The 288,358-nt window shown below is 40.7% G+C and overlaps 4 protein-coding genes, 2 non-coding genes and 5 pseudogenes across 9 annotated transcripts; 5 read left to right on the plus strand and 6 right to left on the minus strand.

The window, feature by feature from the left end:
* Positions 1-4,344: 4,344 nt before the first annotated feature.
* Positions 4,345-25,792, minus strand: RNF103 (ring finger protein 103). Of its 4 annotated transcripts, none has more exons than XM_090281688.1 (5): positions 25,714-25,788; positions 24,603-25,572; positions 22,017-22,156; positions 12,422-12,537; positions 4,345-6,357 (listed from the first exon to the last, which is right to left on the minus strand). In XM_090281688.1, the coding sequence occupies exons 2-5, from the start codon at positions 24,826-24,828 to the stop codon at positions 4,782-4,784; spliced, it is 2,058 nt and encodes a 685-aa protein (XP_090137814.1). In that variant the 5' UTR covers positions 24,829-25,572; positions 25,714-25,788; the 3' UTR covers positions 4,345-4,781. The 4 variants fall into 4 exon arrangements, 3 of the variants coding, with proteins under 3 accessions (XP_090137814.1, XP_090137813.1, XP_090137812.1); XM_090281687.1 differs by having other exon boundaries at positions 25,691-25,783; XR_016511937.1 differs by adding an exon at positions 6,634-6,733 and having other exon boundaries at positions 6,295-6,357; positions 24,603-25,792.
* Positions 25,793-48,328: 22,536 nt separating this feature from the next.
* LOC150006395 (E3 ubiquitin-protein ligase BRE1A pseudogene) lies at positions 48,329-51,900 on the plus strand (annotated as a pseudogene).
* A 29,679-nt stretch (positions 51,901-81,579) lies between these two features.
* On the minus strand, positions 81,580-81,686 carry LOC150006396 (U6 spliceosomal RNA). Its single transcript, XR_016512027.1, has one exon. It is a non-coding gene; the product is annotated as a U6 spliceosomal RNA (small nuclear RNA).
* Positions 81,687-102,280: 20,594 nt separating this feature from the next.
* On the plus strand, positions 102,281-103,570 carry LOC150006397 (large ribosomal subunit protein uL4 pseudogene; annotated as a pseudogene).
* A 6,147-nt stretch (positions 103,571-109,717) lies between these two features.
* Positions 109,718-193,898, plus strand: RMND5A (required for meiotic nuclear division 5 homolog A). The gene is made up of 9 exons (XM_090281694.1): positions 109,718-110,326; positions 142,025-142,167; positions 159,249-159,383; positions 163,644-163,744; positions 184,739-184,905; positions 187,330-187,495; positions 189,907-190,009; positions 192,034-192,188; positions 193,332-193,898. Exons 1-9 carry the CDS (start codon positions 110,185-110,187, stop codon positions 193,393-193,395), a joined length of 1,176 nt encoding a protein of 391 aa, XP_090137820.1. The 5' UTR covers positions 109,718-110,184; the 3' UTR covers positions 193,396-193,898.
* LOC150006399 (high mobility group protein B2 pseudogene) lies at positions 118,748-119,368 on the minus strand (annotated as a pseudogene).
* Positions 193,899-205,127: 11,229 nt separating the features above from the next.
* CD8A (CD8 subunit alpha) lies at positions 205,128-210,815 on the minus strand. The gene is made up of 6 exons (XM_090280321.1): positions 210,443-210,815; positions 209,985-210,347; positions 209,234-209,344; positions 208,949-209,059; positions 208,307-208,337; positions 205,128-206,352 (listed from the first exon to the last, which is right to left on the minus strand). Exons 1-6 carry the CDS (start codon positions 210,489-210,491, stop codon positions 206,301-206,303), a joined length of 717 nt encoding a protein of 238 aa, XP_090136447.1. The 5' UTR covers positions 210,492-210,815; the 3' UTR covers positions 205,128-206,300.
* Positions 210,816-216,542: 5,727 nt separating this feature from the next.
* On the minus strand, positions 216,543-217,058 carry LOC150006401 (biogenesis of lysosome-related organelles complex 1 subunit 5 pseudogene; annotated as a pseudogene).
* A 2,114-nt stretch (positions 217,059-219,172) lies between these two features.
* On the plus strand, positions 219,173-219,701 carry LOC150006402 (mitochondrial import inner membrane translocase subunit Tim29 pseudogene; annotated as a pseudogene).
* A 27,736-nt stretch (positions 219,702-247,437) lies between these two features.
* On the plus strand, positions 247,438-247,541 carry LOC150006403 (U6 spliceosomal RNA). The gene has a single exon (XR_016512079.1). It is a non-coding gene; the product is annotated as a U6 spliceosomal RNA (small nuclear RNA).
* A 2,397-nt stretch (positions 247,542-249,938) lies between these two features.
* On the minus strand, positions 249,939-265,752 carry CD8B (CD8 subunit beta). Its single transcript, XM_090280322.1, has 6 exons — positions 265,645-265,752; positions 262,230-262,589; positions 258,476-258,565; positions 254,061-254,150; positions 252,662-252,698; positions 249,939-250,671 (listed from the first exon to the last, which is right to left on the minus strand). Exons 1-6 carry the CDS (start codon positions 265,688-265,690, stop codon positions 250,659-250,661), a joined length of 636 nt encoding a protein of 211 aa, XP_090136448.1. The 5' UTR covers positions 265,691-265,752; the 3' UTR covers positions 249,939-250,658.
* Positions 265,753-288,358: the final 22,606 nt, after the last annotated feature.

Genomic DNA, 288,358 nt, shown 5'->3' on the forward strand with positions numbered 1-288,358 from the left:
CTAATGCTACAGTGGCAAGCATATTGTAATATATAAATGTATCAAATCAACACATTGTAAACCTTCAACCTACACAATGCTATATTTCAATTATATCTCAATAAAACTTGAAAAAGCAAATAACAAAAACTAAAACACTAGTGCCTGAACTTTGACATCTCTGGGTGTCTTTCTATTTTTAAGCTTACTTTTGCTCTTCATTATTAAATATATTATAAATTCAGTTAGGTATCCTCTGTCAATACTAAGAGTGCATTTTAAAACAGACTGTAAATAAGAATATTCAAGCACCAGTTGTTTGATGTAGAGTCTATTGTCCCATGATGCACATAAACTAAGAGAACTTGACAATAACAAGTATGCAATTTAGCATCAGCATAAAGGATAACATAATTTTGACACAAGACAGTTCCATATAGTTAGTTGTCTTTTCCAAAAAGACACTTATAAATAGAAATATGGTAGAAGGAGCCCTGAGCAAGATAGAATCTTATCCAGAGACTACAAAGAGGCTCCCACCAACTTTGATTTGCTGATACAATTTTCTAAAATAATATTTGAATACCTTTTTAGGTAGAGCATACATATGGTTGCTCCGACCACTCCTTACTCAAACTTTGTTTCCCTGAGCCCTGAAGACATTCAAACTTGAAAGCTGTGTCCTAGTCACATCTTTATCTATCTTGGCTGTCCTGAGTTCTGATCATCCATTAAGTGGGAATTTCCTCTGTGCTACCTGTTGCACAGTGACATTAGGGGTAAAATAATGTACTATATATGAAACAACAAAAACTTGGTGAGAAAATTAAGCAAACTGCCTAAATTGATCATAAATCAATATACTTAAATTATCGACTATAAAGAACAAGAATAGAATGGTTAAAGCACAGATTAAAAATATAATTTTAATTAAATTTCCTTTTTTTTTTAACTCTAAAATTTTCATCAGATCCAATAGCAAAAAGAACCCAACATCTCACCTCTCTCTACCTTTATTCCTTTGGTATAGTTTTAAGAAATAATAAAACAGTCAAGAGGAAAAACATGGGAGCAAGAAGAAAGATTACATGAATAATAGTCCAGGCTCTCAAATAATCTAAATAAGAGATGAAAAGAAGTATGCGACTACAGAAAAAATAAAGTTTTTGTCTTGGAGCAGGCCAAAAATACTGGTATCTTTATCACTACAAATGGGTACTAAAAATATAATCTTTTGTTTTATCTTTTCTACATTACACTGCTTATCTACATTACTAGATCGGTGGCAAAAAGTTTGGTAAAGGGGAAAATTAAAATAGATTTTAAATATTCAAGCCACCAGTGAGTATCTACTCTGAGTCTAATATGTTAAGGATGTAACAGTAGATTATAGCATTACTCCTGCCATCAGGGAGTTTATCATCCTTAAAGAAACAAAAAACTTACATTAATAATTAGTAGAGAAACTCTTGAGCAGAACAAGGATGTGTCCTACTATTATAGTTAACCATGGACTTCAGTAACTACAAAGCCCACATCCTTGGAATGTGTAGTTCATTAATCTAATAGGTTGCTTTAAGAATTCAAACTCTCTTTTTAAATACAGTTGAAGTTTAGAATCTGTCAACCTTGAATATTTCCAATTCTCTACCTCCAGGAAAATCTGATAAAAGCATTATTTGCTATGCTTAACAATTAAGGGATGAGTCAAGCTTCCCTGGAGACCTGAATCTTTGGCAGTCATTTTCTCTGTGACCTCAGTGTAACAGTCTTATTGCATGTCTAACATTCAAAAAGTATTATCGCTACTTATGACTGTGGATATTTCAATGAATAAAGCCCAGTTCATATCTTAATGGAGTTCACTCCCCAAAGAAGATGCATGCAGTTTAATACAATGCAGCTAAGTATGACAGGCATGTACAAGGTATCCCTGGGATATAAGAAGAAGGGCGCACACACACCAGGAAAGGACAAGGTACCTCTGATAAAGAAGAAGGGCACATATCAGTTTGCTCCATTGTTGGTGATACTAAATTTGTTCACATGAATGAGGTGACAGCCACTTGAGTTTTCACTGTAAAGGTATCTTTGTCTCTTTATAAGCCTATTGGGGAACAAAACTGAGAGGAAGGGGTGAAAATACCAGGCAGAGGGGATGTAGCAAAGCACCAAGCTGGGAAAAACTAAAGCATGGACCTGGAGTCACAAGCAGTATGGAGTGTCCCAATACGTCTAAAATGTGCATCATTAACAGATTATGAAGGGCCCTGAAAGCCAGTTTAAGGACATTGGTTTATCTTCTAGCCTAGTAGTCTCCAAAGTGTGGTGTGCCCAGGGATGGAGGAAAATTTTTAATTGTCTTTTAAAATGTCTATACTTTTCTGTACATTTCATAATGGACAGTATTACATGTATATGACCCACTAACTGAAATCAGAATGATGAGAGGACTAGGATGCAGAGAGAATGAAAGCTGTTTTAGACTTACTAAGTACTTAAAAACATCCAGGAGGAGCTCTTAAGCAGACAGCTGTATATAAAACTGAAGACCTGGGAACAGGCCTTTGGCTGGATATGTAGATTTGGGATATCCACTGAATATATGAGAGAAAAGAGCAGTGGGCCAGTGATGGAACTCGGGAAAACACTAATAGTTACAATAACACAATTGCTCTTTTTTCAAAAAGAAAATTAGAGCACAAGGAGAAATGTTTGCCTTTTTAAAAAATGTTAGAAAGCTCCCAAATATTAATACCAAGTAAGTGCTTGTTTTCACTATTTCCATCAGTGTACGAAAATGAGACTGAGTGCACCATGAAGAAAAGGATATTTCTGGTAGTGACCCAGCAGCAATCCATAATGAAAAGTTTTTCTTACTGTTTTAGGGGGCTGTCAAAGTCTACCATGAAACTTGGACCGTTGGGAGAAATGATTTAATTACAGGGCTGGGCCAGGGAAACAGCAAAGTGAGCCTGAAATACTTTACATTGAAAAGCAAGGAAGTGCTTCAACATTGAAAAGGACGTGCCATAGGACAAAGAGCTGACGGAGAGGGGCCCTCACCAAATTTGGGATGATTTGGAAAAAATAATAATGGATTTTGACACATTTGAATATAAAAAGAATCTGTAAGTCCACAATGATATTCAAAAGTGTGAGAGAAAGGAAAGTGGAAAATGGAAAGCTCTTCACACTCAAAAAAATGCAGCTAAAAAATGTAGGATGAAATTAGAAAATCCCCATTACAACTACTTAATAACTGATTCAGGTTAATAATCATCAATGAATATTAAAACTAGTGGATTAAAAGTTATTAAGAAACAGGATATTCACATTGACTCACAGGTTCATTCTTAATTATAAAGTAAGACAAACTCACATTGTGTGTCTCCTGATGTCAAGCAAATGGGAAGTGCATTTTATCTAGGTAAAATCTCTAATCTAATCATGAAGAAACATTCAAACAAATCCAGAATGTGGAACAGTCTATAGGCCAACTAGCCTGTACCCTACAAAAATGTTAGTATTAGTTGAGACATAAAAATAAAATAAAATGAAAAATAAATTTTAAAAAAGGCAGAGGAACTGCTCTAAAGAATGAAATGGAAGGAGACTACACTCAAAGCATAAACCTTGCCTAAGTTCACAAAAACAAAATAAACACACATAGAAATATAAAAAAATATTTTGGAAGCAATTGGGAAATAGAGATTATATATTAGATATTATTGAATCAATGGTAAAATTGTTGGGTATGATAATGGTACGGTGGTTATATATTTTTAAAAAGGCCTTATTCTTGGGAGATATGTGGTGACATATTTAGCAGTAAAGCATCATGAAGACTGAAATTTATTAATATTTTCAAAAGTATCAGGAAGAAGGAGGAGAGAAAAGAAAGAGAAAAGATCAGTGTACACAGAGGACAGAAAGCAAACATAACAGAATGTAAATGCTTGGTGAATTAGATAAAGAAATGAATATTCACTGTACTGTGTTTCCAATGTCTCTGTAGTTTTGAAATTTTCAAAATAAAAAGTCAGGAAAAAGATATAAAGTAATCTATAGGCGGTTAGTTGCTATAGTTGGTTTTATTTAGATGAATATACTAAATACTCACAAATGATTTAATACTTAAAAAAAAAAAAAAGCCCACCATTAAATCCCTTCCCAATAAATCTAACCAAACTAAAATATAGACTAACATCGCCTCTAGACAGTGTTAGTAACATAATTTTTGTCTTTTTTTTTTCCACGAGTCACGAATCATGTTTGACTTATCTGTGAAACTAATAAATCAATAAAACTCCTACAGAATTCAGACACCTTATCAAAAACAATTTAACAATGGAAAAGCTGTAATCCTCTGGTTTTAAAATAATTTATTTCATAGATCTGTTTTAATTTCATGTCTCAGAGCATACATTATTTAACCAAGAGATGCTGGACAGAGATTGTAAAAAGGGAGGAAACATTTAGGATAAGAAACTGCCTCAATTCCATTAGAGTTTGATCCTACTTTATAACATCTTGCTAGGATAAATTTCTATCATACTTCTTTTGTGCTTACAAAAAAACATTAACTTATCAATTGCCAATGTTGTAAATAAAAATCTTTACAATTAAGTATGCATTCAATTAACGCACAACCAAGTAATTTCATCAACATTAGCATAATGTGTATTTCCTGTCATTGTACTAACATTAAACTAAACTTCAAACCACAAAAACGTTGTAACTAACATTAAAAAGGCAAGCTGTAAGATACTCAAAGCTTATAAAGGACAAATTGCACATGGTTAAGATGGGACATCATTTGACAAAGGCTGATGTTGTGCATATGGCTGCTTTTTTTTATAAGAAGGCCACCGGCAAACAGGGCAACAATGTCGGCCCCCAGCCAACCACATCACAATGCAATTCTGATGGAACACATGACCACAAGGCAATCCCATTAGCAAACATCCATTTTCAAAATTCTCTAGACAAACAACACATTCAGTACAGTGCAGCATATCAGCAGGCCAAGTTAACCAATCAGGTTCTATATCTTCATTAGTGTTATATGATCCATATGATCTCCCCTTCCTTTCATACAGGCTGGTCTGACAGTATTTATTGGCACATGAACAAGCCTCAGCACCACAGTGACTTGCTCTTCCTAGAGAACTGTGAACTATGCTTTGCTTATCTTCAGATACTTCCTTCTCGCTGCTACAAGTGTCTATGCTCTCAATGTCTGAGTCATTTTCAATATAATGAGAACCCTCCAACATTTCCTCTTCAGACTGGATTCCCAGACACTTAAACTGCCACATTGGCAAGTTTTTTATATAATCAGTTGGTATCAATGGGTGAAGCCAAAGGTCAGGGAAAGCTAATCGCTCCAAGTATAGGTCAGGATCTTCTTCCCAATCTGATTCTACAGGGAAGTTCTGAAAAGAAGCAATTGGGTGGAAGAGGTAGCTGGTGGACCAGTCCCACAGACTTGATAGCCACTCTAAGTTATTGGCATTGACTTCATCAGTGTTGCTGTTGCGCCGTCTTTTCTTCTGAAAGTAATCAATTAGTAAACCATGTCCAAGATATGTACTGAGAAAGAGGGCCGGGTGTGAAGAATAAAACATCCAGTCTGCCCTCACCCAGGAAGCCAGTGTGGTTGTATTAGAATATCTCAACAATTTTAAGCTGTATTCATAAAAGCTATCTAAGTAAGGGAGCTGTAAAAAGCCCAACACTGGTAGCCAGGAAATAATTAATAGAGAATTATATGTCCCTAAAGTGCTTATGAGAACCACAAATCGCTTTATGGTAGCTCCTTGTGTGATAAATAAGTCCATCCAAGCCATAAGATTAACGAGAACCAAGCTCAAAACAAACAAATCGTTTACTTCAGGTTGTAATGAGCGCAAAAATGAATCCATGGCCTGAAGGGATATAAATTCACCTGTGTGATTTCCGTATCTGTAAATTCCTTCAGGAGTTCTAAGTATGTAGGATGGCATGTTATATACACCAATATTTGTCATATAACTCCTGTTGTCCCAATTTTCCACATTAACAAAAATAAACTCAACTCTTCCAGTAAACTTTATACTCAGTGCAGAGAAGAAAGCTGGGGGTTGGTCAAGGTTTGCAAACAGGTATATTTTTACCCAATATTGATCACTTCTATTCCATTCTTCTTTTAAATGTTCAGCATTATAAATAGTTTTGATCCGAGAAGCTGCATGAGTAGTTATCCACTTAAAAATGTGCTCTACTTCAATCTTGCGTCCACTGTATTCTTTAAGCATGACTTTCCCTTTAGAAGTACTTGTTTGTGGAACAGACATAATGAGTGTGGATCGTACCCAGCCTCTTCTCTTGCAGTATCTATAAGAGAGTAAACTGTTAAGTAAACAGCTAGGCTGCTAGATAAGCTAGCTTGTTCATTCTCACTGTTGTGCAAACAATCTCTCTTCCCCTGATACATTTCTTTAGCACTTGAAAGATACCCTCTCCCCCAAACCAAATAACCTCTACAAAATCAAAAGCAGTACCAATATCTGGAAGCTTGTACACGAGGAAAAGCAAGCTCTCTTTTTGTAGTTTGTGTTGTTGTTGTTTTATAGCTCTATGTCATTTTTAAAAAAGAAAGGAAAAATGTACCTTGGAAAATCAAGGGAATCAGCAAATACTTTGGCATTAGTGTTGATAAGCTCCAAAAGATAATAGGAAAATAATTCCTCATCACCAGGAATTTAAAATCCTATTAAGGAAGCAAAAGATATAAAACTGTGTATATTCTATCTCTAAATAATGTCAAGAAAAAGTTTAAAAAAGAGGATATCATTGTAAGTTTGAACTGGTGAAAATTTCATAAAAGGTTTGGGAATGAAACCAGGTCTTAAGAGTGGTTAGATTCAGTTGAGCAAACAGAGAAGGAAATAGATCATCCTACACCCAAAGTCCCTGACTTGAATATAAACTCTGTGACAAGAGGAGCCACGCTGTACCTGTTTATTAACCTCAGCACCCATTACAATGCCTGATGCACATAGGCCCTGTTACAAAGTAATGTGCACAAAAGCTTATCTAGAAAAAAGTCCCATATTGTTTTGTATTCTCTCATGTCTTTAATGAAGACCATGAATAGGAGTATTTAACACAGAAGAAACAAAAATACTAAGTTTTCAGATTAAGAAGAGATTCAGTCCAATGACTGACCCCATTTTATAAGAGAGTAAGTACAGAAGAATTATCTAAAATTAAATCACTTGTTTAGATTTACACAGTAGGGTCATGACTCCAATCCTTATGGAAATGGACTGATTCTTACGCTAATATTTGTGATATTACTCTCCCACTAAAAAAAAGTAATTGACAAAGGAGGAAATACTAAAAAATAAAAATGGCCACTATTACAGTGGTGAGATTATAAATGAAATAGTTCTCTTCTTAATTTTTTTTAAAGGTCTTTTTTTCAAAAACCTACACTGTGGAATTTTGTGCAATATTAATTTACCTATATGACCGGGGGGCAGGGAGAATCCACCATGTGGATACATTTTCTTTTTTGGAGTCCCAACAACTGTCTGTTGATACATTTTGTTTATTATTGATTTGTAAATGGATGGCAGTAAGTAAATAAATAAAGCGAAGACGGCATGTTATGTCATAAAGATAACATTAGTGATGACTCTGGGAAACTCTCTGGGGGACTCAGAATCACAGACCGCAACTCAGCTTCTTAGAGTTGACTCACTTGCTTAACAAGATAAGATTCCATTAATATAAATATTGCTTTAACTGAATTGGTTTGAGAATTATGTATCCTAAAAAATAAAATATCTTCTATCCTTTAACAATGTATTTGTCTAATGCAAGATAATTCATTGACATTAATTCTATTTTTACCCTCCCCCATCAATTAATGCATATGTAGATAATTGCCTTATTTACATCTTAATTATCTTTAAATAGCTTTAATTTTTTAATTGTATATGACACTTATAATGACACAGTCCTACTCTTGGTCATTCTTTTTATCTTTGAAACCACTCCAGAGAATATCTGGCTTCTCATTTGTGTTATAAGTTGAATAACAATCTTTCTGATAGAAAACCTAAGTCTATAAAATGGGCAGTTTATAGTTGAGTATTATTTCTTCATGTAAGAAAACAAATGTACTATATGCTTTCTTTTCAGTTCAAAGCTAAGTGATAGTTTTAAGGTTTATCATTCCAGATAGAATTAAAGAGCCAGGAAAAAATAATTCTGTATGTTATCATGTATCTTTCAAATTAAATCATGTTTTCTAGACTTGAAAAAAAGCTCTAATACTTACAAAACACAAGGCTACTAATATGTGTATATATATATATATATTATATGTACATATAAATTCTTCTAAAGAAATCCAATACACAAATAAAGTATATCATTAATTTACACTTTACTGCTAAACAAAAATAAAGGCTAATGTACGTATTATTTTTTAAGAATGTTATTACCTTTTCTCTATATAAAAATTTTTACTGTCACTTTTTAAAAAGATTTTTAAAGGTCTAAATAAATTCAGCAACAATACCATCAAAATATCCTCCATTTTTTAAAGTAAATCTCGAGATCTCTTAGTGAATGTGAAGACTAAAAATGATAGGAACATGGCTTGTGAATTTTGATACTCCAGTTTCTGGCATGGCATGCTATACTTAAAAAGAAACCTTGGTATTCCGTTTATATAATGGTATTTCTTCAGATGACATCACTAGCTTCCTTGGCTTTCCTGGCCCTTCCTCCAATCTCTCCTTCCCTGCTTATTCCACGGGCCTGGACACCTGATGCTCTCACCATAAGCACCCCAACCCCTGTTTACCACTCAGCTTCCTGCAATTCCAATGTCCTTCATCTGTTCTTTACTACCCCTGATCTCTCCAACTCCCACAAGATATACAGTACACGCACTTCATTATGTATCTTCTCCAAAAAAAAAGCAGAGAACAGATCTGAAAGGTACAGCCATCTTAGCTAGATTGCATGTTTGGGGAATGACAGGATTATTGTCAGGCAAGCTGGATATGCAGATAAAGAAATTGAAACTCCTGCCATGGACGAAGTCAGACACTGCCCAGAGGTGGTAGTCCTGGATGGTCTTCTTGAGGTGACGCAGGGTAAGTACTGCTGTGCAATGGGACTGGCACACTAGACAGAGGAGGCTGTCCTGGAGGCCACCCAGAGAAGGAACTACAGTCAAGAAAGCAATACAGACCATGGAGTAGAGAGATTTGGTGTTTTTAAAAATCTGGGAACAAAATGACAACTCAATTATTCAAAATATGATTAGAACACTTGCTGAGTAACATTATCCCCTGGCCAGTTCTAACTATTTTGTTCTTCTATAGCTCCAGAATTCTCAAAAGAAAAAAAAAACAAAAACAAAAACAACCCTGACTAAGCACAGCTTAGGCATAGCTTCCATAGCAAGAACAGTTCTTTTGTAGTTGGAAGACTTTCCAAATAAAAGAAACATCAACATGACAATATTGAAACTGATACAAGTAACTGCATCAAAATCTTCATTTTTGTGATGAAAATTAAGATAAAGTAAAAGTGCATTTTTAATAACAAAAAAATTATAGTTGTAATGAACAAAAAAGCAAAATGTTGCTCAAAAAATATCTCTGCATCATAAATAAGGTGGGATTACTTGAGGATGAAGGATTTAGAGGAAAATGTATGGAGGTAGCTTATATGTGTCTTCATCACTCTTCAGCTAGTATAGAATCAAAAAGAGCTTTTCCAAAAGAAGTTGGAAAAATCTGCACTAAAATCCACTGGCCTCAATTATGACACTTCTGATATATTTTGCTCTATAAGATTACACAAAAAAAATCAAATATTACTATGAATAGATTATCTTCATTTTATGTTGTGCTCACTTTATTTTAAACTCTTTATTAATGTTATCTAACCTATATTGGACTCCAATATGTGTTTAACTTTACATTTTTAAATTTTGTTTTTTCTTGATGTTTTCTAATTTATTGGGTTAGCCAAAGTTCACTTGATTTTTCCGTAAGATGGCTCTAGTAGTGCTTAGTTGTCTTTAATTTCATTCAAAACAATTTTGTTAGATTGTATTATGATAGCTGTCATATCAGTGTGCACTTAAGAAAAACTTAACAAAACTGGTATATTTTTGTGTAGCCATTTTAATATTGAAGATGAAGAAAATATGCAATGTTTGCAGCGTACTGTATTATGTTTTATTATTTCAAGGAAGGTAAAAGTGTAACTGAAACGCAAAAAAAGATTTGTGCAGTGTATGGAGAAGGTGCTGTGACTGATCAAACATGCTGAAAGTGGTCTGCAGTTTTGTGCAGGAGATTTCTCACTCAATGGTCGGATAGAACAGTTCACATTGACAGAAATCAAACTGAGACATTAACTGAGAACAATCAACGTTATACCACACGGAAGATAGCTGATGTATTCAAAATATCTAAATCAGTAAAGTTATTGGTGAAAATGAAAAATGTGTCTTTTACTTTACAGAAAAAACCATACAGACTTTTATGCCAACCCAGTATCTGTAAGTTGCTATGTTTGGAACATATTATTTTTTATTTTTTTTAAAGATTTTATTTATTTATTTTTAGAAAGAGGGGATGGGAGGGAGAAAGAGCAGAAGAGAAACATTGATTGATTGCCTCTCCCATGTGCCCAAACCATGGCACCAGACTCGCAACCCAGGCCATGTGCCCTGACCAGGGATCAAACCAGTGACCTTTCGCTTTGCAGGTCAGTGTGCAACCAACTGAGCCATGCCTGTCAGAGCTGAAATGTATTATTTAGTTCACTGATTAAAAAAAAAAAAAAAAAATTAGTTCTGAATATTTCTCAATAAAATATTGACTTTTGGCATAATCTGGAAAAATATCAAAATAACCAGCATTATCATTTGTTCTGATATTGCAATCATCAGTGGGGTAAAAGAGGTCTTTCACTTAGACTCTGGGAATGATGGAACCAGACCAAATGCAATTGTCTTTGGTGAACAAAGAACAAAAATAAGAATGATTTCTTTTTCATAAGAACACTAGTACTTAGGCTATCTTGGACATTTCAACAAAAGGCATTGGACTATGATTAAGTTTCTGTAGTGAAGACAAGAGTGGAGCTTTGTGGGTACATGAGAGTAAATGTGAGTTAGGAGATACAAGAACTTCCCTTCTTATACCCAACTCTTAGGACATCCTGCTACAACAGCTCTCACCTTACAAGGGAGCAAAACAAGGAGAGTAGAGAACTAAAGCAAACATGGGCCTAAAGGAGAAAGGCAGGAAAATCTGAGGTGTAGCAGTGGTTCAGGAGGGTTTTCTACAGCTAATAGGTTTCCCATGTGGCCACATATAAGGAACATAAGTAAGTCAGGCATATCTACCCTATGTTAGAAGTTACCTAACGCTCTGGAGGTTTTTACTTACATACCATATGCCTCTTCCTCAGCATTAAATAAAACATTCTATCCATGCTAATATTTTAGTAAATACTTATTGAATGGATAATAAATAAATTTAATTTTTAACTTGGTGGCACCAGAAATTGAAATAAAATGCATTATAAAGAACAAGTAATGGAATAATAACAAAAGAAATCATTTGACTGAATAAATACTGGAGATGATGACAAAAAGAAAAACAAAAATGCCTATAAGGGTTCCTGTCTGAGAAAACGGAAAAAACAAGCAAACAATAAAAGACAGAAAAGGAAAGGTAGAAAGGGTACATGGTTTATTAAAGAAAAATAGGATGCCTGGCCAGGTAGCTCAGTTGGTTACAGCATCATCCCAATACACCAAATCTGTGGGTTTGTTCAATCTCCAGTTAGGGCACATACAAGAATCAACCAATGAATGCATAAATCAGTGAACAACAAATCAGAGTTTCTCTTGCTCTCCCTTTCTCTCTCTAAAAATCAATAAAGAAACTTTTAAACAAAGAGAAAAAGAGAATGAATCTGGATTTGAACACTAGGTTTAGGGAATAGGATATATTAAGGATAAGGCAGATGAAAATGAGTGTCAAATGCAAACCACAGATCTGAATTATGGAAGAAGATTTAGGTCAACACAAAGGTGTCACCTAAAGCCATAAATGTGCTGAAGTCTCTGTGGGAAAGAAAAGTAAAACAAAAAGGGCTGAAGGCATACTCTTAAGAGTTCACCCCCACTAGAAAGAATACAGAATAATCAGATAGGGAAGAAAAAAAGAGATTTCAGGGAAAAGGTAAATAACTGCCAGATTACCAAAAACTTAATCAGGTACCTGTGTAACTAACAGTAGGCTAAATTTTGCAAATAACTTTCATTTTAAAGAAGTTTCTAATATCATTGCCTTTATTTTAAAAAATTCTGGTCAGAACGCAAATTCTAAGAATTGCCCAATCAACTTACCTGGGGTCACTGGAACAATTAAAAGTGCCTGTCCGTATTCCAAATCTTGACACCTTTTTCACCATTTTCTCCCAGTGGATTTTACCCACCAAGGGACTTCTGTCGTTTGCTATGACCTGTTCCCCCAAAAGAAAAACACAAACTTCAATTACCTAAAATGGAGTCAAGCCAACCATTTATAACATAACTTCACTTTTTTAAAAAAGATTCTGTTCAGTTCTTTTTTACTATATCATATTATCATTGCAATCTTGTAGAAGGAGCACCTGTCTACCTGGAAAAGACTCAAAACACCAAATACAGTTCATTCAACTCCCACACTGTGTGGCAGTTACAAAGAAGGGGAGTCAAAGCCATATTAAAAAGCTAGCAACATCCCTTCTCCACCATATGGTTTAAGAAAGTGGCCCTTGGCGTCATTTCTTTGCTCTGAAAATTTTAAACAATAATCAAAATAAATCTTACTTCAAATAATCACATGTGGATTTGACAAGTTCAAATTTCACTTTTTTATAATTACGGAGCCAGAGTCAAACACATGTTTTCTATTAAATGATGCTTTGACTAAAACCAATACTACTCTCTATGGTCCTTTCATAACAATCATGAAAGGTTCTAACATATAAAAAGGATTACCATAATGAATTCTACATTTTTGAACTGCTACTTCAAATTTGCAAATAGCTTTCAAACACAATTAGGATTGGAATAAGAAAAATATTTCTTAAAAAAATATTAATTAACCTAAGCAACCTTCGAAATACATAATGACTTTTTTCTGAGCTTTTCGAATAGTTAATAGTGTTTTCCTTTATTCTTAAATCTTCCTGCTCTAAATGAAGGCAGAATTCCAACAGAGATACCAGTAAAAAACAAAAATATAAAATATTTGTTAAAAACAAAAACACAAACAAAAGTAACTAGAACTTAAAGGAAAGCCAAAAACATCTTCATGAAAACATCCATTTATTTTAAGCCCAGGGTATATATACTCTAAGTTTTGGGGTTTTTTTTAAAGAATGCTATATTACTAGTACTATTTAATTCAAAATTATAACACAATACTCTGAGAGCTACTAATCTTTCTGGCAGGAAGGGCTATTTTCATGTTCACAAAGCCTCAGGGAAGTGAAATTGCAGGGGTGTGTGTGAAATGAGTGCCAATAGTCAACTCCCAGGGAGAGGCAGGAGATGGTACAGCTACCTCATCTGTGGCCCCTCTGCTGGAAGTCTAACAGATTTTCAAGGGCAACAGGAGGAAATAGAATGCATGATGCTGAAAATGACACTTTATGTGCCAACAGGCCAATAAATACTGCCTTATACCATTGATATTATCCTCAAACCTACAGGCATACATGCATTTGTAACATTTTGTAACATAACTTGGATGCTTAATAAACACACACACATAATTTAGGACATGAACAAATGGTTTTGTTAGTACTTTTTAGTGACAATAAGTGATCTTATTAAGGAAGACACAAGTTATTATTCAAATACTCAGATGGTTGAGGTGACCAGAAAGAGGCCAATTTGAGGACTTGGTCTTAGCAAATGAAAGCTCTTTCTGAGGAGGTTCACATTGGTTACATTTAAGTTCCTACCTTTTGCATTTTTCCCACAGTCCAAAAGTGCTGAATAAATTTTACTTAAAGAATAAGGGAGATCGAGCAACACAGGTGTTTCTTTTCTTTTCTTCCTACCACTCAAGTGTCAATATAGTAGTTCTTCTTTCCATCAAGTAATCAAAGAAATCTTGAACTTATTTTTCAAATTACTCGGAGTTCAGAAGTCTCGGTGCAATCAATTTACCATATTCCCTGTTCTGGTCTCCTAAGGGGCTGGGGGTGGGGGGCAATATCTGTAATAATGACAACAACAACAACAACAAAAAAGGAACTCCCTTTCACTCCTATTTACTAATCAAGGCTGCAAATAACCCAAACATTTCAGGTCTGTGTTTAAAATATTGCATCAAGAGATTAATGAAGAGGTTGCTTTAATCAATATGAGATACAGCCTTAAGTCTAGGGGCATCTTTAAGTGAAGATCCTGATCACTGCACAGGTATCTTTCAGACTTAGAGCTCCAGTGCTAGGAAAGGAAGTAGGAATTAGAAGGTGCTGTTCCCAGGCACTCAGGTTGCGGCACAGACAACAGAAGTGTGTGAAGAGAGGTGGGAACACCCCTGTAACAAGTACATGACAATGTTTAACCCTAGAGCCTATTTATTCAGCAAGCTGTTCCAACATATGCTTTTGAAGAGTTTAATGATCCCTGACTGAGAAAGCCACACAAAAACGAAAGATCTGGTAGACATTGCATGAAAGCATTTTATTTGATTCTACAGTTTTGTTTATGCAATTAGAAATTATTTTGTCCAATGTCCTAAATAGTCATGTCATTCAAATAAAAGTTTAGCATAAATTAAATCTGGTGGAGGCTGAATTAACAACCACTAAAAATCTTAATATTTTTACAAAATCACTCATCTGGCTGAGTCACATTGCACAACAAAATACCTTAAGCCTGTTACTACTGGTTCACACCAGTAAGAGTTCCCAGACATAGCTCATATCCAATAGAATGCACAATGATTCTGAGAGGCATTCACATTCTCTTATTAAGAGAGGAGGCATATCTTTTGTTAGCTGACTTCTTTATGGGAATAGTATCATAGACTAGAAAAGAAAAACAAGATAAAAGTACAGCCTGAGTTCCAAGTCTGGGACAGACTTGGCAAAAGGCTAGAAATGAAGCAATCTTTCTTCGCCCCACCCCCAAGGTATCTGCTGCTCTAACTGGCATCCTCACACCTGCTCACCATTGTATTTCCTCCAGCTAGTCTAGTGCAGCTAACCTAACTCATTTGGGTTCTCACTAAATGTTTCTGTTGAACCAAACAATTTTAACTTTTTATGGTTTAGTAATTCATTCTTCTACTTCTGATTATACAGATTCTCCAAAGTCTCCAAGTTTTTAATTACTGTTATAATGAAAGTCCCTTTCCCAACAATCTGTCACCTAGAATGTTTTCTGGACAAACATTATCATAAATAATATCTTGCTATGCAACTGCTCATCAATGTTTTTAATCGAGTCCAACATAAAAACTTCCAATCCAGTATATTTAAAAATATACTCTTTCTATTAAAAAACTACTGCAATTGTCTAACAAACTTCTTTAGGATCCCTTAAGATGCTAGCACTATCATGGACCATCCATCTCAACTGGGAAAGACAATCAACCATATACTAAAATGTGGCCCACACATTTTAGTTAACCAAACTATAACTGTTTTATGGCACAGACTATCATTATTCATCTTTGTGCCCTCAGTGCTTATCTCAAAGTTCAACTGGCACACAATAGATTTGAATATTTGTTAGATGGTTTGATGAATGGATGGAATCAGTGGTTTGCTGGTAAATGTTTAACAACTAGGTCTCCAGAAGAAGCAGGAAGCTCTGATTTGCTGATTTCCTTAGTGTAAGTACTCCCAGATGGCCAACTTCAAATTAGCAATGTGGTATCTTTAAATATGGAGTTGGGAAGAAGTGTTAACAAACACCCTTCATGAAACAGTATGAGCTGGCTCCAGCACATCACTGGATGGAACTGGGTGGGATAGTGTGTGATGCCAACTGCCCTTATTTTCTGATGTCCACCTGTGTAGTCCAGTTAAACTTACAAAGAAAAACTGGACCTCAGGTATTGCCTACTCTCTTCCACATGTACTATAGGTGTTACATTGGTATAAGAAAAAGACACATGCTTTTGCCTATATTTTAGAGGTGGATTTTATTACTAATCAGAACATTTGGCATATGCCTTTTATTATCACATCCTCATACACCACCACCTAGGCTAAATTAAGTAACATAACTGCAGAGAACAGGAGTGCCATGCAATGATATTTTCTGCATCTCTCAATATATTTTAACAGGGAGTTTCTACTTTCAAAATCATAGACCAACCTAAATATATATACACAAATTGTATAATAGCATTAAAAATGAGGACAAGTGATTGACAAAAACTCAATGGCATTTAATTATTTCTTTGGTACTCTCACAAGCTTCTTTTATGAGTAAACACAAGTTTTTCACTAATACAAAATGAAGTATAAAGTGGCTGGTCATATACAGTGGAACCTCAGTTCCCAAACTTAATTTGTTCTGGAAACTGTTTGAGAAATGATTTTTTTGAAAACCGAATCTCCCTTGTTTGTAGCCTGAGAGATGCATGACTGATCATACAGGTATCAGCATAAAAGGGTTGTCGGGTAGAGAATTGAGACTCAAAGTTTTGTTAGGCAACTGAGACATTTTGTGTGTGTGAACAACTTGGTCAAGGACCGAACTGTTCAAGAACCAAGATGTTCAAGAACTGAGGTCTGATTGTATTTTGCCTTGAGAGTAGTGTCAAGAAAGGAATAAATATGTTAGAATCTCCCTGGACAAAACTATTATCTAGAAGCAAAGATGAACAAATTTTAAAACAGCTATTAACTCTTTTCAGCCCAACAGGAAATATACTAGCATAATACTTCAGTACATATTGACCCAAAGCTTTACTTCAAATACTATGATGCTTTTCACTGTTATGTCAATTCCAGTGATGTTAAATTCCTTATGATGTGACAAAGCCAGTCGGGAACAAATATTAATTTCTTTGAACTTCTCTGAACAAGTCAAAACAGAGAAATAGAAATGTTAAGGATAAATCCATAAAACCCATAAAGTATGCAGACTTTTCCATTTCAGAAGCAAATCCACTGTTCATCTGCCTCTAAGAGTGTTTTGAAAGAAACGTAATTGTCTTCTGTTTTGTGATGCAAAGAAGATTGTGTGGCAGCACAATCAAAGAATCCACAAAACTGGAAAATAGCTAATGAAATAAGCTTAGGTTAAAAGAAAGCAGGAACTAACAGAATGTTAGAAAGAATTGTTAGAAAAAAAAGAGTTGTTAGTTTCTTTCACCTCACACTACAGAGAATGTAAAATAGACAGAAAAGCTTGACATGAAAAGGAGTATCCTAATACTCTATTTTAACATAAGGATAATTCATGAGCATGAATACATCTTCAAACAATTAAGAAAAGGAAAATATAAAGACCATTAACATGTATTATGAAGAAAAAACTCACGAAATGTAGAGAAGGTAGAATAAGAAATATAGGAGAAACTAAATAAATTAGAGAAATTCATTTTTCCTTTCATAGTGTCATTCCATATGAAGTGTCACCAAAAAAGATAATCAATCGAAATTATCGATCAATCTATTCTAGAAAAATAATGAACTGACCAAGTGATGAAATAGCTAAGTCATATACCTATTTGGTTGGGCCTCATTCTGCAAAGCCCTGGAGAGGTCGCCAGTTTAATTCCCAGTCAGGGTACATGCCTGAGTTGCAGATTCAGTCCCCAGTTGGGGTGCATACTGGAGGCAACCAATCAATGTTTCTCTCCCTTTCTTTTTCCCTTCCTTCCCCTCACATTAAAAATAAACAAATCTTAAATAAAAAAGCTTTCATTTAAGAGCCTACACCAAAGTTTCTGTGCGGACAGGTTAGCTGGTTAGTTCAGAGTGCCAAAGACAGGGTTTCAAACTCAGTCTTCTCAGTTGTCCTGCCAGAGACTGTTCTTTCAACGTAAGCCAGCCATTTGGCAGATATAAGCCACTACTCCCAAAGAATACAAGCCAGACAGTACTGATCAGTTCAAATCTTGAAGGTCACTAGAAAAATGAAGTGTGTATATGTGTGTCTCCTACTGCATCACTGACACACAGAAAACCAAATAAATACATTCCATTTTTCTTAGAAATAATTTCTAAACTGTTAATATCTATAAAGTTTAAAAAATATTTTCAGACAATAATTTAGTGATTATAATTTATAATGCTAACATTCACTATCATTATTTCGTCTTCATTAAAGTGTCACCTTACCAGAGAATTCCTTGTCACTCTAACTTACCTAGCTTATTTTTCTTTATAGCACTTTCCATGAATTGATGTTATATTAAATATTTATTTATTTAGTGCCTACCTCTCCCAAATGGAATTCAAGCTTCCTGAGAGAACAAGGAGTTAGCCTGGTGTATGTTCCTGATATATCTCCAGGGCCTTGCATACAAATATTTTGTGAATTTTGTCACATAATAAGGGAGTTAAATCCATGGTCACCTTTAATAGGACATCAAAAAATATTAGATCATTTATAAGCCAAGAATAAATTGCTAATTAGTGAACCAGAATGTTTGCTGTCTATAGGTAATAACACCCTATATACGTATCAAAAGATTTCCAGACATTTAACATGGCTTTCCCAGGTTTGGAAGGTGTCAGCAGTTTTACCATTCATCTCTATGGGATCATTCAATGTGTGTACAAACATTTCAACACAGAACACGGGACAGTGGGACTCGCTATTCAAGTCAACCTCAGAAATAAAACTAAAATGATCAAAATCAGTAAGTCCTCCTTGATCAGACTATCAGAAATAAATATCTGGGAAAAGAAATAGAATAACAATTTACTTATAAAGCTTTAAAGATGCTACAGTTTATTTTTCAATACCAACTAATTAACACAGAAATAAACTAGAATTTGATGGATAAGGTATACCATACCCTCCCAGGTTCTCCCTCTGCTGAACTTAAAAATTACTGATTACAAAGATATCTACAGATTCAATTCAATGCCTATCAAAAAAAATACTGACACTTCTCACAGAATAAATAATCCTAAAATACATATGGAATCACAAGACCTTGAATACCCAAATCAATCTTAAGAAGAACAAAATTGGAGGTATCATGCATGCTACCTGATATCAAACTATACTACAAACAAAGCTAGAATAATCAAAACAGCATGGTACTGGCATAAAAAAAAAAAGACACATAGATCAATGGAACAGAATAGAGAGCCTAGAAGTAAACCCATGCCAATATGGTCAATTAATCTATGACAAAGGAGACAAGAATATGCAATGGGGTAAAGACAGCCTCTTTAATAAATGGTGTTGGGAAAACTGGACAGATATACGCAAAAAAATGAAACTACCCACTTTCTTATACCATATACAACAATAAACTTGAAATGAACTAGAGAGTTAAATGTAAGACCTAAAACCATAAAACTCCTAGGAAAAAAGCCTAAGCAGTAAATTCTTTGACATCACTCTTAATATTTTTTAAAAATATGTCCTTGGGCAAGAGAAACAAACAAAAAAAAAAAAACAAATGGGACTACATCAAACTAAAAAGTTTTTGCACAGTAAAGAAAACCATCGACAGAATGAAAAGACTAAAGACAACCTAATGAATGGGAGAAGATAGTCATCAATGATATATCTGATAAGGGGTTAATATCCAAAATATATAAGAAACTCATACAACTTAACACCAAAGAAAACAAACAATCCAATTTAAAAATGGGCAGATGACTTGACTAGACATTTCTCCAAAAAGGACATAAAGACAGCCAATAAACATATGAAAAAGTACTCAACATCAGTAATTGTCAGGGAAATGTAAATCGAAACCACAATGAGATATCACCTCACACCTGTCAGAATGGCTATCATCAATAAATCAACAAACAACAAGTGTTAGTGAGGGTGCAGGGAAAAGGGAACCCATTTGCTCTGTTGGTGAGACTGCAAACTGGTACAAGCACTTTGGAAAAAAGTATGGAGGTTCTTCAAAAAATTAAATATAGAACTACCTTCTGACCCAGCAATTTCTCTTCTGGGTATTTACCCGAAGAAATCCAGAACACTTATTTGACAAGATATATGCATCCCTACGTCCACACAGCATTATTTACAATAGCCATTGATAGATGACTGGATACAGATAGGGTACGTATATACAACAGCATATTACTTGGCCATAAAAAAGAAAAAAAATTACCATTTGCAACAACATGGATGGACATGGAGGGTATTATACTAAGTGAAATAAATCAAAGAGAGAGTAAAACAAATACCATATGATTTCATTTATATGTAGAATCCAAAAAACAAACAAACAAAATAGAAACAAACTCATAGATACAGAGAAAAAAATTGATGGTCACCAGATGGAAGGGAGGGTGAGGAGGTGAGTGAAAAAGTTGAAAGGCATTAAGAAAAAAAAAAGTACAAATTGCCAGTTAAAAAAATAGTTACAGGGACATAAAGTATAGCACAGGGCATGTAGTTAATAATATTGTAATAGCCATTTATGGTGTCAGATGGGTGCTAGACTTATCAACGTGATCACTTGGTAAATTATGTAAGTGTCGAATCACTATGTTGCACACCTGAAACTAATATTGTATGTCAACTATAATTAGAAAATAAATAAATTCATTTTTAAAATGACTGAATTAGATTATCCAGAGGGTAGTAAGTCAAACACAATTGGAAGACTGCAAGTAAAGAAAAGGTCACGGATATCCAATGTAATCACTTGAAGAATTCCCAAACCTTAACCCATTAGCCTAGAGAACTACAACATTATTTCACTCTCTTTAGAGTGAGACCATGTACAACAGAAAGTCTATCCACCATCATAATGAAATCAGTGACAGAACCAGATTTGCAATTAAGGTCTCTGAACTCAGCTTTTTTCCACATTTTACAGTCATGTTCCCATATTGAAAGATATATGAAAACATGGCTACGTTTTGTTTTTTTTTATACCCTGACTCAAACTTTGCCAGCCCCAGTGTGAAATGACAAGAGCACTAGACAAGAAATGAGGGGACCTAGAATTTGATCCTAGTTCAATAATCATAATTTTAGCTGAATTCATGCTGTTAATTTCCTTAATATGATACTTTAAGGAACTTACATTTTAACATTTAAATAACTTTAGCCTTGCCATAAGTGATATTTATGAAATTATGTTTGATATATTGATTTTTCTAATTTACATTAAAATACGTAAGTGATAATATGCGCCGATTCATTTACCACGAATGGTACATAAACTATACTTTGGGAAGCATAAAAGATGCTTTTTAAAGTACTTCATAGCTCTAAAAGTCTAGTATGCTAATTACATCTCAATTTTTATAAGAACTAGGGTTTAAAATTATAATCTCATCAAGTTCATAGCAAACTAATGAGCAACCCCCCACCACCATTCCCTACAACACCCCACAAAGGTTGGCTACCTCCCTATAGAAGGATTCCTTTACTTTTTTTAACTTCAGGTTCTTCCTTTAGATATAAAAATTATTTGACTCACAGAGTTAAAAACTGGCTTTTAAAAAAATTAAGAGAAATAGTACAAATCACTAAATTAAAGGAATATATATGTGTGCTTCTTACTTTAATGAAGCTCCAACAACTAAAACGAATTTCCTTCTGATTCTAAACAAAGCAATCAACCCTCTTTCCCCAACACTTCCCATCACCCACTCTTCAATTTTCATTTTCCTTGGTCTATGAAATGTCTTAAAGAGGACATTGGAACATCCCTATGAGAGCTGAGTTATGTCTAAGAAGCCTGAAAAAAGTACACAGAAGTGTTACCAACTGGTGAATGCTATTTCGGTAAAAATAAATTCAATTCTATCATTGTTTCTGATACCTGAACTAGCCAGATGCCATCTTTTGTGTCTTCTACAAGCTCATAGAAGTGCATTTCACCACTGAAATTGGTACTAGAAACAGATTCAGATGCCTCTTCTTCCTTGAGTGCAGAATAGAGTTCACCTTCCATCAAGTCACCTAAAGACAGAAAAAAATAATGTTAATAAGATTTCAAAAATCCCTCTTTCCCCAACTTCAATGATGAATTTCACTTTACAATGTTAAAAATATTATACTTTCATTGCACTCTATAGATGAGGAGAACCATTTAAGATCAATATATTCAGTAAATACGTAATAAGAACCTACTATGTGCCAGGCAAAAACAAACAAAGACAAAATACATCTCCTTGTGGGGCTTGTACTGAGAGGGGCGGGGGTGAGGGGGCGTTGCTCATCACATAACTTATTAGGGAATTACTGAATTTCTACCAGTACAAAGCCACCACAAGATTATTTAGTTTTGTGTATAACATATCCAGGCTTCAAATAACTTTTAAAGAGTATGGTTTATATACCTCTGATTAACAACATTTAGAAATGAGTTTACAGAATTTGCCATCACCACATTCTTAAAATAACAATAGAGATTATATGACTTGGAGACTAGATACAAAAGATCACCTACAAAAACAAACTCCATATTCAAACACAAATTAACACTATATCCCTGGCTGGTGTAGCTCAGTGGACTGCGTGCCAACCTGTGAATTGAAAGGTGGCCTATTTGATTCCCAGTCAGGGCACATGCTTGCGTTGCAGGCCAGGTCCCCAGTTTGGGGCGTGCAAGAGGCAACCTATCAATGTTTCTCTCACACATAGATGTTTCTCTCCCTTTCTTTCTCCCTCCCTTTCCGTCTCTCTAAAAATAAATAAAAATAAAATCTAAAAAAAAAAGTCTAAATTAACAGTATAAATTTAGAGCTTACATAATCAAATAAAAAGTAAAGGAAAACACTAATGTCAAATCATTTTAACTTCTGCCTTAAATTTTAAACCTGAGAAAATAAACGCTTTATCACGATAGCAACAAAACCACACACAACAAATACTTAAATTATAAAGTTAATTATAAAGTCTTGCTATACCAAGACTTCTCTACTATACAATGTGTGATCTGAGTCATATTTTTTGTGGGCTATATTTTTTAAGTGTCATGTACACCTCTGTACAAAGGTGACAAATATTTTTAGGCCCAAAGGAAGACAGCACTAAATAAAAGTCAAAAGGAAAAAGATTTGTGTCATCAAACTATTTTACCATGAAAAATGATTTGGCTTTGGCAGTTAAGACATCTGTCGTTTCCAAACCTAGAGAGTTTATTTATTAGAGATCTACTTCACTCTGTTCCCCTCACCCAGATATAAAAGTCACCATAAACCAGTCAGTAAACAAGAGGCAAGAATAATACTGTTTTTAATAGACAATTTCATGTTTCCTCTAAAAACAATGTATCATTTTAACAGAAAGGGTTCCCTCCTCTATCCTAGTAGGGATTATGAGTTAGATAACCCTTAATTTGCAAATATGTGAATGCTAAATCCTCTGGAGTTAATATTCTTGTCTATCATACCACATAGCTATAGAGTCCTAAATAAGGAAAATATTTTTCTTGTTAAAGACACAGCTAACAGCTATATTTGAAACAACAACAAGAAAAAAGATAACCATCAGTTTCAACTGTTATCTACAGCAACCCAGAATGCCTTTCTCAAATGATAGTACATTCCCGTTCAAGGAAGTATATCTAAACAATGATATGCTTTATATCCCAATTATACCCCCAAACCAGCAGTTATTGAAAATGCATTCTTTAACATGTTAGTCTCTTAGCACTACTTCAATTCTATTTCTCAGCCCATTTAAGTTGATTCAGCAAGGCCTGTGACACAGAAGGGGAAAAAAAAGTTTACATCCAAAATACAATGGATTTTTCAAAAGCCCTGACAGAAATGTAAAACAAACAAGGTAGGCATTTACAAAAGATATTCATCTCATTTTCACCACACTTAAAGTATGAAAAACTAATACTGTACAGTGTACAATTTAATTTAATTATTTTATTTAATTTAAACTCATTATATTCAATTTAAATCTCAGGTCTAAATGCCTCTTTGATATTAAGTATTTCAGTGATATTTTTCCTTCTAGGTAACTTGCTGTTATTATGGTGACAAATATTGCTATCTACAGACAATGTTTGGTGGTTCTGCTTATATCCTTACGAATTTCAACTGACAAATAATAATGCTTTCCAGTTTGTAACATATCCGAATTTTGAGAAAATCACTGAAGCTAGTGCTAGGAAGCTGCCCTTTAAACTGTTATACTTTAAAATAGCCATGAAAAGACACACATAGACCCCTACAATTAATTCCAGGCCCCTTCTCTAAACGGGGTTTCACATGTTTTTTGGTAGAAAACCTAGACAAAGGAAAACTGGGCAGCTCTCGGAGGAATCAGCTTAACTCTTCCAGGTAAGGCCTCATTCTGGGGTACCACCAGGTACGAGGAAGTAAAGGTCGCCCTCTCCCCCCGCCCCCGCCCCCGGGCGGAGGAGACCTCAGGAGAGCCCGATACTCGCCTGACTTTTCCACCAGTTCCCGCACATCCTTCTTCTCAGGCAGCCCCGAGTACCCCAGTCCTCGGCACTCCAGAATGGTCTTCAGCTTCCTGAAGCTCAGCGCCACCGGATCTACCAGCTGGGTGGCAAAGATGCCAGTTTCATACCACACAATGGCCTCAAAAAACCTGGCCACGACGAACAGGACCAGGAAATAGAGGAGCAAGAAAAAAAGCTTCAGCCACATCTTTCCTGGCGTCTCCTTTCTTTGCAGAGAGCTCCAAGTACGAAGAAGAGGAGGGCGGGGAAGTGTGTGTTCACACCAGCCTGGGCGAGGGCACGATCTGTGTGTGCGGCAGGCCCTCGTCGCCGTCACTGTCAGCACATCCCTGGCCCGCGGGCAGGTGGACTTGGGTATCTGCGGGGGGTGGGCCAGACGACAAGGGGCCCCGGCCCAGAGCCTCACGCAGGGCCTTCTAGTCAAGAGGCGAGAAAAATAAAAGGAAAAAACTTTAAAAGCCCCATCAATTGAGCACCAAAAGAGGAGCGCAGGGAGAGCCGGTCCAGGCAGGGGGCACTGACCGAGGCGGCGGGGGTAGTCCTTCCAGCACCGTAATCTCAAGGGGAAGGGGGTAAGCCAAAAAATATTTCCGGTCCACAAAGGAAGCCGGGTCGCGGCTGCAGGCAGGACCGGAGGGGCAGACGGAGATCCCGCGGCGGCGGGTCAGGAGGGCGCGGCACTTGGCTTGGCCAGGCCCGGGGCCGGTGCGGAGAGGAGCGGACGCCGCAGCGCCGCGCCCGGTGCCCAGGGCCCAGGCCCCGCCGGCCTCCCAGGCTCTGCGAGAAGCGCTGCAGGCACAGCGGTGGCGGCGGCTCCAGGTTCGCTCTGGCCGGCGGGCGGCGCCTTTCAGGCAGGCGGGCACCAAGGCCCGGCCCCGGAGGGGGCGTCGCGGTCTCTGCAAAGGGCAATGGGGCACGCGCTGCGAAGATTCTGGAAAAATAAAAGAAAAACAGGCCCGAGATGGCTCCCCGGGCGGCTACTGGATTGTCTCCTAGCCACACTGCGCCCGCCCCGCTCCGAGGGGTTTTGCGGGTCCCGGCCGCCGTACCAACGCTCTGGTGCTCTGGTTACCTCACGAGGCCACGACGGTCGTCTCCTGAGCAGAGGATCGGCTGCGGTCGCAGCCCCTGCCGAGACATAACAACTGACGTGGACAGCGGGGCGGGGCCAAGTGGGAGCGCCCTCTCTGCTGGCGGAGGAGCCGAGCGGCCTAGCCTGGGCTTCCTAGCTAGGGGCGCGGAAGAACCAAAACCTTCACTGGGCTTCCAAACAGCTCTCAGAAGTGGCTCTCCACCGTCTTCTTCACCCTTTTTCCTTTTGCCCTGCAGATGTTTAGTAATTGATTCTGTCTGAGGGTTGGACGTTGGACTGTGTCGCTTTGTGTATTTTTTGTAAAAATGAGTTAATTATCCTGTAAAAATCGGTACAAATAGAAGAGTATGTTTATGCTAGGTCCTGGTGAATTGGTTAAATTTTGGCATAGTTGGTTTGAGATGGTAGAGGGTGAAACACAGAGAACAGTGATTTTCAGTCTCTAGGTGAGAATGTAGTTTGTGCCCGTATGTTAGAAAAGGTTTGGCCAAAAGGGCAGTTAGAACTAGGTACACTGGTTCCTTCCCTGTTAGAATATCTTCCCTTCCTCCCTTCAATCTGAGGGGTGTTAAAAGCCAAGAATTGAAGCACTCAGTTCCCAGGGCAAAGGTTGTTGACTGTTAATATGTCCCAGTACAAAGTTTACCTGTGTTGTCTTTCATTACCCTCCCTGAGTGTGGGCACCACCAGCAAGAGCAATTTACCTAAAATGAGTAGTGTGGGTGAGCATGTACCCAGTTCTGTATTTATTTAACCCCCATTGAAGCATACTCTTTATGACATCTCTGTGCCAGTCCTGAGCGGGGAGGGGGTTGCATAAATAAACTAAACAAGGCTGGGTATTACCAGCCCCCTTGATCATGAAGAAAAAGACCCAAGAATTACAAGAGAAACATTAGCCATAAGTGCAAAGCTATCAAATGTCTTGAACTAGGAGTTTAAGTTTTAGGAAGCATAGGGTTGTGATCCTTACGCTCAGCGAATGAGCAATGAGAAACAAAGAATGGACTGTGGGAATGTAGCTTCCCAGTGGTCGTCGTCGTCGGCAGCAGTCCGTCTCGAGAGACGATGGTGTAGCTTCCCAGTGGTACCCCTTTAAAATAAAGGAAACAAAAACATTTCAGTGCACAGCTAATAAAGGACTTAGAAGGGGCTACCCCTGGGGCAGGGAGAAAGAATTAGAGTAGGAGGTGAAGAAATGTACAACCAGCTCTTGGCCTCTGCTTCTATGTCTTAACTAGCTTCAATGTGGCTTTGTTTCCATGACTAGCAAATCAATGTGGGAGACTGTATTAAACATGGTTCTGAATATTCAGAATTCTCGGGCATGTTACAGTGACCCTGTTACTGAGCAATGTTGCTGTGCAAACCTTGATATACAGGGTGAAGTTCTTTACATCAAAGGATGACTCACAGGTGAGGAAAGACTAACCCAAACTCAACTAATATAAGAGGGGCAGATGGGGAAAGTACAGGTGTGAGGTGAAGATAGAACCAGACAGGCCAGATGTCAAGTAGAAAAATATGAGAGAAAAAAGGGATTAAAGAACTCGAGACTGCCAGCCAAGATGGAAGCATAAGAGACATTCTTTGCCTCCTTCCACAACCATAAGAAGGATTAATCTACCTCAAAACAAGTAACAACCAGAACTACCAGAAAATCGAACTGCATGAAAATCCAACAAACAAAGATATAAAGAAGCAATACTCATCCAGACAGGTAAGAGAAGCAGAGCTGGGGTGGAGAGGATACAGTATGGTGGCTGTGGCAGCGGTGGCAACAAGACAGTAGCTGTAGCCGGCTGTCAGAAAGAGCAGTCACACATTATAAGAGCCAAGAGGGAAACTTGGGGAGTGATCCCAGACCCAGGCCAGACTGCGCAGCTCATGGTTCCAGTGCCAGGAAAATAAAGCCTCATTGCTTCTGGCTGTGATAACCAGTTGGGGCTGGGGCAGCGGAAGAAACTGCTTATCTATCATGAAAGTCTGTTTAGAGGCCCCTGGTCCTAAAACATCCGCAAACCCACCCACTCTGGAAACCATCACCAGGGCAACAGTAAGAGAGGCATCAGTCCCATACGGGATGTGGGTGAAATGCCTGGAAGTACTGAGCAAGTGGCATTGCTCCCTCTTGACCCCTCCCCCACAAACAGTGCCACAACGTGATGAAACAGGTTGCCCCCGCTGACAAATACCTATGGCTCTGCCCTTTACAATATAATAGGTGTGACTCCTCTACCTAAGACACGGGAGCAAACACAGGAGACTGTGAAGTTGAGAAAACAGAGAATTATGGCCAAAAGAGAGAGCAGATCAAGGCTCCAGTGGGAGAACTAAGCAATGAGGAGATAGGCAACCTGACAGATGCAGAATTGAAAACTAGTGATAACAATGCTCACAGACTTGAAAGACATGATTGAGTACAGCAAACATATAAGGGAAGAAGTGAAGGCTATGTTAAGTGAAATGAAGAAAAATCCACGCGAAACCAATGGTGAAGGGAAGAAAGCCGGGGTTAAAATCAATGATTTGGAACATAAGGAAGAAATAAACAGTCAACCAGTACAGAATGAAAAAACAAGAATTGAAAAAAAATGAGGAGAGGCTTAGGAACCCCTGGAACAACTTTAAACATACCAACATCTGAATCATAGGGGAGCCAGAATGAGCACAGGAAGAGCAAGACATTGAAAACTTATCTGAAAAAACAATGAAGGAAAACTTTCCTAATTCAGCAAAGGAAATAGACATACAAGTCCAGGAAGCACAGAGAGTCTCAAACAAGTTGGACACAAAGAGACTCACACCAAGACACATCATAATTAAAATGACAAAAGTGAAAGATAAACAGAGAATCTTAAAAGCAGCAAGAGAAAAGAAGAGTCACTTACAAAGGAGTTCCCATAAGACTGTTAGCTGATTTCTCAAAAGAAACTTCGCAGTCAAGAAGGGACTGGCAAGAAGTATTCAAAGTGGTGAAAAGGCCTAGAACCATGATTACTCTGTCCAGAAAAGGTATCATTTAGAATGTAAGGGCAGATGAAGTGCTTCCCAGACAAGGTAAAGCTAGAGGAGTTCATCATCACCAAGCCCTTATTATTATTATATATGACATGTTAAAGAGACTTATTTAAGATAAAGAAGCTCAAAACTATGAACAGTAAAATGGTAACAAACTCATAACTCAGGACAGGAACAGAACCATAGATATGGAGAGCATATGGAGGGTTGTCAGTGGGGAGGTCGAAGAGGGAGAATGGGGGAAATGGTGGAGTGATCAAGAAGCATAACTGGTAGGTACAAAATAAATGGGAATGCCAAGAATAGTATAGGAAATGGAGAAGCTGAAGAACTTATATGCATGACCCATGGACATGAACTAAGTGTGGAGGATATTGCTGTAGGGAAGGGAGGTACCGGGCGGAGTGGGGCAAAGGGGAAAAAATTGGGACAACTGTAATGGCATAATCAATAAAATATACTTTAAAAAATGAGCTCGACATTTACTTTTTGTGGGGTTGTCGGAATATAGGGATATGGACATTTGTATTCTCTATTGAAAGGAATGTATAACCTTTCAGAAGGGCAAGTTACAATGTGAGTTATAAGGGCCCCTGAAATTCTTGCTCTTTGGCACAGAAATCTCACTTCAGGGAAGCTATCCTGAGGAAATAATTGAATATATATGCAGATATGTGTGCAGAGTTTTGTTGTGGCATAAAGTTAACAATAGAAAAAAAAGAAAAAAACAAGAACAATCCAAGTATCTAGCAATGGAGGATTGGTCAAATATAGTAAATCAAATGATGAACTATTAGGCAGCTACTAAAAAATAAGATGTAGACATATGATTATGGACTTGGAACCATGTCCAAAATGCAGTGTTTAGTGGGGAGGGTCAGACTACTGAAAAGTTTGCATAATATGATACTATTTTTGCCTTTGTATAAGAAAAAGCGATACATACACTAAAATGTTAACCATGTTCATCATTAGGTGAAGAGATTTAGATTATTTCAATTTTTATTTTTTGCTTTATCTCATTATTTTTCTGAACTAATTATGATTATATTTATAATTTTAAGATATGTTTTAAAAAATAAGACAACCACTGAAACTGTTTTCTGGTCTGGAGGTTTGGTAGCAGAAAGTCACCCTTTGGGAGTTCAAGAGAGGTGTGGGCTATCTTCCCACAACAGTGATTTTAATTTCCACCATGCCTAATTGGGCAAACTAATTAGAATTTTTTGTTCAAAGACCAGGCTGATAAAAAGATGTTTGAATTTTTCATTGTTTATCATAATCTGTTTGCCTAACTGCTAGGCTATTAATCTGAACTATTATCTACAAGCTGTGTCACCTTGTAATGAATTCACAGGGCCTCTCTAAATCACATTTTTATCATCTATAAAATGGGATAGGATTAAACCAGGTAGTAAATGTAAAAAGTACTTTGAAGCAGACATATTGTTTGTATTTAATTTTAAACGAAGAATTAATTTCAGAGGAAAAGGAAATTAAAGTCTTTAGCTGAGCTGGATGAAACAGATTTATTTTATTTAGGATCCAAAGAGCCCACTCTTTTCGTTTTATTTTTTATTAAGTTTTTACCCATACATAGTTTTAAAAGTCAAATTACACTTCAAGGTTTCATCCAAACTCGGACAACCTTGAAAGCAAAAGAGGTAATGATAATAAAATTATGCTAGATTAACAAGGATAAACTAGGACTGTCCCAGAAAAACCCTACTTATAAAAATCTTTTTTAAAAAAAGGTCCTTGCCATGGCCTGTGGCTCTGTTTGTTGGAGAGTCATTGCCACATACCAAAAGGTTGTGGGTTCAATTATGGTTAGGGCATATACCCTAAATTGTGGGATCAATCCCTGCAGTTGGGGCACATACGGGAGACAATCAATCTATGTTTCTCACATTGATATCTCTCTCCCTCTCTGTCTCTCCCTTTCTCTCTTGCTAAAATTAATAAAAACATATCCTCAGGGGAGAATTAAATTAAACAAAAAAGATCATCTTTTTATCCCTACCCACTATAATTCCCATTTCTCAGAAACAATTCTTTAAGCATTTTTCTCATGTTTACCCCTGTATTTCCAATAATAGGCTTCTACTGCTTCTCTTTAGTTTTCCCTATTATACATTATTTATTGATTTCTCACTGTGGAATAGAGAAATGATCTCTCTCTCTCTCTTTTTTTAACCCTCACCTGAGGACATTTTTTTATTGCTTTTAGAGAGAGGAGGGAAGAGAAGAAGGAGGAGAAACATTGATACCAAAAAAAGAAGCATTGACTGGTTGCCTCCCATATGCCTGGACTGGGAATCAAACCCACAACCTGGGTATGTGCCCTGACCAGAAACTGAACCCGCAACCTTTCTGTTTTGGGCCAATGGTCCAACTAACTGAGCCATACCAGCCAGGGCTAGAAATGATCTCTTTTATACCACCATTCATATACCATTCTTCTCCACTGATTCCCAATGTGGTTATATTATATATTCATTTTTATATTAATATGACCATATAAATCTTGTTCATGGATGAACTACATCATTTATATTTCCATTCTTATGCAATTGTTCATTTTCCCTGGAGTTAATAATTAACTCAAATTTTACTTTATTCTATTTTCTAGGGTCCTGTCCACTTATTTGTCTTTGTCTGAACTATAAAACGACTCCAATGGCTAATCTATCAATTCTATATTTTATTGCAAATAAACCACTGTCCTTGGTCCTCCTGCTCCAGACTAGACTGGCCACTCTCCAGACAAACTATGCAGCTGGATTCTGTTGTACTTTGTTCTTTCACTTCCTTGTTTGCATGGAACACATTCCATTCTACAGTGGTTTAGTAAGAGAATGGACCTGGAGATAAACTTTAGAGATCTTATGCATCTAAAAATTCCTTCATTCTACCTTTATCCTTTTTTTTCAAACTTAAAACCTTGTAAGAAAATTACCCAAACCTCCTTAATACTTTCAGCAACCACCATTTAACATTTTTGCTGTATTTGCTTTACCATATCTTTTCTCTATGTTATATATGCATATTTTTTCATGAACCATTTAAAGGTTAGTTGCAATTACCCTTCATATTTGAATGATAGTTTGGCTAAGCATAGAATTCTAAACTGGAAATCATTTCCTTTCAGAATTTTGGAGGCATCAATCCATTATCTCCTTCTTTATTTTACTTTTTTATTTATTGGGATGACATTGTTTAATAAAAAATATGTTTCAGGTGTACAGTTCTATATCTTCTGTATATTGCACTGTGTGTTCACCACCCCAAGTCAACTCTCTTTCCATCACTATCTCTCCACCTTTACCCTCTTCTACCTCCTCCCATACCCCATTCCCCTCTGGTAATTATCATACTGTTGTCTGTGTCTATGAGGGTTTTATTTTTTTAATTAATCCCTTCACGCTTTCACTTAGCCCTGTGACCACCCTTCTCTCTCACAGCTGCCAGTCTGTTCTCTATCTATGAGTCTGTTTCTATTTTGTTTGTTAGTTTATTTTGTTCATTAGACTCTACATATAAGTGAAATCGTATGGTATTTGTCTTTATTTCGCTTAGCATAATGTTCTCCAGGTCCATCCATGCTGTTGCAAAGAGTAAGATTTCCTTCTTTTTTACAGCAGAGTTGTATTCCATTGTGTAAATGTACCATAGCTTTCTTATCCCTCATGCACTGATGGACACTTGGGCTGCTTCCATATCTTGTCTATTGTAAATAATGCTGCGATGAACACAGGGATGCATATAGTCTTTAGAATTAGTGTTTCAGGTTTATTCGGATATATGCTCAGGAGTGGAAATGCTGGGTCATGTGGCACTTCCATTTTTAATTTTTTAAGATAACTCCATACTGCCTTCCATAATAGCTTCACCAACCTGCATTCCCACCTACAGTGCATGAGGGTTCCCTGTTCTCCACATCCTCACCAGCACTTGCTATTTGTTGATTTGTTGATGATGGCAGTTCTTACAGGTATGAGGTGGTATCTCATTGTGGTTTTAATTCACATTTCTCTGATGAATAGTGACATTGAGCACCTTTTCATATGTCTATTGGCCATCTGTATGTCCTCTTTGGAGAAGTGTCTATTTGAGTCCTTTGCCCATTTAATTGGATTGTTTGTTTTTTGGTGTTGTCATTATCTTCTGGCTTCTGCTGTGACTTGTTTGTGGCCTCTGTAAGCACTTCAGCTCTTCTTTTCCCTTGGTGTTCTGAACTTTTACAGTGATGTGCATTATTGCAAGTCTTTCCTTCATTGTGTTCAATGCCCAGTGCGCCCTTTCAATATAACTTAAGATTTCAGTTCTGCAAAATTCTTTGATATTATCTCCTGTCCATTATCTCACACTTTTGGAATACCCATCAGTAAGATTTTTTTAAATATGCTTTATTGTTTATGCTATTACAGTTGTTTCAATTTCTTTTCCCTTTATTCCCCTCCAACCAGTGATGCCCCTCCCTCCAGTTGCCCCCCCCCCTTAGTCCATGCCCATTGGGATTTGTCAGTAACGGGTGACCTGTTTCACCACATTGTGTCGCTGTAAGCAAGGGAGGGGTCTGAGAAGGAACAATGCCGCTTGCCCAGCACTCGCCCCTTTTCCAGGCACGTCTCCCACTTCTGCACCAGACTGGTGCCCCTCTAGCTGTTGCCCTGACCGTCATTCCCAGAGTGGGTGGGTCTGTGGATGTTCTAGGTCCGTGGGGGCCCTTTAAACAAGCAGACTCTGCTGACAGACCACCAGTTTCTGTCTCCTTCCCAACCCCACTGGTTTGCACAGTCAAAAGCAATAAGGCTTGATTTTCCCCATTGCTGGGACAGTGAGCTGTGCGATCTGGTGAAGAGCTGAGAACGCTCCCCAGGTGTCCCTCCTGACTTTTTAAAATGTGTAACTGTGCTTTCTGCTGGCCTACTGCTGCTGCTGCCACCACACTGTGTCCTATCTGACCCAGCTCCGCCCCTCCTACCTGTCTAGATGAGTAAATCTTCTTTATATCTTTATTTGCTGGACTTCCATGCACTTTGATTTTCTGTAATGTCTGGTTATTTCTAGTTTTGAGGTAGTTGTATTCCTTCTTAGTTGTGGAGGGAGACTCAGCGTGTCTGTCTACGCCTCCATCTTGGCCAGAAGTACCTTCAGTTAGATTTTGAAACTTTTAAATTGATCCTATAATTTTATTCTCTTATTTCTCCTATTTTCTTATCTTCACCTCTTTTATACTCTCTGGGAGACTTTTTCAACTTTTTTTTTCAGCCCCTCTACTGAATTCTTAACTTTGTCTGTCCTATTTTATAATTTTGAAAAGCTCTTATCACAGGGATGTGCTTTTGTATAGCAAGCTTCTTTTTGCTTTTGTTTTATGTGTGAAATACATTCTCATATCTATCTGAAAGTATTAATTAAAAATGGTTTTTTCCCAAAGTTTCCTTTTGCTCTTAGATCTGGATTCATTTTCTTTTTTCTTTTTTTTCAACAGTTCCTGTTATTTATTTATTTTTTAAAAATTTTATTTATTTATTTTTTGGAGGGACCCCCACTCTGTAACAATTCCCTCCTCTCAGACTTAGGAACCTTTATAATCTTCTAAAGGACAATGGGCAAAGGTCTCATGCTCTCTAGCTGCTTCAAGCTGGGCATGATTGTCATCCTACCAACCCTTGGGTCCAGAAATCCCTAATAAGAGTGGACGTGTGGAGGGGAGGGTGACCTTCCCACATGCGGAAGGATCTTGCAGACGCCAGGTCAGTTGGCTGTCCCCAGGCAACGGCGTGCTTGGTTTCACAAGCTGGCATCCTTGTTGTATTCTGGAGACAAAAGATTTGGCAACAGGGTTAAAAGACATCATTAAAACCATAACCACTAGATGACAAAAGGCAGGGACTAATTTTTCAATGCCCCACATTAGGAAAAAAGGGGCTTCTTTGGAGGAAGGTGTACAAGGCATGTCACACCTGTCCAAAGCCCTTTTACCCACTATACTTAGTTTGGACTGAGGTGAATATGTTAGGTTTCCCCCACCTCAGACCTCTGGGCCCTTTCTCTCCAAGCCACTAGGATAGAAAAGAGAAACCAGTTTTAAAGTGAAGCACACAGACCACTCCATACTTCACCAACCCAGCCACTTAGTTCAGCCAAACCAATGAGTCTGAGGAGGCAGCGATGCAGACAGGATTAAGTGAGATTTATATGTACAGACAATCACTTAGGTAATGAGATCATAGGCTTATGCCCTATGAAAACAGAACATAGATGTTAATTTATGCAACAGAACCCACAAACCAGTCTCTAAATCTGCAAGACTGTCTTTTGGGGAAGACATCCAGTTGCAAGGCATTTCACATTCTTTTTCCCTGTAAATTAAGCAACTTTGATGGTGTCACAGACCCATTTTAACTTTCAAATGAAAACAAACTTTATATAAAAATAAACTTTAAAGACAGCTGCACTAGTTTATAGTCTACCACTGAACATTGTGATTTTCCTTGAATCGCAATTTTTCTCCTTAAGATTACCCTCCTTGTCATTAAAGTGACCGCATTAAGTCCAGTTTTAATTTATCCTGTTCATTTGCATAAACACAACAAGAGCAGCAAATTATCACATATGATCTTTACATCTGTTTTGCTGGAACTTACACAAGGAACCTTTAGAGTGACCTTCAGTCTGCCCTTCAGAGCACAGAAGCTGAGCCACATACCTGCTATTCAGCCTGGCCTATAAACACCTGTCTTTTCCAAGTCCTTCAGGTTTTCCATTATGCCTTAAGGTTCCTTCTAGCCATCTTTCAGGAAAGTAACCTTCATTCCTTCCCTGGAAAGATTGCCATAGACTGCACAACCAATCAAGGTACCAGGCCTTTTTTTCTTGTGGGCTTTTATTACCTTCAAAATTCAATCCCAGTTCCTCAGGGCTTTTTGGTAACAACCAGAGCCTAGGCATGCCTCCTTTAGGAATGACATTCCAGTCAAAGCCTTGGTTAACAAAACCTCTATTAACAACTGGTCTTATTAGTTTTATTCAAAGAACCTTATGTCATTACTTACTTCTTCAGAATGCCAAATTCTGGAGGGATCAGGTAGGGAGAAAAATATACAGTGTGAAGTAAAATTCTTATCCTTCTAATATTCACTAAAATTGCATTTCCATACTTTACATTTTCTTTTGTTCACTCTCCTACATGTGAGTTTTTTGTTTGTTTGTTTTTTGAGGGGGTGAAGGGGATTTGCTCACTCAATTATTAATTTAATTTGCTTTCATTTTTTCCCCCCACTAAAAATTTTTGTTTCTTTATTTTTCTATTAAACTTGTCCCACTTTTTCCCTATTGCTTCCCCGCATCCTGCCCACCCCTTCTACCACAGTCAGTCCCCACCCAGTTGTCCATGTCCGTGGGTCATTTATACATGTTCTTTGACTAGACCCTTCCCCTGCTCACCCTCTTCTCTTTCTCCCCTCTCCCCGCCCCTTGTCACTGTTGGTCTACTCCTTGTTTACATGCCTCTGGTTCAGTTTTGCTCATTTGTTTGTGTTGTTCATTAGTCTCCTGTATTAGGTGATATCATATGGTATTTGTCTTTTGTTGTCTGGCTTATTTCACTAAGCATAATTCTCTAGTTCAATGCATGATGCCCCAAATGGCAGGAGTTCCTTCTTTCTTTCTGCTACATAGTACTCCATTGCATAAATGTACCAGTTTTTTGACGACTCATCGACAGATGAGCACTTAGCCTGTTTCCAGCACTTAGCTATTGTAAATAGTGCTGCTATGAACATAGGGGTGCATAAGTTCCTTTAAAATGGTGTTTCAGGATTCTTTGGGTATAATCCTAGCAATTCCATTTTTAGTTTTTTGAGGAAATTCCATACTGTTTTCCATAGTGGCTGCACCTGTCTGCATTCCCCGCAGCGGTACACTAGGGTTGCCGTTTCTCCGCATCCTCGCCAGCAGTTGTTGTTTGTTGATTTGTTGGTGATGGCCATTCTGACTGGTGTAAGGTGGTATCTCATTGTGGTTTTTATTTTCATCTCTCTGGTGATTAGTGATGTTGAGCATTCTTTCATATGCCTATGGACCTTCTGTATGTCCTCTTTGGAGAGATGTTTGTTCTGGTCCTTTGCCCAGTTTTTAATTGGGGTGTCTATCTTCTTGGTGTTGAGATGTGTAAGTTCTCTATATATTCTGGAGATCTATCCCTTGTCTGAGGTATCATTGGCAAATATATTTTCCCATATGGTTGGTTCCCTTTTCATCTTGCTGATGTTTTCTTTTGCTGAGCAGAAACTCTTTAGTTTGATGTAGTCTCATTTGTTTATTCTTTCCTTTATTTCCCTTGCCTTATGAGGTGTATCAGTGAAAATATTGCTATGTGGAATATCTGAAATTTTCCTGCCTATGTTTTCCCGTAGGATTTCTATGGTGTCACAGCTTACATTTAAGTCTTTGATCCATCTTGAGTTTATTCTCGTGTGTGGTGTAAGTTGGTGGTCTAGTTTCATTTTTTTGCATGTCCCTGTCCAGTTCTCCCAACATCATTTGTTGAAGAGGCTTTTTTCACTCCATTTTATGTTTCTTCCCCCTTTGTCAAATATTAGTTCATCATATAGACCTGGGTTTATTCCTGGGCTCTCTATTCTGTTCCAATGATCTACATGTCTGTTCTTATGCCAGTACCTGATTCTTTATTACCGTGCCCTTGTAATATTATTTGGTATAAGGTATTGTGATTCCTCCTACTGTGTTCTTCTTCCTCAAGATTGCTGTGACTATTTTGGGTCTTTTTTGGTTCCATATAAATTTTTAAAGTATTTGTTCTAGGTCTGTGAAATATGTCGTTGGTATTTTAATAGGGATTGCATTAAATCTATAAATTTCTTTGGGTAGGATGGACATTTTAATGATGTTGATTCTTCCCATCCATGAACATGGTATATGCTTCCATTTATTTGTATCTTCCTTAATTTCTTTCTTCAGTGTTATGTAGTTTTCTGAGTACAGGTTTTTTACCTCTTTGGTTAAGTTTATTCCTAGGTATTTTTTTTCTTATTGCTATAAAAAATGGAATTTTTTTTCTAGTTTCTACCTCAGATATTTTATTGTTGGTGTGCAAAAATGCCTGTGATTTCTGAATATTGACTTTGTACCCTGCTATCTTGCTAAATTCACTTATTAGGTCAAGTAGTTTTTTAGTGGAGTCTATAGGGTTTTCTGTGTACACTATTATGTCATCTGCAAATAATAACAGTTATACTTCCTCTTTTCCAATTTGGATGCCTTTTATTTCTCTTTCTTGTCTGATTGCTGTGGCTAGAACTTCCAAGACTATGTTGAATAGGCGTGAAAAGAGTGGACATCCTTGTCTAGTTCCTGATCTTAGGGGAATGCTTTGAGTTTTTGCCCATTGAGTATGATGTTGGCTTCAGGTTTCTCATATATGGCCTTTATTATGTTGAGGTATGCTCCCTCTCTTCCCATTTTGATGAGTGTTTTCATCATAAATGGGTGTTGCAATTTATCAAATGCTTTTTCATCATCTATTGATATAATCATGTGATTTTTGTCTTTCATTTTGTTTATGTGGTGTATTATGTTTATTGATTTGTGAATATTAAACAAACCTTGCATCCCTGGGATGAATCCCTTCTGATCATGATGTATGATCTTTCTATGTATTGCTGGATCTGGTTTGCGAATATTTTGTTGAGGATTTTAGCATCTATGTTCATCGGTGATATTCGCCTGTAGTTTTTGTTGTTGTTGTTGTGTTTTGACCTGGTTTTGGAATTAGAGTAATACTGGCTTCATAGAAAGAATTTGGGATTTTTCCCTCTTCTTGGATTTTTTGGAATAGTTTGAGAAGGATAGGAGTTAGTTCTTTCCTAAATGTTTTGTAAAATTCACCTGTGAAGCCATCTGGTCCCAGGCTTTTGTGTGTTGGGAGCTTTTTTTTTTATTACTGCTTAAATTTCACTAGTTGTTATTGGTCTGTTAAGGCTTTCTGCTTCTTCTTGATTAAGTTTTGGAAATTATATTTTTCCAAAAATTTGCCCATTTCATCTGGGTTGTCAAATTTCTTGTGATACAGTTGTTCTCAATAATTTCATACTATTCTTTGTATTTCTGTAGTATCAGTTGTGATTTCTCCTCTTTCATTTCCGATTTTATTTATTTGGGTCCTCTCTCTTTTTTTCTTGATGAACCTGGTTAAAGGCTTATCAATTTGTTTATCTTTTTAAAGAACCAGCTCCTGGTTTTATTGATCTTTTGAATTGTTTGTTTAGTCTCTATGTCATTTAATTCTGCCCTGATCTTGATGATTTCCTTCCTTCAACTCGTTCTGGGCTTTTTTGTTGTTGTTGTTGTTGTTCCTCTAGTTCTTGTAGCTGTAGCATTAATTTTTTTATTTTTAGATTCTTCAATCCTTTTTAGGTAAGCCTGTATTGCTATGAGCTTTCCTCTCAGGACTGCTTTCACTGTATACCATAGGTATTTGGTTGTTGTGTGTTCATTATCTTTATTTTCAGAAACTTTTTGATTTCTTCCTTGATGTCATTGTTAACCCATTCATTATTTAATAGCATGTTATTCATTCTCCATGAGTTTGAATGTTTTTGACTTTTTTCCTTGAGGTTAATTTTCAGTTTTAAGCCATTGTCATCTGAGAAGATGCTTGATATAATTTCAATTTTCTTGAATATGTTGAGGTTTGTTTTGTGTCCTCCCATGTGATCTATCTTTGAAAATGGTCCATGTGCATTTGAAAAGAATGTACATTTTGCTTCTTTTGGATGAAAAGTTCTATATGTATATAAACTAAGTCCATTTGATCTAGAGTGTTGTTCAATGCCTCAATATCCTTGGTGTTTCTTTGCTTCGATGATCTGTCCATTGTTGACAATGGAATGTTAAAGTCCCCTACTATGAGTGTGTTGCTGTCTATATCCTTCTTGAAGTCTTTCAAGATTTTTCTTATATATTCGGGTGCTCCTATGTTGGGTGCATATATGTTTACAAAGGCTATATCTTCTTGATGGATTTTCCCCTTAAGTATTATGAAATGTCCTTCTTTGTCTCTTTTTATGGACTTTGCTGTGAAATCTGTTTTGTCTGATATCAGTATTGCTACCAAAGCTTTTTTATCATGTTCATTTGCTTGAAATATTTTTTTTTCATCTCTTCACTTTCAGTCTGTGTAGATATTTTGTTCTAAGGTGGGTCTCTTGCAGACAGCATATATGTGGGTCATGCATTCTAATCCTTTCAGCTACCCTATGTCTTTTGATTGGTGCATTTAATCCATTTACATTTAAGGTTATTATTGAGAGGTACTTATTCATTGTCATTTTATCCCTTTGTACTCGTGTTCCTCTCTGCCTCCTGTTTCTTCATCTTCTTAAAGCAGACCCTTTAGCATCTCTTGCCGTGCTGGTATGGTGGAGGTGTATTCTTTTAGCCTTCTTTTATCAGGAAAACTCCTTATTTAACCTTCCATTTTGAGTGAGAGCCTTGCTGAGTAGAGTAGTCTTGGTTGTAGGCCTTTGTTTTTCATTGCTTGAAATATTTTTTGCCATTCCCTTCTGGCTTATAGTGTTTCTGTTGAGAAATCTGATGATAGCCTTATTGGAGCTCCCTTGTATGTTATTAGCTGTTTCTCTCTTGCTGCTTTTAGGATTCTCTCTTTGTCTTTCAATATTGTCATTTGAATTATGATGTTTCTTGGAGTGTACCTGTTTGGGTTCATCATCATTGAGACTCTCTGTGCTTCCTGGACTTCCGTGACTTTTTCTCTCATCAAGTTAGGAAAGTTTTCTGTCATTACTTTTTCAAACAGGTTCTCTATCCCTTGCTCCGCTTCTTCCCCTTCTGGTATTCCTATGATATGGATATTATTATGTTTCATGTTGTTCTGTAGCTCTCTTAAAAACCTCTTTATTCTTTTTCAGTCTTTTTTCATTTTGTTGCACTGTCTGGGAATTTTTTTCTATGTTGTCCTCCAGCTCGCTGATCTGATTTTCTGCTTCCTCTAGCCTGCTTTTAATGCCTTCTACTGTGTTCTTCAATTCAGAAATTGTATTCTTTATTTCCTCCTGGCTCTTATTGATAGCTTCCATGTCCTTTTTCATGCTGGTGTAATTCTCAGTAAGTTCCTTGTAGTTTCCCTGGAGCTCTTTGTAGTTTTCTTTGAGCTCACTGAGCTCATTGGTCTGACTGCAATATGGAGAATGAGTCAGCACTGGGACTTGGTCGGCTGCTCCCTCAGTTCTCTCCTCAAAGCCACCACCCCAAATTCTCCCCAACCATCTGTCTCTAGTCTTTCTGCCTTCCCCCTGCTTGAGCCCAGGGTAAGTGGGGGCCTAAATATTTTTGTACATGATCCATTTAAGAGATCTTTGTCTCCAGCTGTTTCTTTCAGGCCAGCAAAAAACCCTGTGGCTTTTCACTTTTCACAGCTGGGTGCTATTTTACTTTCCGCTCTGGTGCTATAGGCTGGGAAGCCCAGCTGGGGGTTTAGACCCTGTCATTCTCAGGGGGAACCCCCAGCTGCTGAGCTGTTTCTTAGTCCCTTCAGCTGCCACCTGTGGGAGTCTAGCCAGCCCTTTTGCATCTCCGCACTTCCTATCGGTCATATTGTGATGAAGCAGACTTTTCTGTCTGTCCGTGATTATAAGGCTTCTCTCCAGCTACTGTTCAGTTGGTTATTCCAGATGATATCTCCACAGTTAAGTTGTAATTCCAGATTGGTCCTGGGAGGAGGTTAGTGTAGCTTCCACTTACTCTTCCGCCATCTTGTATCTCCCCCTGGATTCATTTTCTATTTGCATATTTTGGACTTTGTCTTTCATTTTAGAGGTTCTCTTTAATTACTTGGTAATTCTTGGCATTCTCTTTGTTCACACATTCATGAATCTGAGGCACTGAAAATCTCATTGGAAGAATCTGTGACAGTGCATGGGCTCACTGTAGGGGAAATGGTCAGGGCCCAGCCATTTCACCAGGAGTGTTACAGAGAGAAAAGGGTTTCTTTCATGTGGTGCCTTGGTGAAAAACCCAACAACTAGTGTTGAGGAAAACAAGTCTTTATTTACAGTATTCCAACTTGGGGAGGACAGTGAGCACTTCAGCTCAGAGCCCTATTCTCCTACAGGACCCAGCACTTCCCTTGCTCCCCAAAAGGCTAGAGGCCAAAAACATTACCAGAAGCTCCTTATTCCTTATCTGTTATCTTTCTCATTCAGGATATGGGGTAGGATGTCATCAGCCTCCATATAACAGTCCAGGAAGTCATGTGCCGTGTTGCACTGGATCATGCATGGTTCTCTTTCTGCCCCTTCTAAGTCACATGGATATCTCTTTTCTTCTTGCAAACCATGTGGAACTCTCTACTCTACCGCCTCGTAAACCGCATGGTTCTACTGTCTCTTCCCTCTCTGCAAACCACGTGGAGTTTCCTCTATTCTCTGCAAACTGCTTCTCCTCTCCAAAAATGGCCGCCTTATTTTTAAATCCCTGATCGTAGCCTGTGACACAGTGGGTGTGGTAACTGATTCTGACCATTCACAGGACTTTGCACAGGCCCTGTATTCTCTTTCCTCACCATTCTATAGTCAAAACTCCTCCCATCTCCTTGGGGCCTTGGAAGAACCAAAGCCATTTGCATAACTAAGAAATTAGCTCCCAGCCATAGATATGCAAAGGCATCTTGAAAGCTGTTCCCTTCCCCACATCCCCCAACCCACAGGCTCTGGGGATTTTTTGGTAGTGGGGGGTGGGGACTTGCTCTGTAACAGGAGGATCTATAAGTCCTTTCTCCTTGGCTATTTATTTACTTATTTTTTAATTAATTTACTTATTTAAATATGGTTTGTTGATTATACTGTTACAGTTGTCCCAATTTCCCTTCCCTCTGCTCCCCTACACCCAGTGGCCCCCCTCCCTCCAGTTGTCCCCCCCTTTTAGTCCATTTCCATTGGTTGTGCATATAGTTCTTCTCAACCTCTTCCTGTCTCCTCCATTCCTTCCTACTATGCTTCTTAATTCCTGTACCATCTCCCTCCTGCTCCCTCTTCCCCCTCCCTGCTGACCTCCCCCCAATATGTTCCCCATACTTATAGTTCTTTTTCCACTCTCGTTGCCTATTTAGTTTGCCTTTGTTTCAATTCCCTAACTTCTGTTTTTGTTTCTTGTGATTCAGTTTTCATTTTAATGTTCAAAGTTTTGATCCTCCTTTTTCTAAACCAGTCCCTTTAACATTTCATATAATAGTGGTTTGGATCTAATGAACTCTTTCAGTTTTATTTTGTCCTGGAAGCACTTTCTCTGCCCTTCTATTCTGAATGACAGCTTTGCTGGATGGAGTATTCGTGGCTGTAGGTTTTTGCTTTTCATTACTTTGAATATTTCTTGCCAGTCCCTTCTTGCCTGCAGAGTTTCTTTTGAGAAGTCAGCTGATAGTCTAATTGGTACCCCTTTGTACATGATTCTTTTGTTCTCTCTTGCCGCTTTTAAGATTCTTTGTCTTTAATTTTTGATAATTTTATTATAATGTGTCTTGGAGTGGTTCTCCCTGGGTCCAGTTTTTCTGGAATTCTCTGTGCTTCCTGGACCTGTAAGTCTATTTCCTTCTCCAAGTTTGGGAAGTTCTGCTTTATTATAATTTCACTTAATTTTTCAATTTCTAGTTCTTCTTCTTTGCCCTCTGGCAATCCTATAATCTGTATGTTTGATCTCTGATCTTCTCCTCATTTTCCTTGCTTTCTGTATCATCTTTCTGCACAGGTTGACTGTTTGTTCTTTCCCTATGTTCCAGTTTGTTGATTTGATCTCTGGATTTTATTTTCTCACCACTTGTCTTGTATGTGTTTTTGTTCTTTTCAGTATGGGTGGCTTTCAATCCTTTCTTGTCTTGTTCCAGATCTTTTGTTAATTCTGTAAGCCACCTAATGACTATAGCTCTGAATTGAGCCTCTGAAAGGTTTCCTATTTGTTCATCTGTCAGATTCTTCATCTGCTGCCTGGTAAGCTGCGTCACCGGGATTTCTATAGTTGTCTGCCTCATTTTGACAGATTTGCGTTTTGCTTTGCTTTCTGGGCAGGCTATAGGTGGCAGAGCCCATGTACTTGTCACAACCTGGTGACAAGCGGCGATCTGCTATCTTTTTCGCTGCTCTGTGGCGCTTTGTCTTCACTACCCGGTGACCGACGGCGATCCACAACCTTTTTCATGGCGCTGTGGCGCTTTGTGTGGGGACCGGGGTCTAAGATGGATTCCTGCCATTATTCTCCACTGGGAGGCCAGGATCCATCCTTCCACACTCTGGGTCTCACTGTCCGAGGCAATGCGGGGGCTGCCTTTACCAGTGTTGGGGTCATGAGCTGCACTGCAGACGGATTGCTCCCCCTACCCGCTGTTGCTGGTGCTACTGCAAACAGCACCGCCCATTTTGCTCTTCCTACCTGTCCGACTAGCGCCGCTGGTTATAACTTCATACATTGGGCTTCCGTGTAGTTTTATTTTCTGGAATTTCTAGTTATCTTTTGTTTTGAGGTAGTTGTATTCCTTTCTAGTTGTAGAGGGGAACCGAGCGTGTCAGTCTAAGCCTCCATCTTGGCCGGAAATCTCCTTGGCTATTTATTTTTGTTGAAGAGGAATCCTGCCTGGAAAGTTCAAGTATGGCTTTCAGCATCCTGGGGCTGAGCAGGAGAAAGAGGCTAAAGTCTTATCATTAGGCTTGAATTTTAATACTACAGTTTTCAGTAGGGTTTTGTCTCCTTCACATAGCTATGCTGGTAATTTCAAGTCCACAGCCTGCATGCCCACTTCAAAGGATAAACTTTCCATCTGCTTCTGGGGTGGGAGAGGGGCAAATGCCAGGCTACACAGGGTATAACTGTAACTAATGAAACTTTTAGCAAATCTTTCAGTTTTCAACCCCGCCCACCACTCTGGGTTTCGAAAGCATTGTTCTTCCAATTTCTGAACTTTTCCTGGGTTTTGTGGCATGAACTATTTAGTGTGGCAGAGGTAGTGACATAGACCACAGCTTTTAGTCTTTCTTTCAGTTAGGTTCTGTAAGTGACTGAATTGTGGCCAGTAGGAAGCAAGTAGTGATGTGTACCCCTTTCAGACCTGGCCCTTATAAACAGGCACCAGCCTTCTTCTGATTGGGTGGCCAGGAAATGGGTCCTGAGACCTTAATACTACAGCAAGTTCTGGGGCCCCTGGGATTTGATCTGATTTTCTGCTGCCTTTTTTTTTTCCTGGCTATAGAGCTCTCTGCATCTAAGACACAATCAAGTCCACAGAACTAGAGGAGGAAGGGTGAGACCTGAAGAAACTTCAGAATGATAGAGAGCACAGGAAAAAGTATCCCAACATTTCATGCTTTGCCTTCCAGTGGGGGCAAGGAGAGTGGCAAATAAATGGAAAGGAAATAACACCATTTTCTTTACTTTTCTCTCTTAGGGTATTATCAAGAACACATTTTGGTTTTAAAAAGGGGTGGTGGTTTAAAATGGCTAGAAATGGTTTTAAAAAATGACTAGAAATGTAAGTCCTATGTAGATAAGTTGGGTGTTTACCATCTTATGTCTGATTATACTCAGCTAGGCATAGATCTGAGGCAAGAAAAAGAGTGATTTTAAGTCAGTCTCCAGCATAAAAACATATTTGATATTTCTCATTTCAAGGATATAAATGTTTGTTTCATTAGTAACTAATAATCAAAATATGATAGGGTATCCCTTGACTTAGAGCAACTTGCCCTTTAGCGATTTCTCCTGGGAGCTCTTTGCCAGGTATGCACTGTTATGTGGTGACCCAGGCAGTGCATAACCCATGAGGCCTACTGTCCCCTGGATTCTCCCCTCTCTGCCCATAGCTCCTCTGACCTTTTCTGGACCTTTACTTCTCATCCTTGCATAAGCTCCCTCCTGGAGGAATCTTCTAAACAATGAAACAAAATTAACTGAAAATTTATAAGATATATTTTCTTAATATCAGACTGATTTACATTGGACAGTATAAAATTATATAATTTATAGCTGATTTGCATATGGTATTTATGGTCATTAAAAGAGAAGAGTTTGGATCAAACCCTTAGGCATGTAGCTACATAACTACATTGTTTGTGTGAGAAACTCCGACTAACACAGTAGTGCCTTCTCTGGGGACATGCCTTGCTGTGATTGTGAGAACTGTTGTCCTGTCTGTTCTTTCTATATGAAGATGACCCTGTCCACTGACTGTCATCACAGCATCAATACCAAGTTGCTTTTTCCAGGGCATTAAGGCAGTTATCTGTAAGAATAAGCAATGCTTGGGAAGCAGTGTTCAGTGACCTGTTTGGCACTCAAACAGGCATCTTCAAAAGGGGGGACCTCTTTTCACTAGAGTTATCCTTACAGAAAGTGACTTTCAATAAAGCTGAAAGGAATGCACCCTGGGGCAGCTCTTCTTTGTACACTATTGCCCATATAATAAACAGCCCTTCTCTGGCCAGCCAGCCAGAAAGGAGTCACCAGTGCATCATCTTCCAATACCAGGAGCAGCAAGCAATAGGACTCTGTGTAAAAACACTTTGAAGACAAAGGGAAATAAGGGTGGAGTGATCAAATAAGTCACCTTTCCTCTTTGAGTAAACCATCTCCTCCTCTGTCATCTGTAGCTATAAGGACATGTGCTCTGACCACAGGACAGCAGGGCTGGCTACATAATTTTGCTGCCCAGCGCAAAATGAAAATGCACTCCCCTTGTTTAAAAAACAGGAAAAAATGTACTATTAATGGTACTATATGAAGCTTTTCCTTTCTTTCCCACTTGCTCTCTTGATCTGTCATGGTGTTTTATTTAATTTGCTATGCAATGTAACTTTCCTTGGACAGGGGATACTCACAGGGTAAATGCAGGTTCCTACCAGGCACCTGGACCCTGTCCCTCCAGCCAACGACCCTCCTTCTAGCCACAGACCCCTGCAGCAGCTGCTGAGTCTTGAAACCAATTGCAACCTCAGCACCAGAACATGCTCAGTACCAGGATTGGGGGTAGGCGAGAGGCTTTTCCCTGGCGAATCCTCCCCTTTCCCCCTGACAGTTGTGTTGTCAACCCTGGCAGGGATGACTGTTCTCTCCCAGACCTTGCCAAAAAGGAATCCCGGGGTGCATGTGACTCACCCCAACCTTCCTGGGCCCCACTGGAGGCAGGGATTACAACAGAACATAGGCCACATAACATGGGTCTAACAGCAGAACACAACCCAGTTGCCACCCTGGGTGTAAGTGGCAGTGGTCACAGTCAGGATTGCATGTGTGGAGAGAATGAGGTAGGACAAGGCCCCAGGCACCAGGTGATGATGGAGAGTTGACTGCCAGGAAGTGGGAGCTGACTTCCAGTGTTCATCGGGCTTATTTTACAAAACAGAAATTTAAAGAATAAATACTTAGAATTTCAAGGTGGAACTGTAGAGCATTAAACATCAAGTGTGGGGTCTGTCTGAACATGGGGTCCTGTGCCACTGTTCTGTTCACACACCCTTGAAACCTGCTGTGTGGGACAAAATTATTGAAACCAGTGAAGGTCCAGAAAGTTCTTTTTTTCTTTTCTTTCTTTCTTTCTTTCTTCTTCTTCTTCTTCTTCTTCTTCTTTTTTTTTTTTTTTATCACATTTGTGGCATTTCTCACATGGCCTTGTACATAGTTTCATTTCTCTGTTTTCTTCCCTTTCTGTATACCTTCTGCAAGGCTTAGCTTCCTACTTTTACCAACTATTCTCTGGCATATTACAACTCCTTTTAAACATTATTAGTGAAATGGAAATAATATAATGATCTCATAAGATTATTGTGAGGACTTAATGAAGTAAAGCTGATAAGGCACTAAGCCCAGTGACTGGCACATGTTTTATACAAATATACATACACATACATAGTATCTACCCACATACACGAGTAACCGTACATCTCTGCTGGGACACAGAGGATAGTACCAGGATATATAAAAGGTATTTAATAATTATTTTTTGACAAAAGAATATAGTTAGTATGAAAATGTTCTTATTTTTTAAAGTATATTTTATTGATTATGTTGTTACAGTAGTCCCAATTTTTTTCCTCTTTGCTCCCCTCTGCCTAGTACCCCCCTTACCTCCAGCAATTCCACCCCCCTTAGTTTATGTCCATGGGTAATGCATATAAGTTCTTTGGCTTCACCATTTCCTATATTATTCTTAACTTCCCCATGTCTATTTTGTACCAATCAATTATGCTTCTTAATCCCTGCACCATATCCCCACTTCACCCCCTCCACCCTCCCAACTGATAACCCTCCAAATGATCCCCATACATATGATTCTGTTCCTATTCTGGTTTTCTTAGTTGGATTTTGTTTTTATTTTTTAGATTCAGTTGTTGATACTTGTGGGTTTGTTATCATTTCAGTGTTCATAGTTTTGATCTTCTTTTTCTTAAGTAAGTCCCTTTAACATTTCATATAATAATGGCTTGGGGCCCCCCGGAAGCCCCGAGCGGTTTTCACCTGTGGGTCACGGGTGAGAGATGGGCAGTCTCCGTGGACGTTGGTGACTAGGTAGCCCGAGTTCTGGTCTCGGGCCACGCGTGTTGGAAGAAGCCAGGAAAACAGCTATCATCTTGTACCAAGATGTCAGGAATTGGAAATAAAAGAGTAGCTGGAGAGCCAGGCGCATCTGTGCCTTCGGAGAAGAAGACAGCTGTTGAAGATTCAGGGACCACAGTGGAAACAATTAAACTTGGGGGTGTCTCTTCAACGGAGGATTCAGATATTCGAACACTGCAAGCCAAAAATCGCAAGCTGGCGGAAATGGTGGATCAGCGGCAGGCCATTGAAGATGAACTCCGCGAGCACATTGAAAAGCTGGAACGAAGACAGGCCACTGATGACGCCTCGCTGTTGATTGTCAACCGCTACTGGAGTCATTTTGATGAAAACATCCGTATCATACTTAAACGTTAGGCCCTGGAGCAGAGTTTGGGGGACCTACTCACGGAAAGAAAAGACCTTGTTATGCCCGAACCTGAACCCGACTCAGATAGCAATCAGGAACGGAAAGATGACCGAGACAGAGCTGCTACTTTGGCCAGCAGCTCCAGTGAAGAAATAGAGTCTCAGCTGCTGGAGCGTGTGGAGTCCTCTCACCGAGCCGTGTCCCAGAGTGTGACTGTTTATGACAAATTGCGAGAGAAAGTGGAGCTCTTATCTCGGAAGCTAAATAGTGGAGATAATCTGATAGTGGAGGAAGCAGTGCAGGAGCTGAATTCCTTCCTCGCACAAGAGAATATGAGGCTACAGGAACTGACAGACCTCCTTCAGGAGAAGCATCACACCATGTCTCAGGAGTTCGCCAAGTTGCAGAGTAAAGTGGAGACAGCTGAGTCATGAGTGTCTGTCCTAGAGTCCATGATTGATGACCTGCAATGGGATGTTGACAAAATTCGAAAGAGGGAACAGCGACTCAATAGACACTTAGCAGAAGTCCTAGAATGGGTGAATTCGAAAGGTTATAAGGTATATGGAGCAGGCAGCAGCCTCTATGGCGGCACGATCACCATCAATGCTCGGAAGTTTGAGGAAATGAATGCAGAGCTTGAGGAGAACAAAGAGTTGGCTCAGAACCGTCACTGTGAGCTGGAGAAACTTCGACAAGACTTGGAGAGGTCACTGCGCAAAACGAAAAGCTGAAGGTGGAACTGCGGAGTGCAGTGGAGGAGGTGGTTAAGGAAACTCCGGAGTATCGCTGCATGCAGTCACAGTTCTCTGTCCTGTACAATGAGAGCCTACGGTTGAAAGCGCACTTGGATGAAGCTCGGACCCTGCTCCATGGCACCAGGGGGACCCACCAGCGCCAGGTGGAGCTCATTGAGCGAGATGAGGTTAGTCTTCACAAGAAGCTGAGGAATGAGGTGATCCAGCTAGAAGATACCTTGGCCCAGGTCCGCAAGGAATATGAGATGCTGAGGATAGAATTTGAGCAGACGCTGGCCACCAACGAACAAGCAGGCCCCATAAACCGGGAGCTGCGCCACCTCATCAGTAGCCTCCAGAACCACAATCACCAGCTGAAAGGGGAGGTGCTGAGGTATAAGCGGAAACTGAGAGAGGCCCAGTCTGATCTGAATAAGACACGCCTGCGCAGCGACAGCGCCCTCCTGCAGTCCCAGTCGAGCACTGAGGACCCTAAGGACGAGCCCGTAGAGGTCAAGCCGGAGCCTGAGGACTCATCTGCCCAGTCCTCCGTGTCGAAGGCACCTCAGGAGGAACTCAACGAAATTAAGTCCAAGCAGGACGAGGGAGAACGAGAACGAGAAAGGAGGGAGAAAGAGAGGGAGTGGGAAAGAGAGCGGGAGAAGGAGAAGGAGAGAGAACGAGAGAAGCAGAAACTAAAGGAGTCAGAAAAAAGAGAGAGAGTCTGCTAAGGATAAAGAGAAAGGGAAACATGATGACGGAAGGAAAAAGGAAGCAGAAATTATCAAGCAATTGAAGATTGAACTCAAGAAGGCACAGGAGAGCCAGAAGGAGATGAAGCTGTTGCTAGATATGTACCGCTCTGCCCTAAAGGAACAGAGAGACAAAGTGCAGCTCATGGCGGCTGAGAAGAAGTCTAAGGCAGAGTTGGAAGATCTAAGGCGAAGACTCAAGGACCTAGAGGACAAGGAGAAGAAAGAGAACAAGAAGATGGCTGATGAGGATGCCTTGAGGAAGATCCGGGCAGTGGAGGAACAGATAGAATACCTGTAGAAGAAGCTGGCCATAGCCAAGCAGGAGGAAGAAGCTCTCCTCTCTGAGGTGGATGTCACAGGCCAGGCCTTTGAAGACATGCAGGAGCAAAATATCTGTTTGATGCAGCAGTTGCGGGAAAAGGATGACGCAAATTTCAAGCTCATGTCAGAACGTATCAAGTCCAATCAGATCCATAAGTTACTTAAAGAAGAGAAGGAGGAGCTGGCTTACCAGGTTTTGACTCTGAAGACTCAGGTTGATGCCCAGTTACAAGGAGTAAGGAAATTGGAAGAGAAGGAACATCTGTTACAAAGCAACATTGGCACTGGAGAGAAGGAGCTGGGTCTTAGGACCCAAGCCTTAGAGATGAATAAACGCAAGGCAATGGAGGCAGCCCAGCTTGCAGATGACCTCAAAGCGCAGCTGGAGTTGGCTCAGAAGAAGCTGCATGATTTTCAGGATGAGATCGTGGAAAACAGTGTCACCAAAGAAAAGGACATTTTTAATTTTAAACGAGCCCAGGAGGACATCTCGAGGCTTCGGAGGAAGCTGGAGACCACAAAGAAACCAGATAATGTACCCAAATGCGATGAGATTCTGATGGAGGAGATTAAGGATTACAAGGCACGCCTGACCTGTCCATGTTGCAACATGCGTAAAAAGGATGCTGTACTCACCAAGTGTTTTCACGTTTTCTGCTTTGAGTGTGTGAAGACATGCTATGACACATGCCAGCGCAAATGTCCCAAGTGTAATGCTGCTTTTGGTGCCAATGATTTCTATCGCATCTACATTGGTTGATCCAAGCCAGGAGAGGAGGAGGGGCTGGCTCATCAGGCACTTTCTCATTAACCATCAAACCTCTACCTCTTCCCTCCTTGACTGTCACTCACAGGGCACTTTGTCAACTACTTGTCCCTCATAGACTTGACCTCTAGGTTCTCTAAAAGCTAGATGACATGAAGGGAAAGGACTGGTAAATGCAAGTCTTATGTTATAGAATAAATTAGAAACAAACAACTCTTATTTGCCTCCCTACCAGCCTTGTTTATTTCCTGCTTTTAGACTTCTCAAAATTGTCTTCTTCGGGCTCACTGTAAAATCTTGGACTTCCATTCCACCTGAAGAAGTGAAGTGGATATTTTTGGCATGGAGAAGGGAATGGAGAACAGATGAGACACGTGGCTATTGGGGGAAAGAATGTGTGTGGGATCTTTTAGAAATGAGCTATCTGTGGGTACAAACATGTATTGATTAGAGCAGTAAATTTTTTGTAAACTTGGGTTACAAAATATTCTAATTGTGCTACTCTTTCCTGGATGGTTTGAAGCCTTAATGAAATTATTTCCAGGATGACCGAATTATTTTTTATTCACTAGTGAAGTAACTTGTTAAGACCAGATGGCTTTCTTATTGAAGTTATTTAAGTTTTGAATGTTCTACTCATTAAATTCTTTAAATTCTGTGAGGCATATTAATTTCAGTTTTTAAAATTTTATATTAAAAAAATTAATATAATTAATGGCTTGGTGATGATGAACTTCTTTAGCTTTACCTTTCTGGAAAGCACTTCATCTGCCCTTCCATTCCAAATGATAGCTTTGCTGGATAGAGTAGTCCTGGTTGCAGGTTGCCTTTCATCACATTGAATACTGTTTGCCAGTCCCTTCCTGCCTGCAAAGTGTCCTCTGAGAAATCAGCTGATAGTCCTATAGGCACCCCCCTGTAGGCAATTATCCACCTCTCTCTTGCTGCCCTCAGGACTCTCTCTTTATCTTTCACGTTTGGCATCTTAATCATGATGCGTCCTGATGCAGTCCCCTCTGGGTCCAGCTTGCCTGGGACCCTCCATGATTCTCGTACCTGTATGTCCATCTCCTTCACAAAGTTTGGGAAGTTTTCCTCATTTCTTTCAGTTTTTGCTTCCTGATTCTGCACTGGTTGACTGTTTTTTTCTTCCTTATGTTCCAAATAATTGATTTGAACGCCAGTTTCCTTCCCTTCACCATTGGTTTTGTGTGGATTTTTCTTCGTTTCACTTAGCATAGCCTTCACTTCTTCTCTTATGTGTCTGCCATAATCAGGCATAACTGTCGAGCCTATGAGCATCTTTATCACCAGTGTTTTGAATTCTGTGTCTGTTAGGTTGTCTATCTCCTCATGTGTTAGGTTGCTTATTTCTCCCACTGGAACCTTGATCCATTCCCCCTTTTGGGCCCTACTTCTCTGTCTCCTCATTCTGACAGGCTCCTGTGTTTGTTTGCCTCCACGTCCCAGGTAGAGCTGTCGCTCCTGTTACGTTGTAAGGGGAAGAGCCTTAGAGATTCATCAGTATAGGGCGATCTGTTTCACCACGTTGTGGTGCTGTATGTGGGGGAGGGGTCCAAGAAGGAACAATGCTGCCTGTCCAGCACTCACCCCTTTTCCAGGCACCTCTCCCACTTCTGGACTGGACCGGCGCCCCTCTAGCTGCTTCCCTGGCTGTCGTTGCCAGAGTGGGTGGGTCTGCGGACGTTCTAGGATCGTGGGGGCCTTTTAAACAAGCAGACTCTGCTGAGAGACCAGCAGTTTCTGCCTGTGCCCCAACCCCCACTAGACTGCACAGTCAGAAACAATGAGGTTTGATTTTGCCTGGTGCTGGGACCATGAGCTGCGAGGTCTGGTGAGAAGCTGGGAACGCTCCCCGGGTGTCCCTCCTGACTTTTAAAAATGTGTAACTGTTCCTTCCACTGGCCTGCCACTGCCACCGCTGTCACTGCTGCTGCCGCCACCACACCATGTCCTCTCTGCCCTGGCTCCGCCCCTCCTCCCTGTCTGGATGAGTATTTCTTCTTTATGTCTTTGTTTACTGGACTTCCATGAAGTTTGATTTTCTGGAACTTCTGGTTGTTTCTAGTTTTGATGTAGTTGTATTTCTTCTTAGTTGTGGAGGGAGACGCAGCGTGTCTGTCTACGCCTCCATCTTGTCCGGAAGTCATGAAAATGTTTTTAAATGTCAATCTAGCTAAGGATGCTTTAGGCAATACGCAATGCAAATATAACTTTACACTTCCTGCCAAGATGGAGGCATAGGTAAACATGCTTTGTCTCCTTCTACAACCATAAAAAGAATTACAGCTACCTCAAAAACAAACAAACAAACAGTAAGAACTAGCATGAAATCGAACTGCATGGAAGTCCAACAAACAAAGATATAAAGAAGTAATATTTATTCAGACAGGTAGGAGGGGTGGACCTGGGGCAGAGAGCATGCAGTGTTGTGGCAGCAGTGGCAGCAAAGCAGTAGCTGTGGCTTGCCTGTGGAAAGAGGAGTCACACATTATAAAAGCCAGGAGGGACACCTGGTGAGCAATCCCAGTCCCAGAACAGAGCACACCAGCGCTGGGGAAAATTAAGCCTCATTGCTTTTGATTGTGAAAACCAGTGGAGGTTGGGGCAACAGAAGAAACTACCAGTCTCTCAGCAGAGTCCATTTGTTTAGAAAGTCCTAGAATGTCTGCAAACCCACCTACTCTGGGAATCACAACCAGGGAAATGGGAGAAGTGCCTGGAAAAGGGGAAAGTGCTGAGCAAGCGACATTGTTTCCTCTCTGACCTTTCCCTGACACACAGCACCACAACATGGTGAAACGGGTCACCCCACACTGATGAATAGCTAAGGCTTTGTCCTTTACAATGTGACAGGTGGGACAGCTCTACCTAAGACACAGAGGCAAGCACAAAAGGCTGTCATGTTGAGGAAACAGAGAAGTATGGCCCAAAAGAAGAAACAGATCAAGGTTCCAGAGGGAGAACTTAGCAACCCGGTGATAGTTGCCCTAACAGATGCAGAGTTCAAAACACGGGTTTCAGTGGGAGAACTAAGTGATGAGGAAATAGCTAACCTAACATATGAGGAGATAACCAACCTGACAGATACAGAGTTCAAAACACTGGTGATAGTGATGCTCATAGACATGATTGAGTACAGCAAATGCATAAGGGAAGAAATGAAGGCTATGCTAAGTGAAATGGGAAAAAAATCCACAATAATCAATGGTGGAGGGAAGGAAGCAGGGTTCAAATCAATGGTTTGGAACATAAGGAAGAAATAAACAGTCAACAAGTACAAAATGAAAAAACAAGAATTAAAAAAAAAATGAGGAGAGGCTTAGGAACCTCTGGGACAACTTTAACCCACCAACATCCGAATCACCAGGGTGCCAGAAGGAGAAGAGAAAGAGCAAGAAATTGAAAGCTTATGTGAAAAAAAAAATGAAGGAAATAATAATTTGGTGAAGGAAATAGACATACAAGTCCAGAAAGCACAGAGAGTCCCAAACAAATTAGACCCAAAGAGGACCACACCAAGACACATAATTAAAATGCCAAATGTTCAAGATAAAGAGAGAATCTTAAAAGCAGCAAGAGAAAAGCAGAGAGTTATCTACAAAGGTGTTCCCATAAGACTATCAGTAGATTTTTCAAAAGAAACTTTGCAGGTAAGGGGCTGGCAAGAAGTATTCAATGTGATGAAAAGCAAGGACCTACAACCAAGACTACTCTATTCAGCAAAGCTATCATTTAGAATGGAAGGGTAGATAAAGTGTTCCCCAGACAAGGTAAAGCTAAAGGAGCTCATCCTCACCAAGCAATTATTATATAAAATGTTAAAGGGACTTATTTAAGACAAAGAAGATCCACACTATGAACATTAAAATAACAACAAACTCACAACTATCAGAACTGAATCTAAAAAATAAAAATAAAAATAGAACAAACTAAGCAAACAACCAGAGTAGGAAGAGAATCATATGTATGGGGATCATTTGAAGGGTTATCAGCTGGGAGGGGGAAGGGAGGAAGGGGGAAATGGTGCAGGAATTAAGAAGCATAATTGGTAGGAACAAAATAGACAGGGGGATGTTAAGAATATAGGAAAGGGTGAAACCAAAGAACTTATATGCATGACCCATGGACACGAACTAAGGGGGGTGGGACTGCTGGAGCGAAGTGGGGTACTGGGCAGAGGGGAGCAAACAGAAAAAAATCAGGATAACTGTAATAGCATAATCAATAAAATATATTTAAAAAAGCAAATATAACTTTAAAAGAGAAGCCAGAAAGCCATTTTTCAAAAAATTAAACCTGTTATGGTAGACTAATTCAAAAGGAAGCTCAACTTAATTGAAAACATGGAAAAAATGAAAAATTCTGAAAACCCTGAAAAATACATCTTTCAAAATGAAAATAGGCCTTGTAAGGAAAGATGAAAGAAATTGGAGTTGGTTAGCATGGAGAAGAGAAGGGTAAGAGAGAACTTTAAAATAGCAATATTGCTCTCAATTAAAATCGTATACTTTATTTCAAAAATAATACATGTTTATTATAGAAAACTTAGAAAATACATATTAGCAAAAATAAAAATGGTAAATATGCATATTCCCATCATTCTCACACAATAAAAAAATTTGTACCAATTAATTATCGTACAGTAAATATAGGTTTGATACCCTTAAGGATACTGAGTATTTTCATTTTCAACATATACTTGCTAATTTTTTAGCTGAAATGACATTTCATTGCTATTTTTAAAAAATTACTACTTTGAATAATAAATTTCTTCTTTTCTCATCTTATATGTTTATTGTCATATAAATTTTCTTTTCTGAATTGCCTGTATCCATAGACCATTTTGAATTAAGATTTTTGTTTTCTTTTTAAAAATTGGAAATATTTTAAACTACATATAAAAAAACTACAGAATTGTGATTCCTCCTGCTGTGTTCTTCTGTCTCAAGATTGCTTTTGCTATTCGGGGTCTTTTTTGGTTCCATATGAATTTATGGAGTATTTGTTCTAGGTCTGTGAAATATGTCATTGGTATTTTAATAGGGATTGCATTGAATCTGTAAATTGCTTTGGGTAGTATGGCCATTTTGATGATGTTGATTCTTCCCATCCAAGAACATGGTATTTGCTTCCATTTATTTGTTTCTTCCTTAATTTCTTTCTTCAATGTTATGTAATTTTCAGAGTACAGGTCTTTTATCTCTTTGGTTAAGTTTACTCCTAGGTACTTTATTTTTCTTGTTGCTATAGTAAATGGTATTTTCTTTTTTGTCTCTGTCTCTGCTATTTTATTGTTGGTGTACAGAAATGCCTTAGATTTCTGTATATTTATTTTGTACCCTGCGATTTTGCCAAATTCACTTATTATATTGAGTAGTCTTTTAGTGGAGTTTATAGGATTTTCTAGGTATACTATCATGTCATCTGCATATAATGAAAGTTTTACTTCCTCTTTCCCAATTTGGATGCCTTTTATTTCTTTTTCTTGTCTGATTGCTGTGGCTAGGACTTCCAACACTATGTTGAAAAGGAGTGGAGAGAGTGGACAACCTTGTCTAGTTCCTGAGTTCAGGGGGAATGCTTTCAGTTTTTGTCCATTGAGTATGATGTTGGCCTCAGGCTTCTCATATATAGCCTTAATTATGTTAAGATATGCTCCCTTTATTCCCATTTTGTTGAGTGTTTTCATCATAAATGGGTGTTGTACTTTAGATATCAAACAATACTACAAAGCCACTGTAATCAAAACAGTATGGTACTGGCATAAGAACAGACATATAGATCAGTGGAACAGAATAGAGAGTCCAGAAATAAACCCAGGCCTCTATGGTCAACTAATCTTTGATAAAGGAGGAAGGAACATAAAATGGAGTGAGAAGAGCCTCTTTAACAAATGGTGCTGGGAGAACTGGATAGGGACCTGCAAAAAAATGAAACTAGACCACCAACTTACACCACACACAAGAATAAACTCAAGATGGATCAAAGACTTAAATGTAAGCCGTGACACCATAAAAGTCCTAGAGGAAAACATAGGCAAGAAAATATCAGATATCTCACGTACCAATCTCTTCACGGATACATCTCCTAAAGCAAGAGAAATAAAGGAAAAAATAAATAAATGGGATTACATCAAACTGAAGAGTTTCTGCTCAGCAAAAGAAAACATCAGCAAGATGAAAAGGAAACCAACCATATGGGAAAACATATTTGCCAATGACATCACAGACAGGGGACTGATTTCCAAAATATATAAAGAACTGATATGACTCAACATCAAGAAAACAAACAACCCAATTAAAAAATGGGCAAGGGACCTGAACAAACACTTCTCTGAAGAGGACATACAGAAGGTCCATAGACACATGAAAAAATGCTCAACATCATTAGCCATCAGGGAGATGCAAATAAAAACCACAATGAGATACCATTTTACACCAGTCAGAATGGCCATCATCAACAAATCAACAAGCAACAAGTGCTGGCGAGGATGTGGAGAAACGGGAACCCTACTGCACTGTTGGTGGGAGTGCAGACTGGTGCAGCCACTATGGAGAACAGTATGGAATTACCTCAGAAGATTAAAAATGGAACTGCCTTTTGAACCAGCGACTCCACTACTAGGATTATACCCGAAGAATCTTGGAACACCAATTCAAAAGAACTTATGCACTCCTATGTTCATTGCAGCACTGTTTACAATAGCTAAGTGCTGGAAACAACCTAAGTGCCCATCTGTAGATGAGTGGATCAAAAAACTGTGGTACATTTACACAATGGAATACTATGTAGCAGAAAGAAAGAAGGAACTCCTGCCATTTGCAACAACATGGATGGAACTAGAGAGAATTATGCTTAGTGAAATAATCCAGGCAAAGAAAGAAAAATACCATATGATATCACCTAATACAGGAAACTAAAGAACAACACAAACAAAGGAACTAAATAGAACAAAGAGCAGAATAGCAGTCAATAGGGGGGAGGGGAGGGGGAGAGAAGGGGGATAAGTAAGGGAAGGGTTTAATTAAAGAGCCTGTATAAAAGACTCATGGACATGGACAACGGGGAGGGATATGATTGCGGGAGAGGGGGTGGGTTGGGTGGGGGAGAGAAATTAGGGGAAAAGGGGACAACTGTAATTGAAAAACCAAAATAAAAAAAAATAAAAATAAAAAAATAAAGTGAAATAAAATAAGATTGCATCAACTCAAAAAAAAAAAAAAACTACAGAAAACAATAGAGCAGGCACAGCATTTCTATGTGTTTTCAGAAGGAAGGTCTGCGAGGGGTGACGTAGAAGCTGTAGTAATACAATTTGCCATGTTGCTAGAAAAAGAAGTAAAATGTTTATATTTTTTCCTTACTGATGTGCAAGAGATTTTTTATAATAAGGATGTTAATCTTTTTCTATGAAATAGAACTTTTGCTTTAATATTTCTGACCAATTCATCAAAGTGACTGATAAGAACAGAATAAAAAATAAATTATTTTAAATTTAAGAAAAACTTTTAGTCAGACATGAGAAACTTTCTTGACCATAAAGAGAATAAATTCGTAAAATTGAATTTATCATTATAAAATCTCTAACTCTTCATTTGTCTTCTATGGCATTAAACTTAATCATCTAGGATACAGAAACTAGACCAAATCATTACTCATGTTTTCTCCTAGTTTTATTTATTTTCTTAGGTTCTAAGAAGCTTTAATTTCTGAATTAGTAGGGAAAGGTCTGGGTTACTTAGCCAATACGATTTAATTTGTGTTCCTCACTATTATAAGCAAAACTATTGAAACTTTGCAGGACTTTTGAGTGAGGGTTGTTAAGCCTACTATTGTTTGTTGGTTCTGCAAATAAATGTGAATTCTATTACATAACAACTAGGACAAGTGTCCTATTTATAAAAAACCAGGATTCATACTGCTAAATCATTAGGACTCATTAGAACTATACACAAACACAAATATTCAACTCTATCCAAGCATGTGGTAAGAATGCACTTTCCTGGCCACTTAGTAAGGTGTTAGCATTTGACTTTCACTGGCCAAATAAACATGAGAGCAAGTAACATTTTCACTTCTAAGACCAAGTTTAAAAAGAAAGTTTTATATGTAGTTTATTCTATGTCATTTATACCTCAATAAAGAGGTATAAGTTTATATACAAAGTTTATATGCATATAAATTTTACAAAAGTTTACATATAGTTTATAATAAACTGCATGTGTTTAAAGCATACAATCTTACATGAGTATAAACCCATGAAATCCTCACTAAAATCAAGATAGTGAACATATCTCTCACCCCCAAAAGTTTTCACTTGTACTTTTGTAATCCCTCCCTCCCACACCTCCCTGTCCCCTATCTCCAAGCAGCCATAAATCTCCTGTCATTTGTAGATTAGTTTTGAATTCTCTACCGTTTAATCATACAGTTGGTATTCTTTTTTGTCTGTCTTCTGTCACTCAGCATGACAATTTTAAGATTGACCCATGTTGTTATATGTAGCAATAGTTTATTCTTGTTTACTGCTGAGTGAAACTCCATTTTATAAATATGCTGGTTTGTTTATACATTCACCTATTGATGGACAGTTGAGCTGTTCCCAGCTTTGGGCTATTATAAATAAAGCTTCTATAAACATTTGTACACAAGTCTTTATATAATCAATAATTATTTTTCTTTTGAGCAAATACATAGGAGTGGACTTGACTGGATCATGTGTTCCTTGTATGTTCAGCCTAAGAAACTGCCAAACTGTTTTCCAAAATAGTTGTAATATTGACATTGTCACCAGTTCACAAGAATTTGTTCTTCCCATCCTCCTCAATACTTGCTATAAGTCTTTAATTTTAACCATTCTAATAGCTATGTAGTGTTATCTCACTGTGGTTTTAATTTGCATTTTCCTAATAACTAATTATGTTGAGCATCTTTTCTTATGTTTATTTGCCATCTGTGTATCTTAAATAGTCTGTTCAAATCTTTTACTTAGTTCTTTATTCATTTGTCTGTTATCTCATTGTTGAGTTTTGAAAATATGTATTCTGGATACAAGTCTTTTAACAGATATGTGTTTTGCAAATATTTTTTCCCAGTCTGTGTCTTGTCTTTTCATTATCCAAAGAGTGTCATTTAAAGAGTAGAAATATTAAATTTTAACAAGGCCCATTTAAACAACTGGTTCTTTTATGGACTATACTCTTTTTAAGAAAGATTTTACTTATTTATTCTTAGAGAAAGCAGACCGGAGGGAGAAAGAGTGGAAGAGAAGCATCAACTTGAGAAAGAAACATCAATCATTTGCCTCTAGTACACACCCTGACTGGGGACAGAACCTGCAACCCAGGAATGTGCCCTGACCAGGAATCCAACAGCGATCTTTCGCTTTGCAGGATGACACCCAACCAACTGAGCCACACTGATTGGGGCTATGAGTTCTACTTTGATGTTATATCTAAGAAGTCTTTGCCTAACCCATGGTCACAAAGATTTATTCCTATTTTCTTCCAAAAGTTTTATAGATTTATGTTTTCACATTTAAGTCTATTACCCATTTTGAGTTAAATTTTGCATATGGTATGAAATATGGATCAAAGTTCTTTTTTTTTTGCATATGTATATGCAACTGTTCCAGCACAATTTGTTGAAAAGACTATCTTTTCTTCACTGCATTACCTCCAGATTTGTCTTTTTCAGAATCATTTGGCTATTCTAGATTCTTTGCATTTCCATAAGAATTTTAGAATCAACTTGCAATTTTCTATAAAAAGTTCTGCTGGGAGTTTGATTGGCATTGCATAGATCTATAAATTAACTTGAGGACAGTTGACATCTTTATGATATTGAATCTTCTGGTCCATGAACAAGGTATATCTTTCCATTTATTTAGCTCTTCTTTCAGCAATATTTTATAGTTTTGTGTACACATATTTCACTTCTTCTGTTGAGTTCATCTCTTAAGCATTTCACATTTTTATGTTGTTGTATGTGGTAATGTTTTTCTATCCAAATTCCTAATTACTTATTACTAGTACATAGAAATACAATTGGTTTTTGTATATTGATCTTGTACCCTGAAACCTTACTGATATTATTAGGTCTAAGTTTTAAAAAAAGATTCCATAATATTTTTTAAATAGGTGATTATATAATCTGCAAACAAAAACAGTTTGAATTCTTACTTTTCAATCTGGATGGCTTTTATTTCTTATTTTGCCTGACTGCATTGGCTAGAACACTGGTACAGTGTTGAATTAAAGTGATAAGAAAAGACATCTTATCAGATTCCTCACCTTATGGGAGAAGTATTAATATTTAAGTTTTCGCCATTAAGTATGACAGTAACAATAGGTTTCTTTAGATGACCTTTATGAGACTGAGGAAGTTTCCTTCTAATTTTAGTTTCCTTAGAGTGTTTATCAAGAATAGATGTTGAATTTTGTTGAATACTTTTTTGACATATATTAGATGAGCATATGATTTTTAATTTTAGCTCATATGTTGATGTATATTAATTGATTTTCAAATGTTAAACCAACCTTGCATTACAGGGATAAACCTCATTTGGTCATATGATGTTTTATCCTTTTAATATGTTGTTGAATTTAATGTGCTAACATTTTGCATAGATTTTTTGTTCATGAGAGATTTTGATCTATATTATTCTTTTTCTTATAGTCTTTGTCTTGTTTCATTGTAAAGATAATCCTGGCCTCCTACAACAAGTTGGGAGCTATTCTCTTCTGTTTCATATTTTTGGAAGAGTTTATGTAGAGTTGCTATTATTTTAATGGCCATAAAGTTAACTTATTATTTGTGATGACATGGATGGACCGAGAGGGTATTATGCTACATAAAGTAAGTCAGACAGAGAGTAACAAATATCACATGATTTCACTTATATGTGGAACTGAAGAACAAAATAAATGAAAAACAAAACAGAAACAGACTCAGATACAGAGAACAGACTGATGGTTTCCAGATTAGTGGGGATGGATTGGGCATTGGGTGAAAGGGTTAAGTACAAACTGGTAGTTACAAAATAGTCATGGAGATGTAAAGTACAGTATAGGGGATATAGTCAATAATAATGTAATAACTATGTATGGTATGGTGCCAGATGAGAACTAGAACTATTAGGGTGATCACTTTGTAAATTATATCAATATAAATGTCTAACTACTATGCTGTACACCTGAAACTAATATAAAATAATATTGAATGTCAACTGTAATTGAAAAAATTTAAAATAAAATAATATGAGAAGGCAGTGAAAAAACATTTTTAAAGAACTGTAAAAAAAAAAAAAACACCTTTGCAAGCTAGGATTCTTTAAGCAATAAAAATAGCTTTCAAAAATGAAAGACATAGAGACAGAAAGTAGATTAATGGTTCGTTACCAGGGTCTGGGGGAGAGGGGAGAATGCAGAGTGACTATTAATGGGAATGGATATTTGAGGGTCACAAAATGTTCTGGAACTAGATAGTGACAATAATTGCAAAACCTTATGAATATACTAAAAACAAATGAATCATATACTTTTTTTAATCCTCACCTGAGTGTATGTTTTTATTAATTTGAGAGAGAGAGATCCATGTGAGATGTTGCCTCCTGTACACACCCCGACCAGCAATTTAACCCACAACCTCAGTATGTGCCCTGACGAGAAATTGAACCTACTATCTTCTGGTGTATGGGATGATGATTTAACCAACTGAGCACCCAGCCAGCCCCTGATTCATATCATTTTAAACATTGAATATTATTTTATGTGAGTTATATTTCAATTTTCAGAAACAAAATTAAAAGGAAAAGAAAAAAAAACATAAAGACTTTTTCAGACATACAAGAGATGAAAGTGTTATCATCAGCCAACCTGCATTCTAAAATATGTCGAAAAGAATCCTACAAACAGAAGGAAAATGATAGCAGATGGAAATATATTTTAGATCTACACAAAAGAATAACGAATATTGGAAATGATAACTGGTAAATATATGATATTTTTCTTGTTATTTAAATCTCTGTGAAAGATAACTTTTTAAATGAAGATAATGCCCTGGCTGAGTAGCTCAGTAGGTTAAAGCATTATCCCAATAGGTCAAGGTTGTAGGTTCAATCCTGGTCAGGGCACATATGAGAATCAACCAATGAATGCATAAATAAGTGGAATGACAAATCTCTCTCTCTCTCTACAAAATCAATTAAAATAAAATTAATGAAAATAATGATGAAATAATAAAAAGAACATTATGGAGTTTATGCCACATGTATAGGTAAAATATATGACAACAATAACAGAGTGAAAGGTGACATCATGACATCTACAGATAACAAAAGTATTATGAGGGGATAATATGAACATTTTTAGGGCAATGAATTCAACAACTTGGAAGAGATGGCCACAATCCTTAGATAACACAAACTATCAAAGTTTATTCAAGAAGTGATAGATGACTTGAATAGTACTATAGCTATTAATGAAATTAAACTTGTAGTTAAAAAACATTTCACAAAGAAAGCTCCAGGCCCAGATTACTTCAGTGGTAAATTCTACCAAATATTTTAGAAATAAATATTATACAAACTCTTCTCTGGTATCAAAACCAAACAGAATTTACAGGAGAAAATTACAGAGCAATATCCCTTATAAACATAGATTTTAAAATTCTGAAAATCTTAGTAATTTAAGCCAACAATGAATAAAAAAGATAATACATCATGAGCAAGTGGGTTTTATCCCAAGAATGCAAGATTGGTTTAAAATCAGTCATTTAATTTGCCATATTAATAAACTTAGAAAGAAAAGCCACATGCTTATCTCAAAAGGTGCAGGAAAAGCCTTTTTACAAAATCTAATATTTATTCCTATAAAAACTCTCAGCAAATGAGATTAGAAGGGAACTTTTTTAATCTGATAAAGGGCATCTACAAAAATGTCTACAAATACCATCACACTTAATGGTGAAAAAAAAGAATGCTTTTCCTCTCTACTTAGCATTATGCTTGAGGTTCTAGCCAGTGCAACAAAGCAAGATAAGAAATAAAGGACATCCATGTTGGAAAGGAAGAAGTAAAACTTTCTTTATTTGAAATGACATGATAGTCTATATAGGAAATCCAATGGAATCTTTCAATCCTACGGTGGGTTTAGAGTAAATGCGTTTAGCTAGGTTTTGAAATACAAGATTAAGTGACAAAAATCAATTGTCTTTCTATATACTAGCAACAAACAATTGGAAGTTGAAATAAAAATTAGCATTTACAATAACACTAAAAATATTGACTAGGTAGTGATAAATCTGACAAGATATGAAAGACCTATGCAGTGAAAACTACAAAATATGTCTAAGAGAAATTAAAGAAATTAATAAAATAGACAGCTGTACTGTGTTCATGAGTCAGATAACTTAATATTGATCCATAGGTTTGATGCAATCTTAATCAAAATCACATCAGTCTTTTTTTATGGTATTTACAAACTTTCTAAAATTCATGGAAATGCAAAAAAATCTGAAAAAGTGAAAAGATACTGAAAAGGCAGAAAGAAGAGAGAGAACTAACACCATCCAATTCTAAAGTTATTATAAAACTTCAGTAATCAAGACAATGTAGTATCGGCACAAAATTAGAAAAATACATTAGTGAAATAAAATAAAGAAGCAGCAATAAATCCATACATATATGGACAACTGATTTTTTCAAAGATGCGAGGCAATTTAGTGGAAAAAGAATAGTCTTGTCATTACATGGTGCTGGAACAATCAGATATCCATATGCAAAAAGCCCCCACAAAACTATACTTAAATTCATTCTTGCTCCATATACAAAATTTACACAAAATAAATCTTAAATCGAAAACTATAAATTCTTAGAAGAAAAGGCATTAACCTTGCTGAATTGAGTTCAAGATTTCTTAGATATGACCAAAAGTACTATACATAAAAAAATAAATTGGATTTAATAAAAATTAAGCACTTCTATTTTTCCAATGACACTGTAAAGAGAATGAAAAGCATAACCACAGACTGAGAGAAAATATTTTATTGTCATACATCTGAGAGAAGTATTGAATCAGAGTATATAAAAACTCTCAAAATTCAATTATAAGCAAACCAGCAACCCACGCAAAAGTCTGCAAAAGATTTAAATAGACAATTAATTGAAAAAAATATATGTTTGACAATAAACATATGAAAAGGTCCTCAACATAATTAGCCACTAGTAAAAGATAAATTAAAACCACAATGAGATGCCAGTACACGCTCACTAGAAAGGCTAAAATTTAAAACTCACTCAGCAATTCCACTCTTAGCTATTTTCCCAAGAGAAAAGAAAGCATATATATATAGAGAGAGAGAGAGACAGATTTATTTATGATAGTCATGTATTCACTTAGCTAAAACTCACAACCATCTTATGAGTTATTATATTCTCATTATCCCCATTTTCCAGGGTATTGTTAGAAAATGAGAAAGTGAAGCACTGAGTTGGTCACTTACATTGACTACCACAGGGGCTAATAATAAAACCTGACTAATATACTTGAGTTGCCTCAAAGCTCAAAATGGATTAGGGAGTTCAAATTGAGTAACACATATAATGTACATAGTGTAATGCTTCGTGTATTGTATGTATTTAATAATGTGATTGCTGACATAATGATTTTTAAAAATCCTTACCCAAGGATATGTTCATTGATTTTAGAGAGATCGGAAAGGAGAAAGAGTAAAAGAGAGAAACATCAATCAGTGGCCTCCCACTCATGCCCAACTGGAGACAAAACATGCAAACCAGACATGTCCCCTAACCCAGGATTGAAGCCTCAACATTCTTTGGTGTACGGGAATATGCTCCAACTAACTGAGCCACCTGGCCAGGGCGATGATGATAATTTTATTGTAGGGCAATGATATTTCAAAAGCCACGTAGTCAGAGGCTATTATTGAGAGAAATCTAGGATGCACAGAACACTTTGCCATATTTTGCCATGTATCTTAGATAAGTAAACATAGAGAGCTTTTTTTTTTTTTTTGAAGGAAACAATAGCAAATTTTAATAAATACTACTGAATTCTGGAGACTGAGTGAGGTTTGCAGACTTCTTTCCTTTAGTACATAGGTAAATCTGTGGAAATTAGGGCAAATTGTCTGCATCACACCATCAAGCTGTGAAACTTGTAATTCTTGATAGTTCTGCAGTTGTCTGAGCATAGGAGGTCAGGGTGTAAAATGAGAAGACCTGTTTTTCCATAACTGGTGATCTTCAGAGAAAAACTGCAAAAACATGAGAAGCAAGAAGAAACTATGCTAATCATAGCCTTGCAATCTCAGCTATCTATAAATACCTTAGTAAAAAGCTATCCAGAACTCCTCCTATGCATTTTTAAAAGAAACAAAAATAGAAGAATTGCACAATATGAACTTTTTTGAATAAATTGTTTTCTTGGCAATATATTCTGAAATTTTTTCATTTTAGTTGATGCATTTCTGCAACACCAGTAATCTTTGTATAGATATATAATCATGAATTTAATTAATCCCCTAATTTTGAGATTCCAAACAACACATTATTGACCATCTTTGATTCTACTACATGATTGTACATATTATCATCACTGATGATTTCCTTAGGAGAAATTTTCCAAAAGGGGAATTGCCTTGTTAAAGGACATGAACATTTAGAAGATATTTTGATGTATTTTTCAAATTGCCCTTCAAAGAAGTTGTACTGATTTACCTCTCTCACTGTCTGTGTACATACTGTTACTTTAAGACAAACTCCATTTAAAAAGATTGTCATAAACTTTTATCTGTGAGTCAAATACAGTGCAAATGGAATTGTTTTCTACACCTAAATTGGAATTAGGGTAGGTAGCTCAAGGTAATCAGAGCTGGGCAGATGGATTCCTCCAGAGTTGGGAGCTTGAAACATAAAATAATGGGTAAAAATAGAAGAAAGGAAAGGTGAAGCAATCAATAGTGTATTTTTGCTTATCTTGTAAAATTGCTTCTATCAATATATGTTTTACAAAAGAACAAATGGGCTTCAGGGAGATCATTCCAAGGCTGGAGGGTAAAAGAGTGAGGAAGGGGCTTGCAGGCTTAGAAGCGAGTGAAAGGGAGGATCTCACGAAGTCCAGATAGAAAAATCTTAGGATTAATTGTTAGCAACTCATGCTTACACAGCACTTTATAGTTTACAAAATATAGTGGTACCTTGGCACTCGTCGTTAATGTTCATTTGTTCTGGAACATGTGATGAATGCTGAAACCAGTGAGTACCAATGATGAGTGATGAAGCATTTTGTCTTGAGGGGAGGCGATGTGACTCATACAAGTTCTAGCAAGTGCGATGAGTCCCCAGCAAGCACCAAGTGCTGAAACTTTTTTTTTCCTAATCAAAATGGGAGGAGTAGAAGGTTTGGTGAGTTCTGAAGCCAACAAGTACTGAGGTATGACTGTACTTTTAATGAAATGCAGGGAAATGGTAGGACATTTGTTGTAGTAGGACCATGGTTATGGATGGTGCTGGGGGGCTTCTACACTAGCACAGCACTGACCACCTCCTAACTTCTTGTGACTTGAGGTATAGAAACCACTTACTTTTTCAGCCACAGCAGTCAGCTGCTATAGAGTGAATGTTTGTGTACCCTCAAAGTTCATATGTTGAACCTAATCCCTAATGTGATGGTATTTGGAGACAGGACCTTTGAGAGGTGATTAGGTCATGAGGATGGAACACTCATGAATGGGATTAGTGCCCTTTCTGCAGTGACTGCCATCTATGAACCATGAATCTCCCAGACACCAAGTATGTCTGTACCTTAATCTTGGACTTCTGAGCCTCCAGAACTGTGAAAAATAAATACGTGTTGTTTAAGCCACCCAGTTAATGGTATTTTTGTTATAGCAGCCCAAACAGACTAAGACACGATCTATCTGCATGTGATAAATGCAATCCTAACTTTTATAAATTATGAAATAATTTATAAAATTTTAAGGGAGAGGGGTGTTGCAAGACTTTATGCTGTGACAAGGTAAATCCTATCAGAAAGAACATGAGATGACTCTCTCTAGAGCCACCCAAGCCTTCTTCCTTTAGGCATGTCTCTTTGCTTCCTTTTTTCCTAAGCTCCAAGGGCCCTTCTTTTGCTCTGTAACTTCTTTCCTGAACCTGTGCAGCGCAGCTGACTCGCTTCCATGGCTCATTTCTCCTACCTCTATGACTTTCTAAATAAACTTTTGGTTGTATCTGAAAAAAGAAGAAAACATGGAGTATTAAAGAGTCCAAAATGCTGGGGTGGTGTGCTAGTGGTAATGTCTAATTGACCCAGGGAGAAAGCGCGTAGTGAAGAAGAGAAGGGCTAAGGAAAAATCCAGAGAAGGCCAACATCTTGGAGTAGGGTAAGAGCCAAGGAAGAAGGACCAGAGAAGGAGAAAAGGAAGGGCGGGCCAGACACCCAGGAGGAAACCAGCAATGCGGTCACTGGCCAGAGAAGGGAAGAAACAGGGAGGACACATGCACAGCTAACACATTGGAAGATTTTCTTGTGGGAAAGAGATTAAACTAATTTTATATAACAACTATGTGACAAGTATTTATGTAACACAAGAGGTAAAACAAAACCCAGTAGCGAAGGTGCAGATAGGAGAATATGTTTCAACTCAACATGGAGTAGTAATTAGTGTTGTGTCTATTTAGGACACCTTCTCTCCAGCCTCTTCTGTTAGTAACCTGGCTCTTGGTTAGAGCAGTGAGCAATAATATTATTCTATCCTTCTGGCAACAGTTACTGGTCCAGGGATGGGCATTTAATGCCAGGCAGGACAATCAGAATTCTTGTCCTAACATTTTCTAACTGGAGTGATATTCTTTTCTTCCCTTTTTGTCACTGAATTTTTGCTCTATAAGCCCAAAACTGTTGGAGGGCACTGAGAGTCCAACTTCAAGAGCAGGACTTCAGCACAAGTTTTTCTAACACGAATTAGTTATGAGGTGATTAATTAACTGAGAGCATGATTTGTTTGATCCATCAGCGGCTACTGTTGCATCCTCACCTAGACCTAGCAAGCAGAGCAGGAGAAACATAGGTGAAAGCAACACCAGCCTGCAATGTCTGAGTGACTTCATGCTTTGCTTAGCATTGTTAAGTTGATGCATTTGCTTAGGTTGTTAAGTTGATAAGAATGTGTACAGCTTGTACTAGTGAAAAGGATGGTGGAGATAGTAAAAGAAGAGTCATTACTCTTGAGTAAGAGCCATACTTAATATGGAAATAAAAGACAATTATAAACCCGAAAAGCCTTAGATTCATACACGGTTAATGTCAATAATGGGAAGAATTGGAATAAAAGAATATGGGTCACTAAATGCTATACTTCTTAGTAGGAAAAGAAAGAATCCTGTAGGAGACTGAAGAGATGAGGGAAAAGTCCCACTTAAATTTAAATCTGTTAGATTATATATATGAAATGCCACTTTAAAGTCAAAACTGTCAAATAAGAGCAATTTCATATGGTTTTTCCTACTATATAGATTCTTTCTTCTGTTATGCTGAATAAGAACCAAGATACTTTGAGATATTAAAGAGCTAAATTCAGTTTAATTTAAAAAGTTCCTGTTTAATTTTCCAGGAACTTAATCTTTAGTTGCAACTAATGGGATTTGGGAATGTGACAAGGAGAGGTGTTCGCAATGGGTGTTGAAGACTGCTGGACTTAGTGATGAAGATAGTATAGAAAAATATCCCAGGCCAAGGAAAGTAGCATAAATAAAAGAATGGATAGAACAGTGAATACAGTATGCTACCTTTTGTATAAGAAAGGAGAATAAAGTACATATTATTTGCTTGTATAAATGTTTAAATTTTCAGTATTCTGTTTAAATTTTCGGTATTCTTACAGGAAACTAATCTCAGTCGTTGACTATTTGGAGTTGGGTAGGGAATCTGGGTGGATGGGGGACAAGGGTGTAGTGAAGACTTGCTACTGGGACTAGAGTTTAAGGTCCAAGAGAGAATTTAGTCAATAGCAGTACTAGGGTGGTGTTAGACCATGCAAAACCTGTAATGCTTTTAGTTTCTAGGTAATGGAGAACCACAACAGAATTTTATTTTATTTTATTTTATTTATAAATCCTCACCCAAGGATATATTTATTGATTTTTATAGAAGTGGGGGGGGGGGCATGCGCATCAATCAGTTGCCTCCCTTATGTGCTCCAACTGGGGATCAAAATTGCAACCTAGGTATGTGCACTGACTGGGGATGGAACACACAACCCCTTGGTGCATGGGATAATGCTCCAACCAAATGAGCCACCCAGCCAGGTCAAGAACCACTACAGAATTTTAAACAGAAGATTGAAATAAAGTCTTCATGGAAGGGGTAAGAATTTTCTCTAACACCTGAAGTGCAAGAAATGTTACATCCTTTCATGTTTCAAAAGTATATCAAATTTGCTTCATTCCCCATTTACCACAATTGGCAAATTCCCAGTTTTGTTGGAAATGGTGGTATTGGGAAGGAGTTCTCCCCACCCTCCCAACTCTGTTAAAATCATATAAGAGTTCTGGAAACTTATTTGTGTCCTAAAGACAAATCAATCAGCTTATGGTCTCAGCTTTGCTGTATCTTTTCACCCTGGAGCAGAACCAGCTACATGATTTGCAGGGCCCAGTGCAAAATGAAACTGCAGTGCCATTGTTCAAAAATTAAGAAATTCAAGACAGTCACAGCAGAACATTAAATCTAGTGTGGGGTCCTTCTGCATGGGGGCATCTGTGTGACTGCACTGTAAGACCCATAAAGTTGGCCCTGCTTTGAGGGATGGCAACCCCCAGTGGGATACACTTCTTTGCCAAACTAAGTTCCAGGAGTCTCCACTGTGTTTCTCCCAAAGCTTGGTGCTTGTTGCCTAGGCCGTGAGCTTCCCCCTCATCACCATCAACTGGGTTCAGCCACCTCTAGAGCACTGCTGTCCTGCTTGCTCAGGCCCTTCTCAACTTTCTTATTACCTGAGCCTGGGTTTTTTCTAAAAGTAGAACCTGAAACAAGGACTTGGGTGCAGTAGTTATTTAGAAAGTTGACATAGAAACAGGAGATGGGAGATACAGGGAGCGAAAGAGGCCAAGGAAATGTAGATATATAGGCAACTTGCCCACTCTTGACCACTCCTGCCTGCTGCTGGAGTAAGAAGTGAGGCCAACAAGATTAAAGTGTTGCACAAGGGTGTCCCTTAGAATGCTTCCCAAACTTTACCGTGCACAAAAATCATTTAGGCATATTGCTAAAATGCATATTGTGACTCAGTCTGGGGTAGCACTTGAGGTGCTGCATTCCTGCAGACTCCCAGATACTGCTGGTGCTGGTGGTCTGCAGATCATATTTTGATCCACAAAGCATTATACCATGACATAAATGCATCTCAACCTCAACCCTCTGCCTCTCCTTCTGTCTCTCCAAGACCTCAGACTTGGTGTCCGAGCTTTAAGCACAGAAAGAATAAGGGCATGTATGACCTAGAAGACAAATGGTACTTATTTCCTCAGCAGGTTATCTGGATGAATCGATTTTAAAAAAGATAATACAGATGTCACTGTGAGGCATAGAAAAGAATTACAAAGAGATGAAAGGCAGCTATATCAAGCAAGAGTTCACAAGGGTCCTTGAAGATTAGAATGGAAGCAGCCAGAAGAGACTTTTCAGAGGTCAACTTGGCTGGCTGAGGAAGCCAACCTGATATCAGCAGGGGAGTGAGAGGGAAGAAATAGCGGTGACTCCAGAGTTATGAGCCTGGATGTGCCTCAGGTAATAAGGGTGCCATTATCCAAGGGAGGCAAGAAGTGCAATAGCTTGTGGGGGAATATGAGTTCAGTTTTAGTCACCCTAAGTTTTAGGAACTGTGTACCATGTATGTAGGAGAAATCCTAGATCAGAACAAAATGGTAAAATAAATACAATAATGGGTATCAAATGAACATGGGTAGGAAATAAAAAAGTGTTTAGAAATAAGAATGTTATGACATGTTCACTGAGTGGACGAAGTCTAAAGTAATGGCAGGGGTTGTTTTAGTAGTGTAGGGCAATCCTATTCAGAAGTTCTATATCAGTTCCGGCCAAGATGGAGGTGTAGACAGACATGCTGCATCTCCCTACGCAACTAAGAAGACATACAACTACCTCAAAACGAGAAACAACCAGAAGTTCCAGAAAATAAAACTGCATGGAAGTCCAACAAACAAAGATATAAAGAAGAAATACTCATCCAGACAGGTAGGAGGGGCGGAGCCAAGCGTAGAGGACGCGGTGTGGTGGCTGCAATAGTGATGGCAGCGGCGGCAGTAGCAGGCCGGCAGAAAGAGCAGTTACACGTTTTAAAAAGTCAGGAGGGACACCCGGGGAGCGTTCCCAGCTCCTCACCAGACCTCGAAGCTCACAGTCTCAGCACCACACAAAATTAAGCCTCATTGCTTTTGACTGTGCAGACCAGTGGGGGTTGGGGCACAGGCAGAAACTGCTGATCTCTCAGCAGAGCCCACTTGTTTAAAGGACCCTCACAGTCCTAGAACATCTGCAGACTCATCCACTCTGGGAACGACAATCAGGGCAACAGCTATAGAGGCACCAGTCCCATACAGAAGTGGGAAAAGTGCCTGAAAAAAGGGCGAATACTGGGCAAGCAGCATTGTTCCTTCTCAGACCCCTCCCCCACATACAGTGCCACAACGTGGTGAAACAGGTCTCCCTGTACTGATGAATACCTAAGGCTCCGCCCCTTACAACGTAACAGGAGCAACAGCTCTACCTAAGACACAGAGACAAACACACACAGACTTCCGGTCAAGATGGAGGTCTAGACTGACATGCTCTGTCTCCCCACAATTAAGAAGGAATACCACTACCACAAAACCATAAATAACCAGAAGTTCCAGAAAATAAATGGAAGGCCAATGAATGAACTTATAAAGAAGTGGTAGTCGTCTGGATGGGTAGGAGGGGCAAAGCTAGGGTGGAGAGGTCAAGCTGTGCTGGCAGCAGCATCAGCAGTGACCGTGGTGGGATGGCGGTAAGCACAGACACCCGTACTTAAGGAGAGGTGAGAAGCACCTGGGGAGCACCCCCAGCTGCAGACCAGACCCATCAGCTTGTGATTCCAATGCTGGGGAAGGCAGACCCGCATTGCCTTGGACTGTGAGGCCCAGAGGGGGTGGGGATGGAGGAGAAGGCTCCCAGTCTCTCCGTGGAGAGTGAATGGCAGAAATTCATCTTGGACCCCTACCCTCATGCAAAATGCCAAAGTGTGGTGAGAAGGGTCACCCGATTGTGACGAGTGCAAAGGTAAACACGAAACTGTCCGGATGGCACAGATCATGATAGAGATCCTGGTGATGCAGCTGACCAGCCAGCAAATATCTAATCTAATGAAGCAGCAGATAGGAAATCTTTCTGAGGCACAGTTCAGAGCTTTGGTTATATGAATGCTTACAGACCTAAGAGCAGATCTTAAACAAGACAGGGAAGGAATGAAGCCTGGTCCTGCTGAAATGAACAAAAACATATGAAACTAGTGGTGAGGGCAAGAAAACCAGGGATCAAATCAACAAATTGGAACATAGGGAAGGAACAAACAGTCATCCAGTGCAGAAAAAGGAAACGAGAAGTGAGGAAAATGAGGAGATGCTCAGAAACCTATGGGACAGCTGTAAGAAGAACGACATCCAAATCATAGGATTGCCAGAGGGTGGAGAAGAACTAGAAATTGAAAAATTATGTGAAAAAAATAATGAAGCAGAACTTCCCTAACTCAGAGAAGGAAATAGACTTACAGGCCCAGGTAGCACAGAGAGTTCCAAATAAACTTGACCCAGGGGGAACCACAACAAGACACATTATAATCAAAATGTCAAAAATTAAGGATAAATAGAGAATCTTAAAAGCAGCATGAGAGAAGAAGAGAATTACATACAAGGGAGTCTCAATAAGACTATCAGCTGATTTCTCAAAAGAAACTCTGCAGGCAAGAAGAGACTGGCAAGAAATATCCAAAGTAATGAAAAGCAAAAACCTACAACCATGATTACTCTATCCAGCGAAGCTGTCATTCAGAATAGAAGCGCAGAGAAAGTGCTTACAGGACAAAGTAAAACTGAAGGAATTCATCAGATCTAAACAACTGTTATATGAAATGTTAAAGGAACTCGTTTAGAAGAGGATCAAAACTATGAACGTTAAAATGAAAACTGTATCACAACAACCAACAACAGAAGCTAGGGAATCAAAACAAAGGCAAACTAAGTAGGCCACAAGAGTGAAAAAAGATTTATAGGTATGGGGAACATTTTGGGGAGATGTCAGCAGGGAGAGGGAAGGGGGAAAGGGAGGGAGATGGTAGAGGAATTAAGAAGCATAGTAGGAAAAAGTGGAGGAGATAGATGTTGAGAAGAACTATATGCACAACCAATGGCCATGGACTAAGGGGGGTAGCAACTGGAGGGAGGGGGACCACTGGGTGGAGGGGAACAAAGGGAAAATAAATTGGGATAACTGTAACAGCAAAATCAATAAAGCATATTAAAAAAAGAAGCTCAGATTAAATAAAAACCTTTGTTCATAAAAAAGTATGTAGCATTTTTTTCTATAACAAATGCTACAAAATCTTTCAGAAAATCTTTAAAGCTATCAGGAAAGTGAATCCAGTCCCTTCCCTATCTGCTCTGATATTAGAGTCTAGATGCTGAAGTTACTTGTTTGGTATGTATACAAAATAATCTTCTCTGCTCCCTTTTTATGTGGTCAGATGAATGTATTTTGGAAATAAATTTGTTTTTTTATTTTTTTAATTTTACTAATAATTTAACAGAAATGAATCATACAAACAACTTCAGGGACTTCCAGTCAAGATAGCAGCATAGGCAGACATGACTTGCCTCTTCACACAACCATATCAAAATTACAACTAAAATATAGAAAAACATCAGTCATAACTGTCAGATATATATTTGATGGAGGGCTGACAACCACAGAATTAAAGAAATCACATTCATCAGACTGGTAGGAGGGGCCCAGTTACAAAACAAGCTAGACTTACACCCACATGCAATGGATAAAAACTTGGGAGGGAAATCTCCCAAATGGAATGAGTAGAGCCTCTTCAACAAATGGTGCTCGGAGAACTGGACAGGGATGTGCAAAAAAATGAAAATAGACCTCCAACTTACATCATACACTAGAATAAACACAAGATGGATCAAAGACTTAAATGTAAGCTGTGACACTGTAAAAGTCTTAGAGGAAAACATAGGCAGGAAAATTTCAGATATCCCACACAGCAATATTGTCACTGATATATCTCCTAAGGCAAGGGGAATAAAGAAAAGAATAAACAAATGAGACTACATCAAACTGAAGAGTTTCTGCTCAGCAAAAGAAAAAAATCAGCAAGATGAAAAGGGGACCAACCATATGGGAAAACATATTTGCCAATGATACCTCACACAAGGGATAGATCTCCAAAATATATAAAGAACTTACATGTCTCCACACCAAGGAGACAGACAACCCAATTAAAAAATGAGCAAAGGACATGAACAAACACTTCCCCAAAGAGGACATATAGAGGGCCCATAGGCATATGAAAGAATGCTCAACATCACTAGCCATCAGAGAGATGCAAATAAAAACCACAATGAGATACCACCTTACAGGTGTCTTTATCTGTGTACATGGTCTCTCATAGGAAGGAGACCAGGCCAAGCTTCTTTACATTTTAGTGGCAGCATTGCAAAAGAGCAAGAGAAGATATTGCAAACTCTTGGTCAAAGCCAGGCATAAGGCCATCTGAGATTCAAGAGGAGAGGCAATAGGCTCCATATTTTGATGAGGAGAATATATGTAGGTCACATTGTAGAGATGGGTGGTCATTAAACAAATTACATGCCAATGATTCACAGCCAATCCCACAAGGAGCATATAAATCATATGTATGTACACGAATGAGAATTAAGGAAAGATCCACAAACTCTACCAAGTTTATTTTTATTATTATATTTTATTGATTATGCAATTACAGTTGTCCCAATTTTTCCCCCTTTGCCCCCCTCCGCCAAGCATTTCCCAATTCTCTCAGGCAGTCCCCACACCATTGTTCATGTCCATGGGTCATGCACATAAATTCTTTTGTCTACTCCATTTCTTATACTGTACTTTAAATCACTATGGCTGTTCTGCAACTACCTCTTTGTACTTCTTAATCCCCTCACTTCACCTATTCTCCCACACCCACCTCCATCTGACAACCATCAAAACACTCTCTGTATCTATGATTCTGTCTCTGTTCTTCTTGCTTGATTAGTTTGTTTTTAGATTCAATTGTTGATAGGTATGTATTTATTGTCATATTATTGTTCATGGTTTTAATCTTTTTTTTCTTAAATAGGTACCTTTAACATTCCATGTAATAACGGTTTAGTGATGATGAACTTGTTTAGTTTTTTCTTGTCTGGGAAGCTCTTTGTCTGCCCTTCAATTCTAAATGATATCTTTGCTGGATAAAGCAATCTTGGCTGTAGGTGTCTGCTTTCCATGACTCTAAATATTTCTTGCCAATCCCTTCTAGCCTGCAAAGTTTATTTTGAGAAATCATCTGTCAGTCTTATGGGAACTCCACTGTAGCTAACTAACTGCTTTTCTCTTGCTGCTTTTAAGATTCTCTCTTTATCTTTAACCTTTGGCATTTTAATTATGATGTGTCTTGGAGTGGGCCTCTTTGCACCCATCTTGTTTGGGCTTCTTTGTGCTTCCTGGACTTGCATGTCTATGTCCGTCACCAAATGAGGGATGTTTTCTTTCATTATTTTTTCAAATAGATTTTCAATTATTGCTCTTTCTCTTCTCCTTCTGGCACCCCTATAATGTGAATGTTGGACCTCTTGAAGTTGTCCCAGAGGCTGCTTACACTATCCTTGTTTTATGGATTCTCTTTTCTTCTTGTTCTGGTTGGTTGTTTTCTGCTTCCTTATATTCCAAATCATTGATTTGATTCTCAGCTTTATCCACTCTACCATTGTTTCCCTGTAAATTGTTCTTTATTTCAATCAGTGTATCCTTTGTTTCTGACTGGGTCTTTTTTATGTTGTTGAAGTCCTCACTAAGTTCCTTGAGCATCCTTATAACCAGTGTTTTGAACTCTGCATCTGATAGATTGTGATTGCTTATCCCCATTTTGTTTATATATTTTTCTGGAGTTTTGATCTGTTCTTTCCTTTGGGCCATGTTTCTTTGTTTCCTCATTTTGGCAGTGTTCCTGTGTTTGTTTCTATGTACTGTGTTAGGTAGAGTTGCTATGACCCCCTGTCTTGGTAGCATGGCCTAATATAGTAGGTGTCCTGTAGGGTCCAGTGGCACAGCCCCTATCACCCAAGCTAGGTACTTGAGGTGTGCCCTTTGTGTGGGCTTAGTACACCCTCCTCTTGTAGTTGAGCCTTGATTGCTGTTGGCAGGTCAATGGAAGGAATTTAGCCAGGCAAGTCAGCTGCAAGGACTGACTGGGACCCCTGGCCACCAACCTCTGCCCTCTGTGGAGGATGAGTGGTGCACGGGCAGAGTGGTGGTGCTCCAATGTGGTCTGTAGCTGCCCACTGGGTGCGCAGGCTCTGGGGTTTCTCAGGTGGTGCAGGCCAAGGTCAGCCTCCACCTGTGTTCTGCCCAGGGCCCCCTGCCTGAGCTATAAAGCAATCTGAGATGGCTGCTACTTGTGCTGGGCTTGGAGGTTCCCAGGTGAAGCTAAGCTGTGAATGTAGGCTTGCTGAGGCTAGTGCTGCGCCTGGGGCCCCTTAGCAAGAAGTATGGGGCTGGAGACTCACTGAGGCCAGCTGTTGCTTATTTGAGAGGATTTATGAAGTTGTGAAGCATGATCCAAGACCAATCATTCATATGGAAAATCAGTTGGTGGGCCTGTAAGTTGGGTTGGGGCAGAGTCCCAGGGAATCTCCAGGGCAGGGCAAAGGTGTTAACCAGGTTGAGGGAATCTCAGATGTGGCACACACCTGCCTGCTCTGTGGCTTATGGGAGGAGGTTCAGAAATGAGACAGTGGCCTCTGTCCACCTTTCTGTCAGGGAGAAAGCTGTCCCCCCACTCTCAGTTTGATGGCAGAAACTTCTATTCCTCTCCATATGCCACTGTTGTCTTTCAAGTTGCTACCCTGGTGCTGGAGCTCAGAGGGAGTGAGTCTGAGAAGGTGAGTCTGTGTGTGGATTCTTTAAGAGGAACTGCTTGGGGCTTCAGCAGTTTCTTCCACTGACTCAATCCCCGCTGCTTTTTGCAGCCAGAAGTTGTGGGGCCTTATCTTCCTGGCACTGGAACCCTGGGTTCGCTGGGTGTCCTGGTGTGGGGCTGTGTCTGCTCGATCCTGAGATATCCCTCCCAAATTTTTCACCACACGTGGATGTGGGACAAGCCCACTTTGTGTCTCTGATCCTCCTACCAGTCTGGATGGATGTGGTTTCTTTAATTCCATAGTTGTCAGATTCCATTAAACTCTATTTCTGACAGTTCTGAATGATGGCTGTTCTATAATTTGGTTGTAGTTTTGTGTGGTTGTGCAAGGAGGCGAGTCATGTTTACCTATGCCACCATCTTGACTGGAAGTTATTGATAATATTATTCTAAACATCTTTGTACAATTGGTTTCTTATTTTTTCTCCTGTTATTCTCTTGGAAAATTTTCTTACCAAAAGTGAAATCAGTGGGTGAAAGGATGTCACAAATTAATTCTTATTACATATTGCCTGACTGCTTTCAAGAAATTATTATCAATTTACAGTGCAGCCAGCAGCATACCTTTCTTCCCTTACCCATTTAGCTAACTTTCTATAAATTTAGAAATTTTAAAATTGAGGTATACCATATAAAGAGCAGAGTAGACAAATATTAACTATATATGCTGATTAATATTTACAGACAGATATAGATAACAAGCTATATCTATAGATAGACTCCTTGTAATCACTACCTGCTGATGAAGATTCAGAACATTTTCAGCACTCTCAGAATATTCCCTGTGCCCCTTGCAGTCAACAACACCCCCAGAAGCGACTGGTATTCAGGTCTCTATCACTAATAGATTAGTTCTCTCTTATATTGTACTCTGTGTAAATAGAATCATACAGATGGCATTCTTTTTATTTTAATTATTTATTTATTGTGTTTCTATTACAGTTGTCCCACTTTTTCCCCCATTGCTCCCTCCCACCCAGCCCACCCCTTCTCCCACAGTCAATCCCCACCTCATTTTACATGTCCATAGTTATTTATACTAGTTCCTTTACTAAACCCTGTCCGTACTCACCCCCCTCCTAACCCTCCCCCCTCCCCCCGATAACTGTTATTCTTTTCCTTGTTTACATGCCTCTGGTTCAATTTTGCTAATTTGTTTGTGTTGTTCATTAGTTTCCTGTATTAGGTGATATCATATGGTATTTTTCTTTCATTGCCTGGCTTATTTCACTAAGCATAATTCTCTCTAGTTCCATCCATGCTGTTGCAAATGGCAGGAGTTCCTTTTTTCTTTCTGTTGTATATTATTCCATTGTGTAAATGTACCACAATTTTTTGACCCACTCATCTACAGATGGGCACTTAGGTTGTTTCCAGCACTGAGCTATTGTAAACAGCGCTGCTATGAACATAGGGGTGCATAGGTTTTTTTGAATTGGGGTTTCAGGATTCTTCAGGTATAATCCTAGCAGTGGAATTGCTGGTTCAAAAGGCAGTTCCATTTTTAGTTTTTTAAGGAAATTCCAAACTGTTTTCCATAGTGGCTGCACCAGTCTGCATTCCCACGAACAGTGCAATAGGGTTGCTGTTTCTCCACATCCTCGCCAGCACTTGTTGTTTGTTGATTTGTTGATGATGGCCATTCTGACTGGTGTAAAGTGGTATCCCATTGTGGTTTTATCTGTATCTCTCTGATAGCTAGTGATGTGAAGCATTCTTTCATATGCTTATGGATCCTCTGTATATCCTCCTTGGAGAATTGTTTATTCAGGTCCTTTGCCCATTTTTAAATTGGGTTGTCTGTCTTCTTGGTGTTGAGATGTGTAAGTTCTTTATATATTTTGGAGATCTATCCCTTGTGTGAGATATTATTGGCAAGTATGTTTTCCCATATGGTTGGTTTCCTTTTCATCTTGCTGATGTTTTCTTTTGCTGAGCAGAAACTCTTTAGTTTGATGTAGTCTCATTTGTTTATTCTTTCCTTTATTTCCCTTGCCTTAGGAGATATATCAGTGACAATATTGCTATGTGGGATATCTGAAATTTTCCTGCCTATGTTTTCTTCTAGGACTTTTACAGTGTCACAGCTTACATTTAAGTCTTTGATCCATCTTGTGTTTATTCTAGTGTATGATGTAAGTTGGAGGTCTATTTTCATTTTTTTGCACATCCCTGTCCAGTTCTCCCAGCACCATATGTTGAAGAGACTCTTCTCACTCCCTTTTATGTTCCTTCCCCCTTTGTTGAATATTAGTTGACCATATAGACCTGGGTTTATTTCTAGGCTCTCTATTCTGTTCCATTGATTTATATGTCTGTTCTTACGCCAGTACCAGACTGTTTTGATTACAATGGCCTTGTAGTACAGTTTGATGTGAGGTATTGTGATTCCTCCTACCGTGTTCTTCTATCTCAAGATTGTTGTGGCTATTCGGGCTCTTTTTTTGGTTCCATATAAATTTTTGAAGTATTTGTTCTATGTCTGTGAAATATGTCACTGGTATTTTAATAGAAATTGCATTTAATCTATAAATTGCTTTGGGTAGGATGGACATTTTAATGATGTTGATTCTTCTTATTCATGTACATGGTATACGCTTCCATTTATTTATATCTTCTTTAATTTCTTTCTTCAGTGTCATGTAGTTTTTTGAGTAGAGGTATTTTACCTCCTTGATTAAGTTTATTCCTAGGTACTTTATTTTTCTTGTTGTTATAATAAATGAGATTTTTTCTAGTTTCTACCTCAGATATTTAATTGTTGGTGTCCAGAATGCCTTCGATTTCTGAATGACTTTGTACCCTGCTATTTTACCAAATTCACTTATTACGTCAAGTAGTTTTTTCGTGGAGTCTATAGGATTTTCTATGTATACTATCATGTCATCTGCAAATAATGACAGTTTTACTTCCTCTTTTCCAATTTGGATGCCCTTTATTTCTTTTTCTTGTAAAAATATGGAATGCTTCACAAATTTGCATGTAATCCTTGTGCAGGGGCCATGCTAATCTTCACTGTATTGTTCCAATTTTAGTATATGTGCTCCCAAAGCAAGCACCAGATGGTATTCTTATGTGCCTTCCTTCTTTTGATCACCATTATATCTATAAAATTTTTCCGTATTATTGTTTGTATGGCAGCAGTTTGTTTTTTTTATTGAGGAATATTATTTCATTAAATGAGTATACCATAATTTCTTTATCCATTTTTCATTTGATGGACATTTAGGTGATTTTCAAGTTGGTGCTATTAACCTATTTTAATAGCTCAATAGAGCCCTGGTTTGTGTGGCTCAGGGAATTGAGTGCTGGCCTGCAAACCAAATGGTTGCTGGTTTGAGATACTTAGGGCACATGCCTGTGTTGCGGGTCAGGTCCCCAGTTGAGGAATGGGAGAGGCAGCCAGTGGATGTTTCTCTCACACATTGATGTTTCTCTCTCTTCCCCCTTCTCTAAAAATAAATAAATAAAATCTAAAAGAAAAATTAATGGTTCAATTATGTGAATTAGTACCTTAGAGGGGTTTCAATATTAATTTCTTCTATTTGGTTGGAGTGTAGCAAAGGAGCGTGAATGAATCAGCAGGAACCAGATTATAAAGTACTTTGTGAGCATGCTGAGGAACTTGGACTGCGTGCGTGGCATGGACAGAGGGAAGGAAGGGAGCCTATCAAACTTGCATTTTAGAAAAATTAATCTGGCAGGAGAGAAAACAAATGGTTTGAGTGAAAACCTGGAGTTAAAAGATGTGTAGGCAGAAAGACTGTGGCAATAGCACAGGTGAGAGATCAGCTGGGCCTCTTCTAACATAGCAGGAAAAGGAAGTGGGAAGATCTAACTAAGGGCTTCCACTGGGTAACTAGGGTAGCAACAGATGCATTAAGATAAGGAATAGGGATTGGAGCAGGAGGATACGGCACCATGGAAAAGATAATGGATTCATTTTTGAGATACTTATGGCATGCCCAGGTGGAAAGGACTATTTGTCAATTGGATGTGTAGGTGTAGAGTTCTGGAGGTGGTCCTGCTACAGAGTATTGGGACATCATCAGCACAAAGGTAGAAGATGAATGCAGAAGGTAAACTAAGTTTAGTTAGAATAATTACTGAGGTGGAAGGCATGGACATTTAGAAGGGAAGCCAAAGAAGAAGCCTGAAGAAGAGAGGCCTGAGACAAATGGGAGAGATGTGGGTCTTAGAAGTCTGCAGTTGAAAATTTCAAAGAGAGAGAGAGAGAGAGAGAGAGAGAGAGAGAGAGAGAGAGAGAGAGAGAGAGAGAACCTACAGAGAGGTAGGTGAAGTAAGGGCTGCACAGTAACCTCTGGATTTGGAAATCAGATAATAGGTGGGCTTTCCATAGCAGTTTCAAATGAGTGATAGGAGTGGGAGCCAGATTGCAGAGAGTTAAGAAAATAGGTGGAAGCAATTAGATTTCCTTTGGAAAAATTCAGCTGCAGTTAAAAGGAGAGATGATGGTATTAAGGGTAAGGTCAGTTTTTGTTTGTTTATTTGTTTCTTAAAGTGACAAATATTTGAGCTTGTTTACAGGCTATGGATAAAAAGAGATTGAACAAGCATTGGAACGAGGCAATAACTGATGGAATGGGACACTGGAGTTGGAAGTAGGAGATGGGCATTAAGTCTAGTAATAAAGGGATTGGCTAGGAAGAGGGCTATCTCATTCTTTGAAACTGGAAGACTAAGACCCCAACAGAAAGTGAAAATCATCAATTTTGGGGTGGTTTCCTCGTATGGTTTGCCCCAGAAGTGTTCAGTAACCTGGAGGTAGGTAGAATGTTGGATTGCTTACTGTTGATCACTAGTTTCTAATTTTTAAATAATGGCAAAAGTCATTTTTTCATCAGCTTCTTTTTTCTTAAAAAATATATTACTAATACATTTGAATGCATAATATACTTTCTTTCCCCTTCTTCTTTGAGGTAACTGCTATCCTGGATTGGCAATATGTCATCCCCATCCATCTAATGTATTTTTATTAAGTTTTTAGTATCTATAATTTATGTACAATATTGTTTTGTATGTTTAAAGACTTTTATTTTCTTTTAAAATTATAACAGAAAGTTTATTTAGAAAATTACAGAGGTAACCCTGTCTGGTGTGGCTCAGTGGATTGAGCACTGGCCTATGAACCAAAAGGTCACCGGTTTGATTCCCAGTCAGGTCACATGCCTGAGATGTGGGCCCGGTCCCCAGTTGGGGAAGTGCAAGAGGCAACCACACATTGATGTTTCTCTCCTTCTCTTTCTCTCTCCCTTCCCCTCAAAAAAAAAAAACAAAAAAACAAAAAACAAAAAAGTTACAGAGGTAATAGAAGTGAGCCAGCTGGACTATGTAAGTTAAGGAAACAAGTTACAGAAGCAAAAGAAGGTCCCTTGGAGCTTAGGAGAGGGAAGGGAAAAGTAATGAGCCTGAGGGGAATAAGAGGGGAAAAGGAAAGGCGTGGGCATGCTCCCCAGAGGTAGAGTGCCTAAGGACTTTTAATAAATTGGTACTTTAGTATTCATTCTGTAACTCACTTCTTTTACTGATTAGATTTTTGAAATGTATCCATATTCATCGATGTGGATGGATTAGCTCTGATTACTTAACTGCTGTGTGATTATTCTTTTATAAAAATGCTACAATTTATGAATTTTTCAGTTTTATTTGTTTCAAGTGTTTCATTATTATAAAAAATGAAAGGTGCAATATCTTCTTTATGATGATTTCCACATTAAAAGAAAATGTGTCCTGTGTTTGTTAGGTAATGTTTTATTCAGATCAATTAGATCAAGTTGCTTAATAGTATTGTTGAAATCTTTTGAGTCTTTACTGATTTGTTTTTGCCTCCTTGTTCTATCAATTACTAGAAAAAGGATAGTAAACTTTTAAAACATGATTGTGGATTTATCTATGTCTCCCTTTGGTTTTATAGTTTGCTTAGTGTATTTTGAAACTTTGTTACTAGGTGCAACACATGTTGATAATGATTATGTCATATTGAAGAATTGACCATTTTATTGTTAAAATGTCTGTTTTTATTTCTATTCATAGTCCTTGTCTTAAAGTCTATTTTGTCTGATATTAATTGCTCCTCTCCAGCTTTTTTAATACTAATGTTTGCATGGTATGTATTTTTTCCATCCCTTTACTACCAACCAGTTATGGATTTAAATGTAAAGTATGTCTCTTGTAAATAGCATTTAATTGGATCTTGATTTTTTAATACAATCTGATAACCCCTGCCTTTTAATTAGAGTACTTTAATCCATTTATACCTAAAGTAACTTATATATTAGAAATTCTGGAGACAGACTGCTGGGTTTTAAGTCTCAGCTAGTTCACTTAAAGTCTATGCAATCTTGCTGAAGTTACCTAGACATTTTTCCTTTCTTCTTTTCTTTCTCTTTTTCTTCATATTCTTCCTGTTTTTCTTTTTGCTTCAGCTGCTTCGTGCATAAAATAGGGTCAATAATAGTACCTACCTGGTGGATTTTATGGGAATAATATTCAGTAATACATATAAAGTGCTCAGAGCTAGAGTTCTAGTCAAGATGGCAGAGTTGGTAAACACTGCACTCACCTCCTCCCAGGACCACATCAAAATTACCACTAAACTGTGGAACAACTATCAGTTGAGAACTTCCTGAAGTCTAGCTAAACAGAAATCCTGTAACTAAGGATATATAGAAAAAATCATGTGGAGATTGGTAGGAGGAAAAGAGACACTAAATTGGCCTGGTCGCACACTTAATGTGTGGTGGTTAAAAATCAGAAGGGATATCTCAGCTGTGTAGGTACCTCCTGAGGAGTGAGACATCCCAGCCCCACAACTAGGTTTCCCAACCTGGAGCACAGTGCCAGGAAGAAAAGTCTCCCATATCATCTGGCTGTGAAAATCAGTGGAGATTCCATCCAGGTGAGACAAAAAACTGCTAGAGACTCAGGTCTTCCTCTTAAAGGGCACACACACAAGGACCTTCTCTGAGCTTGGGTGCTGGGGCAGCAGCTCAAAAAGCATCAGGAACACCCATAGTCTGGCTTCTGGATGAGGGCTGGGGCTGGAGGGGCAGTTCTCTCTCAAACAGAACTGCTGGCAGAAGCCATTGTTCTTCTGTTGAGCCCTCCCCCACCTAGCCTGCAGGCACAGGTTAGCACCAAGTCTCAGTTTCCATAAACCTAGCTAACACCCTTTGCTCACCCCAACCCCAATGATTTCCTGAGACCCTGCCACGCCCAACTTGTGGGCCCACCCAAGCCACTTCCAGTGGCTTTTCCATATAATCAGCCTGTCTTGGCTCATGCCTTGGACATTATTTCTAAAATCTCTCAAAGGTTTACAAACCCCAAGCAAGCAGCATCTGGCTTCAGCATGCCCTGTACCTCTTCCGAAAGCCCCAATTCCAGCACTAGCGGTACCTAGCCTCAGTTCACAGCTTAGCCTCTTCCAGGTGCTTCCAAGCCCAGCACAAAAGGCAACCATCTATAGACCACTTTGTAACTCATATCAAGTGTCTCCAGCAGGACATGAGCTGTGGCCTACCTTGGCCTGCCCCCTCCCAAGAAGTCCCAAAACCAGCACACCTAGTGGCCAGCTTCAGACCACACCAGAGCACCACCCAATCATTTTCACAAATGACACACCCAAAGGGCAGTCTCAACAGACACCAGAGCCCTGCTGAAGCAAATCCTGTTGTGTGGGGTCAGCCTTACACAACAGCTCCTCCACTGTAGTCACAGGCAGTCCTCATGGCCAATCAGCCTGAGGGGCAATCCCTCCCATATGTGCCAACAGCAATCAAGGCTCTACAACAAGAGGGCACACACAACCCACACAACAGACACTACAGATCACTCGGCTCAGTTGACCAGAGACTGGGTCTCACAGGATACCTACTACACATGGCCATTTTATCAGGCCTGGGAGATGCAGCAGCTCTAATACATAGAAACAAAGACAGGGGGGCAGCCCAAATGAGAAGACAAAGAAATATGGCCCAAATGAAAGAGCAGAACAAAACTCCAGAAAAAGGACTAAATGAAATGGAGACAAGCAATCTACCAGATGCAGAGTTCAAAATACTGGTTATAGGCACACTCAATGGACTTAGGGGAAGAGTAGATAAATTCAATAAAAATGTTAGCAAAGAGATAGGGAACATAAAATGGAAATAATGTTATAAAACTAAAGGGGTTTGTTCACCTGCTTGCATCAAGTTCAGTTAAACACAAACGGAAGTTTGCAGGAAATAAAGTAAAGGTTTATTTAAGGAAATGGCACCAATCCTGGAGTCACAGATGAACTAGTTAGTGGTCTAGAACCTGGCTTCCCCCTAGCCTGCGTGGGCACAGATTATATACAGGAAAAAAGGAGTTAGGGTCATGGGCTCTACTAATTGCATGGGGCCAGGGTAGGGAGTAGTTAGTTGATTGTTGTTTCAGATCCTGAAGTCAGCCCAGGAGCCATTCCATCTACGTTAATGAGGTTGTGGCCAATAGGGCCATTCTAGTTTCATGGGCCTGAGGGATGAAACGCAAGGATGTTGAGATGTTAGCTTTAGTTTGACTGAAACTCTGTTCCCTTAATCAACATATCTGAGGACTTTTCTTAAGACAGATTAACACTGACCAGAATCTGATGTTCTAGGGGCTTAAAGGTGTAAGAAAAAAAAAGAGGCAAATGAGTCATGGTGCCATTAGACTAAACAAGGCAAATTTGAATCAAGAAAACAAAGAAGAAAGGGCCTTGTTCAAAAAAATAGTCTCTGAGAGGTTACAATAGAAAACATAAAAAAGAGCTAGCTAGAAATGAAGAATACAATAACTGAAATGGAGAATACATTACAAGGAATCAACAGTAGATTAGATGAATCAGAGGATCTAATCAGCAATTTGAAATACATGGTAGCAGAAAACATCCAATCAGAACAGCAAAAAGAAAAAAAAAAGAGGACAGTTTAAGGGGCCTCAGGGACAACATCAAGCATAACATCATTTGCATCATAGGGGCACCAGATGAGAAGAGAGAAAGAAATTGAAAACCTATTTGTAGCAATAATGACAGAAAACTTCCCTAACCTGGCTAAGGAAATAGACATACAAGCCCAGAAAGCACAGAGAGTACCAAACAAGATGAATCCAAAGAGGCCCTCACCAAGACACATGATAATGAAAATCCTAAAGACAAAAGACAAAGATGAAATATTAAAATAAGCAAGAGAAAAGCAGTTAGTTAACTACTAGGGAGCTCTGATAAGACTATCAGACAATTTCCCAACAGAAACATTTCAGGCCAGAAGGGATTGGCACAAAATATTCAAAGTGTTGAAAGGTAAGGACCTACAATCAGGATTACTCTACCCAGCAAGGCTATGTCATTTAGACTTGAAGGACAGATAGAGCTTCCCAGACAAGAAAAGTTTAAAGGAGTGCATCATCCAAACCAGAATTACAAGAAAAGTTAAAGGGAAGATATTCACCAATGATATATCCAATAAAGGATTAATATCTAAAATATATAAGGAACGTATACAACTTAACATCATAAACAGTCCAATTAAAAGCAGACAAAGGATCTGAATAGACATGTCTCTAAAAAGGACATACAGATGACCAATAGACATATGAAAAGATGCTCAGCATCACTAATCATCAGAGAAATGCAAATTAAAACCACAATAAGCTATCACCTAAAAATATATATATATATATATAATATATATATACATATATATCACCTCATACCTGTTAGAATGGCTATAATCAATAAGTCAATAAACAAGTGCTGGTGAGAACATGGAGAAAAAGAAACCCTCATGCACTGTTGGTGGGATTGTAAATTTGTGTGGCTACTATGGAAAACAGTATGGAGGTTCCTCAAAAAATTAAACATAGGACTACCACATGACCCAGCGATTTTTTTCTCCTGCATATTTACCCAAAGAAATCCAAAACACTAGTTTGAAAAGACATATACACTCCAACGTTTATTGCAGCATTACTTACAATAATAAAGATATGGAAACAACCTAAGTATCCATCAATAGATGAATGGATAAAGAAGTGGTACATATATACAATGAAATATTATTTGGCCATATAAAAGAATGAAATCTTGCCATTTGCAGCAATATGGATGGACCTAGAGGGTTTATACTAAACAATATAAGTAAGACAGAGAAAGATAAATACTATATGATTTCATTTATATATGGATTCTAATGTGAACAAAACAGAAACAAACTCATAGATACAGAAAAAAATTAATGGTTGCCAGATTGAAGGAGGTTTAGGGGATGGATGAAAAAAGGGAAGGGCTTAAGATGTATAAATTGTCAGCTATAAAAACAGTCATGGGGATGTAAAGTACAGCTAGAAAATATAGTCAATAATACTGCATTAACTATGTATGGTACTAAATTTATCAGGGTGGTCACTTTGTAAGTTATATAAATGTCTAATCACTATGTTGTACATCTGAAACTAACATAATATTGTATGTCAACTGTAATTAAAAAATTAAAAAAATTTTAAACAGAAACCATGAGAAAGGAAATCCATATGGATCATAGAATACTACAGACATACACATACATTCACGTGCATGTGTACATGCACATATTATTTTTAGTACAATGCTATAAAGACATATCAGCTATAGGTGATTGTTCAATTGCAAGTTGTTTAAATGTACTTTTGTATGGTTATTTAGAAATCTGAGTTTAATAAAAGGTCATGCAAAAAACAACAATTTAATTCAGCGAAGACACATTCTTCTGCTTCTCTGCCCTTCAATCTCAAGAATTTGCAGTACTGTTTACCAACACTTGGTAGCATTGTACAACATATGTAGGACTAACTCCCACTTTATATCAATCTCCAAAAGACTAAAATTACAAAACAAATACCATGAGGGGACAGTTTTGTGATGGACACTCACTCATGGAAAGGTTATGTAATAAGGGAAAATTAGAGTATTTGGTTAAGAAACAAATTAAATACTGACAATTTTCTCTATAAGAGAAATCCACAAAAGGGAGAAATCCAGGATGGCTCTCATGAAGTGAGGTGGCTTAAAGGGAAAATAGTGGTTTAAGTTGGCCTTTGAGGTGTTGGATTCAACTTCAGGGGATTGTGAGAAGAACATTAAATTCACAGAGGAATGGGACAGATGCAAAATAAAATGTGAGCAGAGAAAATGAGACTTATTGAGATCAGAACTGAAGGTTTATGCTTTGAAGTAGTTTTGAGGATAAATGGGTCAGTAGTGAGCAGGACAAGGAAGGTTACTGAATTTAATAACTGGGCAGTACATGGAAATCCCTAGAAGTGCTATTTCAGGAGACTGATGGTTCACAGAACTATTTATTATTTCTAATATGCTGTTTCCTTTTTTGTGACTAATAGCCTTCATAATTTTTCATGAAAAATAACACTAATATCTCAAGGATCCTTACAGAAATTCTTACACTTTTTTTTTTTTTACAGGAGTAAATCAGAACAGGATACCAGGATCTTTAGTCTTAATAGATGAAGTAGCTTGAATACATGACTTTATTTCAATAATTTAAACTTAAGTTTATTTTTTAAATCTTAGTGTTTTAAAGGAGGGGAAAAAACATTTTCTGTCTGACTAATTTGGAAAAAAGAAAAATAGGTTTTAATTACTGTGACATTAAAACATACACCTTGAGCAGAACTGTCATGTTCAGATTCAGTTCTTCTGGTTTGTCTCATGGCACTGAACTCAGCTCTTCATAAGGAGCAGTCTCCTCCCCACCCCCATATGTCCTACTTCTACAGGCTGTTGCAGATCCAACTAGAGGCTCCATGGTACAGCAGTTGGTTCTGTGGATTTTGCTTATGCTTCAAAATATTGTGTGTCATGAGAAGAGGGATAGATAGCAAAGGGTCACATGGTATGGCATATACCTACTGTGTTCCTTTCATATCATAGGTGAATGCCTGTATAGAGATTAGAAAAATGCCCTAAGAGATGGTTACATGAGAAGACTTCTGTTTCAGTACAATGATGTTTTTAGTTGGTTGTACATTATTGGACAACCATGATCAGCAGTTGCTTTGGTAAAGGGAATCTCAATTATCCACATTCCATAGCATCATGAACCCAACTCTAGATAAGATAAACATTATATGGGTGAGTTTATCCAAATTTAACATATAAGGTTACTCAAACCAAACATAAACATGAAATAAAATAAGAAATGCTTAAAATTTGTGTAGTTACTAAATTCTCCAAAAATTTCACGGCATTCCAAATAACAGGTAAGAAAAACCTTACATTTTTAATAAGCCTTGTTTATTACATTTTTATTTATAAAATTTTATTCATATAGCTTATGTTTAATGACATGAGATTCTACACTTTTCTTTTGTAACAAAGAACATTACCATTTCCTTTTGTTTAAATCAATAAGAAAAGTGTTTATAGTTATGAATGTTAATAAGATACAGTCCCTGCCTATAATGCAATGAGGCTTTTGGGGACTTTGGGAGGCAATGAGGGTATTTTGTATGTGGGAGGAATGTCAATCATTGGGCAACAGTCTTTATGATGGCTACCCATGATCCAAACTCCTCTTACTCTTTCTTTTGTGTAATCCTCCCACCTTGAAAGTGGGCTGGACCTAGTGACTTGCTTCTAACAGATAGAATACAGGAAAGATGAGGATGTTGCTTCTGAGATTAGGTTAGAAAAATAGGGTGACTTTTGTCTTGATTCCTCTCTTGTTTGTCCATTCGATGGAAGCCAGCTGCCACATTGTGAGGTCTCCTATGAAGAGGCCCAGTGGTAAGGAACTGATGGTGGGCTTCAGCCAACTGTTAGTAAGGTGGTCTCAGTCCAACAATCTGTGAGGAATATAATCCTGCCAGTACCCTTGTGATCCTCCCCTAGTTGATCCTTCAGATACCTGCCAGACTAGCCAACACTCTGACTGCAACCTTGGGAGAAACCCAGAACCAGAGGACCCAGTCAAGTGCTCCAAGATTCCTAACCCAGAAAACCATGATAAAGTTTGTTTTAGTCGTTAAACTTTGGAGTAATATGACTAGAGCAATAGATAACTTACATTGCCATCAAGAAGCTTATGATTTAATTAAGTGAAATAAACATATAAAGATAGTAATTAACACATATAGTACTTACTACATACCATACATATGACTAATTTAATCCTTACAACAACTCTATGAATTAAGTATTACTTCTATTGCCATTTTATGGATGAGGAGATTGAGGCAACAAGAAGTTAAATAATTTGCTCACTGTCACACAGCTAGTGGGCCTGGGATTCAAACTGAGTTTGGTTCCAGAGTTCAAGTTTTTAATCACTATATTGTACTGCTTATTCTCATTTTATATACCACAATAAAAGTTTCTATACTTTATAGATGCAGTACAACATAGGGAATGATGATATTTAGAATAAATGGGTCAGAAGGATGCACAGATACCTAAACAGAATTTAAAACCTGAAAGAAAGGCATTTGGGGAAGATGGAATAGCATATGCTAAGGTATAAGGCACAAAATGACACTGTACTCAGCCAATTAGGAATTTATGAGCAGTGCTCAGGGAGTGGTGGAAAAACAGAGGTGGAACCTAACTACAGCACTCACTGGATGGCCCAGGCATATGAGTTTGGGCTGAACATAGCCAGGAACTCATCTGGGCTCATGCACACTCCTGAAGCATGGATGTTTTCCCTGCTAACCCTCAGCATGGAGGGCACCATCTTGTCTGGGTCTTTGTCACAGTGTAAACCTTAGGCTCAGAAACTTTGTTGCTCCTCCTAATCTTTCATTCACTTTCTGGCTGCCTGTTGGCATTGCAGAAACATGAAAGACCTTAGACGTTCATTTTGTATTTTACCACAGGGTTCTCAGGTTTTGAACTACTATAGCAGTCTTTGGTTCGCACAGTGCATTGGGTTGCATTAGGCTAATTATCATGCAACTCCTCAAGAGAAAAAGTACTTGTGCTCAGGCTTTTCACTTGTGCTCACGCTTTTACCTTGCGTGGCTGTGCTGGGCCTCATTGAGGTCACTCGTGCTCATTTTAAATCTTGTGCTGGTTGCTACGGACTGAGGCTGTGGGTTCTGTAACAAGATGGCAGTGGTGACAGCGCTATGACCAGCTGCAGATTTTTAAGAAAAAAAAACCCCCAAAACTGCTTCAACAAATATGTACCGGAGTCCCCACCATGTACTGGACACTGTTCCATGTAGTGAGAATACAGTGAAAACAAAATGTGAATTCGCTGATCACAGATTGAGCTTGATTTTGCAAATGAAGCAAGCTGTCCTTCAAACTTTCAAGTTCCATTTCAAAAGAGAAAGATACTCCACTATTAAATGGTAACTGTGTGAGGAATTATGAAGGAAAGTTGGGGAAGAGAAGATAACCGAGGAGTTTACATTGTGAGGTGGATGGAAGTGGGAGTAAGAAACAAACAAAAAACATTTGTAAGAAACAAGGTCATAGTGACTCCCAAACTAGTAAAAAGTCATTAGTAACAAAGGGCAAATGTAATTAAAGGATCTGAGAAGGAAGTTGACAGCATTAGCTTATCTACAAATCACAATAGGGGCATTTAAATGAACGAGTTAGATTGTACCTCCAGAGTATCCAGTCTCGGAGAAATGGGGAAGAAGGAGAGGGGAGGGGGAGCTAGTTGCGTTAGGGCGGGGAAGCTAATCGCTCTCACTTTAGGGTGGCAATTTTAGGGTGGGGAAGCCAAAACTATAAAACCAGGTTCCTTTGTCTACTTGGGGCGCCCATTCTCCTGGCTGTGAGAGTGCGCCCGGCTCTGCAGGCTCGTGAATAAAGGCCTCGCTTTACTGCTCAAGTCCTGTGTCCCAGTTTTTATTGTGAGTGTTTCTCACAATTTGGGGGCTTGTCCGGGATCCTCCGCCTGTGTGCAGGAAGGGGCTCTGAGCCAAGGCGGGGAGACACGTCCTACCCACTTTTGGGTGGCCCACTTGACCCAGGGCCCACCTGCCTCAGTGTCCGGAAATGACCTGAGACTTCTTGTTGGAACAGCAGTGGATCGACGCAGGGGGGAGACAAAAGCAAACACCGCGGCAACCAGGCAACCTCGTGCATGGGCCAAGGTAAGAAAATTGGACTTAAGTACTTCTTTGGTGGTTGGGCATCCTCGGGAAGCTGATTGTGTGTGTGGCTGGTACGAGTGTGGAGTGCCTCTCCGCTGGGTCCGCTGTCCCGTGAAGGAAACGGCCGGAGTGCCCCTCCGCTGGGTCCGTTGTCCCGTGAGGGAAGAGGCCGGAGATGGACGAAGCATCTCGGGCTTGAGCACACAGGACTGTATATAAGAAACTTCCAGTAAGGGAGGTTGAGTATACAGGGCGTGGGTAGAATTCTCTGGTATAGGGGGATTGAGCTCACGGGGTCTGTGTTCAATAGATCTCTGGTGAAGGAGGTTGAGAACACAGACGGATCCAGCCATGGGAATCAGCTGAGGATGGGAAATGGAAATTCTAGGCCTAGGGGTGGGGACCAAAAGTAAGGAAAAGCACAATGGTAAATTATTGTTGTTTCCTTTGGCCAAAGGAACCCATTTATGGGAAATCTGTCTTCTAGCCCCGATTTGGGTCTGATGAATGTTGGGTTTGTCAAGCCCTGGTCTTATATGTGTGTTCAGCCTTTTTGAATTGTTTGTTTGTTTGTTTGTTTGTTTTTGGAGAGAGAAGAGAGGGGCATCGCTGTGTGGTTGCCTCTCGCTTGTGCCCCCAGTTGGGGACCTAGCATGTGGCCTGGTCATGTGCCCTGACTGGGAGTTGAACCAGCGACACTTGGTTCACGGGCTGGTGCTCGGTCCACTGGGTCACAACAGCCAGGGCCAGGCATCAGACTTCAAGGAAGAGAGGGAATATTCTCTCTGCTGATCACCACCTACCAGCAGATCCGCGGGTCTCTTCCCTGTAAAAGAGAAAGAAGATAAAGCCTGGAACCCTCTGTCCTGTCTCCCACTGCCTTATAGCCCCGGCCAGCCGGCAGCCAACTGGGCAGAGGCACCGAGGACGGACAGTACAGACGGAAGAGGCCAGGAACACCTAGGAGATACCCCACCAGTATCCACCCCCATGACACCTAAGGTGCTGGTGGGAACTTACTCTAAATTAAGAAAGGAATTGAAACAATGTAAGCAAGACCTAAAGAACTTCCCCATTTCCTCAGAGCAGCGGGTTTCCCCTTAGGGATGTCTCCATGGGTCCAGGACATATTAGATATGTCAAATGCTCCTTCAACAAGCACTGAACTTAGAAACTTCAAGCGCAATATGAAGCACCTGGTAGAGGACTCCCTTGGACTGGTGGAACAACTAGACCAGTTCCCCGGACCTAGCATATACATGTGGACAGAATTAATGTCGATACTAGACATCTTCAGTGGGGAAGAGAAGGGAGCGATCACACGCACTGCTATGAGGATATGGGAAAGGGAACATCCTCCCGGTCAGGGAATTGTCCCAGCCTAACAAAAATTTCCCAGTATAGACCCTGAATGGAATAACAAGCCAGAGGATAGGGCTCAAATAAAAGACCTTAGGAACCTCGTCACCAGGGGAATCAAGGAGTCTGTTCCACAAGCACAGGATGTCTCCAAGGCATTCGAAATATAGTTCCATCAGATTCCTACAGAAGCTCAGGGACCAGATGAGGAAGTATTCTGGTCTAAATCCAGAGAATGCTGTAGGACAGGGACTCTTAAAGGTCACCATTGTAACAGTAACTGGCCAAATATTTGTAAGAAATTGCAAAAAGTAAATGAATGGGCCAAATAAAGCAATTGAAAAACTCCTCAGGAAAGCTCAGCAAGTGTATGTTAGAAGAGAGGAGGAGAAGCAGGAACTTCAAAAAGCTGCAGGATATCTCTGCAAATCAAGAACTTTTAGCTGCCAGATACTGAGTTTGAGTTCAGTCCTTCACCATGTGGAAAAGAACAAGGATTGGAAGCATGTCATGGTTAAATCTAAAGCAACAAAGGGTATTTAGAAAGTTTGTGAATGCTGCAGAAGGTCAAAGAAAAGTTGTAATAATAAAAAGGAAAATTATGGAAGCTTTAAACCTGGGAAAAGGAAACCTCAGCTGCTTGTGTTCTGTTTATGCTCTGAAAGGAAAAATTGAGGTTTCCCAGGGAAATTTTAAAACTTCACATGAAAGAAAGGGAACCAAAAGAAGTGTAAGGCATGTAAATGAAAAGGTATGTTAGAAATTTATAAAGGTTTTGAGAAGAAATTGTATGGTTTTAGTAATAGAAGGTATAATGCATGGAAATGTGGTTTTGAAGGATAAGGATTTTCCTTCACACCTTTATATTTTTCTCCCTACCGGAACCCTCCAGTATTTGGCATTGTAAAGAAGTAAGAAGTGACATAAGGTTCCTTTGCATAAAACTAATAAGACCAGTTGCTAATGGTGGTAATGTCAGCCGAGGCTTTGACTGGAATGTCATGCCTGAAAGAGGCATGCCTAGGCTAATGAAAGCCCATGAGGGAAAGGCCTAACACCTTGGTTGGTTGTGCGGTCCATGGCAATCTTTCTAGGGAAGAAACAAAGGTTGCTTCCCTGATAAATGGCTAGGAGGAAACTTAAGGCACAATGGAAAGCTTGAAGAACTTGTAAAAAGCATGGGTTTTACAGGCAAGGCCAGATGGCAGGTGTGTGGCTTAGCTTGTGCACCCAGAGGGCAGACTGAAGGTCAACCTTAAGGTTCTTTGTGTGAGTTCCAGCAAAGCAGACTTAAAAGATTTATGCGATCAATTGCTGCTCTTGTTGTATTTATGCAAATGAACAGGCTAAATTAAAACTGGACTTAATGCAGTCCCTTTAATAACAAGGAGGGTAGTCTTGAGAAGAATCGTGATTTGAGGAAAATCACAATGCTCAGTGGTAGACTATAAACTAGTGCAGCTGTGTCTATAAAGTTTATGTTAATTGAAAGTTTGTTTTCATTCGAAAGTTAAACCAAGTCTGTGACATCAATAATGCTTAATTTACAGGCAAGAAGAATGTCAAATGCCTTGCAACTGGATGTCTTCCCAATAAGACAGTCTTGCAAATTTAGAGATTGGTTTGTGAATTGTGTTGTGTGAATTAACATGTGTGTGTTCTTTCTGTTTTCATAGGGTATAAGCCTATGATCTCATTACCTGAGTGATTGTCTGTACATAGAAGCTGCATTTAAGAAGCCCATCTGCATTGCCGCCCCCTGAGACTCAACAGTTTGGCTGAACTAAGTGGTTGGGTTGGCGAAGTATGGGTTGGTCAGTGGGCTTCACTTTAAAACCGGTCTCTCTTTTGCCTAAAATAACTTTCAGCAAAGGAGCTCCTTCCCCAAACTGCCAACATCTCCAGTGCAACCCTCTTCTTCTGACACTGAACCAGCCACAGACCTTAAGTCAGGAACCCCATGTGGCTGCCAGAGTTCATGGCCTAGAAGCTAATGTATCTGGCATAAATCCAGTAAGGTGGCTAGGTCTTCACTTAGTGACAACTACTCCTTCCCTAGAAAATCTAACTTCTCTCAGCTAGACCTCAGAAACACCTCAGAAAAGACCTCAGAATAATCCAGCCAAGGTAAGAGTGTTTGAAGTGTTAAATCTCAGACAAACCTTAGAGATAGAGACTGGGTACGGAGACGCAAATGCTTGGGTAGAATGGGTCAAATTTACCGTTAAATCTCTGAATAAAAGCAACTGTTATGCTTGTACCACAGGGAGACCCCAGGCACAGGTCGTACCATTTCCACTAGGCTGGGACTCTGACCCCTCGGGAATGGCCTGTATGCTCGCTCTCTACCAGGATGAGAATGCATGGGGAAATGAGACTTGCAGAAGCTTGTCTCTCCTCTTTCCCTCTATAAGGAGTAATGGGACTCAGTCCCTCCCTTCATACTCAGTGTGGCCCATGAATTACTCTTCCTGCCTCTCTAGGTGGGAAGGGAATTCAGGTACCCCTGTTAGGAGAACTCCTAACATGCACTCATACCAGAAATGCGAGCCACCTTCACAGTGGGGCCGGCAACTATATTCCCCTCCAAATCCCCAGAGCAGATGTCTGGTTGTTACAGAAACAGGGGAGTCCAAAAATCCCCGGAGTTTGCTGCTGGGGGATGGGGAGAAGGAAGCAGCTTTCAGAATGCCTCCACATGCCTGAGGCTGGTGGCCAATGTCTTTCTTATGCAAAATGGCTTTAATGCATCCAAAGCCTCAGGTAGATGGGAGGAGCCTTGAACCAGGGGATGGTATGGAGAAAGCACACAGAACCTGCGTAAGGTTCTGTGAATGGTCAGAACTATTTGCAACGCCCACTGCGTCAGAGGACGCAGTCAGGGATATATAAGCAGCTGCGGACATTTTAGCTCTTGCTCACGCACTCGCTCTCTGGGTCTCGCTCTCTCGCTCTCTCGTGTGCTCCCTCCATGTGGCTTGGTGAAGGGGCCTTCTCCATGTGGCTTGGAGAAGGGGTCTCCAGGCTGCTTTACGAGGCTCTCGCCATGCAGTTTTGAGAAGGAGAGGAGACCCACGCGGTTTGCAGGAAGAAGGCAGTTTGCAAGGAGGCTGAGAATCCAGGTCGTTCTGCATTGAGAGCTGGAGGGCACCACAGCACAGAAAGGACCTCCCCAATCAGATTGAATGATTGGCAGCTGCTGGTAAAGCTGAACTGTGTTTGGAAAGTAGGGAAACGGTTTCTCTGACTTTCCTAAAGCTAGCCTGGTTTGGAAGGGGGGGAGGCAAGGATATGTGTTTGTGGGTGTTTTAAAGAGCATAAGACTTAATAACAGAAATCCGCAAATAACTAAATCTATATAACTGTTAAATAAACAATTCTTTTTCTTTTCACCAAACTCTGGTATTGAGAGTTATAATTTTGGCGGCGGGCAATCGGACCCCTAACTAAAGAGCCCGTGGGTTTGTTTTCAATTGGAGCAGCCCAGGGGTTCTGTAACAATGTGGTATTGTGGGCAAAGGAGTCTCTGGAAAATCCTACCTGACAGGTGAAGTGGAACCAGTGCCCTGGTTCAATTGGCTATCCCATTTACCCTAGCATTTCCAAAACCGATCCAGACTGTCCTGTTAGGAAAAAGAGGTCAGTGGCGCCTGGTGGATCCTTTGATCCTCATTTATATTGACACCATTGGGGTCCCCAGAGAAGTTCCATATGAGTTTGAAGCTAGAAATCAGATAGCAGCAGGGTTTGAGTCAGTGCTCTTCTGTTGATTGGATAAACTATATTTATTATAACCAGCAGAGGTTTATCAATTATAGTAGGAATGCTATAGAAGGAATCGCTCAACAATTAGATGCCACCAGCCGACTGGCTTGGGAGAACAGGATGGCACTGGATATGATGCTGGCAGAAAAGGGAGGTGTATGTGTAATGCTCGGGGGGTGGGGGCAGTGTTGCACCTTTATCCCTAATAATACAGCCCCTGATGGATCTATCACTAAGGCCCTGCAGGGACTAACTACCTTAGCAAATGAGCTGGCGGAAAACTCAGGTATTGACAATCCCATAACAGGATGGTTAGAAAACTGGTTTGGCAACTGGAAAGGAATGATCTCATCAGCTCTGGTATCCCTCGTAGTGGTAGCAGGCGTCCTCACAGCTTTAGGCTGTTGTGTTATTCCATGCGTCAGAGGTTTAGTTCAGAGACTAATTGAGACTGCACTGACTAAACAGATGCCAGCAACTTTTCATAATCTTCCTGGAGGTCAAAGGGAATCCTAACCATAAGGAAGAAAGTCAAGAAATCCTCCTTAGATTTGAAGGGATAAATAAAATGGTTTGAGTAGTCAATTTTCCAAAAGAGGCAGGGGGCAATTGTAAGAAACAAGGTCATAGTGACTCTCAAACCAGTAAAAAGTCATTAGTAACAAAGGGCAAATGTAATTAAAGGATCTCTGAGAAGGAAGTTGACAGCATTAGCATATCTACAAATCACAATAGGGGCATTTAAATGAACGAGTTAGATTGTACCTCCGGAGTATCCAGTCATGGAGAAACGGGGAAGAAGGAGAGGGGAGGGGGAGCTAATCGCTCTCACTTTAGGGTGGCAATTTCAGGGTGGGGAAGCCAAAACTATAAAACCAGGTTCCTTTGTCTACTTGGGGCGCCCATTCTCCTGGCTGTGAGGGTGCGCCTGGCTCTGCAGACTCGTGAATAAAGGCCTCGCTTTACTGCTCAAGTCCTGTGTCCCAGTTTTTATTGTGAGCGTTTCTCACACATTGGTTATAGATTATACAGGTTCTTTCTTTTAAAAAAATGCCACTTTTCTTTGTTAGCTCTTGTTATATTATCCTCTCTAGTCTACTTAACACTCGTTAAAAAAAAAAGAAAGAAATTTATGAGCAAAAAACCCTGTGAGGTTAATTGCCACAGAATCCATTTTTTTTTTGCACACTCTAGTGTTTTTCACTGCCTTTATTGAGGTACAATTAACATATTGTAATGGAGTGAAGAGCAGGGGTCCCCCAAAATAGCAGAGTATATTCCCCACCATGGCCCCAAAAACCTGGACTGAGGAGGGGGAAGTGATTGACATGGCACTTAAGGTACTTTACTTAACAAAGGCAAGTTAATAGCTGTGCTGCAACCCTGGGTAAAAGGTACTCCTGACTTTAAGACCACATAGTGACTCCTGACATAGCCAGGGGAGGCAGATGCTCCTGTGTCATGGGACCTCTTGCCCTGACTAAAGATGGCTGCTGAAAGAAGTTAAAAGATGTGGGGGAACTGGCAAAAGTAGCACATTAGAGGAGGGGCTGGATATGCGATCACATAGGAAGTTCTGGGCAGAACTTTAAATAAGGGTGGGCTGAAAGAGAAGGGGACTCTGCCATGGGGCTTGGTATAAGGAAGGAACAGCAATGCAGTTTGGAAGAGTGTAGAAAGTCCCCTGTTTGCCATGATGGCTGGAGTCCAGGGAGATGCCATGCGGTTCAGAGTAGGAGATGTCACCTGATTTGGAGTAAGAGCTGGAGTAAGAAAGTGGAGACCTTCTAGGAAACTTGCCTGGAGAAGAGCTGGCAGAGCTGATGGAGCTGTGCGGGAACCTGCCTAACCAAGCTCGGATTCATGGGAGATGCCTGGAATGCTGAGCTGCAGTCTTCTGCTTTTCTGAAAGACGGTACTTCTCACTGGCATATTCTGAAACTGGCCTGGGTTGGCAAAGAAGGTCAGGATTATGTGTTTTTTGGGTGTTTTAAAGGGAGTGGGATTTAATGGCAGAAATCCACCATTATTCTGAATCTGTGTAACCTTTAAACAAACAATCCCGTTTCTTTTTCACCATATTTGTGCATAAGTAGTCATGCTTCTTGGTGGCAGGAAATCGAACCCCACAGATGTTCCAGGACAACATTGTAACAATATAATATTGTGTTTGTTTAAGGCGTACGACGTGTTGATTTGGTAAACTTATATATTGCAAAATGATCACCACTTCTATAGTTTTTAAAATTATTTTTATTACCTATTTCAATTTTTTTGGTAAAATAATATACAACACAAAACTTACTACTTTAAACCATTTTTAAGTGTATAATTCAGTGGCATTAAATACATTCACAATGTTGTGCAACCATCTCCACTATCCATTTCTAGAACTTTTTCGTCATCCCAAACATAAAACTCTGTACCCTTTAAACAATAACTCCTCATTTCCTCTTTATCTAGAGTGATTTTAAATTTTACCCCGTGTAGTCATTTTAGTGGTTGCTCTAGGTATTACACTATATATACTCATCACAATTTACTCGTGCCATCATTTTACTAGTTCAAGTTAAGTATAAAAACCTTACCTTCATTTACATCTTTGTCCTCTCTGTTTATAACATAATTGTCTTAAATACTGTGAATGAAAAGGAGGTTCTATGGAATGTAACCTCACAGGGTGATATGATCATAAATTCCTAACTGGGCAGGTCATGGTGGGTAGACATGTTCCAGACGGATAACTTCTTCTTATCTTTTCTTTAAGCAATCCCTGTCCATTGTTTCTGCACATCTAGGTTAACACACCATTGAAAGGCCTCTTACTAAAGCCTGACCACTGTCAAGAGAGCACATAATTTCAACCTTCCTGTTATCTGATCCTGCTCTGTTTTCTACCATTTCTGTGTAATCTTTACATTCCGTCCTTAATTTCAAATGCATAAAAGAAGCCAACAACCCTCATTTTCTTGGTAGCATTCATCTCAACCTGTTGAGATCTTGCTTCATGTGCTTCCTCTATTTGATTCAAAAAAAGTTTTATAAGAATTCTCTACAGGTTTGAACATTCTTATGTCAACATACTTACTCTATGTATATTTAGAATCACGCCAAACATCTTTATAGTTTTTGCTTTCACTGTTAATTTAGAAATTTAGAAAAAGAGGAAAGAAAAAAGACTATTGTATATACTAATATTTTTGCTTATTGTGTCATTTCTTTCTTCTTGATGTTCCAAGTTTCCTTCAGTTATTTTCTTTCTGTTTAAAAAACATTGTTTTTGGTAGGTCTGCTTATGACAAATTCTCTTAGATTTCCTTAATCTGCAGATATCTTGATTTCATTATTAAAGAGTATTTTCCCTTTTCCTGTGGGAGCCACCAGCTTGAGAAGAATGTGGCCACAAATATCAGTGTACTCTAAACAGAGGGAATCATCTGACAAAAATGTCACTTTGCCTGCTGTGTTCAAGGCTCCCATTCAACCAGATATGGTGAACTTTGTTCACACCAACTGTGCAAAAACAATAGACAGCCTTATGCTGTCAGTGAATTTGCAGGCCATCAAACCAGTGCTGAGTCTTGGGGTACTGGCAGAGTTGTGGCTTAAATTCCCAGAGTTCCAAGTGGGAAAACTCATCGTTCTGGTCACAGTCCTTTTGGACATATGTGTTGTGGGGGCTGCACATTTCCACCACCAAAACCTGGTGCCATTGGCACCGCAGAGTGAACATAACATGGAAGCGATATGCCATCTGCTCTGCCTTGGCAGGCTTGGCCTTATTAGTGCTGGTCATGTCTAAAGGTCATCATATGAAAAAAGTACCTGAACTTCATTTGGCAGTTGAAGGTAAAGTTAAAGTCTACAAGAAGACCAAGAGGTTGTTTTGCTTCTTAAGAGACTTAAGGCCTGGAATGATATCAAAAAGGTCTATGACTCTCAGTGCATGAGAGCTGGCAAGGGCAAAATGAGAAACTGTCACTGTATCCAGTGCAGAGGACCTTGTATCATCTATAATGAGGACAATGTATCATTAAAGCCTCCAGAAACATCTCTAGGGGTGCATTTAAGATCTTGTTCCCATGCATATTTTGTCAGTTTGGCTCAAATAAACTTTTTTGTTTGTTTAAATTAAGTTTTTGTTTTCAAATAAACTCAAGAATTATCTACAGGTTTTGATGTTTCTTATGTAGACAAGGTTTTCTAGAAAATAGGAAGCAGAGAAAGGAGAAAATAATGTTGAGATTTAATAATGAAATTACTCTGCTTCATGTAAGCAAACTGAACATTTTTGAACTTGCTCCTGGTGGGCATGTGGGCTGTTTCTGCATGTGGATTGAAACTGTTTTCCACAAGTTAGATGATCTGTACAGCACTTGGAGTAAGCTGCCTCTCTCAAGAGTAACTACAGCCTTCCCATGTACAAGATGCTCAATACAGACATTCACAGAATCTTGAAAACCCCAAAGATCCAAAGAGCCCTCTGAACACTACATAAGGAGATTTATTGCAGAATACTGAAGAAGAATCCACTGAAAAACCTGAGTACTGTGTTGAAGCTAAACCCATAGGCAAAGACCATATGCTGGAACACCGTCTTCGGCAGGTTAAGAACCACAAGCTCCAGGTGGATAAAGCAGCAACAGTTTTAGAAGACAAATCAGATGAGAAGGGGTTCCAGTAAGAAGCCTGGGAAAAGAGACTTGGTGATATGAAGCAGAAGAAGCATTTGGTGGGGAAAAAGCTGCAGCTGCCAAGAAACCAGAAGCTGAGAAGAAGCCCACAGGAAAAAAAACCCACCACAGAAGAAAAGAAACCTGTAGTGTAAATTAAATTTATTCCTTAAAGCTTAAATTACTTTGAACAGCTAATTTTGAATAAAAACCTAATCAAAGGCAGTGAGAAAAAAATTGCTTTCACTGAATATAGAATACTGGGTTGATAATTCTTTTCTTTTAGTACTTAAAAAATGTGTGCCACTTCCTTCCGGCCCTCATGGTTCAGGGAGAAATCTGCTGTAATTCTTATTTGTATTCTCTTTTAATGCATTATTTCTCTCTGAATGCTTTCAAGGCATTTTCTTGTCTTTAGTTTTCAGAAGTTTAATTGTCATGTCTTGGAGTGGATTTCATTGGGTTTTATTTGAGATTTTGTCAACTTGAATTTGTTGGTTAATGTTTTTTGCCAAGTTAGGGGAGTTTTTGGCTATTATTTCTTGGGATACATTTTCAGTCCTCCTCTCATACTCTTCTCATTCTGTTACTACGATAATAGGATTTTTACCTTAAAATAAATCCTATAGTCCCTGAGACTGTTTCTTTTATTTCATACTATTTTATCTCTGTTGTTCAGGTTGCATGTGTGCTATTGGTCTGTTCCTCAAGTTCACTGACTCTATCTCTGTTATTTTTACTCTGTTATTGAGCCCATACATCAAGATTTTATTTTATTATACTTAGGTAATTTTCAGTTCTATAATTTCTATTTATTTCTTTTTGATAACTTCTATTTATCTTGCTGAATCATTTATTTTTAACTTGTTTCAAGAGAATTTGTAAATGATTGTTGAAGGTTTTTTATAATTGCTTTAACATAATTATCAGATAATCTCAACATTTGATTCATCTCACTGATGGCATCCATTCAGTGTCTTTTCTCATTCACAATGTGATTTTTTAATTCTACGCTGGACATTTTGGATAATATAAGGCTCTAGATTTTATTTTATCTTCTTTTTCTTTTAGCAGGCAGTCCCCTGTTGAGATTTAGCACATGGGCTGCTGGGTGTGTATGTTTAGATTTTCCCTGATCTCTGCCCAAACCACCTTGGCAAAAGTGGAGCACTGTATCACACTGCCTTGTTGCAAATGGGTGAGGTGGAAGTTCAGCTGTCCCCTTGTTCCATTGACAACCTCCCGGTGAAAGCCAAGCATCAACTCCCACTGTCTTGTTGCCTCTGAGTTGGGGTATAAACTCAGCTCCATGCTTAACATGCTGATCCCACCTGCTGGGGGAATTGGAGCACCACCTGCTTTTGCCAGGCAGAAGATGGAAGGTCAGTTCCCCACTCAGCTCTTCCAAAACCATTCTGCAGGAGAATTGGAGTGTTGCCTCTCCCAACCATGGATTAGGGGGACTGAGTAGAAAAATAACTCCTTTCTCAGTTCTGATGAAATCATGCTGTGGGAAAGAGTTCAGTCTTCCTGTGTTGGCTGGAATAAGACAGATATTGCCAGTAAGGTTTTCCATTGTAAGGCCACTCTTTTTCCCATCATTTGGCTAGGGAAAACAGGCTTTTCTTGGAGCTTTTATTATCTGTGTCTGTTTGTGGTGCTGGGTTTGAGGTTTTTGCAGTGCCCTGAGATATGACAGAAAATAAAGAAACCAAGGAACTTACCAATGTGTCATTCCTCAAGAGCCAAGATTCCTGTAGCCCAATTTCTTTCTACCTTTCAAAGTATTCCCATGCTTTTTTTGTGTAGTATGTCCAGAGTTTTTAGGGAAGAATGGGATTATTTCATGTTAATAAAACTGGAAGTCTCCTCAAAAGGCCATTTTTTAAACACTTGCTTAATTTACCACCTGGAGTGTCCTCCAGGTTGTCAAAAGTCATGAATCTGTGCCTCGGTTTCTTCATCTGTAAAATGAAGATCACTTTTACTTTAAAAGGTTCCTTTGGATAATCACACATTTAAAACAAAGTGTCTGGCTTAATAAATGATAGTTATTATTATTAAAGATAAACAAAGGAAAAACTGCATTTTCATAATGAGGAAGTAATGATTTGGACTCAAAGCTTTCAGAAGCAGGGAGGGTGCATCTGTCCATTCCTGTTTGGTTTGCGTATCACCTCACATGTTGCTTAATAAACATTGCCATCTCTGTAATTTTAACTGGAGGGGACTTAAAGGTCATCTATTTCAAGCTTCTTATTTTATAGATAAGGAAACTGAGGCTGGGCAAGGTTGAATGAATTACTTTAGGATTACAGTGCTAGTACCCTTTCTGCTACACCTGGTAAAGCACAACAAATGAGTAAGCAGAAAACAAAAGTATAAAAAGACACCCCAGACTCCAGAAAGAAAAAGATTCAGACCAATAAGACCTGAAGGAGCAGGTCCAACAGGTATAAATACTCCTCTACAGGCTGAGCACCATATAGAGGGCAATGCCTGTACACTATCCTCATATATATAGATTAACTGGTAGTCAACCAATTAGAAGTACCCTCGCCTTCAGAACTGGTGAAGGCTACATTGGGAAGGCTTTGCTGGTGAGAGAGGGTGTCTTCTATAAACATTAGTGGGGCTGAAGGAATCAGGTAGTAGATATAGAAGAAAAGGCATTATTGTCAACACTGCCTATCCAATTTCTAATAGCAGGTTTTAAGGGTGGCAAGTGTTATCCAGCCAGCCATCAAATAGTCATTTAAGTGGCAATGTGCCTCAAACCACATAGGAGATATAAAAGAAGTAGAAAATATTCAGATTAATATTTTTTAGTAGTTGTGTTTCACTTATTTCTTAAACTAGCCTTAGTAGCAGTTTCCATAAATGTCTCATGTGAAGTCCTATAAGCAGTTTAAGGAGGGCCCGGTTACTTTACTGTGTTGTCATGGTTTAGATCAGCACCGTTCATTGAACTTTCTACAGTGATGGAAATGTTCCTTCTATGCTGGGTAGCACAGTAGCCACTGGCCACATGTGGTTACTGAGTACTTAAAGCATGGTTAGTGTGACTGAAAAATTGAATTTTAAATTTAATTTACATAGCTATGTATGAGGGGGATCCAAAAAACTGGAATTTATTTATAAAAAATTGTGTTTTTATTCTTACATGTTTAAACTTCAGTCACCTTCAAAGTATTCTCTCTCCATGTGATGCAATACACCTATTGAGACTTTTTTTCCACTGTTTGAAACAGTTTTTGAACTTGTCTATTTTGATGCCATTTAGTGCTTCTGCCTTTTTTTGTTTCACGTCTTCCACATTGGCAAATGTTTCCCTTTGAGAACTTTTTCATGTGGGGAAACAAAAAAGTCTCTTGGCAAGAGGTCATGTGAATAGGGAGGGCGGGGCATGGAAGTCATGCCATTTGGGGTCAAAAACTGCTGAACACTCAGCACCGGTGTGGGCAGGTATGCTCATAAATCAGCTATCATGAAATGGGCAAATGCATTGAAAGAGCCATAAAAAACAAGAATTCACTGAAGCTGAATGCAGCCTCTCACAACAACACCAGCTACTACACTGATACAGATGGGTACCTAGAACACTGACCTAGCAGGTGAAGCCTGTTACTATAAGGGGCCCACCCTCCAGAAGATAATTCCATGTTTTTTTGCTTGCTCCCCTCCTTGTATAATTGGTAATTACCATATTGAAGAGTGCAGGCCAAACTGTAGGAGGTATCAAAGTTAAAGTAGGTGTTGTCCTTACTTTAAGAAAGGGGAGGATTTGAACAGCTAATAAAAGCATTTCAGGGGAAGAAAAAGCATAAATGAGTTGTGCTCAATTCACACTGAAAATATGAGACTGTTTGGATGTGGGTGTGTGAAAATACCCATTGTTTGGATGAGGGACTGTGACGGCTTGCTACACTGAACAGACCATGCATCTGAAAGTTAGGATTTGAAGCTGTAGGTAATGTGGAGTCATTGGTTATTTCCTCTTTTTTTTTTTTTTTTTTTTTCAAATTGAGGTACAATTGACGTATAACATTATATTAGGTTCATGTATACAGTATAATGACTTGGGATTTGTATAATTATTTCTGGTCAGTGAATAGCTCTCACCATGTGCCAGGAATTACGTTGAGTGCCTTACATGGATTATCTTATTTAATTATTATAACAATCTTTTGGGGGAAATAAAGATTCATTTCGTGGCCCTGTAAGGATAAGAGATCAAAGGCAGGTAAGTGAAGCAATTATAATCCTGGAAACTTGTCAAAGGTACTAATGAAGGTGAGGGTGTAGAAATTAAAAAGCCCCACTTAATACATTAGGAAGCTAGACTCAGCAGAACTTGATGTCTTATATATGGGAAGGGTGAATGAAAAGGGAGTGAGACAATTTTTATCTTTAGGGATACTGCGGAACACCAATGATTCTGGGGTGAATGAAGGCAGTTGACTTAGCAAAAGTATCTTGAGAAAGATGTAGATGCGTGGCAATGGGAATAGTTTAGTGGGGTTGAGGAATCTGATAGAGAAAAGGTTTTCAAGAATTCAGAGGCAAGTTAAAGATGAGGATGGGGAAGTGGCAGAAGAACCTGGAAGAGTTCAGGTAATGCTGACAAAAACTGAGGAGTCAAGGAGAGGCAAGTTGGTTTGGGAAGGGAAATATGAAATGCTTTTGGCATGTTGATTGGAGGAAATGAGTCCTCTGGATGATGATGTCTTGCCGGTTAGAGGGAAGAAGGAGTTAAGAGTTTATGATGCAAATCAGGGCTGGAGAGGAGCAATTATAATTTTTTTCTCACAGTACAGTAGGTAAAGGGAAAAGAAAAGGTTGAGGATATAAATTTGGGGATAAAACCATCCACGGGGAAGTTAATATAGTAACAACAGGAACCACCATTTATCACATCACTATCATGTGCTTATTATGGGTATTTACATATAACATCTCACTTAATTTCCCTAAGAATCTAATGAGGTACTATCATAGTAATTCCTATGATAAAAAAGGAAATTGGAACTCAAAAAGGTTTTGTTGTAATTAAAAGGAGATTGCCTGCCATGAGGGTGTTGCCGGAAGGTAGAAGTTACATTAGTGTGGTCGGCGGAGGACCTTCTGAGGGGACAAGTGAGCTGAGAACTTTGGAAAAAAGGTGGAAATTTTCCAGGCCAAGGAAAAGGCTACGTGCGTAGAGGCCCTGAGGAAATACTGGCTGGGTTATTTAAGCAATGCAAAGGTTAGCACAGCTGAATGAAGATTCGTGAGCAAGGGATATAGGCCAAATTGGAGGAACCACCAACTCTCTGGAATGGGTTACACAACGGGGGTAAGACGTTCCCATTCAATGGAATAAGGAGCCTAAGAGCAGGGGCTAGGCTGTCCAGCTCTCCGACGAGTTTCCTTTCCGCAAGGCTGCCTTTACAGGGTACCGGGGCGAGACAACTGGTCAGGAAAGGTTCCAGGACCAGGGTCAAAGGGCAGAGGCCCGCGGGGCGGGGTTGGGGGATGCGAAATGTGAACTAGTGGTGTTGCCGGTGTCAGGGCCGCACTGAGGTCCAGGCAGCCAGCAAGTACCTCTCGTACACTTTCACAATCACCCCGCCTTTGATTCTAGAAGCTGCCCCTCGCCCAGCCTGCCTTGCTTTCTCGACAGCGGCGGCGAGTTCGTCTTCCAAAACTTCGTAATGACAGTACTCCCGAGTGATAGGTGAAATAATTTACGGCCAGGGAGTAGTCCTATGGAACGCAGACTTTTTGATTTCTCTCTTGTTTTATCCCCTGGTTTTTGACAAACGACTTCCTTATCGGTTAGTTCTCGAAGTCACCCCCCTCCAACAGGGAGACTATTGGTTTGGCCTCTAGACCCGGATTGGCTGAAGGTTTACGCCTAGGCCAGGGATTGGAGGATGTTGGTCCCTTATGTATTCCTCACTGCCATTGGTTCCTTTCCCCAATTTCTGGGCGGAGTGCTTAGGTACGGTTTCCACCCTCTTGTTTACGGAACGCTTAGTTGTAGGGCTCTCAGCGCTCTAGGGCTGTCTCCAAAGTTCCCTATTTAGCTCTTCGGACCAATTGGGTCCTTGCTCCACCCTCTCCCTTGAATGCCTCCCCTGTGATTCTTCACCTTTAGAGAGGCGCCGCAAGCGGAGGCTGGTTGTGTTCCTCCGCCCGCGCACGCCGGGCTCCTCCCCCTCGTGGGTGCTCTTGGTACGGCCCGCGCCGCCTCCTCCTCTCGCTGGGGTGGCTCCCCCCACCTCTGGTCGGTGGCTTTCGTTGCCGCCCTGGAGAACCAGGTCATCGGCCGGTTCCCGTGAAAACAAAACAGTTGCGTCTCGGCCGCGGGTATCCGAACGCGGCGAGCGGGGACCGGAGACGCGGGGCCAGGTGGGGCACCAAGCCGGGGCGACTGCGACGCGCCCGAGGCCGTGCGCCATGGGGCAGGCGGGCGTGGGCTGTGCGGGGTTTCCCCGGTGCCGGGGCTAGCGTGCCCGCTACCACAGCAGCCTGCGCCGCCCGCCTGGGGGACAAGGAGGAGGACGCGGCCTCGGCCGTGCCCGGGCCGAACGGCTGCGGACACCCGGGTGCTGGAGGACCGAGCGCCGCCGCCGCCTCCGAGATGGATCAGTGCGTGACTGTGGAGCGCGAGCTGGAGAAGGTGCTGCACAAGTTCTCGGGATACGGGCAGCTGTGCGAGCGCGGCCTGGAGGAGCTCATAGACTACACGGGCGGTCTCAAGCACGAGATCCTGCAGAGCCACGGTAGGGAGGCCCGGGTGAGCGCGCGGGGCCGGGCCCGCCCGCCCGCGCTCCTCAGGCCCCAGCGGGCCCAGAGGAGTGTCCTCAGAGTGCAGTCCCCCCCCCCCCCCCCCACCGCGAGGTGCGGAGACCATCAGACCCCTGTGACTTTTTTCCTCATCTCGCCCGATTAGCCTCAAACCCATCCGACCTCGTTGTTAATTAAGAGTGAGCGCGAACCCACTCTCAAACCTGTCCCGGAGCCTCATGCTCCAGCCGTGTTTCGCTTGCGTGGGGGTCGGCCCACCGCACCTGCACACTGTCGCCCTCCCGGCTGGGCGCCCCTTGCCCCGCTTGGGGGCGGTCTCTCGTCGTCCCCGCGAATTGCGTTGGACCCGAGGGGCACCCCTGCTCCGAATCCTTGGCTGGGGACTCTCTTCTTCTCTTTTAAATTAGAAAGGCAGGTGTTATTCTTAGCTGTGGGTTCACAGAACTTCAGAATTTGTAGTGTGGAAGCTGCTCTTGAACTCCGCAGCGGCGCTGACAAGATTCTTAGGGAATTAGCTGAATCAAACTGGTCAGCTCTCCTAGTGTAGCCTGCGATGAGATCGGGGAAGACCAGGCAATAATTATTCCTGAAGCAAATTGTCGAACAGGTATTTAGTTACTTGGTCATCATTGATCAAGTTTTTACTTGTTTTCCTTTTAGAAGGCCGATTTCCTATAGAAGGTATTTTACCTAGGTTTCTTCAGTATTGCCCAAGGCCCTGGAGGCGGACACTTTGCCAGCATTAACTTGTGGTAGGTGGTTGGGAAGGGCTTTTGTGTTTTTTTTTTAAGTAACGTTAAAGATCTGGTATCCTTACCTTAAACTAGTCTCACTGATTATTTCCTTCTGATCAAGAAGTAAAGGGCTTTATTTAATAGGCTTATTCAGGAGCTTGGGAGGGGGCCTTTTCAAATACTAGGCTAAATAGAAATGGGTGTAAGGAAGGTTTGGGAGCTGAGTGAAATGGGGAGAGTGGTGGCAGGTGAGATGAGTGCAGAGGCACTAGTGGGGCTTCTCTCCTCTCCTCTCCCTCGTTCTCCTACACCTTCCTTTCCCAGTTGGCCTTCAGTGCAGAGTAAGTGTTAGTCTGTGTGGTCAGGGAGTCTTACAACATCTCATTCTGGACTCCACAGTCATTTTTGAACTCCGGGAAAGAAGCCAAGCTGCAACCATAGTGGGGGTAGGAGTTAAAATATTAATATGGAAAAATGAGCAGCCCGAGATGGTTGCCTGTGAAGGGGAGTGGAGGTGGAGTGGACTGGGAATCCTGGGAAGGCTCTGGTGAACGTGGTTTTGGACATGAGAGATAAAGCATAAGCCAAGAGCTAATGAAGATAGAGTCAGGAGCTTAATGTTCGCTGGGGTATGAAGATGCACAGACAGTGTTAGTCTGGAAACAGATTATCAGTTTTTATCTTTTGCCAGAAATTCAAGGATTGTACTGAGCCTTGATTCTTATCCTTAATCATTTTGATCAAACTTTGTTACCTTAATTTCCCCAACTCTGAGGGAATAGGAGAGCACTGCTGTCATTGCATTGAACCGGCCTTTTTGTTTTGTTTTGTTTTTTAAGTATATTTTATTGATTATGCTGTTACAGTTGTCCCAATTTTTCCCCCTTGCCCTCCTCCACCTGGTACCCCCCTTCTCTCCAGCAGTCTCCCCTTAGTTCATGTCCATGGGTCCTGTGTGTAGTTCTTTGGCTTCTCCCTTTCCTATACTGTTCTTAACATCCCCCTGCATATTTTGTACCAACCAATTATGCTTCTTGATCCCTGCACCATTTCCCCATTTCTCCTCCTTCCCCCTCCCAATGATAACCCTCCAAATAATCTCCATACCTATGATTCTGTTCCTGTTCTGGTTGTTTGCTTAGTTTTTTTAAATTTTTACTTTTGTTTTTTTTATTCAGTTGTGATAGTTGTGAGTTTGTCATTTTAGTGTTCATAGTTTTGATCTTTTTCTTAAGTAAGTCTCTAACATTTCATATAATAATGGCTTGGTGATGATGAACTCCTTTAACTTTACCTTGTCTGAGAAGCACTTTATCTGCCTTTCCATTCTAAATGATAGCTTTGCTGGATAGTGTAATCCTTGCTTTTTATGACTTTGAATATTTCTTGCCAGTCCCTTCTTGCCTGCAGAGTTTCTTTTGATAAATCAGCTGACAGTCTTATAGGAACCCCTTTGTAGGTAACTCCCTACTTTCTCTTGCTGCTTTTAAGGTTCTCTCTTTATTTTTAACCTTTGGCATTTTAATTATTATGTGTCTTCGAGTGGTCCTCTTTGTATCTAACTTCTTTGGAACTCTCTGTACCTCCTGGACTTTTAGGGAAGTTTTCTTTCATTATTTTTTCAAATAAGTTTTCAGTTTCTTGCTCTTCCTCTTCTCCTTCTGGTATCCTTATGTTTTGGATGTTGGTAGGTTTAAAGTTGTCCCAGAGGTTCCTAAGCCTTTCCTCGTTTTTTATTTTTTTCATTCTTGTTTCTTCTTTCTGTTCTGGTTGAATGTTTACTTCTTCCTTTTGTTCTGAATCGTTGATTTGAATCCTAGCTTCCTTCCCTTTTCTATTGATTCCCTGTATATTTTTCTTTATTTCACTTTGTGTAACCTTCATGTCTTCCTTTATGTTTTTGCTGTACAGTAGTCCCTCTCTATATCATGGTTCACTTAATCGCAGCCTCACTCTTTCGCAGGATTTAAAAAATATATTCAGTATTTAATTATCGCAGATTTTTCACTATTGCAGGATTTTGTGGTACTGTATACGTATGTTGTTAAAGTTACGTAGGTTTAAGAGTGTAGAATATGTTTAAGAACATAAGTAGTGTTTATAAAAGTGTGGAAACGGTTAATAAGGGACTGGGAATGGTTTATAGCTGTGTGGGAAGGGGGTTTATAAAGCCCTAAAATATATATAAATACGAAAATAAATGTAAGGTTCCTACTTCGCGAATTTTCACCTGTCGCGGGGTGGGGAGTCTAGAACGTAATACCCACGATAAGTGAGGGAATACTGTACTCTGAGTTCTCTGAGCATCCTGATAATTAGTGTGTTGAATTCTGCGTCTGATAAGTTGGCTATCTTTGTTTCATTTAGTTCTTTTCCTGGAGTTTTGTTCTGTTCTTTCATTTGGGCCATATTTCTTTGCCTCCTCAATTTGGCAGCCTCCCTGTGTTTGTTTCTGTGTGTTAGGTAGAGCTGCTTTTACTCCCTGTCTTAGTAGTGTGGCCTATGTAGCAAAGGCACCCATTGGATGCATGTGGCTTCTTTAAATCCTTGGCTGTCGGATTTTCATACAACTCGATTTTCTGATGGTCTGGTTGTTATTTGTTTTTGAGATCTGGTTGTAATTCTTTCTATGGTTGCGTGAGGAGGCGAAGCGTGTCTGCCTACGCCTACATCTTGACTCGAAGTCCGTTCTTTCTTTCTTAATTTGGTAAATTTTCAGGAGTGGAGAAAGAACCAAAAGGAGAAAACGAGATAACCATTTATTGATTCCACAGATCCTGAGCACCTGAATGTACCATGCACTGTTCCAGATGTCAGAAGTCCCCAACCTCAAGTAGTTTTCATTCTCCTGCTGCCTCGTCTGCTGCCACTGCTACCCCTTATGGCAGTGGAATCCAGGCCTCTCTGGTGGACCTAGTTGCACCAGCCTTTTAATGAGAGTTTCCCTGTAAGGATGAAGTTTGGTCTAATTTAAGATTCAGTATGCTTGATGCTCATTGATCATTCCCAGTGTGTCCTTGATCTAATTTGGACAATGCACTGGTGCTTCTCAAACTTCACTCACACATGGGCACTCTTATTTTTCAGATGGGTTCATGATTTAACTTAAGTGACTTCATTTTAGGCAGTATTTGTGAAATCATAGGTTTAATGTGTTTGGTATGATACACTACATATTAAAAATAAATTCATAAATATTAAAATATTTTACATATAGGTAAAAGCATCATTCACATCAGCGATATAGGAACCACACTTTGGACAACTGTTGATTAACATAAATAATATGGATTAATTTTGGTGATTTGACTTGTGATTATTTATATGCTTTTTTGCATCTTTTTTCTTTTTAAAGATTTTATTTATTTATTTTTAGAGAGAGGAAAAGGGAAGGAGAAAGACAGGGAGAGAAACATTGTTGTGAGAGAGAAACATCTATCTTTGCCTCTGGTTCCCAAGCCCTGACTGGAGCCAAACCCACAATCCAAGCATATGTCCGGACGCGGGAACCGAGGACCTTTTTCTTTGTGGGACAACACCCAACCAACTGAACCACACTGGTCATGGTAGTATATTTTTCTGTTGGTAATTATACTTATATATTGTATTTCCATTCGTGTGGAGAAGGGACAACAAAAGAATTATATACCTTATATTGCTGATATTCTGAATTCACATTTGGTGAAAGAAAAGTAGCCAAACATTTGGGTTACACTTTTATGACATGATTAAAGTGTACTTGGGAAAATTACAATTTTTGTAAGAGTAAAGGGTGTGCAGTATTTTTTTATTACTAGTTTTAGGCTGTTATTAAAGGGAGTTCCAATGTGGTTTCTGAATGATTCTCAAGGAAATTCCTAAATTTAAATTTTATTTGTTTGGAATAGATAATACATTCAAATGGTATAAACTCAAATGCAAGAAAGGATAATCAGTAAAAAAAAAAAAAAAAAAAAAAATTCTGCTCTTTCTTATTCCTGGAGCACTTAATTGGTCACCTGACACAAGTAATAATTTCCAGGAAAAAATTTAAGTGAATTCAGGTACATAATTTGTTATTATTTTTACTCTGAGGCATTGGATATGGACATGTAATTCTACTTACTGTGATTTAGGCTTAGTATTATTTCAATTTGCAAGTTGTTAGAGAACTTTATTTGTGGGAAGTATCTAAAACTCCTTTCTTTTTGTGTGGTGGTATGTGGTCTGACTCCTGGTAGTAAAAATCATTTAAATGATAATCCTCTCCCTTTTTTCCTTCTATTCTCTTTTTATATTTGAGGGTGGTAAGTAGACAGTTTAGCAGGAAAGAAAAAATAAATTATGGTTGTCAAATTTTTAATTTCTGTGGTTAGCCTTGCATCAGTAGACAATAACTAGAGGTCCAGTGTCACATGTTAGGTATAACTTTCCATTCTAGAACTTGTGTTATTGTACATATGTGTTGAACAGTATGCTTGTGTATAAATTCTTTGTGCTTTTCAGAGGCTACCAGTGTTGAATGAGTTTAAAAGGATCAGGGTTTGGGGATATAGGGGTTTGTTTGTTCAGCCTTGTTCTTTGGTATATTTGGAGTAGGCTACATAATGTGGCCTCATCTCCCATTTGTTAACCAGACTTTTTGCTGAATACTAACAGGAGGCTGCTAAGAGAATAATGACTAAGCTTCAATTGAATAAAATTGATACCTAGTTTAACACATGACCTGGAAAGCAGCAAATAAGTAGGTCAGCAAAGTTTTGGTGGATAACAGTAGCCATTGTTCAAATACTCTTTGAAGAGGAGCATAGACTATTAACCAAACTACTTGAGCTATTTTAGATGGTGAGAATAGGTCATTGTTGGTGTTTCTAGTGGGTTTAGAAGCAGATTTAACTTTGTCAGAGCCATTCCTTTCCAGGCTCATTTAGAAGATAATTCTTTGTTATTTGGCACCTTATTCATTCAGGGTAATACATTACCCAGGATTCTGTTGGTTGCAGATGGCAGAATAATTTTAATTAATAGTTTTAAATTGAATTTGTTTAAAAATTTTAAAACTTTGTTGATTTTTTTTTTTTTTAAGAGAGAGGAAGGAAGAGAGATTTGTTGTTTCACTTATTTATGCATTCATTGGTTGATTCTTACTGGGTTTGGAACCCACAACCTTGGCGTTTCAGGACGCTGCTTTAACCAGCTGAGCTAAGGCAAAGTGGAATTTATTGACTCATAACTAAATAGGCTGAGGTCAGGCCAGGTTGACTTCAGGGACACAAAGGATGTTGTAAAGACTGGCCTTGTGTTCTATTACTCTCAGCTGTGCTTTCCGTGGTTGGCTTTCTCATGTGGAGATAAAGGTGTCCAGTGGAGCTCATGTCTCCCTTTACTGCTAGGGACCCTGAAGACAGAAACATGCCTTTTGTCTGCATTCCTAACAAAATTACCAGGAAATATCCTTCTTGTCATATAATCCTCTCCCTGAATCAGTAACTGGGGCCAGGGCTTGGAGTCCATTGGCCACCTTGGTCTGTGCTTGCCTCAGATCAGTAGATGTGTGGTCATGTGATCCACTGTTGATTGCATGGAGGCGAGAGATCTAAAAAAGAAAATTGCACCCAGGACAAAAGTGATTGATGTCTACTATAGCTATATACAGGGTTGGGTTTACAGTTGTTTGTATGGAAAATAATACAATAATAAATAATGATACAAGAATGAACTTTTGCAACTCAAAACTGTTGCCCGCTCCTGTTTTATCATTGTACATCATACAAGTTACATCAATAGCAAATGTTCTTTGAGATGTTTTCTTAACTAGCCCAACCTTTATTTCTCAGTGTTTGCCTTGCCTCCTCACACTAATTCAAATACTGAATTGTTAGTATGACTTAATCTGTTGAACTAGAAAAAACAGCTTGATTCATGTTACCTTTAGGAACTTACTTGAAATTGCTTTAATGCTTGCTATAGTAAAATTATTTCCCTAAGGTTATGTTATCTTTTAAGTAGTTTCTAACTCCAGATAATAACAGAAAAACTTGCCAGCACTTCTGTGATATTGTCATACTATAGCTAATAGATAAATTTCCATTGTTTTCATGTTTTAATCTGTTACTCGGCTGGTGAAAATGATGTTTTAGCAAACTATTCACTTGGTGTATTAAAACTGACACTTTTATTTTGGGCCCTACTTTTTTTTATCTGTAAAATATTTGAAAATAACCCCAAGATGCAGTTTAGGGGACAATTGTGGAGTACTCTGGCCCTGAGGTATGTACTTGGAACCCCATGTTACTCCTTGTAACTCCCAGAAGTTGGCGGATACCAGGGAGGTTATCTCTAACTAGGCATTTCTTTGAAAGCTCCAAGAATTTGTAGAAGAGTGGCAAAAACTCTGGCCTTCCTCTTAGATTAGGTGCTAGTCTAATGTCTCAAAGAACAGGGACTAGAATTTCTGGCAGGACTTGAGGTTTTTAGAAATACACTTTCACCTTATTTGGGTTTGGTGATCGCTTGGCTGAGGTAGCTCCTAAGAAGCATAAAACTTTAATAGGTCACAGTTTAGTTTGCTACTCACAGTATGAAATAGTCTTGTATTATTTTTTAATACCAACCTTTTCAAGTATTTCTATTTTAATATTTTGTAAGCATATCCATTTCACCTTCTCAATGACCTCCTTGGAATCAGTCTTAGACCTTTTCACCAATCTTTTATCCTTGATCTCCTTTAACTCCCATCCTAAACTTCTTACTGTCTAGAACACAGTCTGAAATGAACCTCGAACACTGCTGACACATGCATTCAGTGCTCAGTAAATGCTCATCGAATCTAAACGTGTTGCTTTTCCCTTTTGACTTTAGTCCCCCCCACCCCGTTTTGTCTTTGCTTTTATTTTGTTTAATTTTTTTATAAGAGTATGGTAAGGTAAAAATTTTTCCCCCCTTGGAGCCGCCTTCTTAGTGGCACTCTGTTTTGTCTTTGATTTTATTTATTTATTTATTATTTACTTATTTTAATTTTTTTAAAGATCTTATTTATTTTTAGAGAGAGGGTAAGGGAGGGAGAGAGGGAGAGAAACAACAATGTGTGGTTGCCTCTTGTGTGCCACAAACTGGGGACCTGGCCCAAGACCCAGGCATGTGCCTGACTGGGAATCGAACTGGCAACCCTTTTTTTCGCAGGCCTGCGCTCAATCCACTGAGCCACACCAGCCAGAACTGTTTAATTTTTTTTAATAGTGTGATAAGGTAGAATTTTTTTCCCTTTAGAGCTGTCTTAGTGATGCCTAATCTTGTGGCTCTTTCTTTCTTTTTTTTTTTTTTTTAATATAGATAATTTTATTACAAAATTTAACAAAAAAACAAATGCAACATTCTAAAAAACCCAAAATTTACTATTAATATAATTTCTGAGTTTGTTGTGCTACCATATACAAGTCAAGATATTAAAGAAGCCATTAAATATTTAGAAACATTTAACATCCAAAGCCTTAAGATCTGACGGTATGTTATAGCCCTCAAAAAGCTACAACCTGCATTTTGAAAAAAGTATTTTCTCTGTAAAGACTTACCAGCTATACAAAAATCTGTGCAGTTATACTGAAGCTAATACTGAGCTGCACTCGAATTCACATTTTTAGCAAAACAATTGCCTGAGCACACACATCAGTACAGGGTAGCTTTTTATTCTTCATCTTCATTCTCTTCCTCCTCCTCCTCCTCTTCCTCTTCTTCTCCCTCCTCATCTTCTGGTTCGTTCTTTGAGCCTGTTGGCCTACCAGGACCCTTCTTTCCCACTTCACTTTTGCCTTTGGCGCGGTATGCAGCAATATCCTTTTCATACTTCTTGAGCTTAGCTGCTTTTTGTTCATATGGTTGCTTATCTTTGGCTGACTGTTCAGACCACATTTCACCCAGTTTTTTTGCAGTATCCCCAAAGGATAAACCAGGGTGTTCACTTTTGATCTTTGGGCAATGTTCAGAGCAAGACAGGAAGAAGACAGATGGAGGTCTTTTAGGAGCATTGGGATCTTTTTTTCTTTCCTTTCTTATCACCTTTGGGAGGAACATAATTTTTCATCTCCCTGTCATACATAGTGAGCTTTGTCACTCTGCCATATTTTCGAATTTTGACTTTTCTTTTGCAGACATGGTCTTCCATCTCTCCAAATATTTCTTGTAGAATTCGGAAAAGTTTACAGAAGAGTCTGGGTGTTTCTTCTTGTGCTCTTCCCGGCAGGTTTGCATGAAGAAAGCATACGAGGACATCTTGCTTCTTGGCTTGTTGGGGTCTCCTTTAGCCATGGTGACAGACGGCGTCTGTTGGTAGGTTTTCTTTAGAGTCCCACTGGGCAGCAGGGTCCTACCGAGACACTTTCCTCACTGGGCTCCGGCGTGAACTCAGCTTTTTCTATTTTAACTTTATTTATTTATTTTTTTAAAGGAACTAACCTAGAATGAACTCTGGAGTATAAACCCCTATGAGATCTAAGTTTTCTTTTAGGTATAGTTAGGATTATGCTTATTAAATGGGTTCTTAGTATTTATCTACATCAAAACTGCCATTTTTGCTTTCCACTTAATTCCAAATTTAAGCTCTTCATCTATTTTATGAAATCAGACATAAAAGAGCTCAAATTCAATATATGTAATATTTATAAACATATATTTAAAATATTTTCTGCCTCTAAGATATTTATAACAATATTAAGTCAGGTACTAGTGACTCCTGGGAAATCATGCTGTTTATTTCTACCAAAATAATCTAGTCCTAGATGGTGAACTTTTCAGCCTGTTTGGAAATCCAAATGATTATAATGAATTAATCATTCATAATGGTGTTGTGCCTCACCATTTTCTATAGAGTGCTCTCAATATAGTGGGTCTCATCTCTCTCGTGTGTTTGACTCTTAGGTAGCATGTACTTCGTGGTGTAATTGACGATACTGAATTGCCTTTTATAGACCAAATTAGAATTTAGGATTCCCTGCCAATGAGCAGACATATCAAGCTACAGGATTGCAGTGCTTCCTGTCAACCAGCTGTTTAGTTTTAACAACACTACCTTTCTTTAACAGTGTGTGTACAATTACTTGAGGTTCCTCCCAGCCCACCATGTCATAAAAGCAAGTATCAAAATAAAATTGAAAATGCAAATACTAAGTAAGGATGAGAAACATAGTTTTCAATCTTAATGATATCTTCGTCTTGATTGTATTAGATGGCCCAAAATGATGAGTAAATCTTGTTGCATAGTTGGACATGTGATCATCTTAAGCTATGTGATCAGTAATGTAGGAAAATAATTATACAGATATATGTAGAAAATGCCAAACTATATTGAAGGTTATTTATAAAACCAGTGTATAACTAGGAATTTTTTGATTTTTCACTTTTTGAGAACTAGACACCCCTTTTAACTTGTATGTTTGTTCTACTTTCCTACATTCTGACTTGGGGTACTCTTTTATAGGAACTCATTGTAGATTAAAGTTGAGATGAATTTCATTTCTTTGACAAACCTTAGGATATTTTCTTTTACAATCAAGGAAACTGGCTTAAAACAAGCCCATGAATTCTTATGCCAAGTCTTTATCTATATGTTTAAAGTTTTTTTGTTTTTGTTTTTTCTTTTGAGGAGGTCATTATTTGGAAGAGAACAAATTTATGACTGGGATGGCTCTATTTTGTGACTGTTTCATTTGAAAATTGTTCTGTGTGTGTATTGAAAATGCATATTACTAAGTGAAAGAACCCAGTCTGAAAAGGCTATGTACTGTATGATTCCAACTATTTGACATTCTGAGAACTATGGAGACAGTACAAAGGTCAGCAGTTGCCAGGGATAGTGTGGATGGGAGAGATGAATGGGTAGAGCACAGAGGACCTCTAGGGCTGTGAAAATGCTGTCTGTACGTTTGTCAAAACCCATAGAATGTGCAATACCCAGGAGTGAACTCTAAGGTAAACGGTGGGTGTTGGGTGAGTATGATGTGTCATGTAGGTTCATTCTTGGCACAAAATAACAAAAAATGTTGGTAATGTGGGGGACTATGCATGTGTAGGGACAAGGTGTGTGTATGGGAAATCTGTATCTCCCTCAGCTTTGTTGCAAACCTTAAACTTCTCTAAAAATATATATTAAAAAATACAGTGACTATAAATGATGAACACTGCCTCAGAACTATTTCTGTCATTATCGTGTAGGGGCTGGAGTCCAGGGGAGTTTATTGCACTGAAAAATACAGTTAACACAGGACTTCATCCTGGGTAAAAAGTGACCACCACAGTGGCCACCTGGATTCCAGTGTTCACCTTCAGATCTACCTTACTTGTGGTAAAGATGGCTGTCACAGTAATCCCCACAGCTCTACTGTAGGAACTTAATCCAATTAAATTTCTTTCACTGAAAGGTTTTCGTAGAAGCAGGTTTTGTTTTCAGACAGAGAAGTCAAAAGAACTTTAGAACTCTCCCTTTAGGACTGAAGGGTTTCATTCAGTTTGGTTACTACAGTGATTTCAAACCTATTTTTACCTTTGGCTGCTTTCCACTGAAAATGCATTAGTGGCCTCTTTCTCTCCAAACAGGACTTTCCCAGGGTTCCCTTTCAGATTACTTCATTATACTTTTCTTGTGTTTCCAAATAATTTGTAGGAATTGTTTTTCCTTGGGGCATACCAATAACTCTCAGTGCTAACTAATTGACCTTATACTACTAGTATCTGTAATTTATAAACTTGAAAACCAAAAAGCATAAGAACTTGTAGATGAAAGGGAGAAAAGGAAACTAATGTCAAACGGAATATAAGTTATTAAGATTTGAAAACATCTATGAATTTCAAGGTTGGGGCATGGAAGTTCATTTGGTAAATTTCAAGTAACCTCTTCTCCAGTTTGGTCTCTACTTTTTTGTTGTATGTTGTTTGATTATTTTTTTAAATTTATTTTTAAAAGGTTTTTTTTATTTTTAGAGAGACGGGAAGGGAAGGAGAAAGAGAGGGAGAGAAACATCAGTGCAGTGTGTGGTTGCCTCTTGTACGCCTCCTACCGCGGACCTGGCCTGCAACCCAGGCATGTGCCCTGACTGGGCATTGAACCGGCAACCCTTTGGTTCAGAGGTTGTCACTCAATCCACTGAGACACACTAGCCAGGGCTACTTTGTTATCTGTTGACTGTAGAAACAAACATGTCTAGATGGATAGGAGTTATGGCCTGCTTTTTAAATTTTTTAGAAAATTGAGATATAGTTCACATAAAATTCATCTTTTAATTTTTTAAAAAGATTTTATCCATTTATTTTCAGAGAGAGGGGAAGGGAGGCATAAAGAGAGAGAGAGAAACATGGATGTGAGAGAGAAACACCGATATGTTGCCTATCATTACCTCTTGTATGGCCCCAACCAGGGACCTAACCTGCAACTCAGGCATGTGCTCTGTCTGACCAGGACTAGAACTGATGACCCTTCCTTTTCAGGACGATGCCCAACCAGCTGAGTCACTCCAGCCCAGGAAAAATTCACCCTTTAAAAGTATACAATTAACTAGCTTTTAGTATATTTAAGAGTTGCACAGCCATAACTAGAATATTTTCATTACTCCCAAAAGAAACCTCTTACTCATTAATAGCACAGGGGAACAATTTTAAACCTAATTCCTGTTGAGTTCATTTTTTCAGCTGTTTTAGACTTAAATAGGCATGCTGATTTCAAAACTGCAGTTAGTTTTCTTCTATCACGTCAAATTTTTTTCTGCACAGCTTATCTTAATGTGACCACTCTAGGCTGGATGGAGGCTGGATGGAGCCTGGATCGAGGGAAGCACTAGTGCTCTCCTATTGGCTGAGAGCAAACCTCCCTCAAGTGGGAAGAGGTGGGGGACAATCTTGGAGATCAGCGACAGGTTCATACTTGTCTAGGCTATTCAGTTACACATGAGACAGTGTGATGAGAGGTTGTGTGCCGCTCTATATAGTGAATCGTATTCCCAAGTGTAGTCCAAGTTCTTGTCTGTATCCAACGAATTAGCAGAATTTATTTTTTTATTTACATACGTACTTATTTCCTTTCCTTCAGATCATGTCTGCCTCTGCTATTTCTTATCATAAGTGCCTAAACAACCCTAATTCATTTTGTTATATCTGTGGCAGTTTCACCATTCCCAGTCAAAGGCCAAACATCAGGGCATTTGTCAGGCAAGTCCTATATAGCATATTTTAAAGTAAAACGTGGTGATCAAGATAAGTCTTGGGCCCCTCACAAGGTGTGCAAGCAATGTGTCAAGAGTTTATGGATGTGGACAAAGGGAACACATATAGATTGCCATTTGGTATACCTATGGTTTGGCGAGAGCCCAGATATTATTCAAGTGACTGTTACTTTTGTATAGTGAAAACATCAGGATAACCAAGTGTCACTGGTTCGATTCCCAGTCAGGGTACATGCCTAGGTTGCACGCCAGGTCCCCAGTTTGGGCACATGAGAGGCAACCACACATTGATGTTTCTCTCCCTTTCTTTCTCCTTTCCCCCTTTCTAAAAACAAGTAAATAAAATAAAATTTAAAGTCAGGATATAACAATAAAAAAAATGTAAATAGAGTATCCTAGTCTACCATCAGTTATACGCCCAGTGCCTCATTCAGCTGAAATCCCAGTGCCAGTTTTCATTGAACTACCCTCTTTCAAAAAACAGGAGTATGGTGAAGAACTAAGTGACAGCAATGATGAATATTTTGAAATTGAAGATGACTCAGTTCATAAGGGATTTGATCAGCATGAATTGAATGATTTGGCACGAGATTTGCGACTGTCCAAAGAGGCTTCAGAACTCCTAGCATCAAGACTGCACAAGAAAACCTTGCTTGAAAAAGGAGCAAAGGGATCCTCCTTTCGATCAAGAGAAAGTGCATTTCTGCAGTACTTTCGAAGTGACAGTGGCTTTGTTTTTTGCCATAACATACATGGTTTAGTGGAGGAATTGGGAATTCCAATCTAGAACGCAACTGAATGGCGCCTGTTCATCGATAGCTCAAAGCGGAGCCTGAAGTGTGTCCTCCTCCACAATGGCAATTTGTTTGGTGCAGTCCCAATTGGCCATTCAGTTCGTTTTCGTGAAGAATGTGAAGCCATAAAGAGAGTCACTGATCTGTTGCAATATTACAAGCACAATTGGATCATCTGTATTGACCTTCAAATGGTCTGCTTCCTTCTTGGTCAGCAATGCGGAAACACCAGGTATCCCCGTTTTCTGTGTATGTGGGACAGCAGAAGTGTTGGGTGGAGTCGAATTGGCCTCCATGATCTGACCTCAAACCTGGTGATCCAAACATTCTACATGAGCCACTTGTTGACAGAAAGAACATTATATTCCCACCTCTGCACATAAAACTGGGTCTCATGAAACAATTTGTTAAAGCTTTGCCAACTTAAGGAGACTGTTTCAAGTATCTCATTTTGGCATTTCTTAGCCTGTCGTTTGAAAAGATAAAATAACTTGATATGTATGTTTGGTAGCAGAACTTTGCTACTTGTGCACAATTTAACTTATAGAAACATATAGCCTTTATATGAATAAAATAACTCTAAACAGTATATTCAGGTAATTTTTTTCTTTATTTTCCTTTGTATGTACATTTTGTATGATTTTTGGGACAAAGGGAGATTATCTCGTACCTTAAAAAGTTGATGTGTTATAGTAAAACTGGGGTCATTTTTGGATTCAGATGCCAAAAGTTAGTCAAAAATAAGTGTTAGATCTAACTCAACGAAAATTGTGTTTCCCAGTGTAGTCACTCTCCATCCCCCCTCCCCCAGCCCCTGGCAACCATGAATCTACCTCTGTTTGTAGATTTGCCTGTTCTGCACATTTCCTATATAGACTCACATAATATGTGGCCTTTGTGTATGGCTTACTTCACTTAATATAATGTTTTCAAGGTTTATCCATATTTTAGCATATATCAGTTCTTTTTTTTTAATGGTTGAATAATAGTCCATTGTATGGATATGCCACATGTTGTTCATTAATCATTTGGATTGTTTTCACTTTTTAGCTATTTTGAATAATGCATCATCTACAAGTTTGTTTATGAACATGTGTTTTCAGTTATCTTGGTTATATACCTAGGAGTGGAATTCCTGGGTCATATGGTAACTCTTTTTAACTTTCTGAAGAGTTGTGAAAGTGTTTCTATAGCACCTGCATCATTTTACAATCCATCAGCAATGTATGAGAGTTCCTAAATTCTCCACATTCCTTGCCAACACTTCTTGTTGTCATTCATCTTTTTCATTTCCCAGTGGGTCTGAAGTAGTTTCTCATTATTGTTTTGATTTGCATTTCCCTATTGACTAATGATGTGGAACATTTTTCCCTGTGCTTATTGGTTATTTGTACAACCTCTTTGGAAAAAATGTCTATCCAGATTCTTTGTTCATTTTTTGTTATTTGTCTTGTTATTTTTTAATTGAAGGATAATTTATGTATCCTGAATATTAGGCCCTTATTTTGCAAATATTTTCTCCAATTTGTGGGTTGTCTTTTTACTTTATTGGTAGTGTTTGAAACTCAGAAATTTTTAGTTTTTTGAAGGCCAATTTAATTTGTTTTCCCTTAGGTTGCTTGTGGTTTTGCATTTAAGTCTTTATTCCATTTGAGCTAATTTTTATATATGGTGTTATTCTTTGCTTGTGGCTTTCTAGTTATCCCAGCGCCATCTGTTGAATATGGCTTTCTTTTTCTTTTTTTTAAAGTGACTATTTATTTATTTATTTATTTTTAGAGGAGGAGGGAGGGAGAAAGAGAGGGAGAGAAACATTGATGTGTGAGAGATACATCAATTGGTTGCCTCTTGCATGCTCCCAGCTGGGGACTTAGCCTACAACCCAGGCATGTGCCCTGACTGGGAATTGAACCAGCAACCTTTTGGTTCATAGGCCAGCACTTAGACCACTGAGCCACACCAGCCAGGGCTGAATATGGCTTTCTTTTGAACTGTTCTTTCCCTTGCTTTATTTACCATCAATCCAAATAGCAGATGTGCAAGGCATATGATATGACTGGAGTATACAGTTTACAGTAAGAACCTTGTCTTCCCTTCAGGACTTATATGTAGTTGAGACTACTGATAGCATATATATATGAAGTTGCTAAAAGGTATGATTCAGTGCCAGAGCAGTGGTGGAGAGAACAGAATTCATTAGGAATTGAGAAGACCAAGTAAGTTTATGGGCAGAGAGGTTCATGGAGGAGATGAAGCCATTGAGGTTAGGTAAGGTTTAGATTAAAAAGGCCAGAAATGGACAGAGCAGAACTACTGAAGCAGTTAGATTCTTTTGGTCCAAATTGTGGGCAACCACTCCTCATGGTTTAGGGAATTGTAGCCCCAGCCTGAGCATGACTGCCGCCGGCATCCCAGCTGTGCTTGTCTTTAAGTCTCAACATAAGGCTGTGTTTGGAATATAACTGAAGACCACTCAGAGGGTTGCCATGGGAATTGGATTAAAGAATGCTTATTATGCTTTAGAACTTGCTCTGCTTTCTTTATCATTAATGTAACATAAACAATCTCTAGCAAGGAGTGTATGAAACCTTGTACCTGGTCAAGATGTTTTATAGACCCTGACACAGACCAGTCACTGTGACCCCCTGTATTCATGTAATCTGTTACTGTCAAACACCTAAAAGCTATTGATGATTTATGAATTTTGACCTTGTATCTCTTGTATGTATCCTCCTTAATAAAAGGCATGAAGGATGAAGGTTGAAGGTTTAGCTGCTGTTTTCCCCTAGAGAGGCAGACACCTTCCTTCCCCCAGACATAAATAAAGTATCCTAGGTAAAAGTTTGTTCCGCCGTGGTCACGAAGACTCTACTGGACAGAGCAGTTTCCAACCGAGCCTAGGGTGTGTGAGGCACCTCTGCCTCACCAAATTATCAATGCAACACCTTTTAGATTTTGAAATTTTCCTGAATCACAAAGTCTTCTCTTAACCTAAATTATGTTAGAAGTATGTAGCAGGCAGGCACCTGATACATACTTTGTACAATTGTACTAGAGGTATAAAGCCAGTTTCTATTTTAGCCACCCCATATTGAATTGGGAATGTTTTTTTTTTTGAATTGGGTATCTTATTGATACTATTTTTCTGTTTGCTTTTTACTTCTTTCAGTGGTTGTCATTGGGTCAGGTTTTCTATATTCTGACTAGGATTTCTTTTGAAACTCTAGAGAAACTGTTCTTGTCATGGTAACTGATAACTTCCACACTGTAAATCCAGTGGTCAGTTTTCAGTCCACCTGTTACTTGACATAGCAGCACATTTAACACAGTTGGTTACTCCCTCCTAGATACATTTTCTTCACTTGGCTTCCCCAGCACCATGCTTTCTTGATTTTCCTCTTATATCACAGTTAGTGTTTCAGTAGTCTTTGTTAGTCTCATTTTTCAATCCTACTTCATCTTGATCTCATAAACTTGGAGTTCCCAGGATTCTTTCCTTTTACTACTTTCTGCACTGACTGGATATTTCATTTGGTCACATGGCTTTAAGTTATTATCTGTGTGCCAGTGACTCACAGATTTGTATATCTTAGTCCTGACCTTACTCTTGAAGTCCTCCAGGTTTGTATATCTAGCTGACTTCTCCATGTAAGCACCAGGGCAACTACTCACAGCTCAGATTTAACAGGCCCACAAACTGAAGTCTTTATCTCCCCTTTTCCTTTACCTGCTCAGCGTTTATTCTTTTTCATCTTAATTGAAAACAATTCCATCTTTCTTGTTGACTCAGGCTAAAAACCTTCGAGTCATCTGTGAATCCTTTTGTTACCTCATATCCCGTCAGGAATTCCTACTGGCTTTACCTTCAGAATGTATCTAGAATGCAGCCGCTTCTCACCACCTCTACATCTAACTCCCTAGGCTGAGCCACAATCTCCTGACTTATCTTTCTGCCTCTATTCCTGTACTCCTATTGTTAGCCAGAGTGCCCATGTTGTTTAAGTGTTCTGTCAGTTTATATACCCGGCAGTAGATATCTCTTTCACTCAAAATAAAAGCAAAGTCTTTACAATGCCACAAAGGCCCCCACAAGATTAGGATCTTGATGTATCTCTTGGTCTTTGTCTCATGTCTTCCTTTGCAGGAAATCTTTTTTAGCCACACTGGCCTCCTCACACTATTCCTTGTATAGTCTAGGTATATTTCTGCATGGCTTTCTCCCCTCAGCCTAGAATGTTTTTTCTTGTAGGGGAGGAAAATAATTTTACCTCTACCATTGTGAGTTGTTGGCTGCAACCTCTGAAATAATAGATTAACAAGAGAAAAACATGTTTATTGACATGTATACATGGAGATACTTAAGGAAAAATGAGGAACTCAAAGTGATGACTTCTCTGTATGTCTGGAGTCCCAAGAGTTCAGATAGAGTTCGGGTCTGTGAGGTGGCAGGACGATGTCTTACAAGGCAGAGTCCTTAGTGGCTTTGGAGACAGCTAGAATGGGCACGATCAGAGCAGCATCATGCTGTTTTCTCCCTCTTGGCTGATGTTTCCTTACTGCACTACTGCATCTGGCTGCATGGCAGAAACCTGACTACAAACTGCATAGCTGCTTTCTCTCTGAGACCTCATGGCCAAATCCCTCACGACTGCCCCTAATGGCTGTCCCTTCCTCACTACAGCTTGGAATGGCTGCCACCTCTCCTCTCTTGCATGGTACACCAGCTACTTCTTTCTTACTAGCCTGGGCCATGTGGCCGAATCCTCAGAGGAGCAGACATAGCTTTCCCCTAACTACAGGCAGCATGGCAGAATCTTCTTCTCTTTCACACAGTCCTTATTTTAAATCCTGACCTGGAACTTACTACATGACCTCATCTTCAGCACCTCCTACAATGAGCTATGTTTTCCAGTTTCCCTGTATTGTTTACATTCTCTAGGCTGCCATATTTGGTCAGGGCCAGAGTGACTCAGTGACATGGGCCTCTGCCTCCTCTGACTATGTCATGAGTCAGGATACAGTCTGAAAGTCAGGTATGCCTTTTGCCTGGGGCATTAGCCCTCTTCCCTCTAGGAAAGACTTGGCTATCATCTTGCCATTGTTTTGAAAAATACCTTAAGCCAGATCACCTGCTTCTCCCCTTATCTCAACCATGGGCTGCGGGCAGTATCTCCTATTTCGGGGTCCCCTTGTTTTGTGCCTCATTTTGTTACAGAGCGAAAGGAGGTTCTTTCACGTGGTGCCTTGGTGTAAAACCCAACAACTAGTATTGAGGAAAACAGGTCTTTATTTACAATATTCCAACCTGGGGAGGACAGTGAGCACTTCAGATCAGAGCCCTGTTTTCCCACGGGACCCAGTACTTCCCTTGCTCCCCAAAAGGCTAGAAGCCAAAACCAAGCCCAGAAGTTCCCCATCCTTTATCTGTCAGCTGTCTCCTTCAGTATCTGGGGTACGATGTCATCAGCCTCCGTATAACAGTCCAGGAAAACATGTGCCGTGTTGCACTGGATCACGCATGGTTCTCCCTTTGTCCTTTCAAAGCCGCGGTGTTCTCCCATCCCAAAACCGCATGGAGAACCTAGCTAAAATGTCTGCTGCTTATTTTTAAACCCCTAACTGTGTTCTTTCACACAGTGGGTGTTGTAACCAGTTCTGACCGTTCACAGCACCTTACGCAGGCTCTGTGTGCTCTCTGTACCATTCCATGGTCCAAAAACCCCTCCCATCTTCTTGGGGCCTTGGAAGAACCAAAGCCATTTGTGTAACAAAGACACTAGCCACGAGCCACAGGCAGGTGAAGGCATCTTAAAAGCTGTTTCCTTTCCCCATCCCCCAACCTGCAGGCTCTGGGGATTTTTGAAGGTCGACCCCCATTCTGTAACAATTTCATTATGGGTTTCTCTGGGTAAATACCCAGAAGTGGAATTACTGGGGCCTTCTTTGTCTCTTATTATAGCCTTTGTTTTAAAGTCTATTTTGTCTGTTTTAAGTATTGTTACTCCAGCTTTTTTCTCTCCCTCACTTTTCATGAAATACCTTTTTCCATTCCTTTACTTTCAGTCTGTGTCTTTTGATCAGAAGAGAGTTTCTTGTGGACAGCATATGTAAGGGTCTTGTTTTATTATCCATTTGGCTACCCTCTTTCTTTTGATTGGAGCATTTAATCCATTTACTTTTAAAGTAATTGTTGTTAGATATGTAGTTATTGCCATTTTACAATTCATATATATTTTTTTCTTTAAAGAAGTCTTTTTTAACATTTCTTCTAATACTGATTTGGTGGTGATGAACTCCTTTAGCTTTTTCTTGTCTGGGAAGCTCTTTATCTGTCCTTCAATTCTAAATGATAACTTTGCTGGGTAGGGTAATTTTGATTGTAGCCCTTGCTTTTCATCACGTGGAATATTTTATGCTGATCCCTTCTGGCCTACAAAGTTTCTGCTGAGAAATCAGCTGACAATTCTTATGAAAGAAGTTAATTTTATACAAGGGAGCTCCCATAAGACTGTCGAATGATTTCTTAACAGAAAACAACTAACTACTTTTTTTTCCCTGCTGCTTTTAAATTCTCTCTTTGTCTTTAACCTTTGGCATTTTAATTATGATGTGTCTTGGCGTGGGCCTCTTTGGATCAAGTTTGGGACTCACTGTACTTCTTAGGCTTGTATGTCTATTTTACCAGGTTAGGGAAGTTTTCTGTCATTATTTCTTCAAATAGGTTTTCAATTCCTTGCTCTCTTCTCCTTCTGGTACCACTATAATGTGAATGTTGGTACACTTGATGTTTTCCCACAGGCCCCTTAAATCAGTGGTCTGTAACCTTTTTGGCACCAGGGACCAGTTTTGTGGGACAATTTTTCCACAGATTCGGGGTGGGGGAATGGTTTCGGAATTATTTAAGCATGTTACATTCAGACTCAGCTCCTGCTGTGCAGCTGGGTTCCTGACAGGCCCCGACTGGTACTGGTCAGAAGCCGGGAGGTTGGAGACCCCTGCCTTAAACTATCCTCATTGTTTTGGACTCCTCCTCCTCTTCTACCTTTTCCTCTTCCTCCTCTTCTCCTTCCTTCCTTCTTTCTTCTTTTTGTTATGATTGAGTGTTTTCTGCTACCTTATCTTTCAAATCTCTGATTTTATCCTCTGTTTCATCTAATCTTCTGTTGATTCCCTCTGATTTATTATTCATTTCTGACTGGTTCTTTTTTATGTTTTCTATGTCCATTTTTATGTTTCCTATCTCTTTGTTGAAGGTCTAACTGAGATCAGTGAGCATCCTTATAACCAGTATTTTCTTTTTCTGGAGTTTTGTTTTATGTGTTCATTTGGGACATGTTTCTTTGTCTCCTCATTTGGTCTGCCTCCCTGTGTTTGTTTCTGTCTGTTGTATTAGGTAGGAATACTGTCTTCTGGTCTTGAAAGAGTGGCCCCTGTAGGGCCCAGTAGCACAGCTTCCCTGATCACCTGAGCCAGGTGCTCCAGGAGTGTCCCTCGTGTGGATTGTGTGTGCCCTCCTGTTGTAGTTGAGCCTTGATTGCTTTTGGCACAAAGAGGGAATTGATCCTTAGGCTGATTGGTTGTGAGGACTGGCTGTGACTATAGCTGTTGTGCAGGGGCTGACTTTGTGGAGCAGAATTTGCTCTATTAAGCCTCCGATGCCTGCTGAGTCTGCCCATTGAGTGTGTCATTTGGGTGTGTGGTTGGGTGGTGGTCTGGCATGGTCTGACAACAGCCACCAGGTGTGTTGGTTCTGGGCCTTTTGGGAAGTGTAGACCAAGGTCAACTGCTTGGGACTGCCCAGCAATAGGTACAGGGTATGCCAAGGCCAGATGCTGCTTGCGTGGTGTTTGTGAACCTTTGAGAGGTTTAAGGAACATCTGCAGTAGGAGCCATGACAGGCTGTTTGTATGGAAAAGCCACTGGAATTGGCTTAAGTGAGCTGTACGTTGGGTCGAATGGGGTCTCTGGGAATCACCATGGCAGGGTGAACAGTTTGCCTGGTTGATTGAGGCTTAGCTAATGGCATCTGCTTACTGGCTCTGTGGGGTGAGGGCTCAGCAAAGGAACAGTGGCTTTACAAGCTGCCCTTCCAGCTCTGGCCCTTATGTCAGACACTTCAGTTCCTCCCTGTATGCCCCTGGCACCTTTTGAGCTGCCACCCTAGCGCTGGAGCTCAGAGTGAGTGAATCTGAGTAAGTTTGTCATGGGCCCTTTGAAAGGAATTCCTGGGACTCCAGAAGCCCTCTGTCTCACTCAGCCACCATCTCCACTGGTTTTCACAGCTAGAAGTTTTGGGGACTTACCTTCCTGGCAGTGGAACCCTGGGCTGGGGAGCCTGTTTGGGGGCTGGGACCCCTTGCTCCTTAGTGTAGGGGCACCAAATATTCCCTGTAAAAAGTTTCAATATGTAAGTATGTAAGGGCTTTAAATGTTTTTTGTAAGAAGTAGCAAGGACTTGCTAAAAGGCCTTGGAAAAAGGAATGTAAGAAGGAGTGTTATAGCAATTAGTGATTTACAAGCTAAAAGGACTTCAGCCTCTATCACCTCCCATTTGCTTGCTTGTGTCTGGTTTATAACATTTGTGAAGGTTGTGCTTTGCAGAATGTCTAGCCCTTTGAAAATAAATTGCCTCACAGGGAGTTCGTCCCTGGCTGAAGAGCTATGCTGCCGTCGAAGATAACCTTTAGCCTTGCGAATTTCTGTTCCTGTTACTGCCAAGACATTCCTGCAGTCCTGCCCAGCCCCCTCTTCCTAAGGCTGTTTCCCGCCAAAGAAGAAACAAAGAGACTGCACCAGTATAAAAACCCAGCGTTTAGACTCCATTGGAGGTTGGAGCATGTTAGAGACCTGCTCAGGGTCTGCCCAACTCCTGGCCAATATTAAAAATCCTTTGCTTAACTTTATACACCGCTTCAGAGTGTTCAATCTCGCCTATGTAGCCGTAACATTTTGGAGGCCCCAGCGAGATGCCTCTGTAAAGCGGTGCCGCCTTCGGTGAGCCCCCGGGGCTTCGTGCGGTCCCGTGTGTCTAGCTGACGTGTGGCAGGACAGCGGCCGCAAGCTCTGATTGGGAGCAATTCCCTGCGCCTTCAGGAGACACTCGGGAGCTGCTAGAAGCCCTGACGGCCCAGTCTAGAGTAAGCAAAGGACAGAGGACAGCCTCGGCGACAGGTGAGTGGCAACCCATTTGGGCAGCGGACTTGGGCCACTGCCACTGAGACTTGGTCTCTTTTGTCCTCTGGACGCAGAGGTACATATTCCCGAACAGGGAATTTGTTGAAGCCGGCTTGGCTAGCTTCATTTGGATTGTATAGAGCTCTTTTGGTTTTGGGGTTCTGCTGCCTGTAGCCGATGCTGTTCATCTAATCTCAGAAGCCTAGGCGGGGTTTGGGTGGGATTGTTTAACCTCTGAGTGAATGTGTGAGTGAATGTTAAGGTTAAAGTAAAAAAAAAGTTATTTCCTCCTTTTTGTGTGCCTCCACAAACTTCGGTCTATGGAGTCTGAGTGGGCTCTAGCCTCGCAGGAGGAGAGGCCAAGCGGACATTTGTTTGGCTTCCTTTGGGAGCTCCCAGCCCGTGTTTGTCTGCGCCGTGAGGGGGGAATTGCTCCTGTGCCTTGTGTTCCAGCTCCTAATTGTAATCCAAATTAAGTGCATGTTTGTAGCAGTCACGTTAGCCAACATAAGGGGACGCCAGTCTAAGCCTGCACCCACAGTTCTTGACTGTGTGCTCCAGAATTTCCCCAAGTTCCGGGGACAAAATCCCTTCATAAACTCTGGCACCCTGGAAACATTCTGTAGGTCAGAGTGGCCTGCTTTTGGGGTCGGATAGCCCCCCCCCCTTGGGAGTACTTTAAATCTAAATATTATAAGTGTAAAATGGTGTCTCTCGCGAAGCAAAAATGCAACAAGCAGAAGGGAGAGTGTTATTGGGGGAAGTAGCAAGGCAGGAGGGAGCTGTGCCTTGAAAGAGTGGCTCCTGCTCTGCACTTCTAAGGGAAAAGTGTTTTTTTAAGAAGAAAGAAAAAAGGTATTATCTTGCAGATGGCTAGTGAAGGCCAAACAAACGTGGGTTAGTTTCACATATTCTGTAATCTGGGAAGGCCCCTGGTTCCCAGATCAAATTGCTATCTCTCAAACAGCTGCAGGCGCAGGAGAGGGGAATGGGGAACAGGAAAACCAAGGCTATCAATATGGGCAGTGTCCCCCCCAAAAAATAAGCCTAGGACCCTCTGTGCTGTCTCCTGCTGCCTTGTAGCCCTGGCCAGAGGGATGAGGCTCCTTAAAAATTTCCCCAGAGAACTTGCTTGCAGCATTTCTTTCCACCCCAGGTAACTTCTAGCAATACAGTTTGCATCTGAATACTCCCTGCTGGAGCTGCAAGGAGGGACAATGTTAAATTTGCTAGCGAAGCAGCCGTCTAATCCCCTTGCTACAGGTTACAGAAACAGCAGAATGTCTGTCTCTCCAACATGGAGGGAAAAAAAAAAAAATGACACTTTTAAAACTCAGGCCGCTCTTTAAACTGGTGCAAGCTGCTTGGGTGCCAATCAGCAACACCTCTAAAGCTGTAACTAAAGAGCCTTCAATCTCCTCACTGCTTCAGCAGGGGGAATGTGCCTGTATCTTAAGGAAAAGTGTTGTTACACATGAATAAAACTAATGTCCATTCTAGACATCCTCTTCAATAGGAAAGAAAGAGGAATAATCAGGTGGGCTGCTATAAGAATATAAAAAAATGCAAGCATCCTCCTGGTCAGGGAATTGTCCTGGCCAAACAAAAGGTTCCCAATAAAATCCTAAATAGAATATAATAGGCCAAATAAAACAATTGAAAAACTTCTCAGGAAAGCTCAAAAGTGTATGTTAGAGAAGAAGAAGAAGCAGGAAGCTTCAGAAAACTGCAGAATATCTATAAATCTAGGGAAATTTTAGCTGCTAAATACTGAGTTTGAGTAGAGTCCTTTACAGTGTGGAAAAGAACAAGAATTGGAAATGGATTATGGTTAAATCTGAATGGGTAAATATATGGAAAGTTTGTGAATGTTGCAGAAGGTCTGTGGAAAGTCATAAAAATGTATAGAAAGGTTGTGAAAGTTTTAAACCTGGGGAAAGGAAACCTCAACTACTTGTGGTCTAATTGTATGGTTACTGTACCTTTGTATTGGCATTTAGCCTTGGGACCTATGAAAGGTCATTTGGAATTCCCTGTGTTGGAATTGGCATTAGCCATTGGGGACCTAGAAAAGGTCTAGAATTCTCTGTATTGGTATTAGCCATATAATCTGAAAGGAAAATTGAGGTTCCCCAGAGAGAGTTAAAAAGAAAAAAAAAGAAAACTTCACATGTAGGAAAGTGAACAAAAGAAGGTATAAGGCATGGAAATGCAGTTTTAGTAAATATTAGAAGAACAAGGATTTTCCTTCACACTGTATATTTTTCTCCCTACCTGATCCCTCCAGAATTTGGCAATTTAAAGAAGTAAGTAATGACATTAGGTTTCTTTGCATAAAACTAAAAAGACCAGTTGTTAATAAAGGTATTGTTAACCAAGACATTGACTGGAATAATATGCCTGAAAGAGGCATGCTTAGGCTCTGGTTGTTACCAGGAAGCCCTAAGGAACTGGATTTAACTTTTGAAGCTAAGAAAAGCCCATGAGAAAAAAGGCCTGACACCTTGGTTGGTTGTGCGGTTCATGGCAGTCTTTCCAGGGAAGGAACGAAGGTTGCTTTCCTGAAAAATGGCTAGAAGGAACCTCAAGGCACAATGAAAAATCCAAAGGACTTGGAAAAAGCAGGTGTTTACAGGCAAGGCTGAATGGCAGGTGTGTGGCTCAGCTTCTGTGCCCTAGTGGGCAGACTAATAGTCAGCATGAAGGTTCCTTGTATAAGTTCCAGCAAAGTAGACTTAAAAATCATATGTGGTCAATCACTGCTCTTGTTGTGTTTATGCAAATAAACAGGCTAAATTAAAACTGTATTTAATGCAGTTCCTTTAATAACAAGGAGGGTAATCTTAAGGAGAAAAATCGTGACTCAAGGAAAATCGCAATGCTCAGTGCAGCTAACTGTCTATAAAGTTTATCTTCACTTAAATGTTAAACCAGGTCTGTGACATTATCAAGGATGCTTAATTTACAGGCAAGAAGAATGTCAAGTGCCTTGCAACTGGATGTCTTCCCAATAAGACAGTCTCTCCGATTTGGAGACTGGTTTGTGAATTGTGTTGTGTGAATTAACATGTGTGTTCTTTCTGTTTTCACAGGGCATAAGCTTATGATCTCATTACCTGAGTAATTGTACTTATAGGCCTCACTTAAGAAGCCCATCTGCAGTGCCTCCTCCTAAGACTCGACGGTTTGGCTGAACTAAGTGGTTGGGTTGGTAAAGTATGGGGTAGTCTGTGAGCTTCACTTTAAAACTTATTTCTCTTTTCTATCCTAATGACTTGGACAAAAAGGGCCTAAAGGTCTGAGAGGGGGGAAAAACCTAAAATATTTCCCTCAGCCCTAGCTAAGTATAGTGAGCAAAAGAATTTTGGACAGGTGTGACATGCCCTGCACACCTTCCTCCAAAGAAGCCATTTCTTTTCCTAATGTGGGACATTGAAAAATTAATCTCTGTCTTTTGTCATCTAGTGGTTGTGGGTTAAATTATGCCTTTTAACCCTGTTGCCAAATCTGTTGCCTCCAGAATATGACAAGGATGTCAATTTGTCCAACAGTGCCAGCCCTTGGAAACCAAGAATGCCGCTGCCCGGGGACAGCCAACTGACCTGGACTCTGCAAAATCCTTCCCCATAAGGGAGGGCCGCACTCCCCTCCACCCCCACTCTTATTAGAAATTCCTAGACCCAAGGGTAGGTAGGACGACGACCATGTTCAGCTTGAAGCAGCTAGAAGAGCACGAGACCTTCGCCCATTGTCCTCTTATAAAATAAAAGGTCTTAAGTCTAAGGAGGGGAATTATACAGGGGCTTCAGACATTCCTTATAAGAAAAGAAAAAAAACTGGGAATTAGGCTAATTCCTCCCAAGTATACTGCACTACATTGAAAAAAAAGGGTAAGGCAAAAATAAGTACAGTGCCATAAAATTTTCTATCATTTTGAATGTAGTGCTTTCTTTGTTGGTCATTTCCTTAATTGCTATTAATCTTTGACTAGTTTTCAAAGCTGTAAAAACTTATTTTAGTCAGTTCCTAGTTGTTAATTTAATGTTTCCATAAGGGTCTGGAAATTTGTTTTCCATCATCTTGCTAACATTCCATTTGCTCTTCTTATTAATCATTGAATCTACAATGCATGGCACATAGCAAGTGCTTAACAAATGTCTGCTAAATTAAATTGTAAGTGTTTGCTTTAGGTTTGTGAGATATGTTGCTGGTATTTTAATAGAAATTGCATTGAATCTATGAATTGCTTTAAATAATGTGGACATTTTGGAAATGTTAATTCTTCCCATCCGTGGATGTGGTGTATGCTTCCATTTATTTGTGTCTTTCTTAATTTCTTTCTTCAGGGTTGTGTAGCTTTCCGAGTGCAGGTCTTTTGCCTCTTTGGTTAAGTTTATTCCTGAATACTGTTGTTTTTCTTGTTGCTATAGTAAATGGAATTTTTTTTCTGGTTTCTATCTCTAATGTTTTGTTGGTATATAGAAACGCTTTTAATTTCTGAATATTAACTTTGTGCCCTGCTGTTTTGTCAAATTCATTTATTAGGTCAAGTAGTTTTTTCGTAAAGTTTGTAAGGTTTTCTATGTATACTATCGTGTCTTCTGCAAGTGGTAACAGTTTTGTCTTCCTTACCAATTTGAATGTCTTTAATTTCTTCCTGTCTAATTGCTGTAGTTAGAACTTCCAACACTGTTTAAAAAAAAAAGGAAAAAGGGAAAAAGTAGACATCCTTATCTTGTTCCTAATCTCAGAAGGAATGTTTTCAGTTTTTGTCCACTGAGTAGAGTGTTGGCTTCAGGTTTCTCATATATAGCCTTAATTATGTTAAGGTATGCTCCCTCTATTCCCATTTTGCTAAGGGTTTTCATCATAAATGGGTGTTGTACTTTATCAAATGCTTTTTCTGCATCTATTAATATGATCATGTAATTTTCGTCATTCATTTTGTTTAGGTGATGTATTATATTTATTGATTTGCGAATATTAAACCATCCTTGTGTCCCTGGGATGAATCCAACTTGATCGTAGTGTATAATCTTTTTGATGTATTGCTGGATCCTGTTTGCCAATATTTTGTTGAGAATTTTAGCATCTATGTTCATTAGCGATATTGGCCTGTAGTTTTCTTTCTTTGTTATGTCTTGACCTGGTTTTGAAATTAAGGTAATACTGGCTTCATAGAAAAAGTTTGGAATTTTTCCCTTTTCTTGAATTTTTGGAATAGTTTGAGAAGGGTAGAAGTTAGTTCTTCCCTAAATATTTTGTAAAATTCGCCTGTAAAGCCATCCGGTCCAGGGCTTTTGTGTGCCGGGAAATTTTTGATTACTGTTTCAATTTCCTTCTTTGTTATTGGTCTGTTAAGACTTTCTACTTCTTAATTCTGTTTTGGAAAATTATATGTTTCTAGAAATTTGTCCATTTCATCTAGGTTGTCAAGTTTCTTGCCATATAGTTGTTTATAGTAATTTCTTACAATTTTTTGTATTTCTGTGTTATCGGTCATAATATCTCCTCTTTTGTTTCTAATTTTGTTTATTTGGATTCTTTTTTTCTTTATAAGCCTAGAACCAGCCCCTGCTTTTGTTAATCTTTTAAGTTGTTTGTTTAGTCTCAGTGTCATTTAATTCTGCTCTAACCTTAATAATTTCCTTCCTTCTGCTTGCTCTGGGCTTTGTTTATTATTGTTTTTCTAGTTTTTGTAGCTGTGGGGTTAAATTTTTGTGTGGAGCTCTTCTATCCTCTTTGGGTAGGCCTGTATTGCTATGGACTTTCCTCTAAAGACTGCTTTTGCTGTGTCCCTTTTAGTTTTGGGATGTTGTATACTCATTATCATTTGTTTCTGAAAACTTAATTTCTTCCTTGCAGCTCCTGAAAGCTAGCATTATAAATACCCAACTCCTTATCCTTGTTACTAAGCCCCTCCTGAAAACCAGGGTTTAAAAACCCTACTTATAGTCCCTAGACGTCCCTAATAGGTTTAGTCCAGGGACTAGAGGGGGGATTATGTAGGGGCACCAAATATTCCCTGTAAAAAGTTTCAATATGTAAGTATGTAAGGGCTTTAAATGTTTTTTGTAAGAAGTAGCAAGGACTTGCTAAAAGGCCTTGGAAAAAGGAATGTAAGAAGGAGTGTTATAGCAATTAGTGATTTACAAGCTAAAAGGACTTCAGCCTCTATCACCTCCCATTTGCTTGCTTGTGTCTGGTTTATAACATTTGTGAAGGTTGTGCTTTGCAGAATGTCTAGCCCTTTGAAAATAAATTGCCTCACAGGGAGTTCGTCCCTGGCTGAAGAGCTATGCTGCCGTCGAAGATAACCTTTAGCCTTGCGAATTTCTGTTCCTGTTACTGCCAAGACATTCCTGCAGTCCTGCCCAGCCCCCTCTTCCTAAGGCTGTTTCCCGCCAAAGAAGAAACAAAGAGACTGCACCAGTATAAAAACCCAGCGTTTAGACTCCATTGGAGGTTGGAGCATGTTAGAGACCTGCTCAGGGTCTGCCCAACTCCTGGCCAATATTAAAAATCCTTTGCTTAACTTTATACACCGCTTCAGAGTGTTCAATCTCGCCTATGTAGCCGTAACATTTGGACCTCTTCAGCTAGGCTATCTCTCCCCATTTTTAACTGCCACACGTGGGTGTTGGAACAGCCGATTTGGCATCTCTTCCCCTCCTACCATTCTTGATGTGGCTTCTTCTTTATGTCCTTAGTTATAGGATTTCTGTTTAGCTAGATTTCAGGCTGTTCTCATTGATTCTTGTTCTTTAGTTTAGTTTAATATTGGTGTGGTTGTGGGAGGAGGTGAGTACAGAATTGACCTACTCTGCCATGTTGACTGGAAGCCATTAATAGTTTCTTGTGATTTAGAGCCATTCTTCTTCCTGGTACACCCTTACAAGTGGAGTTGTTGTTTTGTTTTTGTTTTTAAATAAATATAAGTCTTCCTTACAAAAGGTAACTTCCACTCTATTTTCAGAGCTTCTCTGTCTACTGTTTCTCAAAGTAATCCTTATGCTAAAGAAGCATATTTGGGAATGGCATATTCTGCTACCCTTCACCTTTAAGATAGCCAGATAGCTAATTCCCTCACTTCTTTCAAGTCTTTGCTCAATGTCATTTTCTCAGTGAGGTCTGTCATGACCATGCATTTTAAGATTACAATTGCTTAACTCACATATACTCCCATCTCTTTTACAATGCTTCCCCCTACCCGCACCCCATAGCACATATCATTGTTTGTTATACTATGTAATTGACTTATTTTGTATATTGTTTATCTTGTTCACCAGAAGGTAAGTTTTCGGACAGGGATTTTTGGCGGTTTTATTTTACTGCAATACTTATCACATAATGAGTGCTCAGTAAATACTTGTTGAATAAATGAACATACTAGGGCTACTGTGCTTTTGAGATTGTTCTTGTTCAAATTCTTGGGGCCCGTCCCAGACCTGTTGAATTAGAAACTCTGGAAATGAGATCCAAATACTCTATTTTAATTAACTATGTCTCCAGGTGATTCTGATGCAAATGAATTAAAGGTTTTCTTAAAAAATTAAAGTTTCAGAACCATTGCTATATAATACTGAGTAGGATTTCAGAAGCCAGGCCTTGTGCTTACAGATGGTGCTGTGTAGATAGATGAGGTAATTGACAAATCTATAACTGAGTTTGTCCTTCCTTCTTCCCTCCCTCCCGTCTCCTCCCCTTTTCCTGAGGAGGTAACACAGGGAAAGAGGATATAAACTACAGTTAATTTTGATTCATTTCTCATGTGATTCAAGAAGTCCCCATGACAGCATCTTTAGTGTACATTGAACACTAGGAGGACAAACAGGACTCAGCATGGAGTCACACTAATGGCTAAGATTTATTACAACAAAAGTGTATAAAGCAAAATCTGCTCAGGGCAGAGGTTTATGGTACAAGGCCCAGAGGAAACCAGGAGAAATTTCAAAGAGTGCTCATCCATTGGAGTCATGCAGGACATGTTTAATTCCTGCAGCATCAAATTGTAACACGTATTAGGGAAGCTCATTAGAGACATTGTACTCAGGGTGCGGGTGCTTTATTGGGGACTGGTCATATGGGGTCCCTCTGCCTAGCATGTACCAAAATTCCAGACTCCCAGAAGGAAAGCAGGAGTTCGGCATAAACCACATTATACCAACAGTTTAGGCACAGTGAACCATTCTTTTCAGTTAGGGTGATGGGAACCCTCCTGAAGTCCAAGTTCCCAGATGCCAGCCAAGGGTCAGCCTTGCATGCAGGCACTTCTGTGCAGTGTAGCAGTCTCAGGCCTATTATGTTAACTCATTTTGCACATAATGATATCCAAAGAAGTTTGTTATTTTTTTCTTCTACTCTTTTATACAAAATATAAAACATTTAGATTAAATTGTCTCTCTTTAGGAAATTTAGTAACAATCAAAATGTTTGAGAATGATTTGAACAGTTTAAGCAAATTGAATAAGTGAGTTTATTGAGGCATTTTCTGAAAAATGCCTTGAAAGTATTTTTTATAGTTTGTGCTGATCTTAGTAAAGTGGTTTATTTCATGGTAAAATTTTCTTATATTTATTCCACAAAATAAAAAATACAGTATTAAGCTAACTTTCTTAATTTTCACTTGAAAATATTATCATGAATGTGGCTCTTTGCTTCAAAGCAGACACTGGTTTTTCTTCCCTTTTCTTACATCTTTAAATGTTCCAAAGGGCCTATTTGAAACGTGCCATCTTCGGGCTTGCTTTCGTAACTGATCTTTTTCTCTTTCTCTTTTTTTATAGGCCAAGATGCTGAGCTGTCAGGGACACTTTCACTTGTTTTGACACAGTGCTGTAAAAGAATAAAGGATACTGTTCAAAAATTGGCCTCAGATCACAAAGACATCCACAGCAGTGTTTCTCGGGTTGGAAAAGCCATTGATAAGGTATGGTGTTGAAGGAAGTGTTTGGTATTTTTAAGCATCATCCTTCATCTCCTGTCACTGCTTTGATAGCATTAGCTTTCTCGAATTATGCTATTCCATTCATTTCTACTTTTAATAACTTTTGCAGATCTTTTTTTTAAACTATGTTATTCTTCATGTTCCCTATTGCTATTATTTAAAAATAAAAATTAAAAAAAAAACCCTCTTTTTATAGCCTTGTTATCTATCCATTTGCTTAGATGAATACAGTTCCTAATGTCGTGGTGAGTAAATTCTGAAAGAAATTTTAGCCTTCTATGAAGGAGTTTGTTTACAGAAGTAACTTTTCCTCCTTCCTAATTCCTGGCTGTGACTCTGCCTGTGTTTTAGAATGATTACCTGATACCCTTGCACTGCCCTCTATCATCCTAACTCCTTCTGTCTTCCTGAGTGCATGCTGATTGCTTTTCTCCAGTGTTGCAAGGCAGGTCACTGCTGTTGGCTGATTTTTTTTTATAACATCTCTTGAATTTTTGACTTAGTGGTTTATTTATAAGCAGTTGTCATTTTTAGCACTGGCCAGTGCTGAAGTTCATATCATAACTCTAGTGGAGCCTAAGAGAAGTGGCCTAAGGTATGATAATTCTGATCACTTCAGCTACTGGGGAGTAGTTATGGACACTTTTGTTCACACACTGTCAAATTCTGGGAGAGTAGGAAGAACTTTTAGGGAGAGCTCTTTGTTGCAAAGACATCTAACTAGCTGATTGGTCTGTACACACAAGAATGATAACTATAATATAGATAGAAACTTTTGGAATACAGAGAGTGGCTCTAATTCATGGATAAATCTGTTAGAAGCTATCCTATGGAACAGGAGTATTGAAAGGCTAAGCTCGAGGCAGCCTAAGTCAGAACTATATGCTCCTAAGGAACTGTCATTAACTGGTAGCTGTGGTGTGTCAGGACAGTAAGTGGCAGGGACACTGGGAACTGTTCAGGTAGCTGTGGTTTATAAAAGTGTTAGTGACCTTTCAGAGAGCTTTGATCACTCCCATAGTGTCCAGGGCTTCAACTCAGCAAAATAAGCCAGAGAAGTGGTGTTGGTGGCAGCAGCCCCATTTCCGGGTCAGCAATGGCTCTTAACAGCAAAGGCTGGGAAGGCAGTGAACATTTTCTGATACAGCTTTGAGGTTGTGACACCTGTTTGGTAACTCCAAGGGAGTGAACACAGCTTGGGAAGAGGCTTTGGCATCAGACCTTCTGGGACTGTGGCACTGTAAGTCCTCAGTTGTTACCTGAAGTGATGATTGTTGTATAGAAGCCTAAAGACATACTGGAATGGTGGTGAGGCACTTTAGAGATGATCTTTAATTACTGTGGGTGAGAAAAACCCTCAGTTTGTCTAGGGTGAAGTAACTACTGGTGGTGTTTAGGAAGCTTCAGATTCCAGTGGCTGACAGTGATCAAGGTGTTCTAGTGGTTTTGATGGTTCAGACCCCAGAAGGTTCCTGGAGGGTTTAGCTTGACCACCAGGCTGTCTGTGATTATGACAGGGTGGGACAGCAGGACCAGAAGATGCCATGATAGTGAGAAGAGCTGAAGTCAGTCAGAAAAAGTATCTGAGAAGGGATCCCAGACTCTGGGAATAGGTGGGGACAGCCTCAGCAATCATACCTCAAGTGTGAACTACTGGCCACAAGGATCAGGAACATTTGGGCAAATAACTCACCAGCTTCACATTCTATCACTGGTTTTCCCATTTCCTAATTTATGTCTGTTTTCCAGTCATAATTATCATCACAAGTCTCTTTTACTCTTATCCCCCTAGCTACTGGTAACTTGCTGAGCATGTCTTCCCCCTGATCTAGCAAGTCTTTACAAATATTCATAAGGGTTGTCAGATATTTTTGGCTAATCTTTGAGACAAAACATTTAAATGTATTTGGTGCTAGAAATGGCAGTACCTCTTTGAGAATGGATACCAAAGGAACACATAGTGAGTAATCTAAATTCTGGCTTTTTGGGTCGGGAAGTGTTTAAGGGGAATGTTTATAATTACATATTTTAATTTACTCATATCTTGTTTGAAGACATGTTTTTCATGTACTTGGAAGTTACAAGGACTTTTTCAAGTAATTTTTTTGGCAGTTTTATGTTCTTGTAAAAGTAGTTTAAATTCTAGGTGACCTAGATCCTTCTGATCCATCATATGAAACTGTGTTCCTAAGTTGATACAGAAAAGTATTTGTTGAATCATAGTCCTAGGGCAGAGAAAAAAACCTGGATCTTTTAGCCTAGTTCTCTAACATCTTTTAGTGCCTTCTCTCCCAATTTTAAAAAGGTTTTATTTATTGATTTTAGAGAGGAAGGGGGAAAGAGAAACATCAATTTCTTGTTCCACTTATTTATGCATTCATCGGTTGATTGTTGCTTGTGCCCTGACCAGGGACTGAACCTGCAACCTTGGCCTATCAGGATGACGCTCGAGCCAACTGAGGCACCCAGCCAGGGCCACTTCCATTTCTTATTTTTTATTTTTGTTGGTATCAACTTGGCCTCATCTGTAGAGAAAGCTGTTACTCCACTAGAACTATGTAGACATTGTTCATAAGCTTTTCACATACATGAGGAATTCTGTGCAGGCTGTTGTCATATGAGACTCAGTTGACTTGTAAAGTCTTCTCCTCTTCCTTCTCCGTCTCCTTTTCCTTCTCCTTCTCTTTCTCCTCCTCCTTTCCCTTCCCCTCTCCTCCCTTCCTCTCCTTCTGTTCTCCTCCCCTGTCTTCCTCTTCCCCCTCCTCTGCACCCACTTCTCCATTTATACAAGCTTCCAGGAGAGGAAGCTTGTATGGACATTGATGGTAAACAAACAGACTGGAGCTGAACCAATTGTATCACAAGCCTTAAATTTTTTAAAAACATAAGCTGAGGATTTTTTTTTTCCCATTGCTTTTTGAGAGAGTGGAAGGGAGAGAGAGAAACGTTGATGTGGAGAGAAACATTGATTAGTTGCCTCCTTATGCGCCTGAACCAGGGATCAAACCCACAACGTTTTGGTTATGGGATGGTCCTCCAACCAGCTGAGCCACACAGGCCAGGGCATGGCACAAGCCTTTAAATACCACAACAGACAAACTTGTGTAACAACTGGAATGCTGTCCAGCATCCTGTGAGCAATGTGGACACTGCTCCCACCCTCCCAGAAGGACAGTAGGAGACACTGGGACTCCTCTGTGAGCTGGCATTCTGAGTGAGGAAGTGCAGTACATTTCTGACACCTTAAATGTGACTTTTTCTGCCTTTCACGTTTTAATGCTTCTAGTGTTTTAAAATTCTCTAGGTATCACTTCTCTGAAAATGTAAGCAGAAAAGACGTTTCTGGTGTTAGCCAAGGTGTTTTGTAGCTTTTAATTATAGTAAACATAAAAAGTGGAAGACTTCAGGCAAGACTTCAGACTTCGGGCAAGATGGAGGCATAGACAGACACACTGCATCTCCCTCCACAACTAAGAAGGAATACAACTACCTCAAAACTAGAGACAACCAGAAGTTCCAGAAAACCGAGCTGCATGGAAGTTCAGCAAACAAAGATATAAGGAAGAAATACTCTTCTAGACAGGTAGGAGGGGCAGAGCTAGGGGGGAGAGGATGTGATGTAGTGGCAGCAGCATCACCAGGCCGGCGGAAAGCGCAGTCACACATTTTAAAAAGTAAGGAGGGACACCTGGGAAGCACTCCCAGCACCAGACCAGACCACACAGCTCATGGTCCCAGCACCGGGGAAAATAGAGCCTCATTGCTTCTGACTGCAAACTGGTGGAGGGTTGGGATGGAGAAAGAAACTGCTGGTCTCTTAGCAGAGTCTGCTTATTTAAAGGGCCCCCATGGTCTTAGAACATCCACAAACCCACCAACTCTGGGAACAACGGCCAGGGCAACAGCTAGAGAGGCACCAGTCCTGTACGGAAGTGGGAGAGGTGCTTGGAAAAGGGGGAAGTGCTGAGCAAACAGCATTGTTCCCTTTCAGACCCCTCCCGCACATACAGCGCCACAGCGTGGTGAAACAGGTCTCCCTGTACTGACCAATACCTAAGGCTCCGCCCCTTACAACATAACAGGAGTGACAGCTCTACCTAAGACACAGAGGCAAACAAACACAGGAGCCTGTCAAGTTGAGGAGACAGAGAAGTATGGCCCAAAATGGGGAATGGATCAAGGTTCCAGTGGGAGAACTAAGTGATGAGGAAATAGCTAACCTAACAAACGAGTAGATAGCCAGCCTAACAGATGCAGAGTTTAAAACCCTGGTGATAAAGATGCTCACAGACTTGATAGATATACTTAAGTATGGCAAACCCATAAGGAAAGAAGTGAAGGCTATGCTAAATGAAACAAAGGAAAATCCACACAAAACCAATGATGAAGGAAAGGAAACCGGGGTTCAAACCAATGATTTGGAACATAAGGAAGAAAAAAATTCAACCAGTACAGAATGAGGAAACAAGAATTGAAAAAAATCAGGAGAGGCTTAGGAACCCCTGGGAGAACTTTAAATGTGCCAGCATCCGAACCATAGGGATGCCAGAAGGAGAAGAGGAAGAGCAAGAAATTGAAAGCTTATGTGAATAAATAATGAAGGAAAACTCCCCAAATTTGGCAAAGGAAATAGACATACAAGTCCAGGAAGCACAGAGAGTCCCAAACAAGCTAGACCCAAAGAGGACCACACCAAGACACATCGTCATTAAAACGCCAAAGTTTCAAGATAAAGAGAGAATCTTAAAAGCAGCAAGAGAAAAGCAGAGAGTTACTTACAAAGGGGTGCCTATAAGACTGTCAAGTGATCTCTCAAAAGAAAATTTGCAGGCAAGAAGGGGCTGTCAAGAAGTATTCAGTGTGATGAAAAGCAAGGACCTACAACCAAGATAACTCTAGCCAGCAGAGCTATCATTCAGAATAGAAGGGCAGATAAAGTGCTTCCCAGATAAGGTAAAGCTAAAGGAGTTCATCATCACCAAGCTGTTATTATATGAAATGTTAAAGGGACTTACTTAAGAAAAAGAAGATCAAAATTATGAACATTAAAATGACAACAAACTCAGAACTATCAACAACTGAATCTAAAAAATAAAAACAAAACCCAGCTAAGCAAACAAGAATAGGAACAGAATCATAGGTATGGGGATCATTTGGAGGGTTATCAGCTGGAAAGTGGAAAGGGGAAAAAAGGGGAAATGGCGCAGGGATTAAGAGGAAGCATAATTGGTTGGTACAACATAGACGGGGAAGTTAAGAATATAGAAAAGGGTGAAGCCAAAGAATTTATATGCTGACCCATGGCCATGAACTAAAGGGGGGTGGGATTGCTGGCGGGAAGCGGGTACTGGGCAGAGGGGAGCAAAGGGAAAAAAAATTGGGACTACTGTAACAACATAATCAATAAAATATACTTTAAAAATGTGGAAGCTTTCTGTTTTATGTGTTAAAACATTTTCAGATGTCCATAGTTTTATGATAATGATTTAAAATACATAATATCAGCTATTGGATTTTGTGGCAACTTTTTTTTTTGTAAAAGCAATGTGTTGGTCTATTTAATTTTCTCATTTTAAGAAAATTTAGAACTCCTTTCTGCTTAGGGCATTTATTCAGAGTTTTGCCTGTCTTTTGACTTTTTAGTTTACTTACTAATAAGAACACTCAATGGAATGATTACTCCTTTAGAGGTGTGTTTGTTAAAATAAATTGTGGGACAGTTCAAAGTGAAATACATAATACATAGTACATCTTATTTAGAAGATCGTGGTCTAGTTTGGTCATGTAAGAGTGCTTTTTGTATATATAGAAGACAGAAAAAGAATTCTGAGGCAACATAAAAGACGTCTGCATGGAATGGACTCTGCTTCCTATAAAGTAAAAGGAAGATCATTGTGCTGTTGATTAATTTAAGGTTTGTGAGGTTGGCATCTTAAATTTGACTTGGAAAAATGGGTAAGATTTAGAGCAGGAGAACAGTGAGATGCAGTTTTCTGTGGGGCCAGGAAAGGTGCTGAACGACAATTAAGAATATGCTTGACTCCTGTTAAAAACTCTCAGGGACTTGTAGAGTGGCTGACCCTTTTGGGAATAGAGCAAGATCAGGTTGAGGGAAGGGAAATGATGGAGGGCCTAAGAATTTGATACAAGGAGATTAGGGGAAAAGGAAGTGAATGATAAAAGCAGTTCCAGGCTATCATTATTGAGTGTTAACTATGCTCAGTATATTTATTTATGTCTCATCATGCAGGTACATTGTTTCCATTTTGCGTATGAGGAAACTAAGACTCAGAGATACTAACATACTCCAGGTGTACAGCTTGGAAGTGATGAATCAAGAGGTGGAAAAAGATCTCAAGAGTATGTTCTTAAACACTGCTATAATAGGAAAAATTAGGACATTGCAGGGCTGGTAATATTTTAAGGGGGAGAATAATGGTTAAAATCATTTTGTCAAACCACGTTGCCGTAACTGATCTTCTGCCACTAGATGGGGTATCTACACTGGTGAGGCAAATGGAGTCATGCTATAAAAAGAAATATAGAATATTTTAAGATAGTTCTGGTGAGCACTTTGGAACTGCCTCCTATGTGCGTATGATTGGGGTATGAGAGCATAAAAAAGATACCAGAGGGCGCTAATGTCTTGAGTTTAGCCTTACATAGTTTAGATAGAGGATGTGGGTGAGGGTCAGATGTGTACTACCTCTCAAGTTCTGTTATTAATGTAATGGGTAAGTCCTTATGTAGTAGAGAGATGTTACTGTTAATGCAGGAAAAAGGGGAATTATAAAGACAGAAAATTCACTCAGCTTAAGAAGAAAAATGCCTGAGTTCTGAAAGATAATTTGATACATATTTTGGGTGGAATTTTTAGAATTATTGAAAAAGAATAATTAACAAAGTTATAAAGAGACAACAGTGATTAAAAAGCCAAGAACACCTTTCCTAAAAATATAACATCAAACTAACTCCTCTTCTCTCAGTATTACTAGAGTAATCCAAGAAAATATAGTAGATAGTGTGTCTACATTTTTGCAAGGTATTTTATAAGGATTTTATATTTTTGTGGTCAGGATAGAAGATTTTTTTATGGGGTTTGAATAGAACCAGCCATATTCTCAATACTCTGTTCACTTTGGCAATTGTGCATGCTTTGAGGATGGGCTTGATTCACCCATGCCTGGCCACAGTTATTTGTTACAGGGAGTGTCTCCAGGTCCTTCCCTAGTATCTTTCTTATTACAGCTCTTACAGAAAGGAGGGCTGGGAATGTGTGAACCTAAGAGTGACTAGTTGCCCTTGAGAAAATCCAAGAGACCCTGGTTACCTGAGCCTTTCTTTAAATCCAACTTGTTTGGGCAAAGGGATTTCTGTTTGTAGGAACCAAGAGTCCTGATTCCTACAAGCAGCTAGATACTCTCTGGGTCTCTTCACTTGTATTGGGCTTCAATGGCTATGAAACAATATTGGTTTTGCCCTGTCAATCTCAAGAGCATTCTTAAAAGAAAAGATGAGTTCTGCTTTCTCTGCTGTCTGTCACATTACATCATTAGCTCTAAGCTATGGGCTTATATTGTTCTTACTATACTTCTGAGCAGAATGAAAAAACACTATTTAGTTAATAGTAATTATTTATTGAATTATAGTCCAGTCCTCAGAGGAAAGCCTGGACCTTTGCAATCAGATTTTTATATTAGGATGCAGGATCAGCAAATTCTCCTAGACATAGAGGCGGTAAGGTACCATTTTTGCCTGTGAGACTACAAAATGAAATAGCTTGCTTGGTTTAGTGTCCAAGTCAGATTGGGTTGAGGGGGAAGAGGGATCTTACACATATTAAGCTGTGTCAACTAATCTAGTCTGTAGTTGTACTCATGTGATTTATGTTTTCTAAAATGAAGATTCTTTTAAATGTAGAATGGAAGATTTCCTGGCAAGACCTGCCTCTCAGATTCAGCTGCTGTGTATTGAAGGCTTACTGTGGGATAGGTCCTGGTAGAGTTTTCTGTACATTATTTAATTTAGTTTTTACCAACGCTTTGTAAGGTAGGGATTATTGTTCACAGATAGAGATGTGAAAACTAAGTCTTTGATTCAGTAACCTGCCTCAGATCACAGAACTAGAAAGCAAATGGAAGAGCTGGGATAAAAACACACATTTTAAGACTTTGAGGAGCTTTTCTCAAGTGGAATTCCTTGTGGGAATTAATCACTAGTGACCTGAATTTCTCTCCACTACATCTAAATGGTAAGAGGTATGTGCCATCTTTGGGAGAATTAGTAAAATAATCACTCAGATTTCTGTAGTCTGTTCAGATAAGGAGGTTGTCAGAAAAGCAGCTTACCAGACCAAAAGGTATGTAAAATAATTGTGAAGAGATAGGGATGCAGGTGTGGCAGATAGTTATATTATGGAGAATTTTAAGGATCTTAAAAGCCCAGCAGAGTAGTTTCGCATATCTCTGACCATGCCACATTACTCTCCTTTGTTTATACAGTAAAAAACTAATCAGTTTGGTTTTGTTACCCCCTCCTCACACCTCTTTTCCTTGATCTGGCAAAACCTACCTAGAATAGCCAAAAGAACCTATATGCATGACCCATGGACATGAACTAGGGGGGATTGCCAGAGGGAATGGGAGATATTGGATGGAGGGGAGCGAAGGGGGAAAAATTGGGACAGCTATAATAGTATAATCAATAGAGTATATATACATAAAAAAAAAAAAGAAAACCAAAGTAGATATTGTATGAATATCATACAGTAGAGAGAATGAAATGTCTAAAAAGATAGCATCCACATCTAAAAAATGCATCTGCAAATGCTGATTATGACAGACTACTAAATTTATTTTCTAGTCCATAGTTAGCAAATCACTGCTGCTTGCTATATTCCTAAATATGGATTATTTCATCATAGGGCTTGTTCCTCATCATCAGCTATACTAGGGTTGCTAAATTTTTCCCTAGAGGGTTTATATCAATTTGCAATCCTACCATTATGTATAAGAGTTCCTGTTTCTTAGATTCTCACGTATACTTGGTGTTATCAGCTTTTTAAAAATTTTAAATTATTCACATGGATGAGTATCTTTTTCTATGTTTGATTATTATAATTTTCACCTTGGTGAGTTTCATGGTTATTTTTTGCCCTTTTTTTTTGTGTTAGGTTGTTTGGTCTTTATTTTTGATTAGCAGAAATTAAAAAAAAAACTTTTGGATATTAATCTTTTGTGGGTTATATGTGAAAAAGATACTCTTTCAGACTGGGTGGAGCTAGAATACAAATCTTACTCTCTTCTAAGTTTTCTTTGCAATACACCTTTTCACTCCTAAACCAGATTAACTGGATGCTTAGAAAGGAAGTTGATTCCTGGTAGGTACAACAATAGCCGAACAATTTTTCTTCAAAAGTAGACGGGGAAGTTTAAAAAAAAAAAAACAGTATTAAAGAATTGGCACTTAGGAATTTAAACAAATGCTGGGTTTTATCATGTACTGTTACCACTGTGCTCAGTAATTCTATAAAATGCATTTCAGAAATGGATTGGTTTTGGATGGTGAACAATGAAAGCCTAAGGTCTAACCAGCATGTAAGCATATTCATGTTATGGCTACAGTGATAGGACAGTTTGTTTAGATTTAAGTTTCATAAATTTACTCCTTCTCTGCCTCAGATTCCAGACTTTAAAACTTAGTATGTTAAAAATGTGAATGATGCTTAAAGTACATGAGATGGCTTATGGATTAGTGTGCCTTGGATTTCTCTTTCCAAGTCATCTTCTCCAGACAGACACACCCTTGAATATATGTTTTGCTTTTTTTTTTTTGAAGGTTTACATAGTCCTTTTATTGTGGGTCAGGCAGATATCAAATAGGAAGACATGGTATTTTAACTAATGAGCCTTCCCCTTATATCATACAATGTGGAAGAGGGATAAAATTCAGTTTTTAATCTTGGGATGAGGATTTCCTTCTCTGTCTTGCTCCCTCTTCCATCACTCTCTCATGTGTTTTGTTTTAGATTCTTTGAATCCTCCCTTCATATTTAAGAACCTATTTCCAGGTCCTCCGTTCCTCCCTTTCCTCCATCCTTTCCTTTCTTTTTAAATCCTCACCCAAGGATATGCTTACTGATTTTAGCCAGAGAGAGAGAGAGAGAGAGAGAGACAGAGACAGAGAGAAAGAGACAGAGAGAGACATTGATACATCGATGTGAGGGAGAAATGTTGTTCTGTTGCCTCCCATACATGCCCTGACTGGGGATCAGACTCACAACCCTTTGGTGCATGAGACCATGCTCCAACCAACTGAGCCACGCAGCCAGAGCTTTTCTTCTTTTTTCAAAAAGAGAAAATATAGCAAAACAGAAGTGTTAATAATTGATATTTCTCTTCATTTGTCACTTCTTGGTTGGTTTGCAGTACTGCTGATTTTCTGGACAGCTTTGCAAACTAGGTTGATCTCCTAGCAACAGAAGCTGGAACTGATCCTAGCTCTGATGCAATAGTGAGAATATGCAATTATAACAAAAGGAGTTCTGACACTGTATTTCATTCCCTCAACTTCTTTTCTAAAAAGAATTTTAGCTTTAATTTTTACTACAGGTGAACAGAAAATAACCTGTGAAAAAAGTTATCTACCTCAGTGGTTTAAATTAGAAAATCAGAATGGTAGACAGGAGTTCAGAAATTTTCATCAAATTCACTGCTTATTCACATTTTAGTTGTATTTTCCAAGACTAACAAGTAAATTATATTATTTGAACGTAGTAGAGGTATACTGAGTGTTAATGGTCTATTTTTCTTACCTGTATAGTAGTTGTTAAAAGGTATTTCTTAGATGTCCAGCCAGTTGGGTAATCAGCTGAATTTGGGTCCAGGGAACTAGACCCCCGCGGTTGCATGCTCCAACCAAGCAGAACAAGGAACTTGACCTAACTGTTATTCCTTTGAGCAATGACCTGGGGAATAGTGGAAAATTTTTGTCTATACAAGCTGTATTTCTGTCCAAGTTCCTGCACCTGAAATGCTTTATAAACCCCCCAATACCTAAGGTCAGGGCTGTCCACCTAAGTCTGGCTTGTGGACCGGTGGGCAGTCGCTGGCCAGCTAATAAAGGCTCTTTAAATTCTAATTTGATTGTCTCCAACCATTTGGTTCTCGCACTTGCTCCACAACAGTAGTGACAGTGGTACATAAAGATATATTGGAAATAAAGGTATATGAAAACCACCGTTGTAAAACTGTTTAAATTTGTTGTAATATTAGAATCTTATATTTTAAAGTTTACTAGATGATTAAAGTTTTCTTTTGGTATGTAAAGGAAAGATTTGAAGGAATTCTTCTGTTTGATCTGAGCCGTTAACTCTCTAGTGATAGTTATTAAAATTCTGACTTAATGCATACTGCCAAATAAAGTTATCTTTTAACTTGGTCTGTGTTTTGAGCTGAGCAAACTTGTTTCATTTCTTTCCTGCAGAACAGACACCTGATAAATTTGTTGGGAGTTGATGGGATTGGAGAATAATCATTAAATGAACAAGTAGAAATCTGAACGTTGTATGTGGATTGAATGAGGTTGATAGATTGGTGGGGACTCTTAATTAGTCTCAATGATTCTTATTTATAGGATGCACTTAGACATTTAGGGAGTTATTGGCAGGCTCCTGAGTTTGTAATAAAATCTGTTGTCTTTATTCATTTGAATGACCCTTTTTCTCTGGGGGAGTTCGTTCGTTCGGCAGCCGTCCGTCTCGAGAGACGATGGTGTAGCTTCTTAAGAGTCTATCTGCACCGCCAAGAATGGCTGTGCAGTCCGACTCGGGAGTGACACGGTATCTGTCTCCTCCCGTGTTGAATCGACATCTTGCGATGACGCTGGAGTGTCCTCTCCAGTGAAGCTGAAGCTACAGAGCCTGGGCAGGGTGATATGGAGGGTCTGCTGTTGCCCATGCAGCAGACCCCCCCTCTCTTCGCAGCCGAAGGGTCCAAGGGAAAGACGGAGTCAATACAGCTTGGCTTCAGGTGCGCCGCAGGAGTTGCCGGTGTTGACTACAACGTCAAACCGCCTTAGGGACTCCGGCTCTGGATTTTCTGTGGGGGTTTACTCCCTTAGCCTTTCCCCTGAAGAGGTATGCCGCAAGGCAGCGGAGGTTTTTTGGAGTCAGAGTTTTCCTTCTCTGATCTGGGGGAGTAAAATATGAGTATCTGTGACATCAGGCACCCTTCTAGGCCTTAATCTAGAAGAGGAACAAAGCACCATCTCTACTTACAGTGGTCTAGTTGTCATAGAGAGCATAAAGAAAATTTGCTTAAAGGTATTGATGAACTATTATAAAATCAGCTCTCAACAGACAGAATCTGGAGGAGCAGATATGAAATTAGAGAACTTGATCCATGCTCTTTCTTCAGAGGTAGGGGTAGTCTGTTTAGAATGCGCATAAATATGTACTAGGCCAAGAAAGATGTCTATGAAACAATGAATAAAAATTAGGTTTGACAGTAATGTTGCTTTTTTGTTTTTTGTCTGAGTAATTCCAATTTTTTTTTCACTTTTTAAGTATATTTTATTGATTATGCTAATTCCAAATTTTAATGTATATATTTAGTTTCAGGCTATTGACTTGACATCTAAGAACAGGGTAGATAGTTCTTTAAAGAAAAATATGCTTAATTTTGGAGAAGAGAATTCTCCTGCATTTTGGTGATGTAAATGGTGGGAGGTTTGCAGTTTCTACTGCAGATTGCCTTCTACCTGTTCTTGTATGTACTATAAAGTAATCCTGTATTGTTTGAATTGTAATTTCAGTCATTCTAAATGATCTTGTCTAATTAAATCGATGTGCTTTTAAAAAGAGGAAGAAATACAAGAGGTCTGTTAGGGGTAATACCTATGAAAGGTAAAGGGGGTGAAAGTAAAATTGGGCAGGGAAAACTTTCGGATCACAAGGTAGTCTTGTTCTTCCTTCACTCTTGATATTTCAAGTTGCTCTCTGGTATCATTTCCCTCCTGTCTGAAGAACTTAATTTTAGCAGTTTTTGTACAGCATGTCTTCTGGCAGCAACTTCAACTTGCCTTCATCTGAGAATCATTCCTGAAGGATATTTTCACTTAATATAAAATTCTGGAATGACAGCTTTTTGCTTTCAGCACTTGAAAAATATTGTGTCACTTCATTCTGGTCTTAATGGTTTCTTTTGAGATATATGGTCATTTGAATCGTAGTTCCCTTATAAGGAATGCATCACTTCTCTGTAGCTATTTTAAGAATATTTTCTTTGTCCTGATCAGTGTGGCTCAGTTGGTTGAGCATCATCCTGCGAAGTGCAGTGTTGTTGGTTTGATTCCTGATCAGGACACATGCCTGGATGGTGGGTTCCGTCCCCGGTTGTGGCGTGTTCGAGAGGCAACCGATGGATGTTTCTTTCTCACATCAATGTTCTCTTCCTTTCTTTCTCCTACCCTTCCCCTCTCTCTAAAAATAAATAAAATTATTAAAAGAGATAATATTTTCTTTGTCTTTAGTTTTCAGCAGTTTTATAGCCAGGTGTATGAGTGTAGATTTGTTTTTTAGTAGATCCTATAGGAGCTTACTGAACTTCTTGTATCTGCAGATCTATGTCTTTTGCCAAGTTTGGGAATTTTTTTTTTTTTATACTATACTCCTTTCTCTTTCTAGTACTTTGACGACATGCAAGTTAGATCATTTGTTGTCCCACAGGTTGCTGTGGATCTCTTCAATGTTTTTAAAATTTTTATTGTTCAGATTAGATAATATCTATTGATCTTTACTGAATTTTTTGCATTGTTACCTCCATTTTGCTATTAAGTCTGTCCAATGAGTTTTTAAAAGACTTCATTTATTTTAGAGAGAGGGGAAGGGAGGGAGAAAGACAAAGAAACATTGATTGGTTGCCTCTCGAACATGCCCTGACTAGGGACCAAATCTGCAACCTAGGTATGTCACCTCTGTTGTTGGCCTTGAGGATGGGAGGAGGGGCATGAGACCTCGACTCTGGGTAGCCTCTGGAAGCTGAGAACAATCCCCACTCTTTAGTCAATGAGAAAACAGAGACCCCAGCCCTACAACTGCATGGGACAATTCTGACAACAGCTCAGTGAGCCTAGAATCAGATTCTTCCCGGATTCCAGATAAGAGCCCAGATCATTGACATCTTTATTTCAGCTTTGTGGGACCTGGAGCAGAGAAATACCTGAGTCTTTTGGATTTCTGATATATAGAACTGTGACATAATAAAATTGTGTTGTCTTAAGTTGCAATAGAAAACTAATATACCTGCAGACTGCCTTGAGTTGGGGGCGAAAGAAAATGGAGGGAAGGGGGTAAAAACCACACAATTTCTTCTATTCTTTAAGTGGTGTGGGAAAGCCCATTCCTTTTCCTTATGGTAGAACTAAAGGGTTTCTCATGGATCTCTCTCTTCACATCCTGGACACCCAGTTCTGAGTTTTGACTGCATTGCAACAGTCTGAGAGATACTGGGGAGAGCAAAGTAGTAAACTTACTACCAGTTCTATGACCTACTTCGTCATTCCACATACTGCTGTTCACTTTTTAGTGTCCCCAAATAGCTGCTCCATTTATTCTGTCCTGATTTTATAACTGCATTCAGTGGGAGAGACAGGGTAGAATATGCTTATTTGATCTTATCCAGAACTGAATTAGTTTATTAATTTATCATATTATGAAAAGAATTTTGTTCTTTGTGTAGAGAATGGTAGTGGTAGTATCTGCTAATACTGTGGTGTACATTCATTCTTTCATATTTTTTCTTAAACATTTGCAGATGTTCTTTTTTTTTACAAAAATAAATACAACAACAAAAATGGGGTCATAATTTTGTAGAAGTTGCTTTTTCTCACTTAAGGCATTAGAAATGTTTTTCCATGTTATTAGATACATGGTAATGAAACTTTAATTGTGAATAGTAATACTAGAATAGTTGCAACTATTATTTCATTTAACCATTATGGGAGTGTATTAATTTGCTAGGGCTGCTATAACAGTACCACAGACTAGGTGGCTTAAATAAACATTTGTTTTCTACAATTCTGGAGACTAGAAGTTTGAGATCAAGGTGTTGGCAGGGTTTCTTTCTTTTGAAGCCTCTGCTTTGGTTTTAGATGGCCATCTTCTCCCTGTGTCTTCACATGGTGTCTTAGCTTGTGTTGCCATTATACAATACCATAGACAGGGTAGTTTAAACAACAACAAAAATTACTTTCTCACGATTCTGGACACTGAGAAGTCCAAGATCAAGGTCCCCAGCCAATTCATTTCCTATTGAGGGTAGACAACTTCCTTTCTGGCTTTCTGATGACTGCCTTCTCACTGCATCCTCATATGGTGAGGAAGGGGAGAGAGAGAGAGAGCATGAACACTTGCTCTGGTATTTCTTCCTTGTTTTTCCTTATGACTTCATTTAACTTTTATCACCTTCTTACAGACAAATAGTCATGCAGTTAGGCCTTCAATGTAGGAATTGGAGGCGGGGGTGCACATTCAGTTCGTTGTACATGGTCTTCCCTCTGTACCTGTCTTTGTCCTAATTTTCTTTTTTTTTTTTTTTAAATGAGGATTAGGACCCACTCTAAAGACCACATTTTAACTTAATGATGTATAATGGGAGCTAGGATTTAAAAATAGAAATTTTGAGAGGATGTAGTGCAGCCCATGATAGGGAGGTAGTGTTATTTGTTACAGAACCCCTGGGCTGCTTCAATTGAAACAGAACCCACGGGCTGTTTACTTAGGGGCCCGATTGCCCGCCGCCAGAATTATAACTCTCAATACCAGAGGTTAGTGAAAAGAAAAAGAATTGTTTATTTAATAGTTACATAGATTTAAATTATTTGCGGATTTCTGCCGTTAGGTCTTATTTTCCTTAAAACACCCACAAACACATATCCTTGCCTCCCCCTACCAAACCAGGCTAGTTTTAGAAAAGGTAGAAATACTATTTTCCTACTTTCTAAACACAGTTCAGCTTTACCAGTAGCTGCCAATCATTCAATTCTGATTGGAGAGGCCTTGTCTGTGTTACGGGGTTCACCAGCTTTTAATCCAGCACCTTGTGGATTCTCGGCCTCCTTGTAAACTGCATGGAGTTTTTCCTTCTTTGTAATCCGCATGGAGAACCCAGTTAAAAATGCTGCTTATTTTTTAATCCCTAACTGTGTCCTGTGATTTAGTCGGCATGGTCCCCAGTTCTGACCATTCACAGCACCTTGTGCAGGCTCTGTGTGCTCTCTGTACCATTCCCAGGTCCAAGCCCCCTCCCATCTACCTGAGGCCTTGGAAGCATCCAAGCTATGTGCATAACAAAGGCAGCAGCCACTAGCCTCAGGCATGTGAAGGCTTCCTGAAAGCTGCTTCCTTCTCCCCATCCTCCAGCCGCAAGCTCTGGGGGTTTTTGGACACCCCCTTTCTGTAACATTTTTTCCACTTAAGGAAGCTGAGGCTCAAAGACCTTGAGTAATTTGGTCAAGATCATACAGCTAGTAAAACATAGAACCAGGATTCAAACTCGGGGAGATTGGCCCAGAGCTTTCTTTCTTAACCACCTGGCCATGCGCCTACCTCCATTCCCCAGCTCAGCACTGCAGTTGTTGGGATGGGTCATTGATTATTTTAACTCATTCTGTGTTGAGCATATGAGTTTTCACTCCTTTTTTTATCCTCTTAGTGCTGCATTGAACATGATTTTACAGACATCACTGCATACCTCCGAAAATAATTGCTGTTGTATGATGCCTTGAAATCAATTATTTACAGAAATCATTATTAAATTTATATATTTTTGCAAAATGCCCTCCAAAACATCACCTGTTTACTCTCCCAGCAATAACCAATGAGTTTTAGAAAGGAGCAATGGTAAAACTAGTTCCTGTCATAGGCTACAGATGAATTTGAATTGAGTACTTATTGGGGGTGTCTCAGAGTGAACTGAAGGCCATTCCTTTTCAGATGGGGTGAAAATCATATACAGAGGTGCATCCTAATCAATTCATGAGTTACTTTCTTTTTTTTCTTTCAGAATTTTGATTCTGACATAAGCAGTGTGGGAATAGATGGCTGCTGGCAGGCAGACAGCCAGAGGCTTCTCAATGAGGTGATGGTGGAACACTTCTTTCGACAAGGAATGCTGGATGTAGCTGAGGAGCTCTGCCAGGTAACTGTGCCAAGTGTGAGAAGATGAAAAGGAAACAAAAGAACTCTTTGGAGTTTTGAGTCTTCTTTTAGCCATAGATAGATATTTAATATTTTAATTATCAGGGCTGACCTCATTTTATTGGGAAATCTTTTTTATAATTGGGGAAAATTATAATCCTAGAACTTCTTAATTGGATTATTTTCTTATTCCTGCCCCAAAATGTTGGTCCTGAGTCCTCAACGAAGCAGTCAGAAGTGATGCTACTGTCTTCGTTTACTCTTGATAGGGAAGGTTAGTATAGAAAAAGACAGAGATTTATGTTTGTTCTTCTGTCCCAACCTGTAGAATTTTGTTTATCAAATGAATTCAAGTTAAAATTTACTTCAGATGAGTATCATGTGTCTTTTATTTCTTTTAGACATAGTGTAGGGATCTCAGAACAATTTACCAAATACCATCTAATTGTAATGGTAGCAGCTGCCACGTATTGAGTACTTGCCACAAGCCAAACCCTGCCTTTATTTCTCACAGTTGTCCTGAGAGGTGGAATCTGAGGTCTGCAGCAGTAACTTTTCCAAGGCCATATAGGTTCTGTAAAGTAACTAAGCAGGATTCAGTCCCAAATTTATGCATCTTCAAATTCTATCCTCAGCTACCATGTTGTATTTTATGATAAGAATAGATACAAAACTTAATCTTAGACAGAAGGCCAAGGAGCCTTTTTATTGTATTTTGTGTTGAAGGACTGTAAGGATTAAATAACTTAAAGCTAGTCTGTAAACAAAATTTCTAAGCCTTTTAAAATTTAAAGAGAAACTATAACTCAGGTCTTTCTCCATACCTAATGTGAATTGTATGTGTTTGTCCATATAAATTGTGTCATTTAGGATTAAATTTGTTTATAAGTAACAAAGACCCAGAATACCAGTGGCTTAAATTGTGTGTGTGTGTGTGTGTGTGTGTTTGGGGTTTTTTTTTTGCATAGAAATAGGAGGTAGTAAGCCATCCACAGCATATATTATAGTAGCTGTGCTCCATGAAGAACACAGAAAGAACAGTTCTACCATGCACTGGACGAAGCGTTATCCAAGATTCCCAGAAGTAACGCTCTCTATCTCCTTGGAGACTTCAACGCAAGAGTAGGAGCCGACCACATAGCCTGGCCCACCTGCCTTGGAAACTTTGGGAGAGGAAAGATCAATGAGAATGGTCAGCGACTGCTTGAGCTTTTGTGTCACCACGGCCTGTGCGTGACAAACACATTCTTCAAGTGCAAAGAGATCCACCAGGTGTCATGGAGGCACCCCCGCTCCCGTCATTGGCACCAGCTTGACCTCGTCATCACCAGAAGAACGGATATTGGCAGCACCCTCCTCACCCGCAGCTACCACAGTGCAGACTGCGACACGGACCATGCCCTCGTGGTAAGCAAGGTGCGCATAATGCCGAAGAGGTTGCACCACTCCAAGATGAAGGGTCGCCCACGCATCAACACCAGTTGTGCCAGCAACCCAGTTAAGACCCAGCAATTCATCAACAAGATGGAAGATGCACTCGGCGAGGGAGTGGCGGCAGATGACATTATCGAATCCAATTGGCCACGTCTCCGCGACGCCATATACAACTCCGCCATTATTGCTTACGGGAAGAAAGAGCGGAAGAACGCTGACTGGTTCGAGGCTCACTGGGAAGAAATGGAACCCGTGATCGAGGCTAAGAGGAAGGCCCTACTGGCTTACAAGGTCACGCCCACTCCCAGTACACTTCAAGCTCTACGGGCTGCCAGGAACAAAGTCCAGAAGACCGCCCGCCACTGTGCCAACACCTATTGGCTAAACCTGTGCAGAAGCATTCAGGAAGCCGCCGATATAGGCAACGCACGAGGAATGTATGAGGGTATCAAGAAGGCAACAGGCCCAATCCCCTCCAAGATCGCTCCCCTTAAGTCCAAGACAGGTGAGGTCATCACTGACCAGGAACAGCAAATGCGGCGGTGGACCGAGCACTACCTCGAGCTGTACGCAACGAAGAACACCGTAACAGACACTGCTCTTAAAGCCATTCCAGACCTACCAGTCATGGAGGAGCTAGACACCCCACCTACTGCGGCAGAGCTCGGCAAAGCCATCGACCGCCTCGCTTGCGGGAAAGCACCAGGAAGCGACGGAATCCCTCCAGAAATCCTAAAGAGCGGGAAACCAGTCCTGCTACAGCCGCTCCACCATCTACTCTGTCTCTGCTGGAAGGAGGGTTACATCCCCCAGGATATGAGAGACGCCAACATTATCACCATGTACAAGAACAAAGGAGACCGCAGCGACTGCAACAACTACCGGGGCATCTCTCTCCTCAGCGTCGTCGGCAAAGTATTCGCCCGGGTCGCTCTTGCCCGCCTGCAGACCCTTGCTTCCCGCGTCTACCCAGAGTCCCAGTGTGGCTTCAGAGCTGGCCGATCAACAGTGGACATGATCTTCTCCCTACGCCAGCTGCAGGAGAAGTGTCACGAGCAGCATAAACCACTCTACCTCGCCTTTATCGACCTTACGAAGGCGTTTGATCTGGTCAGTCGAAGCGGTCTCTTCAGCTTGCTACGGAAGATTGGCTGTCCACCACATCTGCTTGCTGTGGTCATGTCCTTTCACGACAACATGCACAGCACGGTGTCCTACAACGGCGCAACCTCTGAGGCCTTCCCAGTCAGCAGCGGAGTAAAGCAGGGCTGCGTCCTCGCGCCTACGCTGTTCGGAATCTTCTTCTCCATGCTCCTCCAATACGCCTTTAAGGACTGCAGCGAGGGTGTCTTCATTCACACCAGATCCGATGGCAAGCTCTACAACCTGGCCCGTCTACGAGCCAAGACCAAAGTCAAAGAGGTGCTCATCCGTGAGATGCTCTTCGCCGATGACGCAGCTTTGACATCACACTCCGAAGAGGGACTCCAGCAGCTAGTCACTTGCCTTTCCCACGCATGCAAGGAGTTCGGACTAGCCATCAGCCTGACGAAGACGAATGTTATGGCTCAAGGCACGGGGACTCCCCCATGCATCACCATCGACGGATACACCCTGGAGGTTGTCAACGACTTCACTTACCTCGGGTCCACCATCTCGAGCTCTCTGTCAGTCGACTTGGAGGTCAATCGGAGAATCGCCAGGGCAGCCACAGTTATGGCCAGACTGAACCGGCGAGCGTGGAACAATTCCAACCTCACTGAGAAAACCAGACTGCGCATCTACCAAGCCTGCGTACTCAGCACTCTCCTTTATGGCAGCGAGACGTGGACCACCTACGCAAGGCACGAAAGGAAACTCAACAGCTTCCACATGAGGTGCCTGCGACGCGTCCTGCATGTCGCCTGGCAGGATAAGGTCCCCAACACCGAGGTGCTGAAGCGAGCCAATATGAGCAGTTTGCATGCAGTTCTTAGCGAGAGACGCCTCAGGTGGCTCGGCCATGTCAAAAGAATTGATGCAGGCCGTATCCCCAAAGACCTCCTCTACGGCGAGCTAGCAGAAGGCAAGAGGATGACAGGGCGCCCAAAACTGCGGTTCAAAGACATCTGCAAAAAGGACATGACACAATGCTCCATCAATCTCAACACATGGGAAGTTCAAGCAGACGACCGCCTAGCCTGGAGGCTCGCGGTCAGGCAAGGTACGTCACGCGCAGAGGCTGTGCGCAACGAGGAGGCGGTCCAGAAAAGATCGAGGCGGAAGCAGCGTCAGCAGCAGCAACAACAGCCATCTGCCTTCACCTGTACCAAGTGCGGCAGGGATTGTCACTCCCGAATCGGACTGCACAGCCATTCTCGGCGGTGCAGATAGACTCTCAAGAAGCTACGCCATCGTCTCTCGAGACGGACGGCTGCCGCCGCCGCCGCTCCATGAAGCTTTTAGGAACCTAAGCTCTTTGTAGCTTTCCTGTTTCTAAGCTCTCCCTTGTCTTCATGGTCCAGGATACCAGTGAAAACTATGCCTTCTGGTATTTCAGGAAGGGGCAAAGAGTACTTGCTTATATTTCATTGGCCAGAACTTAAGATCTTGCAGTCATTCCCAGCTTTATTCCTTATGGTTATATGCCCAGCTAAAATTTAGGGGTTCTACTACTTTGGAAAAGGAGAAAGAATGATAATAGGACTCAATCATCCATCTCTGACATAAAAATACATGTTAAAAAAGAAATATCTTTAATGGTTTGTCCCATATTTAATTTAGAATATGCTTTTACTATATTCTTTATCCTGATTACTGCTAACAAAAGTTCTTTCTATTTTTTCAGGAATCTGGTCTTTCTGTAGATCCCAGTCAGAAAGAACCATTTGTGGAGTTAAATCGAATATTAGAAGCATTAAAAGTCAGAGTTCTGAGACCTGCTCTGGAGTAAGTTACTGAGTTTGTTTTATTTTGAATACTTTGAGAGAACTCTCTAAGAAAACTTAGAAAACACATTAGAGATTTTGAGGTCTGTATTGCACCAGGGTAGATGTAAGAGAAATCAAGGGAGAATTATTTTATTTTAGCTAAGTGAAAATGGGAGATGTGTAATATGAGAAATGGTTAGAACTTACTTCACTTATCAGTTGATCTGAATTCCCATGAGAGAAAGGGTTTCCTGTATCCAGGCTATACCATCACTTTAGACTAGCATTATAACTGCATACTATTGTTCAGGCAGGCTGACTTTGATATTTGAACTTACATAATGTGCCAGGTTCTGTGCTAGTGTTACAGAAACAGGGGAGTCCAAAAATCCCCAGAGCTTGCAGCTGGGGGATGAGGAGAAGGAAGCAGCTTTCAGAATGCCTCCACATGCCTGAGGCTGGTGGCTAGTGTCTTTCTTATGCAAATGGCTTTAATGCATCCAAAGCCTCAGGCAGATGGGAGGAGTCTTGAACCAGGGGACCGTATGGAAAGCACACAGAGCCTACATAAGGGTCTGTGAATGGTCAGAACTGTTTGCAACACCCACCGTGTCAGAGGACGCAGTCAGGGATATATAAGCAGCTGCGGACATTTTAGCTCAGACTCTCTGGCATGCTCGGGCTCTCACTCGCGCTCTGGCTCGCGCGCTTGCTCTCGCTCTCTCGTGTGCTCCCTCCACGTGGCTTGGTGAAGGGGCCTTCTCCGTGTGGCTTGGAGAAGGGCTCTCCAGGCTGCTTTAAGAGGCTCTCGCCATGCAGTTTTGAGAAGGAGAGGAGATCCGCGCGGTTTGCAGGAAGAAGGCAGTTTGCAAGGAGGCTGAGAATCCAGGCGGTCCTGCATTGAGAGCTGGAGGGCACCACAGCACAGAAAGGACCTCCCCAATCAGATTGAATGATTGGCAGCTGCTGGTAAAGCTGAACTGTGTTTGGAAAGTGGGGAAACGGTTTTTCTGACTTTCCTAAAACTAGCCTGGTTTGGAAGGGGGGGAGGCAAGGATATGTGTTTGTGGGTGTTTTAAAGAGCATAAGACTCAACAGAAATCCGCAAATAACTAAATCTATATAACTGTTAAGTAAACAATTCTTTTTCTTTTCACTAAACTCTGGTATTGAGAGTTATAATTTTGGCGGCGGGCAATCGGACCCCTAACTAAAGAGCCCGTGGGCTTGTTTTCAACTGGAGTAGCCCAGGGGTTCTGTAACACTAGTATTCTAAAAAACAACATAATTAGAGCTAAGTTGTATGTATGAGGAGAGCAAATATTGGAATGATGGAGTTCTAATTATCATTGTAAAATTTATATACTGTGAACTTGTCATTGCTATGAATTATCTGAAATTACCGAATAAGCTATGGTAAATATCATCCTAGAGTAGAGTCAGCAGATTTTATTTGTAAAGCGCCAGATAGTAAATATTTTAGGCTTTGCAAAGCACATAAGATCTCCATCACATACTCTTCTTTGTTTTATTTTACAACCCTTTAAAAATGTAAAAACCATCTTGGCTATCTAGCATACAAAATAAGCAGCAAGCCAAATTTGGCCCTTGGCCATAATTTGCTGACCCTTGTCCTAGAATTATTTGATGTGAGGATTACTGGGTTATATGTTGAAAGGAAAAAAAGGAGGGAGAGAGGAAGCAAGGAAGGAAGGAAAGAAGGAAGGAAGGAAGGAAGGAAAACTCAGAAGAAACTGGCTGATAGAAACAGTGATATTGTTGTGAGATCATGGCCTTTGAATCCTGGTATTTTAAAATTGGCAATATTTGAGATCATTGTTACCAGAAAAAAATTTGTTCGGAAGATCCTTGCTGATTTTATAAAATGCTCATTTTTTTCTACTCACCCATTGAACTTTTATAGGTAAATTTTATAGAGTTCTTAAACCAGCCCAGATGAACAGGTAGAGATAGATTCCTGTGTAAATTTTAAATGATAAATTCCTGTGTAAATTAAAAATATGAGGTAGGTAGGTAGGTAGGTACTATATTTTTAAAGATAGGTGCTACTTAAATGGTACCATTGGCTGTAATGCATAGTACCTTTATAATTTTTTGATTTTTAAATATCAGATTTCAGATTGCGACACACCTGGGAGATTGAGTTCAGATACTTCTAATACCTCTTAAACCAAGTATGGCAACCACTCTCTGTCTATTTCCATATTTCATTTAGATAAAACATCTATAAAGGAGGGTGAGGGAACCTAATAAAATATAATGGATTTTCCAGATGTTTTATAGTGATTTGGAAATAATATTTGAGTTATTCAAGGTAGTATTTACTTACTAATTTCTCAGGTTTTTCATCAAACTTCTATTGAGTACTTACTGTGTATCAGACAGTGGGCTGAGTATTTGGACCACCTCTGCACTCAAGGCTTTTTTTCTTTTGGAATGAAGGAAATTGATAAGACCCTTTTAACTTTGTTCTTTTTCTGTAAGATCTAAATTTCTTACCGATAACTATATCATAACGTATCAGTTATCTTTGTAAATGTTTTCTGTTACTTACAGCCTCAAGCAGTGCCTTTCAGGCAAAGGGGACACATGTTCTATCCAGTTGGTGATAAATGTAAATTACAGTATGAGTTTTTTATCATTTCACTTTTCTGGGACTATTGCCATGTTATTGATATATATCAACACAGGGGAATGTAGTGATAATTCTAATATTAAGTACTTACAGTGTGCCTAGCATTTTACATGTATTAATATGTATTTTGACATACATTATTTTAATAGATATCTTACATGTATTAACTTATATTAACATAATCCTCATAATAATCCTATGACATAAGTATTCATTTTATGGAGGAGAAATTGAGGCCTGGAACATACTCTCTGTAAAGGAAAGGATATGGAGTCAGGTTGTATGATAAACACTTCATGTAATAATTTCCGTAATACTCTCCTGTAAGAGATTTACTTTGGTATATTAGATGGTCCATCAGCAATCCTAAAGAAACTCATTTAACTTTGTAAAACCCAGTGTTTCCCATGCATATTTGACTAAGGAATCCTTGTCCATCACCAATCCCACCCATAATGCCTATTAAAACCCACAAAATTGGAGTTCTGTGGAACGTAAGTTTGGAAAATGATAGTGTAATAGAAATCTATTACAACAACTCAGACTTTTCCAATTCTTGCCTATTACTGCTGGATATGAGCAGTATTTACTTAGCATCTTTTATGGGTAAGGCACAGAAAATTTCCTCTATATTTAGCAAAAGTTGAAAAGTGTAGGACATCAGTTTGGGAAACTGTGGTTCAGATATAAGAGGAAGATATCTTTCAGTTATGTGGCATCTTCTTTTTGTATCTGCTGGTAGGGAGCATATAGAGCCACCCAAGAGGGGAAAGAGCAAGGTTAGAGGCTGCAGTAGTTCCTTTCAGGCAGCATAGGCAGTTGAGGAGACAGGCCACCCCCCAAAATTAGTATGTACAGAGGCCATGGAAGGACTAGAGAAGGAAGTCTGGAGAGTGTTAGCTAGTAATTGCAAATAATGAGAGACAATGGAAAGAAGGCAGAAAAGAATAATGGTATGGTAGAGAGAAGTGGCAGAGGAACAGCTAATCACACTCACAGATCTAGTCAGGACCCTGCCTATTTTTTGTTCCTGCCCTTGTATTTATGAGTTTGTGTGCCCAATGGAAAGGATACAGAAGACTAGATAACACAATGGAATATAAAGGCCAAGAGGGAAAAACATATTTGGGATAATAATATTGTTTTCTGTTGTCTGTTTTATGTTTGTTGCTGGCGAAGTTTAAATGAAGTTCTGAGATAGTAGTTAACAGGAGGAAGAACAGGCACGGCCTTCACTTATGTGGATACATCTCACCATGGAATTGAGTGGGCAAGCCATGACAATAGAGAAATTGAGAATCTCTATAAGGGAAAATTGAAATAAACTATCCATGAGATTATGTGTTTTAAAGAAGGAGGAGTTAAACTAGGCCAGGAGGGAGAACTAAGAGGAAAGACACTAGAGTTTGTGCTTGTAAAATGCTGATCTATTATTAACTTAGATTAATAAAACCTCTTGGTTTTATAGTAGGAAACAAGCAGTAAATTAAGGCAATGCTATATTTAAGTACTCTTATTAAAAACCACCAGTTTACAGAACTGTGCTAATCAATAGGTGGCCTCTACCGCATGTAGCTATTAGGCACACTTACCAAACTACATTTCTGAGAAACTCAGGTAAAGTTGGAAGTGTGTGAATTGTGTTTTTAAGTAGATTTAAATGTGTAATTCTACAGGTCGTATGGTTTCTTAAATGCCATGTTAAGAAGGACAAAGATTCACACCAGTTCTGGGATGAGTAAAATGTTAATAATTCCAATGATGGACTCAACCCATATCTGAGAAATTACTATGGAAAATAACTTGAAATAATATGTTAGCTATCCATTTCAGTCTCTAAAGCAAAGTTTATAGGGATCCTAATTGTTGGCTGAACTTTGATTTTTGTCATTTTCACCCTTCTCTGAATTTTTTATGCACTTGATCCAGTCACCAATAATGTTCAGCCAAGTCCACACCTATGGAGTAAATGCATGTCATTCATTTCTCTGAACTGCTTTTACCCCCAAGAATATAGCTCTAAAGGAAACTAGAAAAAGAACATATTTGTATGCCTTGAAAAAATGCAATGACAGGTTGTAGTGCAGTGTACTGTGGGAATTGGCAAGAGGCATTTTTATTTCACTGTTACCAGAAATAGACACCTGTGCAGATTGGCAAAATTGTGAGAGGAGAGGGAAAAACAGACTAATTTTGTCAGTTAGGTTCGTGGGGGAGAAGAGCTAACTGTGAAGGTGGAATCTTGTTTTAATTATTTTTTGGAATGATAGGGAAATTCTAAATGTGGAGCTAACAGTGTGCCAAGTCTTTTTTTTTTTAAAGGCCCAATAAGTAGGATAATTAATGCCTAGTGTTTCTGCAGAGTAATTGTATAGATGTGGGTTGCTGATAAGCAAGTATTACTGATTTGGAGTATTTTTATGGACGAAGCCTAAAAGGTTATGGGAGGATGCAGGGGCAGTGAACAGGGATAATTGTGACATTGTGACCTTAATGGGTGTCATCTTTTTGTCTGCAGTATTTCTCTAAAAAGGAATGGTTCCAAAGCTGACAGTGATCTTCTAGCTTGTGTTGGAGATTTGGAAGCAGAATTTCTTTAAAAAAAAATCACAATAAAGTTATAACTGATTGTTTACTAGCTTGCTAGTTGTGGTATAGTAATGGTTCGTTTTTTAAAAATTAAAAATCAAAAGTGTTCTGTTAGAAATGCCATTATCCAGAGTACAGCACACCATGTCCTAAAATCAAACTAGGTTTTTCTCTTTCTGGTCATATGTCTTCTCCTGCTTTGTAGACAGTGGGTTAAATTTTTGGTTCTGATTATAGTTTTGTGTTTGTAAGTTTTGAATTTGGTTGTTATGAGGTTAATTAAGCCTGTGACTGTCTTCTACCCCTATTTTTGCTCTGTGAATCAAATACTCAAATATTCAGTGTGGACTTCTAGCTAAGAAAACTTAAAACATTTTTGAAGGGGATTAACTCATACATGCATATTGTCATATTCTCACCCAGTTGCTTCTATAAAAATTAAAGTGGCACAGAGTATTGCATGAAAGTGCCCAAGTAACTTTTAAAATACAATTTAAAATATAATTTTCTTATTGGAAATACAACTTTGATGGTCACAGTTCATGCATTCACTAAACACATATTAAATAGGTTATTATTGAATGTCTTGTTTGTGCCAGTCTGTGCACAGTGCTTTAATCAGTCCCCTCTTTTAATGCCTACAGCCCTTCAAAGTGCCCCCATTTAATAGTAAGGAAACAGGTTTTTAGAGAATTAAGTAACAGATTGCCCAAATTCACACTGCAGACCTGAATTTAAGTCTGTGAATAGTTGATTCGACTAACCCGTACTCCTTATCTGTATATCCCATTCAGAGTAGGGGTGTTACAAGATGAGCAAGGCACAGCCCCTGCCTTAAGAGACTAGAAACTATCTTACCAAATAGGTTGTGTGATGAGCCATGTGACAGGGTCAAATAAAGAATATATAAATTTCAGTGGATTGTTAGGAAAATTGTAGACAGTATGGTAATTAAGCCTGGGCCTTGAATTTTTCAACTCTATTCTCAGCTACTCAATTTATGTTTGTACTTTTGCCAAAAAATTAACTAACACCCATATTGGGAGAAAGGCTTCTAATTTCGTAGAGCGAACAAGTCTTCTAACTGGGCTAGCTTTAATTCACTGGGACACGTCACTAGCAATGGTAATGCCAGTTGCTAGATTAGATTATCTGAATATGTTTGCATGTTTTTTCTTGGCCTGTACCTTTTTCTATCTTCATGTTATTCTCAGTGAACCTATTTTCCTCCTTTAATTCTTCATACTACATGACAAATGCCTTTAATTTATCCTGTTGGATAATCACTGCCTTCTTCATCCAGTGGTTGCATAACTTCCCTTCCTGCCATAAAACCCTTCATTTTCCAGCCTAGCGCCCCTTCCCCTTAAAAAAGAAGAGTGAAGGGGCAGACATCTTGGTGGAAAATAGAAAACTAATCTCATTTTTTCTAATTCTTTAAAATCCGTGATAATAGAGCATAGACACCCAGACTTGCTCAGTTCCTCAAATTTACAACTTCCTTACTGTACTACTGTGAGTCTTCCTTGTCTTTATAAAGTAACCTCCTTCCTCTAAGAACCCTATGTTCTTTCTCTCCATTGAATCTACGGAAAGGCTTCTCTGTACAATTCCAATATGCCCAAATATATATATATTTTTTACTTTCAAAGTATTTTCTTTATTATTGTTTTTCAATTACAGTTGTCCCATTATCCACCCATTGCTCCCCCCCACCCAGCCCACCCCTTCTCCCACATTCCCCACCCTGTTGTCCATGTCCATGTGTCATTTACACGTTTTCTTTGACTAGACCCTTCCCTTACTTATCCCCCTTCTTTCCCTCCCTCCTCCCCCCTGATAACTGTTATTCTGTTCCTTGTTCAATTTTGTTCATTTGTTTGTGTTGTTCATTAGTCTCCTGTATTATGTGATATCATATGGTATTTTTCTTTCATTGCCTGGCTTATTTCACTAATCATAATTCTCTCTAGTTCCATCTATGTTGTCACAAATGGCAGGAGTTCCTTTTTTCTTTCTGCTACATAGTACTCCATTGTGTAAATGTACCACAGCTTTTTAATCCACTCATCTACAGATGGGCACTTAGCTGTTTCCAGCATTTGGCTATTGTAAACAGTGCTGCTATGAACATAGGGGTGCATAGGTTTTTTTGAATTGGGGTTTCAGGATTCTTCGGGTATAATCCTAGCATTAGAATCACTGGTTCAAAAGGAAGTTCCAATTTTAGTTTTTTGAGGGAGTTCCATACTGTTTTCCACAGTGGCTGCACCAGTCTGCATTCCCACCAACAGTGCAGTAGGGTTGCTGTTTCTTCACATCCTCGCCAGCACTTGTTGTTTGTTGATTTGTTGGTGATGGCCATTCTGACAGGTGTGAGGTGGTATCTCATTGTGGTTTTTATTTGCATCTCTCCGATGGCTAGTGATGTTGAGCATTCTTTCATGTGTCTATGGATCCTCTGTGTACCCTCCTTGGAGAGGTGTTTGTTCAGGCCCTTGGCCCATTTTTTAATTGGGTTGTCTGTCTTCTTGGTGTTGAGATGTGTAAGTTCTTTGTATATTTTGGAGATCAATCCCTTGTCTGAGGTATCATTGGCAAATATGTTTTCCCATATGGTTTGTTTCCTTTTCATCTTGCTAATGTTTCTTTTGTGGCGCAGAAACTCTTTAGTTTGATGTAGTCCCATTTGTTTATTCTTTATTTCTCTTGCCTTAGGAGATGTATCGGTGAAAATATTGCTTCGTGGGATATCTGAAATTTTTCTGCCTATGTTTTCCTCTAGGACTTTTATGGTGTCACAGCTTACATTTAAGTCTTTGATCCATCTTGAGTTTATTCTCATATGTGGTGTAAGTTGGTGGCCTAGTTTCATTTTTTTGCACATCCCTGTCCAGTTCTCTCAGTACCGTTTGTTGAAGAGGCTCTTCTCACTCCATTTTATGCTTCTTCCCCCTTTGTCAAATATTAGTTGACCATATAGACCTGGGTTTATTTCTGGGCTCTCTATTCTGTTCCATTGATCTATATGTCTGTTCTTATGCTAATACGAGACTATTTTGATCACAGTGGCTTTGTAGTATAGTTTGATGTCTGGCCAATATGCCCAAATTTTATTTTATTTTTTTACCTTTAGTAAAACAATCTTTTTTTTTTAATGTGTTTTATTGATTATAATATTACATTTGTGCCAATTTCCCTTCCCTCTGCTCCCCTCCACCCGGTGGCCCCCCTCCCTCCAGTTGTCCCCCCCTTTTAGATCATGTCCATTAGTTGTGCATACAGTTCTTCTCAACCTCTCTTCGTCTATTCCATTCCCTCCTACCATGATCCTTAATTCCTATATCATCTCCCTCCCTCTCCCCATTCCCCCTCCCTGTTGACCTCCCCTCAATATGTTCCCCGTACCTATAGTTCTTTTTCCACTCTCGTTGCCTGTTTAGTTTGCCTTTGTTTCAATTCCCTAGCTTCTGTTGTTTCTTGTGATGCAGTTTTCATTTTAGATTTCATTGTCTTGATCCTCCTTTTTCTAAACCAGTCCCTTTAACATCTCATATAACAGTGGTTTGGATCTAATGAACTCTTTCAGTTTTATTTTGTCCTGGAAACACTTTCTCTGTCCTTCTGTTCTGAATGACAATTTCGCTGGATAGAGTATTTGTGGTTGTAGGTTTTTGCTTTTCATTACTTTGAATATTTCTTGCCAGTCCCTTCTTGCCTGCAGGGTCTCCCTTGAGAAGTCAGCTGATAGTCTAATTGGGACCCCTTTGTACATAATTCTTTTCTTCTCTCTTGCTGCTTTTAAGATTCTCTCTTTATCTTTAATTTTTGACATTTTGATTATAATGTGTCTTGGAGTGGTTCTCCCTGGGTCCAGTTTTTTTGGAACTCTCTGTGCTTCCTGGACCTGTAAGTCTATTCCCTTCCCCAAGTCTGGGAAGTTCTCCTTTATTATATTTTCACTCAATTTTTCAAGTTCTAGTTCATCTTCCTCATTCTCTGGCAAACCAATGATTCTTATGTTGGGCCTTTTATAGCTGTCCCAGAGGTTTCTGATCCTCTCATCGTTGCTTCCCATTTCCTCTCTCTGCATTGGTTGACTGCTTGTTCCTTCTCCATATTCCAGTTTGTTGAAATGAACTCTGGATTTTTTTTCCTCACCATCTGTCTCGTATGTGGTTTTGTTCCTTTCGTTATGAGTGTTTTTCGCTTCTTTCTCATCTTTTTCCAGATCTTTTGTGAATTCTGTAAGCCACCTGATAACAATGGCCCAGAACTGAGCCTCTGACAGGTTTCTTATCTGTTCATCTGTCAGGTTCTCCATCTGTTGCCTGGTGAGCTGTGCCACCGGGATTTCTATAGTTGTCTGCCTCATTTTGACAGATGCGTTTTGTTTTCTTGGGCCGGCTGTAGGGGGCAGTGCCTGTGTACGCGTCACAATCCAGCGACCGGCGCCTGTCCGCGACCTATTTCGCAGCCCTGTGGCGCTTTCTTTGGGGGCGGGGGTCCAAGATGGATTCACACAGTTATTCCGCTAGGAGACCGGGATCCGTCCTCCCGCCCCCCTGGGCCTCACTGTTCAAGGCGATGTGGTGGCTGCTTTCCCCAGCGTTGGGGTCGTGAGCTGCCGGGGGTTCGACTGCAGCCGGGGTTGTTCTCCCCGCCGCTGTCCCAGGTGCGACCGCAAACAGCGCCGCCCCCTTTCGCTCTTACCTGCCCAAAGGGCGCCGCTGGTTTATAACTTCATATGTTGGGCTTCCGTGTAGTTTTATTTTCTGGAATTTCTAGTTATCCTTTGTTTTGAAGTAGTTGTGTTCCTCTCTAGTTGTAGAGGGAGACCTAGCGCGTCCGTCTAAGCCTCCATCTTGGCCGGAAGTCCCCCAAATTTTATTTACCACAGTTTCGTTAAATAACACTGGTTCCCCAACAGCACAGTTCAAGTTTCAGTTACTATAATATATATTAACTGTGAATAATTGCATAAAATACAAACTTCTGTGTCACCTCTTCAGTCTGCAGAGCACTACGTAAACAACAGGTCTGCATCATAATCATAATCATATTATTTTCTAAGTCTCTCAGTGATTGGGTCACTGTGCATCTGTTATTCTTTACACCCCCGGACAGCAAGTGTTTAGTTGTGTTGGTACCTAGCTCCCAGTGATAAAACCATGTAATATATTACAGAAATGGATTATTTAAAGAGAGACTTGGTCAGCAAAGATGAATTACTAGAAGTTACGTTGAATGTCATTAGAAAGACTTGAAAATGAAAACAGCAAAGTGAAGCTGTGACAAAACCTAGGCCTATACCAAGTTATGGTACAAAGGATATGGAAAAAATTTAAATATAATAATTAAGGTTGCTTCAACATCTTATATTTTAAATTGCACAGGAAATAGAAAGATCCTTATGGTTTAAATGATGGAAAATATACTTCTGCTTTGGCTTGAAGACTTTAAATAAAAATCCTCTATCACTTTGACTAACATTCAGACCAAAGTATTGAAGTTAGCACCTCATGGAAAGATACAGTGTGGATTTCTGATCAAGATGGTGGCATAGGTAAATACGGCTTGCTTCCTTACACATCCACACCAAAATTACAGCTAAATTCCAGAACACTCATCACTCAGAACCGTCAGAAATCAAGTTGTATGGAAGTCTGACAAATACGGAGCTAAAGAAACCACATCCATCCAGACTGGTGGGAGATGCAGAGATACGAAACAAGTTGGTCCAATCCCCATGTGAAGTTGATAAAAATTCAGAAGAGATACCTCAGAAGCGAGAGGTCCCAGCCCCACACCAGGCACTTCAGCCCAGGGTTCCAGTGCCAGGAAGATATGCCTCCATAACATTACTGGCTGTAAAAACAGCAGGGTTTGAGTTGGTGAAAGGAACTCTGCTGATTCCCAAGCAGTGCCTCTTAAAAGGCCCACACACAGACTTACTCAGACTCACTTCCTCTGAGCTCCAGCACTGAGGTAGCAGCTTGAAAGGAACCAATGGCATATGGAGGGGAATTAAAGTGTCTGGCATCAGGGTGAGAGCTGTGGAACAGCTTTCTCCAAGACAGAATGGTGGGCAGAGGCCATTGTTCCTTTTATGAGCCCTCTCCCCACAGAGCCACAGAGCTGGGAGATGTGGGGGGAGCACATCAGAGACTGTTAACCTGGCTTACATGGTTTGCACCATCCTGGAGAAACCTTAATGCTCCCCCCTACCTAGCTTACAGCCTACCGAAGCTATTAACAGTGCCTTTTTCATATGAATGGCTACTCTCATCTCAGGCTTCATATCTACCAAAATCTTCTCAAGCAACAACCAGCCTCAGTGAGCCACCATACCTCTGGCTTAGTAACCCTAGACCCAGCACTATCAGCAGCCAGCTTTGGATCACAGTTTGGCTTCACCTGGGAACCTCTAAGCCCAGCACAAATAGCAGCCACCTGCATATTGCTTTGTAGTTCATGCTGGGTGACTCCAGACAAAACATAGGTGGGTGCTGACCCTGGCCTACACCACCCAGGAAACCCCAGAGCCTGTGCACCCAGTGGACAGCCACAGACCACATTGTAACACCACCACCCAGCCCCTGCACAGCTGATCCTCCACAGAGGGTGAAGGTTGGTGGCCAGGGGTCACAGTCAGTCCTTGCAGCTGACTGGCCTGGCTAAATCCCTCCCATTGACCTGCCAACAGCAATCAAGGCTCAACTATAAGAGAAGGGTGTACCCAGCCCACAAAAAGGGCACACCTCAAGTACCCAGCTTGGTTGATAGGGGAGGCTATGACACTGGACCCTACAGGACATCTGCTACATTAGGCAACACTACCAAGATGGAATCATAGCAGCTCTACCAAAAACATAGAAACAAACACAGGGAGGCTGCCAAAATGAGGACACAAAGAAACATGGCCCATATGAAAGAACAGATCAAAACTCCAGAGACAGAACTAAACAAAATGGAGATGAACAATTTATCAGATGCAGAGTTCAAAACACTGGTTATAAGGATGCTTAAGGAGCTTAGTGGATACCTTAACAGGCTAAAAAAGACCCAGACAGAGATGAAGGATCTACTAATGGAAATAAAGAACAATTTACAGGGAATCAGTAGTAGAATGGATGAAGCCAAGAATCAAAGCAATGATATGGAACAAGAATAAAGAAAAAAAGATAGTGTAAGGAGCCTCTTCAAAAGTGAAAAGCATAACAATATTTGCATCATGGGGATGCCAGAAGGAGAAGAGAAAGAGCAAGAAATTAGAAATTTGAAAAAATAATGAAAGAAAACTCTTCCTAATATGGTGAAGGAAATAGACATGCAGGTCCAGGAAGCACAGAGAGTCCCAAACAAGATGGATGCAAAGAGGCCCATACCAAGACACATAATGATTAAAATACCAGAGTTTAATGTAAAGAGAATCTTAAAAGCAGCAAGAGAAAAGCAATTAGTTAGCTACAAGGGAATTCCCATAGGACTGTCAGCTGATTTCTCAAAAGAAACTTTGCAGGCAAGAAATATTGAAAGTCATGAGAAGCAGGGACCTACAGCCAAGATTACTCTACCCAACAAAGATATCATTTAGAATCGAAGGGTAGACAGAGAACTTCCCAGACAAGAAAAAACTAAAGGAGTTTATCAGCTCCAAATCATTATTATATGAAATGTTAAAGGGAGTTATTTAAGAAAAAGATCAAGACTTCCGGCCAAGATGAAGGCTTAGACTGACACGCTCAGTTTCCCTCTACAACTAGAAAGGAATACAACTACTTCAAAACAAAAGATAACTAGGGGGGGAGGGGGAGGTGCTGGGTGGCGGGGAGCAAAGGGGAAAAAAATTGGAACTACTGTAACAATATAATCAATAAAATATACTTAAAAAAAAAAAAGATAACTAGAAATTCCAGAAAATAAAACTACACGGAAGCCCAATGTATGAAGTTATAAACCAGTGGTGCTCCTCGGACAGGTAGGAAGAGCAAAAGTGGGTGGTGCTGTTTCCGGTAGCACCAGGGACAGCGGCAGGGAGAGTAATCCTGGCTGTAGTCGAGCCCCAGCAGCTCGTGACCCCAATGCTGGGAAAAGCAGCCACAGCATTGCCTCAGACGGTGAGGCCCAGAGTGAGGGAGGACAGATCCTGGTCTCCCAGCGGAGAATAACTGCAGGAATCCATCTTGGACCCCCGCCCCCACACAAAGGGCCACAGCACTGCAAAAATGTTGCGGATCTCCGCCGGTCACTGGGTAGTGACGACAAAGCACTGCAGCGCTGCAAAATAGGTTTCGGATCGCCGCTGCTCGCTGGGTAGTGATGACAGGGCCACAGTGCGGCGAAAAAGGTTGCGGATTGCTGCCAGTCGCTGGGTTGTGATGAGTACACAGGCTCCGTCCCCTTCAGCCGGCCCAAGAAGCAAAGCAAAACACAAATCTGTCAAAATGAGGCAGATAACTGTAGAAATCCCGGTGACACAGCTCACCAGGCAACAGATGAAGAATCTGACAGATGAACAAATAAGAAACCTGTCAGAGGCTCAGTTCACAGCTATTGTTATAAGGTGGCTTACAGAATTAGCAAAAGATTTGGAAAAAGACAAGAAAGGATTGAGAACCACTCATACTGAAAAGAACAAAAACACATACAAGGCAACTGGTGAGGAAATAAAACCCAGAGGTCAAATCAACAAACTGGAACATAGGGAAGGAACAAACAGCCAACCAGTGCAGAAAGAGGAAACAAAAAGCAAGGAATGTGAGGAGAGGATCAGAAACCTCTGGGACAGCTATAAGAGATGGAACATACGAATTATAGGATTGCCAGAGGGCAAAGAAGAAGAACTAGAAATTGAAAAATTAAGTGAAATTATAATAAAGCAGAACTTCCCAAACTTGGGGAAGGAAATAGACTTCCAGGTCCAGGAAGCACAGAGAGTTCCAGAAAAACTGGACCCAGGGAGAACCACTCCAAGACACATTATAATCAAATTGTCAAAAGTTAAAGATAAAGAGAGAATCTTAAAAGCAGCAAGAGAGAACAAAAGAATCATGTACAAAGGGGTCCCAATTAGACTATCAGTGGATTTCTCAAAAGAAACTCTGCAGGCAAGAAGGGACTGGCAAGAAATATTCAAAGTAATGAAAAGCAAAAACCTACAGCCACGAATACTCTTATCCAGCGAAACTGTCATTCAGAATAGAAGGGCAGAGAAAGTGCTTCCAGGACAAAGGAAAACTAAAGGAATGCATTAGATCCAAACCACTATTATATGAGATGTTAAAGGGACTGGTTTAGAAAAAGGAGGATCAAAACTTTGAACATTAAAATGAAAACTGAATCACAAGAACCAACAACAGAAACTAGGGAATTGAAACAAAGGCAAACTAAATAGGCAACGAGAGTGGAAAAAGAACTATAGGTATAGGGAACATATTGGGGGGAGGTCAGCAGGGAGGGGTAGAGGGAGCGGGAGGGAGATGGTACAGGAATTAAGAAGCATAGTAGGAAGGAATGGAGGAGACAGGAAGAGGTTGAGAAGAACTATATGCACAACCAATGGAAATGGACAAAAAGGGGGGGACAACTGGAGGGAGGGGGGCCACCGGGTGGAGGGGAGCAGAGTGAAGGAAAATTGGGACAACTGTAACAGTATAATCAATAAAACATTAAAAAAAGAAAAGAAAAAGATTAACACTATGAACAATAAAGTGGGAGTAAATACATACCTATCAATAATTGAATCTAAAAAAGCAGACTAATCAAACAAAAAGAACAGAGACAGAATCAGGGATACAGAGAGTGTTTTGATGGGTGCCAGATGGAAGGGGGTGTGGGGGAATGGGTAAAGAGGTGAGGGTATTAAGAACTACATAATGGTAGTCACAGAATAGTCGTGGGTTGTATAGTACAAGAAATGGGGAAGCCAAAGAACTTACACACATTACCTAAAGATATGAACAAAGAAGTGGAGATTGTATGAGGGAGTGGGGGTGCTGGGTTGGAGGGCAAAAAGGGAAAAATTGGGACAACTTTAAGAGCTTAATAAAATACACGAAATCTAAAGAATGACAACGGGCAAAGGTAAAAATAAAATATACGAGGTCTGTCTGGTAAATGTCCAGCCATTGTTAATATAACGAGAATGGTTTGCACGACATTGATGTAATCTGTCAGCCAAAGAGAGTGCACTGGAATGCACATGTGTGAACTATGACGACTTCACTGTACTAGTCAGTGGGGGAGATAGATGCAGTTGAGTGAGCATTTGTACTGTATGGCCATTGCATTCAAAATGAGTGAGTAGAGCAGTGAATCTGCGTCAGATTTTGCACTAAGCTTGAACAGTCCTCTGCGGAAACTACTTGGATGGTTCAGAAGGCCATAGCTATGGACAACTGGTGAGTGGCAGCTTCATCAAGACAATGTGCCTGCTCATGCATCATGTCTCGTGTAGAGTTTTTTTGGCAAAACATCAAATCACTCAGGTGACTCAGCCCCCTGACAGCCCAGATTTGGTGCCCTGCAGAATCAGACTTTTTCCAAAAGTAAAATCACCTTTGGAGGGGAAGAGATTTCAGACCATCGATAAGTTTCAGGAAAATACAGTGGGGCAGCTGATGGTGATTGGGAGAACTGTAAGGTTCCAAGGTGCCTACTTTGAACAGACCGAGTATCATCCTGTGTACAGTGTTTCTTGTATCTTGCATCTTCTTCAAAAAATGTCTATTTTTTAATATTACGTGGATGGATACTTTCTGGACAGACTTCCTTATTTTAAAGAAAAAAACAGTAATTACAAGGAGATTGAAGAACTTAGCTGCCAATAAAAGATGGTGTCATCATCTCAGAAGTCATCATGAATTCACCAATGTTAGGTTATCTGGGGAAGCTGCTAGTGTGGATAGGAATGCTGCTGAGAAATTTGTACCCAGATTTCAAAGATCAGTTAAGGAGGATGTTTTGATTGTCAGGGACTGCAGCCCCATCAAGAATTTATACAACAAAAGGTGTAAGGTCATGAAGTGGTCATAAGGGAGATAGATATATGAACTTGTTTATTAGGAGTCAACACAGAGTGACTAAAACCTCTGCTTATCTGGCCAGTTTTTTGTGGAAAAGGAATTAGGGGGTCAAGAAAATATAAATGTGGTTGCCTAAGTACAGGAGGCAGAAGTCCTATCAGACAAGGATTTCACCTTAGTGCTTATGGATTTGGGGGCATATATCATCCTTAGTTTAGAAAATGACATTTTGCCAGGGAGAGAGAAGCTTACAAACAGTTATTCTACCCCTTGCCTTCTAAAACTTAGGTTTAATATATTTGGAAGTTAAATGAATATCATACATTGTTTCAGAATAGAATGACAAGAAATAAAACTTTAAGAAACAGTGAAAATTTACATCCTATGAATCTGGGTTTTGCATTCTCCTACATTGCCTCAGCTCTTTTTTTGTAATGGGTATCTATTTACTTTTCTAAAAATTTTGAGGGGCAGGCAGGAATTAGCAATGATAGTTTTTTCTGATTATTTTGTAGCCTTGTTTATAACAGAATTTGAAATGTGTAAAAATAAATTCAAGTAATCAGGAATTACATTGTCTAAAGAAACACTTCCAAGTTAAAAATTGGACACCTATATTTATAGCTTGAAAAACTTGAATTCATAATTCATAGTTTGAATTACTTGTAGGAAATGTAATTTGCAATTACTTGGTTAGCTTTTTGATGAAAATGGAAGTTAAGAAATTTTGTTTACTTTTTTAAAGTATATTTTATTGATTATGTTGTTACAGTAGTCCCAATTTTTTTCCTGTTGCTCCCCTCCACCCAGTAACCCCCTTCCCTCCAGCAATCCCACCCACTTTAGTTCCTGTCCACGGTTGTGCATACAAGTTCTTTGGCTTCACCCTTTTCTTTATTATTCTTTTCTTCCCCAGGTCTGTTTTTTAAACCACTTATGCTTCTTAATCGCTGCACCATTTACCCATTTCTCCCCCTTCCTCCTCCCAGCTGATAATCCTCCAAAAAATCCCTGCACCTATGATTCTGTTCCTGTTCTGGTTGTTTGCTTAGTTTGTTTTTGTCTTTATTTTTTAGATTCAGTTGTTGATAGTTCTGAGTTTGTTGTCATTTTAATGTTCATAATTTTGATCTTCTTTTTCTTAAGTAAGTCCCTTTAACATTTCATATAATAACAGCTTGGTGATGATGAACTCCTTTAGCCTTACCTTGTCTGGGAAGCACTTCATCTGCCCTTCCATTCTAAGTGATAGCTTTGCTGGATAGAGTAATCTTGGTTGTAGGTCCTTGCTTTTCATCACTTTGAATATATCCTGTCAGTCCCTTCTTGCCTGCAAAGTTTCTTTTGAGAAATCAGCTGATAGTCTTATAGGCACCTCTTTGTAGGTAACTCTCTGCTTTTCTCTTACTGCGTTTAAGATTCTCTCTTTATCTTGAACATTTGGCATTTTAATTACGATGTGTCTTGGTGTGGTCCTCTTTGGGTCTAGCTTGTTCGGGACTCTGTGCTTCTTAGACTTATATGTCTATTTCCTTCGCCAAATTTGGGAAGTTTTCCTTCATTATTTTTTTACATAAGCTTTCAATTTCTTGCTCTTCCTCTTCTCTTTCTGGCACCCCTATGGTTCGGATGCTGGCACGTTTAAAGTTGTCCCAGAGGTTCCTAAGCCTCTCCTGATTTTTTTCAATTCTTGTTTCCTCATTCCATACTGGTTGACTGTTGTTTTCTTCCTTATGTTCCAAATCATTGATTTGAACCTCAGTTTCCTTCCCTTCATCATTGGTTTTGTGTGGATTTTCCTTCGTTTCATTTAGCGTAGCCTTCACTTCTTTCCTTATGCATTTGGCATACTTAAGCATATCTGTCAAGCCTGTGAGCATCTTTATCACCAGTGTTTAGAATCTACATCTGTTAGGTTGGCTATCTCCTTGTTGCTTAGTTCTCCCACTGGAACCTTGATCCGTTCCCTCTTTTGGGTCATGCTTCTCTGTCTCCTCAACTTGACAGGCTCCTGTGTTTGTTTGCCTCTGTGTCTTAGGTAGAGCTGTGGCACCTGTTAGATTGTAAGAGGTGAAGCCTTAGGTATTCGTCAGTACAGGGAGACCCATTTCACCATGTTGTGGCGCTATATGTGGGGAGGGGTCTGAGAGAGAACAATGCCACTTGCTAAGCACTCGCTCTTTTTCCAGGCACTTCTCCCACTTCCTGTATAGGACCAGTGCCGCTCTAGTTGTTGCCCTGGCCATCGTTCCCAGAGTGGATGGGTCTGCGGACGTTCTAGGACCATGGGGGCCCTTTAAACAAGTGGACTCTACTGAGAGACTAGCAGTTTCTTCCACTGCCCCAGCCCCCACTGGTTTGCACAGTCAGAAGCAGTGGGGCTTTATTTTCCCCAGTGCTGGAACCGTGAGCTGTGTGGTCTGGAATGGTACTGGGAGCGCTCCCCAGGTATTCCTCCCTAGTTTTTAAAACATGTGACTGTGCTTTCTGCTGGCCTGCCGCTGCCACCACTGCTGCTGCCACACCGCGTCCCCTCCGCCCTGGCTCTGACCCTCCTACCTGCCTGGATGAGTATTTCTTCTTTATATCTTTGTTTGTTGGACTTCATGCAGCTCGATTTTCTGGAACTTCTGGTTGTTTCTGGTTGTTTCTAGTTTTGAGGTAGTTGTATTCCTTCTTAGTTGTGGAGGGAGACGCAGCATGTCTGTTTAGGCCTCCGTATTGGCCGCAAGTCCAGTTTTGTTCACTTTTGCATTAGCTTAATAATTTATTACCTTTTTACGTATAAGAGTAATATATGTTTACTATAGAAGACATAAAGCAGCATAGACTATTTTAAAAGTCATTGTCATCTGGAGTTTTGTGAGCTACTGGTCATCGGTGTGTCCTCATGGTTGTTTTTAGCCCCTTGGTGCTGCTCTAATAGTTGGTGTCCTGTTCTGATTAGTAATAGCTGATGCTGTAGTGGCTGATAAATGTGAAATCCAACTATTTGGGAGTCATTAATGTTAAAAATTCTGATAACTAGAAGTTATTTTTTCTATATATCACAACATTTCCCCCCCTCCCTTAACATATCATGAACATTTTGCCTATGGAAACAAAATAGATTATTTTATTCTTTTGTGAATTGCCCACTTATAGGCTTTGCTCTTCTTTGGTTGGCTTTTCATCATTTATTAAAATTTGTAGTTACTTCTTATTTGTCTCTAGAAACTTCTGCACATATACCTCATATCAGAAACAGAAAAAAGAAAAAACCTATGCCTTTTTTACTTGTTAGTAGGAAAACATACTCCTGCTTTTGTGAGTGAGGAGTAAGATAAACTTTAGGTAAGTGATCTGATTTAAATGCACTTCTTGGATCAGGAAGTCAGGAAGGTGCCTGACAGACTAGACAAAAGCACAATACTTTTGGTACTGATGACTGGTGTTGGGCATTCCCAAAACATAGCTGCCACAAGTACCGAGATGATACCAGTACAATTTATCAGGCTTGGTGTTGCAACTCCACTGCATTCAGTGCCAGGCAAGGATCTAAGACTTACTGAAATTTAAGTAAATATTTCCAAGGTCCAGGTAAGATTTTAAAAAATCACTTAGATTTTAAGGTCAGAGAAGCTTCATGATTTGACTCTAAGATGTGGGTGCAGCAATAAGTTGATGAATGTTCATGTGTACCAGCAGCCCTTTTGGAGAAGAATAAGATCCAGTGAAGGTATGGCCCTGTGAAGTCTAATCTCTTTCAACTGATTTATTATGAATAACTCGAAGCGTTTTACTCTTATAGCTGTCTCAGAGTTCATATTCATACCCAGTTTGGATTCCAGTGGTCCTTGGTAAATTGGGTTAGGTGGGGAATATTTGTCCAAGTAAGGTCAGATTAAAGAAGAATATGATACTCATGGCTTCTACATCTTGATGTGTTCAAAAAAATCAAAGTGGTAAAGAAGCATTTCTTTACCACTTGATTGCCAAATTGAATTTAACAGCTGGCTGGTCTACTTTTCTATTTTAGTGCTTACCTGAACTGGTAGTTCCAGCTCAAGATTGGTTATTCCAACTGTTTGTACTATAGAGGCCTGAGTCACTGTAGTTTGGATCATCAACATTTTTTCTCATTAGTCCTATGTTTGTGCATATCTTATTGGCACAGTGTAATACACTAAACTATATAATGTTTATGTGGCTTTATCTGCCTGATCAGACTGAAAGCAACTTAAGAATAAATACTGATGTTTACTGTTTTTAACACCAAAGTGAGTAGCACAAGGACTTGAACCTAACAAGTTTAAAAATTGATGGTTGCCTTTCAGAATCTTGTTATTCATTTATAAACATGCCAGTTTAACAGCAACAGAGTGGATCTAGGAAATTGAGTAGTGAGTCTCATGGCTGACAACCTGCTTCAAAGTGTGGCCTGGCACAACTTCAGATCTGTCATGTAACTCATCAAAGTCAATCTTGCCCTTGTGTAGAACCATACTAAATATGTAATTATCCTTTAACACTTTTTTTTCCTCTTTTTTTTTTCGCTGTCTGAAAAGCCTCTTTAGTTTTAATTGTTGTATTTACTTTTATACAAAAAGTTTCTGGGCCTAGGGATTGATGTTACCACCAACTTCCACAAGATGGCAGACCAAACACTTTTTTTCATGTTGCTAGGTTTCAAACAATTTTTAACACACCTTACCTAGGCTATTATTGTTAAAAAAAATTTTTTTTCCTGCTTTTTCTTTAGGTGGGCGGTATCAAACCGAGAAATGCTTATAGCCCAAAACAGCTCCTTGGAATTTAAGCTACATAGACTGTATTTTATTAGCTTGCTAATGGGTGGAACTACAAATCAGCGAGAGGCATTGCAATATGCTAAAAACTTTCAGCCATTTGCCCTAAATCATCAAAAAGGTAAGTCTTGAGTCACATGTTTTTTTAAATGTATTTCATTTTATTCTTTGATTATATTTTATTGATTATGGTATTATAGTTGTCTTTCTCCACCCTGCTACCCCACACTTCCTCACGCAATCCCCACACCATTGTTCATGTCCCGAGGTCCTGTGTATAAGTTCTTTGGCTACCAATTTCTTATACAGTACTTTATATCCCCATGGCTATTCTGTAACTACATGTCTGTTCTGCCTGGTGCTACCCTGCATGAGCTATAAAGCAATCTGAGATGGCTGCTCCTTGTGCTGGGCTTGGAGATTCTCAGATGAAGCTAAGCTGTGAATCTAGGCTGGCTGCTGCTAGTGCTGGGCCTGGGGCCACTTAGTGAGAGGTACAAGGGGCTGGGGGCTCACTGAGGCTGGCTGTTGCTTGTTTGAGGAGATTTAGGAAGTTGTAAAGCCTGAGCCAAGACCAGCCATTCATATGGAAAAGTCACTGTTAACAGTTTGAGTGTGCTGGTAGGTTGTGTGGGATGGCATCTCAGGGGATCTCCAGGGCAGGGCAAACAGTGTTAGCCGGGTTGATGGAGTCTCAGATATGGCACCTGTCTGCTGACTCTGTGGCTTTGTGGGGGAAATGTTCAAAAAAGGGATAGTGGCCTCTGCCTACCTTTCTGTCTGGGAGAAAAATCCCCCAGCATCTCACCTAGATGCCAAACACTTCAGTTCTTCCCTCTGTGCCACTGATGCCTTCAAGCTCCCACCCTGGTGCTATAGCTCAGAAAGAATGAGTCTGAGGAAATTCGTGTGTGGGTTCTTTAAGAGGAACTGCTTGGGACTTAAGCAGTTTCTTCGACTGACTCAGTTACTCTGGGTTTTTGCTGCTGGGAGTAGTGGGGACTTATCTTCCTGGCACTGGAACCCTGGGTTGGGGTGCCTGGTGTGGGGCTGGAACCCCTTGCTCCCGATACAGCCCTTCAGAATTTTTATTTATCACATGTGAGTGTGGGACCAGCCTATTCTGCATCTCCACTAGTCTGGATGGATGTAGTTTCTTTAATTCTGTAGTTGTCAAACTTCCATTCAACTAGGTTTCTGATGGTTTGGGTGATGGTTATTCTATATTTTAGTTGCAATTTTGATGTGATTGTGCAAGGAGGTGAGCCAAATTTACCTATGCCACCATCTTGACCGGAGGTTTGAGTCACATGTTTTTAATGTTTGCGACACATCAATAGCCACCACTTGTATTAAAGCAAATCTTAAGTAGATCTAATACATACTTGCTAATAAATGAAAACAGTTGTAGATGATAATCACAGAAAAGGCTGTGACTAGCTCTAGAACAAAAATAAAATACTAAAGATTCATAAAGGAAAAGTCAGGTCACATGCAGCCTAGCAAATACTAAACAAATTATCATGAAGCAGAGAAAATCAGATTAGGCCAGTTTATGAGTCTGGGTAGATTGACAGGCCTCAGAATTAGAATTCAAATATTTAGAAGCAGTTAAGCTCATACTTCCAGATCATGATGGCTCTGAAGGGGTTTAAAATGTAGTGAACTGAACTATTAGCCAAGAAATTAATGGACATGTAATACAGCATACTTTGTTTTCAACACATTCGTCAAATTTTCACCTGGGGGCCTACAAGACCAAATAGTCTTCTTCAAGAATAAAGATTGCACACAGAGCTCTTTTAGATTTATGCTAATTTAAAATAGGTAGTTTTTGTAGTGCTCTAGACATAATTATTCAGTAGCCAAAGTGCACTGGGGGAGCTTTTGGGATTGAAAGTGTTTTTATTACTGATCTCTGTAATAGTAAGCTTACCATGGATACTTTGTGTGGGGCTATATTGAGTTATTGATGTTGAGAAACTGAGGCTTATTGGAGAGAGTTCTCTGAAATAACTAGTTACCCATCTAAAAAAACAAACAAAGTCAGAAAGAGACATTGCATTTTTTTGGATTTCATATTAAGCTGAGAGGAGATGTGAGAAAGAGTAAAGTGTGCACTTGTTACCCCCTTCCCTGGCCCCCATGTTGCTGTTAACTGCCACAACAAAGTGTTTCAGGGCGCACCAAGGTGTCACTGTGGGAGTAGTGGGTAGTTTTACAGTCAAATACATGTGATAGCTCTTTTTATAGCATAATTATTACTCTTTAAGATAATGGTAATTATACTATGCTTTATAACTGTAAAATAACTGCAAGGTCAATATTTAGTGCTTGCTTTTTTTCTCCCTTTCCTCTATACTGTTTCTTTAAGATGAAGGGAGAAACCAAGCTTAAAGACTAGAATTCTAAAAGACATTGTGAATAAGTTGTTTTTGGCTGTGTCAGTTGGGAGGATTCTTGCCTTTCTCAGGCTATTACCTGCAAGCCAGCTCTATTTCATGTATAATCAGTCATACCTCAAGTTGCTGTTGCTTTTGTTTAGACATTCAGGTTTTGATGGGAAGCCTCGTGTACCTGAGACAGGGGATTGAGAACTCACCGTATGTTCACCTGCTTGATGCAAACCAGTGGGCTGACATTTGTGACATCTTTACACGGGATGCCTGTGCCCTCTTGGGGCTCTCCGTGGAATCCCCTCTCAGTGTCAGGTATGGAAATTGGTCCTATTACTGAAATATGTATCATGTTGGTTAATTCTTAATTTGTTGCCTAGTTCTTAATTTTTAAAGCTGAGAGATTGTCTATCTTTCTGAAGAAGAGTTCCGTTAGTATTTAAAGAGACTGTCATAATTGACAGTGACAGTTTTAGAGCAGCCGTTTTCAAAGTGTAATTTGTGAACCTCTGGGGGCTCTGAGCCTTTTCTGCTAGGCTGGCATTTGCACAGGTGGCGCAGAAACAACAGTGAGCTGAAGTGCTGGAGCCTCAGCACAGATCAGAGCAGTGGTTTCAAAATCCCCTCTTTCCTTACCACCACACACTTGCAACTTAAGATGTGCTGGTTTTACTTAAGAATTTTCTTAATAAAACATTAAAATGGTCAGTTTTATTAAATATTGACCTTTGAGTACACATGTTTTTAATATTTTGTGTGAGGGAATAGGAAGTTCACATAAAACACTTCAGCTTCATGCCGAAATATGACTATCATCTCAGGAACACAGTTACTTGAAAGAATCACTAAAAGACAAACTAGTTATTCATACTCAAGTGTTCAGCAGACATTTTTTCGAAAAGAACAAATTGAGCCTGTCATATCAAGGAATGCAACTCACAGTATCTTTTGCCATAACGATAAAATTCAAGATTTTGAGCTAAAACAGAAATTTTGGAAAACTTGTACTGCCACTATGAGCTTGACAGCTTTCTACTATTTAAAGACTTTTCTGATGAGCTTGGTTGTGATATTAATGAATTTGATTTTTTTGATAGTGTATACTTAGATTTGTTAACACTTTGAAGGTCTTAATTCAGTTTGATCTTACAAAGTTGTGCATTGAGTAAAAGATTCATGCAAAGCACAAGACAGACCATTTGGATTTGAATGTAGCACAGTACAAAAAATTTAATGGTAACAATTCAGATTCCACAGTACAACTAATGTTGTTTTTGTTTTACAGTTTTTATTTATTTATTTTTTAGAGAGAGGGAGAGAAACATCGATGTGAAAGAGATACATTGACAGGTTGCTTCTCATATGCCCCAGCTGGGGACCTGGCCCTCAACACAGGCATATGCCCTGATTGGGAACTGAAGCAGTGGCCTTTCAGTTTGCAGGCTGGCACTCAATCCACTGAGCCACACCAGCCAGGGTGGTACAATTGACTTTTAAGAAACTACTCCTTGTTTAGTTTTAGTGTGGCATTAAAGAAGAATATCCACAATTATCTGAAAAGGCAATTAAATTACTACAGATCTGTGTGAGGCTAGATCATTTACTTCAACCTAAAGGACACATTGCAACAGATTGAATGCAGAGGAAGATATAAGAATTCAGTTGTCTTCAATTAGCCACTTATTAAAGAGATTTGTAAAAGTAATAAAGCAGTGCCAGTCTTCTCACAAATTTGCTTTTGGCTTAGAAAATATGGGATTTTGAGTAAGAATATTATTTACAACATAGTAAGTTTATTTTTAAGTGAATTAATATTTTTTAAAATGTCTTGGTTTTAATTTCTAGTACGGTAAATGATGATAGATAAAATCCACAAAAACAAATGCTCTTTGCTATCCTTAATATTTAAGCATGTAAAGGGGACCTGAAACCAAAAAATTTAAGAACCTGTTTTAAGAAAATAACTTTTTTTCCTCTTCTTTTCATTTAATTTCCCAAGTGTTTTTAATCCCTGCTATGTGCCAGGCAATGTGTGGGGTACAGTCTGTGTTCCATAGGGTGCACCATCTGAGTGCAGGAGACACTCGTACAATTACCTACAGTGCAGGACTGGGCTGCAGGTCAGGGTGTCTAGGGAGCAGACTGTGAAATGGATGGAGATTGACAGGAAAAGGTTTACTGGGATCAGCCCCTGTGGTGGGAATGAAAGCAGCAAGGTTAGGCAGAAGGAAAAGTTGAAATGTGAATGCAGGCTAACCAAATGCCTCAACCCATCCCTGAGGACCTCTGTAGCCATGGTGGGCCCACCCACATTGGGACATCAGGGCTGGGCTTTTGTATCCATGTGGAACATTCATCAGCTGTGACCCTAGTCAGGTGGACAGTCCTGAAGAGGGACTCTGCTGAAAATTGACTGCCAGCACTTCTAGTTCTGAGTACTTGTGCCTTCAACAGTGGTGCTCTGAGTCTAGAAGGAACTGCAAGAAAATGTCTCAGAATGTCATTAATGACTGATAGACAGAGCCCATTAAATCTGGTGGTTCTGTATAATTTAAAACCTGTATGTGTGCACGCACACGCATGTGCTAATTTAGCAGAGCAGAGGCCTCTGCACCCTGTCCCATGGCCGTAGCTCTCTGCACATGGAGTCTGGAGGAAGTGACGTTTCTAGGACCAAGCTGTTCAACATTGGCCTGACATTGATATTTCCTCTTCTGTTCTCCTAGTTTCTCAGCAGGTTGCGTGGCACTGCCAGCTTTAATTAATATTAAAGCTGTGATTGAACAGAGGCAGTGTACTGGAGTTTGGAACCAGAAAGATGAATTACCCGTGAGTTCCATTTTCTGTTGGTTATTTGCCTTTCCTGCCATTAGAAGAAAATTAATTATAAGGATTTAAAATGTCAGTCTTTTAACTGGGGAACATTATTGTAGCCGTTTGACAGGGATTCTTTTATGCATATGATCACATGATTAGATAATAGAAATGGGGAGCCAAGAACATTTTGGAGACACTGGAGGGGTTTTCTTAAAATTTTGACTTATTGTGGCAATGAAAGTGAGTGAAGGAAAAGTGAGAAGTTGGGAGGGTGTGATATACTGTAGCATGTAGTGTGTTCTGCCCTTGACAGACCACTTGTGCTATGTTTTTCTAAGAAATATAAAAGCACTGAGTCAATGTGATTGGATTTAGTTTTATCTTAGCATTGATATTTATGAGGTTATGTTTGTCTAATACCAAGTAAAATAAGTACTTAGCTATAAATTAAAGGTCGTCCTTATGACACCTGCAGTCGTCAGTGTGCACTCCCAGTGCCATGTGTCTGCTGCTGTTGTGGAACAGGCTGTGGTTTTAAACATCAGTTCCAGTCGCTTACTGGCCCCTAACTTCTCTAAGTACTTTGTTCATCTCTAAAATAAAGACTGTCCTTCTCTTTTGGGACTATTAAAGGCTAGAGATGACATAGATATGCTTAGAATAATATGGGATACATAGTAGGTACTCAAGTTTTGCCTACATGGAGTGACAAATGTCACTGTAGGTGTATTTCCTTGCACCAGACCTCTGGCAGTAGGCACTACAGCTTTTACTGGAATGACTACATGGTTGCATCACAGACCCTGAAGGACTAAAACATGCATTCAGCTTTTTGCTTCTTTTCCGCCACACCTGTGCACAGGTTTGCCTGCAGTTACCTTGTTCTTCCAGTTGGGGACTGCTGATTGGTTTCCCCAGCTTCTCCTCAGAGATCTGGTTTGATTCAAACCACAGGTGCATCCCCAGTCCTGAGTGTGGTCAGGACATCAGCAGCACCCCTGCCTGGCTGCTGCTCATTGAGCAAGTGAAGACACTTGGCAAGCACTTGACTTGCTTTGCTGAGGCAAGTGCCTGCAAGACTGGCAGTTTTCCAGTCATGTAAACGTCTCTGATACTTGTGCACTAGGACAGAGCATACTGAAATCTGAATTCACCTAAAGCCTGTGTGTCAGGGTAATAAAGCACTTGGAAGGGATGATCTGGCCATATTTTTCTCAGGAATTTTCTGTTACACTTTGTCAACTTATCTTGAAAGACTTTTTATTGCTAGCCATTGTAGATTTAGAAGGAAAGAAAACAGAATTGATATTTGTGGAATCCCTGCCATATGCCAACCACTGTATCAGGCGATTTTATAGCTTTTATTTTTTTTTGTTCACTGCAGAAGGAGATAATTGCTATAAGTGCCGTGGACTGTGAATGTGAAGTCCTGCTAAACTTTAGCTTAAAGCCCTTGTTTCAGGTGGTTTCTCTGGACCTTTACGCACAAAACATGGGAAACTTAGATCTGAAGTTCACACAGAAGCAAACCATGTTTAGTTTGCATTCAAAGGAATTAATATACTGAATTTCATCACCTTGCTAAGTGTGCTGCAAAACAGTAAGGATTTCTGATGAGTTTTACTGTTAGGTATATCTAATGAATTTTTGAGAGTGTTTGACTTCTAGAGTATTGATTTGCCTTTGACTCTTAATTCTCAGACATCAGAATTTTCTTTGAAAGTAGTATTATAAATAATTTTGAAGGGGAGCATTTTCTCAGTCCATTGAGAATTTGCTTTCCTACAGTTATCATCAGTTTGACTCAAATAAACTCATACAGATTCTCTCTCTAAAAAAAGTTAGTTTTGACGGGTAAGTGAGAATTATGAAATAATACTTGAATCTCTAAGACTGTCCCTCTCCAGGTAGAAGAGTGCTGTAAGAAAGTACATTCCAACGAGTAGATTTGTTCAGTGTTCTTTGCTGCACAGTGCATACTGATGTGAAGGTGTTCTGAGATAAAACTTGAGCCTTGCTACTATTTTTTTTAACAGATTGAAGTGGACCTTGGTAAAAAGTGCTGGTATCACTCTATATTTGCCTGTCCCATTCTTCGTCAGCAAACAACAGATAACAATCCACCCATGAAATTGGTCTGTGGTCATATTATATCAAGAGATGCCCTGAACAAAATGTTTAATGGTAGCAAGTAAGTGTCTGACTCTTTAAATGTTAGTAAAAAATTTTCTCTTGTAACTTGGTGGGAGGATGAGAATTAATGAGAATAAATAAATGTCACTAGAATTTAAAAATAGATTTCATAACTATTTAACATAGTGGGTCATACCCGATTTTTTGGGTCAGTTTTTAAAATTCGTTTACGAATTTATAAGCATTATCTTTAACTTTTCTTGGGTAGGCAATACAGTGTCAATGCCCCCACCCACCCCTGTCTTTTGTACACAAAGGGTAGCATGTAGCATATTATAGACTGTTATGTCACCTAGTGATTCATCTTGGAGGTCTTTTATATGCTACAAAAGGAGCCCTCATTCTCTTTTTAAAAGTGCAGATTATTCTACTATGTGGAAACAATGATTATTAAATACGTCCCTTATTGGTTAACATTTAATTTTGTTAACTATAAGGCGAATTATCTATATGTAGTATTGCTGATTTAAAGAGTATATTTATAATTGAAATTGCTGATTCAAAAGGTATATATATTTATAGTTTTTATATATGAGAGCCAACTTAAAAATAAAAGGCCTCAAAAGCCTATTTCTAGCTTAGACAGCTAGAAAATGGTCCACTGGAGTCCATTTTAGACCATTATGGTCATTATGGAAGTGTCTGTGCTCTTCCCAGACCATGCAGCCATGCTGGCTTTGTGTGTCCCACTGCACGGCATGGTAGGCTACATACTTTGTAGGCTCAGCAGCTGGCATCAGATTTGCTGCACTTGAGTAAATTGTGTGACCCATAGATTTGAAACTCATTTGAGGACAGGTGCAACCTAAACCTTGGCTGAGAAAAGTTGGATTTACTTCTGAAAATTCCAAAAGCAGTTTTCAGAACAGTCATCTTTGTTTTGTTTACAAAATTGGTTTTACGGTTTTCCACTGAAGAAGAACCTTTCAGTTTAGGGCCTGGCTTAGATGGTTTTTGTGACCCTTCAAAGCTTGGCTGTTATATTAAGGGAAAGCACAGTTCACCCTCAAAATATACATTGTATGTGTTTGTGTGTAAGTCTGTGTGTCTATAACTGTTAAAGATATTTTATAACTGCATGAAATTGAATGCTCAGTACTGATTCTGTTCCTTCACTCTGTTTTTTTCCCCTTGTCTTTAGATTAAAATGTCCATATTGTCCAATGGAACAAAGTCCAGGAGATGCCAAACAGATATTTTTCTGAAGAAATAATTTTAGTTTGCAATTTATAAGTGAAACTGAATTGTGGGTGCATTTCAGAAGAGAGTGTTCCATTTTATGCAGCTAACCAAGGACTCCTGTGTTTATATAAGCTAATGCTCCAGAGATGTTGCCAACATGTTAGTACACACACACACACTGAGGGAGTGTTCCAGATAAATATGATCATAGGGCTCTATTATATTCTTGGTCTTCGTTTCTGATCAAGTAAATACACCAGCAGTTGTCATTCAATGCAGGTTTTGTACTTAATTATATGGTAATTTTTTTACTTTTTAAGAGCAGAAACAGAAATTGACCTCCCTGCCATGTGATTAGTATTTCTCCTGCTTTTACTTTTGTCATTTTCTTGATAATTGTAAACTTTGAGAATGTTTGTGAAAAAGTTTTATTTCCTGTTACGTGTACATAATTAAATGAAAAATCTTCCGAAAAAGTTTGAAAAATTGAATTGTGGTTATAAAACTAATTTGCCTTTTTTTTTTTTTTTTTGCTTAAGGAAGAAAGCTGTGATAGATTCTAAGTTTGCTTTTTGATCTTTTTCTCTGCTCCAGTTCTCACTAAAAAACCAGCAGACCTGCATTTGAGCTCTGCTTGTAGCCTGGCTGCCTATTTTTAAAATTCCATCTTGAATTTAGCAGGTTGGTGTGAGAAGTCTTCCACTAGAACTGAGTGGAAGGAGCACTGTTTCTTTGCTTTTATTACCAAGAGGTGCTTGTTTTAAAAGTGTGTTCAATAAAATAACGTTCTGAAGTTAGAAGTGTTCTTAAGTTGGTATTTGCTCTCTTGGTCTTAGTAGCCCTGTTCCCTGAAATTTGCCTTTAGAACTTGGCTGTCAATTGCATTTGTATATCATTGCAGACACAGTATTGTGTGTGTGTATGTGTGCACCAGCATCAGACATTGTGCATCTGGAAGGGAAGAAGCATGTTCCAGTTCTAAAATGCAGTAATCAGTCATTACTTTAAATCCTTCAAAGTAGAATCTAGCAAATTTTCTGTATTGCAGAATATGTTTATTGCTCTTTTGTATTTGAATAGTATACTGTTCAATGCCTCTCCTGCAGCGTGTATCATCTCATTGACTGTGAATCTATATTATTCTCATGGATACACAATGATCTTTTCTCTTGTGAGGCATCTTCATGTAATGCACTATTCAGAAATAGCCATGTGTAAGAGTCTTTCTCTCTATGAAAAACTACATGGAAAAGACTTTTGTGGACATAATTTTGACTTAAACCCCTTAAGTTACGTCATTATAAGAAGAACGTTATATGGAAATCACCAAATACTTTGCAACTTTATTTCATCTGACATGGAACTGAATGTCAATATAGGAAAACTTTTATGAGAAAATGAAAAAAGAAGAAAACGAATGAAGAGAACTGTGACAATTCACATTTTTAAACTACAGATTTACTTAGTTTAGTGGGGAGGGAGAGAACAGATCTGGTGCTAAGTTAATTGGAAAGTGGCAGTGCTTGCAGTATACCAGCCCGGATGGTTTATGCTGAAGTGCTTACCTGGGAGAGTTGGGTTTTGTTTGTAAAGGAGAGGGTACTGCAGAAAGCCCTGCTTGACTGACATGTGTAGCCAGGAATCAGGATCCCACTCAGAGTGCTTGCTGTGTTCAACCTCTTAGCCCCACAGTGATTTTTGCCCCGTGTTTCTGCTTTCCTGTTAAACCCTCTAAGGTTCCCCGCACCCCCTCCATTGAAGCAGTGAAGGAAGAAAGTGGAGAGAAGCTCCTTGGACTCCAAAAGAGAAGGTAGAGAATTCAAGGCAATACTCTGGTTGAGGATGTAAAACTGGTTTATTAATACATTTTTCCTTTGAATTAAAACCCAGGGTGTCTTTTTTTTTTTTTTTTTTTTTTTTAAAGCTTTTCTCGGTAGACTGGATTTAGCTTTATTCATGACTTATTCTCACCTACCACCTGAAACACCTACACAGCCTTTAGGCTTCACATAGGCTTTGAACAATACAAACATTGCACTAGAGGCTGGTGGTAAATATTTTTGACAGCCAGAGACTCATAGTTGTCTCAGGCCACCTTTAAGGACAAAAGCTAGAGCTCTGCTTTGTCCTTCTCCCAATTTTGGGAATCCTGTTGACAGTTTCCTGTGCAGGGTCCTTGTAGTCCTACTGGCCAGGGTTAGGGTCAAAAATTTGAAACTCGATGTGACGATTTAACATGAAAATTATGTCTTGTGAACTTTAACTAAATGCATGGACTTAAAATTCGTTGGTGACTAAATGTGAAGAAGAGGTGGATTTGAAGAGGCCAGACCTTAACCAAAGATGCTAAAATACAATATACTGTCCTTGCTACTCTATAAACACCTTCACCAGTGGTATCAGGACTGTGGACAACGGGCGTCAGCAGTGCAGGAGGATGCTCTTCGTCACGTTCTGTGATCCACTTGCAAAAGGTCATGATAGAACCAAGGTGTTTTACAGTCAGGCTAATTAAAATAATGTACATTGAACACAGAATTTGAGTGGTTTCTTAAATTCCTTTAAGAACCATTTCCATTTATCAGTCCTGGACTATGCTAAACGAATAAAACCTTATTAGATCCTTAGCCAGAGCATCTGTGCTTTCAAGGACAATCTGAAGTGCAGTGGCTAAAGTTGTCTTTCAGTCTTTTTCTCTGTGGTGTGATCATCACAGATGCCATTTCTGTTGTTTTAGTGGTGATTATGTGAGACTTCTAGTACATAAATGAACGGGTATTGGTGCCTCTTGATTTTAAAGTTTTGAAGAAAAGAGCCACCTCATATTCATAGGGTGTGTATTTTATGAGTGTATGAGCATTTAATTGAAACTGATAAAGTTATAAAGTAAATCTTTTGTTTTGATTTTTCTGTAGCAGCTGTGTATACAGAGACACTAAAACCCACACCAAATTATGTGGGGAATGAGGATCCTTTTTTTGTCTCCAGGTAGTCCCACAGGTTATGCAGTTTACATTCAGTATTCTTTGTGCTGTGAGTTATTTCCACCTCAGTGATTTCAGCCTTTGGGGTAGTAGATACTGCAAAAACCAAGAACTCTTGGTCATCCGCACAAGACAAGCTGCTGGTAGACATTAGCCCTCTGGTTTTCCGGCTCAACCTCTGATTATGTGGACTGCCAGTCACTCTGGTCAATCTGCGCAGTCAGAAGACTCAGGTTATTTTCTTGGAAGGCATGGAGGCATGATTTGGTTGATTTCATTACTAGGCTGTACAAGGTGAAGACACAAACCAAATACCTTTCATTACTTAACTCTACATACATTATCTTCGCTAACACGAGAATGCTATGGTCTTGAGGGAATGTTAGCAAGGACCAACACACCTATCCAGCTGTGTCCAGTTTTATGTGGTACAAGAGTGTGTACCATAAGCAGGTACAAACTTCATGGACTCTTTATTGAACTATAATTGATTAGATACCAAAAATAAAACAACAAATGTATTATACTAGCAGATGAGGCATCTAGTTTTAGCGTGTTTTCCACTGTTCATTTTACTTCAAGACATAGAGAAAACAAAGTTTTGCTTTTAAAACATTTCCCTCTACAGTTTTAAGCTGCTTCACTTACTCCCATAGAGGCAAAAGCAGCTGGAGTTGACTTACAGCACATGCTTTGTTTCCTATCATGGGTGAGGACCTCCACTCTTATTTTAGCAGTCATTTAACATTCTGCAACAAGGCAGATTTGCGGTTGACTAGGATTTAGTGCCTGATCTTTTCTTTTGGAAAGGGGTGGGAGTGAATGTATTAGAGATGGGAGGGAAGCAGGAGAAAGAAGTGGAGTGTGAATGAGTATGCATGTCTCCAAAATTCACCGTTACCCTCACCTGTGTCTGGCAAGGAACAGATCATGTTTTGCTCATGACTGCAGTGTGCATGTTTTTCCCCCTCTGTGTTCTCTAAACTTACACTAAAAGAATTCATCCATCTTGTTCAGATGGCTCAGGATTGTATTTCTTTTGCTTACCCTGTGCTCTTGGGTTCTATAGTATTTCTATAATTATGTAACAAGAATAGTGTTGCATTGTAATCTATTATATAGAGCTATATGTATGGAAAATTTTGATCAGTTTTTTAAGCAATGTATCCTGTTTGCAAAGGCACAATAAAGTTGCATATTATAGACAATAGGCAATAAAGCTAACAATAAACCTTATTTAACACAAACCATACTCATATTCTTGGTTCATTTGATTTTTGGAAAAAGTCTAGCATATTTAGTAGTTGCAGGGACTTTATTTTAACTTAAAAAGTTCTGGTATATTTATAAATTTCAGACTGATATAGTTTTGGGAACTATAAGAAATACTTTGTTAATGTGTGTATTCCTATGTCAAATACATGGTTTCTCCTGTGTATATTTTTTAAAATTAAAGAAATGGACATTTAAAAAATTTTATGGAACCAGTTTGTATGAATGTGACAGGTATGAGGGAGAGAGAATAAAAGTGTCAACTGTAAGAAGAGAGTGTTGCCGAATGCCTTTGCTAAGGGTCTACATATAGAAGAAAATACCTTTTGTCACCATCTCATCCTGTTTCTGTGCTACTAGCAGTGAGAGGAGAGGAGATGGCCGGGCTCAGTCCCCAGTTTCTAAATAAGTGGTTACATGCCGGTGTATCTCTCCACACCACATCCTTCTCCTTTCTTGGAGAGTAAATAAAATCTTTACTCTCTACACTTTTTTTCTTTGTGATTTCTTTCATAGCCCACATCACGGACCACCGTAACATTTTGGTGGCCTGTACGGGGACATCCTCTATTTCTCCCTCTCCTCCAGCCTCCTGAGACTTGGCGACTAGGGGAGCAGTGGGCAGCAGAAGCTCAACCCAGGCTAACCCCCTAACCTTGTGAGGTTTGGAGAGAGGATTCTGATCCTTCTCTGTCTCTCTGGACTCCGGACAGCTTCTGCCTCACCCATCTTCCTGGCCAGCAATCGTGTGAGGACACCTACCTGTCAGCTGTGGAATAAATCCTTAAGATGTGTTTTGTCAACGCTGAGAGGGAAGCTTGTCCCCTGGACTGGAAATCACTGGAAAGCAAGAATAGAAGTCGACTAACCAACCACTCCCTACAGCCACAGGCTGGAATAACATTGGAACAAACTGTAGCCCCATGTTACAGAGCCCCAACAACCCCGGGGCCACACAACAGCAACCCCACCCCTTTTTAATCCAATTATAATTAAGTAAAAGCCCAAAGTCTTCACCCTTCAGTGCTGGTGTTTCTCTGCACCATGCCCCTCTCCTCTCCTGGAGAGTGAATAAAAGCTTTACAAAATAAGTTAGTGGTTACCATAGTGTGTCCTCTGACACCCACCCCTTGGATGGCCGGGACTGTGCCCTGCTCTCTGACCAGTGTGAGAAGGTCCGTCCAGGCTGCTGTTGGAGTGTGGCTAATACTCAGCATTGTTAGGGAGGAGCTGATGCTGAGTTGTCCCTCCTACTTGGTGACAAGCTAAAGTAATAAGAGGCAGAATCTATTTGTGCTCCTTTTGTATATTTTTCTAGAAAAAAAAAAATTCTTATTTGAGATTTTAGGTTTCCTACCCATGGGAACTATTGTGGGTCCCACCCAATCACATTTAGAGCTAGTGGCTCACATAGCCTAGATGAGGCCTGGCAGGACAGGCTAAAGTTCTCACCCCTTATTCCTGCAGCTTTTTGAGCTCTGGGATTCCGAGTGTGGTCCTAGCAGTGTTGTCAGACATGTTGAGTGTTGGGCCTCTGATTCAGATCTACTGCATCAGAATCTGCATGTTTGTGAGCAAACTGGCTTTCCTTATGGACCCTCCTGGATGCTCCATATTTTATGACGTATCATCCCTTTTAAATGTGGCAGGTAAGGATCACATGTACTGAATGTAAGGAGTACAAGTGTCCCCGTTTCTTGATTCCTGAATCATCAAGAAAAGTTAAATTTAGTGTGTTTTGAGAAAACTTAGTGCACAATTATGTTAAAAATAAGTGTACAGTGGAACCTCAGTTACCAAATTTAGTAGTAGTTCCGGAAGGTTATTCGAGAAGTGATTTGTTCAAAAACAATTCCTTTGTCACCTGAAAGACATGTGACTGATCGTACAGGTAGCAGCATGAAAGAGTTGTCTGATCAAGAAACCCTTTTGAAAGGGTTGTCAAAGTTTGACAACTGAGACATTTTTTCTGTGAACAAAACTTGGTCAAGAACGGAATTGTTCGAGACAGGAGATGTTTGAGAACCGAGGTTTGACTATTTGAGCATCTAAGTAATTGAGGGAGTGTTATATTTGCTGCATGACAAAATGTATTTTCCACCTCCCCCCCACCAAAATGGGGAAGGATGAGCACCAGAAGTGGAAAATAATGGAATGTTGTAAGGACAAAACAGACTGAAAATCCACCTAAGATAAAGCAGTAACCTGGATACCCCTCACTCCACAATAGAAAAACTTGATAAACATTGCACCAAACAGAAATATCACTTCCCAGAGGACAATGCTTTCCTAATTTTTTTTCTCACACCCTTTAAGAAATAAGTTGAATATCATAACCCTGTATGAAAAGTTGTATTTCTGAAACATTTTACAAAACTGTAATCCTTATAATGTGTGATGCACTCTTGATATTTTCCATCTCTCCTATTTAAAGCTCATCAAAACTGAATTGATTTCATGACTCGATAATGGGTCAAGATCCACAGTTTAAAAAACCTTGCATTAGGGGGCAATGATGAAATGATCCATTCACAAAGCTACTTTGAAATCTGTCAATATATGTATGATAGAAAGTTTTTTTTTTCCTTTTTCCAAAAAAGCTTTTCTTGCAATGGGTGTTTCTCATGCTCCTATGAGTCTTTTCTGTGCTAGTAAATATATCCAAACATTAGAAATACTGTCTATGCAAGAGTTTCTGTGTGTCGAGGATCCTTGCATTTTCTTACCTATGCTTCCTCGCAGCTCGGAAAAGTGCAAAGTGCTTCATGCTAAATATTGGCTTGTATAATAGAGCCCATTAGTTTAATAACTTAAACAAATGTGTCTATGCCAAGTGCAGAAAGCATTTAACATGTGGTATGGCATCTTCAGTGATGTAATGGGATTTTTTTTTAAGTGCCATACACTGAGGGATGAGGGTCCTTGTCTTGGAGCTTATGGATACAGAAGAGTAGAGCACCAAGACCCTGTAGTAAGGTTAATTCCATTGGTGACTTAACTACTGGAGTATAAGGGGAGGGAAGAGAAGGGAGAGGTGCAATAAGTTGTGTAATTTTAACGCTCACACTGGCTACAAGGGGATGAAAGATGGCTGGAGAGGGGACAAGGTTAGAGCCAGGTAGGCCAGTGCAGTAGGCAGTTAAGGTGAGTTGTTGGTAGTTGTTGAGCATTGTAGATTCTGGGGATAGAGTGGTGAACAACACAGACTTGGCCTGTACTCAGTGAAAATCAAGATAATACTAGAATGAGAAATGTAATGGAAATACAGCAAGTTAGTGCCCTGAGCCCTTTTGCAATTTAAAGAAGCATTAAAGTGTCCTTGTCTCTCAAGTGATGGGCTTCCTTGCTCTAGTCTTCTAAAATATTTTTCTCTTTCTACTGTCTACATTTTGTAGGAGGGTGTATTTCTAACTTCACCGTACTCTTAATGATGTTGGTCTTCTACACTGTGTGGCTTGTGTGACTTGCCAGTTTCCAGTTGGGATTGATGTTTTTATTCCATTGGAAGACTATGTTCAGCCACCAAGCAAGTGCTGCCATTCAAAGGAAGGACTTCAGTGTCATTTTCCCTATAAAGCAAAAAAGAATTTTTTTTTTAAAAGAAAACATTATTTGTCACCACTCAAGATTAATGATTTCTAGAGCTTTCCCTTTCTGAACAGTTTTGAAAAGCATTTTAGGTTTCCTTTCATTCTTAAGCACAAGACCTTGTTGCTTTCCGTTACTTTACATAAGTAAGCTAATCAGCCCTAAAGAGGGGTTTCACAGGAAATTTATTAAATTGTGAAAGGTAGTTAAGCAAATCTGAACTGAGGGCCTTTATCTTTGCTAGTGTGTACCAGTTAGTGGCATGTGTTAAGTAGGCAGTCTAGGGTTTGTATGATGATTTCATGCCATCAGGAGCCCATGTTCCCATTTTTCTGCTTCACATACTTAACATGTAGACTCAGTTTCACCTCCATCTAATCAAAACTCTGTTTCAGGCATGAAGGAGAAGGGAGGGGGGTAAGAATAACCTTCCAGTTAGCCCCTTTAAGAGTCTTTCCTGGAAGCTCCACTCAGTGACTTAAAGCCACACTTAGCTGCGAGGAAGTCTGGGAAATGTAGTCTTTTAGCTGGGCACATTACCACCTGTAATAAAATGAGTGTTCTGTTAGGAAGAAGTGAAGAATGATGTTAGCAAAGCAACTTGCAGTCTCTGCCACACTTAACTGCATCTCGGCCAGGAAACATGTAATTTCACTCACATAATGGAATTAAGCCATCAGCACCAGGAATTGATACAGCTTTTCACCTGCCCAGAGATGTCAAACAAATTATGTTAGCTCACTGACATCTCCAGCTGCATTTCTTAGACCCTGGTGATATTTATGTTAGAAGCAAAGCCTTGGCCTAACTTCAGACAGGGCCCCTGCTCTACTCTTGCTCTAGAACCTACTCCTTCCTGTTTGATTTCACAGCAAGTGGAGACCTTTTTTCTCTATCTGGGTTGCATAGGTAAAAAGTATCTTTGGTTTTTGAGGTGCTTATAGGTTTTTAGAGAATTTTTTAATGTTTTAGTCACCTAGTTAAAAAATTAAAAAAGACTATAAAATGCTCAATATAGCAGAGCTGTATTGAAAATATATAGAGTTGGGTCAGTGGGCCACATACTATACCTGACAAGCTCAGGGGAGGCCCACATGGTGGGCCTTATAAACTCAGAGACCAAAAGTAACCACACAGGTGGTCTGAACATAAAATTCTTAACTAAAAGCAGGTCATGGTGGGAAGTCGCATCCTAGGCCTATAGCTTTATTGACAAAAGTCAGTCTTTACCTTCGAAGTTGTCTATTATCTCTGTGCATCTAAGATAACATACCTAGTAAATGTGAGAGTAATCTTCTTTTCCAGTCCCCCTGAAGGCACAACTGCCAGAACCAGAGCATGAGACCACGTTATCTTGTTGCCCACATACCCTCTCTATGTGCTGTAAATGTTGACTGTCCTGAACCCACCAGTGTAAAATAAGTGTTTCTCCATTTGGCTTTTTATCCAGTCCTAGAGTATTTCCCTGCTTTGTTTTCTCCAATGAATTTAATATAACCTCCCATATGTTTCCTCCTTTGATTCAAATGTATAAAGTAAACTGCCAGTTTTTGGAGCATTTTCTCAATCTATTCAGATTTTCCTTTTCAGCAGTTGTCTTCAGTTTTGTTCTCTGCTAAGACTTCTTAAGCTGGATGTTCTTTCATCAACAGGGTTAGATTTGAGCCCTGGCTGGTGTGGCTCAGTGCATTGAGCGCTGGCCTGTGAACCAAAAGGTCACCAGTTGGATTCCCAGTCAGGGCACATGCCTGGGTTGTGGGCCAGGTCCCCAGTTGGGGGCAGGCAAGAGGTAACCGATCGATGTGTCTCTCCCCCCTCTTTCTTCTCCCATCCCCCTCTGTCTAAAAACATAAATAAATAATCTTTAAAAATGTTAAGAGTTCAAATCCTGACGCCACCAGATTCTAGTTGTGTGATCTTGGGCAAGTGATAGAAACTTCCTGTGCCTTAGTTTCCTCACCTGTAGAGTAACAGTTTCTACCTCATAAATTTGACAAGGCCTAAATGAGATGCCTGGCCCATGGTGAATGCTAAGTACTGGCTATTTAGTAGCTATTAAGTCACTAAAACATAAGACATCACATCTGAAGGTCAAGACTAGCTAAGGGAGAGCAGAAAACAGGAATGTGACTGGTATGCAAAGGTAAGAAATGCCTGAAGGGATGGGGTCTGAGATGGCAGAACGGTGGAACACATGGTTTTCCTGCTCTGCCAGCCTTCTCTGACCACTCAAACATGGTAGAGCTCTCTTGTGCCACAGAGAGGCACAAGCCTGCAACACAGCGGGCAGTGGCGCTCAGAGTGCAAGGCTGAGGGGAGCTTCAAATGACATGCACAGAGGCTGCATCTCTCTGGGGCTGGGTTCTTGTGAGGCACATAAAGGGTTGTCTTCCTGCAAACTGGGACACTGAGGTCCCTGGGTATACATAGTAACGTGTATCCATTGGGACTGGTTACCATGTACCCTTTTTCAGAAAAAGGAGGGGGGTAGTGGGAAGTATCAGACAGGTGGCTGCATTCAGTGTCTCTGGTATGACACTGATTTTGAAAAATTCAGTACAAATTCATTTATTCAGCATTATTTGTTACTATGTTTTAGGAGCTGTTCTAAGCACTTTAATAAAATACATATAAACCTGGCTGGTGTGGCTCAGTTGGTTGGAGCCTAGTCCTGTAAACCAAAATGTGGGTTCGATTCCCAGTCTGACATACATTTGGGAACATGAGCAGTCTTTTGTTAGTTGGCCCATAGCTCTTAACTGGGAATTACTCTTGTCTCTACTGGTCTCTGGCCTGCTGTAATTTAATTTAGAACATATTAGACTCTTTCCCTTGTCAGAACTTCTTTAGCTTTCACTTATGCTTTCTGACAGTTGAGGTGGACTTCAGCCTCCTCCATCTGTAAAATGGCCTGGGAAGAGGTTTGGACCAGATGGCTGTGAGGCCCCCACTAGCTCTAATGGCCTGGTTCTGAGAACACAGCCTGCCCTTTTCCCCAATACATGTGCACAATGGTGTATCGTAGACATATAGTTAATTAAAGACAAAGGAAAAGTAACCCTTCCACCTCCCACTCAACAAAAATAATTATAATGAGAATGAATACATAAAGAAGGAAGGCTGAAAAAAAAGGGAAGGACTGTTGCCCTCCTTTTCCTCTTGCTTTCTGTTCTGGTAAAGTATTTGGGTTTTACTAATTAATGTAGTAGAAGGCAGTTTCTGGAGGGTAGGAAAATTTCTCTATTTTTGACCTGGTGCTGGCTGTATGTGTTCACTTAATAGTTTCTTGGAGCTTATACTTATGATCTGTGCATTTTTCTGTACATATATCTTACCCCAACAAAAAAGAATGAAGATTTGGTGATTTATTATGAGAGGAGTATCAGCTCATGTTACCAAGAAAGAAAAGAAAAGACGGTGATGGACGACGCCCTGACTGATGTGGTTCAGTGGGTTGAGTGTTGTTCTGCAAACCCAAAGGTCTCCAGGTTTGATTCCAGTCAGAGCACATGCCTGGGTTGTAGGCCAGGTCCCCAGCTGGGGGCATGTGAGAGGCAACTGATCAATATTTCTCTCACACATCGAGTTTTTCTCCGTCGCTTCCTCCTTCGCTCCTCCTCTCTCTAAGAATAGATAAATAAAATCTCAAAAAAAAAAAAAAAAAAAAAAGGAAATGAAGGCGATGGATGAAGAGGCTAATCTGTTTTAACTTATGTGAAAATGGAGAGTCCAAGGTGAAAGTGTGAACTGACTCAATACTTTTGGATGTTTATCTTAAAGAACCAAAGATGTGTACAAAGTTTTAGCAGTGTCATAGTAGTGAAAATTGGAAACAATTAAGTGCTTAGTAAGAGTTAAATGATGGCACAACCAAAAAATAAGTGTTATTTTGCCATTAAAAAATATGCCATAAATGTTTGTTTATTAAAGCCACTTATAAAAAAGCATAGCACAATAACATTTTTAAAAAACCAAAATATGTATTTTACATATATGCATAGAACATAATCAGAAGAAGTATACCAGAAGAATTATGGATGATTACTTCCTTACCTATTTAATTTTTTTCTTCCAGTGAGAACACATTTCTTGTACAACACCGTGAGAGGGCAACACTTCAGGCAATTAGCCTCCTCACCTCCTCTCCAGAACAGAGTCTGTTCTGCCATATCCTCACCTGACTGAGGGGAGGCCAGGGGCAGCACTGGCGGCTCTCTAACAATTCTGCCTTTACAAACTAAAAAGTCATCAGTGATCCCACGTGCATGTTCAAATATGGCACCTGAAGTTTAGAGCTTCAAAAGGATCTCCATTCAACTTTATTGATGCTCAAGTCATATTTGCAAAAGGATGGCCTCTCCTTTTTCACAGGTCCCTCTGCAATGAAGGACTGGGAGAACAATTTTGCCTCCACTTGGGGATGTCAGAGAGATTTTCTTCAGAGATCAAGTTATTCATTTTTCAGGATTCGGTTCACCTTAATTTGAGGAATTCTTATTGCCTATACAATTTCAGGCTTGATTATAAAAAATTCTGATACTGTTCAACTACATTACAGAGCTCTGTGAAAGTCAGAGTTCTTTTATTTCATTACCTTCTTGGGGCTCTGGGTGCTCAAGACATGACTTGTTCCTTTGCGGTGTGAGACACAGAACCTCACGCTGAGACAGAGGCCTCCAGAAGAAAGATCTGAATGGTGTGGAGGAAGGGCCCCAGTCTTGCTGTGACTCTGATCAAACTTCGCTGGATTTCAGCCTCCTCCTCTGTAAAATGGCCAGGGAAGAGGTTCGGACCAGATGGCTGTGAGGCCCCCACCAGCTCTAACGGACTGGTTCTGAGAACACAGCCTGCCGTTTTCCCCGATACATGTGCACAATGGTGTATCAGAGACATATAGTTTTGACAATTAAAGACAATGGAAAGTAACTCTTCCACACCCCACCCAATGAAAATAATAATAATGAGAATGAATACATAAAGAAGGAAGGCTGAAAAAACAAAAGGGAAGGACTGTTGCCCTTCTTGGGAGGAGAGTTCTCCGTCTGCGTTCTTGTTGTGGCTGTTGTGCAGGGCCCGTGGCAGTGTTAGACGTATCTCTCTGAAGGGCTGGGCTTGCTTCCCGGTCTGACCAGGGGCCTGGAAGAGAGGTAACCATCATTGCTGCTAAAGCCCCTACAACGCAGTGCGCATCCACCCATGTCTACTCACCCTCCCAGGACACCAGCCTAGGACTGGCTGAATGACCTCAGCAACCTGCCAAATACCTTACTTGTGCCATCTTGTTTAGTCCTTACAGCAACCTGAAGGGTAGGCACTGGCCATGAGAGGTTAGAGAACGTGCCCAAGGTCACATAACTAGGAGGTGGTGGAGCCAGGATCTGAACCCAGATCTTTGACAAGGTCCCCATGGAGGTAAGAGAAAGAGGCCAATAACCAAAGCTTGATTCTCCACTTCTGGGAGGGTCATAGGGATAGGGCAGGATGTGAGCAAACCACCACCACCAGTCAAGTAGAGCTACTTTATTTGAAAGTTCCCTTGATAAGCACACTAGAAATGCGTGCTAATTCAGTATGGGGCCAGTGCCTCCTAAATGCACGAATTTGTCACAAGTGTCAGGTCTATACACACTGTGCTCCAAAACCTCCCTCTTGAAGCTCAGCTGTCCTCGATCATCACTGAGCGTGTTAGCTCATGTATATGGACTCCCCAGACATGTTTCATTTGCGTAGCTTCGTATTTCAGTGCAGGGTTTTATTCTCCTTATTCATTTCAAAATGAGAATTTTTAGAAAAGATAGAGATAAGGGATGATTCTCATCCCAAAGCTCCCCACTGCACCCCAAGTACTGAAATTGCTAAAAATCCTTCTCTGTTTTTAAAGTCTTTATCCCCTTGGTTTATTGCCTATAATATATGCATTGAAAATTCAATATATTTCCATTATTTAAAATAATGATGTGTAAGATGTTGAACTTGGATCCCTGCAGAGAAATATTAAGAAGCATGAAATGAAAACCCCAGGTATAAAATTTGAAATGTTTTCATCTACTGAAAAGAACTGGCAAATGTAATTGGTTATCTTTAACCCCCTCCTCTCTTAGCTCCCAACCACAGGAAGGAACCTGAGCTTTGGGCAGAAGTTGCAGCTCTGCTACTTGCTGGCATTATGACCTTGAACAACTCACTACATGAGCTAAACCTCAGCTTCCCCATTCGTAAAACAGCGGTTATAGAAATTGTTTTAAAAGTTGTTATGACACTTGAAATTTAAAATAAATATCCATATGTATTTATATGGCAGGTAACTGGCTTTCATCAAATGGTGGCTATTACTATTGATAATCTGAGTGTAATCATGTCTCTGCCAACTTGGGTGGGTTTCCTGATCTCTGAGTCAGTGCCCTGTGAAATGGGACCACGGTGTCTACCACATGGGGTTGCTGTGAGGACGAGAGATCCTGAGTGTAACCCGCATCACAGGGCAGGACAAGAGTGGGTGCTTGTTAGATATTAGCACAGTGCTGCCTCAGCCTCAGGGAGGAGAGGGTACATTGAGACCTTGTTTTTTTCATGTTCATTTCAGAATGATCCGGGGCTGAAACTGGATGGGGAAGTCATTTGAGCTGCCAGATAGCTGCCTCTGGTTCTCCCTTTCACTTCTGTTCTTGACAGCAAATCATAGGCACAGGGAAATTAGGAACCAAGGCCATTATTTATTTGGTTCACGTGATAAGAGATTGACTCTCCAAAAAGTAGATCAAGCAAACAGAGGGAAAAACGTTTTCTAAAAAGCAAAAAGCAAAAAAACCAAACCAAAACAACAACAACAAAAAAACCCAGCTGAAATCATCCAGATAAAGAGACCTCAGGTCTTTTGAAGAGCTAGGGTAAATTGCGGGACTTCTTCAGATGGGTTTTTTGGTGCTAGGCCAAATCAGATGCAGGTTTCCTGAACTCACATTGTTCCCCCATCAGCCCAACCTGGGTCTCCATTTTCTCCAGTTGCCAGCCTTCTTTCTGTTGGGAAGCTAGGACCCGAGCCCAGGGCTGCCCAGGGCGTTAGCAGGCCCAACAGTTTTTAGAAACTCACCTGGGACACTTGCAAACGCGTCTTCGCTTTCCTGGATAAAGAAAAAGAAGTAAAGTGACTGTCCCTCCCCCCAAATATGTCTTCCCCTTCCCTTTTCCTGTTTCTTTAGGTTTAAGACTCTTGTGAGCCCAGGTCAGGGCTTCTTTTCCATTCCTCTTCGCATTAAAAACAAAAACAAAACCCGAAAACACACATACAAAATACATTGCAAAGACACATGTGGTTCACCTGCGAGGGAACCAAAGCCGAGTAGGGGCTCATGGGGAGGGGGCCAAGGATAAACCTCAACCCGTGGGCACTGGCCTCAGGGCCCCGGAGCCGACCTGCCTAACGGAATTCGTAGTAAGCCTGAACCTGTGCCCTCTCTCCCGGCGGCGCCGATGGAACGCACACGCTGCTGCCGCTTGGGGATAGGCAGGGATCTATCTTTCATTTTAAAAACTTCTATCAGAGTGGAAGAGCAGCGGAAAGGGGCTTTCCGCGTTCTATCTCCAGGAAGAAACGAGGTGTTTTTGTCGCTGCGGTGCAGCTCGGAGTCCCGGAAATCTCAACTCCATCTCCCCGCCAGAGTTGCCTAGATCAAGCAGCGCAACGGGCGGTCGCGAAGCTGAACGCTCCGCGCCAGGATTCCCTACGACTTACTGTAGCTGCAGATGGCGGTGATGACCAGAGACAGGAGAAGGACAGCGCAGATCCCAGCCAGAGGCGCCCAGATGTAGATTACACAGGCGAAGTGCGTCCCCTTCGTGTCCACTGAAGACACCGAAAACACCAACATTTAGGAGCGACCCCGGCTCCTCTATCCACCCCCGACAGCCCGAGCACGTCTCCAGCTCCGGGTCTCGGTTTTCCCACCACGTAGGGCTCAGCCCGCGGTCTGCACTGTCCATGGCCCGCCCCTGCCTTGGGACCCTGGACCAGTCTCACCTGCGCTGCCCGCCGCAGGCCGGCACGCCTCCGGGCGCCGGGACACCAGCTGCGACGCGGTGGTGGGCGCCGGCGTGGGTGGTCGCGGCGCGGGCGTCGTGGTGGGCTTCGCTGCGGGAGGAACAGAGAGTGGGTGGGAGTCAGGCCGGGGATCTGGACGCGACCCCTCCCCACCGCTCCGCGAGTCTCTGCCTTAGGGGACGCCTCCCGGCTTCCACCCAAGGAACGACGGGCCGTCGCCCGCGCTTCACTCTGCTCTCAAAGCGGGGGAGATGGAGGGAGTGGAGTTCTCCTGGCTCTGTGCTGACCCCTGCGTGGCGGGCGCGGTAGCCTGCAGCTTTCCGGGCTCCGCGAAGTGCATCTCGGCGCCTCCGACTGGAACGCAGAGCCCGCTTCTCGCCATCAGCCTCTCCAGTGCTCAACCCTTGTCGGCGCGCTCCCTTGTGCGCTTGGGTTGAGGCCCGCATTTTACTGACGAGCGAACGGAGGCTCAGAGAATTCAAGTACTGTGCCCAGGACCACACCAGCACCTGAACTCGAGCCCAGATCGGCCGGACCCAAAAACCCATCTTTTGTCCCTACCCAGCCGCACCTTAGCCTCAGTTTCCACGTCTGTGAGACGGGAACAGTAGTATCTAAGTAACTCCCAGGGGCTCTAAGAGGCTCGAAAGCGAGGCATCCAAGTGAAAAATGGGGCAGAAGAGAGTCCCAACCCCCACACCGAGAGGTGCCGTGCCCTCGGCGCCCGGACCTGGCAGGAAGACGGGCACGAAGGGGCTGAAGTACAGTATCGAGTTGGCCTGGACCAAGCAGAAATAGTAGCCTTGGTCCTCTTTTTGGAAGGCGTTCAGCGTGAGGACGAAGGTGTCGCCTTGGACCTTCTGGCCCGAGATCCGGCTGGAGTCCATCCACTCGGCCATCTTGACTCGGCTACCGGAGATGTACATTAGGAAGACGGGGCTGCTGGTGGCTCCCAGCCGCTGGTAGAGCCACGTGCAGCCCGACGACGTGGACAGCAACACTTGGCATTTCAACTCCACCTTCTTGCCCAGGTGCGCCTCCACCTGACGCGGCGTCAACCGGAACTGGCTCATCCCGAGGACCGTGGCAGCATCTGAGGGGGGTGGTGCAGGCCGAGAGGCTCAGCCCGGAGCCCCGCGGCCCCCACCAGCCCCCTCCCTCCGCGTTCTCTGAGGGTCGCAAGCTCACGGAGCATCAGGGCCAGCAGCAGGAGCACCCCGGTCACCGGCGAGGTCATGGCGCGCTCGCGCAGCTCAGACGCCAGTGGAAGCGTGCAGGAGACGATGGGACACCGAAAAGGGAAGTTGCGCCCTTCAGACGGCCGCCGAACCCGATTCCCGTTCGGAGGATGTGATGTCACCCGAAGCTCCGCCGAGGAGATAGTCGCCCTTCTTTTCGCGGATGCCACCTTCAGCCCAGGGAGGGGGCTGGGGCCGTGAACTGGAGCCGTCTAGGCACCCTTGTCGGTGTCTGGGGGCAATTGAGAAGTGCAGGTTTGAGGCTGAGGGAAAGGGCTTGGAAATGGCCCTCAAAATGGCATTCTTGTGGGGACGACAGAAGATAATGAGAGATTAGACACTTCAAGAAACGAGGGTGAGCGTTAGCAGGAAAGCAGAGAGGGGTGTCCACTTCCTTTGCCCTCACTCAAAGTGTCTCTGGTACTGTTACCTCAGGGCTTGTTTGCCAAATGGGCACTGAAGGCTGAGAGGGAAGAGACGCTAATGGCTTGTCCACTTCTCAGGAACTCGGTCAGGGGAGTCTTGGGTTCACCAAGGAGGGACTGCAGTGCTGCCACGGCCCGGCCTAGTGGGGCTGGGTGGGGCTGGCAGTTCTCTGCTGACTACACACACCCTTGGGGACTTCTCCCAGCGGCTAAACCTTTGCCACCTATCCCAATTAATCCTTTCTTAGGTTAATTGCCACATCCTCCATACCAGCTTTCTCCTGGCCAGTCCTCCAGCCACTTGCTGTGAACATTCTTCCCATAAAGAGGTCTGACAGTGTCACTCCCACCCCTCTTGTGACCTGCAGGACTGGATGAAAGCTTACCCCTGGCTTGGCTCAGAGCTGGTTTCTCCTGGGCTCTGCCCAGGCCCCCACTGCTGCATTCTCACAGGGCTTGAGGTTTTTTAAACTCAGGGCTCCTCTTGCCTTTGCTGTTCCCTTGGCTTGAAAGACTTCTTGCTGAAGCCCTGAGGCCAGCTCTGGTGCTGTGGGACTCGGACCTCATTTCTCTGTACCTCCAGGTCTGAGTGCTGAGCAGGGATATGGGTGTAGCCTGGGTAAATGCTTGGGTGAAGGCAGTTTTTCCTCTCTGGCCCTGGCACACATTTGTCCCCTTCCTTTTGGTCTATTACTGTCTGGAAAACTTTCAAACGCAGTGGAGGCCCTCCTCCCATTTCTTCAGGGTTTCCAGGTCTTCCCACTTTGAATCTTGTATTAGTTGCACTTCATACTGTTTCTTGATTCTAGAGTCAAGCTACATGGCATTATTTGTCCCATGTGTCTGCCCCACCTGTGAGTTCTGTCTCATGGGGACCATGTCCCAGACGCCCCTGGATGTCACATCACACCTTGGGCTGAGCTGTGTTTACGAACTATACTCCCCTTGTGGAACTTGAACTTAACTGTTGAATGGACATTTTTAAAAAATTATTTTTATTTCAATGCTCCCTACCCCTTCTCAAAGTACCCAGATGCCTGCTAAAACATGGAATATTTAATGTTTTATATTTAAAACTGTTTTTAAAGTGTCCTTTAACTTGCTAGAATTACATGTTCTTGAAAAACTTCAGACAATACAAAAAAAAAAGAATACAAGGGAAGTTCTCTGGCTCAACTTTCCTCAGTCATCCATTCTCCAAAGAACATCACTCTTACATCTGGGTGTGTTCCTCGGCTATTATCTGCTCATAAACAGATGTTTATACACTGTTTTAGACACGTGTAGTTGTTCTATGTATATATATATATATTGCAACTTTCTTATCTAACAGTAGTTGGGAAGCTTTTTATGTCAGCTCATGTAGAGGTACCTCATTCTTCTAAATGTGGGGACATTTTCATTGAAACAGTTTCCTAACTTCTGTAATTACTAGCAAGGCTGTAGTAGATATAATGTATATGTATCATTGGAGACTTGCACCAGTACATGTAACATTTTGAAATTAAGGATTAGGGCGGTTGGGAAGGAAACCTTTTGTAATGATGGTTATGAAAAGGGTACACAGCAATGGCTCTCTTGGCATATCAATGTGTGTGTGTGTGTGTGAAGGTAACAGCCAAGTCCAAACAGGTAACTTACATGGCAAGCCTTATTTTAGATAGCAGCTTCCCATTTTGCTTCATCTCTGTTCCCATTGCAAGGAGGAGCATCAGATGGGTCTGCTGGCCAAAGGATAAAATCAGGAGGGTGGTATTAAAGTATACAGCTATGAAAGTGGACCTCACCCAGTGGGGAAGCTTGGAGGGGAGCCACACTCAACATGAAGATATTTGAGTGTTGAAAACTATGCCCCTGGGTATGGTGATGGTCAGATTTTGGGGTACAATGAGTGAAAATAGAGTAGTCCCACCTCAGTCTCCTGGAAGTGAGCTGCAGCTGGCTTGGAGGCAGCGCCTTTCTACAGAGCATGGCAAAGGGTGAGGGGGCTGCTAAAGGAACATGTCAAACTCACCAAGGAGGCTTTGTGACCCCAATGATATTTTTCATAGAATGTGGTGGATTCTCAATGTAACCACAGTGACATCCGCTCTGTATCAGGCAGAAGAGCAGATGCAATTACAAAAGGTCTGGAGATGTCTGCTCGCTCTAGGGCCAGGTGTTCAGAGGGTTAGATATGGCCTGCCTCTCACCTTCAGGCTAGCTCCCAGCCCCCACATTGCAGCATTCGCACAGGGTGGCGTGTAGAAATGAGAACAACTGCACTCCACCAAGCAAGCCCCTTATTTAAAAAAGCATCCAGAGACAGATAGGGTATGACAGTAATCAGTTTCTATGCTGAATCTAAGCAGGCCTGTTTTTTTTTTCCCCCAAGGTGTTTGTTTTTAAAACATGGAAATAAGATAACCTTAGTTCACACAAATTGAAGACCTATCCAAAATGCATGGCTGGGTGGGGCAGCCCGGGGCCACCTTTCTGAAGGTGCTGACTCAGGGCTGACTTAGAACCTAGAAAGGTGGCTGTGGAAGTTGCCTGCTGTCTCCCCTTGCCTAAGGGGTTAGCCTGTTTGGGCCTAGGAAGGCCTTTCAGCTCTAGAGTTATCAGGCTTTGCTTCATCTCAATCACAAATATGTACCGGTCAATTCTACCTCACTTTTGTCACTCCCATGTCCCTCCATCCTGGGATCTCCAAGTTCATCCAGGCTGTTGTCATCTCTTGCCTGAACTTTTGCACTGGTCTCCTAACTGGTCACCCCACTTTTACTCTGGTCCCTTCCATTGCTTTTGGTTCCTTCCAGTGAAAACCTTGTCCTGCCAAGCCCTTGCTTCAACATGCAAGGGCTTTGAACAGTCCCCAGGGGAACATCGTGTAGTCCCAATGTTACCTGAGGCCCTGCACACTCAGCTCTGCAGTCCTATCTCCATCCTTTCCTGCTTGCCTTCTTCACATGTGTTAGGCTTGGTGTCTCAGTATTTTCAAAAGGGTCCTTTTTTTTCCCACCTCAGTGCCATTGAGCATGCTGTTCCCTCAGCCAGGAATGTCAACTCTGCTTAGTAAACTCCCATTCCTCAAGACCCAGCTCAAGCATCTTCTCTCTAGGGGGCTCAGCCCCTTGCCCCCTCCCACTCCTGTACAGGATAGACCACCTCGATCTCGGGCATCCCTGGACTGCAGCACTTATTCTGCATAGCTATGGTTTGTTTGCTCATTCACCTTGATGACCAGACCCTTGATTCCTTGAGGAAGAGACCTTGCCTTGCTCAAGTTTATACTGTGATGCCTAACACAGGGTGTGGCACACTCTTGGTCTTCAAAAAACCCTGGTTTGGTAAATGCTAAATGAAAGCAAAAGCAGGGTGCAGCAAACCGGGAGAGGTAGAGATAGTTAATTTCAGGTAATTGTGGTCAGGAAAGGCTTTACAGAGTGGTTGGTTTGAAGATATGTTAGAACTGGGAGAGAAGTTGTTTAGAATGAGGCATTGGACTTGGTCAAGATGGTACTGATATGATGCTTTAACATATAGTCATGGTGTGGCTGAAAGAAGAAGAAAAGGAGGAAGGGGAGAAGGTAGCTGCACTAACAGTATATATAAGGGTATTTAACTCAAATTGGATGTGAATTCACTTCTAAAGAGATGCAAATTATATACAGCCTGAACAGAGTTTAAAATAAAGAGAATAAGAGCAGGTAGAAAATGCAGAAATTAAACAAGAACAATTGAATAATGGTAAATACTGAGCATACTGGAAATGAAAACCTTAGATATAAACTAGGATATACTCCACATTGGACGCTGTTGAAGAATAATTAGTAAAATGAAAGCTAGCATTGAGGAAATCACAGAGAATGTAAAGCAGGGAGGTAAATGCAGAAGCAGTAAAGACAGAAAGTGGTTTGATAAGCTGAGATGTGGATCAGCACTGTGAAATATTTAATAGGCTTTCAGAAAAAGAAGAATAAAGGGAATGTAGAGAAGGAATATTGGAAGAGATCATGGCTGAAGATTTTCTGTAATTAAAGACACAAGTGTAAGTGTTCTCAGAGTGCCAAATGGAATAAGTAGAAATATACTCATTTCTGAACATACCAAAGTGAACCACAAGACATCAAAAGCAATGAGAGGAAGGGATCCCAGAATGCTAGAGAAAGCTGGGACAATGTTTGAATTATGTTTAGGGGATCCGTAGTTGCAGCTTGGATGGGGTAGAGAAAGAACCTTTCTCATTCTAGCAATAAGTAATATTATCCTATGGATTCATTAACTAAATGGACCTAACCAACTGTTTTTTTCATCTCCTTTATTAACTTTAATCACATTTTCAACATGCAGCCAAGAATGATGCTTTGATGGTGAGCCATAAATGTACACAAGCAAGCCTTGTCACTTTTCTGCACTGTCATCACTGAGATCACATGAGAGCATTGGGTATTTTCTTTCTTGTGCCTGTCTTTACTGAAGAACAATAAAAATTTTCTGAGAGATGTATCCATACCTCAGATTCATTTGCCATATATCTCTTGAAATTATTGCATTTAATTTTGCTTTGTTTATGGCAAATAAGTGATCAATTTAGTTCCTCAATTTGACTGTTAAATGCAAATTTTAAAGATCACAGTGATGACAGAATTGGTACATGTTTCATCATACTACACCTGCTTATAGAACAGACATTAAACACTTAAAAGGATTAATAGTGATCATGGATCATTTGCCTTGTGGACAAATACTCCTGGTACATTCAGAGCCAGAATCTTTATATGGTTCCAGAGGGACTCCTTGGCAGATTTTGCTGATTACTCATTGAAGAGTTGAAACATGGATAGACATTATTTGTCTTATTACATAAAGCTCACGCACTGCAAAACAGACACAAAAATGAGGTTAATACTTTGGTTCTCGGACAGGCTAAAAGTCAGTTATAATTTTGGTAAGTTTTTCCTTCTAAGCATGTTTTAAAAGCTGAAAATATTAAGTGCTGGAAGGTCACAAAACTTAACAAGTGTGTCTTGTCAGCAGGGAAACACATAGCATTGTGCTGCTCTACAAAATCTATGACCTTTCCCAATAGGCCATTCAAATACCAACATGGCCACCTTTGCCATAGCAGAGTCTATGCTTTACTCTCATCTCTCTTAAATGTGATCTCTGTGCCAAGGACAGTTGTTTTTGTCTACATTACTCATGGAATAACACTTTACACATCCTTCCAATAGCCAAGAAGGCTAAACCTATTATATCTGCCTTCTAAACCACAATAATAAACTAATATTAACCCTGTATAAGAATGAATGTAATTATTTTTCTAAGAAGTCTATACTTATAGTTCTCTGAGATAATCAATAAAAAGACCAATTCTAATTAACAAAGAGTAAACATCCCATTTTCCCTCCTACTCCTCCTCATTCAAATAATCATATGTAATACACTTAAAACTGGGAAAATGTAGCACTCTTCTTCCACCAAACATTTAATTAACACTGAAGTAGAATTCTTTTCTTCTGATATAAAAGTGCCATAAATATATTGCTAAGCTTGAAGCAGAGGCTAAGTAGTTTAGTGGGAATAGTTCTTTGGGGGAAGTCAATATTTCTCATTAGTTTGTCATTATTGTGGTTTAAGTTCTTAAGAGGTTGAAAATTTCTCTAGGTCCTTCTCCATCTCAGCTTTTTTTTCTTTAAGCCTCTCCATAGTTTTTCTGTGCTCTTCATCCACTTCAGCCTGTTTGTTGTGTTGTTTTTCATGAAATTTTCCCACTGAATTGTATGCTGGTTTTCACTAGCTATTAAATGGTCATTATGAATCTTTTTTTTATTCCTGCTTTCCCTGTTGGAGTCTATAGAGTGATTCAGTAGCTGCTTGCAATCTCTTGAAAACTTGGTTTAAGTTATTTTGTTCATTTGTTTCATGGATCATATTCTTCAAATTTTTAAGAGCCCACATTTCTCCAAGACCACATTTTTCTTCAAATTCTTTCACAAAATAATGGGTCTGTGATCTAACAGCCTTGAATGAGTCTCTCCAAGATCCTTGATAATGAGATATACTGGTGATCCCGTGGTCCCTTGAATCCCTCTTCTTGTCGCTGCTGCCAGAGATAGCTCCACAACCCACAGTGGTCTCCATCTCTCCACTGCCCATCTTGACCCAGACCTATCTAACTCTTTAGGAGCTGAATTTCTTCTAAAAGTTACTTAAAATATGTATCTCCTCACTGGAGGACATTTTTCCATTGCTTTTTTTTTTTCCTGAGAGAGAGAGAGAGAGAGAGAGAGAGAGAGAGAGAGAGAGAGAGAGAGAGAGAGAAAGGAAGAGAAGGGAGAGAAGGGAGAGAGAGAAACACCGATGCAAGAAAGGAGTGATTGGTTGCCTCTTGGAGCTGCCCAGAGCCAGAATGGGATAGTACAGGCCTGGACTGAGGATTGACCCAAAACCTAGGTATGTGCCTTGACTAGAATGGAATTCTCAAACTTTCTGTTACAGGACGACACTTCGATCAACTGAGCCACACTGGTTAGGGCCTCAGTTACTTTTTAAGTGAAATTTCTTATTTTGAGATAATTGTAGATTGACATTGCAGTTATAAGAATAGTACAAAGAGATCCTGAATTCCTTTCACCCCATTTCTCCCAATGGTAACATCTTGCTTAATTATAGTACAATATCACCAAAGGTTACTTTTTAGGTTTAATAATTAACTTTTGAGTTTTATAACTTATTTATGCTATTTCTGAACAATTGTGCACTACTAATAGTTGTAATCTGAATAACTTTTTAATACTTAGAAATTATGGTTACAGGAAATTAGAATTTCAACTTATATATATTTTTGGTAGGGAAGCATGATCAGTAAAAGATCTGCAAGTATAAGAACCTATTACATTAGAATAAAATTCTATGGAGGAAGTGAGATAGAATCATAAGTTCAAGAAGAAAAAGAATGATGAAAAACTTCCAAAAGTTGAGGAAGAACTTGTTCTTATATACTTAAAATGGGTGATGGTTCAAATAAAATTGATATATTATTTATTAATTTATAGTCTATTAGAAACTGTTAAAAAGAGTGATGTAAAGGTTTTATTTTAAAATATCAACATTTACAACACATTAGAAATTATATGCTTTAAAACTATTTATATGTAAAATGATGCAAACTTAAAATTGAATGAAGGAGCACACCCATGTTCATAGTAGCATTATTCACAATAGCTAAAATGTGGAAGCTAGGCAAGTATCCACTGATGGATGAATGAGTGAATAATCATAAGGTGTTATATCCATACAATGGAATATTTTGCAGCTTTAAAAAGAAAGGGTGTTGGGGGAGGGTAAAGGGGATAAATGGTGATGGAAGGAGTCTTGACTTGGGGTGGTGAACACATAATACAATATACAGATGATGTATTATAGAATTGTATACAACATTTTTTAAAGTGAAAAATAAAATAAAAAGAAAGGCAATTTTGACATACACTACAACATGGATGAACCTTGAGAACCTAATGCTAAGTGAAATAAGCCAGTCACAAAAAGACAAATAGTATGTGATTCTAATTATATAAGGTATATAGAGTAGTCAAAATCATAGTGCCAGAAAGTAGATTGCTGTTTGCCAGCTCCTGGGGGTTGGGAGAAAGGGAGGTTATTGTCTAATGGATATAGACTTTCAGTTTTGCAATATCAGAGTTCTGGAGATGGACTGCACAATAATGTGGATATACTTACTACAACGGAACTGTACATTTAAAAGTGATTTTGGTGGTTAATATGTTATATGCATTTTACCACAATAAAAAAATTTTTAAGTTAATGTAGAAGTATATAGTCTTTCATATATTGAGGGAAGCACTATGAAAGAGCAATAAGATTTAATCACAACTGCCACTGTTTATTTTTACATTCCTCTATTAATGGACCTTTAGGCTGCTTCAGTTTTTGTTGCTATAAACAGATGATACAGATAATAGCCTTATACATGTACAAGATTTTCTCTAGGGTGTCAATCTGGAAGAGGAATGACTTAAGAAGCATATTGACTTTGAGAGCAATGGCTGCCTTGAACCATATGGTTCTCTTCAAACCTGTAGCTACTGACTTCGGTGGGAAGCCGGGGAGAGGTAGGGGACAGGGCAGCAGGCAGTCAAGAAGCCAGGAGTGTGGGCCAGGTTGAGCGCTTGGGCACGTGCGCGGGACTAGGGAGGCGGCGACACGATCCTGCGCTGGAAGCGGCCGTGTCCTTGGGGTTGCCTGGCGCCATGGTGGCGCTGCTCAACACCTCGGGGACACTTCTGCTGCTGGTGCCAGCCACGCGAAAAAGCGACTACAAAGCATGTGTGGCTGCGGGGCCCTGAGCGCCTGCCCCACGTGAACCTGGGCTTCTGCTCGCTGGTGTACGATGCCGGGACCTGGACCGAGTTCTCGGAGGGGATCCTGTACATGAGCTTCGTGGGCCTCTGGTGGGTGCTGGGGGCTCGGATGCAGGACTACGACACCAAGGAGAACGAATTCCTTCACCTGCCGGCACATTTGCGCGTCGGGCCCCATCGGGTGCCTTGGCTCTTCAATGAGTATCAGCCTGTCGTTCTCGCTGACGATCAGGTGCACCAGTCGCTACAGGAGGAGCAGGTCTTGCAGAAAGAGAAGGACAAGCTGGTGCAGAGACCCGAGGTGAAACCCAGTGAGGCCTCAGTCCCAACCCAGCTCCGAGCCTGGCAGACTCCCGGCAGACTCTTTGCCCCGGACTGTGCAGTTGGTGTGAGTGAGCCTCAGATGCAGACAGACTGAAATTATATGTAGAATGTTCTCGCTCGGTTTTCCCAAAATTCGGGGGCCTTTCTCCCTCTCACATTGTTCTTTGGTAGCTGAAACCAACTCAGAGCCTTCTTGGTCTGGGAACTGGGGAAAGCAGAAGCGACAAGATCATATGATGTGTATCACTGCCAGAGTTAGTAATAAGCATTATACATAAATAAGGCTTTTTCATTGGGTCTCACAGTCCCCCTGACTGAGGCATCATGACTGTCAGGTGACTCTTAAGCTCTCCAAAAGCTATTCAGATTTTTTTGTTTTAAATTTTGAGCTGCAATGTTTATACTCTCATTTTCATGAATAACATTTTTGTTTGGATTTCAGCTTATTTTGAAGTAATTATAGTTTCAGAGTAAACTGGAAAAATAATACAGGACATTCTTTGTACCCTTCTCACCCAGCTTCACCAAATGGTAACATTTTACATAAGCAGAACCAAACTAGAGATTGGGTGATTTGGATTTTACAGGGAAACATTTTGCACAACGACTTGTTTTTACCACTTGTGTATTAATAGTGCTGTTAAAGTGAGTTGGAAGGATAAAACATTTTCCGATGTGGAAATCTACATGGAATCATAGATTCTGGTTACATTATCCTTCAGTAACCTCTAACACACAGAATCCTATGTGAAGGAATATATTAGTGTACATAGCTGGTACTTAGCTAGGTTAATGGTAATCATACCTTACAAACTAAACTTACAAGAATGAGCCTAACTTTTTTTCCTAGGTGGCCTTTGGTTAGTTAATAAAACCAGGAGATGAAACAACCAAAACAACAACAACAAAACCTGTAGCTGTGGCGTTTCCGTTTACCCAAATGGTTTATAACTCTTGGTTTTGTCGGTCTTTTCAATTCTGCCAATCTGATAGGCATGAGCTGGTATCTCACTGCTGTTTAAACAGGCATCTCCCTAACTAAGGTTGAGAGTGAGCATCTTGCACACGTGGGCCATTCAGCTTGCCTCTTCTGAAAAGCGCATGTTTGCATTTTTGCCCACTGCTATGTTGGGCGCCAACAATGTAACTTCCACGCACCAGGTACTGTCCTTGCCTTCCAGAACTCACATCACTTAAAATACAAATTTTATTGGTGCTTAGAGAACCCGATTTATTTCCAACAATTGTGCACTACTAATTTCTATTTTTTTCTCACCTGGCAATAAATGTTTTAATTTTTGTTTCATTTTTATAATGACAAATAGTTTTCAAGTTTATTTCCTTATCTTAAAATACAAAGTTAAACCATAAAGAGGTACAGCCAAGCAAGACTTTTATCTCACACTAACACGCTCCATCTGATGGTCCTCCAATTCAGAGACCACTGAACACCTAAGTGTAGGGTGGGGGAAACGCTTTCTTAGGGAGCATGTCCTGAGGCTGGGATGGGGGTTGTAGAGGTTGGGGAACATCAAGGTTGAGGACAGGCTCTCACATCTTTCTCTGTTCACATTTACTCGGGACCATGGGTCCTTGGAGACCCCAGGTCAGGGCTCTGGAACTCCAGGACTCTAGGGCTCCAGAGCCTCCACCCCTTGGACTGCAGATTAACAGAGGGTGAGAATCTATCCCCCTTTACTCTTTGGGAGGGAGGAAGCAAGCTACCTACTCCTCCTGCCTTCACAGCTGAGGTGAACACTTTGCTCTTAGCTTAGATCCCTGGTTGGTGGACCTGCCTGGGGTTGAGGCCTGTAGGCTCACACTTCAGTTCGTGGTTGCACTTTCTGCCTTTTGCGGGAAGGACACCAGGTGTTTGACAAACAAAGCCTGACAGCAGATCTGTAACTTTCAACCCAGCAGAATCAGGTTGAGATGGGGTGGGGTTGGGAGGATCAGATAAGTAATTTATGGTCCTACCACAAAACTTTATTTTTGATTAGAATAGAATACTATCTCAAATTTACTACTTCTACAAAAAAAAAAAAAGACAAACAAGCAAACAAAAAACAAACCAAAAGAAGAAAAAAAATGAGAAAAAAGCAGCTACTTCACTCACTTTAAGATCTATTGATATATACATGTAAGTTGTTTTCTGCTATCCTTTAAAAATTTTTTGTTATTAAAAAAATAAATTAAGTGTTCACATGTTTCTAAAGAATGACCCCAGTTTTGAAAAACCCTTCCTCAGCGGGGCTAGCTAAGCAATGCTTTTCCCAGACCACATCTCTAAGCACCTGTCCTGATGCTTGGAAGTGCCCAGGAAAGCCGCAGCCCCTGCAATTGTAAGGCTAGGTCTGGCCTATACTTCCCTTCTATGGGGTCTGCAAGCTTTCCAGAAAGCAGAAGGGAAGACTGACTTACAATGAAATCTTAAAAAAAAATTTGTGCACTTTCATGTGGCTCTGTTGAGATGCCAGAAAACAAGAGCTTGGGAACATCCCACCCAGGTGGTCAGGAGGTGGCATCTTCCTGGTGTGCACCACTAATTTCAACAACCAAAGGAACCTTCAGCTCTTTTAGGTCATGAGCTGTCCTGAGTCCTATTGCGTTCACCGTTAAGGCTCTGGAAAAAGGAGTCGTGAGGCAAAATAAACCTGTCAAAAGGCTCATTTCTTTCATCTTAGTGTGTGTGTGTGCGCGCGCGCGCGCGCGCGCGCACGTGCAATCCTGAGGGGTGGAGAGAGAGAGAGAGAGAGAGAGAGAGAGAGAGAGAGAGAGATTGAGAGTTTGTCTTGAAACAGTTGACCTCAAATTGAAACTTAAAAAAGTTAGTGGAAAATTTTCTTTTTACACAAAATATTTCATTCTGTAGTGGGCCCTGACTGAGGATCTATGAAGTATCTTCACTCAACCATATAACGTTTTTCACTCTTACCTTTTATAAACTGTGACCTAGCGGGTAGGAAGCCTCCCTCCACTCCGCCCCCTGCAACCCGTGCAACTTTCCGAGGGGATCTGAGCAGTTCTGCGCGTGCCTGCGGGGTGAACTGTGGAAGCTGAAGGAGCAGCAATGGAAACATTGCAAGAGGGGAGAACGGTTGTTTCCATTAGCTAACCACCAGAGTCCGAGGCTGAAAAGGCTCCTGTAAGCACAGTGATCCACTTATAAGAGCTTTCACTCTGGGAAGAGCAGGGGAGCTGTGACCCAGGAGAAGAAGGCAGAAAAGGAGGAGCCTGGGAAGGAAAGAAAAGAAGGTGAAGGAGCCCCAGCTGGTCCATCTCAGCCCTCCAGCTCCTCCTCCTCTCCCTCTCTTTGGGTGAGGATTAGAGAATTTCTCAGGATGATTTTCACTTATTCCATTTAGCAAAGGAGAGAAATGAATTGCTTCCTCCATACATCAGACACTGAGGTACACTGTCCATCTAGAATGTCCCTAGATGTTTCCAGTAGCACAGCCATGAAATAGGATCTCCCCTACTCCCATCCATACCCGTCACCCCGACCCTGGCGGTTGTGCAGAGAAAAGGAGCTACAGGAAGCTGGGGTGCCCGGTGGGGTTTGCAGTTGGTGTCCTACTTCATGGCCTGCTGATTCCGGTTCTGCAGGTGCCAGCGCGGAAGGACACCCCAGCAGTGGGGGCAGACAAGAGAACACGTGATACCACCTACACAGGGGTTCCAGGATGTGGTGGGTACAGCTAGGACCGGCACAAAAGGAGCCTGGCCCAGGATGACTCCCTCAGCGACTAAGGAGGGGGGGTGAGGTGCGGAGGGTGAGCAGGGCGACTAGGGTCGGTGTTCCTGAACTCAGTCTTACAGAGGCAAAGAAGCAGGCCTGGTGGAGCAGTGGTGAGGAGCCAGGCTGCGGTCAGGGATTGTTGAAAAGGCACGACGGCCAGAAGCATATTATTGTGTTGGGGAAACTGCACCCATTAGGCTGGTTGATGCAGGCGCGGAGGTGGGAGCCCGTTCACAGCATCGCGTGTAAGCAGCTTGCACTCCCTCCTATGTTCAGTTGCTCGTTCTGTACAATTTTCTGGACCAGTCTTGACAGAGGTCTAAAATATCCACCCTGGTTGACCCAAGGCCTGGATCCCTCCCACATGTCTCACTGGAAGTTTTCTGTGCACAGCAAGCCCCGGATCAGCGGCAGAGAGCACATTTCCTATTTTACCCCAGGAAGCAGTGACCAAGTCCCGGCCTTACACAGCTTCTCCGGTAGGGCACAGAGCTCAGAGTGCACCACCGAGGCAGAAACTGGGGTCCCATAGTGGGGTGGACAGGGCCATGTGGTGGTGGGAAAGGGGAAGAAACGCCTGAGGATTCCCGGGTAGGGGAGGAGAGGGAGGTATCTAGAATCGGCACATGAAAGTGAACTCAGAGAAGCTCCAGTCAGACACTTATTTTATAGAGGAAGAAAAACGGAGGCCCAGGGAGGAGGAGCATTTTACAAGTATCTCAGGAGGGCCCGACGGAGCTGGGACCGGCTGCCCGGGACACCGCCTACCACGCACAGCCCCCCCCCCCGCTTCGGGTGCCCGCCCTGAATAAAATGAGAGCGCCATTCAGTCCAGCAGGCGGCGACATTGCTTCATTTTGGGCCCGGTAGGGTAGAGGGAGTTGGAATTCGGGCCGGGCAGGACCGCAAGCAAAACTGAAGGTGTGCAGGTTCCTTCCTGGCCACCCCGTACCAGTCCTGCTCGCGTGCCCACCCAGCCTCAGTCTCCCCGGCTGCGGCGCCGGCCCGGGCGCTTCTCAGGATCCCCACTCCCAAGAGTTGCCTGTCCTATTACAAGCCCCTTAGAGACCCACTTTTCTTTGGCGACCGAGCTTACTGTTAGGGGCATGGGGGTAGGATTGAGAGCGAGATTTGCATTTTGAGAGGGGATCAAGTAATTACAAAATGGAATTTCTGGCCCAAGATAGGGCGGGAGGATATTTCGGGTAGATTCCTAACCTTCTCCAATCCCTCGATACATAACTACCAGTTAGTCCTAAGGGCTCCTATGCAATGCACCGTCCATAGAAGCAGCTAGAATGTCAGCGCTTTAACAGTGAATACAAGGCCCCAATTTTAGAACTTCTGTTTGGGCCAGGCTGGGAGTTCTCCTAACTCTCCTTCCCTCACTTGTCAGAAAATGAAAACGGACCGACTGGAAATCCCGGAGTACCGGACTCAAGATCCGTTCCCGGGGCTGACCTGGTTGCTGTCTGCTGGTCTCCTGGTGGGGACCGCTCGGGAGAGGTGGGGGTCCTCTAGCTCGATCGTCGCGGTGACCTGTAGCCCAGAGAGGGGGTCGCTGGGCCCGGGGCGGGGGAGGAAGGGGAGCGTCTACAAGAAGCAGACGTGTGGACGCTCGGGGATGTCCTGGGGGCAGGTGGAGTGTCCATACCCTAGTCTCCTGCGCAGGACGCGAAGGTTGCTGTGAAGACAAATGTCCAGGCAGCAGGTCCAGCCTCTGGAGCACGGGGCCCGGCCGGCCTGGCAGGGGAAAAGCCTCAGAGCACGAACAGGAAAGGTTACAGGAGCCACGGCCTCAATAGGTTCCTTCGATCTAGTCACAGATTTCACCCCGCTTTTGTTTGGGCCCTGGTGGTGTTTGGAATTAAAGCCCTTTGGTCAAAAGATATCCTGCTGTCTGCCACTAACGAGTCATTTTGCCTAGCGTTTTTCTTCTGGTGATGTGAATCATGGATTTTGGTTGTTCATAGGAGTCCTGAGCTGATTAGACACAGCTGTAGAGGGTGGAGGTGCTGTGGGTGCCTGGACCCTGTGCTGAATTTGTGATTTTAGCAAATCCCTAAATTCCTTTTTGCCTCAGATGTGTACAATCAATATTTAACCTAAAAGTGTTTGCCTTCCTTTTTAGGTTAAAAATATTTTGAAAAATAGAAAATAGAAAAAAAAATTACTCAAAGCGCTCTTAATTAACATCTTGGTGTATTTATTTTGTATTATTTCTGTCTTTTGTTTTGATTCTATACTTATGTATTTTTAATTTTTTCATTATTGTCATGTTGTCGTCATATTTTCTATTCATGTTTGCAGCTTAAAAAATTCTCACAAATGCATTTTTCTTACGTGTAACATGTTCTTCATGAGTCTCACATAGTAGTTGCATAATATTCTGTTCGTGTTTTTCCTATTTAGTCCCCAATTAGTAAGACATTTAGATGATATTTATTTTTTCATTATGATACAGTGATTTCTAAATAGAATTTCAATTTTTTATTTCTTATTGACCCTAAGAGTTCTTAAAAGATGTTAGCTACAGCTTTTTTCAGTGAGTAAATTTTCCCCATTTACTTTTAATTGTATTGCCTTGTGGTCTGAGAATGTGAGCTGTATTTACGTTTTTTGGAATGTATTGAGCTTTTGGTTGGATGGTTGATTTTGTATATAATTGAAGCATAGTTTTGAATGAATAATTGAGTATAAAATTCTATATATTAGATCACACTTAATAAAATATATTATCCATACCTGTTTGTTCTTTATTTTAATCTACCTGATCTGTTAATTTCTGAAAGAACTCTAAGTTTTCAGAATGTTCATGGATTTACCATTTTCTTTATTATTTCGATTGATGTTACATTTCTAACAGTTTGTATTTTACATATATTAAACTTATTAACTTTTTTCAACTTTATTGAGATGTAATTGACATATAACATTGTATAAATTTAAGAAGTGTACGTGATGATTTCATATACATATATTTTGCAAAATGATTACCACAGTAAGGTTAGTTAACATATTTATCACCTCACATAATTACATTTTTGTGTGTGTGTGAGTTCAGATATTTAAGATCATTTTTCTTAGCAACTTTCAAACATACAATACAGCATTGTTAATTATGCTGTACGTTACATCCCCAGAACTTACATTTAACTAATAACTGGAAGTTTGTGTCCTTTGACCATTTTATTTCCATATTTTAAAGTGATATTATAAAGTGTAAAAACCACATGGTTGTTAGAATGATAAACAAATAAACATATTGGCATAAATATCTCTTTATGCATTTTAAATTATTTTGTTGGACTGGATTTTCAGAAAAAAATGGCTTTGAAGGCCAAATTGGCCTCTTACGAATTTGACAAATGCACACATGGCAGTGCTTGCTTCACTGAACCCCAATTATCAGCAGGTATAAAACAAAATCAAGATAGTGTTATTTTGAGAGAGGTAAGACATGGAAATACTTTTTAAATTTTTCTTTGATGTTCATTGAAGTTGACTTTTTTCCCCATAGGTCTGATAATTGGTTGAATTCTCGTTTTTTAGGTGTGGATTGTCTGTTCTTGTCCTTTTGTGCTCCTGTTTTCTAACTTTTAACTTGAGGAGGTTAATCTCTTCCAGTTCTTACATTCTAGGAATTACGTTTATATTTATTCTACTATAAAACACATTATTGACAAAGAAAAAAATTTAACAAATCAAACCAGATACTTCAAATTCACCTTGACTGCCTTTCTCCCCACTGCCCCTGGCCCTGAGCAGAACTTTCAGTGTGGCCCACAGAGCAGGTAAGGGTCTTGTGGGCCCTAAAGCTTATGAAACTGGGGAAGAGGCTTCTTTAACTCTTTTTTAGAATAGTGAGAATTTACGATGATGGGGCTGAAATATGGGGTGGGGTGGGGAATGATGCCCAGTGAGATTACATGATTTTCTTGTCGGGTAAAGGGTGTGGGGGGAGGAAGGAGGAGAGAGTAAGGCCTGGCATGTGGGGAGTCTGCTTTTTTCAGAATTAAAAAAGAGGAGAAATGGCCCAGTTTGTCACAGACAAGTGGGTCCATTCATTTACAGTATTCCTTCAATCTCCTTTCAATGTCCATGCCATCATTGGAGATGATTCTTCTTTTATTTCTGATATTAGTCCTTTGGGTCTTCTCTCCTTTTTCTTTATTACTCTAACTAGAAATTTATCAATTTTATTAATGTTTTTGTAAGAACCAGCTCTTAGTTTCATTTATTTTCTCTATTGTTACCCTGTTTTCAATTTCATTGATTTCTGTTCTAATTTTTATTTCTTTCCCCCTCTGCTTGCTTTAAGCTTATATTGCTCTTCTTTCGTTTATTTCCTAAAGTGGAAACTTAGATTGTTGATTTTATATCATCCTTCTTTTTTAAATACATGTGTTTCATGCTATAAATTCCCTTTTAAGCACCGCTTTTGCTGCATCCTACACATTTTTGAAAGTTGTGTTTTCATTTTAATTTAGTTCAAAACATTTAAATTTTTTTCTTGAAACTTATTTTTTGACCCATATGTTATTTAGAAGTATGTTGTTTAATCTCCAAATATTTGGTGGTGGTTTTCAGATATTTTTCTGTTATTGTTTCTAGTTTAATTCTGTTGTAATCTGAGAACATACTTAGTGTGCTTTATAGTCTTTTAAAGTTGTTAAGGTGTGTTATATGGCCCAGAATGTAGTCTGTTCCATGTGAGTGTGGGAAGAATGTGTATATTGCTGTTTTTGGATGGATTATTCTATAAAAGTCAATTAAATCAAGTTGGTTGATACTGCTGTTCCGATTAATTAGCTCATTACTGATTTTTCTGCCTGCTGAATCTATCAGTTAGTTAGAGAAAGATGTTGAGCTATCCAACAATAATATAGGCTTTGTCTATTTCTCCTTGCAGTCCTGTTGGTTTTTGTCTCACACATTTTGATGCTCTGTTAGGTGCATCCTCAGAAGATGCAATGGCAACCCTCTATTAAGGATTGTTCAGTCTTCCTGGAGAATTAACCCTCTAACATTATGTAATGCCCCTTTTTAATCCTGATAGTTTTGCTTGTTCTGATGTTCTCCCTGTCTAAAATTAAAATAACTACTTCAGTTTTTGATTATTATTAACAAAATATGGCATTCTTCATCTCTTAATAACCCATTTGAGTCTTTACATTCAAAATAAATTTCTTCTAGAGATCATATGATTGGGTCTTTTAAAATAATCTGACAATCTGTGTCTTTTAGTTGGTATATTTAGACCATTCACATTTAAAGTGATTATTGAAGAGGCAGAAAAAACATTTGACAAAATCCAAAATCTACTTATGATGAAAACTCTCAACAAAGTGCATATAGAGGGAATGTACATCAGCATAATAAAAATAATAAATGACAAGCCCACAGCTAACATCATACTTAATGTCAAAAAACTGAAAGCTTTTCCTTTAAGATCAGGAACAAGATAAGAATGCCTACTCTTGCCACTGTTAGTTAACATAGTCCTGGCCACAGAAGTTAGGCAAGAAAAAGAAAAAAAGGCATCGAAATTGCAAAGAAAGAAGTAAAACTGTCACTATTTGCAGATGGCATGATTCATACCATATGTAGAAAACCCTAAAGACTCCACCAAAAAGTTTAGAACTGAAATAAATTCAGTAAAGTTGAAGGACAGAAAATCAATAAATGGAAAATTGTGATGTTTCTATATACAAAAAATAAACAATGAGAAAGAGAAAGCAAGACAACAATCCTATTTACAATTGCATCAAAAAGAGTAAAATACCTAGGAGGAGAAACACCTGGCACTGAAAACTGTAACACAGTGTTGAAAGAAACTGAAGAAAACACAGATAAATGGCAAGATATTCCATGTTTATGGATTGGAAGACTTAATAATGCCCAAAATTAAGAAAAAAAAAAAAAAAACAGGGAAATCTTGTCACTTGTGATAACGCGGACAGATCTTGGGTGAAATAAGTGAAATAAGTCAGCTGGAGGAAGACAAATACCTAATGATTTCACTTAAAAAAAAAAGATTGAACAACAACAAAAACAAACTCATAGGTAAGGAGAAGAGATTGGTGATTACCGTAGAGAGGGGGATTGGGGGAGGGCAAAATGGGTGAAAAGGATCAACAGTATGGTGATGGATGGTAGCTAGACTTGCAATAGTTAACACCATGTAATGTATGCAAATACCAACATATAATGTTGCACACCTGAAATATATATAATCTTATATGCCAATTTTACCACAATAAAAAAGAACGAGATATTAGAAAAATAAAACCATTTTTGAGGTAGTTGTAATTGGTTTCTATTTGTTGTGCTTATTATCTGGCTATTTCTTTTTCTCTCCTGCCACATCCTTAGAAATAATTATTTATCAATGTTTTTCCAGTACTTGCCTGAGCAACATTATGTGTAGCTCTATGCAGCAAAATATGCTTCCTCACACCTGTACACACACAATGAGGCAGGTACAAAAATGTTTGTGCCTATAAAGTGAATTTTGGGAGAAAAATCCCATGTTCATCAATGAAGCAGTGGGAATTTAAATTATGATTCATTGACCTAAAGGAATACCATGTAGCAGTTAAAAGTAAGGCAATATAGTCATATATCCTGAATAAGACAAACTCTAACATATGTTGTTAAGTGAAAAATAAGGTTCAGAACAATATACATTATGGTTCTTTTACATAAAAATTATATGTTTCTGTGTGTAAATGCACAGAAAAAGCTCTGTTATACAAGCTGATGTGGTGATGGTGGGTTTGGGAAAGCAAAAAACTATTCGTTACATGTTTGTTTCTGACAAAATTGCATTCAGATTATTACTAAGCTTTTTTAAAAAGGAAGAAGCTTAGACATGCTTTTCCGCTCAAGGAGAAGGTTGTCTGACATAAGCAGCTTTCCCAGCCTCAGTGTTGGGACTGCTGCTCTGAACTGGGTGCACTGCTGCCCTGGTGATCCTGTGCCATAGGTGCGGGAAGCAAAGATGTTCCCAAGTTCTGGACAATTCCAGTACTGCTCTTGCCCCATTCTCTAGGATTGTGGGCAAATTGAGTCAAGGTGGACACTATGTAGTTCACAAAGATGGGAGCAGAGCTCACCAGGGCAAAGTGAGAGTCTCCTAGGGTTTGGGGTGGTGGTGGCAGGAAAGGCTCTGGGCATGGGGTGCTGGAGGACCCCTGATGGAAGAGGGAGGGAGTCTAGTCAAGTATGAAAGATCCACTCATGTAGACCTGTGCTTCTTGCCCCTGATTCTCAGGGATCCAGGGAACAAGCAGCTTCAGCGAGATCACAGTATGGCTAAATTTCCAGACAGGCATCAAGAGATGGGAATTATTGAAATACCTTCCCTTTGAGGCCCTGCAAAAAAAAAAAGAGGGCTTCGATATGTGCACCAAGTTGGGGGCAATTTGTTGGTTACATGATAAGTGATTTTCTGTTACACAGTTGACCAGTCAGGTTTGTGTCAATTTACACATAGAAGGAGCCAGGATTATAGCACTTAATAGGCCTAGGGTTACAAGGGGATCCAGCTGATTTAATTCAGGACCTTGAAGCCAGAAAACTCTGTTTCTGTTTCTTTAGAAAGAGGAAATCACATACACAGACTCACTTATCGTAATTATGCCCTGCAATTAAGCAAGTAAATCTCATTTGGGGAAGTGGGCTGAGGGTTTTACCCCTCCCTCTTGGGCATCACTCTGGATTCTATTGCTGTGATTAATCAGGTGAATTTCAGTAGCATGTGTCCTGCAAATTAGTTCCCTGACATTTTCAATCAAGGATGTAAGGGCCTGTAGCTGCAAGATACATCCTCAAGATTTTTTTCTTTTTAAAGATTTTATTTATTTATTTTTAGAGTGAGGGGAATGGAGAGAGAAAGAGAGGGAGAGAAACATCGATTGGTTGCCTCTCTTACACACCCTGACAGGGGACCAAACTCGCAACTCAGGCATGTGCCCTGACCAGAAATCAACCGGTGACCTTTTGCTTTGCAGGATGATGCCCAACCAACTGAGCCATGTGGGTCAAGGCTACATCCTCATGCTTTTAAATTTTCTCCCAACAGAGTTGTGAGGTAGGCTGAAGTTCTCTTTTCTGGTTGGAAGACAAGCCTGTCTGTCCCAAATGTCAGTGAGTTTGTTCTGATGGAAACTTCCTCTTGGAGGTACATTATATTGGGCAAGATGGCTTGAGCTTCAAGATGTCAGTTTCCCCAGGTAATATACAGATTCAGTGTACCCTAAATGTCAACCAGATATTTTGACAAGCTGACTATACATTTTATAAGAAAGTAAAGGATCTAAAATAGCTAAGATAATTTTGCTGAAGGGTAAGGGGGCATCCACTCTTCCAAATATGATGATTTATAAACTGCAGTAATTTAAACAATAATTGATGGAAGAGAATAGAGGGCCCAGAAGATAAATATGAAAACGTTGGAGGCAGCTGTCTGTATCAGTGGGTAAAGGATTTGGCCTGTAGTGCTGTAACCATTGGATTTCCACATGGAACAAATGTGCAAATTGACCTCTAGTGCAAACCATTCACAAAAGAGTGTTCCAGGAAGAACATAGACTGAATATGACAAGCAAAGCTTTAAACTTTATGAAAATAATATTTTTATGACATAGTATAAGGGCAGAATTTCTTGATCAAGACAGGAAAATACAAGCCGTATGGTTATCATATTAAAATAAAATTTAAAAAAAGAAGTGTGACAAAAACTAGTAAGTACAAAGTTAAAGAACAAATCTCAGATTATGAAAAGATATTTACAATGCATAGAAAACTACAAAAGATCATTATCTATAATATATGACTATTACAAATTAATAAGATAAAGACAAATAACTAAAAAATGAGCAAAGTACACGCACAAGGGAAAATCCATATAAAGGGACACTAAACCTTATTTAAGTAAGGAAAATTAAAATTAAAATGACTGCTATCTCTTCATACCTACATTAGCAAAAATTAACAAGACTAATAGTATCAAGCACGAGTGAGGAAATGGCTGAAGAACTTTTATATAATGTTGATGGGACTGTAAATTGGTACAACCACCTTGGATATAGTTTGGCAATACCTAGTAAAAATGAAGATGCTCAATTTCTCCAACCCCCTGACACCAGCACTTTCACTTTTAGGATCACTCAGAGAAAATTTGAAGTATTAGGATGTTCATGAGGGTACAAAGAACAGAAACTAGAAATTTGTTGTAACAAAAATTAGAAAAAACCTAAATACGTAGTAATAGATGGATGGATATATAAATGATTATAAATTAAATAACACAATGAATGAACTAGATCCATAAGCTTCAATAGATGAATCTCAAAAGTGTGATGATGTTCAATGAAATAATCAAATTATTACTTAAGTGTACATGGAATGTGACATTTATAAAAAATAAGTGACATGGAAACTAATGCTATTATTATTTATTAACATATCATTATTTATAAGTACATAATTATATAATAAAAATATTACAAGTATAGACGTATAAAAGCCTGAACCAATAGAATCCATAAACTTCAGGATGGGGATTCCCTTGGTGGTATGTGGTAGTGTAGGCTTGAATGAGGGTGAAGTACTAACATTTTATTTTTTATGAAATAGAAGACCGAAGAAAACTTGACAAAATGTTAAAATCTGTAAATCTGACAGGAGTATCTGGGTATCTATTATATAACTTTCAGTATTTTCTTTATATATGACATATTTTGTAATTTAAAACAAAAATGTAAAAACTCTGCTTTCTTTAGAAGGTTAATAGAATAATTACATATAATGAGTACCTGCAGTGTTCCAAGCATGGCTACAGTACATACCAGTTATACTTGGATTTTTGACTCCGTGGGGGATTGGTGCCTCTATAGTCCCTGTATTGTTCAAGGTTTAATAATATTAGAATTTCCAAGGTTAATGAAACATTCGTTAGTTGGCCTTGTTTGAAAGTGAGATTTAGGTTGTTCAAAAAAACAGCCAGGCAAATCATATATATGTGATAAGAAGTTAATATCCAAAAGATATAAAGAACTCATATAACTCAATAGCAAAAAACAAGAACAATTCTATTAAAACTGGGCAGAGGAACTGAAGAGATATTTTCCCCAAAATACATACAAATAGTCAACAGCTCCATGAAAAGGTGCTCAACATCACAAATCATCAGAAAAATGCAGATCAAAACCTCAATGAGATACCACCTCAGAAATGCTAGAATGGTTGTCATAAAAAAGAGAGAGAGGGAGAGAAATGCTGGTGAGGATGTGGAGAGAAGGGAACCCTTGTTGTGGGACTGTAAGTTGGTACAGCTACCATGCAAAACAGTGTGACGGTTCCTCAAAAAATTTAAAAAGCAGAATAATCTTATGATTCATCGATTTCACTTCTGGGCACATACTCAAAGGACTCAAAATCACTGTCTCAAAGAGATATCTACATCCCCATATTCATTACAGCATTATTTACAATAGCAAAGATATGGAAACAACCCAAGTGTTCATCTATGGATGAATGGATGAATACAGCTGAATTCCTTCACACTCTGGCCCAGGCTGGGACACAGGGCAAGTTGGGGCCCATTGCAGCAGGGCCTAAAATCAAGTGGGGATTGTTTTTAAGTCAGTGTGGACCCCCAAATGGAACATCTCCCCCCACCTTAGGGCAAACCCCTTCAGAACCCTTGGAAAAATCACAGTTTCACTTTTAGTATGCCCCTGACACAGTGAGGGAAATCCCCCACATTAAAGTGTCCCCCACTTTCCAAAGAGACAGTTCTCTTGCAGGAGCTGTGCCTGCCTACTCATGCCCCCTGCTGCCTGCACCCTTGCCCCCTTCTCCTCCCCTCCCCTCCCCTCCCCTCCACTCCGATCCCCTTTATAACTTAGCTCCATCCTGTTCTGCCTCCTTTATTCTTTTGCCTCTTACGACCCCACTGCTCTCTTGCTTTAGAGGCAGGTGCACCCTGGGCACAGCTTGCAGGTTCTGGATTGTTCACGAGCCGGCAGCCCGAGTGAAGAGCCTCTGCTCAATAGTCTCAGTGCAGCCTCTCTTGCTGTCTCCCTGAGCAACTCCATGCAACTCTGTACTTAGATGAGGACTCCCAATAAGCCTGCCCTGGTATGCCCCAGGCACGTGGTGGAGATGAAACAGGTAACAGAGCTAGGGTTTGAGTTCTGGCCATGTTTATAGCATAAGCTGTGTGCTTTATCTCTCTAAGCACAGCAGGCAGGTCTGTGCACTTGAAGGAAAGGTGTACCACTTGGGAAACATAGAATTTTCAAATGCTGTGTTCTTCCAAGAAACAATCCATGAAAGAAATAATTGGTAAGCTGGATGTCATTAAAATTAAAAGCTTCTGCTCTGCTACAGCAATGTCAGGAGAGTGATAAGACAAGCAACAGACTGGGAGAAAACATTTGCAAAAGACATATCTGATAAAGAGCTGTTATACAAAACACACAAAGAACTCTTAAAACTCAACAATAAGAAAACAAACAACCCAACTTAAAAATGGCCCCAAAACCCTAAAAGACACCTTACCAAAGGAGATATACAGGAGGTAAATAAACATAACAAAAGATGTTCCACATCATATGTCATTAGGGAAATTCAAATTAACACAACAGTGAAAGAGCACTACACATCTACTGGAATGGCCAAAATCCAGAACACTGACAACAGCAGGTGCTGACGAGGATGTGGGGCAGCAGCAACTCTCGTTCACTGATGGTGAGAATGCAACAGGTACAGCCTCTTTGGAAGGCAGTTTGCCAGTTTTTCACAAAACTAAACAGAATCTTATCATACAACCCAGCAATCATACTCCTTACTATTTACTTAAAGGAGTTGAAAATTTATGTTCATACAGATGTTTATAGCAGCTTTACTCATAATTGCCAAATCAGAAACAACCATGATACCCTTCAGTAGATGAATGGATAAACTGTGGGATATCCAGACAATGAAATATTATTCAGTGTTAAAAAGAACTGAGGGAACCTCAAATGCATATTACTAAGTGATCAAAGCCAATGTGAAAAGACTATATAATGTAAGACTCAAACTATATGCCATTCTGGAAAAGGCAAAACTATGCAGTCAGTAAAAACATCAGTGGTTGCCAGGGATGAGGGGGAGGGAGAAATGAACTAGTAGAGCACAGAGGACTTCTAGGGCATGAAACTACTCTGTATGGTACTATAATGTGGGTACATGTCATTATACATTATACAGAATGTGCAGCTCCAAGAGTGAATCCTAACATAAGCTATGGACTTTGGGTGATAATGATGTGTCAGTATAGGTTTATGGATTGTAACAAATGTACCACTCTGGTGGGAGATAGTGATAATAGGGAGGCTGTGCCTGTGTGGGAAATCTCTATAGCTTCCCCTCAATTTTGGTGTGAACCTAACATTGTGCTAAAAAAATAGTTTTTTTAAAAAATGTGGCAATCTTCTAATACAAAATTATATCAATGCTTGTAAAGTATTTCCTATCTACAACCCATCAAGGGAAAAAGTGGTGATACTTACTATGAATGAGAGTCAGGTAAAACTGGGTACATGCTGGTGGCTTGGAATGCAATTTGATACCAAGTATTAAGAGCTATAAAAATGTTTATACCAATCTGGAAAATTTTTCCAGTAGATATAATCTTAGACTTGGCATAAGACGATATGAATAGATCGTTTTAAATGTCAGAAGCAATTGAAATGTTCAGAAATAAAGAATTAGCTAAGTAAACTATGATAATCTATTCAACACAATTTTAAGAATTAAAATTATAAAGTGTTATAATTATAAAAACTGTAGGAAGAAGAAAAATGCTTAGGGTATATTTTATAAAAACACATTTAGCATGATTACAGCTATGCAAAAAAAGTTCTAAAAACATTAGGAGAAAATGCAAGATGCTTCTCCATCACCCTTTTTTTTCTAGTGTCTAAATTTCTCCAAGATAGTTTATTGTAAGTATATTACTTTTACAAATGGAATACTTGAAAATAACTCACTTCCTTTTGGGGGGAAGATGCTCCGTGCAAAGCTGCACCTCTGCAGAGGTGGCCTTCAGACCAGACCTTTTCCTCCTGGGGCCGATCATGTGGTATGTGTGTCACTGTCTGCCCGTATTGTCTGTGCCATTTACTCATATGTTGTCTCTTAATTCTCCAGTCTAATATGTTTGTATCTTTCTCCGTAACTATTAACAACTTTTAAAAATTGTGGTAAAATATATAATAACATAAAATTTACCATGTTAACAATTTTTAAGTTTATAGTTCAGTGGCATTAGGCACATTCACAATGTTGTGCAACCACCACACCATCCACCTCTGGCACCTTTTCATCCTCCCCCCCGGAACACTGTCCCCATTGAACACGAACTCCCCAGTCCCCTCTCCCAGCCCCTGGTGACCACCATCTACTTTCCGTTTCCATGGATTTGATTAGTTTAGCTACCTCATATAAGTGGAATCATACATTTGTCCTCTTCCCACAAACATTTTAAAGCTCTCTGAGGATAAGGACCAAGTCTGTGGTTTGTTTTCATTTTAAATGTAAAGTTTATTTGTGCATTTATGTAATATTTGTTGTGGTAGGCAGAGGGTTAGGCAAGGCTCAGAAGCACGTGTGGTTTCACAGGCTGACAGTGTAGTAGGAGAGTGATAACAAGGAAAACACAGAGAAGAGAGAAGGACAGGTGTGATAAGTGTGGTGACAGCCAACCTGATGGGCCCTTCTTGAAAATCTAAGTGTTTGTAGGATGAATTGGAGAGTGGTCCCTGTGGAAGGTGAGGGGGACCCTGGGGTGTCCAGGCAGAGGCAGTGAGCACAGAGCCTGAGGCCGGAGAGACCCCATGTGCAGCTTGTGAATTTGTGTGAGGGTGTATGGAAGTCTGCTTGTGGTCCTGTGGGCGATGGAAGGCCCGGGAGGGGGGAGGAGGGCCCTGGACTTGGCCGAAGGCACAGCCAAGATGAGGAACAAATGCCAGTACCAGATGCTGGGCACCAAGTCCGCCACACTGTACCCACATGACCTCCGGGGCAGCCTCCCAGCAGCCTGGGCTCTCAGAAACCAAGACTGAGGCACAGATCAATGCAGTCTCTCCTACAGCCAGAGCCGTTCAATGGGCACGGCCTGTGCGGAACCACCCCTTTGATCTGTGTCTTTGTGCACAGCTGGGTGGCTGTGTGTACAGTGTCTGATATGCAGCAGGGAGGCGACTGTTATTCCCAATTAGTAGGAGTGGAAACTGAGGCTTAGGGATGAGAAACTAGCTGCCCAAGGTGGAGGAGCAAGTACGTGAGTAAAGAGGGAATGTGACTGGATGAGGGAGCAAATGAAAAGAGAGAAAAGACACCCTCTCCCTGGCTGTTCCCTTCCAGGAGCCTGGGGAAGGGGGCCGTTCATTGCTCCACTGGCCCTGAGAAGACAGAGGGAGACCTGTGGGTGGAGGAGGGGAAGGGAGGGGAGCAGGGCCTGCCGCAGAAGATGAAAAAAGATTCTATTCTCTTCATGCAACTGTACTTTTTTGTGCTTCTTTCGTGAGGCCTTGTCGGGAGCTTACTTACTGTAAATGCAATGTCATGTCCTATTTCTCTTTTAGTTATTTGCGTAACTATTCTCTGAGCCTCTTACAAACTCTTTATGATCACAACTGTTGAACTTTGAATAACTGTCTACCAAGGAATGGACCACATTCGTTACCATTCCTTCTTCCTCTTGATTACTTAGTTTTTTATATATTTCTAAAATACATAAACCATGTTATTAAATAATGCTAGTAATACTTAAAGTGATATTTCCTGAGGATTGGTCTCCAGACTGGGTTTCAAAGGTCTGAGCAGTTTCTCTGGGCCTGTGGGTTTTGACCCTCCACAATGCCTCCAGCAGCTGTGGATGTGCTGAGGCGGCTGATGACACTTGCATCTGTCTTTCTAAATAAACTTGTTTCTCCTGTCCCAAGCAGGTGGGTAGGAGTGAGAGGGTACTGCCTGAGGGGGGAAGGGCTGCGCTACATAGCAACCCCACATAAAAGGGGCAGGTGTGCAGTGGAACGCAGATTGGTGACTGTGGCAGCTCTGCCTGACACCTCCTGCTCATGGGGGGCAGTCGCCTGCCTCAAGTGTCCCTCCAACCCCTCCCAAGGTTATTCCCTTGGTTTAAGGACATACTCTTCCTAGAGAAAGAGTCCAGGGTACAGGGATTCCTACACATTTTAATCTGACCCTGTTTGAAGTACAGCTCCAGAGTTTGTACCGTCACAGAAAACTCCAAGCACACAAAGACAGAGGCTTGTGGCTGGTGTTCGGTTGCTGTGATCTGGAATCAGAGAATGGCTGCCTTGCAGGTGCCACCCAGCACATTCCAGGTGGGAAAAGCCCTGAGGCTCTGGGAGAGATCTCATTCAGCTTCCAACTGGCTGACTGATGCCCGCGAACCAGACACATCCGGGAAGAAATCAGCAGAAGACAGATGTATGCGGAAGCAACGAGGGAGAAGAAAAGTGCTGTGACAGTTCTTGGCTGCCACCTCCAAGTCTAAACAGTCAGGAGACCGTAACCAGATGTGAGGGAGCTCCCCAGAAAGGGCCACTTTCTTCCCATGAGGTTCCATGCTGCTCACCTCCTGCCCATCCACCCCTGCCTTTGATTGCCATCACCTGGCTGAACCAGGCTACGTGACTCAGCATGTGTCTGTCAGCCACCCAAAGACACATTGTGGACATCATCCGCAGACCCTGTCCTCAGGGAGGTAACATGAGGCACATTAGTCGTGAACAGGAGCGCCTACCTGAATATGTGGATGTTGGCGGCTGGAGCTCTTGGGGGAGAAGATCCAAGCTTTGACAAATCTGTAGACCAAGCAGGCAGAGACACTCATGTTTTTAGGTGGTTTTAAAAAAAGTCTCATGTATCTTATCAATAGATGTGCCCTTGAAAACCTGGGAGGAAATGTGGTCTTGTGGGGAAGCACTGTGCAGGCAACACAAGGGCTTGTGTTGTTTTCTTAGCTCTACCCCTGTTGTCAGAGGGTTCCATCTGGGCCACTGGAGAGAAAAGGCAGTCACATCTGCCCCCTGATAAGCCAGGGACACCACCCTAGTGGTGTGGCAGGGTGGTAGAGTTATAAAGTCAATGTGCTCCTTCCAATAAACAAACAAAAACAAAGAGCAACTTTAAAAGGCGACTTCTTGCAAACAATGGAATATTCTGAGAATCTGTGACCTGGGTTTGTAAATGAATAGGAAACAGGAACCGCTGATCAATTCATAATGATACCACTGAATGCTGCAGCGGTTCGGGGCCAGAGCACCAACAGACTGCTGAAGTGGGCTCACTGCCTGAGACCGACCACGTGGAAAGCACTCCTCCTCACCTTCTTAACCTGTGCAGGGGTACCTGACTGTGTCACTGCTGGGTGTGAAGTGTGGCAATTAAAAACACTCACTTCTTTAAAAAAGGGAGAACAGGTTCAAGATTATTCCTATAAAATGTAATGTCACTGACTGCCTTGAGTGAGCTAGAAAGGATGGAGTGATAGCTGGCGTATTGGGAACTGGCCATGGAAATGGTCACACATGGACAAAATGGTCACCTTGGCGCATCAGCTATTCAAAACTGCAGTCAAACATAAACTATTGAGTAGACTTGTTTTTGAGGGGGTTTTGAATGCTTGCAGGGACTTCCTCTGAGAAAAAATGTTTCTGGTAGAGCTGGTTCAGGTGAAGTGGGTTGCCCAGAGAAAGTGAGTTCTATGTCACAGGAGGTGTTTAGATGTGGGGTGGACAAACACTTGGCAGGGTTATTGTAAAGGCTGTTCAAGTATTATTTTGGAAGCTAAATTAGATAGATTTCAAATTTCTTTTCCAACATAGAGGTCCATAACTCTAAAGGATGAGATTTTACCAGTCACAAAGATTTTTGAATTTTAGTTAAGTTTGTTGCTATGTTAGCCACAAGTAGAGTAGAGAAAGAGCCCACTGGGATGGCTTACATGCAGGGATCATGAACTGTGGAGCATAATATAGTGACAAGATTAGGTAAACTTGTGCAGGACCTAAGATTAAACTGCTTTTGCTCTTTCCCCATGGATTGGGGTAGGGGAACAGGATGTCTCACCAGGTATCATTGGATGGCGGTATTTTGGTAAAGGTCCATCTTCGCCGTTCACTTTCTAGCCTGGTGACTCCATGGAGCTCAGGTTTAGTGTCCTGCATGTAAAATGGCAAGAGTGCATATGTGCATAAGGGGTGTACTGAGAGAATGCACGTATAACAGTATAGTACCAAGCACATCACAAGTGCTTAATAAATGGAGATGGTGGCTGGGAAGTGAGGGCAAATGTCAATAAACAATGTGTGAAGATCAGGTCATCTGGTCACTTGAAACTTTTCGTGAGATTGGATGTGGTCAACCCTTCTTTGAAAAAAAGTAGAAATGTGTGTTTCAGTGTGCATGTGAATGGTCAAACCGACAGCTTCTTGAAATAGCTATATAGAGTAAATCATCTCTTCTCTACTTTGGAATTTTAAAATTTATTTTTATTGTATGTTACTTAAGTTTTTCCCTTCCAAGGAGATTGTAGCTGCAGGAGATGCTGTAGTTGAGCTCATTTCTGAAGGTAAGATGCCTTTTAAATGACCCCGGACACAGAGAAGTGAAACCCTCAGGGCAGTGGTGAGCTCATGACATTTTGAGCCAATGTGTAAGAGTAAAGTTCTGTTCGAGTATGTTTTAAATAGTTACAACCTTATTTTTTAAATTAAAATCATGGTATTTTTAGAGAAAATCTAGGATATAGCAAAGCAAAGAGAAGAGAAAAAAACAGTTGTATAATCCTACCCCTGAAGTTACAACTGGGAACCTCTGTTTTACTACCTTCCAAATTCTCTCTCTCTTAAAAATGGGGCCATATTCTAGTTGTTCTATATTTTTAAACTGTAAGTTCTCTTGTCATTACGTATTTTCCTCATATACAGGGGTTGGCAAAAATAGTTTTAAACAGTTGTGAGTATGCAAAACACAGTTTATTCTTTTTTGTAATAATCATAACCTGCATGTCTTTTCCCATACGAACAACTGTGAAACTACTTTTGTCCACCCTTGTATGTTTTTTCAAATTTGAAATTACTTTATTGTTTTGCCTGCTATAAATGTAATACACAGGTATAAATAATGCATATGTATAAACATGAAGGAAAAAGTTACCTGTAACCTGCCACCTCTCTCAAATTCCTTACAATCAGTTAACATTTTGGTATGTATGCTATCTATTTTTTTCTAATGCAAGTTTCTTACACAAAGATAATTCCCTGTCCTCCAAGATTTAGTAAACATAACATCTAACAATTTATAACCTGATGTTTAAATTTAAAAATACATTGTGAATATTTTTTCAGTTGTGAATTGTTCTTGCGTGGCATTATTTTAATGGCTCCCATTACATTGTATGTATGGATTATCATTTATTTTGTTGGTGGCTTTTTGCATGTTCTCAGTATGTGCACAATAATGTGATGCATGTCTTTGCTGTTAATAATCCTTGTGCATAACCATAATAACCTTTTTATGGTAAGTTTATAAAAGTGGAATTTCTGAGTCAAAGAAATATATACAACTTTAAGGTTCATGATACATGTTACCAAATTGCCCTTTACAACAGTGGTACCAGTCTGCACTCCTGGCAATGGCATACAAAGGGGCTCATTTATAAGCACTCTCTACCTGAAATATTATATTCTGGTGTAATCTGCTAAAATGCATTGCTTTTTTTGTTTGTTGTTTAAACAACTCAAATATGTATACAGCATTGGGCAAAAGTAGGTTTATAGTTGTAAGTATGTGAAACACAGAGTTCATTCTTGTTTTATTAATTATTGTATTTTCCATACAAACAATTCAAAACCTACTTTTTCCCGACCCTGTATATTAGGCACTAGTTTGTATTAACTTTCTTTCAAGTATAGTATACATTCAATATTATTTTGTGTTAGTTTTAGGTGTACAGCAATGGTGATTAGACAATCATGTATTGGGTTGACCAAAAATTCCTTTTGTTTTTTTCTGTAACATGGCTCCAGTAGCACTTAGTTTAGTTAACTTCATTCAAAACAATTTTGTTAGGTTATGTTGTGACAGCTGTCATATCAGCGTGCATTAAAAGAAACTTATCAAAATTGGTGTATTTTTGTGTAGCCATTTTAATATTAAAGATGGAAGAAAATACACAACAATTTCAGCATATTATTTCAAGAAAGGTAAAAAAAAACAAAACAAAAAACAACTTAAATGCAAAAAATCCCACAACAACAAGATTTGTGCAATACATGGAGAAGGTGCTTGCTGTGACTGATTGAATGTGTCGGAAGTGGTTTGCAAAGTTTTGTGCTGGTAATTTCTCACTGGATGATGCTCCATGGTTGGGTAGACCAGTTGAAGTTGATACCAATCAAATTGAGACATTAATTGAGAATAATCAACATTTTATCAAATGGGAGATAGCTGACATACTCAAAATATCCAAATCAATAAAGTTATTGGTGAAAATGAAAAATGTGTCTTTCATTTTACAAAAAAAATACACAAATTTTTTGGCCAATCCTATACTTTACAAAGTGTTCTCCTTGATATTTCCAGTACCCACATGGCACCATACATAGTTTTCATAGTTATTACAATATCTGTATTTAATTTTTGTATCATTTTTTAATCCTCACCCAAGGAAATGGTTTCACTGATTTTAGAAAGTAAGGGGAAGGGAGAGAGAGAGAGAAGAGAAAAAAGAGAAGAGAGAAGAGAGAGAGAGAAACATTGATTGTGAGAGAGAGACATCGACTGTTGCTTCCCGTACATGCTTGACCATGGGTCAAACCCACAACTTTTTGGTATACAGAAAGATGCTCCAACCAACTGAGCCATCCTGCCAGGTGTATTTAATTTTTATTAGAGTTTATTATTCTTTAAATGACTGACTTTATGATTTCTTTTTTTCAGTATATTTTTAAAACATTCATTTATTTAAACCACCTGAAATTTCTTTTGGTGTAAGATGTTAAGGACTAAAACTTATTTTTTTCCAAAGAATTAGCCAATTGTCTCAGCACCCTTCATTTATATAGTCCATTCTTTCCCCATGTATGTGAATGCCACTTGTATCAGGTAATCCATATATCCTACCGGGTCTATTCTGTATCACTTCGTTTTAATCGTTGGAATCAATAATTGTAAATTGACTAGTATGTACCTAGTAGCTGACAATCCCATTGGGAGGGAGAGGCTCTTGCCTTTGAGAAAGAAAACCTTTCTGAGTCTAAAAAGATGGGTGAGCCACATCCCTTAATCTCTTCAATTTTCCTCTCTGCTAGGACCCAAGGATAGGAGAACAGAATATCATGGTGGGAAAGCAGGAATCCAGAATGCAGAACTTGAACCACCAGTAGCAAAGGTTTTGGGAAAAACTTGAGGGAAACCCCGGCTTCAGGGTCGCAGTAGAAACTGAAGATTAGCCTCAGGGATTCTGACACTTTGAGAAGTCAGACAAGTTCTTTTAAGTCATACTTTTGATGGCTGCATGATATGTTAGGGTGTGGATTGATCACAGTTTATTTAGGACTCCATACTGATGAACTTGGGCTGTTTCTCGTTTTTATTTTGTTCAAAAACTTAATATTGAACCAAAGTAAAACTTAATGGAGTATGCTGTCATGTCTATTAAAAAGTCACTCATCACCCCCAAGAAAGTACATTGAACGAGATGACTGTATCTTTTGGGATCAATTACAGAACACACTCAAGAATATAAAGCCATTTTCTTCATTATCACTGCACTTTAATGGACAGAGTGGTTTTGCCAGATTAAAAAAGTTATTTTATTTTATTTTTTACATGTGTATTCATTCTTATGTAATGATGCCTTTGCTTTTTAGGAGACATTGGTCCAGGAGTGCTGAGTTGGATTATGTGATTTATATTAGATGTTACTAGATATTGCCAAACTGTTTTCCAAAGGCTGTAGTGCCTCATAATATCGTGAGCAACCCCCTTATGTGCCCTTGTCCATATCCTTTCAAGCAGTGAGTGGGATCACTCTTTCACACTTTCACCCACCCAGTGACATTTCTATGCAAATGACAAATTTCTATTTTTCTGGAAAACATATTCTTAATCTTGACCAAGTCACCGGTCATCTTGTGAAAATGAAATTTTGATGTAGAGGTTATGGTAGGACATTGAGAACATATGAATCAACCTTCCTCCTTAAACATGAACACACTCAAAAATCTTAATTTAGCTTGGATACTAAAAGCAGAGCAGGGAAGCAGGTGGGAAGAATTTGAGTTAACACCAGTAGGGTCTGACCACGCTCAACTAGGGACAGTTGTCTATTGAAAGGCCTTGTGTGTCACAATAATCAGGAGCAGTTTACAAGGCAAACATCCCCACCCCAACCTCACATGGCACACAAAGGAGCACACTCACTCTGAAGTGACACAGATAAAATCCCAATAGTATTATTAATTTTTTTCTATGGACGAGCTCCCTATGCACTGGGTGAGCTGGCAGAGTCTTGAGAGAGGAAGATGTGAGAAACCATTAGAGCAAAGACTGATTTCCATCTGAGCCCAGGCTCCTTCAACCTTTTTTTTTCTTACTTCCTTCAACCCTCTACACCACAAGCCTGGCTGCCAGAGGTAGCATTCTGAGTTTCTGGTGAGGTGGGCTTTGAGTGGGGCCCAGGAAAGGACTTCCACAGAGGCCTGCTTCTCTTGTGGAATTCATCCTCCCTCCCTTCCCCAAACCAAACCATCCTTGTGGCTGCAGGGAAGATTAGAGGATAGAAGAAGGAAATCAAACTTCACCTTTTCCTGCGCTACCCACTCCGAGGTTCAGTGATCTCCAGCCAGTCCATCTTTTGTGCTGGCCAAGTCTCCCATTGCTCTTTGCTCCCCAGGTCCCCCAAGCTTGGATGAGGCCTGGAGTTGGGGGAAGATAGAGGGACAGGAGTCCCAGCCTCCCTTTTCCTTGGCTTGGTCCTACCCAGCCAGAAGTCTAGCCAGGCAGCCAACTTTCAGCCCACAGGATGCTGAAGGAGCACTGGGAGGGGTGTGTTGGGGAAGGTGGGCCTCTGCCTCCCCACCAACACTTCAACTCTTCCCCTCTTAACTTTGCCCCCACCCAACCACAGAGACCTCCACAAAATATCCTGTGAGAGGCTGCAAACTCTTCTATCAGCAGAACACAACCTTTTTGAGGAGGCAGTTCGTGCCTTCTGCCCGTGTTAACATCACCTGGGCATTTACCTGTTCCCTTGTTTATCGTCTGTCCATGACTGACACTAGGGTGGGGCAGGGGAGGTGCTGAGGGCAGTCTCAGGGTCACACAAGTGCTGGTCTTGTGTCTGTGACCTCCAGCATCATGTAAGCCCATGGGATTGGGGACAGTGTCTGCATGTATTCACATGTTAGTAGCAAGAACATGAAAGGTGCTCAGTTACCATCTAACTTGTTGAGCTTGTGTTCTCCACAGTGTCTGTTGACTGCACTAGGCAGAGCAAATATTCAGGAGTGTGGGGCATTTGAGCCTGGAGGGGCCCGGTGGGCTGGGTCAGGATGCCAGCAGGTGAGGTGCTGAGATGGGCACTGAAGGAGGGCAGAGCTCCCAGCTCCCTGACAGTGGGAGCAGAACCTGCTTGTGAGAGCCTGAGAACCTCCTAGGTGAGCCTTCTGCTCCTTTACTTATCCATTTAGATTCTGGCCTCAAGGCTTGGGAATGCCGACCATTTGTACGGGTGGCAAGACAGCTCCACCAGGCCTTGGTCCCCCTAGGAGATGAAAGACTGGCCAGTAAGGAGGGCATTGAAGTCTAGAAGCCTCTTTGCTAAGTGCGATGAGTAAGACATGAGCCCTGGAGGCTGTGTCCGTCCTGGTCACCCCCAGTCCCAGCACAGAGCAGAGGGGCACATAGAAAGTGCCTGAATAATTATGTTTGAACTGGCAGCAAGAAGCCTAAGGAATAGGAGCATTAACTGCAGAGAGAGGTGCAGGGTGAGTTGTTCACTCATAAATGAGGGACAGAATGGGAGATGGTCCTCAATTTAAAATATATGAAAGAAATTTAGATGGTTTCCTTTCAAATTCAGAAACCTAAGTTAAGCTCCAAAACGGGTACTCTCATGTCAAAGACAGTAATTTAATGAAGAAAAAAAAAGGGGGGGATCCTGGCTAGCCAATGACACTGGGCAGGAATAGCGAAGTATGTTTACATCACTCCTGTGTTCACTGTCACGCATATTTCTGTGAATCCCCCACTGATGTGGTATTGGGGAATAAGGTTTCCCTCTGCCTGAGTTGATGCACTGAGTTATGTAGCCAGGAGGAGTCTAGGAAACAGTGACTCATGGTCACTGAGGATGACGCATCTGAGGAGGTTTCCCAAGAAGTGACAGAGGAAATCTCTTTCATCCTCCACACCTGGAAAGGCCTCTGAAGACTGGGCTCTTTCTCCCTTTCCCTTTGACTGGGTAGGAGATTCACATCAGCTTTGCAGCCCACACAGGGTCGGGGATCACTTTCTGAAAACAAGTTGCCCACTTCCTACAGTAGAGACATAAGCTGCTGGGGCGGGGGTGGGGATGAGTAAGGATGAAAGGAAGCAGGTGGTATAGGAGCCCCTTCCTCCTTTGAACGTGGCTCTGCTGGGTTCCACAGCTGCAGGCTGCTGCCCAGAATTCTTCACCCTTAACAGAGGCAGGGAGGGGAGAAAACCAGTCCTGCTCCCAGACCTTCCTGTCTATAGTCATTCAAGGCCCAGGGCAAGACAAAGACAGAGAGGGAGATGGTACTGGTGCTCCCATTTCAAGGGAGAGAACTCAGGCTTCTAAGGGTTACTAGCTTGTCCTGCTTCTGGCCACCTCAGCATGTATCACAGTGATTTCCATGGGACAGAGTTTTAAAAATAATAATTTATGAACAAATCTCTCACTGATGGATATTTAAGCTGAGTCCAATTTTTTAGTATTACAGGGACCAGAACCTCTTTTAAAAGAGGCTGTTTCATGCTTGCTTCAGCAGCACATATACTAAAATTGGAATGATATAAAGATTATCATGGCCCCTGCTCAAAAATGACAGGCAAATTTGTGAAGCATTTCATATCTAAAATTAAAATATAATATAATATAATATAATATAATAGGCTGTTTCTTTTTTTCAAACTTTTGGTTTTTTCCCCAATTGCAAAAGTAATAAATGACAGTTTTAAACATTCATACAACACCAAAATGAACAACTCAGAATGGAAAGTCCCCAGAGTAACTGCCATTAACAACTTAGAATGTATTTTTTAGACCTTCTTCTACACATATACAAACAAATATGTCCACAGACCTTCTGATACTATTAGAGAAAAAAAAATTAAATTTGCAGGATAATATTATAAGATTCAATTTTCTATTCTATAGCTAATGTATTATATATTTTACAAGATTGCGTTTTTCTGTTTTAAAAAGTGCATGCAGAAAAAATACGGAAGAGCAAACTTTTAAATACTGATTTTACACATTTCTAACATCCTGTACTTGAATTTTAAAATATTTCTATATTAAAGTATAATCTGTATCTAAATTCGTATCTATATTTGAAAGTCGACATATCATGAGTATACATACGCTCAATGACGTTTCACAAACCGAACACACTCTTTAACCAGCTGTCAGATGGAGAAGCAGAATGTGCCAACGCCCAAACCTTGCACTCCCTTGTAATAATCACCCTGCTCCAAGGAGAACAACATCCTGACCTTTGACATACATTACTTTTACCCATTTTTATCTGTGCTTGAATTTTAAGCATGTGTTGAATTTAATATGGAGTAACCAATACAGATGTTGTTAGAATACATGCAGGTATGATGGCCATCATTTTATGCCAGAATATATGGACCTGGCTCATTCCTTAACAGCTTGCATGGACTTTCTTATAAGGCTGTAGCACAGTTACTCTAACTGGCTCCTTTTGATGGACATTTAAATTGTTTCCAATTTTTGGCTAATAAGCCAAAGACAAGAAGCAATCTGATGAGTATTTCTCTGTGCATGAAACTTTGAGATGTGTGTTTTTTTTAAAGATAAATGCCTACAGATGGAATCGATAGTCAAAAGATAGCTAGATTAAAAAACAAAATTATTTTTTGATGCCTTGCCATAATGGCTTTCTAGAAAAAAGTAACAAACAGCTCAATTTCTTCTTCAAAACAAAAGTCAGGTGCTGGGTGCAGACCGCCTCACCGCAGCCCCCACTACTGGCAGCCAAGCCTGTTCCTTGGGCAGACCAAGCCAGCCTTCTCGCCTCTTGGCAGGTGCCTGCGGCACAGTAAACACCAAGAAGTACATCACCCCCAGCCCTGCCCCCACAACCTTGGCTCCCCTCACAAACTTGCAAAGAACTAACAATTCCAGAGACAGCAGCAGGGAGACACTGTTAAATAGCAGAGCAGAGCTTTTAGGGAGATGAGGGCCCTCACAGCCTATTCTTATTTCACTGTGGACTGGGTGTGAGCACTCAAGGAGGGCAGTCCGCCTGCCTGGGCCTTCTGATCTCTTATTTACATCAGACATCTTGGAGCAAGGAACCCATTTTAAAAGCGAACCCTGGAAGAGTCTGGTCCAGGTGACGCTGACCCTCTCCCTCTCCCCTCAACCTGGGGAGGCAGCCTGTCCTGTTGCCCTTGAAGCTGATGGGCAGAAAGCATTTGCTTCCCTTGAGCATGTCCAGCATCTATGCCCTTCTAACTTCTACCCGCCACACCTAGTCCTCCTGTGCCCTCCGGCCCCACAAGCAGCAAGCATCTCAGATGACAGAAGATGGTTACACTGTCCCTTGTTTGAGTTTGTGGCTGCCAGGGGCCTCTGAGCAGAACCTGGGTTGCCAATGCGGCTCTTAAATCATACTTCACAGTCCAGGACTGGGCTGGAAAAGCAGGTGGAACTCTTCTCATTTAACCTTGTGTGGTGCTTCTGTAAATGCAGGCTAAGGATGCAGTCTTTTTTCTTTTTTCTTTTTTGCTCAATAGCTCTTATGTTGCAAAAGCCCAAGGCGGGGAGCTAAGACAGCATCCTTGGAGTTGTTCAAAGGGCATGAGATCTTCATCTTGACTACCCTTTCCAGTTTAGCATTTTCTCCTTGCATTTTTCTCTGACCATCGAAACTGAGAGACAGTAAAAAAATCAATGGACAGAGGTCTTAATGCCTCTCACCTTTCCGTTCTTGTAAGGTCACTGGCCTTGAGGTCAGGAGTCCCTGGGGTTCCACCCTCAACAGAAATGAACAGGTGCTAGTGAAGACAACTTGAGACCTCGGCCCCTGGGCTAACTGCTGCCTAGCTCCATGTGTCTTGGTGCTAACCAACCCCTCAGCCCTTCTCTACACCTATAATATGGACTAGGATGTGCTGTGGGGGCAAATGAGGACATATTTCATTTATCCTTATTTCTTTTCAACTAAGACCAACATCTTTGCTGCATAGATGGGCTTTTGTACTTTTACATCACATGAGCCATTTGATATTTTATTCAGGATTTTATTTTTACATCCAAGACATTTTTATAAAAAGAGAACAGAAAGTGAAAGAAGAATATACAAGCTGTTAGAAAGCAGAAGTGAAGGCCAAGAAGTTCCAGATGGGAGACGAAGTGATCTTCTGCACCCCAAACTGCAAGTTCCCAGCCCCAGAGCAGATCCTCAGAGACTGACCTGACTGTCAGGGCCAGGTCAGCCCCTCCTGGAGGCTTCCTTTTAAATCTGAGTCTGGTCTCTGGGGCTGTCTGCGAGGACAGTCAGCCCCAGCTTGGCAAGAATGAAGGGAAGCTATTACAGCGTTATCCCATGACTCAGGACTCAATGTCACTGCCCTACCAGGGCAAAACAACTTGCGGATGGTGGCTGGATGGTGAACACTGAAGGTCCTGGCCCAGTCCAGGGCGAGTACAGGAGTAGGAAGTGGTACTATGGGCAGCATTTCTTCCTCAGTCCTCCAGTGTGCCCGAGTTGCAGGAAGTGCCTGGGGCTCTGCAGCCTTCTCTCTAAGACTCCACGACCAACGGACAAGTTGCTCCCACGCATAAGGCCCACAGAAGAACTTGCAGTAATTAAAGGCAGGCAGTTTCGGCAGGTCAGTGAAATTTTCACTCAGTGTGTCCCTTCTCTCTCATTTTTCCAGATCTTGCTCATCACTGACAAACGTGTTTTTGTAGCAGGACACCACAAGCATATTCTCTGCTCATTTATAAAACCTAAAAACAACAGCAAGTTGTGAAACTACTGATTTTCAGACAAACACTATTGAATTTCCTGTAGCAGACAAACGGCAAATGAGGATACAGGGCTTCACTCCAAGTTAGTACCCTGGGCCAGGAATTTTGTGTTAGTATGGTTTTAGGGCCTATCGTAGTTATTTAAAAAAACAAAAAAACTTTGAAGCTAAAAAAAAGCAGCCCAAAGGGCTCTAACTTTGTGTTACTTCCTGCAGTACAGTCTAAGATAAGCTATTCACAAATGCACACCAAGGGGCCAGAAGACAGAGGCCTGCTGATAGAATGATTTTCTAAGGCCAGTGGGAAGCTGAGAACCTCTGCCACTAATCACAACTTGACTTTGGAACAACTTATCTATGAGGCCCACAGATTGTTTTGTCCATACCTGGATCCTGATAGCAAAATCAGAGGTGGCTTTCAAACTCTTTTAACCACACACCCTTTTGTTCAAATGATGTCTCACAGGTAAGTATAAACATAGGCAAAAGGTGAGAACAGAGTTTTGAGCAGAGGGTGAGGGGTGCGCAGGGCCTCGCCCATGATCACCCTCATCTCCTCTGCCTTAGTGGATCCTCAGAACCCTTGGGTTTGCCAAGGCATGAGGTCCTGCAGCCAGCTCCCCATTAACTGATGTAAAACTGCCGGGAAACAAGTTAAAATGAAAGGGTGAGTTGGGGGTAGAACCACAGGCAACCGGTTCCCTGAGGGAGACTCATTCTCCATAAAAGAACATTCTGGAGGCCTAGGTTTAGACAAATACACTCAAGTTACTATCTGTTAGGTAGGGGTTAGTTTATAAGTCCAGCACATAAGTTGATAATTGCACACAATCAAAATTATCATTGAAAATTGCCCATAAAACACGGCAGGCATGTTTAAGCAACTATATATACAAAATAGGATACATATATAATAACATGGAGTGTATAACATGGAGAGCGCATATGGAAATTATAATTTTAGAGTATTTAAAAATACATTTTGTTTTTTGGTTGTTGGGCTCACAGAGTTGCCTTCCCTAAGCGGCATGAGCTTGTGTTGCGGGAGCCATGAGGTTGGTCCTGTTATCCCATTTTGCAGATGCGGAATCAGAGATTCGGGGAAGCAACTCGCCTACAGTCACATGGTGGGTGAGTGGCAGAAGGGATTCAAACCCAGATCTGCCTCCTGCTGGAGCCAGAGCTCTTGTGCACAAGGTCCTGCTAACCTCTTCAATCAAGAGGCATGGGCTTCCTTTTATTTTCAATCAACTCTCTGTGGAGAGAGTTGTCATTAATGAGACGGGTAGATGTGAAACATTCTCTATTTTGTGGAAGGAAAACCAGCCCGAGAACACTGCCCATGGCCCAAGTGGGGTCCAGAGGACTGCATGTGCTTATACAGTTCAGTGGGACCAACAGATGAGGTCTTTCTAGCCCTGTGTCTATGGAGTCAGCTGGTGGGTTTGCCAACTCCTGGGAGCCAGGGTGGAAGATGGGGCCAAGCAGCAAGACACCCAACACCAGCAGGGAGGACAGTGGCCCTGGAGGGACCCACTTGCTCTTGCTTTTATACAATTCTACTCTTTTCTATCCCAAATGTTTTGAGCAAGTGTTTAACTGCTCTGTAAAAATAACCCTACTATGTCATACAGGATCAAGTCAAATAAAATAATGGGTGGGTAAGGGTCTGGGGTCTCCTGCCCTGTTCCATGTGTGCAAGAGCTGCTTGCTACCACCGGGAGGGCTGGGAGCTGAATCTCCATACATGAAATGCACTTAAACAACCAATCAGTACTCCTGTTTGTTTAGGTGATCTCTTTCTCTGAGCTCTATCACCCCATGGACTTATAGAGTCTATGATGTTTTTGAAGCTGGCTCTGACTTTGGCTCCTTGCCAGTGGAGGCTGTGAGCACAGCTGGGGCTGAGGAAGCCAGGACCACACCCAAGGCAGCGACATGGGCACTCTTCCAAGGCCCCATGCACTTACTGTTTCATGAAGCGAAGCTGGGCTCTCCTCCGCTGGCCTGAATGAAGAAACCAAGAACATCAGTCAGTGTGGACTGTGGGCTGCTGACACCAAGCCCCAGGGAGCAAGGGGTGTGATGAGAGGGACAGCTAACACCTCAGACCACTTCCCTGGTGCCAGGCTCTGCTTCGGCTTCCTGTGTTTCAACTCCCTGAATGCTCACAGCAAACCTAAGAGTTGGACACTACCCTTATTATCTCCATTTTGTATATGAGGAAACTAAGGCATGAAGCAAGTGTGTTACTTAGTAACTCGCCCTAAGTTACGCAGCTGGTAAGTGGTAAAACCAGAATTCAAACTCAGTCAATCTACTTCAGTCTGTGTATCCTTAAACATGCTGTTTTGCCCTTCACGGCACATCAGGAACAAGAGCTGGTACAGACAGGTGGTCCTGAACCTTTGTATTTGGGAGGTGTGCAAGGTTTCCCATTGGGATAAAAGAAGAAAATATGAGCATGACTATTTATGAATTTATCTTATCCTTCATTACTTTTTATTCTTGAAGCACATTTAATAACATACATAATACACTAAGTAAAGTCTGCAGACCACTGAACTTTAATGGGGTTCCTAGAATAGGGTAAATGGATCCCTTTGTGGATGGGAACTGAATGCACAAATATGCCCATGAAACATTTATCTAAGGAGGGGTCCTTAAGTGTCATCACATGTTCAAAGGAGACCTATAAAAGAGCCACTGATCTAGTCTACCTTCTCCCACTTTACAGAAGCCCAGAAAGGGTAAGTGAATTGCTTGAGCTGACACAGGTGAGCTTGGGGCTCTGAGCTCTTTAGCAGCTGTGTGAGCCTCTCCTGTAGCTGGGGGTGAGGGAGCATAGGAGATGATTCTATCTCCAGCATGGCTGAGAGCAGCAGCCATCTCTGAGTTTCCCTTCAGCCACACAGAGGGTCACAGAGCAGAAGGATTTCTAGCTTCTGGGAATGTAACCCACACCCCACTTCAGTCTCTTCTGTGTACTGCTTTCATCCCAGCTGCCCACAGGAGTTCCTGCTTACTAAGCACAGACCCTAGCTGCATACAGTGGGCAGGACTTTACACAGCAACCCTGGGAGGTAGGTAATATTGCCCCTGCATGATTCTGGGAGACTCAGAGAGGCCAGGGCACCCACTCAAGGCCACTAAGTCAGGGAGCAGCAGGGTTAGATTCAAACCCAGGTTTGTCTGACTCCAGAGACAAGGTGGCCCCTAACCCCTGCTGGCTGCATACACTCATGCCAAGAATCACCTCTGGAATCAGGCTCACATCTGCCTTGCTACCCTAGAGAAGGAAGCACCCTCAGGAACACCTCTAACAGCGAATAAGGGGTGGCCATGACAGCCCAAGAGGGGACAACTTACAGTACAGGTGAATGACCACACCCAAGGATACCAGCAGAATCAGGACACCAGCCACCAGCAGGCCGAGGGTAAGGGGGTCACATGGCGGGCCTAGAAGACACATATATGGAACATCTGAGATGCATAGATCACTACAAAGACGGAAAAATCAACTCAAAGCCCACCTCCCAGAGAACACCACTGTTTGCATATTTTCTTCTGGTCTTTTTTTCTGGGCACTTTAAATACATTGTGATAATTATATATATAAAATTTCATGTCCCACATCCAAATTAAAACTCAAGACCTATTTATGTTAATGGGAAATAGACCATTTTAATGACTGATAATGGAGTTTTGCCATTTATTTAAAAAAATTTATTTTCATTTCATAAAAAATAGCTGAATATATTTTCACTGTAAAAAATTCAAGTATATGAGTGCCCCTGACATCCTTGCTCCTCCCCAGCAATAAATGCCATTGTTAATTTGAAACCTTTCTCTTTGCATTTTTATATATTCAATACTTAGTTTACATAGAGGCATGCAGTCTTTTAAAAAATAGAGTGGATTATATTGTACAAATTGTTCTGCAGTCATTTTCTTCTTTACTTAAACATATCAGCACATTCTTTTTTCTAGCAGAGCAACATTAGACTATGGATCTACCACAGATTATTCTGCCACCAGTGGGCATTTTGTTTCTTTCCTGTGCTTTATAAATAACTGCAGAGAACATCCTGGTATGTTTCTTCTTATGCAGGAGCCTGCCTGACACAGATACTGAAAACAGGACCTAATAAATCATAGTGTGTCCATTTTAAATTGTAAGAGATACTGTCAAATGCCTTCCAAACAGGCTATACTGATTTCCATTCCCAACTACCAACTGTGCACCCTGCCGACATTCGATGTTATCAAAGGTTTGGGCTTTTGTCAGCCCAGTGGGTGAAAAATATTTTACTTCAATTCCCTAATTATTTGTCGGCTTCAGTAATTTTCATATGTTGGCCACTACTTTTGCTCCTGTGAGTTGCCCATTTGTTCCATTGCCCATTTTGTATGCTATTTAAACAGTAGAGTGTGTATTATCAATGCCCCGAATCCTTCTCTGACACACTTCATGCCGCTATGGCTGGTCCCTGTGAGAAACTGAGGGGCAGAACCAGGATCTATGGGTGAAAAGGGCAAGGGACCATCACTGAAAAAAATTAGAGTTTAGATTTGAATTTTTACTGAATACCTATTACGTGCCTAGAATAATACTAACTGCAAAATTCCACCTTGTGAAGAAGGAGGGTATTACTATCATTTTTAGCTCTCATTTTACAGTTCATAAAAACCTAGATTCAGAGAGGTTAAATTACACACCCAAAGTCAGTCAGCTACTAAAAGGCAGGGCCCGGGTACGAACCCAGATCCTCCAAGTTCTAAAGCCCCTGCTGGCCCCACCACAACAGCTTGAGGGCAGGAGAAGTAGGGAGGGAGTGGAGTGGGCCCCTCCATGTGAGGCAGCCCGCCTTTGCCGCGCTGGATGGTGCAATGTGGAGGGGAGATTCCTGCACTGGGTGGAAGGTTGCATAGAGGCCCTTGCATGTCCTTCTCACCTCTGAGATGCAAGGGTTTCTGTCTGCCTCCCTCTCACCTCCTCCATGTTCTCTCCAAAACATAATGCTAAGTGAGAGAAGCCAGGCATGGAAGTCCACATATTGTATGACTCCATTTATATGAAATGTCCAGTAAAAGCAAATCTATAGCTGTGAGAAAATCTATAGAGACAGAAAATCTAAAGCAGATTAGTGGTTGTCAGGGGCTGGGGTGGGAACAGAAACTAGCTGTAAACAAGTACAGAGGATCTTTTGGGGCTGATGAAATGTTCTAAAACTAGATCGTAGTGATGGCTGCATAACTTGGCAAATGTACTAAAAATCAGTTATATGCTTAAAATGGATGCATTTTATGATATGAAAATTATACCTCAATAAAGTGGTAATTTTAAAATAAGTGATGGGGTGGGTGAAGGTTGCAGGGGCGTGCAGAGCAAGAAGGTCCCCTCTTTCTGAGGAGGGGTGGATCAGAGAAGGCTTCCTGAAGGGTGGTCATGACTGAACTGGAGGCCAGCAATGCAGCTACAGGTCCACAGTGTAGCATAATCATCTACCCAAAATGCAACTCCAGGAAAAGCTGTTGCTTCTAATAAAGGTGGTGAAAAGCCTGCTTGGGCAAGGAGCTGGTAGCCAGAGCCGTACCAGTGACATGCAGCTCAGCTTCTTCACCTCACTGGGGTCTCCCGAGGTCTGAATCTCAGCACATTTCTCCGAAAGAGTGGTTTAGAAACTGTCCCCCAGGACCTCCCAGTGTTTCTCCAGGGACAGCCCTAAGCCTTAGGAAGAAGGTGCCTGCCCATGGTGGCCAGGGGTGTTTTATTCATGATCATAAGCTTTGAACTCTGCCTGGGTACCCTGCCAAGCTGAATGCCTTGTGTATGGCATCTCATTTAATCCTCCTTCCTTTAGCCAGGTAAACACCCCCATTTTACAGATGAGGAAACTGAGGTCCAGACAGGCTGAATCACTTGCCTAAGGTCACTCAGTATAAGCAGTGGTAGACAGGGATTATAACTGAGGCCTGGCTGACTTACCACTAGGTTACACTGCCCCATGGCCCCCACCCCAAATGCAACCACCACCTACCACCCACCTCTACTCCACTTGGCCACCTGTTTATTCTATAGAACCTACTCAGGTCGAATTTGTATTTTACCCCAGGATTCTCCTGAAGATTAGAAATGATGCAAGAAATTTGAAGACCTTTCATCCATCATTTATAGAAGTGTTACTGAAATCGCTATCATTCAGCAGTCCTTACATAAGGATGAACAGAACAGGTTTCTGCTAGAATTTAAGGCTGGATAAAGGCTCTGATGCCTGGGGTTGTTTTTTCTATCACTGCGTGGTTGTGCCATGGTGCCTGGAGTCTTGCCTTTGTTTTAACCTGATCTGCTGGCTCCTTCAGAGCCACAGCACAGACCCTGTGTTTGTGGCCCATTTCTATGACCCTGTTGTATTTTCCCTTTCTGTTCTTTTTTGTTGTACCTGCCTGAAATTCTTTAGGAGAGGTTTTGGGGCATAAACTTTGTAAAACGAGGTCACTCTGTCTCCATTTTTATGTTCCCTAAGATGCTGCCCTCTGTACACAGATTCTGATATTCTTTTCACTGTCACTTAATGGCACAGCTTCCCACTCCCATCCCCTAGGTCCTGTTAGATGCCTCTCCCAGACTCTTTCTGGAACTTTATGTGTATTTAAGACAAGCAACCCAAGCAACATGAGGCAGCCTGGTGTGGCTACTTGTGCTTTGTTCTATAGGCTGGAGCAGATGGTACTTTCTGTTTGTTACCAGCAACTTTGGGGGAACAGAGGTCAGTATTTTTTTAGAAACACATTTGGCTTATGGGTTCAAGAAAAGTGTGCGTGTGTGTGTGCATGTGCGTGTGTGTGTGCGTGTGTGTGTGTGTGTGCGTGTGTGTGTACTCCAGCTGTGGGGTCTGGTGCCTACAGGACAGAGTGACGAGCTTGCGCGCTCGTTATAAGCATACACTGCATGTGAGACATCAAAAGTGGGAGAATTTAAAGTTTTGGTCATCTGGGTTGGGTTTTTTGTTTGTTAGTTAACACTTTTATCGAGATATAATTTACATATTGTGAAGTTCACCTGTTTCAAGTGTATAATTTAATGTTTTTTATAAATTCATAGAAATGTGCAACCATGACCATAATCTAATTTTAGAACATTTGTATCGCCCCCCAAAGAAATTCTGTACCCACTGGCAGTCACTCCGCATTCCTCCCCCAACCCCCAGCCTTAGGCAACCACTAATCTATTTTCTGTCTCTACAGAATGTCATATTCCTGACTTCTCATATCAATGATATCATATGATATATGGTTTTATATAACTAGCTTCTTCCACTGCATAATATTTTTAAGATTCCTCCATGTTGCAGCATGTATTAGTAATTAATTCTTGATTGTGACCAATTAATATTCCATTGCATGGATTTTCCACATCTTGTTAACCCATTTGAGTTGTTTCTACTTTTGGACTATTGTGAATAATGATGCTGGAAAATTTTGTGTGAAAGTTTTGGGTGGACATATCTTTCATTAAGTTTTTTCCTGTGATGACTGGCAAGTGTGTCCGCACTAGACTGTAAGCTACTAAAGGACAGCACAGCTTCCCTTGTGACCCCAGCTCAGGGCCAGAGAAACAGGCTTGAGAGTGTGCGCTTGGGAAGGGCTTGTGGAAGGAAGGAAAGGGAAGGAGGGAGGGAGGGAGGAAGGAAGGAAGGAAGGAAAAAAGAAGGAAGGATGGATGGATGGGAGTGACAATGTCTGCTGTGCTTCTGAGAGTCTAGGGGAATGGGAAAACTCACCCTTCCGCACCACTGGGCTTGGGAATAAGCACTTTCTCTTCTTAGGGGTGGATTTCTTGGTGGGCTGGGGAGTGGTGGGAAGGATATCAACTACAGAAAGCAAACAAAACACATATCTTAGCCAGGTAAACAGCAGGTAGACTTACAGATAAAACAACACTGTACTTCTTACCTGCCAGTACTGAAGCTCTATGACCATTCCCTACAGAGCTTGAAGGTCAGAGAACAATAAAATATTTGAACTTCCCCAACTCTCAGATCTATCTGTGGGCCTAGGGACAGAGATCAGCTTGGTGTCTTGGAGAGAGAGGGGTTCTAGAACTACACAGACCTGAACAGAGCCCCAGGACTCCTGATTAACCAGTGTGTAATTTGGGGCAAGTCCTATCACTTTTCTGTGCCTCAGTTTTCTCATCTGCTGAAGTAAAAATGGTCTTCATCTTCTTCTTGGGGTTGACATGAGAATTAAAAAGGAGGGTTTGCCAAGTGAAGTGTGCAGTTGACATGGCTCTGCCTGGCTGAAGCCATGGCTTCAGTTGAACCAAAGCCAGAGTCCCCAAGCCCTCCCAATCCCTAAGCGCATGGAGAATACTCATGGTAAGAGGGTGGGGTGCCTTTCCTGTAGATACAATACCATGCAGGTTGCCCCTGGCCCAGTAACTCACTTGGTTAGAGCAACATCCCAACAGGCCAAGGTTGTGGTTCGATCCCCGGTCAGGGCACATACAAGAATCAACCAATGAATGCATAAATAAGCGGAACAACACACCTGTGTTTCTCTCTCTCTCTTCCTTCCTCTCTCTCTAAAATCAACAAATAAAAATTTAAAAGCACATGCAGGTTGTATATGTTGGGATTTTCTTTCCTTCTTGGGTGTCTTTCAAAATCATATACTATCAGAGCCAGAGGGATCTTTAGTCTAATCTGAACCTTTAATTTCAAATGTGAATGCCAGCGAAATTAAGGGGAGAAGCTGGCCTTCGAGGCCCTCAGTGGAAAGTGCTGGGCTGGGACTCCAAACCCCTCTCCTGAATCCTGGGTGGGTCACTCCTCTGTGTTTGTTCTAATTCAGTGTCACATGCTGAAGTGTTGGGATAAAACAAGGGGTCCAGTACACAAAGCAAAGAGACATGCCTGAGGCACCAACAGGCCGAGAAATGGTGTGAGCACTGGGGGCCACTGTATCCGACCTTTGCCTTTGTGGGTTAAGAGACACATTTTACTGAAATGATTTTCTATAGAACGATAGGAGAGGGAATAGGGAGACACCATGAACTTAAACTCTGAAGTCAAGGGGACAGGGAGGGGCAGCCAACAAATCGGTCACTTGGGGCTGGTTTCTTCTATATAAAAAGTGGACATTTGGGATCCTCACCACCCTGTGCCTCCTCTGGAAAGTGGAGATATGCTCTGCTCAGCCTGCTCCATGAAGTTTTGAGAAGCACCAACTAACCAGAATGAACACTTACTACACTTCTCCCATGTGCCAGTGGCAGTGCCGAGCACTTCAGCTTGAGTTATTGAGCCCAGCAGCTTCTGGGACAGGCACTATTGTCCCTATTTTATCCCTGAGGAAGCCTAGGCACAGAGAGCTGAAATAACTTGAGCAGAGTTTGAGAGACAGTAAACAGTAGAGCCAGCAGGTAAGTCAAAAGACTCTGCTTCTAGGCTCTCACTGAGCCACACTGCCTTGGGGGCAAATGGGGCAAATGCTTTTTCACCAAAAAGTGAAGCACACCAGGTTGACCCATGGCTCTGGAGTGTTGAGGAAAACTAGTGTGAGAGGAAAGACACCATCGGCTACCATGCTCTGAGAGCGCATGAGGAGCCTGTTACTCGGCGAGGGGCGCCACAGCACTTCATCCTTGAAGCCCTAGAAGTGTTCATTCCCCTTTCTTGATACACAGGGAGGCCTGGAAGGCTCTTAGTAGGTCAGTGGTGAACCTGCAGGGAGCCAGCTCTGTAGGACCTCATTGCTTTGGCTGGGCACAGTATTCTGGGTCTGATAGGGGTTTATGGACAGCTTTGTTCCATTTTAATTTTTCTTGCCCAGAACCAGGCCCCCTTGATTCCTCCTGACATCCTTCACCAAGTTAAAATCTTCCCCCTTTCCTCCTCTTTGAAAGGAGCAGGTCCTTTGAACTTATGCTATACTTAAGGGGCCTGAAAAAGGCCATCTTTCCCAAATAATTACTCTAACATCTGGCTTCTTCCTTCAATACACACTGACTTTCTCGCAAGGGTAGGCTCTGGCTCTGGATCCCCTCCCCTGGGGAGGTGATACGGTTGCAAGCACATGCTTTGGGGAGGCACTGCCGCTCCTGGAGCTGGGCAGCCGGAGGGCTTTGGAAATGTCAAAACCAAGAGTGAGTGGGTGGAGGTGGGGGGGCTTCTGAAAAACCAGTTATGCTATTTCACCATCCACCTTTCTCAGACACTGAAATCTCATGAATGGAAAGATTTGGCACTTACAGAGACAAAAATAATAAGCCAAAGTAAAACCCACACCCTGACACCAAAACCCAATTTTCAATACAGGAATCAATTAACAAACCCCAAGGCATGCTGCACTGCTCATTCTGAGTGGTCCAATTCCTGGGGAGTCCCTTGTTACTCTCAGTGCCCCCAGTGTGAGAAGAACCCAGATGAGTGGGAAGCAAGACTGTGGGAGGCTTTCAGGGGTTTGGCCCCAGCCATGGGCTAACCTGAGGAGGGGGCTAAAGTCAGACATGGGCTTTTGAGAATTTCTGTCCCTGATTTCTTTGCACCTTTGATAGCTTTAATCCTCACTGTCCAATATAGCAGCCACTTGCCACACGTGCTGCTAAGCACATGGAACACGACCAACCTGACCTGAGATTGTGCTCTTCATGTAAAACACACCTGGAATGCTTAGTATGAAAGGGGAACATAAACTACTTCAGCAATAATTTTATCTTGATGGCATTTTGAAATGATACTGTTGAGAAATTAGGTTAAATAAAATGTATTCTCTAAATGGATTTCGTGTGTTTCTTTTTACTTTTTTAAATGTGCCTAACAGAAAATTTTAAATTTCATCTGTAGCTCACAATATAATTCTACTGGATGTGCTGACTTAATTCATGAGGAACTGTAGCTTCTAAGGATCAGAGGAGGTCTTGGAGGCCATCAGCAACCTCATGACACAGATTAGAAAACTGAGGCCCAGTGAGGGGAACTGACCCGCCCAAAGGCACACAGTGAATTAGCAACAGAATTTGCAGTAGGGCTTGAGGTCCAGTCTCCTCATCCCCTGCAACTCTGGTGTGGGTATGAGCCATAGGCCCATATGCAGAATATGAGTCACCTGCCCCTCACTGGCCCTGTGTGCCCACTTGGAAGGGATTTCTGAAACTCTCATCAGGCCTGGGAACTCAGCCCAATCCAGCCACAGTCTCAGGTGGGCCTAATGTGGCTAAAACACAGTGCTCTTCTGTCCACATAAGAAACAGTAATGCTTTTAAGCATTTCGTTTACAATGGGAATTATAACTGTACCTACCTCCCGGGATGGTTGGCAGCATTAAGTGAGATAACTATGTAAAACATTTGCATGTGCTTGGCCCTGGGTAAGTCTGAGAATATATTTTGTTACTATTAATCATAGTGCTACGGCTGTCATCCCCGCCTGAGGAGTTGGGCTCACTGAGAGTAGGGGCAACCCCTGTGCCTGGCCCATGCCTGGCACACAGTAGGTGCTCAATGCTATCGATAACATTGAGTAAGGGTCTTACCCACAGTCAGCTGAGTTCCATTCCCAAAGATCAGCTCAGGCGTCCCGATGGTCATGCAGAAGTAGACACCGCTATCCGCAGGCTTCACACTTACGAGACTGAGAGTAGTCTGGGATGCCTCCTGACGCAGAGTTAGCTTTTCCTGCTCCACATTCGTGCCATACACAGTCTGTTTTGTCGGATCCCAAAAGGCTAGGAACTCATGGTGACTGTCCATGCTTGGCGCCTGGCGCTGTCTCAGCCAATAGATGCGTGTGTTAACAGGGGACGTTTTGACTTCACAGACTATCTGCACCATTGTGTTGGTTTGGACCATTAGGAACCCAGGAGTCTGCTGGTGTGGAAAGTTGCTGTGGAGAGCTACGAGAAGCAGAGGGAGCAGAGACCATCAGCACATTTTCCTGGCCATAGTGGTGGGCCTCAGAGGCACCCTGAATTGAGTATCAAAGGAAAAGCTGTGGAAGAACCTGCCCAGTTGCAGGGTCTGGAGGCTGTTGCAAATGCAGCCGGTGGTTCCTGGACTCAAGCGCTCGAGCACTCCACCTCCTAGGAGATCATCTGCAAGATGGGTGTTTACTCTACCCAGCTTTACAGAGGGAACAGGAGAGAGAGCTGCCATTTGTTGACCACACGTTTATAAGCCTGGCTCTTGGCATAAATGTCTCAATCAAGACTTTCCCTTACTTCGGGATTTTTATCCCCTTTATACAGATGAGGAAACTGAGGCATGAAGTTACTAGTTCAAAATCTCTCTTACAGCTAGTTAGTGACCTGGGATTCAAACTCAAAGATTCAAAGTCTGGAGTCAAAGCCTTTCACCTTGCCCTGCTGCAACTCTCTGTACAGACCTTCAACAGACTCCAAGCAGCTGAAGGAGACCCAGGGCATGCTGGGAGAGGAGCTCAGAATCACGGGCAGAGCACAGGGCTGAGCTGGCCAACCTAAGAAAGGGCTAGCCAGTTTCTGGACATGGATGACAGCCAGCACTCACTGTCCCCTGGTAGGCACAATTAATGACCATCATTCCCCAACCTTGATAGGTCGCTAGATCCACTTCCTGAATGGAAGGACAGACACCCTAGAACCAGGGGTGGGAGTTCATTTTAGTCTCAGACAGGAAACACTGTAAGTAGGGGATTGTTCACGGAAAACTGGAGCAGAACTCGCAGACCTGGCCTTGAACCCAGCCTCTGCCCTGCACCAGCTGTGGAACCTATGGTGTGTCTCTTCTCTTTAAAAAGAGGGCAGCTTAAGGCCGTTGACCTGACTGCCTTTGAGGGCTAGAATGTCCAAGAAAGCAAACTGTAAAGCACTGTACATGGGCAAGTCATTGTCCATGTGTCTCACATATCAGGGGTTGTTACTGGCAGCAAATGAAATAAAGGGTAGGATTCAAATGAAATAAAGGGTAGGATTTCAGTGTGTCTTCTGCAGTAAAGTCCAACAAACTGAATCTGACTTAGCGAGCCTTTCATTTTAGCTGTTTGGTGGAGGGAGAGCAGCAGGCCAGGCAAGAGACCCAGGAGCAGTGAGGCACAGACCTGGGAGAGCAGAAGAGGCCAGAGAATGTTGTGTGTGTGTGTGTGTGTGTGTGTGTGTGTGTGTGTGTGTGTGTGTGTACGCGCGTGCGCACGCACACACCCAAGAGGAGCTGGCTTACTGAGGTGGTGGCCCATGTTCACACTTGTACACTTGTACTCAGGCTCCATAGCGGCCTTTTCTAATACTGATGAAATGAACTTAAACTTTTGACTCCACTCACAGATTGCTCTGAGCTTCCGCTTGCATCAAGAATAAAATTGTACCTGGGACCCAAGGGGCTATTGGCCCTTTGCTTTTCTCCCCAAATACCATACTGCCTTTTCAGCAGAGAGAGGGATCTTTATTGTTTTGGGTCACTGACCTCTTGGGGGAGATAATAAGAATTGAAAGTGCCAATATTTATTGAACCGCGCCAAGCACAGTGCATGTATTATCTCATTTAATCCTCACCAAATCCTGTTTCACATCCATTTTCTAGACGAGGAAATGGAGGCTCAGGAGGGTTAAAAACATACGTAAGTTCACACAGCCTGTATGTGGTGGATTCAGATTCGATCCTAGGTCTGCAACCCCAGAACCTGAGCTTTGAAGCTCTCCCCGAATAGAGGGAACTGTCGTTCCAGGATGGTGGTCATGTGCTCATGTGCACATACTAGGGCCACAAACACACAGATTCTTGAAGACTTCTAAGAAAGCCCATAAGTGACTCCCTGGTGGTAAAGAGGTCAGAAGAGGCACCTCCTTCGTCATGACATGAAGACTTCCTGGCTGAGACATTCTCTGGTCTCTGGTGACCACTTGTTTTTCAGCCCCTGGGGAACGAACATCCAGCCGTGGCTGGACCCCATCAATGTGCTGGACACCTAGCCAGGCCTTATCACACTTGTGCTCTCCTTTGATTAAATTTATTCTCAGTAACCTAAGTGACTCCATTCTTAGAGGGACCTGCTGTTTCTAAAACGATTGGCAATAACATCAGTAGCTTTGAATGGCCTGAATTAGCTTCTACTTCAGATGTTCTTGAGCTCAATGGGTCAGAGACCCAGCTGGCAAGCCTTGTCACCCCTGGCGGGATGCCCTGCTTTGGCCTTTTGGACAAGGGAGCAAATTGACCCCAGGTTTGCCGGCAGTTTGGTAGTGGGAGGGACTTCTAAAAGGTAGTCTGACTGGGTTTAGTCAGAAGGACAGTCTAGACTCCTCGCTCCATTCCACTTGTGACGTTCCAACTCCAATACTGCTTGTCACTGGAGTCACACTACACGCCCAACCCCAAGGAACACTGGGGACACAGGGAAACCCTGCCTGAGGGAATACCCTGCCATGCTTGCCCGAGAACTGACAAGAGCCTGGTATTTGGCAGATTGTAGTGAGAAAACTGGCCCGGAAGTAATACAAATGTGTCTACAGAACCCTGGGCCAAGTGTGGAACATTCAAACCAGGACGGGGACTCTGGAACCTTCCTGGGCGCACATCCCTGCTTTGTCTCTGAGCAAGCGCGTTTTTCCTCCCTCGCTGGACCTCCTTCCTCCTCCCTTCTTCCTAGCTCCTTCCTTCCTTCCCCTCCTCTCTCCTCTCTCCCTCCGTCCCTCCCTCCTGTCTTCCCGTCTCCCTTTCTCCAAGCTGCAGGCTTTTGGGCAGAGGCGGCCTCAGTCCTGGGTTCCCCAGACCCTTGGGATAATGAGCTCCCCGGATGGCTTTCCTTTCCACCCGCAGGGACTGTGCCTGCCGCGCCACCTCCGGGAGCCCCACAGCCCCGGACTCTGGCCTCTGCACCCGACCCGGAAAGCCTTCCCGAAACTCCACCGCTCAGGCGCTCCTGGGTTCAGCACAGACCACCTGTCCCGCCCCGCGCCGCCGGCCTCCCCGCCTTACCTGCCGGCTGCGCGGTGGCGAGAAGGAGACAGAGCAAAAGCCTCATCTTGGCGTCTCCGCACCTGATCCTAGCTGGCTCGGCTGAGACTGTCCCGCAGGGCCGAGGGGGTGGGGAGCGGGACCAGGCGGGGCAGCGGGGGGGGGGGGGGGGGGGGGAAGGGTAAGGGGAGGGGCGGGACCTGAGAAGAGTCTGCTGTGAGGATAGTAAGGTCTCCACCCTCATCCTCCTCTCATTTCAAAGATCTTGGCTCCGTTTTTAAAAAGCGCACTAGGACCCTTGGTTTCAGACAAGGAGGTGACACCGCTGTCCTGTGCCAAGCACTTGCACGTGTGTGATCGCCTCCTGCCCTGCGAGGTGGTCAAAACAGGGTCATGACTCCATGTGACAGTTAAGGCGATGAGGCTCAGAGAGGTCAGGATGTTCAAGGTCCTAAGGGGGTGGGGGTGGAGCTGGATCCTAACGCCGGGCACATCTTTTCTTTTTGAGTAGTTACTGTGAGCCTCCTGGGTAGCCCCAGCTCCGCAGGGACTAGAGTGACCAGGGCCTAGGTTCTGCCCTCAAGGGCACACAGTTGTGAAGGACAAAGGGAAGTTAACTAACCATGCCACACAGTGTGATGCTTGAGGGCAGTAAGCTGGGGCCCTGGAGAGGGGAAGGCAACCCTGCCTGAGGGGTTTGTCAAAAGAAACAGCCAGGAAGAGCTGAGAAGATTTGAGGGCTCCCCTACTGTCCCCACAGGTGCAATTACTGTTAAAATAACACTAAAATGGGAAATCAGCAGATGAACAAAGATGCCAACTTTGAAGCTGTGTGAGTGTCTGTGTGTGTGTGTGTGCCCTGCTTTCCTGTTCTGTGCACTCGGGCTGCTCTGTCTGCAGGCTGTGTCACCCAGCCCTGGCAGGGATACTGGTCAGGGTAGCCTTCCTTTTCCAATGGGGGTTACAGAGGAAGGCGTAGGGGAGTTGGGGAAGGCCATTCTAAGGAGGATTACTGGGTGTGTGCCAGCCTGCAGGGGTGAGGCAGCCTGAGGAGGGAGGGCTGTGGTAGGAGGCCACAATATCAGCAGGGACCTAGACACGCAGGCCCTAAGGTTACCTTATAGTTTGGAGTTTATCTAAGAGGCAATGGTGTGTCACCAGAGGCCTAAAGCCCACCGTGTGGCAGGGGTACTATCAGCCTCAGGGTCCAAAACCAATTTCCTTTCCATCCTGTCCTGCCCCCACTACTCCTTTGTCCATTGCTGGTGACAGGCACTGCTGAGATAGCTGCGGAGAGTTCAAAGTCACTAAGGGGAAGGAGCATTATGTCCTGAGAATGGGACTGCTCCTCCAGCCCAGGCAGAGGCCAGAGTCTCCCTCAACATTTTCCTTGTACCCAGGAGCGTACCCAGGGGCTGAGGCCTGAGCGTACACAGGGCAGATAGCCCTGGGGAGACCACATTCTAGTGAGTGTTTTCTTTTTAATTGAAATGATACTCACATAACACAAAATTAACCATTTTCTTTTTTTTAATTATTGAATGTATTGGGGTGAAATTTGTTAATGAAATTATATAGGTTCCAGGTGTACAATTCTATAATAATGCATCTGTACAAAATTAACCATTTTATGAAACTGCCTTTTGACTCAGAAATTCCATTTCTGGGAATATATCCTAAGGATCCTTAAACACCAATTCAAAAGAATATGCGCACCCCTTTGTTCATAGCAGTGTTATTTACAATAGCCAAGATCTGGAAATAGTGCAAGTGCTCATCAGTAGATGAATGGATAAAAAAACTATGGTACACACACAATGGACTACTATGCAGTAATGAAAAAGAAGGAACCCTTACCTCTTGCCACAGTATGGATGGAACTGGAGACTATTATGCTAAATGAAATAAGCCAGTCAGTGCAAGACAGATACAATATGATCTCACTTATATGTGGAGTCTAAGGAACAAAATAGACTAATAAGCAAAATAGAATCAGAGGCATAGAAACATGAAACAGTCTGACAGCTTTAAGAGGGGAAGGAGGAGGGAGGAACTAGTTGTAAGAAAGTGAAGGGATTAAGTCAAGTAACATATGCATGACCCATAGACAAGGACAACAGTGTGAGGATTGCCTGAGGGGGTGGGAGGACGGCCTGGTGGAGGAGCCAAAAGAGGAAAAAAAATGAGACAACTGCAATATCATAAACAATAAAATGTTTAAAAAAACAAGATTAACCATTGTAAAGTGTACAATCCAGTGATATTTAGTACATTCTCAATGTTATGCAATCATCAGCTCTATCTAGTTCCAAAACATTTTCATCTCCCCAAAAGAAACACCTGTACTCATTGAAGAGTCGCCCTCTATTGCCCCTAATCCTCTCCCTGAATCTTGGTTGCCTCTAATCTTTATTTTGCTTCTATGGATTTACCTATTCTAGACATTCACCAGCCTGTGAACTAATGGGTCACTGGTTTGATTCCTGATTGGGGCACATACCTGGGTTGTGGGCCAAGGTCCTGGTTGGGGGTGTGTGAGAGGCAATCAATCAATGTATCTCTCTCACATCGATGTTTCTCTCCCTCCCCCTCTTTCTGAAAGTAAATAAATAAAATCTTTAAAAAAAACAATAAAAAGTAAAATATTTCTACCATCTAAAAAGTTATTTTCACAAAACTTTTTGGGTTTTGTATAAAATTATTATAAAAAACCATCTGCTTAAATAAAATGAGTACACTTTGTAAGTTGGTTCATTTATGAAAATATGTAGGCTCTCTCTCTCTTTTTTTTAATTTTTATTTTTAAGTATATTTTATTGATTATATTGTTACAATAGTTCCAATTTTTTCCCCTTTGCTCCCCTCTGCCCAGCACCCCCCTTCCCCGACAATCCCCTCCCCAAGTCCATGCCCATGGCTCACCCTTTCATATATTCTTCTTCTTTTTTTAAAAAATAATTAATTAATTAGTTAAATATTTTAACAATGAAAAATAACAATCCCTCCCTCTCAGACTTAAGACCCTTTACAATCTTATAAAGGACAATGGACGAAGGTCTCGAGCTCCTCTAGTTGCTTCAAGCTGGACATGGTCGTCGTCCTACCTACCCTTGGGTCAAGAAATCCCTAATAAGAGAGGGGGTGTGGAGGGGAGGGTGGCCTTCCCACAAGGGGAAGGATCGTGCAGACACCAGGTTGGTTGGCTGTCTCTGGACAACGGCATGCTTGGTTTAACAGGCTGGCATCCTTGTTGTATTCTGGGGGCAACAGGGTTAAAGGACATCATTCAATCCGTAACCACTAGATGACAAAAGACAGGTATTAATTTTTCAATGTCCCACATTAGGGAAAAGAAGGGCTTCTTTAGAGGAAGGTATGCCAGGTACATCTCACCTGTCCAAAACCCTTTTGTCCATTATACTTAGTTTGGACTGAGGGAAATAGTTTAGATTTCCACCCCTCTCAGACCTCTGGGCCCTTTCGGTCCAAGCCATTGGAATAGAAAAGAGAAACCAGTTTTAAAGTGAAGCCCACAGACCACCCCATTCTTCACCAACCCAGCCACTTAGTTCAGCCAAACCATTGAGTCTCAGGAGGCAGCAATGCAGACAGGATTAAGTGAGGCCTATACGTACAGACAATCACTCAGGTAATGAGATCGTAGGCTTATGCCCTTTGAAGACAGAAAACACTTGTTAATTTATGTAACATAACCCACACACAAGTTTATAGATCTGTAGGACTGTCTTATCGGAAAGACATCCAGTTGCAAGGCATTTGACATTCTTCTTGCCTGTAAATTAAACATCTTTGATAATGCCACAGCCATAGTTTAACTTTCAAATGAAAACAAATTTTAAATGAAAAGAAACTTTAAAGACAGTTAGCTGCACTACTTTATAGTCTACCACTGGGCATTGTGATCTTCCTTGAATCTTGATTTTTCTCCCTAAGATTACCCTCCTTGTCATTAAAGGGACTGTATTAAGTCCATTTTTAATTTATCCTGTTCATTTACATAAACACAACAAGAGCAGCAAATGATCACTTATGATCTTTAGTTCTGCTTTGCTGGAACTTACGCAAGGAACATTTAGGGTGACCTTCAGTCTGCCCTTCAGGGCACAGAAGCTGAGCCACATACCTGGCATTCAGCCTTGCCTGTAAACACCTGTCTTTTCCAGGTCCTCCTGGTTTTCCATTGTGCCTTAAGGTTTCCTTCTAGCCATCTTTCAGGAAAACAACATTCATTCCTTCCCTGGAAAGATTGCTATGGACCGCTCATCCATCCAAGTTACCAGGTCTTTTATCTCGTGGACTTTTATTACCTTTGAAAGTCAGTCCCAGTTGCTCAGGGCTTTTTGGTAACAACCAAAGCCCAAGTATGTCTCCTTTAGGCATGACATTCCAGTCAAAGTCTTAGTCAAAAAAATAGTTATTAACAACTGGTCTTATTAGTTTTATGCAAAGAAACTTAGGTCATTACTTACTTCTTTAGAATGTCAAATTCTGGAGGTATCAGATAGGGAGAAAATATATACAGTGTGAAGGAAAATCCTTGTTCTTCTAATATTCACTGAACTTGCATTTCTATTCTTTATATTTTTATTTTTTCCCCCCACTAAAAATTTTTCTGTTTGTTTGTTTTTCCATTACATTTGTCTCACTTTTTTCCCCCTCTTGCTTCTCTGCACCCTGTCCCTCCCTTCTCCCACATTCAGTCCCCACCCAGCTGTCCATGTCCATGGATCATTTATACATGTTCTTTGACTAGACCCTTCCCCTTCTTACCACTTCTCTCCCTCCCATCTCCCCCTTTGTTACTGTTAGTTTATTTCTCGTTTACATACCTCTGGTTCAATTTTGCTCATTTGTTTGTGTTGTTCATTAGTTTCCTGTAACAGGTGATAGCATAAGGTAATTTTCTTTTGTTGCCTGGCTTATTTTGCTAAGCATAATTCTCTCTAGTTCCAATCATGTTGTTGCAAATGGTAGAAGTTCCTTCTTTCTTTCAGTTCTTATTCATTGTCATTTTCCCCCTTTGTACTCGTGTTCCTCTCTGTCTCTCTCTGTTTCTTCATCTTCTTAAAGCAGACCCTTTAGCTTCTCTTGCAATACTGGTTTGGTGGAGATGTATTCTTTTAACCTTCTTTTGTCTTGGAAACTCCTTATTTCACCTTCCATTTTGAATGAGAGCCTTGCTGGGTAGAGTATTCTTGGTTGTAGGCCTTTGTTCTTCATTACTTGGAATATATTTTGCCATTCCCTTCTGGCTTGTAGTGTTTCTGCTGAGAAATCTGATGATAGCCTTATTGGAGCTCCCTTGTATGTTATTAGTTGTTTCTCTCTTGCTGCTTTTAGGATTCTCTCTTTGTCTTTGAATGTTGGCATTTTAATTATGATGTGTCTTGAAGTGGGCCTGTTGGGGTTCATCTTCATTGGGACCCTCTGTGCTTCCTGGACTTGCATGATTCTTTCTCTCTTCATGTTAGGGAAGTTTTCTGTCATTAGTTTTTCAAAGAGGTTTTCTATCCCTTGCTCTTCTTCTCCTTCTGGAATTCCTATGATACGGATATTATTATGTTTCATGTTGTCCTGCAGCTGTCTTAGAGCCTCTTCAGTCTTGTTCAGCCTTTTTTCATTTTGTTGCACTGTCTGTGAGTTTTTGTCTACATTGTCTTCCAGCTCGCTGATCCGATTTTCTGCTTCCTCTAGCCTGTTTTTAATTCCTTCTACTGTGTTCTTCAATTCAGAGATCGTATTCTTCATTTCCTCCTGGCTCTTATTGATAGCTTCCATGTCCTTTTTGATGCTGGTATAATTCTCAGTAAGTTCCTTATAGTTCTTCTGGAGTTCACTGTAGTTTTTCTGGAGTTCTTTGTAGTTTCCGCTGAGCTCATTGAGCTTCTCCATAATACATTCTTTCAATTCCATATCTGATAGTTGGCTCCCCTCTATTTCATTTAGCACTCTTTCTGGGGACTCTGCCTTTCCTTTCAATGGGGGGTTGTTTCTCTGTTTCCCCATTTTTGTGACTCCTATTGTTTGTTGGTGCTTCTTAGAATGATCTGTACTTCCTGGATCTGCCCCTGGTGGCGTCAGATCCTGTACCAGTCTAGGCTTAGGCAGCCTGCTGGAGACTTCCAGGGATCTACTGCCTTTGTCTGTCTCCTTTAGTTGATAATCTATTCAATCTGTGATTAGCCGTCAGGCTTAAGGACCGTGGGTGTGGCCGCTTAATTCCTGTAGGCAGGGCCTTTGCTTCCCCTCAGGCTGACGCCACTTGGCCGGGAATGGTCTGCCTGCAGTGTGGGGATGAGTCAGCATTGGGACCCGGCCAGCCGCTTCCCCAGCTCTCCCCTCAAAGCCACCACACCAAACTCTCCCCAAGCATCTCCAGTCCTCTCTGCCTTTCCTCCGCTTGAGCCCAGGGTAAGTGGGGGCCAAAATATTTTTGTATGTGATCCGCTTCAGAGCTCTTTTTCTCCAGCTGTTTCTCTCTGGCTAGCAAGAAACCCTGTGGCTTTTCGCTTTTCTCAGCTGGATACTATTTTACTTTCCACTCTGTTGCTGTAGGCTGGGAAGTTCAGCTGGGGGTTTAGACCCTGCCCTTCTCAGTGGGAATCCCCGGCTGCTGAGCTGTTTCTCAGTCCCTTCAGCTGCCACCCGTGTGAGCCCAGCCAGCCCTTCCGCGTCTCCGCACTCCCTACCGGTCACGTTGTGATGTAGCGGCCTTTTCTGTCTCTCCGTGGTTATAAGACTTCTCTCCAGCTGGTGTTCAGTTGGTTATTCCAGATGATTTCTCCAAAATTGCGTTGTAAATCCAGACTAGTTCTGGGAGGAAGTTAGTGTAGCTTCCACTTACTCCTCCGCCATCTTGTTTCTCTCTAGGCTCTCTCTCTTTAATTGACACCATTATTTAAATGTTTTTAGAGTTGGATTCTTTCACTTAGTACAATATTTTTGAGGTTCATCCATATTGTAGCATGTATCAGTACTTGGTTCCTTTTTATAGCTGACTAATATTCTGTTGTATGTATATTCAACATTTTGTTTATCCATTCATCTATTAATGGATATTTGAGTTGTTATTACTTTTTCTTTAACTTTTTGAGTAACTGTCCAACTATTTCCTTTTTTTTAAGTATATTTTATGATTGTGTTGTTACAGTAGTTCCAATTTTTTTCCCCTTTGCTCCCCTCTGCCCAGACCCCCCTTCCCTCCAGCAATCCCACACCCCTTAGTTCATGTCCATAGGTCATGCATATAAGTTCTTTGGCTTCACCCTTTCCTATATTATTCTTAACTTCCCCATGTCTATATTGTACCAACCAATTATGCTTCTTAGTCCCTGCACCATTTCTCCCCCTCCCCCCTCCCAGCTGATAACCCTCCAAATGATTCCCATACCTGTGATTCTTTTCCTATTCTGGTTTGCTTAGTTGGATTTTGTTTTTATTTTTTAGATTCAGTTGTTGATAGTTGAGAGTTTGTTGTCATTTTAGTGTTCATAGTTTTGATCTTCTTTTTCTTAAGTAAGTCCCTTTGACATTTTATATAATAATGGCTTGGTGATGATGAACTCCTTTAGCTTCACCTTGTCTGGGAAGCACTTCATCTGCCCTTCCATTCCAAATGATAGCTTTGCTAGATAGAGTAATCTTGGTTGTAGGTTGCCTTTCATCATATTGAATAATGCTTGCCAGTTTCTTCCTGCCTGCAAAGTGTCCTCTGAGAAATCAGCTGATACTCCTATAGGGACCCCTCTGTAGGCAACTCTCCACCTCTCTCTTGCTGCCCCCAGAACTCTGTTTTTATCTCTCACCTTTGGCATCTCAATCATGATGCATTCTGGTGTGGTCCCCTCTGGGTCCAGCTCGCCCGGGACCCTCTGTGCTTCCCAGACCTGTGTGTCCATCTCCTTCGCAAAATTTGGGAAGTTTTCCTCATTTTTTTCAATTCTTGCTTCCTCATTCTGCACTGGTTGACTGTTTTTTTCTTCTTCCTTATGTTCCAAATAATTGATTTGAACCCTGGTTTCTTTCCCTTCACCATTGGTTGTGTGGATTTTCCTTCATTTCACTTAGCATAGCCTTCACTTCTTCTCTTATGTGTCTGCCATACTCAAGCATAACTGTCAAGCCTGTGAACATCTTTATCACCAGTGTTTTGAATTCTATGTCTGTTAGGTTGTCTATCTCCTTATCTGTGAGGTTGGCTATTTCCTTGTCGCTTAGTTCTCCCACTGGAACCTTGAGCTGTTTCCCCTTTTGGGCCATACTTCTCTGTCTCCTCATTCTGACAGGCTCCAATGTTTGTTTGCCTCCATGTCCCAGGTAGAGCTGTTGTTCCTGTTACCTTGTAAGGGGCGGAGCCTTAGGGATTCATCAGTACAGGGTGATCTGTTTCACCACGTTGTGGCGCTGTATGTGGGCGAGGGGCTGGAGAGGGAACAATGCCACCTGCCCAGCACTCGCCCCTTTTCCAAGCACCTCTCCCACTTTCACACTGGACTGGTGCCCCTCTAGCTGCTGCTCTGGCCATTGTTCCCAGAGTGGGTGGGTCTGCAAGCATTCTAGGATGCTGGGGTCCCTTTAAACAAGTGGACTCTGCTGAGACTGGCAGTTTCTGCCTCCACCTCAGCCTCCACTGGTCTGCACAGTCAGAAGCAGTGAAGCTTGATTTTCCCTGGTGCTGGGATCGTGAGCTGCAAGGTCCAGTGAGGAGCTGGGGACGCTCCCCAGGTGTCCCTCCAGACTTTTAAAATGTGTAACTGCTTTCTGCTGGCCTGATGCTGCCACCGCTGCTGCCGCCACCACACTGTGTCCTCTCTGCCCCGGCTCTGCCCTTCCTACCTGTCTGGATGAGTATTTCTTCTTTATTTCTTTGTTTGATGGACTTCCATGCGGTTTGGTTTTCTGGAACTTCTGGTTGTTTCTAGTTTTGAGGTAGTTGTATTCCTTCTTAGTTGTGGAGGGAGATGCAGCGTTTCTGTCTACATCCCCATCTTGGCCGGAAGTCCTGCCCAACTATTTTCAATAACAACTGCACCATTTTACATTTTCACCAACAATGTATACAAGTTTCAATTTCCCAAATTCTCAACATCACTTGTATAACAAGGTACACACACACACACAAATACACACATATTCATCTTAGTAGCTGTAAAGCAATATCTCATTGTGGTTTTGATTTGCATTTTCTAATGACTAATGATGTTAAACATCTTTTCATATGCTTATTGGCTATTTGTATTTCTTCTTTTTATGCCTATTCAAATCCTTTACCCACTTAAAAAGTTAGCTTGTCTTTTTATTGTTGAGTTATAGGAGTTCTTTATATATTCTGGATACTAGACCTTTTTCAGATATATGTTTTACAAATATTTTCTGCTGGACTGTTGGTTGTCTTTTCATTTTGTTGATAATGTCCTTTAATGCATAGAACTTTTTAATTTTGATGAAGTCCAATTTCTCTATTTTTCTTTTGTTGCTCATGCTCTTGGTAAATTCAAGGTCATGAAGATTTACCTCATGTTTTCTTCTAAGAGTGTTATAGTTTTAGTTCTTGTATTTCAGATGGTGATCTGAGTTCATTTTTATATATGATATGAAATAAGGGTCCAGTTTCATGCATGTGGGTATCAAGTTGTCCTGGCATCACTTATTGAAGAGGTCAGTCTTCCCTCATTGAGTAGTCTTGGCACTCTGTTGAAAATCAATTAATTATAGATGTGTGGGCTTATTTCTAGACCCTCAGTTCTATTCCATTGATCTATATGTCTATTTTTATGCCAGCAGCACACTGTTTTGATTAGTGTGAGAGTCAGTTTTATGTCAACTTAAGTAGGCCATGGATGACCAGATATCTGATTAAGCACTATTTCTGGGTGTGTCTGTGCAATTGTTTCTGGAAGAGACTAGCATTTGAATTGGACTGAGTAAAGTAGATGGTCCTCTCCAATGTGGGTACTATCCAATCCTCTGAAGGCCTGAATAGAACAAAAAGGCAGAGGAAAGTTGTACTTGCCCTCCTTCTACCTCTGTGCCTGAGATGGGACATCGATCTTTTTGTCTTCCCCTCTCCTGGTTCTCAAGCCTCTGAACTTGAATTGGGATTTACACCATTGGCCCTCCTGCTCTAAGGTCTTTGAAAACACCACCAGCTTTTCTGGATATCCAGCTTGCAGACATCAGTTCATGGAACTTCTCAGTCTCCATAAGTGCATAAGCCAACACCTTATAATAAACCTCTTAAATGTGTCTCCTATTACTTCAGTTTCTCTGTTGAATGCTAATACAAATAATTTTGTAGTAAGTATAAAAATCAAGATGTGTGAATTGTCTAACTTTGTTCTTCTTTTTAAAATATTGTTTTAACTATCTAGAACCTCTTATATTTCCATATGAGTTTGAGGATCAGCTTTTCCATTTCTGCAAGAAAGGTTGTTGGAGTTTTGGTAGGGATTGCACTTAATTTATAGACTGCTTTGGGTAGCATTGCCATCTTAACAACACGAAGTTTTTCAGTCCATGAACACAGCATGTCTTTCTATTTATTCAGGTCTTCTTTTATTTCCCTCAGCACTGTTTTTTTGGTATTCAATTTACAAGTCTTTCACCTTCTTGGTTAAATTTATTCTTTAGTATTTTATTATTTTGGGTGCTATTGTAAATGGAATTGTTTTACTTAATTTCCTTTTTAGAGTGTTCATTGCTGGTGTATAGAAGCACAACTGATTTTCTGTGTTGATCTTTTACAAAGGTGGTTGGGAAGAGCAGTGGGTCAGGTCTCAGAGGATCTTAGCTAGGTCATTACATTACTTGGCTCTTGCAGACCTGGGGTATTGATTTCCTCATTTGATAAATGGGGATAAAATACCTGCCTAGCTCGTCTCAGTGGATTGTCTTCAGGGACAAAGGAAACCGGGGCTTGATTTTCAAATGTGTGTTCACTTGGACTCTCAGAGACCAAGCCAGGCATTCTCAGAGAGAGCAGAAACCAGTGGGAGGGAGCACATTTTGTAGATTTATGGGGGCCTATGTTGATTATCTCAATGTTTGGGTAGGAGAGGGAGCTACTGGCATTTAGTAGATGAGAACTACAGATGCCATGTGAGAGGTAGCGGGTAGATGGAGGTGGTAGAGCATATAGGGGGTAAATGGTGATTTAAAAAATATATATATATATATATATAAATTAATTAATTAAAAAGAAAAAGAACCCTGACTGGTGGCTCAGTGGATTGAGTACTGGCCTGTGAACCAAAAGATCGCTGATTTGATTCTCAGTCAGGGCACATGCCTGGGCTACAGTCCAGGTCCCCAGATGGGGACATGTGAGAGGCAACCAGTTGATGTATCACTCACACATCTATGTTTCTCTCCCTCTATCCCTCCCTTCCCTCTAAAAAAAAAAAAAAAAAAAAAAAAAAAAGGCAAACACTGCATATAAAAAAAAAAGAAAGAGAAAAAGAACTAAGGATACCAGATGTTCTACAACTGTGGGATGGAAACAAACAGCAAACAATGAATGCTACAATCTGCAAGACTTTCGAAGTCCTTTCTGACCTATGACTAGGTGAGGTACCGTATTCCTTGTGACCCAGGTTCCAAAATGAGCTCCATTTTATACAACAAAACATTTTTTCCTTCTTTTTATTTTATTTGTATTTAATTCTTGGCTTTATCTCAGTGCCTAGAACAATGACTGGAATTCAATAGGTTTTACTTAAACAAGTAGGTAAATGCTTAATTTTCTACTCAGTTGTTTATATTTTCTTATTCATTGATAGAAGTTTTTTGTCTGTTAGGGTTATATCAGTCAGCGCCAAATCAGGAGACAAGCCGTGACAGTAATTCAAACAGATAAAATTATATTTAAAGAGTTTTTCCCTGATAAAAGATGATTAACTACCAAAAGGGGTACAAGAAGACTCTGAGGCAAGGATTAGCAAGCTTCTTTTGTAAAGGGCCAAGTAGTCAATATTTTAGGCTTTGTGGAATACCAGGCAAAATAAAAGATTATGTAATTATATAACAACACAGAAAACAAAATTTCCCACCTTGGTATTGATAAAATTAAAAATATAATTATTAAGTGCAAGCTTTGGAATAGAGTTCTTTAATAAGCAGAATGGGGTTCATTTTGTTGGGATAACATTTTGTTTAGTTGGAATTCAAATGCAAAAATCATTCCTAGATGAAGGGCAGTACAAAAACAGGCAGAGGGCTGGATTTGGCCTGATGGATGCTTTTTGTCCACCCTTGAGCTTTTTTTAAAAAATTTGTAAAAAATATTTATTTATTTATTTATTTATTTTATTGATTATATTGTTACAGTAGTCCCAATTTCTTTTCCCTTTGCTCACCTCTTTCCAGTACCCCCTTCCCTTCAGCAATCCCATGCCTCCTTAGTTCCTGTCTATGTATGTGCATATAAGTTCTTTGGTTTCACCGTTTCCTATATTACTCTTAACTTCCCCCTATTTTCTACCTACCACTTATGCTTCTTGATCCCTGCACCATTTACCCATTTCTCACTCTTCCTCCTCTAAGCTGGTAATCCTCCAAAGGATCCCACACCTATGATTCTGTTCCTGTTCTGGTTGTTTGCTTAGTTTGTTTTTGTTTTTATTTTTTAGATTCAGTTGTTGATAGTTGTGAGTTTGTTGTCATTTTAATGTTGATAGTGTTGATCCTCTTTTTGTTAAATGAGTCCCTTTAACATTTCATATAATAATGGCTTGGTGATGATGAATTCCTTTAGCTTTACCTTGTCTGGGAAGCACTTCATCTGACCTTCTATTCTAAATAATAGCTTTGCTGGATAGAGTAGTCTTGGTTGTAGGTCCTTGCTTTTCATCACATTGAATACTTCCTGCCAGCCTCTTCTTGCCTGCAAAGTTTCTTTTGAGAAATCAGCTGATAGCCTTGTAGGCACCCCTTTGTAGGTAACTCTCTGCTTTTCTCTTGCTGCTTTTAAGATTCTCTCTTTATCTTGAACCTTTGGCATTTTCATTATGATGTGTCTTGGTGTGGTACTCTTTGGGTCTAGCTTGTTTGGGCTCTCTGTGCTTCCTGGGCTTGTATGTCTATTTCCTTTACCAAATTTGGGAAGTTTTCCTTCATTATTGTTTCACACAAGCTTTCAATTTCTTGCTCTTCCTCTCCTCCTTCTGGCACTCCTATGATTTGGATGTTGGCATGTTTAAACTTGTCCCAGAGGTTCCTAAGCCTCTCCTGATTTTTTCAATTCTTGTTTCCTCATTTTGTACTGCTTGACTGTTTTTTTTCTTCCTTATATTCCAAATCATTGATTTGAACCCCCGTTTACTTCTCTTCACCATTGGTTTTGTATGGGTTTTTCTTCGTTTCATTTAGCATAGCCTTCACTTCTTCTCTTATGAGTTTGCCATACTTAAGCATATCTGTCAAGCCTGTGAACATCTTTATCACCAGTGTTTTGAACTCTACATCTGCTAGGTTGGCTATCTCCTTCTTTGTTAGGTTGGCTATCTCCTTGTTGCTTAGTTCTCCCACTGGAACCTTGATCCGTTTCCTCTTTGGGGTCATACTTCTCTGTCTCCTCATCTTGACAGCCTCCTGTGTTTGTTTGCCTCTGTGTCTTAGGTAGAGGTGTTGTTCCTGTTACATTGTAAAGGGCAGAGCCTTAGGTATTCATCAGTATAGGGAGACCCGTTTCACCATGTTGTGGCGCTGTGTGTGTGGGAGGGGTCTGAGAGGGAACAATGCCACTTGCTCAGCCCTCACCCCTTTTCCAGGCACTTCTCCCACTTCTGTATGGGACTGGGGCCTCTCTAGCTGTTGCCCTGGCTGTTGTTCCCAGAGTGGGCAGGTCTGTGAATGTTCTAGTACTGTGAAGGTCCTTTAAACAAGTGGACTCTGCTGAGAGACCAGCTGTTTCTTCCTCCTCCCCAACCCCAACTGGTTTGCACAGTCAGAAGCAATGAGGCTTTATTGTTCCCGATGCTGGAACCGTGAGCTGTGCGGTCTAGTTTGGTGCTAGGAGTGCTCCCCAGTTGTCCCTCTTGACTTTTTTTAAATGTTTGACTGCATTTTCCGCCTGCCCCTCCCGCCACTGCTGCCACCACCACACCGCATCCTCTCTGCCCCGGCTCCGCCTCTCCTATCTGTCTGGATGAGTATTTCTTCTTTGTATCTTTATTTGGTGGACTTTTATGCAGGTCACTTTTCTTGAACTTCTGGTTGTCTCTAGTTTTGAGGTAGTTGTATTCCTTCTTAGTTGTGGAGGGAGATGTAGTGTGTCCATTTAGGCCACCATCTTGGCCAGAATTTCCCCACCCTTGACCCTTGATGGAGGGTGGACATGAAAGCAACAAAAACTTGGAAGAGGGGCTCCCCACATGACTGAGATTCAGACCTCTGCAGAGAGGACGTGGATGCCACAGGTAACACAGCCCACAGGTGACAAAGAAATTTGTCAGAAGGCATGGGCTTCAGCTAGATCTCTCTCTCTCTCTCTCTCTCTCTCTCACACACACACACACACACACACACACACACACACACACACACAGACTTGCTGCCCCAGAATACTGTCAACCCTGGGAAAAGGAAAGTCCCTACCTTCTGGTCCCAGTTTAAGACGTCCTTCCCGCGCCCTCTACTGGCAGACTAGCATAAAGCCAATTGGCAAAGGAGACAAGCCTACAGGGTCCAGTTTCACAAAGCTGGGCAGAAGCTGCTTATGTAAGAGGCAATACTTTGATAACTGGAACAAGATATATTAATATAGTGTTGCAAGTACTTTTTTCCAATGTGTTGCTTGCCTTTAAAAATATTTACTTATTGAAAAGGTAATAGTCTCATGTAGTACGCAATTTAAAGCAGAAAGAAATGTACACTTTGAAAAGTTAGTCTACCTGTCACCTCTGTCCCCCACTCACTCAGCTCTTACCCCCAGAGCTCAGACTTAACAGTGTTTTGTGTGTCTTTCTACAGCTGTTTGTATGCACATATAAAATGCTTCTCTTTTAATTTCTTTTCTTAAATACAACAAAATCTTCTGTTATACACAGATTTTAAATGTTTCTGCAATTACATTTATTATTTTCTTCTTTTCATGGCCCTGGGTAATATGTATTGTGCAGGAAGGCTGTTCATACTCCAAGATTAAAAATGATTTTCCTCTAGTAGTTTTATATTTTGGTTTTTATATTTATATCTTTAAACCACCTGGGTTGTATATTTGAACAGAGTCTGAGTTGGGAATCTAAGTTTGTTTCCTTGGTGGATTCACTGTCACTTAATCCAGCCTTTCCAACGGATCAAAGTCGTTTACTATCAGAACAATATTGTTACTGATTTCATATCAGTAGCAACTGCCGAGGATACCTTCATCCCACAGGTCCCTCTCCTGCATGCTGTCTTTGCCAGGTGGCCGCTTCTCTCTGCCCGACCTTCTTCCCTCCTTGGTGGTGTCCTGCTTCCCGTGACTATTCTTCCCTGCTTCCCCCACCCCACTGCAGCTTTTCTCCAGTTCTCTGTGCAGTACCCCCCATCCGTGCGATGCTTCCTCTGGTGCTTTTCCTGTTCCTCTCGGCCATGTCCTGCTACTTTCTCCCTGGACCTTCTCTGGTCTGGGTCTTGGTCTCCTGCCTGATGGACGTGGGGGCGGCCCTCTGAGAGGCTGCCTGCCAGCATCTTTCCTGCGTTGTGCTGCATGGGGGCCAGCAGTCTTGTCTTGCACAGTTGGGCTTGGAAGGCACGGGTTTTTGAAGAAGTAGTCATGAGTTTTCTGACAGTTATTTAGAGATTCCAGCCTTTGTGTAGAGTGATAAGTTTTGGACCATAGGGGTAAGGGGATTTCCACCATTTTCAGTCTTTTGTAAGAACCGAGGAACTGTGTTCCAGAAGAGGTTTGGGATCAGTGGAGTCCCTTTCTCTGTGTGCACAGTCTTCTGCCACCTTTCTAAAACAAATCTCTGGCTGTAATCCTCTGGCTTTCTGCTTTCTAATATAATCTTTAAGTCCATGTTCAAAAGCAACATAAGTCTCAGAGTTTTCCATTAGATTGACTATGGATGAATCTGTTGGGGAAGATGAAGAAATAACTTTCTGTTAAAATGTTCTGTTTTGCTATGAATATATTTGTCTTGAAAAGATCAGGTTCTCACAGAGACTTCCAGCCAAAATGGAGGACTAGACAGACGTGCTGTGTCTCCCTCCAAAACAAAGAAGAAATGCAACTACCTCGAAACTAGAGACAACCAGAAGCTCTAGAAAACTGAGCTGCATGGAAGTCCACCAAACAAAGATATAAAGGAGAAATACTCATCCAAATAGGTAGGAGGGGTGGAGCCGGGGTGGAGAGGACACGGTGTGGTGGCAGCAGCAGTGGTGGCAGCGACAGGCTGCCAGAAAGCACAGTCACACATTTTTTAAAGTCAGGAGGGACACCTGGGGAGCATTTCCAGCTCCTCACCATATCTTACAGCTCATGGTCCAAGCGTCAGGGAAAATAAGGCTCATTGCTTCTGACTATGCAAACCAGTGGGGGTTGTGGTGGAGAAAGAAACAGCTGGTCTCTCAGCAGAGTCCACTTGTTTAAAGGGCCCCCACAGTCCTAGAACGTCCAGAGACCCACCCACTCTGGGAATGACAATCAAGGCAACAACTAGAGAGGCGCCAGTCCCATACAAAGTGGGAGAAGTGCCTGGAAAAAAGGCGAGTGCTGAGCAAGCGGCATTGTTCCTTCTCAGACCTCTCCCCCACATACAGCACCACAACGTGGTGAAACAGGTCGCCCTCTACTGACGAGAAAACCTAAAGCTTTGCCCCTTACAACGTAACAGGAGCGACACCTCTACCTAAGACATAGAGGCAAACAAACACAGGAGCCTCTCAAGATGAGGAGACAGAGAAGTATGGCCCAAAAGAGGGAACATATCAAGGTTCCAGTGAGAGAACTAAGCAACGAGGGGATAGCCAACCTAACAGATGCAGAGTTCAAAACACTGGTGATAAAGATGCTCACAGCCTTGACAGATATGCTTAAGTACAGCAAACACATAAGGGAAGAAATGAAGGCTATGCTAAATGAAATGAAGAAAAATCCACACAAAACCAATGGTGAAGGAAAGGAAACCAGGTTCAAATCAATGATTTGGAACATAAGGAGGAAAACAACAGTCAACCAGTACAGAATGAGGAAACGAGAATTGAAAAAAGTGAAGAGAGGCTTAGGAACCTCTAGACCAACCTTAAACATGCCAACATCCAACCCAAAGGGGTGCCAGAAGGAGAAGAGGAAGAGCAAGAAATGGAAAACTTATGTGAGAAAATAATGAAGGAAAACTCCCCATATTTGGTGAAGGAAATAGACATACAAGCCCAGGAAGCACAGAGAGTCCCAAACAAGCTAGACCCAAAGAGGACCACACCAAGACACATCATCATTAAAACACCAAAGGTTAAAGACAAAGAATTACCTACAAAGGGGTGCCTATAAGACTATCAGCTGATTTCTCAAAAGAAACTTTGCAGGTAAGAAGGGATTGGCAAGAAGTATTCAAGGAGATGAAAAGCAAGGACTTACAACCAAGATTACTTTATTCAGCAAAGCTATCTTTTAGAATGGAAGGGCAGATGAAGTGCTTCTCAGACAAGGTAAAGCTAAAGGAGCTCATCATCACCAAGGTATTATTATGTGAAATGTCAAAGGGACTTACTTAAGAAAAAGAAGATCAAAATTATGAATGTTAAAATGATAACAAACACACAGCTATCAACAACTGAATCTAAAAAATAAGAACAAAATCCAACTAAGCAAACCAGAATAGGAACAGAATCATAGGTATGGGGATCATTCAGAGGGTAATCAGCTGGGAGGGGGAAGGGGAAAAATGGGAAAATGGTGTAGGGATTAAGAAGAATAATTAGTAAATATAAAATAAATAGGGGGAAATTAAAACTAATATAGGAAAGGGTGAAGCCAAAGAATGTAAATGCATGACTCATGGACATGAATTAAGGGGGGTGGGATTGCTAGAGGGGAGGGGGATACTGAGCAGAGGAGAGCAAAGGGGAGGAAATCGAAACTACTGTAACAATATAATCAATAAAATATACTTTAAAAATAGATCAGGTTCTCGAGTTTCCAGTGGCGATTCTACTATGTTCGTATATGTAAATACCTGCCCCCAATCCCTTATCTTGTTAACTTCTGCCCTTTCTTCATGCCTCTCGCAGGCTGTCACTTCCCTGCCTATTCCTTCAGCCTTGTCTCATGCCCCTCTCAGCTTTGTTTTCTTAGTTGGGATGCCTTGTGTTAAGAACATGGCCACAGTATAGAGTAGGAAGCAAAATATGCAAAAACCCCCCACAAAACAACAAAAACAAAAACAAAATTTTAAAAATCCAGTTGAAATCAAGTTCTCGAAGACATTTCCCTCTGCTTAGGGTTATCCTCCCAGAACCAGGAGATCCAGTCCACCCTTCTCCAAGGGAACCCATGGGAATTTGGGGGAGCTTGCTCTTCCTGCAGGCTCTCCATCTCCATCGACACTCGTCATTTCTTTATTGCTCAAGACCAGAACCATGGGTGATACTTGCTGTTCCCTTGTTTTTCTCGCACCTCACATCAGTGTCATCAGTAGGTCATGCCTGCTTTACTTTCAAAATGCATCCAGAATCGGGTCACTTCTCTCAACCCAAACTGCTCCTGTACAAGTCAGATGACAGACTGCATCTCTGCTGCGTGCAGGTCATCACCTCTTCACTGGTCTGTTCCTGTTCACTGAAGCATTTCCAAACCAGCGTCCCAATCATCCTTTTCATGTTATATATTCCTGGCTGATGTCACTCCTCTGCTCAAAACCTATCAGGTGTCCTCCCTCACTCAGAACGACACTCAAATCTGCTAAGTGCCTACAAGGCCCAGACACTACTCATTGTCCCACTGTCCTAAGTTCTCTGGTTTCCTTCTGACAACCTCCCCCTGCCTCTCCCTTCCAACCACACAGTTCTTCCAGCTGGACGGGAGCATGCAGCACATCGACCCCAGGGCCTGTGTACTTCTTTCCTTAAATCTGCAAAGCTTTTAATCTACTTATTCCTACTGGAAAACTCCTAGCCTCCCTGTGCCTTAGATGGAATGTCACTTTCTCAGAGTTTTGACTGCCTCCCCCCACAACCCTTGGGGCACCCTTTGCTTCTTCCCTGATTTATTTTTCCCCATGGAGCTTACCATCATGTAATAGTGCTTTGAGATATTGTTAAAAATGCTAATTCTGATTTAGTGAGTCTGAGGCTGGTCCTGAGATTCTGCATTTCTACCAAACTCCCAAGTGATGTGAGTAGCAAGGATATAAGATACAATTTTTAAAAATTTATTAATCAAAGAGAGAGAGAGAAAAGAGAGTTCACTTTGCTGTTCCACTTATTTATGCATTCATTGGTTGATTCTTGTAAGTTTTCTGACTGGGGGTCAAACCCACAACCTTGGTGTATTGAGACATAATTCTAACCAACTAAGCTAGCTGACCAAAGCCTAAGATACAGTTTAATTTTTAAATTTGGTCTATTTTCTATTTTATCCCACTTGACTATAAGTTCCTCACCAAGCAGAGATTCCTTATTCATTGCTGTGTCTTCAACATGCCAAGTTTTGCTTAATATGAAATAAATACTTAATAAACACTTACTGAATGAGTGAATGTGTGAAGAAAGGCCCTGACCTCCCTTCTGCATGCTCAGGTCCACTAGGAACCTCGGATCCAAGGTGTTCTATCTCCTTTGCCATAATCCCTACCCAACCTCTTTCTGTTCACACGCAACCATCCTCCCTCCCAGTAAGCATTCCAAATGCTGCCAAACCTTAGAGCAAAAGAAACATACTTGGTTCACCTCTTACCTGGAATTACCACCAGGCACTAGTTTATGAAAGAAATTCTACAAACAGATGGAACCCCCACCTCTTCAAGCCTACAAGTCTTTGGGGTCGTGTAAGTAGAAGCCCTGTAGCCCAGAGAGAGCAGATGTTCACTGGTTATAACCTCAGAAGGAAGTAAGGTGGTGCCCAATTGTGGAGAGGAAGTTATACTCTGGGTTTCAAGAGCAGTATCCCAACTTCCTTCCTGCTCAGACCTCTCTGCCTTGCTTTCTGGAAGAAGGGAAGCAGGGAAGCAGGGAAGCAGGGAAGCAGGAAGGCACATCCCTGCCTTTCTCTCTGGATTTTGGATTTTAGACCTCATTAGCCCACAGCTGCAGGCTCTAGAGAGAAACAAATCCAATCACAGTTTTTGAGGTAACTTTGAAACAGTTAAGCTCATCACTTTGGGCCACAATCAATAAATGACCTAGTCAATATTATTATACCCTGTGTGAAGAGTTTATCTGAAAAAAATTAAGTAAAATATACCATTTTTATATTGTAAAATATAGCACACATGTAGAAATGTACACACACACACACAAACTGTAGCACTAAAGAAATGTCCACCAAACCACCATTTAGATCAGTAAATAGAACACTACTCACACCCCAGAACCCTGGCTCTGTTCCCTCCTAATCTTAACTCATACCTCACTAGCTTGACTTTTATGTAATCTCATTTTTGCATTTCTGTATAGTTTATCAGTTAAATATAAATCTCAAAATTGTATAGTTTAGTTTGGCTTGTTAAAAAATATATAAATGGACTCCTATGGCATGCACTTTTTTGTTCAACATATGTCTAGATTTCATCACAATGTGTTAATTTCCATGGCTGTATGGTATTTTATTCTATGAAAATGCATACATACATACATACACACACACACACATACACACACAATCACAGATCATTTATCCATTCATGGGCATTGTGAATATTTCTAGTCCAGGGCCCTTTTAAACCCCACTGTCATTAATATTCACATATATGTCTTCTCATATGCATAAGTCTGCATTACTGTACACTCTTTGCCTAGGAGGGAAATTTCCATGTTACATTGCATTGTATATTCAATTCTATCAGACACCAAATGTTTTTCTAAAGAGGTTCTACCAATTTAAATCCTTCCCCAGATTTGAGTGCTTCGCATTTTCTCTAAATCTAAAAATTGCCAGATATTAAATCTTGTATCTAATTGTAATAATTAAAATCAAATTCAGAATAGTAAAAGATATCAATACACATTTTCCTGTTTACAATGATCCTGAATACCTTTCCTAATATCTATTCGTCATTTGGATTTTCTCTTTGTGAAGTTTTGGTCTAGGTCTCTTTTCTTTTATTTTTTTAATTTCAATTTTATTTTATTTTTTTAAGTATATTTTATTGATTATGTTGTTACAATAGTTCCAGTTTCCCCCCTTTTCTCCCCTCTGCCCAGCACCCCCATTGCCCCAGCAATTCCACCCTGCTTAGTTCATGTCCATGGGTCATGCCTATAAGTTCTTTGGCTTCACCCTTTCCTATATTCTTCTTTTTAAAAAAAATTAATTAATTTTATAACAATAAAAAATAACAATTCTCCCCCTCAGACTTAAAAACCTTTATAATCTTATAAAGGACAATGGTCGAAAGTCTTGTGCTCCCTAGATGTTTCAAGCTGGGCATGGTCATCGTCCTACCTACCCTTGGGTCCAGAAATCCCTAATAAGAGTGGGGGTGTGGAAGGGAGGGTGGTCTTCCCACATGGGAAAGGATCTTGTAGACTCCAGGTCAATTGGCTATCCCCGGACAACGCGTGCTTGGTTTAACAGACTGGTATACTTGTTGTATTCTGGGGGCAACAGATTTGGTAACAGGGTTGAAAGGCATCATTCAATCCATAACTACTAGATGACAAAAGGTAGGTATTAGTTTTTCAATGTCCCACATTAGGGGAAAAAAAGGCTCTTTGGAGGAAGGTGCACAAGGCATGTCACATCTGTCCAAAACCCTTTTTCCCTCTATACTTAGTTTGGGCTGAGGGGAATATTTTAGGCTTACCCCTTCTCAGACCTCTGTGGCCCAGATCTCTTGAGGCTGAGCTGCCCCCATTGCCCCGCTCAGTTGAAAACTACTCTGTCCAGCAGAGGTTTCACGACCATAGTGGACAAACTTATCCAGGACACTATATTTTGTCTGGGGGGAAAAAGGAGGTGACTTCCCTCTAGTAGAGAAAGTGCAAGACCTCCTTTCTCAGGCTTTTTATTGAGAAGGGCATGCATGGGAGATACAAGGTCAAAATTCATAAATTATCAATAGCTTTTAGGGGCCTGGATTACAGTTGACAGTTACAGATTACAAGTATCAATATAAGGGGCACAGTGACTAGTCTGTGACAGGGTCTATTAAACATCTTGACACCACATTGACATTAGGTACAACGTTTCATACATTCCTTGCTAGAGATTGTTTACAGTTAACTAAGAGATAAGAAAAGCATAGCAAGCTCCAAAGCATAATAAGCATTCTATAAATCCAATTCCCATGGAAACCCTCCAAGTGGCCTTTGGTCCCATCTCCCTCACAGCCTTCCAGTATTCTGTTGAGACTTAAAGACTTCTCGAGGTGGGCGCAGTTTTGGTGAGCCAGCTGGGAAACTTCACTGGCTAGACACTGCTCACTCTGGGGCTGCTGAGGGGTTCTGGGGCCCCTGACAAGCACCAGCAGAAAAAATTCTCCTGGACTTCTCTGCCTGTGGGGTCCAGTGGAAGCGAGAATGGTGAGAGTTCTTTTCTTTTTCTAAATTTAGATTAGTAGAAAATATTTGT

The sequence above is a fragment of the Furipterus horrens genome, unplaced genomic scaffold (genome assembly GCF_987537825.1).
Source record: "Furipterus horrens unplaced genomic scaffold, mFurHor1.1.pri manual_scaffold_6, whole genome shotgun sequence".
NCBI lineage: Eukaryota > Metazoa > Chordata > Mammalia > Chiroptera > Furipteridae > Furipterus > Furipterus horrens.

Coding starts and splice junctions, on each gene's coding strand:
- RNF103 (XM_090281688.1), bottom strand. CDS start 24,828: ATGTGGCTGAAGCTTTTTTTCTTGCTCCTCTATTTCCTGGTCCTGTTC. Junction 12,538..22,016: donor ATGGCATCTGGCTAGTTCAG/GTATCAGAAACA, acceptor TTGGGGGAACAG/GTCATAGCAAACGACAGAAG. Junction 6,358..12,421: donor AATTGTTCCAGTGACCCCAG/GTAAGTTGATTG, acceptor ACTCTCTTATAG/ATACTGCAAGAGAAGAGGCT.
- RMND5A (XM_090281694.1), top strand. CDS start 110,185: ATGGATCAGTGCGTGACTGTGGAGCGCGAGCTGGAGAAGGTGCTGCAC. Junction 110,327..142,024: donor CGAGATCCTGCAGAGCCACG/GTAGGGAGGCCC, acceptor CTTTTTTTATAG/GCCAAGATGCTGAGCTGTCA. Junction 163,745..184,738: donor GTTCTGAGACCTGCTCTGGA/GTAAGTTACTGA, acceptor CTTTTTCTTTAG/GTGGGCGGTATCAAACCGAG.
- CD8A (XM_090280321.1), bottom strand. CDS start 210,491: ATGACCTCGCCGGTGACCGGGGTGCTCCTGCTGCTGGCCCTGATGCTC. Junction 210,348..210,442: donor GCTGCTGGCCCTGATGCTCC/GTGAGCTTGCGA, acceptor CACCCCCCTCAG/ATGCTGCCACGGTCCTCGGG. Junction 206,353..208,306: donor CGCGTTTGCAAGTGTCCCAG/GTGAGTTTCTAA, acceptor CCTCTCTTCCAG/GCCCCTGGTCAGACCGGGAA.
- CD8B (XM_090280322.1), bottom strand. CDS start 265,690: ATGAGGCTTTTGCTCTGTCTCCTTCTCGCCACCGCGCAGCCGGCAG. Junction 258,566..262,229: donor TGGAACTCAGCTGACTGTGG/GTAAGACCCTTA, acceptor TGCTTTCTGTAG/TTGATATCCTTCCCACCACT. Junction 254,151..258,475: donor AAGCCCAGTGGTGCGGAAGG/GTGAGTTTTCCC, acceptor TGTGTCTTCTAG/GCCCGCCATGTGACCCCCTT.